Source organism: Lepisosteus platostomus, chromosome 1, assembly GCF_059453375.1.
Source record: "Lepisosteus platostomus isolate fLepPlt1 chromosome 1, fLepPlt1.hap1, whole genome shotgun sequence".
In the NCBI taxonomy this organism is placed as follows: domain Eukaryota; kingdom Metazoa; phylum Chordata; class Actinopteri; order Semionotiformes; family Lepisosteidae; genus Lepisosteus; species Lepisosteus platostomus.
This window is the reverse complement of record NC_142611.1, coordinates 36366878-36655235: the sequence shown is the minus strand read 5'-3', so window position 1 is coordinate 36655235 and position 288358 is coordinate 36366878.

Sequence of the window (288358 nt, the reverse complement as noted above, 5' to 3'; positions counted from 1 at the left end):
CAGCTCCAGTCTGGCTGAACCACTGTTGGTCAGACTCAGACTGACAGACTGAGCTGGTGGCTGTAAGAAAACCGGCTCGGCTTTCATTCCCTGTCCCTTCTGGGGGACTCTGTGTGTTGGAAACCCTGCCGTTGAGGCAGGAACAATCAGGTCAGTCTCACTCACTATCTGGTAGTCGTGAGAAATAATGTTACCTGACTGCAGGTTCCCTGGGTCAAAGCAGAGGGAATCAGCATCTGGGATCAGGTGTGTCCACAGCGCAGTAGTCTCAGCGTCCAGCTGGACCTCCTGTCTAACCTGTGAATGTTGCACCAGGGGCACCTGGCGGTGGCCCTGTGACAGCTGCTCAAGCAGATCCTCACTAATAGAGGACCTCTCAGGGCTAAGGGTGGGGGCTACATCACCAAACTGCTCTCCTGCCATCTGGATCCTTTCCACCACTGCGGGGTGGTGGTCCTGACCCCTCTTGGGTGCCAGGGTGCACAGGGAAAGCTCCTTTTCATCGCCAGGTGGGGAGATCTGCTCCTCTTTAGGGATGTAAAAGGTGTGTGCTTTACCTGGTGGATCAGGCGGCTGCTTGGAGCACCGCTCCTGTGGCAGGGAGGCTGTTGAGACCTCGGCCGGGACACGACTTCCCTGTATATCCGGGGAACAAGAAAATATTTTTATTTCTTGTCCAGAGGGAACAGAAGGAATCTCTGCATGGGCTTCTGTGTTCGGTGGGCACTGTGTGAGCACAGTCTGCCTCTTGGCCCCCCTTTCCTTCTGTACAGAAGACTTAGGAGCCTTGACCTGTTTCCACACTTTGCCTTTCTGGTGATCCACCAAAGGTTCCTCTCTGAGTCGCATGCCCTTTTCTTTTTCTACCCGTTTGAGCTTGCCGTGTGACATCAAACACCTTTCAACCTCAGTGTCAATCAGTGTCTCACTGGGTAAGACATCTCCCATGGCAGCCTTGAGGTAAAAGCTTCCTGCTTTTCCTCTCTGTTTTACTGCCTGCTCTGTGACTTCAGGGGTGGAGTCAGCACTCGCTTGGGAGTGGCTGACCTTATCCAGGCAGGAACTCTTCCGCTCAATCAGATAGACTGAGGGAGGGAGAGGGGGCGGGTCTCCGCCTCCTCCAGTGGAGAGTATCGGCTCATTCACGTTTCCGGCAGCCTTGGGGAGCGGTTGTCCCTGTCTTAATAAAGCTTGTTCAAGCCTGGCCAGGCGGGCGGCTATTGAATCCTTTTGTTCAGCTTTATCTAGCCCTTTCCCTCCCCCGGTGTTCTCATGGCACTTAGGACGCTGGGTGCGGTCCTGTGTGAGTGCTTTGGAACGGGGCTTAGCCAGCTCAGGAACCTGTGCTCCTTCGAGCAGGAGGGAGTTAACCCTGCTGGCTCTGACGGCGAACACAGTCGCTTTAACAGCTTTTTTCTCAGAGCGACTTTGGACATCATACTCCCAGGCTTTCTTCACGAATCTCTTAATATCAGTCATTTTCATTGTCTGTGCATCTGTATGCATTAAGATCATCTTTCTGACTGACGGGTGGAGATTCGCAATGAATAAACCCTTGAAATGTGTGTTCTCTTCGCAACCCTCATCATTTCGCCCTGCAAAATAAGTTCGTCTAAGTCTCTCGTAATATTCGCGAGGGGACTCTGCTCTCTCGTGCTTAATGTTAAGTGCGGCGGCTATCGCGGCAGTCGGGTCAATAAACGCACTGTATTCTTCGATAAGTGCTTGACATAGCTGCTCAAAGTCATTACAGACTTCTTTCATCTGCCTAGCCATCCACTCATGTACAGCTCTGCTGGTAGTTTTCCTGACCAGAAACACTTTCTCCTGTTCTGTGGCGTTTGGCAGGTACTGCAGGGTATACCTGAGGTCTTGAATATAACTCTCGATATTATTCTCTGACACTGCCGGGTCAAATCTCTCTATGTCCTTCGCTAGCTCTCTCAGAGAATGGAGATTTATCCTTCTAGCTTCTCCGCTGACGGAGATATGGAAGAGATCGTGGTCAGACCTGTCGCTGCTAGAGAGAGTGCTTAATAGCGACTCGAATTCAGACCTTTTAGCAACCATCGTTAAACTTAAAGAGTATTACTTTTAAGTTCGAAATTACAGTTTTACCACAGAAAACCACAAGATCAAGTATGCAATCAACCCGGTAGATCGCAAAGATCACAAAACAATCAAGCACTGTTTAAAGAGCAAGGGGAACTTTTTTTCCTTTCGGCTTTCAGCACACTGTATTGTCGTGTATGAAACCCGCGGCGTTTTATATGAATTATTCGCTTGGTTGACTCATTTCAGTCTTGCCACGCCCGTGCCAGGGACGCCAAATATGTAGTGATTCATAGCCGTTTCAGGGACGCCAAATATGTAATGTTAGTGGCTCTCTGAAGGCACCAGTTCTGTAGGGTTTGGGCATTTACTGAGACAATTATTAATTGTAGCAGTAAATCACAAAGTTGATTCTTTTGATGGCTTTAGAGTCCAACCATGCGACATAACTCAAACAATGCACACACACAGGTACTAATACACGAGGATACATTTATTAATACATAGAATATGCCTTAAACTAACAGATCTTATCGAGAGGGTTATCAGAATACAAAAGATATATATTCAATCAGTTACGAAGTGTTACATATATCAAGAGGACATCCGTTCAGTATATCATTCATTAAGACCGTTTCATAAATGAACTTGGTTATAACTTCTACATTAGATACTCGAAACAAGTACATAACTCTTAGGAATTAAATTGATATCAACTGGTTGGGATAACAATTGAATTCTCGAGCTGTAATGCATTGAAGTTGAATACTCATCCAATCTTTGGGGATTCAGATCTCCTGCGGGCACAAAGAAACAGTTGCAGGCTGTTGCTGTCCAATCCGCGCTCTCTGGCTCGGTGCCAGGCTGTGCTGTGCGGCTTGCGACGGTGCGCTGCTGATGCTCACTGACCGGCTAGTTAGTGTTGGCTTTAACTAGCAAAGTTTGTGCACAGGAGAAAAGATGACTGTGGGTCCCAGCAAGTCAGGAAGAGGACCGGTTCGTTCCTGATGAAGAGCTAGTTCTGAATAGTGATTCAGCTGTCCACAATTCCGACCTGTTCACGAGGCCTGCTGCTGGTTACTCTCTGGCAACCTCCACTCTAGACTCTTAGAACAAAGGAAAGTTCTGGCACTCGGACACACTGGCCGTTCCGTGGTTGTCCGGGCTGAGTCTCAGGATGGTCAGGAGGCGCGCTGCGAGGATGTCCTGCCCTTGGGAGCCTTCTGCTCCTGGGCCGTCCTGCCCTGGAATTCTCCTTTGAATTCCCTTTAGAACAGTCCACAGAATCCTCTCCAGAATCCCTTCTGAATCTTGTTGAATCTGAATCTCTCAGGCTCTCTGTGTTGCCTGTTTTTACCTGGAGGAACTTCAGCTCATTGATTGGCTGAAAGTTCCATGGGCATCAGAGTCCCACGTGGGTTACTCGGCCCTACCGGTCCCTGATTGGTTGATCAAGGTGAGATATGAGTCACTTACTCCTGACACTTAGTAATGCAGTCCAGATGTCCAACTGGCACTCCCTAGACAGATAGGCGCCAATGGGTGACCATTGATCATGATAGCTAGGCTTAGCTAAGTGCATCCCCCTTTGGGAGCTGTCCTTATCAAAAGAAAACATCTTGCATGAATGGTTTCTCTGTGGCTGCACCACAGAGATGAACAGAGAAATGGGGCCTCATTTGGGAAACTCAGAAACACTTAATTCTGCATTATTATTAAGCCTCGCCGCTACAGTCTTAACTGTGCCCGTTTAAGTATTGAATATTCATATCTAATTTTACCACTGAAGGGAAATCTTAGTAGCTGAGCATAAAAAGAATAGGAGCATACTGCAACGCGTGTGAAGGCCATAAACGATATTAATTTTGGAACATAAACATACAGTATATAGCTGGTCTTGGTACTTTAAAGAAAAAATACACACCAGTATTCCATTTCTCCCTAAACATTTTAAGCTTCGAAGTCTTTAACTAACGTGATACCGGAGTCAACAAGCATACTTTTAGAATTTGATTAAAAGGGAATATAATATGGAATCGCGTATCTAAAGAATTTAATAACGGTATGATTATAATCGTGTACTGCGACAGGGCTGTGTAAGGCTGTTTCGCCTCCCTGTACATGCGAGTTGTCTTGTAGCCTACTGGTTTAGGTGCGTGACTAACAATGCACAGGTTGTGTGTTCGAATCCAGCTGGTGCTGGATTTTTCTTTTAACAAACATTTCTTCGAAAAAATAGAATTGCGATATTATGGACAATCAACTGACTTTTATATTTCAAAATATCGCAACATGATCGATATTTGCGATATTTTGAACATATCTTCCCTTCTGTCAGCGGTTCCTGCTTCTATTGTGTGTGTGTGCAACAGAGTAAATTTTTATAGAGAAATGGAGGCTGGACAGTATGCGTTACAATATAAACATTTATATTGATTTAAATCGTGTTCTGATTTAAATCGCAAACGCGTGTTTAATTATGTGTTTTTTAATCATAATCAGGCTAATGCATTTCTAAATTTTCTGTATGAACCAGCTTAGAGGTTCATACAGAAAGACAGCTTGTGTTTAAATTGAGTGTAAGGTAATTTATGCTTCTAAAGTCATGGTCAGCATTTATTATTGTACTGTGCTGTAAACTTTTTCTGTGCCTAGTCACATTATTTTATAGCGTTTTTATTGCGTTATTAAATCCGGTAGCGCTGTGTGTTAGTTTCCTGACTCCCATGTCACATGGTCTGTGATTGAATCCCATGGAACTATGACTTTATTTTTTAACAAACATTTCTTTGAAAAAATGAAACGTTTCCCTTGGTCAGAGATTAAATAAAACCTCACTCGCACCAAACAAATTTATATTTCTAAATATCACGACATGATCGAATTTAAGTCTTTTTAATAACAATGAATAGTCACCTATGCGTTACGAAATGAGGATTGTATTTTAGATTTTGTGTAGTTGCTAGCGTTGAACTGTGTGTTGGATGCACATGAATTGAAGGAATGGGCAAACATAGCTGATGCGGATCCACAGAGCCAGCATATTAAGATGTTTATAATTAGAGGCAATTTGTTTAAATAACTAGGTATGGATACTGATGTGCAAGAGAGGTGGAAAGGCTGTTTCCTTAAGCCAGCACTATAAAATATTTTATTCTCAGTGAGATGCTGCCATTTCATAGTGGGTTTCTAACACTGTGTATAGTTCCATCCACACAGTGCCTTTACTTCCATCCATTTCTAATCTCTGTATCCAGTACAGAGGATTTGGAGCCTATCCCAGTAAGCGACGGACACAAGGCAGAAAACACCCTGGACATAGCGCCAGTCCATCACAGGACAGACAGACACAAACACACACACACCAGGGCCAGTTTAAATCTAACCTCAGAACCTTTCTTTTCAGAAGACTTAGTGTCTGTATCTGCTTCATTTTCTAATTTTGGTAGCACCTCTAACTGCTTGTCTTTCTTATATGCATTTACTTTGTAATCTGTGGTCCTTTTATCTGTTTTTACATCTACTGTATTGCTTTGAGATGCCACCTTTAATGGTGATATATCAAATAAAGTTGTTTATTATTGTTATAGGGAAACATGATCAGATTTTCCCTGGTTCAGAAAAAAAGATCTAAAGTATACTAGTTTGTCACTCTTCTCATTCCCTTTGCTAAATGACTTTTCATACTAATCTGATCAATCTAACTGCCAGTTTTCTGTGCTTTCTCTATCCTGCTAGATTTGCAATTATTCTGAAAATTTTCATCTTGAAATAATAATTTCTAAATACCTTTTTCACTGTTAACATCTTGCAGCAACTCTGCGACAAAATATACACTCAGCTCAACCTGACAGTTCATCCTGCTACCAACATTAAATAAAACAAATCTTAAGATTTCTATATTTATGTCTTTATTAGTGACAAAGGCTAAACTTTCTTGGAAAAATGTATTTTATGTGTTGCGGAAAAAACTGACTTGCTTTAACAAAATATGTTTACAAATCCTTTCACCTGGCATTTTCGTAGTTAGAAATTATGGAACGCTCTGTTAAAAGCAAGGGAGTTTTTATGTCCGTTGCAGTTCTTTTGCAACATGAATATAATTATATCGTTATTAATTTCTTGAGATACGCGATTCCATATTATATTCCCTTTTAATCAAATTCTAAAAGTATGCTTGTTGACTCCGGTATCGCGTTAGTTAAAGACTTCGATGCTTAAAATGTTTAGGGAGAAATGGAATACTGGTGTGTATGTTTTCTTTAAAGTACCGAGACCAGCCATATACTGTATGTTTAAGTTCCAAAATTAATATAGTTTATGGACTTCACACACGTTGCAGTATGCTCCTATTCTTTTTATGCTCAGGCACTAAGATTTCCCTTCTGCTTTGTGTAAGGATGGTATCAAAAGCAATCTTAAGTGGTGAGAAAGCTGTGCTCAATGTATTTAAGGGACTTAAAAGTAAAAGGAGATGTTTCATATTGCTTGACTAATTTTAAAAACTAAGTTATAAATGCAGACGTTCCCTCGGTGCGCTGCTCTGGTGCGCCGGCTCTTACAGAGTGCCTGTCTGCCGTAAGCGTTACAATATACATACCCAACACTGCTTGTACCCATCTGTCATGCAAATAAAACACCTTGAATTGAATTGAATTGAGGGGAGAGGGGGGGAATACTAAAGCCAATACTGGCTCAAAACCCTCAATGGGCTTTGACGTGCTAATGCGTTGGTTTAACAGTCCGGGTGTGGCAAGCTTCCAATGTCAACTCGACTCGATTGGAAGACAATGAACGTATTTTAGCCCTAAATGAATTAATAGCAAACATGGTTTACATAAAATACATTTTTCCAAGAAAGTTTATAATAATACGATCTATAGTTGAAATCTGAGCCTACTGTAAATATAAAGGAAAAGCATTTTCAGAGAGCAATCACGCTGTGTTTATGTAGAAAAAGTGATTAGGTTTATGAGCAATCTAATTACCTATTCGCTTAAAACGCTATATAAAATAAAGTTTATTTAGAGATGAATGATCAGTGTCGCAGTTTAAATAATTTTTGTAGGAGGGCTTGGACAGATTCCAAGTGCATATTTGCAATTTACGTTGCATTGTCCAATGTTCTGTTGTAATACAGGCTAGAATACAGTTACAGTAGTCTAAGCTTTATCAGCCTATTTAAAATAATTTTTTTGAATCCCCGGCGGAACACACTCCATAGGAATCAACGCTTTTATACAGTATATCGCCTTTAAACACATATATTTAAACACGCGTTTACGATTTAAATCAAAACGCGATTCAAATCAATATAAATGTATATTTTGTAACGCATAGGTGACTATTCATTGCTATTAAAAAGACTTAAATTCGATCATGTCGTGATATTTAGAAATATAAATTTGTTTGGTGCGAGTGAGGTTTTATTTAATCTCTGACCAAGGGAAACGTTTCATTTTTTCAAAGAAATGTTTGTTAAAAAATAAAGTCATAGTTCCATGGGATTCAATCACAGACCATGTGACATGGGAGTCAGGAAACTAACACACAGCGCTACCGGATTTAATAACGCAATAAAAACGCTATAAAATAATGTGACTAGGCACAGAAAAAGTTTACAGCACAGTACAATAATAAATGCTGACCATGACTTTAGAAGCATAAATTACCTTACACTCAATTTAAACACAAGCTGTCTTTCTGTATGAACCTCTAAGCTGGTTCATACAGAAAATTTAGAAATGCATTAGCCTGATTATGATTAAAAAACACATAATTAAACACGCGTTTGCGATTTAAATCAGAACACGATTTAAATCAATATAAATGTTTATATTGTAACGCATACTGTCCAGCCTCCATTTCTCTATAAAAATTTACTCTGTTGCACACACACACACACAATAGAAGCAGGAACCGCTGTCAGAAGGGAAGATATGTTCAAAATATCGCAAATATCGATCATGTTGCGATATTTTGAAATATAAAAGTCAATTGATTGTCCATAATATCGCTATTCTATTTTTTCGAAGAAATGTTTGTTAAAAGAGAAGTCCAGCACCAGCTGGATTCGAACACACAACCTGTGCATTGTTAGTCATGCACCTAGACCAGTAGGCTACAAGACAACTCGCATGAACAGGGAGGCGAAACAGCCTTACACAGCCCTGTCGCAGTACACAAATATAATCATACCATTATTAAATTCTTTAGATACGCGATTCCATATTATATTCCCTTTTAATCAAATTCTAAAAGTATGCTTGTTGACTCCGGTATCACGTTAGTTAAAGACTTCGAAGCTTAAAATGTTTAGGGAGAAATGGAATACTGGTGTGTATTTTTTTCTTTAAAGTACCAAGACCAGCTATATACTGTATGTTTATGTTCCAAAATTAATATCGTTTATGGCCTTCACACGCATTACAATATGCTCCTATTCTTTTTATGCTCAGCTACTAAGATTTCCCTTCAGTGGTAAAATTTAATATCTACAACGGGCACAGTAAAGACGTTTACAGTAAGTCTTTCTACGACTGACCAACGGACCACGAGTGCCCCTGTCGGTCAACCAATCACGAACCGTGTCATCTTGCGTCATGATAAGCGATACCGCAGCCAATTACCTGCGGTACGTGTCTGTACCGCGCACTTTGAATGGCTGCATATGTAACCACCACTGTATACACCTTGTCAGAGGAAGAATCTTTGAATGTACATTGATCAGTCATTTAAAAAGGTTTATGAGTTCCCGTTCGGCAGTGTCTAAACAGAGCTGCATGGTCTTTACTACAGGTGGTGCAATTGTTTGTAAACAGGAAGAAGGAGCATAGAGGTGTGGTCAGACTTTCCAAAATGCAGACATGAAATGGAGCAGTATGCTCCTCTAATGGTGGTGCAAAAATGGTCCAGTTATTGCCTCTAGTGGGAATGGTGACAGGCCTCAAGTACAATGGTAATATATTTTTTAACAGTTGTACCTATTCCAAAAAAGCCAAAGGCTAAATTATTCAAAGATGGTAGACCTGTAGCTCTCACCTCTCTTTCAGCCAAATATATGGAAAGTTTTAAGTAACCACATTATGTCATCAGTAATTGATGTCTTGGATCCACTACAATTTGCTTACATTTTTAATATACTAAGATGACATTATTATGTGGTTGATCAGTTCAGGGTCACCAATGGAAGTAATACAAGCTGTATTTAAACAGGTTTCAAATGCTGTCTTATTTTGTCCTGTTGTGGGAAATCCTTCATCAAAGGAGCAGGACACAGTCTTGCATGGATTCAGTTGTTTAATTGAGTTCAATAATGACATCAATGTGCGTTGGGTCTGCCCCGCAGAACAGACAAACTGAAAGGGTTTCCCAGCTCTTATATACAGTATGAGCTCAGGAAGAGGTTTTGTTTCACCGCTTCATGGGTATTCGTCTTGTCCTTTGATATGTAGCATGAGTTGACCTGCTAAGTCCTGTCCCAAGTCCTGTCATTTGATGTATAGCTTTCCTTTGATATGTAGCATAAGTTGGCCTGCTAAGTCCTGTCCTTTGATGTGTAGCTGTCCTTTTATATGTAGTGTAATTGTTGGAGCTGCTTAAGATATGTTAAAACAGCCGACATACAGTATTATACAATGTGTTTGAATTAATACTGTAGTGTTGTATACAGAAAAAAAAAATATATTCCATCAATTATATATATATAAGTGTTTTATGTTCTACTTCAGTCCCATTCCTCTGTTAGACTGTAGATAGGTGTGCATCTTTTCACTGTGCCTTGCTGCCCCAAATTAGCTGTTGTCTAATCTAACAAATTTTCAGTAGGTTAAATATCTGTTTGGTATGGAATCCATGGTATAACTTTCACATTCTCATCTCAAGAAATCCATTGACATACAAGCAGCATGTGAATGTACATTGTCCTACTGCAGTGCTGTCATGTTAGGATGACAAGGCAACAATGAATGTTATCAATGTAGTGCTTTCTTTATCAGTCAACTATTGTTTCCTTAAATTAAGTTTGTATCTTTGTTTTTAATTTTTGCTTTTTCAATTAACAAAGTATACATCCCATACTTTTAACGAAGTAAAATACTTGCAGGTTACTATTTAGATTAAAAATGCTGCAGTAGATTTTCACGGAAAGCAATTAATTTATAAGCCATTCACAATTCACAAACTCTTCCAATACTTTCTCAAGACAAGGGTTTTATTGATAGGCTGCAGAATTGCTACAGATGTAGCCATTCAGAATGCACATTAAAACTCTGTAATGCATTACAGGGGCTGCACTTTACCACAGAATGTGATTCGCTTGCCAAAGATGATCAACAGGTGACATTTGTTGTGCATTAGATGTCAGTGAAATGATTGCTTCATTTAATCTCACTACTGTGGTTGTTTAAATCTGCTTAATATGGAATAATAATATGGAATTTTACAACTAAAGGGAAATTTTGGTAGCTGAACATACAAATAACAGGATCATAACAGTACTAATTTAGGAAAATAAATATATTATACATAATGTATATGGCTGGTAGTGGTAGCTAAAATTTAAAAAAATACTCAACAGTATTCCACTATTCTTTAAATAAAAATATTTAATGCATTAAAGCCTTTAACTCAGTCACTTACTGTGGTCATTTTGGAAAGGTTTTGACTATATTAAGTTTATATACTTTATAATATGTTGTATTCTCTAAATAACCTAATCTTACATTAACATTCCTTATTGTGGTATTTTACACCATTACACCATTTTTTACAACAATAGTGGCGAGTGTTCTTATTACATATTCTGACTAAGACCACACTTAGTCAGTTTTCTGTGCAGTGAGGCTCCATGCTGCTGGCCTTACAGCAAGGTGATCTGTCAGAGCCCTCTGCTCACACCTCCAAGATGTCACAGCCAACTGGTTTGGGCCAGACAGAGGCTGCGATGGACTCGTCAGCAGTGGCATAAGATCATCTTCATGGATGAGTCACTCTTCCAAGCTGTTCAAACTGTTCCAAGCAGAGAGGAGGGCCAGAGTGTGGAGGAGGAGGTTTTGTGTTTCTTTTTTCCATTATATCCAACTGAGCAATCTTGCTTTTTAAAATACACCTACTTTTCAATTAGTTTAATGTTTAACATGCTGTAATACACAGTTTAAAATTAATATAAGTAAACAGTATACAGCTTAAATTCTATAATTGGAAAACGGTTGTCCCTCAGCATTGAGCGGGATTCGAAACCAGGCATTTTCTGGCAAAAGCTTAAACAAGTGCTCCACACTTCATGTTAAGCTTTCACTGCTCCACTTGGTGATTTTTAATTAGTGCAGACTCACAACTAAGTAATTCTAAAAAGCTGAGGTACCCTGAAGCCCCTGAACTGCAAACTACTGCAGTATCCCCTGCACATTCTGAATGACTGGAACATTTCACTGTTCTTGTTTTTTGTATAGTTGTTTAAAAGATCATGGAAGGCCACAGAACAAGGATTGGTGATATTAGGGTTTGAATTTACTGTAGATATTAGAAATGATAACAGTAAATTATGAGAGTACTTTATGATTCTCAAATCAATCAACCATAATTTACAGTCTCATACAGTTTCTTAAGATTTAATATGCAATTTATTTCTATAACATAAAAACCACGCATAACATGTGTAGCATGTTGTGATATGAAAACTGATGGTACACTCTGGGATTACCATAAAAAATCATAAAATCAGTATAAAAGGCTAGATATTTCAGCTGCAAATAATAAATTCAGTCCAGCCTCTTGTATTTATCACTCTGATTAATTATGCTGACATTGCAACAAAGAGTGTGCTACAGATGCAGCCATTCAAAATGGGTGAGGTATTTCGCGGCATACCCCGGTGGGCGTGTCACAGTATCACGCGGTATCACGCATTTCACGTGTGTCACGTGACTAACTATCCGGCGTCGCCTTGTAAAACCGCCAGGGGGAGCTTAACCTCTCATGTACAGCATTTGAGCCTTTAATTTTGAACTGTGTATTACAGCATGTTAATCATCAGTCATTAAAATGTTGGTATATATTATGAAAGCAAGATTGCTCAGTTGGACAGAAGTACACAACCTACCTTTATCAGAAATATTTATGCATCAAAGCCTTTACTGAAGATATTACTAATAGTATTAATAATGGATGACTTTGGACAAGCTGTATACTCAAAGTATAATTTCTTTAGCACATTTGTACAAGCACTTGGAATCTGTCCAAGCCATACTTTGTCAGGCATTTTGTTTTACTTCAACGGGGCATAAAAACTTCCTTGCTTTTAACAGGGCGTTTCATAATTTCTAGCTACGAAAATGATTTAAAATGCGACACCTATCATTCAACTAGAGCTTAAAATATCACAAGGAAAAATACACACCGGTATTCCATTTCTCCCTAAACATTGTAAGCTTCGAAGTCTTTAACTAACGTGATACCGGAGTCAACAAGCATACTTTTAGAATTTGATTAAAAGGGAATATAATATGGAATCGCGTATCTAAAGAATTTAATAACGGTATGATTATATCCGTGTACTGCGGCAGGACTGTGTAAGGCTGTTTCGCCTACCTGAACATGCGAGCTGTCTTGTAGCCTACTGGTCTAGGTGCGTGACTTCCAACTGGTAGGTTGTGTGTTCGAATCCAGCTGGTGCTGGACTTTTATTTTAACAAACATTTCTTCGAAAAAATAGGTAAGCGATATTATGGACAATCAATTGACTTTTATATTTCAAAATATCGCAACATGATCGATATTTGCGATATTTTGAATATATCTTCCCTTCTGACAGTGGTTCCTGCTTCTATTGTGTGTGTGTGTGCAACAGTAAATTTTTATAGAGAAATGGAGGCGGGACAGTATGCGTTACAATATAAACATTTATATTGATTTAAATCGTGTTCTGATTTAAATCGCAAACGCGTGTTTAATTATGTGTTTTTTAATCATAATCAGGCTAATGCATTTCTAAATTTTCTGTATGAACCAGCTTAGAGGTTCATACAGAAAGACAGCTTGTGTTTAAATTGAGTGTAAGGTAATTTATGCTTCTAAAGTCATGGTCAGTATTGTTGTACTGTGCTGTACTGTGTCACATTATTTTATAGCGTTTTTATTGCGTTATTAAATCCGGTGGCGCTGTGTTAGTTTCCTGACTCACATTATTTAAACTGCGACACTGATCATTCATCTCTAAATAAACTTTATTTTATATAGCATTTTAAGCGAATAGGTAATTAGATTGCTCATAAACCTAATAACTTTTTCTTCATAAACACAGCGTGATTGCTCTCTGAAAATGCTTTTCCTTTATTTTTAAAGTAGGCTCAGATTTCAACTATAGATCGTATTATTATAAACTTTCTTGGAAAAATGTATTTTATGTAAACCATGTTTGCTATTAATTCATTTAGGGCTAAAATACGTTCATTGTCTTCTAATCGAGTCGAGTTGACATTGGAAGCCTGCCACACCCGGACCGTTAACGCATTAGCACGTCAAAGCCCATTGAGCCAGTATTGGCTTTAGTATCCCCCCCTTCTCCCCTCAATTCAATTCAATTCAAGGTGTTTTATTTACATGACAGATGGGTACAAGCAGTGTTGGGTACTGTATGTATATTGTAACGCTTACGGCAGACAGGCACTGTGTAGGAGCCGACGCACCAGAGCAGCGCCTGCAATTTTTATATTTATAACTTAGTTTTTAAAATTAGTCAAGCAATACGAAGCATCTCCTTTTACTTAGTGCCTGAGCATACTGCAACGCGTGTGAAGCCCATAAACGATATTAATTTTGGAACTTAAACATACAGTATATGGCTGGTCTCGGTACTTTAAAGAAAACATACACACCAGTATTCCATTTCTCCCTAAACATTTTAAGCATCGAAGTCTTTAACTAACGCGATACCGGAGTCAACAAGCATACTTTTAGAATTTGATTAAAAGGGAATATAATATGGAATCGCGTATCTACAGAATTTAAAGACCAGACAATCGCAAACTCGTTTTCAATAAAATTATTTTATTCATTCAGCAGTTTGTGAGAGGGACATCCAGCAGGGAGAGACACACACACCGGTTTTCTTGACAACATTGTTTTTTTTTCAATTCCTCTTGTCTAACAGGAATGTTTTGTTTGTGGACAGACTGTTAGACAAGAGGAAAAGACTGCCTCCTCCTACGAAGCATTTCGTTGATCCGATCACGAATTCTTTTCCAGTCGTACGCAGCAACGGTTGAGAATCTCCGATTCACCATCGTACTAATGGTTTCCCGGAGATTGGGTTAAAAAAAAACAAAAAACATACTAACAACTGTGCCATCCTACTCCTTAGTTAATACATTTTATTATTCATAAACAGTTAACATTGTTAGCAAAATATTTTGAATTATATTTAACCCTATTTTTTCTTTAGTTTTGTATTTAACTTATTATATGATAGTCAGACTTAATGTATATTTGAACAATGAAAATATATTTTTACAAGATTTTACATTAAGCACTTAAAATTAATATGGTTAATAATAGTAAACTGTAACATGCTGTAACAAGATCGGTTACAAGAAGAAAATGCTTTCAGAGAAAATGTTTCAACCAAACTTATTCCCACACACCCCGCCCCCACTACCATTAGAATATACACAAACATTTTAGCGTTTCATTCTGAGCAGAAGACCCTCACACCTGAAGAGTGCTGGCTGTGACGAATTAAACCGGTTTTACAGGTTTCAATCACAGACCATGTGACATGGGACTCAGTAAACTACAGTAACACCGTATTTGATAACGCTTTAAAAACGCTATAAAATAATGTGACTTGGCACAGAACAAGTTTACAACACAGTACAAAGATAAATGCTGACCATGACTTTAGAAGCATAAATTGCCTTACACTCAATTTAAACACAAGCTGTCTTTAGCCCTCTAAGCTGGTTCATACAGAAATGTAGAGATCTAGGCTCAGAACACACAGCTTCATTAGCGAATACATATGCAGGACAACTAGAGAAGACGTTTTACAGAGGGTGGATTTTTAGAAACATCCCATCAGACATCCCATCATATTCACAACGTGAAATCTAGAAAATAATATTACGTAACCAAAATCCGCAATATGGAAACAGAACCTGTGTAATTGTTGATAGATGATGTACTCGTAACATTTTTTCAAGACGAACTACAACATTTAAAAAATGACTTGTATGTACTTGATATCTCTAATCAATCCACGGGTCCCAGCACAAAACGAAAGTAAAACGCATACCGTTTCTCGCTTCTTATTGCTCAAAAGTAATTTGACCGTATGAAATGCATAATATAAACCTAGAAACATATACGTGAGCAGTACTTAAGCACTGTAGTATCGGTGTTAAGACATACCTCTCAAATACTGTAAATCAAGTTAAAAATATCTCAAGACCGATTCTGGTCGTAATGAAACCATGCAAGGGAGTTTTTATGTCCTTTGCAGTTCTTTTGCAACATGAATATAATTATATCGTTATTAATTTCTTGAGATACGCGATTCCATATTATATTCCCTTTTAATCAAATTCTAAAAGTATGCTTGTTGACTCCGGTATCACGTTAGTTAAAGACTTCGAAGCTTACAATGTTTAGGGAGAAATGGAATACCGGTGTGTATTTTTTTCTTTAAAGTACCGAGACCAGCCATATACTGTATGTTTATGTTAAGATTTCCCTTCAGTGGTAAAATTAGATATGAATATTCAATACTTAAACGGGCACAGTTAAGACATTAAATATACATGTACATATTGTATACAGTACAGTTTGCATACGGTAATATGTTTATGTTACGCGATTAAAAAATAAATAAATAAAACTGGAAGGTCCAGCACCACCATTATGTTTATATGGTTGTTTTTGTTGGTTGGTTGTTATTATGGTTATTAATAATTCGATCTATAGTTGTAATCTGAGCCTAAATAAAAAGAAAAAGCAAGTGATTAGGTTTATGAGCAATCTAATTACTTATTCGTTTAAAACGCTATATAAAATAAAGTTTATTATTAATTTGCTGGACAGAGCGGTGAACATTATTATGCATAAGACAAAGATAACGATCCTGATCAGTTTAGAAATCTGTGTACGCTGTAAGGTTTTTACTTCTTAAACTTTTAAAATACACGTTTAGAATTGAAAGAAATTCTCTTCCTGGTATAGCAACCAGGTCTTTTTTCTCCAATCAGAGGGGTGTCAGATGGTGTCAGCCAATCACCATTCTGCGTTGGGTAGCAACGGGTGACTGTTCTCAGGCGGAAGATGTAAACAGCTTAATGTTCGTGTTAAATATTTTTTTTTAATTAAAATTCATTCTATACAGCAATCGCATATTTGGGTACCGTTTCATAAAACTTTCATGCTTAAAATGTTTAGGGAGAAATGGAAGACTGGTGTGTATTTTTTCTTTAAACTACCAAGACCAGCCATACACAGTACAGTTTACATACATACAGTAATGTTTTAAATTAATATCGTTTATGACCTTCAGATGCGTTATGCTCCTCTTCTTTTTATGCTCAGCTACTAAAATTTCCCTTTAGTGGTAAAATCCATATAAATATTCAAAACTAAGCGGATTAAAATGTGCACAGTAAAGACATTAAATGATTCAATCTTTGCACTACCAACCAATGCACCACGAGTGCCCCTGTCGGTCATTTTGGCCAGCCAATCACTTGCCCTGCGGTATGCTCCGGTGCCCCGCGGTGGCTTGTGGGTAGGTTACCGTACCGCGGGTTTTTACCGCGCATTTTGAATGGCTGCATCTGTATGTTTGAAAGAAAATGGCCTGGTGTTTTGACCCTAATATGTGATCTCTGAAAACAAAGATGGCATTTTTGATGTCACTAAATGATGTGCTATTTGGCATTCCTATGAGTTTTTTTAATCATAAAAGAATCATGCTGAAATCTTGTGAAACTCCCACAAAAATTAAAACTATATTATCTTACCAGTAGTTTTCCTCAAAGAAAAGTAAAATGCACAAATGAAAAGATATATTAAGATAAAAATTGTCGTCTTTAAAGATGCAACATGTTCCAGTTTAAAATGTTCATTATCAATTTTCCTATTTGATAAATCTATATAAAAGTCTCTTTTAGGCTATACATTGACAGAATATGTGAACATATTTAATTAATATGTACATAATAACCAATAATTAAACTGTGTCTTTTGGCCTATAACTTCACAGTATGACAGGTACGAGTTAACAATGGGAGCTAGAAATGGAATAGAATTGTATCCTAATAAAATATATAGAAAAGGAATAGTACAATAAGCTTACTATGATGAAAAACAAAGATCATAATTATTTTACTTTTTATTTTACTAAAGATCAGATTCGAGTTGAATATTTGTTATGTTAAGAGAGCCTGCCATTCTGTTTTTAGGAAAATTATTTCCTGTATAAAGTATCCTTTCGTTAATAATTTGGAGATAGTCTTTCCATTCACTTTGTAGCACCCAGATTTAAAGAGGGAGATATTTAACTGTAGGTCATATTCTGTTGGTTTAGAAGGCAGATTCATCAATCTTGTGGACCTGTGTACAGATGCAGGCATTCAGATTGGGTGTCAAAACTCATTACCTTGGCAAATGACTTTGCCATACCACTGTACAAAGTCCAAAGAATCTTCACTTTCCAAAGAAGATTGATATGTGGCACTTGTGGTGTGTTAGATGTTAGTGTTAGTTTAAGCTGTTGTTGTACTTCTTTAAATCCAGTTAATATGGAATATTAATATTGAATCGTGTAAAATACATTTTGGTAGCTAAAAATCTAAATGAATTTCAGAATGGCATGCATGATATTAATTTATGAATTTAAATATATTTATATAGCTGGTAGTGGTAGTGTATACTGTTGTGGGAAATGCTTCATCAGAGGAGCAGGACACAGTCTTGTATCAGATTCAGTTTTATTGTGCTCAATAAGTCCAACAACGTGTGCTGGGTCTTCCCCACAGAACAGACAAACTGCAAGGGTTTCCCAGCTCTTATACACAGTCAGAAGAATGTTTGTTTTACAATCTGAGTGCTTGTCCTGTTCTTTGATATGTAAGTACCTCTTGTTCTACTCTGTCTTGCTCTAGGATCTGTCCTTTGATATGCATCAGACATTTGTCTGGTTTATCCTGTTTGTGGGTGTTGTTCCTGTCTTTTATTATGTAGTGTTAAGCCACTGGGGCTGCTATAGCAAGTCAGCTTTATGGCATCTTAGTTTAACTTTTGTCTGACGATAAATTAACAGACCCCATCAACACCTCTCACAATGTGCTTAAGTAGTGATACTGTGATGCTGGATAAGTGAGATATATACCCGCTTCAATATCATGTTCTTTATAAACCTCTGCGTCAAATTCTTTAACTTGGTAAATTATTGTGGTTATTTTGGAAATGTTTTGACATGCTTGTTTTAACTACATTTTGCTGTCATGACAGTTGTAATGAAAAAATAAATGTCTGATATTGTGATACTTTGGTTCAGTGGTAGAACTTTTACCCACCAACTAAAGGGTCCTGAGTTCAATTCTTGGCCAATGCACCCATTGTATTTTAACAAATACAGATTCCTTCTCTAGTAGTAAAATATAGTAATGTATATATAGACATTGTATTACTTTATTTGTCACAGTATGTTAAATATTAAAATAATAATGATAATAAATAACATGAATGTACAAGAATGAGTTAGCAAAATGTGAATACTTTTAAATGGTGGGAGTAAAAAACAGTTAAATTAATATTGACATTACAAACAGCAATGATCTGGATGAACATGTGTAGTAAAGAAACACCATGGGGTGAGATTACTTAGCCTGTTATATTAAAAAAAAGGTTAATTTTTTTGTAGCTTGTCGTGAATGTGATGCATTTTTTTCAGGTTTCCTTTATCATTCTGTCTCTCTCAATTCAATGGAAGCAAATGCTCTACAGTGTCTCTTGCTGTCTTCCCATTTCCTTCCTTTTTCATCATCTGGCGTGAGAGTGCCTTATTAATTCTGGCCATAATTCATCTCCTAAGCAAAGCTATGTGGTCTGTTCTAACAAACAGTACAGATACATTTATACAGATGAGCGAATGTCTGAGGAGTGTTTTTTATTCTTTGAATGGAACATACTACAATACCACATGTTGGGTCAATTACCCAGGAAATGTGAGATCAGCACATTTGTAAGATAATGCAAGGCTATTAGAAAAGGTTGATCAATCAATAGTCTTGGCCAAGTATCAATTGCCTTGATTGGAAGCAATGCGAAATGGGCAATATTGAGCAATGGGAACTGTTTTTTTATTATTATTGCTATTGACCCTCTGCTTTCAATATCCGATTATTCTTTGGATACATAACAAATGCTGCACAGCAAAGGCGGTCAAAATCTGTTTTAATCAAAGTGATTTGTTTGTAAGAGTTAAGTGTAGAGGACATGTTATGATAGTCAGATAACTGAATACCATTCAGTCCTGCTTTGTGAAACCATAAATCCTAACTTTTGTCAATGTGGTTACAAAATTATACTGTTAACTGAGAATTTTCATCATATGGTACTGCTAGCACTTCCCAGCCAGTTCATTAGGTAGTTGTTGAAATGAAATAGCACATGCTCAGCTAGCCTTTTTGACGCTCAGTATCTGATGAACAGTAATTTTCTCAATAAGAACCCGTGTACTGTTTGCCACTGCAACACTGTATTGTTGCTTGTGTGTAATTGTGCATAAAAAAGCTAAGGTTTCTAAAATGCGGCTAGGCAATAGATATTTAAATTAAAATTACGAAAAGAAATCACAAGTAAAATCACCAAAAGGCTGATCAATCATATGATGTTATTTTTGTTATTGAAAATGAAACAAGAACAAGTCTTGGCATGTTTATTTCAGTTTCCTCCTATCACTTAGATTGTGCAATAGCCTTAAGGCCAAATCTAAATTGTTGTCTCCCTCACCAAGCAAAGCATATTTTGTACTTTATTTTTCATTCAGAGACTAATGTATGGTAAAACAGGTCTCACTTTTTAGCGCTCAGTAAATCTATAGTGACACTATAATCTAATTTCCCGGTACTTTTCCATGTTTATATATTGTATTGGCTCGCAAAATAATTGGTTTGTGTTATTCATACAGCTCTATTTTCAATCAGCCTGCATTATTACTTTATTTCAATAAAAACTACTTTCCACCAAGCTTTACCAAAGACTCACAAGGCTATTCTGTGAGTCCATGCTTGGAACCCGACATGTCATTCGCCACGGTCTTTAAACCTCTGAGATCATATCATAACAGTTATATTTCTGGAATGAAAATGGCACAAGAACTACTTCCTACAGCACAGTTTTGCAGTAAAATCAGTTTTTGTGACTAATGGTGGTCCAACTCTTTTTTATTCTAACTTTGTACAGTCTATTTAAAATGGAACAGGAAGTACTGTATTTCCTTCACAGCATGTACTGTAGTTTTAAAATGTTAGTCATGTGACTTGAATATGTGAAAAAAGACTACAATTCCCTGTGAAGTTAGTGAACAATTAGTTCTTTTGAACACAATCATGTCAATTGTAGCTGCAATGCTTGTTAATAAGACAGAATTAAGTGTTGATGTGCTTTCCCAAATGAAGCCCCATCTCTCTCTTCATCTCTGAGGTGCAGCCACAGAGAAGTTATTCATGCAGGCTGATTTAAAGATGTTTTCTTTTGATAAGGGACAGCTCCCAAATGGGGATGCACTTAGCTAAGCCTGGCTATCATGATCAATGGTCATCCATTGGCTCCTATCTGTCTAGGGAGTGCCAGATGGACATCTGGACTGCATTCCTAAGTGTCAGGAGTAAGTGACTCATATCTCACCTTGATCAACCAATCAGGAATTGGTAGGGCCGAGTAACCCACGTGGGTCTCTGATGCCCATGAAACTTTCAGCCAATGAACAACCTGCAGTTCCTCCAGGTAAAAACAGGCAACACGGAGAATCTCTAAGGAGAATTCCAGGATTGCTCCCAAGGGCAGAACATTCTCGCAGCGTGCCTCCTGACCATCCTGAGACTCAGTCCCAACAACCATGTAACAGCCAGTGTGTCCGAGTGCCAGAACTTTGCTCTGTTCTAAGAGTCTAGAGCGGAGGTTGCATGAGAGTAACCAGAGGATCCACCCGAGGTCAGCATCAGCAGCAAGCCTCGTGAACAGGTTGGAACTGTGGACAGCTGAATCACTATTCAGAACTAGCGCTTCATCAGGAACAAACCGGTCCTCTTCCTGACCTGCTGGGACCCACAGTCATCTTTTCTCCTGTGAACAAAAACTTTGCTAGTTAAAGCCAACACTAACTAGCCGGTCAGTGAGCATCAGCAGCGCACCGTCGCAAGCTGCACAGCACAGACTGGCACTGAGCCAGAGAGCGCGGATTGTACAGCAACAAGCCTGCAACTGTTTCTTTGTGCCTGCAGGAGATCTGAATCCCCTGAGATTGGATGAGTATTCAACTTCACTGCATTACAGCTCGAGAATTCAATTGTTATCCCAACCAGTTGATATCAATTAAATTCCTAAGAGTTATGTACTTGTTTTGAGTATCTAATGTAGAAGTTTTAACCAAGTTCATTTACGAAACGGTCTAAATGAATGATATACCGAACGTATGTCCTCTTGATATGTGTAACTCTTCGTAACTGAATGAATATATACCTTTTGTATTCTGATAACCCTCACAATAAGATCTGTTAGGTTTACATGCATATTTTATGTATTAATAAATGTATTCTTGTGTATTATTACCTGTGTGTGTGCGTTGTTTTTGTTATACCGCATGGTTGGATTCTAAAGCCATTAAAAGAATCATTTTGTGATTTACGGCTACAATTAATAATTGTCCCCGTAAATGCCCAAACCCCTACAGAACTGGTGCCTCGTGAGAGCACACTACACAATCATGCTGGTTATTTTAGATGGCGATATACATCTCTCAGTGTCTCCTCTGTGTTTATCTTTGTTTTAGTGTTTCAGTAATGTATACTTTTAAAACTTTTACAATGGTCATAAAAGTCAACCAATAGAATCAACCTTCAAATCAACCAATAGAAACTATGGAAGACAAGGTGTTTGCTTAGCTGTAGAGGATCTGGGAGACATTGATCAAATGGAATCTTCTGGTTTACTTCAGTTAATCAACTTCTTGATAAATCATTAAAAGTCATCAATGGTCCAGAAACACAGGATAAAAGAAAGGTAGGCAGAAGCAGAGGAGGAGACAAACCATGAGACAAGAAAAAGAAAGAAGAACAGATAGAGAGAGGAGGGGAAGCATGCCAGGGGAGAGGAACTTGTTTGAATAAAACTTAAATACCATATTCTAGCGTGTTGGAACATTAAGAGGTATTGCTGTCTTTTAGTTTAAAACATTTTTTTTTGTAATTAATTCCCAAGCTAAAGAAGCTAAAGATGCTTTTCAGGTTAGTGATACATTTTTCAAATAGAGAGATTCACTTTGGAGCATTAAATTTTATAGGAAGAGATATTTTGCTCTGGATTATATTTTGTTTTATTTAAGATGCAGGTTTATCTCTCTACCCAATTTGGGCATTATATAGGAATTTTTAGTACTGGGTTGCACTTTTCTGGTTGGTCAGAACCAGGCCTTTTTTTGTAAATATGGTAACCAGCATGATGTATGTTGCATTGTGTGTTGTTTTGTGTGTGTTATTATTAAAATGTGTTTTTATTATTTTGTATTATTTTGACCTTCATTTATTGCACTTTTGCCAGAGCTGTAATCAAATAGAACAAAGACCCCAGGTGACCTCTGGTCGGGTATATTTTTGGCATATTTCAGAAATTTTATTTTAGCTATTGATTATTCTGCTCGGTTTTCTATTTTCTTAACCCCTATATTTGTCACAATGCAAAATTATTTTTTTAACTATGAATGCAAATATGCCAGAGAGAAGATATGTAAAAAACAGGTAATATATCACTCTGTCAACATCTTCCCTACTTTCAATGATATTGTTTAGCAGCATTATATTATGGGGCTGCTCTCATCTGCTAATGGGAAGATTATCAGGACTGAAGGGAAAATGGTTGGAGCAAAGAACATATAAAATGTGGGAAAAAAACCCTGCATGGATTTTCTCAACACATTCAACCTAGAAGAAAAACATCTTACAGCAAGACAGTAACTCAAAGTGAAAACTACATTGGAGTGACTTAACAAGAAAAACAATGGCTTAACAATGGCTCTGTTAAAGTTCTGCCTTGATTCCTACAGAAAATCTGTGGCAGGACTTGAAAATGTGCCTCATCCATGAGTGCAATATTGGTAGTGTTATCCAAAAGGACGAATGTGCTGTCACCAGGTTTTGACACAGGGGTTTAATACTTAACCAATCAATATTTATTTTTTTACATTTAAGTCCTTTTACCCATAAAAGTGTTTAGTCTGAGCATTCAAGTTAAAAAATGTGATTATATGATTTGCAATTAAAAATCATTTAGAGGGGTCTGAATAATGTTGCCATTATATATTATCAGATTCATAAATTAATTAATATAATAAATTATCATAATATTTTTGTGTATACAGTATATGTAGATTTTCTGAAAAGGGACAGGACATTTAATGGTTAATCTTTCAAAAACTCATATTTGGAACCACATAGCACATTAAGATGATTCAGGGAGATATTTGTGTCCTGCCCTGCCTTGTCTCTAAGCAAGAATGGAATGTGCTATTCATCTAAGTACAAGAAAATAAGGTTCTGCTGGGTTATTTATCTATTTTTTTCATGAATGTGCATGGAGCTAGCCACAAATCAAATGGAAATATACTGCATTGGTAAGAAGTTTCCTGAAAGAATAGTGAGGAAGTTCCACACTGGCTTCATGCGAAAAAAGGAAATATAACATTGATTAGGTTCTTGTTGTTGAATTTGTTCTCTTTAAGAGGCCTGTTAGGAATCAGCCAAACAAAATAATAAGCAGTCTCTGCACACTGATTCTTCAAAATATACAATTTACAATTTATTATTACAACTCTAAAACATGTGTAACAAATCAACAAAAGTAATAATAAATCTATTATAATTCACTCAGGGGTTACAAATATGAGAATTAATAGCATTAGGGTTAGACATACATTGTCTAAGTCATTAGTTGTTGTCTCCTTCATAAGTTATATCGGTCTCATATAATTAATCACGTCTGTACTCTCAGACACAAGTAAATATTTTCTTACTGATTGGAAGAAAACATTATAAAGTATATGATTGGAATAACAATTTAACTCTTAAGAATATAATTTGAAAATAGAAGTGTAAACCCAATAATCATTTGACTGGGTATTTCTTGTAGAGATTAAACTTCTTGCTGAAGATAGTGCTGGGCTGTTTTGGCTGCAGCATTCCATTCTCTTTCAGCTACTTGACTCTATCCCAGGGCACAAGAGAGAAAGGTTTGCTTATTTTGGTGTTGAAGAAGGCTTCTCTGGATGTAAGTGTTGTGCTGAATTTCACTCTTCAAAACTGTGCACAGTATCTACCTCAGGTTAGCCCACAAGTGAAGTGGGTGAGGAGAACTTGGTTCACAATGGTGAAAGAAATATTATTGAATATGCTATGATATTCAGGCTGTTGGTATGATGGTCCAAATGTATTCATTTTGTTGATCAAGATAGAATTACTATTGGCTTACAAACAAATGTTTTCTTCTGTTGCAGAGAGAATCATGGGCAGAATCTGCTATCAGATGCAGCCATCTAGAATGTGCGTCAACTCTTACAGTGCGTTAACAGTAGGCATAAAGCTTTACCACTTCATTCTTTGGTATCCCCATCTGCTTTAAAGATCTGCTTTAAAGATTTTTTTTTTGCATAAGAGTTAAACTCACCACATATGCTTTATGATCTGTTAATGTGTAATCATCTGTGAATTAGTTCCCCACTACAGGCTGTTACACCTGTTCTTGTGTTTTCTAATATGTAATGATTTTCATGCATAAAAACTGATTTTTTTAGTATCTGAAAATGCTTTTATAGCTTTTTAAGTGATACAAGTTAAGCAGGGACACACATTTGTTTCTTATTTCTGATTTTCTTTGAAAACAAAATATCAGGTGTCCAGCACTAAAGCTGACATGGATGCGTCATCGATACTAAGCCCAGCCACACCCTGAATTTTACTCATGCATTTACCTGTAGATTTGCTCATATCTCTGTCAAATCCTGGGAAATTGTCTCAGTGTGAAATTAGTCAGTATATTCCATAATAAACCCTTCCCCAGATTTTCAGGAAAAATTGAAAATATTTTGTAACTAATCCTGTTGTTCAAGTTTAAACTGTGTATTAAATCTGCAAATGTATCTTCCTGCTTAAGAACTTGATGGTCAGGTAAACAATTTGCAGTCAGCAAATTGGGTCATTGCATTCATCAAAGCTGGACAGGAGCCGCAATCACAACAAAGTATCGGTGGGTCTCCTGGCAACAATGAGAGATTGGCAGCTGAAGGTCGACCTATGGAGGCAATTTAAGTTCCCTAACACCATCATAGAGACCACACTTAGGCCAGATATTGTATTGCTGTCAGAAGCATCTAAGCAGGTGGTACACTAACAGTTCCCTGGGATTACCAGATGAAGGAGGCCAATGAAAGGAAGAGAGCCGGGGTTAACCAGTGCCATTTCAATGGGTGGAGAGCACAGTGACCCGTTGAGGTGGGCCTGAGAGGATTTGCAGGCCAATCCCTCTGTAGAGCGTACATTCTTTGGGGCATAACGGGGTGAACAAGAGGAGAGCCGTAAAACCTACCATAGAGGTTGCAGAAACAGCCTCAAGATTGCTGTGGATATAGAGGAGTAACCTGTGAGTAACAAAGGCACCCGGACACAAGCAAGGGCTTGATCAACTTAGGCTGCATAGCCTATGGGAGCATGTCTGATGTTGAAGGACCCTTAACACCCAGTGACCCCAGGTTACATAATTGATGATGTGTCCAGATATGTCAGACGATTAGAAACATCATCATTAGATATAGTGTATTTTTCACAATGCAGGTTTCTCATTGAAATTGATCCTTTTTTATTATTATTTGGGTAATTGGTCATGACCTCTGACCCAGGATCTTAATTATAATGGTCTCCCTTGGTGGTACACATGCTGGACCAATTGTCATTAGAGAGCCTGAAAATGGACGCAGAATATGATGACCAGGTTTTTGTTATAGAGTTGGGATATTTTACTTAACAGAGAGGCCCTTTACAGTTGCATTCCTAAATGCTTTACACCAAGACTTAAGCTGCTAGGTTATTGTCTGCTTAAGGAGACATAAATGTTATAAGAAATCGTTAATAACAGTTAATTCTTAATATAATATTATGGCTTGTTTATACAGCTATGAAAAGGTGAAGAATCACAAATGTCATTTCATAAAGAGATGGCTAAGTCTAAATAAAGCAGAATCAGCTGTGTATAATTTCTGAAATAATAAGGAACTCATTTAGAAGAAAACACAATGTTTCGTCTGTGGAGCCTTCTTCGGGAGTCTTAGTATCGATAGCGTATATCACACATCCATGTCAGCTCTAGTGTTGGGCACCTGATATTTTCTTTTAGTATCGCCTTTCTTTTATTCAATTTTGACACCCACCCTGCACCTTACAGCATCTCTGAAATGTCATGTTGATTTACTCTGAGAGACGACTGCCACTAGCCATGTTGATTTCATTACTTTGGGAAAAATACTTTAAAAGACAACTGTGAAGGCATAGAGAGGGTAGAGATGCATTATTTGTGAAGAGACAATTATTTTGTGGAAGCCTACGTGTACCTCGGATATTGTGCTAATTTTGCTAAATTGACTTTACTGTTGGGAGGCTAAGAGAAAAATATATTTTTGCTTCTTGACTTCTTAAGGCTACATGGGGTAAGTCTGGTTACTGTGTTACTGTGAAAAGACTGCATGCTTTTCTGTGATGCAAGTAGGACTGTCTTTATATATATTATACAGTATATAATTATAAATTATATAATTATAAATAGTTGTTTTTGTCTAGAATTTGACTTTGGGTTGTTATTATTTCTGTTTTAATCTAAATGAATTATAAACCTTTAAGAAATTTGATACTATTGCACATACTTTTATCTAACCCTTTGAGTGGTAAAAACAAAATCCTGAACTTTATACATCCAAGAGATCTCCTGTGAGAACGCTTGAGAGCTCTGTAGTGATGTGAAGGTCTTCGAGTGACAATTAGGAATGGAATTGTGAGAGTATTTTGATGACTGTTAGGAATCAAACATAATAATGTACAGTCTCACATACAGGTTCTAAATATACAATACACATTGATATAACACCAAAACATGCTTAATGACACAAAAATGCAATAGAATATATTTGTTACACAATCTGCTGTGATACGAATAGCTGATCATTCACTCAGGGATTACACAGATCAGAATTAATAACTTTAGTTTAAAAAAATGACAAAGATCACTTATTGGCGATATACTATTACTTGTATTAGGAATTTGTCTTTTCACATACCCCAACTTGCTCTCCATAAGACACCCAAACAGGGAGAGAAACTTGGGGTCAGAGCGCAGGGTCAGCCATTTATATGCCACCCCTGGAGCAGTTAGGGTTAAGAGGCTTGCTCAGGGGCCCAACGGAGTAGGATTTCTCTGTCGGCCGCGGGATTCGAACTGGCAACTTTCCTGACACAGGCGCAGATCCTTAGCCACTGAGGCTATAATGTGATTGTCTTCTTCATAGAATGTATTAGTCTTCTACAGTCAAATCACATTTATATTCTCTCAGTTTTAATTTGCAACATCACAGTTGGTGATTGGTTTAGGATATTATCAAATCTAGGATATAGGGTATAATTCTGATACCTACCCTGTAGGTCCCTCATTGGTGGATGTCCTTTGGGTGGTGGACAGTGAAAGAGACTCAGATGAGCCCACTCAGATGCACCATATATTGTAAGGGTGTTACAGAATTATGATGTGCTGGTCTGTGGGTATTTTGGAAGATGTCTCCTATCAATGGGCCTCTTCATAGCTGCTTTTAGGACAGAGGCCCAGGCTGCTTTGTTGAGGCAAAAGAAAGATTATTAGAAATCTCTATTAGCACTTATTTCTAAGTATAATATGTCTCGCCAATACAACTGACAGTATTGTTAATGCCTAACAATTTATTCTATAACTATTAAAAGGCAACTTGATTATCCACATCATAAATTAAAGGAAAGTAATTTTGTAAGCCATCAGATCAGTCTGAAACCTTCCAATTGATTTTGGTTTCCATTAATCAAAACTCTATGAGAAAGCGCCCCATTTAACTTATGTGAAAACCTTACCAATATCTTGAACTTCTTTTCACACCCAAATAAACCACTTCATTTTTCTATCCCTATTGAAGTGGGACATGTACAGATGCAGCCATTCAAAATGCGCAGGCGATACCGCATTATTTTCCGGTGTGCTGTACGCAGTCTACCGCGAGTTACCGGTAAATACCGCTAGTTACCGTAAATTCTCCTATAATACCGCAAGCAAAATAATAGTATCTGGAATTTACGCAAGGTGGAGCTAATAAAGCTCAACCTCTCATGTTTGAGCTGTCGCCATCAAAGTCTTTAACGAAGATATTACTAATAGTATTAGTAATTAATGACCTTGGACAAGCTGTAAGTGTAAACTCAAAGTATTGCCCTGGTCTACATTCTTTTTTTCATTGACCGTCTTTGTAAAAGTAACACCACAGCATTTCGCAATCACGCATTTGTTTCCAATCATGCAAAGTAGAGTAATTTTTGAGAATCGATTCACCATGCCTTTCACATGCTCATAAAAGAGATTGATTTAGGAATATAAACATATTACCGTATGCAAACGGTACTGTATACAGTATGTATATGTATATTAAATGTCTTAACTGTGCCCGTTTAAGTATTGAATATTTATATGGAATTTTACCACTGAAGGGAAATCTTAGTGCCTGAGCATAAAAAGAATAGGAGCATACTGCAACGCGTGTGAAGGCCATAAACGATATTAATTTTGGAACTTAAACATACAGTATATGGATGGTCTCGGTACTTTAAAGAAAACATACACACCAGTATTCCATTTCTCCCTAAACATTTCAAGCATCGAAGTCTTTAACTAACGTGATACTGGAGTCAACAAGCATACTTTTAGAATTTGATTAAAAGGGAATATAATATGGAATCGCGTATCTAAAGAAATTAATAACGATATAATTATATTCATGTTGCAAAAAAACTGTAACGGACATAAAAACTCCCTTGCTTTTAACAGAGCGTTCCATAATTTCTAACTACGAAAATTATTTAAACTGTGACACTTATCATTCAACCAGAGCTCGAAATATCACAAGGATCCTCTAGAGCACAGCAAAGACTGTATTAAAAGAATTGCGTATCTCAAGAAATTAATAAGATATAATTAACGTGTTTTTAATAAGATGCTTTTATTCATTCATAATCCGACGATTTCAGGAAGACTAATGGGGGTCTGGCTTTTTTTCTGGAAAACCATAACTCTGGTCTTGTCCAGATTGACTGTCAGTGCTCAGGTCTAACAGTGCTGCTCCAGCAGCGCCAGGTTCTGCCGCAGCCTCTGTTCTGTGGGCGACAGCAGGACCAGGTCGTCTGCAAAGAGCAGGAACTCGATTTCTGTAATTAATGCAGATCAGTAAATCAAGGGACAAAACAGTTATTGCACTCGGCTCCTCAATGGGCTTTGACGTGCTAATGCGTTGGTTTAACACAGTTATAATAGACATTTGGGATGAAGGGTAGATCCTAATCTCACATACTTCTAACGACCCAGACTAAAATCTTGCACCAAGACTTCTCTTAGTACATCTGTTTCGTGCTTCTCCAGCTACCACACCTACACCCTTGCAGCAACTACCTGACTAAATCCTTGGAATACAGAGGGGCAGTCTACGACACCTTATTCTTAAAGTGATTCTGCTAAATTTGGTTAGTCTGGTGAGGTACGCCAAAATATTCTATGTACATTTAATCTCTTGTATTTATTAGGATCTAACTGGACTACTGAAATACAAATGGAATGGCAAAAGAAAAAAAACTTACTCCAATGAACTCACCATTCCATTTTAATGTTAACAACTCAAAGGGTTAATACAGACATATTGTCTTTCCTGCATGTGAGCACTATTTATTAGGGAAAAGTTTTACGTTTTAGAGTTTTAAGGCTGCATTCCTTCTCTGTCAATAATACCATTTTGCTTACCCAATTTCTGTGTCATGTAAATCTGGGAACCCACAAGCTGAAAGGTGCAAGTCATCTATAATATTAGATGGCAAAGTCAAGTTAATTTTGCCATTTTTAATTTTTTATTTTGTGTATTTTTTGTCAACACCTTTACAGGGTGTAAATAAATATGATGTATTCAGAAACATTATTAAGTTATTTTTATAGATATGCTTTTGTGATCAAATAGAAACAAATAATTACAATTTTCCAAGTTTTTTTTATTTGACGTAATGAATTTACACTTCAACCAACTTTCAGTTACATTGTTTACATGATATGAATAATTATGTTTTTGGAAGTATTTGGAAAACATTGTTGCACTCTAGAAATGGTTAAGTAGATAACAGAATCATATCAGTCATAAATATTTAGTTGCGTTTTATAAGTTCATAGCAAAAGTTATGTTAGGAAAGTTTTTTTTTTATCCAGTAAAATACATCTTAATGTGTGTTTTCCTGAATCCACAGTTTAAGCAGTACTTCCTTATCTTTTTGGTGTTTGTCTAGAGTGCCAAGGTCATGTTAGCTACAATGATTGTACAACATGATAAAGAAAGGTCAAAAGAAGCTTGAAGGCATGTTAAGGTTACCAGGGCTTCATATTTGTCTTAATGTTGTCCTTAATGTTTGATGGTTGTAGTTTTTTTTTGCTATATTTTCTTTTTTTCTTCAGAGATTTAAGATTCTGGTGGATCACAACGGCAGAATCATAAAATACACAGGCCTTGCTTGAAGCATAAGGTGAAGTCAAAACTGGTTACTGAGATGGTAGTGAATTTAGGAGAGTCCAGGGAATAATTTTACCTACTATTATTTAACGGTAATCTAATTGTAAACATTAAAGCTACTTGATAATATAATAATGAGTACATCAAAACAGAACTCACACAAATGTAATTGGGAAACTGAGATTTTTGTAACATACAGGTACTGTATTAGTTATGTTTTCAAATTTTTAAATCTAAATTCACAGGTGTCTTCTAGTGCATTCCAGTACATTTTTACATTAATGCTGTATTAGCTCTTGCTAAATTCTCTAAAGCTGTAATATACCTCTATTTTTTAGCAATTATTTTATTTTTATGTATTAAAATTCAACTCTATGAGGGAGGGTAAAAAACAGAAGCGATTATAGAACAAAATAGAACACACGTCCAAAGAATAATCTTCACTACAGTATTACAGTCAAATAACTAAAGAGAAAAAGAAAATGAGCGGAGAAACATAACAAGGAACATAAAACATAACAGCATCTGAGCTACTTTATCAATAGTAGTATCCCAAGACAAATATAGTGTAGTGTGCTCTCTGAAGGCACCAGTTCTGTAGGGTTTGGGCATTTACTCGGACAATTATTAATTGTAGCAGTAAATCACAAAATGATTCTTTTGATGGCTTTAGAATCCAACCATGCGATAAAACTCAAACAACGCACACACACAGGTACTAATACACGAGGATACATTTATTAATACATAGAATATGCATATAAACCTAACAGATCTTATCGAGAGGGTTATCAGAATACAAAAGGTATATATTCAGTCAGTTACAAAGAGTTACATATATCAAGAGGACATACGTTCAGTATATCATTCATTTAGACCGTTTCGTAAATGAACTTGGTTATAACTTCTACATAAGATACTCAAAACAAGTACATAACTCTTAGGAATTAAATTGATATCACCTGGTTGGGATAACAATTGAATTCTCGAGCAGTAATGCAGTGAAGTTGAATACTCATCCAATCTCTGGGGATTCAGATCTCCTGCGGGCACAAAGAAACAGTTTCAGGCTCGGTGCCAGGCTGTGCTGTGCGGCTTGCGATGGTGCGCTGCTGATGCTCACTGACCGGCTAGTTAGTGTTGGCTTTAACTAGCAAAGTTTGCGCACAGGAGAAAAGATGACTGTGGGTCCCAGCAAGTCAGGAAGAGGACCGGTTCGTTCCTGATGAAGAGCTAGTTCTGAATAGTGATTCAGCTGTCCACAGTTCTGACCTGTTCACGAGGCTTGCTGCTGATGCTAACCTCGGGTGGATCCTCTGGTTACTCTCTGGCAACCTCTGCTCTCGACTCTTAGAACAAAGGAAAGTTCTGGCACTCGGACACACTGGCCGTTCCGTGGTTGTCCGGGCTGAGTCTCAGGATGGTCAGGAGGCGCGCTGTGAGAATGTCCTGCCCATGGGAGCCTTCTGCTCCTGGGCCATCCTGCCCTGGAATTCTCCTTTGAATTCCCTTTAGAAAAGTCCACAGAATTCTCCCAGGCCCTCTGTGTTGCCTGTTTTTACCTGGAGGAAATTCAGCTCGTTCATTTGCTTAAAGTTCCATGGGCATCAGAGTCCCACGTGGGTTACTCGGCCCTACCAGTCCCTGATTGTTTGATCAAGGTGAGATATGAGTCACTTACTCCTGACACTTAGGAATGCAGTCCAGATGTCCATCTGGCACTCCCTAGACAGATAGGCGCCAATGGATGACCATTGATCATGATAGCCAGGCTTAGCTAAGTGCATCCCCATTTGGGAGCTGTCCCTTATCAAAAGAAAACATCTTTAAATCAGCCTGCATGAATAGTTTCTCTGTGGCTGCACCACAGAGATGAACAGAGAGATGAGGCCTCATTTGGGAAAGCACAGCAACACTTAATTCTGTCTTATTAATAAGCATTGCAGCTGCAATAGGAATAGAGGCTGAACAGAGCTTTGGAAATGTCTATAAGTATACTATGTACAGTATCATGTAAATATCCTAACCAAACACTGAAGACTGTTTTCACACTGTTTTTGTCTAAATTGATCCAGCCAACACCTAACTGACCTCTCAACAAATATTTTACTTAAATTGTCTGGTAACCTTTGTAGATGACTATGCCACCTTGCAATTTTAAGGGAGCTATGACCATTGTTTCTCCTGCTATGGGTTTTTTATCTTCAACAACCAACAGTGTCCTCACACACCATTGAAGACGGTATCCTTTATACTTACACTTTTTTATTACAGTACATCAATCTACCCATTCCACAGCACCCAAGATGCAACTGTTTCTGACTGCCTGTCCAACTCACAGAACAAATACGGCATCTTATCCACAAGAGGCACTTACACAACGGTACAAAAAACACATTGACCCCAGTAACCAATACCCAGATGTCCCAAAGGAGCAGTCCTGCATCTCCATCCTCTAAAACCAACTCCAGTCAGCGACTTGGTGTGCCCCTTTCTGCCACAGTAAAGAAATTGTGTATTTTTAGGCATCCTTCTGACTTCTAGCTGTCCTGAATATTCTGGCCCATTATTAGCCTCCCCATCCCTGTTTGCCTCTGAGTCTAGTTTCGGGTAGGGAGGAGTGTGACTATGCCAGAGCCTTCCTTTCTAGACTCCCTGGAGTCTCCTATAGTGCAGATTGTTTCATCCAGTTTCTTCTGTGCTATGTGAGTAGTCATGACTGGGGTTTTTGTCTTGGATGTTGGCAAAGCCAACGGTTCAGGGCTGATTAGCAAACTGACTGTATGTATTGTTTATTCTTACCCTGATCTGGAGCCCCCCACCCCAGCATATCAGTCTGAGGACCTTATAATGGTGTGATATTTAATGAGTTCCTGCGCAAGAAGAACGTTTGATCAATCAGAAGCTCAGTATTTATTTTGTACACTGAACTGAGTCTCTCCTAAGTTTAAATTGTCACATTTCATCAGTTTATGATCACAAATGAAAACTGCTTTTTAAAATAAACTTTAATTTATCCATCCATCTATTTTATGACAGCTTCATCCAGTTCAGTGTCATAGGGGGAGCCAGATCCTGGAGTAAGTAACTGGAGCAAGGTAGAGTACACCCATGACAGGATAACTGTCCATTGTGCAGGGCACACAGAGACAGAAACACACATACTCACACCAGGGCCAATTTTCCCAGAAGCCAATGAACCTATCAGTATGTCTTTGAACTTTGGAAAGAAACTAGAGCACCTATAGGAAACCCACAGAAAACACACAAACTTCATGCAGATTGTGCCTAACATCCAGAATGTATCCCAGGGACCCAACTCTGCAAGGTAGCAATGCTATTAACTGTGCCATAGTGCTGCCCACTTTGATTTTTTAGCTCTTTAGCTCAAATAATATTTTGTTACTGTATACGGAAGCACATCTAGCATTAAGTATTTTTTACAGGGATTATTTTTTTGCAATAGGCAGATAATTTTCACCTTTCATATTAATTATATTTTCAGAAGCTCAAATGTCACTGAGTAATAGCCGTATATTGATATCTTTGATTGACTCTTTGATTGAGGATATCAACTCTTTTGATTTGATATCTTTGATTGAGGAGACTGTGAATGCAAAAATACTTTTTCTCATTCAATACCAACAAAGTAATGTAGTCAACTTTCAGTGGTTTATTTCAGGAGGATATTTTGTCAAAAAAAAAATAATCACTTATTGGTCTTCATTCCTGTTTAACAAAAGAATCAGCAATTAGATCTTTCAAAAAGTGTTTTCTTTATATGTTTTATTTTTTTCCCTAATAGATACAGTAGTAATCACTAGTGGCTAGGTCCCGACATTACATTTAATAGGTTTAAGTCATTCAATCTTTTTTCCTTATGTATGCTTGGACATAGGGCCTTGTGAGCTGCAGCATTTTCACATAGGAACTATATACAACAAGTCATCTCTCCACAGCCTGAAGGTTTCCCTTAGTTCTAGAACTGCTGTGGTAGACCTTTTCCTCTTTTCTCTCCTTTTGCTGTGTAATGCTGTCAACACAATGAATTCTTTCAGAATCTCCCAAAAATGTGTTTGTGTTCCTTTATTCTGATGATTGCACTCAACACATTTTTTTGGGTAGGAAGTACTGAATGTTTCTGTTTCTGCTGTGTTCTAGTTTTGTGAGAAATTACCATCAACCACTAGCAATAACTGAAAAAAGTCATATATTGCTTTTGTTAGATTTTTAACAGAAAAAATGCTGCTAGCTGCTATTAACATTTTTGCTTCTGGGCTGACAAGTCTTTTTGCTTGCTCAAATGTAAGTTTAAGATGTAGGTGTTTTGTTGTTTCTTTTTTGTTGTGTATTGCCTGAAGGTGAAAATACACGTCACATCAAGTAATCAAAGTGTATAACTCAGAGGAAACTGAAGAAAATTGTGACAATAATTCTCTATCATCATGTTAATGAAGGAAGGTGAATAAACCTATTAGATTACTGCAGGAATAGAGTGTGAGCCCCAAGAAAATCTACTCCTTATTTTGTACATCAAATGTACACAAAAATGCTTCATACAAGCAAATCAAACATAATTTCAAAGGTCAGGAATTCTGTTGAGGATATAATTCAAGATGGTATAAAGGAAGTTTGATTTGTGCTTATGTTTTCAGAAAAAGAAAATGCTTTAAATTAATTCTTTTCAAGTGTGTTCTTTTCTATAAACATTCTTAAAGTCTAAAACTTAATTGAATTAAAAACTGGTTTTAACTTCATTGGAAGATGTTATCTCCGACTGGTCCTTTTATATAGATGAAACTTGAAGGACACCACTCTTTAAATTATTTTCAGTATAGAGACATTTTAGACTCAGCTATATTGCAAATTACCATAAAGCATGTAATAGAAAAATGGGCTTTTATAAATAGAAGTATACTCAGAAGACACAATTTTCATTTAATAATTCAAACTGCAATGCTGACATGCCAATCAGAAATACTGCATCTACAAAGTAATGTAGCACCATGGTTGATGCAGAGTCAAGCCCTGGAGCAAATTAACACATCATCCTTGTTACTCTCAGGAGGGTATTCTTCTGTGGATTAGGAATTTGCCAATGTGTTTAAACCACGTAATACTGTAAGGCTTTCTTATCCCCATGCTTTTCACTTCAAGGTAAAAAAAAAGAAATACTTTTACTAAATCCAGATTATCACAATATATATCAATGGCAGCAACATTATACTGCATATTTCTTATGAACTAACATATAGAGAGTGTAGTTCTTAACTATATCCAGGATTCTGTATCTACAATAAATAATTGGAAAATAACTAAAATAATTAAAATAACAATAATAAAATAATTGTTTCAAAATGTCACACTGTTTACTAAATATTAGATATTAATTTCCCAACTGGAAAGGTGAGACAATAACACACTACAGGAGTTTGTCATTTGGGCTTGTACAGCCACAAGTAAGCCACTACCATTCTTATGAGCAAGTAAAAACTGCCAGAACTAGTTATTTTGAAATCTATTGTGGTAATGGTGTTAATTATTGTTCATTTGGGGCTATTATGAAATAAACAAAGTCATTTCACTTTTAGCATCATCCAGACAATAATTAAGAAGGCTCCACGGGTGAAACTTTGTGTTTCTTTCTTCTATTTTCAGCATGGAATAAACCTATTACTTGTTCCTTTGCAATAATTAAAGTATGTCAGTTAATTAGTCTCAAAATGCTTAATGGATTGCTCCACATAGATAGACCCCCAGGCCTGGAATTGAATCAAGGGCCCCAGAATTACAAGCTAAAAACGCTAACCACTGCACTACCATGCCACACACGCACTATTTTGAATAGGCAAATAGGTCTCCATTAGTATGGAATTCTTTCTCAACAGAGAAAGTTAGTCCTGGGCAAGATCATTATCTTTTAGAATGCAGGTTCACTCTTTACCTGTTTTCTAATAATGGATAGAGATATGATGTTACTTTGCAATTATAGCCCCCTGTTAATCCATCTCACTATTACACACAGAGAAAAAAAACAAACATTGAAAAGCCATCTTTTCACAATAGTGTCTTTCTTAAAGATTCTAACTGGCAGGTATAATGACATCTAATGACATCTATACAGATGCAGCCATTCAAAATGGGTGGGGTATTTCGCGGTATACCCCGCTGGGCATGTCGCAGTATCACGCAGTATCACGGGGTTAATCGCGTCATTTGACGTCATGCCGGAAAGTATCCGGCATCACCTTGTAAAACCGCCTGGAGGAGCCAATAAAGCTTAACCTCTCATGTACAGCATTTGAGCTTTTACATTTAAACTGTGTATTACAGCATGTTAATCATCAGTCATTAAAAAGTTGGTATATTTTATGAAAGCAAGATTGCTCAGTTGGACAAAAGTACACAACCTACCTTTGTCAGAAATATTTATGCATCAAAGCCTTTACTGAAGATATTACTAATAGTATTAATAATGAATGACTTTGGAAAAGCTGTAAACTCAAAGTATAATTTCTTTAGCACATTTGTACAAGCACTTGGAATCTGTCCAAGCCCTACTTTGTCAGGCATTTTCTTTTACTTCAACGGACATAAAAACTCCTGTAATGTTGCCATAGCCGGTCCAGGGACGCCAAAATGTAACGTTGCCATAGCCGGCCCAGGGACGCCAAATTAAATGTAGTGTGCTCTCTGAAGGCACCAGTTCTGTAGGGTTTGGGCATTTACTGGGACAATTATTAATTGTAGCAGTAAATCACAAAATTGATTCTTTTGATGGCTTTAGAATCCAACCATGCGATAAAACTCAAACAACGCACACACACAGGTACTAATACACGAGGATACATTTATTAATACATAGAATATGCATATAAACCTAACAGATCTTATCGAGAGGGTTATCAGAATACAAAAGATATATATTCAATCAGTTACAAAGTGTTACACATCAAGAGGACATACGTTCAGTATATCATTCATTAAGACCGTTTCATAAATGAACTTGGTTATAACTTCTACATTAGATACTCAAAACAAGTACATAACTCTTAGGAATTAAATTGATATCAACTGGTTGGGATAACAATTGAATTCTCGAGCTGTAATGCATTGAAGTTGAATGCTCATCCAATCTATGGGGATTCAGATCTCCTGCGGGCACAAAGAAACAGTTGCAGGCTTGTTGCTGTCCAATCCGCGCTCTCTGGCTCGGTGCTAGGCTGTGCTGTGCGGCTTGCGACAGTGCGCTGCAGATGCTCACTGACCGGCTAGTTAGTGTTGGCTTTAACTAGCAAAGTTTGCGCACAGGAGAAAAGATGACTGTGGGTCCCAGCAAGCCAGGAAGAGGACCGGTTCGTTCCTGATGAAGAGCTAGTTCTGAATAGTGATTCAGCTGTCCACAGTTCCGACCTGTTCACGAGGCCTGCTGCTGATGCTAACCTCGGGTGGATCCTCTGGTTACTCTCTGGCAACCTCCGCTCTCGACTCTTAGAACAAAGGAAAGTTCTGGCACTCGGACACACTGGCCATTCCGTGGTTGTCCGGGCTGAGTCTCAGGATGGTCAGGAGGCGCTCTGCGAGAATGTCCTGCCCTTGGGAGCCTTCTGCTCCTGGGCCGTCCTGCCCTGGAATTCTCCTTTGAATTCCCTTTAGAAAAGTCCACTGAATTCTCTCCTGAATCTTACTGAATCCCTTCTGAATCCCTCAGGCTCTCTGTGTTGCCTGTTTTTACCTGGAGGAACTTCAGCTCGTTGATTGGCTGAAAGTTCCATGGGCATCAGAGTCCCACGTGGGTTACTAGGCCCTACCAGTCCCTGATTGGTTGATCAAGGTGAGATATGAGTCACTTACTCCTGACACTTAGGAATGCAGTCCAGATGTCCATCTGGCACTCCCTAGACAGATAGGCGCCAATGGATGACCATTGATCATGATAGCCAGGCTTAGCTAAGTGCATCCCCCTTTGGGAGCTGTCCTAGGAAACCTTATCAAAAGAAACCTTAAATCAGCCTGCATGAATAGTTTCTCTGTGGCTGCACCACAGAGATGAACAGAGAAATGGGGCCTCATTTGGGAAGGCTCAGAACACTTAATTCTTTCTTATTAATAAACCTCGCCGCTACACTCCCTTGCTTTTAACAGGGCGTTTCATAATTTCTAACTACGAAAATTATTTAAACTGCGACACTTATCATTCAACTAGAGCTCAAAATATCACAAGGATCCTCAAGAGCACAGCAAAGACTGTATTAAAAGATACTTGTATCAGATACATGAGAATCCAGGCTTTTTTTATCAACTCTTTCTTTTCCGTATACCAGATATTATGGAACCACTTCAGAAGGGTGTCAGCCAGTCAGATTTTAAAGAAAAAATACACACCGGTATTCCATTTCTCCCTAAACATTTTACGCATCGCAGTATTTAACTAACATGTGAAATAGCGTGTAAAAAAGTGGTAGTTTTAACCTTTTCTGCTAATATAATATGGAATCGTGTATCTAAAGAAATTAATAATGATATGATTATATTCGTGTACTGCGACAGGGCTGTGTAGGGCTGTTTCGCCTCTCTCTTCATGTGACTTCCCTAGTAGCCCACTGGTCTACGTGCCTGATTACTAACCTACAGGTTGTGTGTTTGAATCCAGCTGGCGCTGTGACTTTTCTTTTAACAAACATTTCTTTGAAAAATTAGAATCAAATTTATTTTGAATCAAAAAACACATATATTTAAACACGCGTTTATGATTTAAATCAAAACACGATTTAAATCAATTTAAATGTTTATATTGTAACGCATAGGTGACTATTCATTGTTATTAAAATGACTTAAATTCAATCATGTTGTGTTATTTAGAAATATAAATTTGTTTGGTGCGAGTGAGGTTTTATTTAATCTCTGACCAAGGGAAACGTTTCATTTTTTCAAAGAAATGTTTGTTAAAAAAAAAGTTGTGGCTCTAGCAGGATTCGATCACAGACCATGTGATGTGGGAATCAGGAACCTAACCCACAGCGCCACCGGCAAGGTCATATGCAGAGTGTTGAAAAAGCACTACAGAAACATTATCAACAGACAATGTCCAGCGTGTACTATTCTTGTGTTGCGGTACATTAATATAATTATATCATTATTAATTTCTTTAGATACGCGATTCCATATTATATTCCCTTTTAATCAAATTCTAAAAGTATGCTTATTGACTCCGGTATCACGTTAGTTAAAGACTTCGATGCTTAAAATGTTTAGGGAGAAATGGAATACTGGTGTGTATGTTTTCTTTAAAGTACCGAGACCAGCCATATACTGTATGTTCCAAAATTAATATCGTTTATGGCCTTCACACGCGTTACAGTATGCTCCTATTCTTTTTATGCTCAGCTACTAAGATTTCCCTTCAGTGGTAAAATTCCATATAAACATTCAATACTAAAACGGGCACGTTAAAGACATTTACTGTAAATCTTTCTACGACAGACCAACGGACCACGAGTGCCCCTGTCGGTCAACCAATCACGTACCGCGGTATTTTGCGTCATCGTGCGTCACAATGCGCGACAGCGTAGCCAATTACCTCCGGTACATGTCTGTACCGCGCACTTTGAATGGCTGCATCTGTACCTTTCTGTATTTCAGCCACTGTTCTTCATTTCCTCTTACTCTAATTTGCCAAATGTGTATACCCTAAATAAATTGTATTTAATGGTTGTTAGCTTTGGCTTCCATAAAATGCAATTACATTTTTGAATTATCCAATTAGCTGAAATACTGATACACCCAGGTCTAATGAATTTAAGCATATATTATTTTAAGTGTATAATATTTTAAACATAGATGACTAACAAAAGCACAGAAAAATTTAACACAAATATAAATGAGAGAATCATGACATGATTTCAGTATACAATTAATTATCCTGTGAAATTACTTTTGTTTGTCACATACAGTATGACACCTTTGAGGATTAACATACTTTGGTAGTTCAGAAGGGTAGCTGCGTCAGCATGCTTAGGCTGCAAAGGAACAATAATAGGTTTATTCCATGCTGAAAAAAAGAAGAAAGAAAACACAACGTTTCGGCAGGTGTGAGAGAGACAAGGCAGTAGGCAAAGGTAATGTAGCTGGAGAACACAGGCTGGGAGGGAGGAGGAGTGAGAGGCGGTAGCAGTGACACATGGAACTGATCTGGATAGAGTGCACTTTAGACTTTCCACCACTCATGTTTCAAGTTGTTGCCCAATTATCAGTCAGGTTGCAGTCAGGAGTAATATTTGGCTGCAGCAAGAATACAATATAGTACCATTGTAAATCTAACATTGTATGGATTTACATTGAAATGCTAGAAATAGAGATGTGGCATGATAGTGCAGTGGTTAGCAATGCTGCCTCGCAGGGGTGCTGTTCAGGGTGGAGTTTGTATGTTCTTCCTGTGATGTGTGGTTTTCCTATGGTTGTACCGGTGTCCTTCCACAATCCAAAGCCGTACTGGCAGGTTAATTAGCTTCTGAGAAAATTGGCCCTACGTTTGAGTGTGTGTTTGTCTATTTCTTTGTGTGCCCAGCAATGGACAGGCGTCCTTTCCAGGGTATATCCTGCCTTGCGCCTGTTGATTGCTGGGTGAGGTTCTGGTTCCCCCATAAACCTGAATAGGATGAAGCAGTAAGAAAATGGATGGATGCTTGTCAATGTATTGCTGATCACTTAATCTTAAATCTTCAATTAAACAAGATCTTTCCCTCATTATCACACCACCATGACTCCACTTGTGAGTTTGATAAAGATTACATGGGTTACTAAGGCAGCATAATCCTCACAATGAGATTTCCATACACATTTTCTTCCAAGATAGGTGAAAAGCAAAGTGACATATTGACACTATTATTCTATTATTCACTTATGACTAATACTTCACAATCTCTGCGAGCACCTCAAACATTCTTTGCCCCCTAAAATAATGGAAATTTTCTTCTTAAGAAATATTACATCTTAGACAGCTAAGAGAGAGTGCTGCTCAAAAAATCTATCTGCTAACAACTGAAAATTTGATTAACATTATGTTCCCGGTAAGCTATACAAAAGATTGTTTTATTTTCCTTAGGTATCAGTTAAGAAAAACAGATTACTTACTTATTAATAAATACCAGAATGTATAATTGTTAGGCATACAAAACTAGTAAATAATGCCAAAAGTAATTACAGTATGCTGTTTCCATAAATTGTGCATTTATAAACTGTTAGCATTTTAGTTAATAAGGAAAGAGAATAAACACAGAGAATGCACAGAATGTTTCTTGTCTGGGTAATATGTACAAGTTAGGCAACAAGTTCACCACCCTAAAAAAACAGAAAATATATTCAAATTTCTTATGCAACACAGAAAATGATTTTATTTTTTAACTGTCAGTTACACTAACATAGCTAGGTTACATGATCTTTTCAGCAGTTATACTTATAAAAGAAAAATCAGTAGTGTAATCCCTCAAACATGCATATATTTGAAGGCCATAATCTGAAACAAGAAAAATATCATTCATCAGTATGTTTGTGATCTGGAGCATTTTCAAAGCTTGTTTATAGAACTTTTTACAGCTTGGCAAATGCAAAATAAAAGAAATACAGTAGATGGCATCAAAATAATATGGTATTTAAAGTCATACTGCTATGCCACAGAAAATATATTAAGACCCAATTTTTCATGTGAGTACATTTTAGGGTCAAGAGACATTTGGATGAGATCCTCATATAATCAAATAGGCCTATCATAACATTTCATTTGGGGCGGAGCCATAACTTTCATTTAAGTCCTGCAGCCTGCAGAGAAATCCTACTTCGTTGGGCCCCTGAGCAAGGCCCTTAACCCCAAGTGCTCCATGGGTGCTGTACAATGGCTGACCCTGTGCTCTGACCCCAAGCTTCTCTCTCTGTCTGTGTCTCTAATGGAGAGCAAGCTCGGGTATGTGAAAAGACAAATTCCTAATGCAAGAAATTGTATATTGCAAATAAAGTGATCTTATCTTATCTTCAATGTGAAACAGACATGTTCTTTCTCTCTACTTTTCTGCACCATATGTATTGTTTTATTTTACTGATAACTTCTAAAATTTAGACTTACCTGAAAAGAGGACTTTTGAGTACATACTGTAGATGTTTTAATTTGTGATGTTTTCTGACACATTTTCAATCTTTTATTCTAATTGCAAGCCTCAGGAACAGTTTCTTTGCACTATCTCTTCATAACATTCCAGCTTATTTTGGGTTATGACAATTTCTAACTATAGACACTGTGGTTATCTCTGTAAGTTTAGGTACTTTCAGTTGTTTTTTTTCCTTCTCTTAAAATGTAACTTTCATATACTGATCTTGAGATATACTAGTTTCTGTCATTCTTTCAGATTTTCAGATTTTTAAATACTATGTAATTTTTTTAAAACAGTAATGCATTGGTATGTGATCAACCACTCTACAAGTTTTCATTTGTACAAGTCTACTATAATGATGCCACTACTGTACTGTACTGTAAATGAGTAGGAGTGTTATTGTTTTTCTGACGTTAAGCAAGTCACTTGAATAATTAACCAGGAATTTTATTTTTTCATAATTAGATATAATTTTATGCTGTATTAAGGTTAAGTTTTTGTGTTTTAGGGAACATTTCTTGAGTTCTGGAACCAATCAGAAATTCTAACATGGTGAGTAATAGGGATTTAATTTTCTTTTCATTAGTCTACAACGTATGAACAGTATTTCATTAAGAACAAGTTAAAGGTTTATTTAACATTATAAACGTTGAGTTTCCTTTCTTCTCTTTTCAGCATGGAATACACCTTTAGCTTGTTCCTTTGCAGCTCACACATGCTGACGCAGCTACCTACTTGAAGTACTTCAGTATCTCATTATTCAAGCTTAAGTATTCACCCCCTTGGACTTTTTCACATTTTTTTCTGTGGAATGACTTAAAAATTGCTCTTTCCCAACGGTCCCCATCTAACTTGATGGAGCTTGAGCAATTTTGTATTTTGAGCAATACTTGTCAAGATGTGCAGCACTGATAGAGACTTACCCAAAGAGACTCACAGCTGTAATTGCTGCCAAAGGTGGTCCTACCAAGTATTAACTCTGGGGGTGAATACTTATGCATTCAATTATTTTCTGATTTTTATTTTTAATTAATTTAGTAAAATGTCTGGATTTTTTTTTTCACTTGACAATATTGAGTACTTTGTGTTGATAGGTGAAAAATATTCTCAGGTAAATACATCATGGTTCCATGCTGTAACACAATAAAATGTGAAAAAGTCCAAAGGGGGTGAATACTTTACATTTCCTGCACTGTACATTTCCATTTTCAAACATTTATATAAAATATTTTAATTATATTTTCCTTAGTGCAAATGTTTCTATTCAATGTTTGTAATATCTGTATTCAAGAATGATTGCTAATAGCATGTACAGATGCAGCCATTCAAAATGCACAGTACAAACCCGTACCACACGCAACTACCCACAAGCCACCGCAGCGCACCACGGTAAGTGATTGGCTGGCCAAAATGATTGACAGTTGGTAAAATATACCAACTTTTTAATGACTGATGATTAACATGCTGTAATACACAGTTTAAATTTAAAAGCTCAAATGCTGTACATGAGAGGTTAAGCTTTATTAGCTCCTCCTGGCGGTTTTACAGGGTGATTCCGGATACTTGCTGGTATAACATCAAATGACGCGATACACCGCGTGATACTGCGTGAAACTGCGTTTTGATGCGACACGCCCACCGGGGTATACCGCGAAATACCCCACCTCTTTTGAATGGCTGCATCTGTAAGATTTTTTTTTCTAGTAGTAATTAATCAATTGATACTACTGAAAAGAGATGTGGTTTGGTCAAATTTTAATTACAATGATGATGAATATAGAAGGGGATAGCAGAGTTAATACTTTTGAGTTAACTTCTCTGGCTAAGGAAATGACATCTCCGTCTGAAGGTCAACAAAGGTGCAACAAAGGGAACTCTAGCAAAGGATGAGTCTTCCTTCTCTGACTAGAGCAAATGTTGATTGGTTGAAATGATGTGTGGGGTTGTGAGCAACCAGTGATTATTTACATGTACAGATGCAGCCATTCAAAATGCACGGGCGATACCGCATTATTTTCCGGTGCACTGTACGCAGTCTACCGCGAGTTACCGGTAAATACCGCTAGTTACCGTAAATTCTCCTATAATACCGCAAGCAAAATAAGAGTATCCGGAATTTCCGCAAGGTGGAGCTAATAAAGCTCAACCTCTCATGTTTGAGCTGTCGCCATCAAAGTCTTTAACGAAGATATTACCAATAGTATTAATAATGAATGACCTTGGACAAGCTGTAAGTGTAAACTCAAAGTATTGCCCTGGTCCACATTCTTTTTTTCATTGACCGTCTTTGTAAAAGTAACACCACAGCATTTCGCAATCACGCATTTGTTTCCAATCATGCAAAGTACAGTAATTTTTGAGAATCTCCAATTCACCATGCCTTTCACATGCTCATAAAAGAGATTGATTTAGGAACATAAACATATTACCATATGCAAACTATACTGTATACAGTATGTATATGTATATTTAATGTCTTTACTGTGCCCGTTTTAGCATTGAATATTGATATGGAATTTTACCACTGAAGGGAAATCTTAGTGCCTGAGCATAAAAAGAATAGGAGCATACTGTAACGTGTGTGAAGGCCATAAACGATATTAATTTTGGAACTTAAACATACAGTATATGGCTGGTCTCGGTACTTTAAAGAAAACATACACACCAGTATTCCATTTCTCCCTAAACATTTTAAGCATCGAAGTCTTTAACTAACGTGATACCGGAGTCAACAAGCATACTTTTAGAATTTGATTAAAAGGGAATATAATATGGAATCGCGTATCTAAAGAAATTAATAACGATATAATTATATTCATGTTGCAAAAAAACTGCAACGGACATAAAAACTCCCTTGCTTTTAACAGAGTGTTCCATAATTTCTAACTACGAAAATTATTTAAACTGGGACACTTATCATTCAACCAGAGCTCGAAATATCACAAGGATCCTCTAGAGCACAGCAAAAGAATCGCGTATCTAAAGAAATTAATAAGATATAATTATATTCGTGTACTGCGACAGGGCTGTGTAGGGCTGTTTCACCTCTCTCTTCGTGGGACTCTATTCAAAAGCCATTTAGGAAAAAGGGGATGAGAAGAGTGACAAACTAGTATACAGTACTTTAGATCTTTTTTTCTGAACCGGGGAAAATCTGATCATGTTTCTCTATAACAATAATAAAAAACATTGCCACACCCGGACCGTTAAACCAACGCATTAGCACGTCAAAGCCCATTGAGGAGCCGGGCGCAATAACTGTTTTGTCCCTTGATTTACTGATCTGCATTAATTACAGAAATTGAGTTCCTGCTCTTTGCAGACGACCTGGTCCTGCTGTCGCCCACAAAACAGAGGTTGCAGCAGAACCTGGCACTGCTGGAGCAGCACTGTCAGACCTGAGCGCTGACAGTCAATCTGGACAAGACCAGAGTTATGGTTTTCCAGAAAAAAAGCCAGACCTCCATTAGTCTTCCTGAAATCATCGGATTATGAACGAATAAAAGCATCTTATTAAAAACACGTTTGCGTTTGTTTGGGAGCTATATTATGTATTTTTCATATGTAAGATATAATGATGTGTTCCCGCTTACACATCGCACGACTTTAAAAGCTAGAAAAATAGGTTTCGATTCACATTATCTGGTGAGCCTTGTTTTGTCAAAGGACAGCACAAAAAAAAACAGACATTGTGTGGTACAGAACAGAGCTCAGTCAATTCAAACAAGTTCAGCGCTGATTCAGTTTCAAATAAACTGCAACGGACATAAAAAACTCCCTTGCTTTTAACAGAGCGTTTCATAATTGCCAACTACGAAATGTATTTAAACTGCGACACTTATCATTCAACCAGAGATCGAAATATCACAAGGATCCTCTAGAGCACAGCAAAGACTGTATTAAAAGTATACCATTGACAAACTAGTATACTTTAGATATTTTTTTTCTGAACCGGGGATCTAAATATATCGTTATTAATTTCTTTAGATACGCGATTTCATATTATATTCCCTTTTAATCAAATTCTAAAAGTATGCTTGTTGACTCCGGTATCACGTTAGTTAAAGACTTCAATGCTTAAAATGTTTAGGGAGAAATGGAATAGTGGTGTGTATGTTTTCTTTAAAGTACCGAGACCAGTCATATACTGTATGTTTAAGTTCCAAAATTAATATCGTTTATGGCCTTCACACGCGTTACAGTATGCTCCTATTCTTTTTATGCTCAGGTACTAAGATTTCCCTTCAGTGGTAAAATTCCATATAATTATTCAATACTACAATGGGCACAGTAAAGACATTTACTGTAAATCTTTCTACGACAGACCAACGGACCACGCCATAGCTAATTACCTCCGGTACGTGTGTGTACCGCACACTTTGAATGGCTGCATCTGTATGAGAAAAGAAATGCTAGATTTGAAAATCGACTACTCCAGAACTTCTGTTAAATTAAATGATCAGTATACTGTTATGCAACACTGACATTAAGAGCGGATGTAGTTTAAGTGTCAGTTCAGACAGCCAGAAAATGTAGTTCAGCCCACAACAAACTATTAAACAAAAGAGATGTGAAAGGTAAGAGTGTGAGAGGACCTATATATCCAAAGATACAGTATCTGTAATTTTCCAGTGCAATTGATGTCAAGACATACAACAGATGTAAACAATACTCAAAGGGAAGCATTCCACTAACATGGATATTCTACCATGATTAATTTTTATATTCAAATTGGAGGAATTATTAAACCTCCTAAACTATACTTCTCTGTCTCTGGACTTACATTTTTAAGTGTTACACATTTGATACGTAAAAAAGGAAATTGATAATATATTACACATATAAACTAAAAAAAATACTTTTTATTATAAAATACTTTGTTATTCACATGTTTGTATTTCATTATGATTAATTATCCAAATTCTCTGTTTTTTATCTCTGTTTCTAAAATTGATACTAATTTATCTGAACTGACCCTTTCCTTTTCTTGCGGACCATTGCCATGTAATGTTGCACAAAACAATCATGTCTTAATCCCTACAATCCTTGGAAATCTTATTTGGCAATGGAATGTTTTTGCACTCATTACAGGATCCTCAAAATGGTGAGTCTTGTAAAATGAAACATTGCATTGCAGTTTGTAGAATGTATAATGCTTATGCAGCCATTTTTAAAATATTTTGTGTCAGCAGTGGTCTTTTGATGTTGTTTTGTTTCTATCTTCCCAAGGTCATATTGTTTTCTTCAGGATATGCATCATGTCAATCATCCATTATCTTGTTGTTTACAATGCTTTAATATTTTTCTTGGCTTCCACATCTAAAATATACTTTGTGTAATTGTTTTGAGCTACTTTTTGTCCTGCCTTGGTTAAAAGTTGTTTAGGTAAGATATTTTTTTTCTTTAATAAGAAATTTTATTCAGATTTTGTCTCTGTCCTGAAAGCTAACCCTCACATATGAAAATGAAAGAACCCTTATATATGATATCTAAATATATAAGAAATACCTCATAGTCACAAAGTTAACATAGTGGGAACATCTGCATAAGTTTTAATTACACTTGTTGTGATTTCTAAATGCTTAGATACTTTAGAAAAGCTTTGTCTGTAGCTGAGATATTAAAAAAAGTGGTACAGAAAAAAGGTCTGTTACAATGTTGCTGTTTTATGTCTATTCCTAGGAAAATAGACATAAAACAATTAGACAGTAAGCAGATCCTAATTTACTTCCATTTGAAACATGAAACACTTTATTCAAATAACATATCTGTGTTTCAGATCTGATAAATAACTGTGATCATGTCAACTATTTAATTAATACATTATGTGAGTATTCCTTTATCTCCATTTTTTAATTTAGATCTAGCAGCAGCAAAGGTTATGGCTACACCATACTAATCCAGTTGTGAAGAAGGCTGGAAAGAATGCCAGGTTGCATTAAAGTCCTATTAAAAAGTGATTAAGGACATTAAAAAAAACAACTGAAAAACTAACAGTCGTTGAGCTGCTTCTGACTATTTGACCATCCTATACTATCTGTGTTACTTTTTGTGTCCACGTGGTCTGGGCCTGCCTGGGAATTTTGCCTGAACATTCCCCTTTTCCCTTCTCCTGGTGCCTTATTCTCGATGGCTAAGATCACATATAGTTGTAATTGTATACATTTGAATGGAGAAAAGCAGTTGCTATTTTGAAATTACTTTTATTTCTGAAGGTTTTTGCTAGGATAGATAATTATATATTTATATAGTATATTAATAAACATTCTAGTCAGGGCTGCCACTAGCCCTTAAAGCGCCTTTGTGCAAGTTAGAAAAAGGCGCCCATTCCTAAAGTATTTTTTTAAGTTAGTATATTATTTATTTCTCAATAATTACAATTATAACAAACATTAAGTTGTAGCGGCGAGGCTTATTAATAAGGCAGAATCAAGTGTTTCTGAGCTTCCCAAATGAGGCCCCATTTCTCTGTTCATCTCTGTGGTGCAGCCACAGAGAAACCATTCATGCAAGATGTTTTCTTTTGATAAGGACAGCTCCCAAAGGGGGATGCACTTAGCTAAGCCTGGCTATCATGATCAATGGTCATCCATTGGCGCCTATCTGTTTAGGGAGTGCCAGTTGGACATCTGGACAGCATTCCTAAGTGTCAGGAGTAAGCGACTCATATCTCACCTTGATCAACCAATCAGGGACTGGTAGGGCCGAGTAACCCACGTGGGACTCTGATGCACATGGAACTTTCAGCCAATCAATGAGCTGAAGTTCCTCCAGGTAAAAACAGGCAACACAGAGAGCCTGTTAGATTCAGATTCAGAAAACAAGATTCAGAAGGGATTCTGGAGAGGATTCTGTGCACTGTTCTAAAGGGAATTCAAAGGAGAATTCCAGGGCAGGACGGCCCAGGAGCAGAAGGCTCCCAAGGGCAGGACATCCTCGCAGCGCGCCTCCTGACCATCCTGAGACAGCCCGGACAACCACGGAACGGCCAGTGTGTCCGAGTGCCAGAACTTTCCCTTGTTCTAAGAGTCTAGAGTGGAGGTTGCCAGAGAGTAACCAGCAACAGGCCTCGTGAACAGGTCGGAACTGTGGACAGCTGAATCACTATTCAGAACTAGCTCTTCATCAGGAACGAACCGGTCCTCTTCCTGACTTGCTGGGACTCACAGTCATCTTTTCTCCTGTGCACAAACTTTGCTAGTTAAAGCCAACAATGAGCATCAGCAGCGCACCGTCGCAAGCCGCACAGCACAGCCTGGCACGGAGCCAGAGAGCGCGGATTGGACAGCAACAAGCCTGCAACTGTTCCTTTGTGCCCGCAGGAGATCTGAATCCCCAAAGATTGGATGAGTATTCAACTTCAATGCATTACAGCTCGAGAATTCAATTGTTATCCCAACCAGTTGATATCAATTTAATTCCTAAGAGTTATGTACTTGTTTTGAGTATCTAATGTAGAAGTTGTAACCAAGTTCACTTTACGAAACGGTCTTAATGAATGATATACTGAACGTATGTCCTCTTGATATGTGTAACACTTTGTAACTGATTGAATATATATCTTTTGTATTCTGATAACCCTCTCGATAAGATCTGTTAGGTTTATATGCATATTCTATGTATTAATAAATGTACCCTCGTGTATTAGTACCTGTGTGTGCGCGTTGTTTGAGTTATGTCGCATGGTTGGATTCTAAAGCCATCAAAAGAATCATCTTTGTGATTTACTGCTACAATTAATAATTGTCTCAGTAAATGCCCAAACCCTACAGAACTGGTGCCTTCAGAGAGCCACTATGATTACATATTTGGCGTCACTGAACCGGTTTTCCCTACAAAGTAATTCTGTATAAATTCTACAAATCAAATATTGAACATAAAATAATAGAAAATTTTAATTTTTAATCAGAATAATTAGGAATTCAAAGTCACGAGGATATAATAATTTGTTATAAAACAGTTACATGTCTTGCTTTCATGGAAACGAAATTCTTTATGACAGTTTCAATGCTTACTTGTTTCAATATCTCATTTTCTATTAATTAATTTGGAAAAGCTATGTGCTCCCCAGACAAATGATATTGGCAAACTTAAATATATCCTGAGAGCTACAGATGCAGCCATTCAAAATGCACTGTACAACCCCGTACCATGCAAAATTACCCACAGTTCGCTGCATTGTACCGCAGTACGTGATTGGCTGCCCAAAATGACTGACAGTGGCACTCGTGGTACATTGGTTGTTGGTGAAACAATTTAATCATTTAATCTCTTTACTGTGAATGTTTTAATCTGCTTAATATTGAATATTTATATTAAATATTATAACTAAAGGGAAATTTTAGTAGCTGGGCATAAAAAGTAGAAGAGCATAACACATCTGAAGGTCATAAACAATATTAATTAAGGAACATAAACATATTATGTAAACAGTATATGGCTGGTATTGGTAGTTTAAATTAAAAATACACAGCAGTATTCCACATTCTTCCTAAACATTTTAAGCATCAAAGTCTTTCATTCGGTTACATACTGTGGTTATTTTGAAAAAAAAAAATATGTGCTCCTTCTGACTATATGAAGTTTATATACTTCATAAAAAGTTGTTGTTTTAACCTTTTCTATGAATATTTTTTTGCTTGTTATTGCAGTGAAAAAACTAATACTTTTTAGAATTTGATTCATAGGGAATATAATATGGAATCGCGTATCTAAAGAAATTAATAAAGATATAAATATATTAATAATTAGGATTCCTCTGCCTGCCATGGAATACGAACCGGCAACCTTCCAGCCACAGGTGCAAATCCTTAGCCAAAGAGCCCATTCACGGTTAGGAATAGTAATTCTGCCTATATGAACTCGCTTACACCTGGGATTTGCTTTATTCAAAATAAGGTTTTTAAAAATTGAACCCATTTTGTTTATATAAAAGTTGTGAAAATGTTCTCAAGTTGCAATCTTTAAAATGCCTGTAGTTTGAATGTTCTGTGCCATTTATTGGCGGAGTTATTGACATCTGAAGCATCCTGTCTCAAAAATAGTGACAAATGACCCTGAACAAAATAGTTTGAAATGATTATTATTAATAATAATGATCAGATAGTGATCAGATACATTATTATAGTTAGTTTCAGTGCCATTTTTAATATCGTTTTGTTATTCTCGATTATAATTGTAATATATACTGTTTCATTTTAAGACTTCTTGTAAAGGCTTAACTTGTATTGCCCCATTGGGATGCAGTATTTGTTAACTGAATTAAACTGGTTGAACTGTTTGTACTCCCACCGTTGACAATATTCACATCTGCTCATTCATATTTTCTATTTTTTAACACATTGTGATATATAAATATAAAATTTTGACAGCTAATTTTGCTTGAAGAATTTAAAATCTGTCTGTACAGAAGCTTTATTTAAATTAGCAGAAAGTCACCTTGCTTTTACAAACTGCTCCATTAAGGAGAGTTTGTGTTAACACACAGCACCCTTTTGAGTGATGGAGACTGAAATAAATGACACTACAAAAAGTACTACCAGCTTTTTTGGGGAAAGAGGGTTAGCGGGCAGCATCCCTCACAGTGTAGTGCCTAAAGAATGTTAGTGTTAATATAACACTAATATATAAGTGTATTACTATGACCTTGCAAGTACGTTTTTTTAATGTTTTTAATCGCTATTCTTGCAAGTACATTTTGTATTGTTATTCAGTTTGTGTCTGTGTGTTAGTTGGTGGGCAAATGTTCTAGGTGAAGATTCTTCCTCAAGGAGGGTACCTTTGAAGCGGAGAAACTAGCACCAAAATTGTTTCACTCTGTTTTGTCACTTAAGCCATTTAAGTCTTTGGCATTTTAGTCACAGAGGTAAGAAAACAACTCCTCTTTCCCCTTCCCTTTGCCTACCTGACTTGTCCCCATTTTTAATCATTTTTAATCGGAATCAAAGTGGTTGAGAGAGACTAAGAAGAGACACAAACACAAAAAAAGTTAATCCTGGCTTAATTTCAAATTTTATTTTACCTTAATTTTTTTCTTTGTATTTTACTTATTTTCTCATTGTCAGATTCAACGTATATTTTAACACAGTCTTGTAAATGAATGTTTTTACAAGATTTGGAAGAAGTGCAAATTTTAATATTTTTTATTACTAATAGTTCATGTTAAGACCTGACTTTCTTACTGAGATGTAAATAAAATATTGAACTAAGTATGACATTCACAAGAAGCAATCGAGAATAGTCTGTGGTATTTGTATAGATTAAACCTTTTTAAAATGTATTTAAAAAAATTAGATGCTGCAGAACGGTCTTTCCGGTTAGTGGACGGTGCACTATTTTATAAGCAATCTGCTGATCTGCTTAACACCTGTGGAAAACGTGATTTGTTTTCTGTACGGAATGCGTGTTGCGTTTACAAAATTAAAGTGTTTAAAATGTTTAATAAAAATGTAATGTAAGAACTTACAACTTACACAAAGACTCTAAGCTCTCCACTAGAAAAAAAAATCAACTGTTAATCGTGCATAAAAAGTGTTTTTAACTAGCAAAACCCATTTTTAATAGATTTTAAACTCATGCAATATTTAATTTAGGCAGGTACACGTTATTGTTTTTTTTATTTTTGTATTTTCTTTAAAATTGAAAGAATCAGTTGCCCATAATGCCATACAGTATTATGTTACATTTTTATGTTTTTGAGAGACTTGTAGCCTGATGCCTTCTCGTGTTATGAGTTAGCTTACACATAGGACCCGCATGGGACAAAGTTATTGACATCTGAAGCATCCTGTGTCATAAACAGTGACAAATGACCCCGAACACAATACAGATTGAAATTGTTATTATTAATAATTTAATATAGTTAATAGAGATCAGATACGTTATTATAGTTTGGTTTCAGTGGCATTTTTAATATCGCTTTGTTATTCTTTATTATAATTGTTATATATTGCAATGAAATAGCTGACATACAGGTTGTACAAGCCGGTTAAAGTGCAGTGACATAACTGCCCTCCACCGCACATAACAGAGATGTTGACCGCCTGGGCTGTGGGAGGTATGCGGCAAGACCCTTGTTGAGCGATGCCAGAGACCTGGGTTCAAGCCCATGCGGTGAGGGACGACCTGGGGTGGGAGTGGCTAAGGCACAAGCCCAACAACCTGCATTTGCTACAATATACCATTCCATTTTAAGACTTGTTTTTATGCATTGGAATGCAGTATTTTTATGGATTATGTATTGGACTGGTTGGACTGGTTTTTACTTGTATTGTTGCGAGTATTCATATTTGCTCATTCATAATTTCAATTTATTTACTGAACACATTGTGTTGTATAAAAATAAAATTTGAATATAATGTACATAATATTTACTAATTTTAAAAAATATATTTTTTGTTGCAAGAGAAACAAGTGGGAATCAAGCACTGGCTGCCAGGTTCAAAGGTATGTGCCTAATCCACTCTCCCACGCAGTCATTTTGAGATAATACTGAAACATAATCATGAGCAAATGAGTCAAAGAAGTCAATGCAGATGTTTGCAAAGTGAAATGTGGTAATACTTTTAGCTATAAAAATATATAACATTTAGATCCTTAAAATAAAATCATTATTAATCTTTTAAGATATGTGATTCCATATTATATTACCTATTAAGCGGATTCTAAACAGTATACATTTTTTTACTGCGATAACGAGCGCAAGTATTCATAGAAAAGGTTAAAACAGCAAGTGACCGAGTGAAAGACTTTGATGCATAAAATGTTTATAAAGTGGGATGCTGTTGTGTATTTTTAATTTAAACTACCACTACCAACCATATACAGTTTGTATAATATATTTATATTCCTAAATTATTATTGTTTATGATGTTCAGGGACGTTATGCTCCTGTTAGTTTTATGCTCAGCTACTAAACTTTCCCTTTAGTTTTAAATTTCCATATTAATATATCATATTAAGTGGATTAAAACATGCACAGTAGAGAGATTGAAGCAATCGTTTCAATAACAACTAATGCACCAGTAGTGCCACCTGTCGGTCATTTTGGCCAGCCAATCACATACCGCGGTAGGCTGTTGATATTTTCTTGTGGTACAGGGTTTTACCATGCATTTTGAATAGCTGCATCTTTATCTGGCCTCAATTCTTGGCTCACCTGTTTGTCTGAATGGAGTATGCGTTCTCTCTTGATGTTTGCTTGCATTTGTGTTATCTCCAGACTGCACCCTCCTCACAAAACATTCATGATGCATTATGTACTCAAACTTTTCTTTTTCTAGGAAGTCTTCAAAGGAGTTCAATATGTAGGGTGGCTCAGAGCATAACCACTGGGATAGAAGATTAATGAGAAATAAAACCAGATGAGCTTGGTAGGCTGATCTCTTCTCATCTATTGTTCTTTTCTGATATTTTGAATTCAGATTTCATTAAATCTTGAAAGAGCTTCGAAAAAATACCATGACAGGAAAAGTTTGAAAATGTTTATTCCTGGGACATTTATCCATAAATACCTGGTAATAATGACATGATATAAATAATAAACCATGATATTTAGATATTAATGGAGAAACATATCACACTTTCCTTCACCTGGGATTGATTTTCTTCTGTGTACAAACAACATTTTGCAAAATAATTTCTGTAAGATGACTAAAAATTACAATATGTATACATTTTAAAATCATAAGGTATATAATTTCAACATGTAACACTGAAAAGGAAATTACAGTATATTGAAATTAAAAGCCTTTTATTACATTAAAAAAATATTTACGGATGGGTGGCACAATGGCATAGTGGTACACAAAAGATATTCCCAAAGTCATCTAAAAAAAAGCGATGTCCAATCAATATGGAAAAGGTTACAAAACCATTTCTAAAACTCTAAGACATAGTCTTGAAATGAAGAAGATTTGGGAAAATAATGGACCTTCCTAAGTGGGGTTAACCTGCCGGAATCACTCCAAGAGTGTAGCATAAAATTGTCCAGTAAGTCACAAAGAACCTCAGAACAGCATCCAAAGACCTACTGGCCTCTTTCACCTTGGCTAAAATCAGCGTACATGACTCCATCATCAGAAAAAAACACTGGGTAAAAATGGGATTCAAGGGAGAGTAGCAAGGTGGAAATCATTACTATCTAACAACAACATTGATACTCATGTTTACCATAAGGCACCTGGATGACTAATCAGAATTCTGTATGAATTTTCTATGGATATATTTGACAAAAGTGGAACTTTTCAGGCTATAATGGTGCTGTTATGTCAGGTGAATACACAACACCGCTTTCCACAATAAGAGCCTCATAACAGCTGTGAAGTGGTGATTGTGACATGGTTTGGGGGTGCTTTGGTGCCTCACCATCTGCATGATTTGCCATCATTGAATAAAGCATCAGTTCTGTTTTGTAAAAGAGAATTCTATGGGAGAGTATTAGGCCATCTGTCTGTCAGAAGAAGCTGAAATGCAATTGAATCATGAAGAAGAACATTATCACAAACATAAAAGCATGTCTACAAGAGAATTTGTAAATATTTTTTAAATGTTGACCAGTGAAACCTGGTCAAAATCCAGACCTTAACCCCATAGAAATGTTGTGCCTGGACTTGAAAAGAGTAGATAGGGTTGCCCAACCTTTTTTAATGTAAGATCAACTTTTTCATTTGCCAGTCCAGCGCGATCTACCAGTGTGAATTTTAAGCTCTGATATAGAGAGAACAGACTGTGGACACATCAGTATAATAATGAGGAACAAGTTATAGGTTTATTCCATGCTGAAAAAAAGAAGAAAGAGAACACAACGTTTCGGCCGTGGAGCCTTCTTCAGGTGTGATAATAATGATATCACAGGTGTATAATAATGATACTCATCACTAAAATGACAGCAAATGAGAAGCTTACTTGAGAACACTTGTCATTTTTTTTAACGTGTTGACACTGCCGATCATGTTGATGACATTTTTATTGCGTCCCTGCAACTCGACATTCAGGTCATTCAGCAGTTCAGTCAAGTCTGTGAGGAATGCTAAATCCAGAAGCCACTGGTCATCCTCTAATGGGGCATATTCACCCTGTTAAGACAACTTGAGAAACACTTTGATTTCAGGCAACAGCTGTATGAACCTCACCAAAAATGTTTGTTTTTGAAATCTTCAAACAGCAAGTCAGCAGCCTCAGCAAGCGCTTTTTTATTACTTCTCGTTCCCTGAATGACTTTTTGTGTTTAGCCAGGACATGACTTGCGCAGAACAATGTGATGATTGCCACTTTCCCTCTTAGGAATCATGAAAACCAACTGCTGTTAGTTGAGATTTTAATTTTTCCACTTTTCTTTTCCCTAACTCACTTTTAGCGGGAAAGTTCACATCATACGTTTCGTGTGCAGTTTTGAAATTTTGTTCTCTATTTCCGTTTTACACGTAAATGCTAGCATTGCAGATTTGAATGCAAAAGTACAAAAAATTATAATTCTCCCATTCCTTGTGGTAACGGTAAGTTTTCAGTCTCTTTGCTTCATCATTTTCACTCAAACACTACAACTATCAAAAAGGCAATCAAACTTATCAAGCTGTTTGCGAATTTGTCACGGCCAGTCTTTTTCGCTCCACTGTGCACTGTAGCGAATGTGGGATTCATGCGGCAGTAACCAAGAGAATGTTCTTGGGTAGCACACTCTTTATTTACGGAGTTCCTGTAGCCTTGTTTTCAGTGTCAACCAGCACTCAGGGAAGAGACTTTTACAAACCATTTGACAAGGGTTAAACACACACAAGGGCAGTAAAATGTATGACATTACATGCACAGATCTGAATACATTTTTAGGCTATCGAAAAAAGTAAATAGTGAAATAGCCCATTTTTTAATTTATTTCTTGCGATCAATCGACTGGCAAGCACTCCACGATCGACTGGTTGATCGCGATCGACTGGTTGGGCACCCCTGGAGTAGATCATTCTAGAAAACCCTCAAATGTTACTTAGCTGAAGCATTTTGTCACGGAGGAATAGGCCCAAATTCCTTACAGTGATGTGAAAAACTGATCACTAACAACAGGAAGCATTTAATTGTAGTTATTGCAGATAAAGGTGTTGCAACCAATTAATGAATTTAAAAGGGTTGTTTTCTTTTTCACTCAAGGAAGTTTCATCTTGCATGAGTTTTTCATGAAATAAATGTGATAAGTACCAGACATTGGTGTTATTTGTTCACTCAGGCTCCCTTTCTATCTCACTAGGACCCCATGAAACTCTTGATAACATTCAGTATTGAAATTATGCTAAACTTCATAAAATCTGAAAGAGGCAAATGCTTTTTTCATGGAACTGAAAAGTACAATCAAAGAAATAGTATATAAACTGAATAGGGTGTAGATTCTTATAAGAAAAGCATATCAGAGGAGAAATTACATGCTTGACACTTTTTTCTCTCACAGTGCTTAAAACTTAAATCATTCTCTCAATGAAGGCTGACACAGAAACAAAATTTCAATAGCAGGGTTCCATAGAATTTAATAAATAGTACTTACACAACAATTTCAGATCTTTCTAATTCAGTTCACAAGGTGACTACAAGCTTTCCAAAACAATGATACTGTTCCTATAATAACCTTTTAGTGTATTTGTGTCCTATTTTCTGGATCACTCAAGTGCATCTTGCATTCCAAGGAGAACATTTGTCTTATGAAGTATTTTTCTACATTGATGATTTTGATTTTTTTTTCCTGTTAGAAGGGTTCTTTACAGAAATCTTTCTAAAGAACAACTCATAACAATTGAATGGGATTCAGGGCAAGTGACTCTGACAGCAATGCATCCCTTTGCTTTTTGTTCTTAAAATGTTGGTGTTGTAAAAATGTTGTTGTTGACTATGCTCTAAAGATCACTTTTGTATTGTAATGTGAAGCTACATCCAGTAAGATTATGAACTGAGTATTAATCTAGTGAGCAAAATGTATTGTTGTTTAGGTGCATTTTAAATTATGCAACATTTTACAGACTTATTAGAATTTTTGTTCTATTACTAATTGCACCACTGATTCATTTTCCTAACATGTCAGGGACACAAGAGGTGCAAGATTTTCCAGTTTTTTCAAATGCATGAGTGCACAGGAGTACCTCACAGAAAAGAGAACAGAAGAACAGAACTTCCCACTCTGGGGAAACCTACTGCCACCTGCCACACAAATGGACCCAGTGCTTGCTGAGATTAGGGCTGTCGGTTCTCATCTAGATGCTATTGACGGTCGCCTTGACTCAATTGCTGTTTCAATCAGCTCACTGCACGGGTCCCTAACTAATTTGACAGACTGAATTTACTCTACTGAGGCATGGATGGCGGAATCAGATCTCCATTATGGAAGATGACGGAAAAACGCGTGAAAGCTTAATGAATAATTGGAAATGGCAAATCAAGAAAATGCAAAATAAAATTGATGATCTGGAAAATAGGGGTCGGCGCAAAAACATTCAAATTGTGGGTCTGCCGGAGTACTCGGAGGGTTCTACTCCGCTAATGGAATTCCTCCAGTCAATGCTACTGAAATGGCTAGATTTTCCCTCAGATAAAATTATAGACATTGAACAGGCCCAATGATCACCTGGTCCTGCTCCTGGCCCCGATGACCTGCCTAGAACTGTGTTGGTGCGGTTCTTTCTTTTCCCCGACAAAGAGGAGATACTCTGGGCTGCGCTGAGGAAGCACAATATTACCTACAATGGTAGCCAGCTTTTTTCTTCCAGAACCTCTCGGCAGAGAAATTAAAGAAATGACGGTAGTTTGACACGGTGAGGAAATCCCTTGCTGACAGGAATATGTTTCGAGGATTTGCTTACCTGGCCAGACTGCACTGTATTCATAATGGAAAGCTGCATGTATTTTCCTCGCCAGCTTGGAAGGAATGTGAAGGAATTTATGGACAATATCAAAGACTAATACTACATAATACTTTTTGGAATCGATGTAATGAGATAAACGGAGAAGAGAAGTTGGACTCTAGGCCGCTTTATGTTCACTAACACTCAATCAGAGAAAATCGTAATAGCACAGATTTGAATAAGATCTTAAGTACTACACCACAATTAGCTGTATTAATATTTTTCAGTTTCTTAAAAAATGTCACTTGCAGCTGTAATCTTCCTAATATTATTGTATTATATATATTATTAGGGTGTATTGGCATTACGCAAGTATTTTAATATTTAGTGTCTTACTTAGGGCCGAATCTTGATTTACACTTCTATTTTTTCATGTTAGGTGAGAGCAGGTTCTGCTTTTGCTGCAGATATTCCAGTGTTCAGTGTTCACATCTCTATTGGTTTGCTTAGTGACCTGTTCAGATTGTTCGAGCTCAGTCATTTGGGGATGGGGCTTGGGGTGGGAGGTAATTTTTTCTTGTTTCTTTTTTTCTGATTTATTTTTATCTCAGGTTTGCAGCTTCATTAAAGTTTTTTTTTTAATGTATAGCATAAGGTATCGGAGTGTTTTATACTTTTCTATAATTGTCAATGATGAGTTCACTTAAGTTTATGACATGGAATGTTAATGGCATAGTGCATGTTATTAAAATACTGACTTTTTTTAAAAAGGAAAGCCCAGATATTGCTATGCTTCAAGAAACACACCTAATGGATAGTGACCATCTAAAACTTAAAAGAGACTGGGTAGGGCAGGTTTACTTCTCTTCTTTTAATTCACATAAAAGAGGATCCTCATAAATAAACAGATTCCATTTATTTTAGAGCAACAGGTTAATGATTGGGAAGGCAGATTTGTTTTATTATCAGGTTCTATATTTGAACAGCATATTACTATCCTCAATATTTATGCTCCTAACGAAGACTCTCCCAAATTTATGGCTGACATGATGCTCTTGTTTAACCAGCATTGTGAAGGTTTTGGTCTCCTAGCAGGTGACTTTAACTGCATTCTAGATAAAAATTAAGACAAATCCTCAACCACTTCTGTTTTAAACAGTAGATCAGCATCCACTCTTAAAATCTGTGTGCAGCCACAGACCTTGTGGATATATGGAGAGAGCTGAATCCTGCAGTTAAAGACTATACGTTTCATTCCAACCGCCATAGCTCATAGGATTTTTATCCCTAATACTTATTTGTATCATGTTTTATCATGTCACATCGGTTCAATTGTTTTATCTGATCATTCATATGTCCAACTATCAGTTAACTTTAGTATTCCAATACAGCGAAGCAGACTCTGGAGATTTAACTCCTCTCTCCTAGCAAACTCTGAGTTCTGTGGCTTGGCCGTGCAGTGGATTCTTCATTATTATGAAGACAATAAAAACTCCCAGGTGTCACCTGCAGTGATGTGGGATGCTGCTAAGGCAACTATATGAGGGCATATCATTTCTTATACCTCGTGACCAACAAAAATTCAATACAAAAGAGACAAGATTTAGAAGCAGAGGTATCACGCTTGGAACAGTTATATAAGAAAACATTGAGTCATTCTAATTGGGGCGCACTATGTAAAGCAAGGGCAGAATTGAATTTAGAATATTCATAACATATAAAAAACTGTTATTTCTTTCTAAACAGAAGTATTATGAATTTGGAAATAAGATGAGAATATTATTAGCCCATCAGATTATAAGGGATCAAACTGAGCGTTCCATTAAGTCTGTAAGGATGTCAGATGGCTCAAATACATATGATCCCAGGTTAATCAACAACAGATTTAGAGACCTTTATAAGGCACTCTATGAACCACAAAACAATGTATCACAGGTTAATATTACATCATACCTGGGTAAGTTGTCACTCCCCACCCTTTCTAAATATGATAGGAGTACCCTTAATGCCCCTTTTACCCCCAAAGAGGTTCTGGATGCAATTTTATCTATGCCCTCGGGTAAGTCTTCTGGTCTGGATGGTTACCCTCCGGAATTTTAAAAGAAGTTTTGGCCTGAGCTTCAGACAATTTTGATGCCAGTGTTCCAGAATTTACGAGATCAAGGCTCACTACCTGAGACTTGGAATACAGCAGCCATTTGTTTGCTTCTAAAAAGGATAGGGATCCACAAGACTGTGCATCATTTAGACCCATAAATTCTGACTGTAAGATATTGGCAAAGGGTCTTGCCCATAGAGTAGAAAATATGCTACCAAATATTATTTAACCCAATCAGACAGGATTTGTAAAATCCATATATAGTTCAGACAATTTGCGTCGTTTATTTAATGTCATGGATCTGAACAAGAGGAATAAGGAGCCCACACTTTTGGTCTCTCGCGATGCTGAAAAAGCATTTGATAGAGTGGAATGGAACTTTCTCTTTGCCACTCTTGAGAAGTTTAACTTGGGCTCAAACTATATCAATCTAATTAAACTATTATATCCAATCCTCAAGCTGTGGTGAATAGAAATGGTCTCATGTCCAGTAGATTTCAGATTGGCAGGGGAACAAGACAAGGCTGTCCTCTGTCACCCCTCCTTTTTGCTTTGGTCATAGAACCACTTGCTGAGGCCATAAGGATGAGCACTGCTGTTTCTGGAGTCTTGGTGGGGGAAGAGGAACACAAAATCTCCCTTTATGCCGATGACGTTCTCTTATATTTAACAAAGCGATAATGATCAATTCCTGCTGTGTTGCAATGTATTTCACAATACAGTGATATTTCTGGTTATAAAATTAACCTGGATTTTATCCCTGGAGGAGGGATTTAAGTATCTTGCCATCTTTATTACTCCAAATCAGTGTAATCTTGTTAGTAAAAATTATACCTCTCTAATAAAAAAAATAAACAGGATTTAATCACTTGGTGCCCTCTCCCAATCTCTTTTATTGGGAGGATAAATATGATTTATCACAATTTATCACAAATTAAATGTATACAATTATCAAAGCCGAGAGAGAAGGGAGGTGCTGATGTTCCAAACTTTCAACTATACTACTGGTCTGCTCAGATAAAACAGATGGTTAGTTGGCATACTAGCAGGTGTGATTCTCTTTGGTTTAACATGGAATCAGTAGCATGTCAGCCATTACCCATACAATCCCTTCCATTTATCAATAACTTCAGTCAATTGAGACATCTTTCAGATACATTTGTAATATACAATACTCTCTTAGCCTGGAGGGATGTTAGATCATACCTTAACATATCAACCTGTACTATCTCCTATTGTTCTTAATCCAGACTTCCCTCCACAAATGAAAAATACAGGATTTTTGGATTGGATGAAAAAGTGGATTTTAGACATTTCTTGTTTATTTTCATAAAAGGTCTTACAATCCTTTGATCAGATTAAAGTTGAATTATTAGTATTATTATTATTAGTATTCCCAAATCTGAATTTGACAAATTTCTTATAATTTGGCATTATATTCTGTCCCTTCTGGAAGAAAACAGATTGAGATTTAAGCTTTTTGAGGTTGTAAATATACTAACAACTCCTGGAAGGTCTAGAGAATGTTATCAAAGTTGTATAGTGTACTGGTTAATAACTGTAGATCATCATATATACCTCTGAAAACTATCTGGGAGTGAGACTTGGGACACTCATTTACTGAGGAAGACTGGCTGACAATCTGTGAGAAGCAGTATCCAAAACATATGATTTCCATTTGAGACCTGAACATTTTTGGAAGATCTGATCACCCCTTTGGTCTTACATTGAAAATCACCAATTCTAATGTATTTTTTTCCCAGTAGTATTTTAGAATTGGAGGGCTATACAGAGCTGTCCCCATATGCCATATAGCATTATTTTGTCATTTGTTTTTTTCTTTGTATAACTGGACATGATGCTGCCTTACTGGCTATCTGATTGTTAATGGCGGGTATCCTGTAAACTGAATTGTTGTTATTGATATTAGTAAAAGCAAATAAAAAGAATATTAAAAAAGCTAGCAGAATGCTAAAATAGTAAAAAGGGTAGATGTTAAAAACAATAATGTTAAGATTAGATAATGTACCAGTGAGAACTCACATAGAATATCCTGTGCAACTCTGGTCACCATTCTAAAAAAAGGAAGTCATCACTCCAAGAGTTTAAAGGAAAACATCCAGAATAATTGGAGTCTAAAATGAATGTAATACAATACAAAGATAGGTTGAAAGACCTGAAGCTCTTCGGTGTCAATCACAGGATGGTTCAAGTATTTAAAACCCTTAATTGACAAAGAGAAAATTAGAACAGGAGACACTTTTTACACAAAAGGTGAAAGTAAAGTTGGGTAACAACATTGAGTTTCAGATAAGATAAGAGCTTCAAACCAACAAATGTTTAACATCCAAGCAAGCACATTGAGTCAAATGACCATCTCCTGTTTGTAACATTATTGTGTTCTTATGTTTAAGCATGCAGATAATACACATAACACTCAAAATAAGACTACACCATGCATAATAGAAATAGTAAACTGCTACAGATTATTTACAGTAGATTTAGCCCCTTTTTTGATGGAGCCATCTAGAATGTGCATGGAGTTAGTAGAGATGTGTGGCATCTTGTTCTTATTTGTTTTCAATTGTCGAGCACAGGACTGCATTGCACCTCAAAAGAGTAGTTAGAATTTAATCTTTTCTTGATCACATCATGAATGGGTCTGTAAAGATTTTTTGTTGTTGTTTTTGCTTCTGAGAAAATGGTGTGTAGTGAGATTTAATAATTTTTTACAAAGAACACAGAGGGTGGAAAAAGGTTGGAATCATTTCTGTAAGAGTACACTAACGCTGCATGTGGTAAACAGAAAAATAGGTACTATGGTGAATCAGAATTACATTTTATTAGCCTTTTAGGGTAGTGTTTTCATGTAATCTGCTGATTTCATGTATATCTGATCATATACTAGTGACAAGCAACTGATCAAACAATGCTGTGCATAAACCTTTTTTCAAAATGATTTTGAAAATTATTACAATGTAACAATGATGATAAATTATACTCTTTCTTGAACCTGCAGGGGTAGTACATTCCCCCCCTAATGTTCCCTGAAAACCAGTTCATATCAACTCTTATCATGGTGGTGTAGTATCACCATCCACTAGTCCTCTCTAGTGGATGGTGATACTCCATCAAGTTTGTGGTATGTTTCCCTTGACAGACCAATAAACATATTCTCAAAATATTCTGTGGGATTCTAGGCAGCTGGTTCAGTAGTGATAGCATACATGAATACATGGCTTTTCATATAGCTTTAACGAGAGGTACAAACTGGAATGTTTCAAAATGATACTAATACTTAAGTGTAGTTACATGGATATGAATAATATTGTAATAAAACATATTTAATTATATACACACAGTGGCCACTTCATTAGGTACAGTTAACTTTCTCACACCTGAAGAAGGCTCCACAGCCAAAACATTGTGTTTTCTTTCTTCTCTTTTCAGCATGGTATGAACCTATTTTTATTTCATTAGGTACACCTATCTAGTACCAGGTAGGAACCCTTTTTGCCTCCAGAACAGCCTGGATTCTTTGCAGCATGGATTCAACAAGGTGCTGGAAACATTCCTTAGGGATTTTGATCCATGCTGACTCGATAGTATCACAGAGTTCCTGTAGATTTTTCAACTACACATTCACGCTGTGAACCTCCCATTCCACCTCAGCCCAAAGGTGCTCTATTGGATTGAGTTCTGGGTACTGTGCAGTAAACTGAAGTAACAGTTATGTTCGTAGAACCAGCTTGAGATGATGTGACCTTTGTGACATGGTGCATTATCCTGCTGGAATTATCCATTTGAAAACAGGTAGACTATGGTCATAAAGGGATGCACATGGTCAGCGACAATGCTTAGGTATGCTGTGGCATTCAAATGATGATCAATTGGTATTAATGGGCCTAATGGGTTCCCTGAAAACATTCCACACACCATTACACCAATCGTAGTTACATGGATATGAATTATATTGTAATAAAAATAATTTAATTATATACACACAGTGGCCACTTCATTAGGTACAGTTACCTTTGCTTACTGCCCTGTCTTTCTCACACCTGAAGAAGGCTCCACAGCCGAAACATTGTGTTTTCTTTCTTCTCTTTTCAGCATGGTATTCAATTCAATTCAACTTTATTGTCATTAAACTTACACAGGTGCATAGTATAATGAAAAGTGTTTCTCATTAGTCACTCAGGTGCAGTATATAAATAAGACAGAAGATAAGACAATAGACAGTTACACAATAGCAATAACAGTAACATGTAATAACATAACATAAATAACATGTAATCAAGTAATCAAAACTGTGCAAAATTCTGCAAACAGAAAATATAACAGGACAAAAACAGTGCAAAAAATAGTATGGTTAAAAATAGTTTGGTTAATTCATAAATATTAAATATTATTATGCCTTTTACAGTTTTACTGGGCTATCAAGGGGACAGTACAATTTCGGCTTACATGTGTGTGTGGTGGTGTAGGAGTATAGTCGTTGTGGGTACAGGAGGACGTTAGGAGAGATCATAATAAGGTGGAAGGGAGTGGGGGCGTCACCAACTTGACAGCTCTGGGGAAGAAGCTATTTTGGAGTCTAGTTGTGTGCGACTGGAGTGACCGGAACCTTCTGCCAGATGGTAGGGGAACAAACAAGTTATGACTGGGGTGGGTGGGGTCAGACATAATTTTGGTGGCTTTTTTCAGACTCCTGGTGTTGTATATTTCCTGGGTGGATGGTAAGGCACTGCCGATGATGTGTTGGGCAGTTTTGACCACCCGCTGTAGTGCCTTACGGTCGGATGCGGTGCAGTTGCCTTACCAGACTGTGATGCAGCTGGTCAGTATGCTCTCCACCGTACATCTGTAGAAGTTGATGAGGATCAGTGGATGTAGGTGTATTTTCTTCAGCCTTCTCAGGAAGTACAGCCGCTGTTGTGCCTTCTTGATGAGACTGGAGGTGTTCAGTGTCCATGTAAGGTCCTTAGAGATGTGAACACCTAGGAATTTGAAGTTATTCACCATCTCCACCGCAGACCCTTCTATGTAGATGGGGGAGTGAACTTTTCCTTGTCTTCTGAAGTCAACAATCAGCTCTTTGGTTTTGCTGATGTTGAGACATAGGTTGTTGATTTGGCACCAGTCTGCAAGTTGTTTTATCTCCTCCCTGTAGGCAGTCTCATCATTGTCAGTGATCAGGCCCACGACTGTGGTATCGTCAGCATACTTGATGATGGTGTTTGTGCTGAACTTAACTTAGGGTGAAAAGGGAGTAAAGCAGTGGGCTGAGCACACAGCCTTGTGGGGCACCGGTGTTAAGGGTGAGTGTGTTGGAGGTGAGATTGCCAATCCTGACAGTCTGGGGTCTGCTGGTGAGGAAGTCTAGGATCCAGCTGCAGGGGGTTGTATCTAAACCTAGAGTCCTGAGTTTGGTAGAAAGTTTTATGGGTATGATGGTGTTAAATGCTGAGCTAAAGTCAATGAACAGCATTCTTGTATAGGTGTTCCTTTTATCCAGGTGGGTTAGTGTGGTGTGTAAAGCTATAGAGATTGTATCCTCTGTGGAGCGGTTTGTGCGATAGGCAAACTGGGAGGATCCAGTGTTTTTAGAATGCTGGCTTTAATGTGCAGAATAAGTAGTTTTTCAAAGCACTTCATTATGATGGGTTGAGTGCAATAGGGCGGTAGTAGTTTAGGCATGTGGGGGCTGATTTTTTCGGTACTGGCACGATGGTGGTCGTCTTGAAGCAGCTAGGTACAGTGGCCTGGGCCAAGGACATGTTGAAGATGTCGGTACAGACATCAGCTATCTGCCAGGCACATGTTCTGAGTAACAGGCCAGGGATACCATCAGGTCCAGCAGCTTTATGTGTGTTCACTCTACTTAGTGATTTCCACACATCTAGCTTGGATAGTGTGGGGGGTGGGGTGGTAGGGGAGTCAGTGGTCCAGGTGGTTGGTTCAGGGTTTTGAGCTTCGAAGCGTGCGTAGAAGGTGTTAAGCTTGTTTGAAAGAGAGGGGTCAGTAGCGCTTACAGGGCTTGTTTTGTTCTTGTAGCTTGTGATTGTATTTATGTCTTGCCACATTCGTCGTGGGTTAGTGTTGGTGTTGTAGTGGTGTTCTATCTGGGATTTGTACTGTTTCTTGGCAGATTTTATGCCAGCTCTTAATTCTTTCCTAGCCCCTCTCAGTTCTTCCTCATTACCAGATTTGAAGGCTGCATCACGGGCTTTGAGCAGGGAGCGGATCTCAGTGTTCATCCATGGTTTTTGATTCGGGAGTTTGTGTATCTTTTTAACGCTCACCACATCATCAACACATGTGCTGATGTAGCTAGTGACTGCTGATGCATAGATATCAGTGTGGGATCCATGGGAGGCTGCATCTTTGAACACACTCCAGTCTGTGCACTCAAAACAGTCCTGAAGCATTGATTCTGCCTCTTTGGTCCATGTTTTTACAGTTATAACTGGAGCCTTGGTGCGTTTGAGAAGTCGTCTGTAGGCTGGGAGTAGGAACAGGGAGATGTGGTCAGATTGTCCAAGAGGGGGGTGAGGTACTGCTTTGTAAGCACCGGGTACATTAGTATAAACAAGGTCAAGTGTGTTGTTTCCCCTGGTGGGGCAGTCAACGTGTTGGTTGTAGCTAGGCAGGACTGATTTCAGATTTCCCTGATTAAAATCACCTCCAATAATAAAAACACCATCAGGGTGTGCTGATTCTTGTTTACTAATAGCTTTGGACAGCGTTTTGACTGCTTCCTTAGCATTAGCGTTAGGGGGTATGTATACAGCAGTAATAATGACCAACATGAATTCCCTAGGTAGGTAAGAGGGTCGGCATTTTACCATTAAATATTCTAAGTCGGGTGAGCAGTGGATAGCAATTTCTGTAGTATCTCTCCACCATGCTTGGTTGACATAAATACACAGACCTCCTCCTTTATTTTTACCAGAGGCAGCTGTTCTGTCCGATCGGAGAGTTAAAAAATCATCCAGCTGAATGGCGGAGTCCGGTATGTTGTTGTGAAGCCACGTTTCCGTAAACACAAGAGTGCAGCAGTCTTTTATTTCCTGGCGAGTAGTGAACCTGAGTTTTATTTCGTCCAGTTTGTTGTCTAGGGACCGTACGTTAGCGAGGAACAGGCTGGGTATAGGTGGTCTGTTCCGCTGTTCTTTTAGTCTTATTTGCAGCCCGGCTCTCTTACCGCGTTTCTGTTTGCGCTCGCACCGCTTGCGCCGTCTCCTCTCCCGGCGGTCACGGTCAGGTGGCTCCGCAGCTTCCGGGTCTGCGGTGTAGAGGATGGACGAGCTGATGTAATCCAGGTCGAGCGAACTAAAGGAGACATCCCTGGAGTTGTTTCTGATGTCCAGTAATGTTTTCCGGTCGTAGGAGAAGTAAGCTTCAGTGTTTTGAGTAAATAACATGACAAAAAATGTAAGAATAACGAACAAAAAGCATCATTGTTTGAGAGCTAATGAAGCCGCTGGTCCATGCGCGCCGCCATCTTGTGATTCTATTGTTATTGTGAACCTATTGTTATTTTACCATTGACACAAGGCAGAATGGATCCATGGATTCATGCTTTTTACGTCAAATTCTGTCCCTATCATCTGCATGTCACAGCAGAAATCGAGATTCATCAGACCAGGCGATGAGTGGAACCCAACATGGTTTCTGTTGCTGTAGCACGTCAGCTTCCAGGTTTGACGCGTTGTACATTCAGAGATGCCCTTCTACACACCACTGCTTTAAACAGTGGTTACTTTTTGTCAGCTTGAAAAAGTCTGGCCGTTCTCCTCTGACCTTTCTTATAAATAAGGTGTTTCCGCCACAGAACTGCTGCTCACTGGATGTTTTTTGCTAATTGCACCATTTTCTGTAAACTCTAAAGATTGTAGTGTGTGAAAATCCCAGGAGGTCAGCTGTTTCTGAGATGCTGGAACCGACAAATCTGTTATCAATAATCATACCATGGTCAAAGTCGCTTAGATCACGCAACTTCCCCCATCCTAATGTTTGGTAAAACAACAACTAAACTTCTTGTATGCTTTACATATTGAGTTGCAGCCACATGATTCGCTGTTTGGCTATTTGTGTTAACAAGCAAGTGATAAACCTATTACTTGTTCCCCATCAAGCAAGTGTACCTAATAAAGTGGCCACTGAGTCTAGTTATCTAATCAATAACAATATTAATAAAATTGTAGTAACATAAAGTAATCAATATTGATCATATGAGAATGAAAAATAAAACTAATACCTGTAATCATTAATGGTGATTTCAATGTAAATGATTAGAATATAAAATGAATTAAATAATTTGGTCATTTCACTGTCTTGCCCATGCAGGCACTAAATGGATTTCTCTTGATTCAGGAACTCACACCTTTACCGTGGGAGTGCTACACCAGGAAACCATAAAACTACTATGAATCATTTCTCCCCACTGCCTTTAATTCTAGGGTTTCCATTGCTCCAAAAACACAAACCCAGCCTGGATTGGTAATGAGACAGCTGATCACAAGAGGCACCAACTGCCAAAGGACATGCCCTTCAGTGGGTTCTGGAACTAGATCTCACTGGTATAATTGTTGAATATCAGGACCAAACAGATGGTGCAAACACTACCGCCGCACCAAAAATATAACTGTCTCATTTCTTTCCTTCCCGGAACAATGCCCCCAAGTGAACACCTGTTTGCTCTGTCTCTTCCAAAGACCAAGGCCAATAAATATTACATTGAAAAGAATCTCCGAACAGGTTTAATTTGCCCTTCCTTTCAACCCTCTGGGGCTGACTTTTTTTTCATGCCAAAGAAAAAGATGGAAGCTTTTGGCCCTGCATAGACTTAATGAAATCTCCTATAAAAACTGATACTTCCTCTCCCTGACTCTCTCTCTCATCCCTCACTCCTGTAGAGGGTCACCAAGGTGACCGGTTTCACAAAGATAGACCGAAGGGGGGTGTAAAATTTAACTAGAATCTAGAAAGGAGACGAATGGAAGATATGAATATCAGTATTTGGTGATCCCTTTTAGGCTCTGTAATGCCCCAGGTGTCTTCCAGAACTTCATCAATGATGTCTTCTGTGACTTCTTAGACAACTTCATGGCGGCCTTTCGGGATTACATCATTTCCTGCAATCCCCAAGAAGACATCCAACATGTCCACTGGTTTCTCCAATGATTCATGGAAAACTGCCTCCTCGCAAAACTCAAAATATGTGTGTTTCACAAACCAAGGTAGACTTCCTGGGTGATATTCTTTCCTTGGCAGGTTTTGGTATGGATGTATATTTGATTTTCTGTGCTGTGAAGTTGATGGAAGCCAGACTGGAGGGGCTTGAAAAGGTTATTTGTCATGAGGTGGTTATGTAACTGAAATGTGACAGCGCGTTCTAGAATTATTGTAAGAAAGGATAAGTTGGAGATGGGGCGAAAATTGTTAAGATTGTCGAGAGCCATGTTAGGCATTTTTAGACCGGGGGTAATGGCAACAGTTTTGGGGACCATTGGTACAATGCCAGTGCTCAAGGATTCATTTATAATATTGAGGACAATGGGACAGAGAGAAGAGAAACAGAACTGAAATAAAGTGGTGGGAATGGGATATAAAATAATGTGGTGGGTTTCATGTGTGTAACTAGTTTATTGAGGGATGCTGACTCAAGAAGAGAGAGGCTGGAGAGAAGGGAACCAGAAAAGTTGGATAAGGAGGGAGGAGGTATGGAAATGATATGTGTAGTGGAGAGAATGTGATCCTGGATTTTGTTGGTCTTGGAGCTAAAGAAATCTAAGAATGTGTTGCAAAGTTGCGATGAGGCAGGTAATGTGGTGGGCAGTTGACGGTGGAGAAAAGATGTCTGGGGTTGTTATGGTGATTTTCAATGATGTGAGAGAAGTAGGTGGATCTAGCAGACTCTATTGTAAACTTATACTGAGACAAGTAATCTCTCCAAGCCTGATAATGTACATTTAGGCCAAAAAGACTCCACCTACGCTCAAGTTTGTGGGAGGCTGCCTTCATAGATCGCAGATGGTCGTTGTACCAGGGGGCAAGGTGAGAGAAGGAGATGGTTCTAGTTTTTAAAGGAGCAAAGGTGTCAAGGGTAGATAAAAGACCACTGTCAAGTAGCTGTATTTTTTCCTCTAGAGGAAGAAAGGAGGACAGAACAGAATTTGCAAACCTTGGGTGATAAATTGTGGAAATTTACAGAATGTGAGGGGGAAATGTTAGGAACAGGTAATTCCAGATTGAAAAGAATAGCTAAGTGGTCAGAGAGGCCTAGATCAAGGGAAGAGCAGTGGGAGACAAAAGAGTCATTTGCAATAATAAAATCATTTGTTATGTGTAAGGGTAGAAACAAACTGAGTAAGATCAAAATATCCCAATAGAGAAAGGAAGTCTTTAGCCAGACTGGAAGATCTTGAGTCAATGTGTATATTAAAGTCCCCTAGAATAAGGATCCTTTTAAACTTAAGGCTCTTCCTAAATCACTGTTGGTGGCTATTGATGAGGGGTGACGTAACCACCTTTGTGGCCTACATGCCCCATGTGCAATAAGTCCCAGGATGCCTGTCAGGCACCAGCAGAAAAACTAGCCCTTTCTCTACCACTTCCTGACCAGCAATGGCACATCTCAACCAACTTTATTACAGGTCTCCCCCCATCCTGAGGTAATATTGTGATCCTAACAGTGGTCAACCAAAGCCTCACACTTCATTCCTCTTCTACAACCTTGTATCTCCGGGATATCACCCAGAGTCCAACTGCAAAATGGAGTGGGTCAATCAAGACCTCAAGACCTGCCACGTGTCTGCATTCAAGGATGACTGGGCACTGCTACTACCATGGGCTGAGCTCTCTCACCAAGTGATCTTGGTGAACACTTACACATGCAAATCCCTATTTGATGGGTTCTTACCTTCTCTCCTCAGCCTTCCTATGGAGTCTAAAAATGTTCCTGCTTCCACCAAGCAGCCTGACATCTTGAATGGGTCTAGTGAGTTATACAGTACAATCTCCAGAAGGAAGTCCAATGACAAGAAAGAAAAGCCAGTGAAAAAACGATGATATGGCCATCTCCTATGTCTGGGCCAGCAAGTCTGGCTCTCAACATGGTATCTCCTTCTTCTGCCTTCTCAAAAACTGGCTCCATGCTACATCGGCCCATATAAAGTCTTGGAGTGTTTGAACCCCGTTAACTATCATCTGGTCCTGCTGGAATCTTTGGAGTTCCACATCTCTTTGCTGAAGCTTACACTGACAACCAGTAATATACCATAAATTACTCCACCTGTGGAAAATGCATTCTTGACCCAAACTGGAGCACAGTTAGATTTCTCCCTCCTCCCTTTTTCCGATTCTGAGCTGTACCAGGATTGGCTGGGCATCAAGCCAGAACCGGCCACAGGACAACTATCGAATGCCACAGCGATTGGACGCAGCCACTAGCTGGACTTTGGTGATCGTGCCTGGAAATATGAATCCATATCTGGATAAGTAAACCCAATGTTCTACATTGCATCTTGAGAATTCAGTTGTTACCTCAACACAAGTTGATATCAAGTTAATTCATATGAGTAATGTATTTGCTTTTGAGTATCCACTGTAGAAGTTGTTTTAATGAGATCAAAAATATAGTATAGCCAATTGGTATACTGAAATATATTCTTTGTTTTGTATCTCTTTGTGTTTTGCATAAACCTTGCATTTTGATAACCCCCACAGTAAGATCTGCCATCTGTATCCAGGTAGACTGTTAAATGTTTTATATGCACAACTAATGTGTTAATAAGTGTATCTCGTGTATTGAATCTCTGTGTGTGCGTTGCTGATCAATTGATTTTTATAATAGCCATAAAATAATCACCTTGTGGTTACTGCTATAATTAATAAATTGTCCTAGTTAATTCACAAAACTCCTACATTTCAATCAGGCAAGCAGTCCCGTTCTTAATCAGTTCTTTATGTTGGCTATTTAAGACAGCTTTCTTGGCTGATCAGCACTCCGACATTGAGATAACTAGCTCAATTTCTCTAGTCAAGACATAGAAGCCTGTTTTCATCTAGATATCCTTAGAGCACTGAATATGCTCACCTTTATTACTGCCACTACACCAGCCTCCTGAAGACCCAATCCACTGATCGCCTTCCTTATTTTTTCCAGCCTTCTGCTGTCATTATAACAAAAAAAATAAAGTCCAGATTCAAGTTAATTTTTTTGAACCTCTTATTAAGAGAGCTTCCCATTCTTTTTTAAAGAAACTGCATTCCTATATATAGCATGCCTTAGTTAAAAACAGCCTCTCCTGGTTAGTGGGTGTATTTTTAGAACAGGGACATAAGTTTCCATTCATTTTGTAGCATCTGGGTTTATACAGAGTAGATTTCTCTGTTGTTGGCCTGTAACGATGTTATAGAGAATTTAGATACTCATAGTAGTCTGGGTGTTTTCTAGTTGGTCAGGACATACTGTAGGTCTCTGGGACATCTTGTTTGTAAGTTTATACATAGTGTAACCTCTATGTTGTGTTTATGTAAATATGTTATGTTGTTGTTTAGTGTGTGTATTGTCATTATTAATCAGTATTTGTTTAACCCAGTGTGCTTATTTCTGATATTTATTTTCATAACCCCTATTACATAGCCTCTATTTGTAACACTATTATAAATCAAAAACATTTTGTCATAAATATAGTGGCACTGTGGCAAAAGGGTGTTTTCTGCTCCTCAGAGAGTATTTCTGGTGCTCATTAAATATTTACTGTACAGAACTGGGTAAAATCCTGAATAGTGGAATGCAGACATTAACTGTACAGTCTTTAATATTGTTTTAAGCTGTCTATATCTATACATTTCTGCTCTACATTTCTACACAGCAAAACTACTATGGAAATGTAATCAGCACATTGTTCACTAAACATAATGGAGTTCTAAGGATTTTGCCCCAGCATTTAAATAATAGCAAGAAAACAATTCCACTTGTTTCTTTAAAGTCTGTCTTTTTCATAAATATTCTCTTCCACCTCTGCATTTCTCATGTTAACATTTTACTGCATCCAAAACCCTGCTCTTGGCTACAGTAAACATCACCTTGCAGCTGTTCACCCAAATGTGAATTTTATCAAATCTTTTGGAATTTCATTTTCCGTTTCTACAGTATTTGCTAATCCTCCCTAAATGATAAGACTAGTTTACCAGCTTTCATTTAATTTTAAATTCCAGAAAGGTTAGCAATGTTTACAGTTCACAAACTGATTGTCTGAATTAGAATCACAATGTGTAGGGATGCAAGAATTTGCAGAGCAGTTCAATAAAGGTTTGAACAGTTTACACCTAGACAAGAGTATCTCCCAAATGGGAGTTGTGTAAAATTACAGTGGAATGCAAATGCAGAACCCTCTATAATGCTCATGAGCTTCTTTAGAACTCTCTGTTTGTAAAGGGTAATTAGGTGTTTTTGATTTGCTTAAATTATTTTGCTCTTTACCTTCATTAATTTTCCCAACTTTTCCCAAAATTAATTACAAATATGGGTACTGATGTTGCCAAACCAACAAGTAAGGAAGTATTTTAAATTACTTTTGTAAAGTATTAACACAGTTTTGTCTATCTGAAAGAATAGTCAGTTGGCCTTTATTATAAATCACAATATTTGTCCATGTTGTCTGTTGACAAAAAATAGCATTTGTACAATTTACATGATAAAGACACCTCTAAGACAAATTAAGAGCTTTCTGCCAATCCCAGTTTCTACCAATGTTTTTGATCAGGAACAGGGAAGTTAATGCAGATGCTCTCTCCTCACACTTCTTGGTGATTCTACAATTGCAGTACATTGTGTAACATGTGAAAGTTAAAAATAGTAAACAATATTATTTTCTAAAAGCTTTTTGTTTTATGATAACATAGTTTAAAATATATACAAAAAAGTATTTCACGCAGATAAATGAGAAAATTAAGTTTTGTTATTTGCAATTATAATGATTAAAAACAGTCTTTTTTGTGAAGTCATTTAGAGACATTGTACAGGACATATTGTATTTTGTATTTGAGTTTCTAATTTATTGTGATTATTTTTATTATTATTTATAAATACTGAAGTGCTTTATCTTTTTAGTTTTGATAATAATACTCTCCTTTTGGCCACCCTCCTCATTTAGAATATCAACTACAATAAAATACCTGAATCTGAATCTGATGAAGGAGTACAGTTTGTAATTTAAAACATGGCTAGCTGAATGAAATTCAACAGCACATTCTATAATTTAGTAGAAAGAATACTGAGGCTATGACAACTATTGCCACTATGAATAATAGTGCAACCAGGTCATATGTATATGTACCTAGAAAACACTAGGTTTTTCTTTAGTGGTGATTTGAGTAAGAATTGGAGAGCTGTGGATGGGTTCATTGAGGAGGTAGAAAGGATAATGCAGGCGAGGGAACAAGCCTCTGAGGATCAGTTAGACTATGTAAAATGTTTGAGAAATGTAATTTCCTGCAGCCAGAAGTCTCTTTTCTTAGTCATCAGATATCTGCTCAGGGGATTGGCACTGATCACAGTAAAACTGAACCTGTCAAGCAATGGGAGGTACCTAGCATGGTTAAAGAATTGAGGTCTTTTAGGTTTCTCTGGCTAACACAGGAGGCTTATAAAAAGGTTTTCCAAGATTGCTGATCCTCTTCATGATCTTTACCATGAGTTTGTGTCATTGTGGTCCCCTGAGTGCCAAGCATATTTTGAGTTATTGAAGGAAAAACTTACCTCTGTCCCAATCAGAGACAGATGTGAGTAAGGATTAAGTGCTATGCTCTACCAACAGCAAGATGAGTAAGAGAGTTATATTATACGCCAGTAGAAGACTGCACAAGCCAGATTGAAATGACAGACATTATAGCGGCATGAAACTGGAGCTTCTCAGAAAGGTTTTGAGGATATCTCTTAGGATCTAAGTTTGTTGTTTTCACTGACAACAATCCTTTGTGTTAAACTTGGAGCCATTGAGCAACTATGGATGGCTCAATAAGCCGTTTTTGACTTTGAGATGAAGTATCGCCCAGGGTGAAGTAAAATGGCTGATGATGCCCTCTCTAGGCAGCCATTAGGAGGGGGGCTTGACAGTGACGGTGATGATGCTGAATATGATGACTGTGTGGCCATATACAATGTTTTGAGCAAAGGGACCGTATAGCCTAAATTCGATACAGCTTGTTTGAAGTGCTCGAAAGTGAAGCAGATCCATGCCTCGGAGTCTGGATATCTAGTGCAGTGAGTGAATCATCAAGCTATCACACCAACTGTTCTGCGTTACAATTATTTTGAACTTAATACATTTCAAGTTAATGACCCTACACTTGCTGACTTCCAGAGGTTCTGGAACAGAAAGAGGAAACCCAGTTTCTATGGATGATCCACTTTGTTGAAACCTGTAAGGTCACTGTTAAAGCAGTGAAAGCATATCCAAGAAAGAAATGGGTTGCTCGACTTTATTGTTGATGATCCCAGTAATGGCGAGTGTCAGCAGTTGCTTATATCTTCATGTATGAAATAATAAATGCTAGAGAATGATCATGATTGTATGGGACATCAAGGGGTTGAAACAAGATGCTTCTTGGTTGGGGTGTGTGATGATGTGGAACAATGGATGAAGGTAGAGGTTGAAGCTGAGAATATATATCTCACCTTCTTGTATTGCTTGGTCAGGAATGTAGGAGACAGGAGGCATGAGTGGTTAGCAGTTTACCAAGAAAGACTGAGAGAAGACCATAAGAGGGCAATGGAATACATTGAACACTTAGCAGCTGAGAGAATTGCACTTTTGAATTTTGAATTTGAATTGAGCGTATTGTCCCACTATTGACGTTGGTCAGCTTGTAAATGTACGACACAGACCTTCAGGTAGGAATTAAATCCAGGATACTTGGGATCTAGTGATTAAAGTGTTCTTGAGATACAGGGCACTAAACATGTTGTTTAATTTGTTGAGGGTGACTCTATCAAGAGGGTCCATAGATCTGATTTGTGCCTGTGTGAAAACTCCATCCCATGACTAAAGTCAGATGTAGCACTACAGTACACTGTGGTGTCACCACGGAACAGGTTTATGTAACTGAGAAAAAAAAAATACTCACACCACACTATACTCTTGAAGTAAGGTACAAGATGTGAAGACGGGGTTAATTTTAAATCCTTTCTGCATGAAGATTAGACTTCTAAGGCTGGAGTTTATGGCAGGAAGGGGGTTAACTGATAAGGAATCCAGATGCGAGCTAGAAAACTCCCTGGGGACTTAATCCCTGACCATTTGGCCAAAAGGCTGTAAACTGGCCAAACACGTGACCTCCCCCCTTTACCATAATAACGAGTGACATCAGAAGCGGCAAGGAAGGGCTATATAAACTAAAAGTTTGTACCGACACTTTGTACAATACTTCAGTTTTGTTGTTTCTTGCGGGAAACAAGACTTCGGTTCTATTGTTCCTTGAATGCAATAAACCCATCTGTTTAACTTCATCTCAGGATCCAGAACCTTATTCTTTCTGTTACAACAATTTTGGCGTAGTCGGCGGATGCTCCAGAAGGCGCAGAACTTCCCATCGGCAGGAGAGACAATCAGCGCTCACATTACTAAGAGGTAAGGACTCCTCTTTTTGAAAAAAAGTCCCGACTCTTGTCTGACCGATTGGGAAGTCTATGCTCCCTGCGAGAATCGCTCGAGATGACAGAGTAAACGTGAGATCCTGGATACCTCTGGCCCGGGGAAAACACCGGTGTATGTAATGGGTGGTTTACTGTAAGCCCAGAATTTGGTCTGGCAGGTAGTGATCCGCGGTATTGTGCACAGGCGTTCGAAACTGGTAAATGCCTTAATTGCGCGTGGAGTTTTTGAACGGGTTTGGACCTTTACCGCAGAGCTCAGAACTGGTTTGGCCTTAAATGCGCACAGGAGTTCTGAAGCAGAGTTGTGCCTTAAGGTAGGCACGTAATCCAGAACTGGTTTGGCCTTAAATGCGTGCAGGAGTTCTGAGGCTTAGAACTGGGTTGGGCCTTAAATGTGCCCAGGAGTTCTGAAGCTGGAGTGGTGCTTTAAATGCACGTATAATCCAGGACTGGTTTGGTCTTAATTGCGCTCAGGAGTCCTGAGATGAGCTATGCCTTGATTGTGCATGGATTGGCATAGGGTGTTTTTGTTGTTTTAAAGGGAACAGGAGGGAAGTAGAAGATATATATATATGTATGTATGTATGTTTTTGGTGTTTTCCTTGTTTGTGAACACATACACATGCACAACACTAACATAAAAAAAAAGAAATTGGAATGTGATTTCTAAAAAGTGTGTTTACGGGAGAAAAAAAAACCGGAAAGAAATAAATGAAAGAAAAGATACTTTACTCGCTACAAAGAGTATGAACAAAAGCAAAAAGAGGCTGTGCAGGAGGATTGAAAGCTGAAAAAGAGGTACAGACTGTCAGATGGTGTTTGGTCTGAGCAGGAAAAAAGTGTCTGAGCAGTGGTGAAAAAATAAATAAATAAACAGACGGATAATAAGTGATTTTGAGTTTATGAGAACGCTGCTAAAAGGAAAAAGGATCCATTTAGAAGTTAAACAAAACACAGCGCATTGTAGTATGAAGAGAAAAAATATATTCTTGATGTGCATGTGTGTTTTATGAATTTGTGTGCCGACATGTACGTATGTGTGTGTGTGTAAAAGACCGCAGCGCATAACTGAGTTTTGGTATACTAAATGACGGTGCGAGTGTGTTTAGCCAGCTGAACTGGCTAGAGATGGAACTAAAGAGACTTAACGAAAATCAACTTAAAGAGATTGGAAAATATAAGAGTGTCTGAAACATATAAGTACAGTACAGGTGGACTTAAAGGAGCTAGATAAACAGTTTTTGTATTTATATACATTTAGTTGTAATAGTTTAAACAAAAGTTGAATTTATTTGAGTGGCTTGAAACCAGATACTGCAGAAGGTGCATGCAGGATGAAGGAAGCAAGGACCTGCCCTGGGGTTCAAATGACAGGAAAAAAAGTGACAAATCTATCACCCAGCTAAGAACTCTGTCTGGGGAGAATAAACAGTCTTGTGAGAGATCTGTTTACCTAAAAATTAGTTCCTGTAAATCCCTTGTAGCCTCCCTAAGTCTGTCCCAGTCCACTGTGTAAAAGGAGGTAACCCTTTAACATCTTTCTTTTTACGATCTTCCATCAGGGCTCTAAACTGGCTTGCTGCACTGAGGCAGTGGAGGGGCATTTTCCGGTCGTTAGCCCATCAAATTCTGTCGTAACAGCTCAACCTGTTCTATGTTTTCCCTCATGCACCAGAGAGGACCCATCAGTATACAGTATTACATTTTATTAAATTTTAACGGCCCCCCTTTCGCTACAGAAACTAATTATATAATAGTATCCCACCGGATGGTGCCTACCTCCATGCTCCTGCATCAGCACAGCTGACCAGAACCCATTTTCCACAATTACATATAAAGGAATGGTTGATCCATCTGAGGAAACCTCAGTCTCAGCAGCTGTAAGAGAGCTTGTTTCAAATTATTACAGGTGGCTTTTGCTGCTGGAACCAAGGCAATCTTGTCCTTGTACTGCACTCCCCCCTTAAGCAGATCTGTTAAAAGTTGTGCTCCCCCATAAAAACATTGCACCCATGCCCTGTTAAAATTACACAATGCTAGACAAAAAAGGGCCTTATCATAACTGCTAAATATTAGAAACTCTAAACCCTGAAGCAACTCAGATTAGTGGGTTTCCTCGTCAGGGGAAGCACTCAGAATACCATCAACATACTGAGTGATCACAATCAATTGAAGCCACGTGATACCCTGTTCTGTATAGTCATTCCTTGTAATGCTGCATAACATCCCAACCCAATAGATCTGGGATAGAACCACCCACATTCGTGTGATAAGTGCATGTGAATGTTAAAATCAATGTTAAAATCCGGTACTCAGCAAGTAAAACTCACCTCAGGCCAGCAGCCATGTAACCTTGCAACTCACAACTGGCATCCCACTGAAGCTAAGCAGGTGTGAGCCTGGTCAGTACCTGGATGGGAGACCTCATGGGAAAAACTAAGGTTGCTGCTGGAAGAAGTGTTTGTGGGGCCAGCAGGGGGCGCTCACCCTGCAGTCCATGTGGGTCCTAATGCCCCAGTATAGTGATGGGGACACTATACTGTAAACAGGGTGTCCTTCGGATGAGACGTAAAACCGAGGTCCTGACTCTTTGTGGTCATTAAAAATCCCAGGGCGTTTCTCGAAAAGAATAGGGGTGTAACCCCGGCGTCCTGGCCAAATTTCCCATCCTAATAATCCCCATCTATGAATTGGCTTCATTACTCTGCTCTCCTCCCCACTGAGTGTTCTGGAGCACTATGGCTGCCGTCGCATCATCCAGGTGGATGCTGCACATTGGTGGTGGTGGAGGGGAGTCCCCATTACCTGTAAAGCACCTTGAGTGGAGTGTCCAGAATATATATAAGTGTAAGCTATTATTATTATTATTACTTCTGTGGCCTCCTGCAGTCTCCCCATATACATTACTCTATAGCCATTGTTGAACAGTAAAGTGAGACAAGCATGACAGTAGTGCTCCAGTATCTCATAACAGAAAAACCGACACACCATTAACAGTACATTTTAGGTTTACTGTATATGTATATAATGTATGTATTTGTTGCATGTAGGCCACAATTCTGGATGGCTATGGAGAAATAGGATTCTCTCACAGGGACTCCAGTTAAGAATACTGGGCCTGTCTCTGAACTGATCTGTAGATTTGCAGCTGCTGACTGAAGTAGCTGTAGTAAGGTGTAAATAACACAATAAATAAATAATTGCAGTAACTCAAGGGAACAACCATGCAGATGCAGATGCCAGGTGAGCAGCACTGGGACAGCAGGAGTCTGAGACCGCTGTGAAACCTCTATTGGGGAAAAGGGAGAATTCAGGTTGAGGCCTCTAATAGATGTGGTTAGAAAAAAATGTGAAAAGGATGTGGGGTTGTATGATGATGGGGTGTGGGGCCGTCAGCACACCAGATGCCCTGCATGCCCTCACAGCCTAATGCCATTTTGTAGCCAGAAATTCACGCTGGCAGATACCCAGGTGTATGACAAAGATGATCCCGTGGTGCAGACTACCCTGCCCCTTGGATACTGATCTAGGAGCATACTACACTGGGAAGGTGTGTCAGGCTGTAATCGCGTCACTAGGGGTGAGGTGGAAGTTACATTGCCCCCATCACCCACAGTCTGAAAGACCAACTAAGGAAATATCAACCGAAGGAACATCAGGGGTAGATGCTCTACCTGCGGTCCTGTGGAGTTTGTGGGCTGGAGCAAACGGAACTATGAGACTGAGCCCATTTGAGATCATCATGGGCAGCCAAAGAAACGGACTGTTGAATTTACTAACTCTCTATTACAGTATTGTAGGTTTGTTAACTGAAGTGGTGCACAGGGCTCGTGAAAGGTGCTGGGTGCTTGGGGACCTCCAGTAGAGGGGAGACATAACCGGATACCTGGCGAGTGGGTGTAGGTTAAGAAGAGATACCCTGCCAGACATTGCAATCCTGCTGGGAGGGACCATATCAAGTGCCACTAACTACTGATTCTGCCATCTGAGTGGATCCATGCATCCCACTGTCACTGACCCACTGCACCAGAGACTGAGTGAACAGAAAGACCATCAGACCCAAACCACATGTCTTGGGATTCTGAAAGGTATAAAACAGGTCTTGTGATCTAGTGATAATCACCACACCAATCTTTATATGACCATGTCCTCTGAAAACACATCCAGATTAATGCAATAACACAAGGCTTAACAACCCAAATTCAAGATCCGGAATTCAAGTGGTGAGGTTGAGCTGCGTGAATTCAAGTCAGGAGTGCTGTGGTTTATTAAAATAGATAAGTTTAATAAAATAAAAAAAAATACTAAAAAGATTTAAGGAAAGAGTTGAGTAAATATATGAAAATAAGGAATTAGAAAAATGCAAGTTGTTAAAATATAGAACAGTGTTATTAAACTTGAATCTTAATTTGAGGCAGAAGGCATACATTTATATTAAACTCTCACAAAGAAAGCTATTTTACATTATCAAGCATTGAACCCAAGCACAAGGTGAATGCAACCTATTCCTTTGAGAGGTGTACAAATGAGAGAACTTGGTATGTTACTATTGCTTATATTCTGAATAGCGGTAAAGTAGGCATAACCTGATCCGTGTAGATTTGGAAGGCGAGGAGTACTGTGACCCTGCTCAGGAGGTGATCCAGCGCTGCTGTGGTGTGCAAGTAGATGAACTGCTGGCTGGAGTGGGTGGAGGAGCGTATCAGACTTTGCTTTCCTGGTCCATTTGAACGTATTGCTACTACTTTTCCTTTGTGTGCTGGCTTCCTTGGGTCTTGATGTCTAGTGTTTTTGGGCCTAACTTCTTTCGGTCTTCTGGTTCTCCAGGAACTAACATTCCAGACTTCAAGGGCCTAACTTCCAAGGTTTGTATCATGGCTTGACCTACAGTGGATAAATAAAATCTACACACCATTATTGAAATTGCAGGTTTTTGTGATGTAAAGCCAGGAATCAAGATAAAACATGTAAGACATTTTTCCATCTTTAATGGGACCTTGCAACCAACAAAATTCAAGAGAAAAACAAATAAATAATTATTAGAAAAAATAATTTAAAAAAAACCTACAACACCCTGGTTGCATAAGTGTGCACACCCTTTTATAATGGGGGCTGTAACTGTGTTCAGAGTTAACCAATCACATTCAAAATCATGTCCAAAGGTAAGAAGCATACACCTGCCATCAATGAAAGTGATTTTGATTATAATAATTAGCTGTTCCTGTAGGATTTCCTTGAAACTTTCATGGTCCCCCATTACTGGTATAGCCATATTCCCTCAGGAGAGGGGTTTAAATGAATATCAAAAGCACTGGATGTACCATAGAACACTGTGAAGACTATCAACAATAAGTGGAGAAAATGTGGCACCATGGGGACATTGACAAGATCAGGACAACCTTCCAAATTTGATGACAGGACAAGGAGAAAACTTCTCAGGGAGGCTACCAAGAGGCTAACAGCAACATTAAAGAAGCTGCAGGAATTTCTGGCAGGTATTGCTCACTCCTTGTATGTGACAACAATTTCCTGTATTCTGCACACTTCTGGGCTATGGGGTAGGGTTGCAAGATGGATACCATTTCTCACAAAAAAGCACATCCAAACTTGTCTATATTTTTTTAAAAAAATACATTCAATCACCCTAAAACACGTGGGAAAATGTCTTATGGTGTGATGAAACAAAGGGTGAACTTGTTGACCTAAATTCTAAAAGATAATGTTTGGTGCAAAGACAACACAGCTCATCATCCAAAGAACACCATACCTACTATGAAGCATTATGCTTTGGGGCTCCTTCTCTTCAGCGGGGACAGGGGCTCTAGTCACGATAAATAGCTAAAAAATATCAAGATATTTTGACGCAAAACCTGCTGGCCTCTGTCAGAAAGATGAAGATGAATAGGAATTTCACCATCTAACATGGTAATGACCCAAAGCACACATCCAAGTCAACCAAGGAATGGCTTCAGAAAAGAAAGATCAAAATCTTGGAATGGTGCAGTCAGAGCCCAGACCTCAACACCTGTTTTTTTTCAAGGAAGAGTGGGATAAAATTGCAAAGTCCAGGAGTGTAAAGTTGATAGAGACTTATTCACAAAGTCTGCTGTAATAAATACAAAAGGTGCTTCCACGAAGTCGGTGGGGGTGTGTGCACACTTATGCAATCAGGGTGTTGTAGGTTTTTTAATTTAAATTAATTTTCCTAATAATTATCTATTTGTTTTTCTCTTGAATTTTGTTGGTTGCAAGGTCACATTAAAGATGGAAAAAATGTCTGACATGATTTATCTTGATTTGTGGCTTTACATCACAAAAACCTGCAATTTCAATAAGGGTTTGTAGACTTTTTAAATCCACTGTATTTATTAGCCTCAGACAAATACATTCTAATGTCTTGTCTGTTCGGGTTCTGGTTGGCCAATTCAAATATCTCTACTTCAGGAATTTGTTATTGCTTTTATCAGGGAGATGGAATAAAATACCATCTGATACCAGACATAGCCCACTTTTTCCTGAAATAATTATGATGCCTTATATTGTATTTTAATTTAATATTATCAACTTACACTTTCGTGAGGGAATGAAGTATGTAATATGGCAATGCAGCCAGTACAGTCTTTTATAAATAAGGAATGAAGGATTCTATTTTATTGGGTCAGATTTCAGATTTGCTGTACAAGCAATGGGATGGACTGGGATGTACCCCAATTAATCACTAGAAGGGTGAATCGGTTTTCCAAACTGGAACCCTCAAAACATGTGGATGGATCAGAATAATCTGTTTTCTAAATTCTAAATCCTTTTTAATAATGTTTGTTGCAATCAAAAGTCTGACTGTTTCATCTGTTTTATTATACTATATTTATAATATATTTTTCTTTAATTTAAGACCAAACAAGGGATATCAACAGGCATTTGTGCAGATAGACCTTGTTTTTTTAGGTTTAATGCAGTTGGTTATGTTTCAGTATAACCATGTGATTTCTTCATTTAATATCAGTAGAATGGCGAAACATGGTGTTCATGGTCGTAAGATATGTATATGGATGATTTTAAGGTATGTTTGCTCAGTTTCTTGAAAGTGCAGCTCACAAAGGTCCTTCCTTGCATTCCTTGCTAAGTAGTAGCCCCAGATTTACTGCCTTGTGTTTGGTGTTGGTCTTGACTTCAGAATTACCAGACCTACTTTGTTCATGGCCAAATGGTTTTATGGCCATGTCTATATAACTCATATCTCTCATTGAGTGAGTGGTTCACAGATCTTGTACCTCTGTGGCAACACAAGTAATAACAAACCCCCCATTATTCAGAGATGCAGACATTCAGACTTATCTTTTGGGAAGAACAGAGCACAAACACACCCTAACATCATATAGCATGACTTACAGTGCCTGTGCCTAACAGTGTTGAACTGACATACAGATGCAGCCATTCAAAATGAGTGAGGTACACCACAGTACCATGTGGTGGGCGTTTCGCATCCTAACGCATCATATGACACAGTGTAATGCGTCACATGACCTCATATCGGAAAGTATCCCAAATCACCTTGTAAAACCGCCAGGAGGAGCCAATAAAGCTTAACGTCTCATGCACAGCATTTGAGATTTTAAATTTAAACTATGTATTACGCATGTTAATCATCAGCCATTAAAAAGTTGGTATATTTTATGAAAGCAAGATTGCTCAGTTGGGCAAAAGTACACAAACTACCTTTATCATAAATATTTTAATTATGGAGAAATATTTTATGCATCAAAGCCTACCCAAGATATTACAAATAGTATTAATAATGAATGACCTTGGACAAGCTGTAAACTCAAAGTATTACGCTGGTCCACATTATTTGTAACCGTCATTTTAAATGAAAAGACTTTATTTTTTCATCGACAAAAAGTAACACCACAAAAGTAACTAACAAGGACGGGACATTAGCTAGCCAATAGGATAAAGGAATAAATTACTTTTTTTGTTTATTTCTTTAGCACATTTATTTGAACATTTACATCGACTGTACAAGCACTGAAAAACTGTCCAATCCCTAGTTCGTCAGGCATTTTATTTTAGTATAACAGACATAAAAACTCCCTTGCTTTTAACAGAGCATTTCATAATCTCTAACAACGAAAATTATTTAAACTGTGACACTTATCATTCAACCAGAGCTCAAAATATCACAATGATCCTCAAGAGCACAGCAAAGACTGTTTTAAAAGATACTTGTACCAGATACATGAGAATTCAAGCTTTTTTATCTACACTTTCTTATCTACGCTAAGAAGTAGTCTTTAAAATTTATCACACAGTAAAAAGTCAAATTTCAAGGGCGTCCATATACCAGAGATTATGGTACCGCTTCAGAAGGGTGTCAGCCAGTCAGATTCCAGGACCGGAATTATCTGTTTTATAATCGAGAATATGTAATGTAATAATGATACTAATTTATGGATCTAAATATCTAAATCTATGTATCTATATAGCTGGTAGTATTACTGTATTTCACTTTCTTTGTAAACAAGTTTTGTTAACACCTGAATCGCAGGTGGATTCAGTTTTTTTGGTCTGTTATGGTCTGTAGCTCAAATCCTGCTTAAATAAAAATTAGACACGAGAAGAGTATTATTGGACAATGTTGTGAGGCTCTGGCGGAATTTCTCTGTAAACTGAAGTTATAGAGGAGACAGGTTGTGTATCGCTTCTTCTGACACTTGTAAAAAAAACATTCCAATGTTAATGCGACACGGAAGATCATGTGGTGTATTGGTCATTAGTGAAAAGATTTAATCATTTAATCTCTTTACTGTGCACATTTTAATCCGCTTAGTATTGAATATTTATATGGAATTTTACCACTAAAGGGAAATTTTAGAAGCTAAGCATAAAACGCAGAGGAGCATAACAAAGGTCATAAAGGTCATAAACGATATTAAATTAGGAACATAAACATATTATGTAAACTGTATGTTGCTGTTATTGGTATTTTAAAGAAAAAATACACACCAATACTCAATTTCTCCTACAGTATATTGACATTTTTTATATTTCAAAATAACACATGCTCGTACTGTTTGTACAGTACACAGCGGTACCGCAGGTTGTACTTACTGTACCTGTATGTCTCGCATTAAGGAAGCTAGTTGTTAGCATAAACTATTAGTAATCAATAATATTAAATTTAGCACTGTAATAAATTGTGCTAATAATACATTCTATTCTACTCTGAGACTGTAGGGGAAGGAAGAATGCCCGTGGTCTTTTCACTGATAAACTTGTGTCAAGCTGTCAACAAAAACCAGCTGTCAAAAAAAAGTTTTTTTTTTAAAGTCAATTGTGCTATTTTGATATTGCTAATTTGTATTGCTACTGAGTCTCTGTGTCTACAGTACATTTTTTGTGAACCAACCGGTTTCTCAGGTATTTTCAACCCCCAGCCACTGTTGTTTCATCGGTTGTTATCCTGTAAAGCGCTTTGAGGAGCCACTTTTAAAGGCACTATATAAAATAAAGTTTATTATTATTATTATTATTATTATTATTATTATTATTATTAATATTGATGATATTCTTCCTCCCAGGACTTGTAAAATTGTTGTTGTTATTGTTGTTATCCCGTAAAGCACTTTGAGAAGCAGACTGTCCGGCATATTGTATTTCATTGCATTGACAGATCGTCTTATAATCACTTGTTGTTAGAATATACCCCAAGAGGATATTCCCCCCAAGAGGATATAGTTCCCTGGTTCCGCACCCCTTGGTCTCTCTCTCTCTCTCTCTCTCTCTCTCTCTCTCTCTCTCTCTCTCTCTCTCTCTCTCTCTCTCTCTCTCTCTCTCTGCACCTGAGAATGCACCTGACAAACTGGACAGTATGCTTCTCCAAGAGCTTTACAGGATAACAACAATAACAACAACAATTTCAAGTTCTGGGAGGAAAAATACGATCAATAATATTAATAATAATAATAATAAACTTTATTTTATATAGCGCCTTTAAAGGTGGCTCCTTAAAGCGCTTTACAGGATAACAACCGATGAAACAACAGCGGCCGGGGGTTGAAAATACCTGTGAAACTGATTTGTTCACAATGTACTGTGTTACACCAACGCACTAGCATGGTAAAGAGATTCCATTGAGGAGCCGGGCGCGATAATTGTTTTGTTCCTTGATTTTCTGATCTGCAAGGCCGTTTGGCTGCAGCGAATGTGAATTCTGTCTGGCATTACCAGATTGTGAAAAAATACAAGTATTTTAATCAAGATTCCCTTATAAAATTAACGTGAAACAAAACAAAAACTAAAAATAAGATACAATCTACAGACATTCACAACATAAACATCTTAAAAAATGTACATGTGTTAAATTATTACTTTAAATATAAACTTTAAGTTACTGAAACAGCCAGTTAATAAAATTGTTGCAATTTTGTTCTTGTTTGGAGGTGGGGATATGCTGACAACAATTGATTTAAAGACAATCTGTCAAAGTGCAATGAAATACAATATTACGCTGGGTAAACATTCCGTGATGGGGGTACCTTTAAAGCAGAGACGATGAAAATAAAGTTTGTTATTAATTTGCTGGACAGAGAGGTGAACATTATTATGCAGAAGACAAAGATAACGATTTACGTTGCATTGCCAGATTGTGAATCAATAAAAATATTTAATTAAACATGGGTTTGCGATTTAAATGGAAATGGGGGTGACGGGAACTCTTAATCTAAATAAAAATAAAATAAATAAAACAGGTTTCGATAGTTAATAACCACTTTTTATGCGCAAAACACTTGTGATTTTTCTTCCTCCTGATCAGTTTAGAAATCTGTGTACGCTGTAAGGTTTTTACTTCCTAATTAAACTTTTAAAATAAGCGTTTCAAATAGAAGCAGCACATGCTGTTGTCTTCCTGCTATGTAGAACAGATCAGCAATTTTTTTTTCTCCAATCAGAGGGGTGTCAGATGGTGTCAGCCAATCACCATTCTGAAGCCTACCGTAATCTCTGGTATAGGGACACCCCAGAATTCTGTCGCATTTTCATTTTAGGAAATTATGAAACGCTTGGTTAAAAGCAAGGGAGATTGACCATTATAGTGGACATAAAAAGAGTTTGCTGCGGCATTATTGGAAACCCAATTTTAACACAAATTGTCGGCATTATATCCTAGAAGACACAGACCAGTGCCAGACCGGGAGAATGCCCGGAGCATAAAAAATGCAGACAAACTAGGGATTGGACAGTTTCCAATTGCTTGTACAATCGATGGAAATGTTCAAATCAATGTGCAAAAGAAATAAAAAAATAATGTATTCCTTTATCATATTGGCTAGCTAATGTCCTCTCTTTACTAGTTACCTGTGGCTGTGTTTCTGCGTTGCGTGGCAACGAGTGACTATGTTCTCAGGGGGAGGAACATAAACAGCTTTATTTCCGTGTTAAATATTTTTTTTTAAATTAAAATTCATTCTATACAGCAATCGCATATTTGGGGACCGTTTCTTAAAACTTTGATGCTTAAAATGTTTAGGGAGAAATGGAAGACTGGTATTTTTTCTTTAAATTACCAAGACCAGCCATATACAGTACAGTTTACATTCCTAAATTAATATCATTTATGACCTTCAGATGCGTTATGCTCCTCTTCTTTTTATGTTCAGCTACTAAAATTTCACTTTAGTGGTAAAATTCCATATAAATATTAAATACTAAGCGGATTAAAACGTGCACAGTAAAGAGATTAAATGATTAAATCTTTTCACTACTGACCAATGCACCACGAGTTCCCCTGTCGGTCATTTTGACCAGCCAATCACTTACCGCAGTAGACTGCGGTGGCTTGTGTGTAGTTGCGTGCGGTACGGGTTTGTATCATGCATTCTGAATGGCTGCATCTGTACTGTTTTGAACCTGAGACAGACTCTATACAAAACCCTTGTGTATACCAGCACCAAGAAGAACCAAAGGGGTTCACGCTGATGTATGCTGAAAACCCATTAAAAGAGCCAAAGTAAGCATGTAATGCTGTGTCATTATGCCCTAAAATATTCTCTCAAGTGTTAACCAGTCTTGGTACTGTATTCTTCAGGGAAGCACTGAAGGAAGTGAGAAATTTGCACTAGGTCATCAAGGACACTGACTGTAATCAGGGGAGAATGTAACCAAGGGACAACAATCCCTGTGCCCATAATAGACACAGTCCTTTTAAGGGACCTCAATTTATTTGATATCACTGATAACACTCGCGTGAGAAGGAAAGCTGGAGGTTAGGGCAACATGACAGTCCAGTGCATGAGGCGTCAGGAAGGTAAATTGGTAAATATAATAATTTCCACAATCATTCCTACAGAATATTGCTCAAAAATCATGTATGTTATGTTTAAGTTTGTATTATGGGTTTCTATGTAAGATGTTGTATTTCTCAGTGGATGTTCGGGCGAGACCCAATAGCATGCTTAGGGGTTTTACCAGAGTATGCTGAAAATGTGTTATGTGTATTTCTGCTTTTTGTCGACAAAGTCCACTACCATATTCTGTATTTGAATTTTTGTGATTGAAAGTTTATTTTGCTACTGAAGGGCATTATTTTAGTTTTGATAATAATAATCTCTTTTCAACCACTGTCCTGACTTTTAGGGACAGCACCCAGATTAAAAAATCGATATCTTTTTGTGTCTTGCACTGGTTTATGTACTGCAAGCTACATGTGTCAAATGTGTCAAATCAAACAAAATAGATGTAATTAAAATTATATTAATTTGTGACAAATTTATAGTTAAAATAGATGACATGATGGTAACACAGTTGACATGAGAGTAACATAGTTCACAGAATTATCATTTATTTCAAATTAATAAAAAAAGTAATGTCATTGAATTCTAAAATATGCATAAATGTTTGAGGAAAAAACAAATTTGAGGGGATGTGTAATTATGAAATTTATCAATCAAAGAAAGAAGATATAATTCTATAACAGCATATGGCTCTGTACAAAACCAAGTAGAAGAAGGGAGATTGGAAAACTCATAATTCTGCTTCTTTGGGTCCTGCAGGTTCTGCCCACCCTTGGTATTTTATATGTTTGTTCAATTAGATGTTTGCAAACGTTCAACGGAAATTTAGTTAAAACCATCATGTTAAAAGCTTCCAAAAATAACCACAGCAAGTGGCATTTAAATAATTCAATGCAGAAATATTTATGAAGAAGATGCAATACTGTTTACGGAAGTCTAATATGGCATGTAATCCTCTTTTCAGAAAAAAACGTGTGCATCCATGTTACATTTTAAAATGGCAGCTAGGCTTTAACTTTTATGTTTTTAAACATGATGCTATATTTCAAATTTTGTTGTACATTCTTGATATGTAGGTATGCTATAAATGCCGTTTCCCATTATGTGCTTTAACATGTCTCATAATTATATTTAAATATATACAGTGTTATCATGCTGCATATATATTATTATAGTGTATTCAAGGTATACATTTATTCATCTCTAGAATTCTAAAATGTAAATTGAATGTAAAACATCTGTGCATAAATCTCATGATTTGGTATTGAGTTCTGTAAGACTGTGGACCATACAAACACCAAAATTTATTTTGATTTTAAAAAGCCACAAAATGTGATTTGCTTATCAACAGTCAGACGATCAAAAAAGCTAAAAATTTCAATCAGGAAATTAATGTTTTTTGAGGGGAGCTCTGTTTTAATTTTTTTTTTCAGATATTAAGTTCAATGAAACATTAAAATATTTTTTTTCTTTTAGACATGCTTCTGATTCAACAGACACCATATTTATTATTTCAGCATGCACATTTAGCCTGTTAGTTAACCATTAGGGCATGATAGGTGGTACATTAATGGGAGATAATGACACACATAGGGTATTGTGAAGTACAAAATGTTAGAGAAGCATTTAGCAGAATTCTATGAGCAGAATTAATTAATTTGTTGAGCAGCAAACTAAAACTATTTTTGGCATGGCAGAGGGCTTACCTTTTTACTTTGAAATAGACACAATTAAGCTGTTTCCCAAAAAACAAATTGGAATTGCTCTGGGCAAAGTATCCACCTTCCTTCTGGGTTCACCTGATGGTAAAATTGAGTGCTCCAAGTGGATGACATTGTGTTTCTTCATAGCACATAGAAAATGATTTATAGTACTTCCTACATTTTTTGGAATGTGCTATAATCTAAAGTCATACTATCTCTTCACCATACAGCTTTGAAATTTAATTAATGTGATTTGCTTATCAACAGTCAGACGATCAAAAAAGCTAAAATGTTCAATCAGGAAATTAATGTTTTTTGAGGGGAGCTCTGTTTTAATTTTTTTTTTTCAGATATTAAGTTCAATGAAACATTAAAATATTTTTTTCTTTTTAGAAATGCTTCTGATTCAACAGACACCCTATGTATTATTTCAGTACGCACAATTAGCCTGTTAGTTAACCATTAGGGCATGACAGGTGGTACATTAATGGGAGATAATGACACACATAGGGTATTATGAAGTACAAAATGTTAGAGAAGCATTTAGCAGAATTCTATGAGCAGAATTAATTAATTTGTTGAGCAGCAAACTAAAATTTTTTTTTGGCATGGCAGAGGGCTTACCTTTTTTACTTTGAAATAGACACAATTAAGCTGTTTCCCAAAAAACAAATTGGAATTGCTTTGGGTAAAATATCCACCTTCCTTCTGGGTTCACCTGATGGTAAAATTATTGAGTGCCCCAAGTGGATGACATTGTGTTTCTTCATAGCACATAGAAAATGATTTAGAGTACTTCCTACATTTTTTGGAATGTGCTATAATCTAAAGTCTCTTCACCATACAGCTTTGAAATTTAATTGAATCATAAATATCTACAATCAATATTCTATATTATATACAGAATATACTTCACTTAAAATAATTATGATGGATCTGTCTCCCTGACATTATATTCTCATGAAAGAGTGCAGTGAAAACAGAACACAAGCCATGCTCAGATTGAGCATTTTGTTATAGGATGTTTTAATTGCTGTTTAAATCACTCTTTAAGTAGCCAAAGTGCATCCAAGGTCAGAAAAGTATATAAAAATTCTGATCATTAAAAAATGCAAATGCACATAATAATGAAGGGAAAAACTCAGACATGGATATATTTCTGATCTTATTCATTTAAATCATATGTGAATCAAAATGGCAAAAATTTGCAACATAATATTTTTAATATTTTTGTCTGTCACCATATTGGTCGTATTGTCATCCATTGTACATTTTGTTATAAAAAACTGCTGCTTTTCAATTAAAGTGATGCTTTCAGACAAACAAAATATTTGCATTTTAATTTCACATGTGAAATGAACCTGCCCATACCTGTGTAAAGCAAGTTTCTAGAAACTCCCAATTGCAGACAAGGAACGCTTGTTAGTAGTGTGAACAAGCACATTACAATCTAAAGACTACCAAAAACATAAGCAAAGTTCATCTCTGGGTTAAGATATGATAAACACAAAGGGGAATCCAAAGGCATGGTCCAGATCCAGAAGGCAAATGAAGCAAAGACTAGGGAGTGAAACTCTGAGGCTCAAAAGAATAGAGCACAAAATAATGCAAAGACAGATCTTAAATATCTGATTTCTCATGACACAGCTGTGGAGGTTAATTGAACACAGGTGTGATGGAACTCCTTCATGAACATGCAGTCACAGCAACCAGCTGAAGTACAGGTCTAGCTGAGGTTCTTCTGGTTGCAGTGGTAGCACTCCTACTGTAGGTCTCTGTGAGAGAGGGTATAACAACATGACCCTTAGTTTAAGAACACTGTGTAAGGTTATGCTACTGAGATGGGACTAGTAGCACAATTATGGAGCATACAGAGAACCCAAGTGCCGGGCAAGTTGCAGCTGAGTCAAGGAACTTGCAAGCAGCACGCAGGGAACTGCACAGAGCTGTTTGATTACAGGAAATGGGCAGAATGGGGAGCGCATACTCTACAATTTGTAGGCTGCTTGCTGACAGGTGAGCTGAATAAACCAAGTATGCAGGCAGCAAGTGCACTTCAAGTCCATATTTAGGCAGGCTTAGGTCAATGCTGGGAAACTCAATAGTCTATAGCAAGGGAAAAGTATGTTGGATGTTGGATAAGCAAGGTTGGGAGGAAGGATCAAAAGATGCGGAAGAAGCGGTACATTTGGAGTATCTCAGGAAGCCGATGAATGCCAGCAAGAATTGGGATATGACTGTGCTGTCAACCCAGGCTGAGTGGTAACCAGATCTGAGAACAAATGCAGGATGTCAGGATGTCTGAGGTAAGTGGTGTGCATTGGTTCAGAAGGGGTTTCTCGGATCACTGGAAGGAGAGTGATTTGAGAGTAAATAAAGGATGGACAGATCGTGCCTAAAAGGAGTTTTTGGAAGAAGTGGATGCTGCTGAGGTATGCCTTAGTAGTGGATACCCGCATGTTAAGCGAGTTTCTGCAATAGCAGATAAAAGATTAAATGGTGAGTATATCGAAATATTTGAACTTTCTGAAGAGGTGGAAGGATTGGAAGCTTTTCCAGGCAGTCCAGTAAGAACTAAGAGTGTGAGGAGCAATCCCTGACAGGGTAGTTTGCTGGACCAGCTGGAGATAGCGATGAAAAGGATGATTCAGAGGTACGTGAGTTCTGAATAAGGAGATATTGTACAAGGTTTCAAGCTCACATCTGGTGCCAAGTTCCTAAACTTCTTAAATTGAAAGCAAGAGGAAGAATCAGCTATCTCATTAACGTGGCCTGAAATATGGGTTGCATCTAGAATTAATTGATTTGTGAGAGAAATCCATTTAAGGCGGCACAGGAATTTCATGATAGATTGGGACGATAATCTTCCTTTGTTGATTATATGAACTACTGCAATGTTATCCAAATTAATATACAACAGATTTTTGTTTCCTATTGTGGTCCCAAAGAGAAGCAGAAATGACAATTGGGAATATTTTGAATAAGGCTGACGACCGGTCAGAAGGAGGAATTGGCACGCAACTTGGTACACTTCATTAATCGAATCCAATCAAAGATGAACTGGTACACCACCAGGTATTCCAGCTAAATTAACAAACATACCTATATGTGCTATAAAGCCCACAGCACATTTGTTTTCTATGCTAAACTGATTAACTTTGGCAAGCTCGTGTGTGAGTAGTTTACTCGAAGTTGCACCACAAATGGCAGAATTTTTTTTATTTTACTCCAACATCAAGAGTTTGACAGCCAATTATATCACATTGCCCTCCCCATTTTATTTGTTTCCTTTTCCTATTGGTTAGAAACACTATGACAATCATCACACCATCATTTTTTCTTTTAATTGACTGGGTCAGAGAGGAATCTCTCTATGACTGGGTGGGCCAGGCTAAGCCATAGCTACGGCCCTGAATTGTAGTATTGACATTTTTTCTGGGGTGGCACAAAGGTCCATCTGGGCGGACATTGCCCCCCTGTGCCACCCCCGTAGCGCCAGCATTGGTGTGATTACCAGAACAGACGTTCATGTTATAGAGTGACATTGAAGACTGATGTATTATAACAATGACCTTATCAATGCGTGCAAAGTTTGAATATCATAATTTTAATTATTGGATTACACAAAACACATGACACAAAAGGTTTCCAATCAATAGTATTTTTTTCAAAATAGAGGTGAGCAGGGAAATGACCCAACAGAGTATTTGATTGAAAGATATTAACAGTACCTGTACTTAGCGATACATGGATAAATTGCAGTAATCTATTGTTGTCTCCTAATTATACCCCAAGTGCTCCATTAGGCAGAAAGGCTTACATGATGGTGAAGAGGATACTGAAGAGGCAAGGTCAAGAACGCAGGAAATGAACAACTGGCCTTTAAGAATGATGCACATGGCATAACTGAGGTGGCCAAGCAGGGAGAGAAGCTTGTAGAGGAGTAGGTAGAAATATACAGCTGAATGCGGTCAAGCTTATCCCGAGGCAGGGAGGCAGAGAAATCAATCCCAAGGAATTTGATAGTTTGGGAGAGGCCAGATGTTTTGTCCAGGGCAAGAGGCACCCCTAATTTCTGAAAAATGGAAATAAGTGTAGAGGAGGCTCTTACAGTGGGGATATGAGGAAAATCTATAGTGAGGAAATCATTGAGAAGATGGATAAGAAAGGGGAACTTGTAGTTATTTAACAGGATCCAGCAGAGAGCTTCAGCTACGATGTCAAAAATGTTTGGGTTACTCTTGCAGCTGAAAGTTAGCAGACAGTGAAGAAGAACTTATTCCACTAATGAATTCCAAAGAGATGCCAGAAGTCGGGGTCGAGAGGCATCACCTTAAAAGCATAAAGATTGACCTGCTGTTTTGAAGAGTAAAATGGCATGGTCAATCGTGGCATAATGCAGGGAGAAGTCAGAGCTGGGAATAAGATTATCGATGCTTGGCACCTGGGAGTTATACAAAGCCGTTTCGTATCAGAGTATTTACGGACCGCTGTACCAATAGGATTGATACGGTAGAAAGATAAGCCAATATTAATTTGGGAATGCAAGAATTGGAGAGGGCAGGGAATGGCAGACAGGGGCACACTGAGTGAGCATGAGCTTCACCGCAGATGCTATGTGAAGGAAGCGACAAAAGGAAGAGGTTAAGTTCAACGAATTAAAATAACTGCAAATTTGTTGGCCTCCAAACATCACGATAGGGTGACCGCGGACATCAGTTGACCAAGTTGATTTGAAAAATTGGGAAAATTAGGATTGTGGAGGAGAAGAGGTGGGGTCAGGTTCAAGCATGTTGATGGTATTTGGCCAAAGATGTTAGGAGAGTGACTGGGAGGAACAAATGTCACGGGAAAGTTATCTGACACCAGAAAATATACGGCGATAAAGTTTAATGTCGAGGGCTCCCTAGTAGGTGCGCTAGATCCACTGGAATAGGTGGGCAGCAGCCTTAGCTGTGAACTGCTTAAGATAGTCATAGAACAGGGAGCCCTTGAAGCGGACAGATAAATTAAGGATGATGTGCATGTAATCCTCAAGTTCCTGTCGATGATCGGGAAAGATGGAGCACATGATGTCGCAAAAGATATTGAAAGCCAGGCAAAACTCGGAAATTGTGAGCACTGAAGCAGATTGAGGATCACAAAGACTGTACCGCAGTCAACCGTTCTGAAGTAGGAGTTGTAGGGAGAGGAAGAGAGAAGGTGAGTTAGATTGACATCTTCACATCGTAAAATCCTTTGCCAGAGTGAGAGAGGAACAGGAGGAGAACTAAACTCTAGTGCATTAGGAGGAGCTCGGATGGGACCGGCTATTCAGAGATAAAAGTCCCTGTTAAGGGGAGATGAAGCAGGAGAGATGGGAACAAGAGTGTGACAGAGGGTGCGGGACAGAGTGATGGGTTGGATAATGTAAAAGGTAGGGTTTTGGACGGTTGGAGCCGCCACTGAGCTATATAGGACACCAGGATAGGATTGGATAAAATAGGAGAGACAAAAGATTTAGTAGGATGCCCTGGGCACTCCCGGGGCCAAGCCACCATCAGTAAAGTGGACAGGGAGATTGGAATCCATTGCTGAAGGCACAAGGTTGGGTGCCGGGGAAGAAAAGGAGGGAAAAAGAACAGAAAGCAGATCATGAGAGGAGGAGTTAGATAGACCTGGGGCCTGGAGCTCAGTGGCTTGGGGGATAGAAATCGAAGAATGTTGTGGAGGAATTGGAGTACGAGCATGGGCTGGAGGATGAGCAGATGAGGCTACTGAGTCATCTTGCACGCTTGCTGGCTGTGCTGAAAGTAGTTTGTTGGATGAACCCCAGGCCGTGGGGACAGCAGCAGGAGCAGCTGGGGCCAAAAGAAAAGAAATCAGGGCTGAAGTCACCAAGCAAGCAAAACCTGGGTCACGTTGGATGCTGGAGGGAGAGAGAGGAGAGTGGGAAAAATGAAATTAAATAGAGAGGAAGAGGATGGGGGAGGGGTGTGGACCTGGGGCTTTAAATCAGCAGCACGGGGTTTAGAAAAGGAGGCTGGGCAGAAGAAGCAGGGTGCAGTTGCCCGGATATAGCAGGACAAGACACAACAGAAGACACAACAGGCGAAGGTACGGGCAGCCTCGAGGTCCTCGCAGTTGGCTGGAGAATAGTGGCGTGGGTGACATCAGCAGAGGGCTCCAGGGAATGCCATAGGACCAAAGCTTGCTTTTTGTAGATGGCAGATAAATACAGTGAAAACAGACCTTTTTTGGAAGCATTTCTTTTAAACTGCACACAGTTTTTTGGAGCGTTCTCTGAAGGCTTGCCGAAGTCCAGTCGATAATCAGGAAAGACAATCCAGGAGCAGGAGGAGCTGATATACATAAACCACAGTGGGGAAAAGAAGGAAAAAAAGGTCAGACTATAAGAGAGAGAAGAAAGGAGAAAACAGAACTTGAAGGATGTGCCAAGCAAGAGTTCCTTGTTCGAGATCATCCAAAAAGACACTGTTGGAGCTAAGTATTTGAATTTTGCTAAGTGTGCTTGCTATTCTGTAGCTTTTAGGGAACTTGGAGTTTCTGAATGAGGAATTCTTCAGTTTAATACTGCCTATCCTGCTTAGTGGATGCATTTTAGGGAAACAGGCTCCCATTTGTTTTCAGGCATCTGGGTTAGAGAAAGATTTAACCATAGCTTGTATTCTGTTTAGTTTAAAAGGCAGCTTATCTCTTTTCTTTTGGCCTCTTGGCATTGAGAGTCAAATACTTAGTAGCAGTCTGGGGTTTACCTGATGGTCTAGACCAGAGGTGGGGAACCTTTTTTCTGCCAAGGGCCATTTGGATAATTATAACATCATTCGCGGGCCATACAAAATTATCAATTAAAAAATTAGCCTGCTATATTTGGTCAAACATTTAAATAACTCACCCCTAATGTGATGGCTGGAACTGCTTCTCTTTGGTGAGGTGTGTGATGTTAGCTGGTATTGATAATGTTGCTACTCGCAACTGTCAGTCAGTCTGGAGCGCAGTCGACTCTTTGCAATGGTAAGTTTTGAAAAGAACTGCTCGCAGCAGTAAGTTGTTCCGAACACTGATGCATATTTCAATGCATGTTTCCTCAAAGTGGGAAATTCATCATTGCTTATGTAACGTTTATAGGACTCAAGTAGTGGGAGGTTGTTGTACCTACCTTTCAGCTCATCATCGCTTTGTAGCTGAATGATTTCGTGTTGTTGGTTATCAGGCACATCAGCTGGTTCCACATTTAACGGTGTAGCAAAGACGTTCAATTCCATTTGTTTACTTTTCACATCCTTGAATCTTTCATTAAATGCCTCAATTAGATTTGCACATTCAAGTGTCGTAGAAGGCTTTTGTGCTTCCAGAGTGGGGAAATGCACCGTGTTACTCCTTTCGAGTTGCACTTTCCACAGCCTTAATTTAGCTTCAAATGATTTCATGTTTGAAAGCAGGGAGCTGAGAAGCTGGTTGGGGCCCTGCAGCTTGACGTTCAGCTCTGAGAGGTACTTGGTAATGTCCACCATGAACGCTAGATCACACAGCCACTTGCTATTATTGAGTTCCCTGACAGGTTTTCCCTTCATCTCCATGAACTACTTGACTTCATCCTGCAGTTCGTAAAACCTCATGAGCATGTTCCCGCGATTCAGCCACCACACTTCACAGTGATAAACAAGATCACCATACTCAGAGTCAAGATCATTCAGTAACTCCTTAAACTGGAGGCTATTAAACCCTTTGCTTTTGACAAAATGTATGCATGACACTATTGTTGACATCACATTGTTGAGCCGCAAGGACTGTGCACAGAGACTTTCTTGGTGTATGATGCAGTGGCATATAATTAAATCACTTAGATCAAGACTGAGACGATTCAGTTCTTTCTTGACAAATGCAATTAACCCTTTTTGTGAGCCAACCATGGCTGGAGCTCCATCTGTAGTAAGGCCACTTAACTTTTCAAATGTTAGCTCAAGTTTTTTCATGGATAAAACAAGCCTCAAACAAGTCCTCACCTCTTGTAGTGCCATGCATGGCTTCCAGTGACAGCAGTTCCTCTCACGTGTCAAACTCTGCAGTTATCCCACGAACGAAAACGGCAAGTTGGGCAGTATTTGTTATGTCTGTTGTCTCGTCACAAGCCAGAGAGAAAAATTGGAAATCTCCTGCAGAATCCTTCAGTGTTTTTTCAATATCTTGTGCTAAGTCAGTAATCCAATCTGAGACGGTTCTCCGAGACAAACTAACACTCTGAAACAATTTTACTTTGTCTGCTGCTTACAACTCCGCAGCAGCCACCATGCACTCTTTCACAAACTCTCACTCTACATGAGGCCTCAGCTTCTTTGCGATTAGCTCGCTCACTACATAACACGTCTGAATAACGTTGTCTCTGTCACAACGAGGCCTAGTGAAAGCGGCTTGTTGTGATTCCAAACTTCCCTGAAGAGCATTGATTTTATCCAGACACATTTGGCCTCCCAATTCATTGAGTTTAGCATGTGTTGAGCTGTTATGATGCTGCAGATTGGCTTTTTTCATTACAGCCAACGCACTGCCACAAACTAGGCACACAGGTTTGCCTTTGACTTCAACAAAAAAATAATAATTTGTCCATTTCTCTTGGAAAGATCGACACTCTGCATCAACTTTTCTTTTCTTTGTAGTCGCCATTTTTTAGGATGTGTACACCACTTAAGTTTTAATAACTATTCAGTGTGTGTGTTGCCAGCGACGCAATTCTTTTGCTTTGATCGCTGTTCTAATCCTGCGTCTTGGATTTGGAACATATCCAACGTTCGTATCATCGACTCTTGAGGTCTGAGATTCAGTTTTTGCGAGGATTGTTGATCGTGGACGTGCGGATAAAGGTTGGATTGGAGTTATCGTCTGTGTCGACAAAGAAGTCGACAACATCGTCGTCAATCATCGGAAGCAAGGTCATCAACATTGCAAGGAATCATCTCATCGCATCTCGTCTCATCATCACCGGATCGCCATAGTTTCGCCACAGTGTGTTAACACTTTCGCAACGTGTACACTCCCAGCCTGCCTGGCACTGACTGTCCTCTGAGTCACAGCAATACAGGCAGACGGGCCGAGGGCAGCCAACGAGAAGCATATGTGTCTGTCCCGTCATGTACTCGTATGTGTCCTGTCTATCCCATAATGGACGTTCCTTGCTTGTCCCTCAAAATTTACGTTATTATTATGATTCACTTAATATAAATTTATGTTGCTATGAAAAAGCTCCTAGATTTATTGAATTTCGAGTCCTGCTTGTGATTGCCTTGGCAGGGCCAGACCAAATGATTTCGCGGGCCTTATACAGCCCGTGGGCCAGACGTTCCCCACCCCTGGTCTAGACGTAGGTCTCTGAGACACCTTGCCTGTAGACTTTACAAAAAGAAACTTGTGTGTTGCATGATTATGTTGTGTGTAGTGTAGTTTGTCACTGTTGTTATGAATAAATATTTGTTTAGCCAAGTGTGCTTGAATTATTACTCTTTTCACCAAAACTTGTGCCAGAGAATGGTCATGACCCTCTTCCTACCCCTAGAGGGCGCTCCACCTTTCTGTCCTATTCCTTGATTCCCTGTGCCTGTTCACGTGCTTCCGCTGCATCTGGTGGAGGATTGCTTTTTACTTCCGGTCTGTCCTGTCCTCCTCGCTTGGCATTGGGATCCATTGTCCAGAGGCTTGCTTCACCAGGTTGCCCCACGTCCGCTACCTGAGGGCTTATGTCTCGTCCCCTACTCCACCCGATACCACTGAACCCCCGTGTTTGCTCTGTTCCTGCCACTTTGCATTGGGTCTTCTCATCTTGCTGGTCTCTCTCCACGGCTAGCCTCTGGCTTCCGTGACAAGAATAAAGAATTATATACGGTCTCTAATTATACCAACCTCTCGGGTATATTCTTGGAAAAATATTTACAAGTTGGCTGTTATTAATATTTATTTTACTTATTGTAGGCTGGGCAAACGATTTTTAAATTTTTTAAAAAATAAATAAATAATGAGATATAATGATGTGTTCCTGCTTAACTTAGACATTGCACGACTTTAAAACATATAAAAACAGAGTTAAAGAGTTAAAAACCACTTTTTATGCGCGAAAAATGGGTGATTTTTCTTCCTCGTGATCAGCTCAGAATCTTTGTGTACGCTGTAAGGTTTTTACTTCTTAATTAAACGTTTAAAATACACGAATTTCATAAAGATAACACACGTTTCGAAGAGAAAAAATCCCATTCTTTTCTCTTCCTGGTGTGTGAAACTGATCAGCAGGTCTTTTTTTCCCAATCAGAGGCTCTGAAAATAGCGTACCGCCCACTGCGCTCCGTCAGAGAGGGGCGCGGCACCGAGAGAGGGAGGAGGCGCGGAGCTCAGCAGTACAGAACAAACGTTCTACTGTCTGGAGCGCTTATGGCAGCGATCGCGTCTGCATTTATAACTTAGTTTTTAAAATTAATCAAGCAATATGAACCATCTCTTTTTACTTTTAAGTCACTTAATTATCATTAAGCACAGCTTTCTCACCACTTAGACTACTTTTTGATACCATCCTTAGACAAAGCAGAAACTTCTTGTTCTGTCTAATGACATTACAAGTGGAAAGATTACAGATTTTAATCGTCTTTAATTTTGTTACGTTATACATTTTACAAACGTTTCATCCATACAAACACCACAAAACTATTCTCGATTGTATTTCTGAATGGTATGTTACACTTAGTTCACTGTTTTAAATACATCTAATTAAGAAAGTTAGGTGTTAGCATAAACTATTAGCAATCAATATTAAATTTAGCACTGTAATAATTTGTTGCACTTTCCCCCGCATCTTGTAAAAATATATTTTCATTGTTCAAATATACATTAAATCTGACTATCAAATAATAAGTTAAATACAAAACTAAAGAAAAAATAGGGTTAACAATATTAACTGTTTATAAATAATAAATTGTATTAACTAAAGAGTAGGATGGCACAGTTGTTAGTATGCTTTTTGTTTTGTTTCTTTTTCATAAATACAACAGTAGTACCTGATGTCTCAGTGGCTTTCAAAATTAAATTTTGCATGCAAACCTGTGAACTAGAAAGATAACTAAGATATCCATCCATTTATAATGGTGGCAAAGTGGTTAGCATTGCTATCTTGGAGCACTGGGGTCCCAGGTCCCATCCTGTGTGTGTGGGGTTTGCATGTTCTCTCTGGGTTACATGGTTTTTCTCCATATGTGTGATATGACTCCCTCTCGCACTCCAAAACATACTGGTAAGTTAATTGGTTTATGGGAAAACTGGCCCTGGTGTGTGTGTGTTTGTGTCTGTCTGTCCTGTGATGGACTGGCGCTATGTCCAGGGTGTATTCTGCCTTGTGTCCGTTGCTTACTGGGATAGGCTCCAAATCCTCTGTACTGGATAAAGAGATTAGAAATGGATGGAAGTAAAGGCACTGTGTGGATTGAACTATACACAGTGTTAGAAACCCACTATGAAATGGCAGCATCTCACTGAGAATAAAATATTTTATAGTGCTGGCTTAAGTAAACAGCCTTTCCATCTCTCTTGCACATCAGTATCCATACCTACTTATTTAAACAAATTGCCTCTAATTATAAACATCTTAATATTGTCACGACCACCAGCCAGCGGAGATCAACACGTAAGCGAGCCAATCAGCACCAGCAGCGGATTACTACTAACAAGCGCCGCCGCACGAGTTAACACACCTGCAATTGCTCTACCGTGCGGCACGCCGGGTTGGTAGAGCAATTGCAGGTGTGTTAACTCGTGCGGCGGCGCTTGTTAGTAGTAATCCGCTGCTGGTGCTGATTGGCTCGCTTACGTGTTGATCTCCGCTGGCTGGTGGTCGTGACAAATATGCTGGCTCTGTGGATCCGCATCAGCGATGTTTGCCCATTCCTTCAATTCATGTGCATCCAACACACAGTTCAATGCTAGCAACTACACAAAATCTAAAATACAATCCTCATTTCAGTATCTATTTAAACATACAGTCTGTTAACTTCATCATCTTCATCAAAAGTATGCCTAACCCCATTAGGAAGTGTTCTTGTTATCAGTGTATTCCTCAGCTATCCCAAAATTATCTTCTTACCAACATCTCTAGTTTTTTATCCTGCAATAACTCAGCCAACACTTAAATCTCGAAAAGCTGCTTGTGTTCATTTATTTAAATCACAAATATCATGTGTAAATACTGTCCATATAATACTCTGCATTGTGGAATAATAGTTTATTTTAAAGGGAACTAGAGAAACTAAGAACTAGAGAAATCAAGAAAGGCTTTTTTTTCTAGAATTAATAAATGCACATCCTGTTCACTGGGGAAATTAAATCCACACTGAGCAATCTTCAATATGTTCAGAATATGACAGCGAGAATCCTATCAGGGATGCATTACACCTGTTTTCAAGTCCTTGCATTGGTTACCTATCAGGTTTCGAGTCAACTTCAAAATCCTCATCCTCATTCAGTACCTACAGTATATGGCTTATTATCTGTCTACTCCCCACCTTTGTCCGTCTGACTCTGGTCTTCTAGCTGTCCTCAAGAACATCTACATTCTGTGGGTGACAGGGTCTTCTCTAGCTGCACCCCAGAGCTCTCAATTTGTATTCCCAGTGATATCGGTCACGTACCCTGAGTGCATTTAAATCTAACCTCAGAACCTTTCTTTTCAGAAGACTTAGTGTCTGTATCTGCTTCATTTTCTAATTTTGGTAGCACCTCTAACTGCTTGTCTTTCTTATATGTATTTACTTTGTAATCTGTGGTCCTTTTATCTGTTTTTATATCTACTGTATTGCTTTGAGATGCCACTTTTAAAGGTGATATATAAAGTTTTTTATTATTGTTATAGAGAAACATGATCAGTTTTCCCTGGTCCAGATAAAAAGATCTAAAGCATACTAGTTTGTCACTCTTCTCATTCCCTTTGCTAAATAACTTTTCATACTAATCTGATCAATCTAACTGCCTGTTTTCTGTGCTTTCTCTATCCTGCTAGATTTGCAATTATTCTGAACATTTTCTTCTTGAAATAACTCATTTCTAAATACCTTTTTTCACTGTTAACATCTTGCAGCAACGCTGCGACAAAATATACACTTAGCACAGTTCATCCTGCTACCAACATTGAATAACAAAATCTTAAGATTTCTATATTTATGTCTTTATTTAGTGGTTTCATTAGTGACAAAGGCTAAACTTTCTTGGAAAAATGTATTTTATGTGTTGCAGAAAAAACTGACTTACTTTAACAAAGTATGTTTACAAATCCTTTCACCAGGCAATCTACCTGAATGCCCAACTATCTGAGAAGCCCTCCATGAAACCATGGTTGCTATTAATTCATTTAGGGCTTATTGACAGAATTGCTGTTTTTTATGCATGCTAATTTTCTGATTCCTCACTCTGTTTCATGTTTATAGATAAGACTTTATTGATCGTGAAGGGAAATTGATGTACATGATGAATATGTTTGCATGTTCTTTTGTAACATACACCTTTTTGTGATTTTTTTTGTATATCTAAGCAAGTGTTCCTGCATCCCTCTTCTGCACTTTAGTCATGGCTTTTTTTCTGTTTGCTTATTTCAAAGCAACACCTGCTCCATTTCTAAAACTTTTTACTCATGTGCATTTTTGTATTTTTTACACCTCTAGCACTTTAACATCCTGAATTTTCATTTGCCTTAATTTGTAGAATGAACTTGAGTTTTAGCCTAAAGAAGTTTTCATTATCTTTTGTTTCTTGTCCTACAACTGTTATTATTGATCACCGAATTATTGTTCTTGACATGACTTCATTCAGCCTTTCCTGAACGTCTATGACAGGCAGAGAGAGTGCTGTTTCTGGTGCGATCTTTTGCAGCTGACATTTCACTGTTTTAAACGAACAAGAAATTAGATTGCTCATAGATCACTTATCCTATATAAACACAGCGTAATTGCCCTCCGAAAATCCTCTTTTTCTTGTTCGTTTTAGAGACCTTGATCGAAACTGATTTTAGATGTCAGAAAGGATTTCTTTTCTCTGTATTTCCTACATTGCTTTGTCGAGATTTTAACTTTATATCTAACTTTATATCTAGGCTCAGATTTCAACTATAAATCGTACAGTAATTAATAGCAGTAAATACTGATGTTTTGCGCCCTCTTACCACAAAAATATATATGTTTTGTAGCTGGGATGAACTTTATTTCGTACGCGTAGCTACTGCGATTCGGACACGGACGGTTAAACATGGCGGCAACTCAGACACCCAGAGGGGGGGGGCGTCTTCTCGCCTCCATAACTAAAATGCCAAATAGGAGTGGCTTTAGCGACATACACAGTCGTGTAACTGACAGTTTGAGGTAGCCTATCGTGTAAATTTCGCTTTGTTGCTGATAGGTTAAGCTTTCGAAACTCTGCCCCAAAGTCATGTGACTGATTTTTCGCCCTGTTTCGTTGGTTAAACGCAATGATCACAAGCACCACCATGGTAACTGGGATGTGTAGTTTTTAATTCCGTTTGAATTATAACTGTACGTACTGTCTTCGTATTTGGCCAGGGCTTTAAAGAGAGGGCGCGCCAAAAAATTTCGGTGCCGTCCTCTCCGCTTTAAAGGTACCCCCGTCGCGGAAGAATTCGATCTCGGGACGTTTGCCCAGCGTACTTATTGACTAACTTGGTCAGTCAATTCCTGTTATTCACCACTTCCATACCCTCCCCCCATTTGTAACAATATCATAAGTTTTAGTGAGGAATCATTGAATCTGATCAATAGACCTGTATTTCTTTTTTAATAATTCAAAATGAATACTTCTGCTTTTAAGAAAACTTAATTACACTGTCAATTTTATTTTCAAAGAACTGAGTAGAAACATTGTTTTGTCTTAAGCCTAAGTACATTGTTCATTATCTGTTTTAAAAAATAAAAGTGGTGTGACAGCAATGCTTATTAATAAACCACAAAAGTATGTTTTTTTGTGGATCTCCAGTGAGGCCTCAGAATGACCAAGTTGTCTTTACATGTGGGAAGTGGAGGATGTCCATTGCTGGTCTCTGGATGTCTAGCAGAGAGCTATAGGCACGTCTTGACATGATTTTAAAAGTCACAGGGCAAGGTCAATCATTCAAAAAGATCACCAACCAATCAGGGACCTGGTGATTTCTTAACCAATCATCATCCGGAATTTCCCCAGTTAAAAAAGCAGTACACATCACTTCTAACTTTGCTTCTCTCTGCTGAACCAATTTGGCTGGTTGACAACAGAACCATGTGACCACAAGTGATGTCTAATCAATGAAATTTAAACTGTTTTCTGAAGCACAGAGTTAGAGAGTAAGCACTATGTAAAATAGAATTCTGCCCCCTGTTCTGGCCTACAGGAGAACCTTGCAACCAATTAGCTGCCACTATGTATCCAGCAAATTGAGTTTCTCCTCTTTTTGTGTGACACCTTAACCAAACAGTTAGTTCCTGTGCGCAGATTTTGTCCCAGTTCAGCTCAATGTTAACCCAGACAACTCAATGGAGAAAACTGAACGTCAGAGCAGGGCTACAGCAGGATCCTTTTCTTCTCTCTCTATCTGATACCTCAAGCTGCCTCAGGACTGAAGTGGCATCGAGACAGCAAAAGACAGATTGTACAAGATTGTACAGATCCTGTCAGCTTGTTCCCTTATTTGTCTGTGCGTGGGTTACAAATCCACAGATGCGGATGAGTATAAATCAATCTCCAGCTTTACCAATCTCAACACATTCCATCCCATGTTGATATCAATTTAATTTGATTGTACAAATTATTTTATGTATTAATAAATGTTTTCCGTGTGTGGTGAATCCATGTGTATACTCCTTGTTATTCTGTTGATTGATTCCTAATAGCCAAGGTGTAAATTAAAAATACAGGAATAAAGTTTGCTGCTCCCTTGCTAGTCTCTCTCTCCCTCATCAAAGTGGTGCTGGATACAGAAAGGCCATTCCATTTGGTTAACATTTAAGATGTTTTTCTAGCTCATAGAGCTTCCTGATAAGGAACAACTCCCAAGGCTGAGATTCTCCAGCTACCCTAATAAATAGTCATCTCTGGTGCCTTACTGTCTGGGAGATTCCAAGGGAGAGTCTCATCCCAGCTGGTTTACAACCCTAAGGTCAGAGTGCATTGTTACTCGTCTTCCACCTCAATCAGCCAATCAGGAACTGGTAAAGCAGGGTAAACCCACGTGGGTCTCGAATGCCCACGGAACCTTCAACCAATGAACGACTGTAGTTCCTCCAGGTAAAACAGGCAGCACAGGGCTCCTCCAGTGCTCCTCCTGGACATTCTCAGGCTCCTCCTGGACAATCACGTAACGTCCAGTGTGTCTGAGTGCCAGGACTTTACTTTGTTCTAAGAGTCGAGAACGGAGGTCGCCAGTGCATAACCAAAGGATCCACCCAAGGTTAGCCCAGCAGCAAGACTCGTGAACCCATCGCGAACACTCATCTGATCAACAAGTGAACTACGGTCAGAACTGTGGACAGCTGAATCTCAGGATTCAGGACTAGCGCTATGAACCGGTCTTCTTCTTGTCCAAAAAGTGTGACCTGCTTGGACCCGCAGTCACTTTTCTCATGTGCAAACTCTCACTTATAAAGCCAGAACTAACTAGCTGATCTTCAGAGAGCCCACTTCCAACGCGTCGCAGCACGAATCTCTCCCTCCTTCTCCCACTTCTCTCAAGCTGAACCAGCACTGTCTGGCACCAGGTCAGAGAACGCCGATTGGACCCAGCAACAGCCTACCATTATTCCCTTGTGTCTACAGGAATTTAATTCCTATGAGTGATGTACTTGCTTTTGAATATCTAGTGTAGAAGTTGTAATCCAAGTTCATTTATGAAATGGTATAAATGAATGGTATACTGAATGTATGTCCCTGTTGGTTTGTAACTCTTTGTTATTGAATATATACCTTTTGTATTCTGCTAACCCTCACTATAAGATCTGTTATGTTTATGCACATCTTATGTATTAATAGATGTATTGTCGTGTATTAGTATCCTTGTGTGTGCATTGCTGTTATCCCGCAAGGTTAATAATTAATAATTGTCCCAGTAAATGCACAAACCCCTACATTTACTAGTGCCTTCTGAGATGATGCCTACAATGCACTTAACAGTGTTTTGTACTTCATATTAACATTAAACCCCTTCAGTTCCCATAGTAAGAACTATTTAGGATTTATCTGATTGTGTCAAAAGCCTTTAATAACTCATTTTATTTATATTGTTCTACTGTAAGTTAACTATTACATATTATTTATACCAAAAAGATCTACTTAAATAGAGGTATCATGTACTATAACTGATATACACTCCTATATGTAAAGTGTAAAAGCTGTGTAAATATATAGCAAAAACACAAAACTGACAATGTAGCTTAATCAAATTTAGTTGTGTTTAGATGATTAATTGATGAATTATAGTCATATATGTTACATATATTACACTGCCAAAATTGGCATATTATCTGTTCATGACTCATCTTAAAACCCATTAATTTTCATTGAGTTTTCTGTATGTTAATTCTACTTTTGTCTATAGTAGCTGATCAAGTCATACTGTAGCAGATTCAAAATAATATATATTATTACATTCAACTCAATTTTGTATATAAGAACTGGATGTGTCATCTAAATGGTATAAACATTGATTAATGTTAAAAGTTGAATAAAAAAATCCTTTTCACACACACCAAATATAAAATATTGGATCCTAATTCCCTGGAATTGAAATAAAAAAAACAGTTCTTCCCCAGAAGTCCTTGAACACATTTTTTTGGTCCTTGAAGATAAATGGAGATATTGGGCTAATCAAAAGTAATAATTCTTTGGCCTTTCTGCAGATCAGAAAAGATGTACTCTGTAATTCAGGGTTGCTCTCAGCTAATGTTTTCAGAAAAAGCATTCTCTTCTGTACAACACACACTGTTCTGTGGTGGTGACTTATAGTTATACTGATTCCTCTGTGCAGAAGTTATGTATTTCAGAACCAAATGTTTAAGATAGTGAGTGTCAGGCAATTTTATTAAAAATATTTAATAATATTTATTGTTTATACAGACTATAGAGAACAAATTGTAGAGTATACCTTCTTTGTATGCTATTAACAATCCCAGCCCTGCTATTATCAAACCTCAAAGTTAACACTCATTAAAGATCATTTGGCCAATGGATTTTTTAGTATAACTTCATTAATTAGATAATATTCAAGAGCCATTATTGTGTAACGTTGCCATAGCCAAAATGTAATGTAGTGTGCTCTCTGGCTAGGCACCAGTTCTCTAGGGTTTGGGCATTTACTGGGACAATTATTAATTGTAACAGTAAATCACAAAATTGATTCTTTAGAATCCAACCATGCGATATAACTCAAACAACGCACACACACAGGTACTAATACACGAGGATACATTTATTAATACATTAATAGTAAAACTAACAGATCTTATCGAGAGGGTTATCAGAATACAAAAGGTATATATTCAGTCAGTTACAAAGTGTTACACATATCAAGAGGACATACGCTCAGTATATCATTCATTTAGACCGTTTCGTAAATGAACTTGGTTAAAACTTCTACATTAGATACTCGAAACAAGTACATAACTCTTAGGAATTAAATTGATATCAACTGGTTGGGATAACAATTGAATTCTCGAGCTGTAATGCAGTGAAGTTGAATACTCATCCAATCTCTGGGGATTCAGATCTCCTGCGGGCACAAAGAAACAGTTGCAGGCTTGTTGCTGTCCAATCCGCGCTCTCTGGCTCGGTGCCAGGCTGTGCTGTGCTGCTTGCGACGGTGCGCTGCAGATGCTCGCTGACCGGCTAGTTAGTGTTGGCTTTAACTAGCAAAGTTTGTGCACAGGAGAAAAGATGACTGTGGGTCCCAGCAAGTCAGGAAGAGGACCATTCGTTCCTGATGAAGAGCTAGTTCTGAATAGTGATTCAGCTTTCCACAGTTCCGACCTGTTCACGAGGCCTGCTGCTGATGCTAACCTTGGGTGGATCCTCTGGTTACTCTCTGGCAACCTCCGCTCTAGACTCTTTGAACAAAGGAAAGTTCTGGCACTCGGACACACTGGCCGTTCCGTGGTTGTCCAGGCTGAGTCTCAGGATGGTCAGGAGGCGCACTGCGAGAATGTCCTGCCCTTGGGAGCCTTCTGCTCCTGGGCCGTCCTGCCCTGGAATTCTCCTTTGAATTCCCTTAAGAAAAGTCCACAGAATTCTCCTGAATCTCCCTGAATCTTACTGAATCTCCCAGGCTCTCTGTGTTGCCTGTTTTTACCTGGAGGAACTTCAGCTCATTGATTGGCTGAAAGTTCCATGGGCATCAGAGTCCCACGTGGGTTACTCGGCCCTACCAGTCCCTGATTGGTTGATCAAGGTGAGATATGAGTCACTTACTCCTGACACTTAGGAATGCAGTCCAGATGTCCATCTGGCACTCCCTAGACAGATAGGCGCCAATGGATGACCATTGATCATGATAGCCAGGCTTAGCTAAGTGCATCCCCCTTTGGGAGCTGTCCTAGGAAACCTTATCAAAGGAACCTTAAATCAGCCTGCCTGAATAGTTTCTCTGTGGGTGCACCACAGAGATGAACAGAGAGATGGGGCCTAATTTGGGAAGGCTCAGAACACTTAATTCTTTCTTATTAATAAGCCTCGCCGCTACAATTGCAAATATTTGATGTTTAGTTCATGAAAGTAAAAGCATATTTACATGAGACTGGTACCTATGATCTAAACTGTAACACAGGGTAGTCAATGCTTATTTTTCCCTAAAGTTATTAACTCTTATCAGCCATTCATGTTCAAAACAGATCATTTCTATTCTATTACATGTATTGCTTGTTATGCAAGTTTTGGTTATATGAAAAAAAATGTATGTTATGTATTTAGAATCCAATTGTGAGACTAAATATTTTTGATTCGTTCCTAAAAGTCGTCAAGTACTCTCACAATTTATTGTTACATTTTCTGATTGTTACAACAAATTAAAACACCTATCTCCTACACTCCCCTATAACATTAAAAAGTGCATATCTGAAGATTATATTTTTTCAGAAGAAAAAAATAACAAAACACAAAAGGAGAAATAAGATACTCTATCGGGAGAAAAGGGTATTATCACATGGAGATGTACAATGTTTAACCTTTTTTTTAGTTCCTGTTACCTTAGCATCTTACATCACTTGCTCTACTAAACTAGAAAACAAATATAAAATAGGAAATTGATTCACTACTTTAACCCCAAATCTACCTCTAATACAATTTAAAATGATTCAAATACAATTGACATTGTAACTTCCTCAGAGTAGTTGACTGAAAGGCACAAAATTCGCAAGTCAGAATTAATATGCTTTGCATTACTTTTCTTGTCTGTGCTGTCCTACACCATGGTTGTTTACATAACAAAACTAAAATTTGACATGGAGCCACCAGTCACATATTTATTTTCTTTGTTCATCTCATAAACAAAACTGTGTTTTGCTGAGCTACTAGAGTGCTTTCAATTGCTCTTCCTCTTAGGTATTTTAAACTCCCCTTCCTATCCTCTATAATGTTCTGCACTAATGGTGGCTGTTCTGCTTTCCCATCAACCTGAGAATTACCATTATTTTCTAAAATACTGTTCTCAGTAGTTAGTTACAGCATAGATCTATATTGAACTTTTTACCTGTCAGTGGTTTTTGATTGATCCTATTTCAATGTATCACTCAGCCACTGTTTTTTCACACTTCTGCCCCCCAATTCTCATACTGTAGTCTCCCCGACACCACAAGTCACATAAGCAGCAGGGACTGAGATTAACTCTCCTGCAATATTGTTCACAACAGCACTAGGTCTTCCTTCTGCATCTGCTGTTGACCTCATACTCTTAACTCCTCATTGTCTCCCTGTCTCTTACGTTTCTTGTAATATGACCTATTGCATGCACTAAAACATAACATAAACTCTGAGATAGCAAACACAATATTGATTACCTCAATCCACCCAGAAATAAAAGACAACTAATTATTTATTATTTATTCAGATCATTAAATAGCATACATGTTTCCTAAAAGATACAAACTTTTATACATCAGGAGACTTACACCCATAAGTAATCATTTTGACACCAGCCATTATTTCTCCATAATGGTTTAATTCATTGATCTTTTTCTTCAGAAAAGAAATTGTCACTTTTCTGTGTGGATCACAAGTCAAAAAAACAAAACAAATTCAAATTCCACCAAAAATTGCACTTGTTTGAACAACCCTCTGAACTAAATCTTCTCTACTCATAAAAAATATTATTGATATGTCTGCATCCTATTATTATTTCCCATTTCCACAGTGCATTTCTCTACAGGCACAATAACATCAACAATTATCTTAATACCATTTCTCTGCATCAGCTTAACAAAATCTCTTTGGATCCCACAATCAGAGGCCATAATGGACCCGAATCCAAACAATAAAAAAAGGTAAATTTGCTCTTTAATTAAACTTCTCAAAATATAAAAGTAATACATATATATGAAATATATACAAAAATAAATAAATAAGAGCAAAAATGAGACAGAAACCCACTCATTCAGGATCAGATACACATGAATTCTGGACAGGTATAGGAGAGAGACGCCAAATATCTATATACAGATGCAGCCATTCAAAGTGAGTGGTACAGACACGTACCGCAGGTAATTGGCTGCGGTGTCGCATATCATGACGCAAGATGACGCGGGGTACCGCGGTACGTGATTGGTTGACCGACAGGGGCACTCGTGGTCCGTTGGTCTGTCGTAGAAAGACTTACAGTAAACGTCTTTACTGTGCCCGTTGTAGATATTGAATTTTACCACTGAAGGGAAATCTTAGTAGCTGAGCATAAAAAGAATAGGAGCATACTGTAACACGTGTGAAGGCCATAAACGATATTAATTTTGGAACATAAACATACAGTATATAGCTGGTCTTGGTACTTTAAAGAAAAAAATACACACCAGTATTACATTTCTCCCTAAACATTTTAAGCTTCGAAGTCTTTAACTAACGTGATACCGAAGTCAACAAGCATACTTTTAGAATTTGATTAATAGGGAATATAATATGGAATCGCGTATCTAAAGAATTTAATCATTCTTTTAATCATTCTTTAATTTAATCATTCTTTAATCATATCGTTATTAAATTCTTTAGATACGCGATTCCATATTTTATTGGCAGAAAAGCTTAAAACTACCACTTTTTCACACGCTATTTCACATGCTAGTTAAATACTTCGATGCTTAAAATCATTAGGGAGAAATGGAATACCGGTGTGTATTTTTCCTTTAAAGTACCGATTCCTGGAATCTGACTGGCTGAGACCCTTCTGAAGTGGTTCCATAAAATCTGGTATACGGAAAAGAAAGCGTTGATAAATACAAGTGTCTTTTAATACACTCTTTGCTGTGCTCTTGAGGATCCTTGTGATATTTTGAGCTCTAGTTGAATGATAAGTGTCGCATTTTATATCATTTTCGTAGCTAGAAATTATGAAACGCCCTGTTAAAAGCAAGGAAGTTTTTATGCCCCGTTGAAGTAAAACAAAATGCCTGACAAAGTATGGCTTGGACAGATTCCAAGTGCTTGTACAAATGTGCTAAAGAAATTATACTTTGAGTATACAGCTTGTCCAAAGTCATCCATTATTAATACTATTAGTAATATATTCGGTAAAGGCTTTGATGCATAAATATTTCTGATAAAGGTAGGTTGTGTACTTCTGTCCAACTGAGCAATCTTGCTTTCATCAAATATACCAACATTTTAATGACTGATGATTAACATGCTGTAATACACAGTTCAAAATTAAAGGCTCAAATGCTGTACATGAGAGGTTAAGCTCCCCCTGGCGGTTTTACAAGGTGACGCCGGATAGTTTCCAGCAGAGCGTCAAATGACGCGCGATTAACCACGTGACACTGCGTGATACCGCGTGATACCGCGACATGACCACCGGGATATGCCGCGAAATACCTCACCCATTTTGAATGGCTGCATCTGTATATACAGTATATATCTCAATATATGATCTTTACGCTCTTTATAATAATTAAATTAAAATGTGCATTCAATGTTTGTTGCATAGGTAAATGAAAACAATAACAATTTTAAGCCAATCAGCACTGAATATTGCAGAAAACAAATCTAAAAGACTGCATATGTTTCAAAATATTCAATTTTCAAATTTACTCACACATATAAAAAAAATATTTAAATCTTGTACACCTGTAATACTACACTACTTAGTCATCTGATGTTTTTTAAAACCTATTGAAGTAACCACTGGCTATAAAATGAGGCAGCAAACCAAAGTAATTACATAATTATCAAGATTCACCATGGGGAAACACAAAATCGGCAGAAAGTTTCAAGAAAAATCTTACTGGCCTCCACAAGTTGGATATTGTAGCATCCATTACCACAAATTTCACAGGCTGGATGTTTACTACTCCACCAAAAAGCAGAAAGGAAAATATTTTACCTAAATATACAGTGCAAAAAGTGATTTGTGTGGATACTTTACATCCATGGGGAATGCTTCAATGAACTTCGGCTAACTTCGGATAAAATATCCCAAAGATTACTAATTCATTGGAAATACAATTTAACAACAAGATGATGTAAAAGTGAATTTATATACAACATTCCTTCAGATGAAGTGCCTTACAAACACAGTGAAATACCTGTATAAAAATGAAATAACAGTGGTACTTTAGTAGACTTTAGTCAACAGATGTAAAACTGGAGCTGTTCATGAGAAGTTATGTGTTGTCCAGTACTGATCTCCACTGGTAGTTCTGGGCAGTCTAGGAGAGCAAACATAAAGGAATTGATTACAAGAGAATTTCCTCTCAACAGATACTTAAAACGTCTGCATCAAGAACAGGAAATTGCAAGTTCATTTCATTCAATTCAATTCAATTCAACTTTATTGTCATTAAACTTACACAGGTGCATAGTATAATGAAAAGTGTTTCTCATTAGTCACTCAGGTGCAGTATATAAATAGGACAGAAGATAAGACAATAGACAGTAACACAATAGAAATAACAGTAACATGTAATAACATAACATAAATAACATGTAATCAAGTAATCAAAACTGTGCAAAATTCCGCAGAGAAAATATAACAGGACAAAAACAGTGCAAGGTAATTCTTGGAACAGTGCAAAAATAGTATGGTTAAATATAGTATGGTTAATTAATAAATATTTAATATTATTACGACAGATACAGTTTTACTGGGCTATCGAGAGGACAGTACAATTTTGGCTTACATGTGTGTGTAGTGGTGTAGGAGTACAGTCATTGTGGGTACAGGAAGACGTTAGGAGAGATCATAATATGGTGGGAGGAAGTGGGGGCGTCACCAACTTGACAGCTCTGGGGAAGAAGCTATTTTGGAGTCTGGTTGTATGCGACTGGAGTGACCAGAACCTTCTGCCAGATGGTAGGGAAACAAACAAGTTATGACTGGGGTGAGTGGGGTCAGACAATTTCGGTGGCTTTTTTCAGACTCCTGGTGTTGTATATTTCCTGGATGGATGGTAAGGCACTGCCGATGATGTGTTGGGCAGTTTTGACCACCCGCTGTAGTGCCTTACGGTCGGATGCGGTGCAGTTGCCGTACCAGACTGTGATGCAGCTGGTCAGTATGCTCTCCACCGTACATCTGTAGAAGTTAGTGAGGATCTGTGGATGTGTATTTTCTTCAGCCTTCTCAGGAAGTACAGCCGCTGTTGTGCCTTTTTGATGAGACTGGAGGTGTTCAGTGTCCATGTAAGGTCCTTAGAGATGTGAACACCTAGGAATTTGAAGTTACTCACCATCTCCACCGCAGACCCTTCTGTGAAGATGGGGGAGTGAACTTTTCCTTGTCTTCTGAAGTCAACAATCAGCTCTTTGGTTTTGCTGATGTAGAGACATAGGTTGTTGATTCGGCACCAGTCTACAAGTTGTTTTATCTCCTCCCTGTAGGCAGTCTCATCATTGCCAGTGATCAGGCCCACAACTGTGGTATCGTCAGCATACTTGATGATGGTGTTTGTGCTGAACTTGGCAGTACAGTCGTGGTTAAGGGTGAGTGTGTTGGAGGTGAGGTTGCCAATCCTGACAGTCTGGGGTCTGCTGCTGAGGAAGTCTAGAATCCAGCTGCAGGGGGTTGTATCTAAACCTAGAGTCCTGAGTTTGGTAGAAAGTTTTATGGGTATGATGGTGTTAAATGCTGAGCTACAGTCAATGAACAGTATTCTTGTATAGGTGTTCCTTTTATCCAGGTGAGTTAGTGTGGTGTGTAAAGCTATAGAGATTGCATCCTCTGTGGAGCGGTTTGTGCGATAGGCAAACTGGAGAGGATCCAGTGTTTTTGGAATGCTGGCTTTAATGTGTGGAATAAGTAGTTTTTCAAAGCACTTCATTATGATGGGGGTGAGTGCAATAGGGCGGTAGTCGTTCAGGCATGTGGGGGCTGATTTTTTCGGTCCTGGCACGATGGTGGTCATCTTGAAGCAGCTAGGTACAGTGGCCTGGGCCAAGGACATGTTGAAGATGTCGGTACAGACATCAGCTGCCAGGCACATGTTCTGAGTACCAGGCCAGGGATACCATCAGGTCCAGCAGCTTTATGTGTGTTCACTCTACTCAGTGATTTCCACACATCTAGCTTGGATAGTGTGGGGGGTGGGGTGGCAGGGGAGTCAGTGGTCCAGGTGGTTGGTTCAGGGTTTTGAGCTTCGAAGCGTGCGTAGAAGTTGTTAAGCTTGTTTTGAAGAGAGGGGTCAGTAGCGCTTACAGGGCTTGTTTTGCTCTTGTAGCTTGTGATTGAATTTATGTCTTGCCACATGCGTCATGGGTTAGTGTTGGTGTTGTAGTGGTGTTCTATCTGGGATTTGTACTGTTTCTTGGCAGATTTTATGCCAGCTCTTATTTTTTTCCTAGCCCCTCTCAGTTCTTCATGGCTGGGTACAAAAAATAAACAGAAGCATGCCCTGACACCCTGACTTCTTTTGAAGTCTAATAGTCTGATTAATGCTCAACTGATTTTTATAGCTCATACTTTTCATTTCATATCTGTCAGTAGACATTTGAGGGTGTATTTTCTCGGAAGGTGAAATATATGCTATAGGTGTCCCTGGTGGCTAAGAATTGCATACACATAAAGACACAAATATGATATGAGGTGTCTTGTTTTTACAAGTGTAGCGGTGAGGCTTATTAATAAGGCAGAATTAAGTGTTTCTGAGCTTTCCCAAATTAGGCCTCATTTCTCTGTTCATCTCTGTGGTGCAGCCACAGAGAAATAATTCATGCAAGCTGATTTAAGATGTTTTCTTGCGATAAGAAACCAGCTCCCAAAGGGGGATGCACTTAGCTAAGCCTGGCTATCATGATCAATGGTCATCCATTGGCGCCTATCTGTCTAGGGAGTGCCAGTTGGACATCTGGACTGCATTACTAAGTGTCAGGACTAAGTGACTCATATCTCACCTTGATCAACCAATCAGGGACTGGTAGGGCCGAGTAACCCACGTGGGACTCTGATGCCCATGGAACTTTCAGCCAATCAATGAGCTGAAGTTCCTCCAGGTAAAAACAGGCAACACAGAGAGCCTGAGAGATTCAGATTCAGATTCAACAAGATTCAGAAGGGATTCCGGAGAGGATTCTGTGGACTGTTCTAAAGGGAATTCAAAGGAGAATTCCAGGGCAGGACGGCCCAGGAGCAGAAGGCTCCCAAGGGCAGGACATCCTCGCAGCGCGCCTCCTGACCATCCTGAGACTCAGCCCGGACAACCACGGAACGGCCAGTGTGTCCGAGTGCCAGAACTTTCCTTTGTTCTAAGAGTCTAGAGTGGAGGTTGCCAGAGAGTAACCAGCAGCAGGCCTCGTGAACAGGTCGGAACTGTGGACAGCTGAATCACTATTCAGAACTAGCTCTTCATCAGGAACGAACCGGTCCTCTTCCTGACTTGCTGGGACCCACAGTCATCTTTTCTCCTGTGCACAAACTTTGCTAGTTAAAGCCAACAGTGAGCATCAGCAGCGCACCGTCGCAAGCCGCACAGCACAGCCTGGCACGGAGCCAGAGAGCGCGGATTGGACAGCAACAAGCCTGCAACTGTTTCTTTGTGCCCGCAGGAGATCTGAATCCCCAGAGATTGGATGAGTATTCAACTTCAATGCATTACAGCTCGAGAATTCAATTGTTATCCCAACCAGTTGATATCAATTTAATTCCTAAGAGTTATGTACTTGTTTCGAGTATCTAATGTAGAAGTTATAACCAAGTTCATTTATGAAACGGTCTTAATGAATGATATACTGAACGTATGTCCTCTTGATATATGTAACTCTTTGTAACTGATTGAATATATATCTTTTGTATTCTGATAACCCTCTCGATAAGATCTGTTAAGTTTACATGCATATTCTATGTATTAATAAATGTATCCTCGTGTATTAGTACCTGTGTGTGTGCGTTGTTTGAGTTATGTCGCTTGGTTGGACTCTAAAGCCATCAAAAGAATCAACTTTGTGATTTACTGCTACAATTAATAATTGTCTCAGTAAATGCCCAAACCCTACAGAACTGGTGCCTTCAGAGAGCACACTACATTACAATACAAATTATCATATTTCATCTTATCATTTTGTGCTTTGGTAATTGGATCATTAGTAATGTATTTTTAAGTAATAAGATTAATGATGCATAAATAACCATTAAGTAAGACATGAACTAGGATTTTGGGTAAGAGGAGGCAGAACAGTGCCAATGGATTTAACCTACAATGACCTGATATTGTATATCATCTTAATGCAGTAGCCTGTAGATAATTAGACAAGTGTTCCTCCTTACTAAATTAAATATTTTAAAATACTTATTTTTAAAATATTTGTAGCTTCCCACCCTTTTCAATGGAGTTTCTACCCAGAGATTTTTAATTTTTGAGTGTTATCTATTTACAAAGATCCATAACCACTAATCTGTCCACAATTTGAAGGATTTGCCAAAGGAAAATAAATTAATGTTTTGTTTCATGTTATGTAATGAAACTTTAATATTTCTGTGCATTTACTTTTTTAGCATTTTGGAATATCTTTATAACTTCTGCTGTTTTTTTATTTCACTGTACACCACTGCAGTAACCTAGAACTCTACAATATCATTATCTCATTTTAACAGATCTCAGAAGAAATGTGAGATTGTAACTGGTCAATCTATCTTTTGTCAATTTATCTTTGTTCATCAAAGATTTTTGATCTTTTAAGGACACTTTGCTGCAGTCAGATAATATAGGAGATGGTAAAGTTTGAGAAATGTGTGTACTCAATTCTGGCATTAACTTGTTCATGAAGCAAAAAACTATGGCATAAAAGAGCCTGTGGCAGATAAGCATTTTATGAAAAAAATATAATGTTCGTCATTAAACAACATTTTAATTTTATATATAATTTGTAATATAATATTCACTATAAGTAAAAGGAAAAATGTCAAATTTATTTTAAGATTAAACAGTACTGAACATGATTTAACAAAGTAGAAAACTACAGAATGTATGACTTTACATTTGAAAATGTAAGGGACCCTCATAATACATATAACACATATTTGCATTGATACATTGTGTGATGTGAGCCCCACAATTCAGGATTGCAAGAAAACGTTGTTTTTGTTTCAATATGTTATACAACAATCCAAGACAGTTAATTTTAATATTGTTTATATGTATATATTTTTTTTTCATTTTAAGCCCTGAACTTAAAGGCATCCTACTCATTTGCCAGATGCTCAGGTATCCATACACTTCATGCTTAACCTTCTTTACAGCTGTCATCCAGCTGTGGTTCCCAGCATTATCATTATTTCAGCCTCTTATCTGGCAGCCACTCAACCCACAGGTTGAATGATTAGTCAGGCGTACAATATGACATTCATAGCACAATAGGCTACAAGCAAAACACCTCCTGATATTCATACCTCACACATTATGCAAATCAGCTGTCATATAACTGCAGTCATTAAATATGCTAAACACGTTTTTCAGGTGTCCATGAAGCAGTTTTTTAAAATTCTGAAGTACTATGGTCTCTGATTGTTCGTGGTCTTAGTCATGGCCACACAATTTGTCCTGGCTCTCGTTGCCACAGGCATTCTGTTTGAATGTTGGATATTCATTATATGCTTTAAGACAGAACACAAAGATACATTTAAAAATGTACCTTTACCTTTAGAAATTCTTACCAAACTTTTAGTGTCAGTTCCAATATTGTTGTCATTGATTTTAACCCAAACACATTTTCGGCATAATAAATGTTTTGTGCTTTCTAGTTATTTTAGAAAATCATCTATACATTCTCTTGATCTGTTTGTACCTAAACCATTGTAGAGGTTTGATGGGTTTACTGAGACAATTATTAATTGTAGCAGTAATCACGAGGTTGTTCGTTGTGGCTTTTAGAAAATCAATCGTCAGAACAACTAACAATGCACACTCACGGGTTTAATACACAAGATACATTTATTAATATAAATTGTGCACCAAACATATACTAGTCTGCCTGGATACAAGCGGCAGACCTTACTGTGAGGGTTATCAATATCCAAGGTATATAATCTCGAAGAGATGCAAACACAAAGAGATACACAACAGAGAATATATGTCAATATATATAGTTTGGTTACCAAATCGCTAATCAGTGTTATTACCCACTGTTACTCTAAACTCGGAAGTAAATACATTACTCATGAATTAAATTGATAACAACTTGTGTTGAGGTACAATTGAATTCTTGAGACGCAATGTAGAACATGGGGTTTACTTATCCACTGTGTATGGATTTGGAATTTCCTGGCACGAACACCAAAACCCGCTGACAGGCTCTGTTGCAGCTTCTGTTCCAGCGTTTGGTCAACGGGCGTTGTCCCGGTGTCCTCTGGCTACCGGCCAACCAGTCGAGGTGCAGCTCGGAGTAGGACGGGCAGAGGAATCTAACTGCGGCGCGCAGGGCAGTCGTTGCTCCGAGGGGATCTACCAGCAGTCCGGCTGGCTAGTAGAAAGTCTCTATGTACAGAGTGTGACCGCGGGTCCTCGCAAGTCACTCTTTTGCCCGGGAAGAAGCTGGTTCGTTCCCGGTCCAGCGCTGCTTCTGAATAAGCTATTCAGGTTGTCGATGAGGGTCCAACTGTAGGCTGCCATTGATCAAGAGGAGCATTCACGTTGGTAGAATTCTGAGTATGTACGGGATCCTCAGCCTCGCGCTTAGAACAAAGTCCAAGTCCAAATGCAGACAACAGCAGTTGTCTCGTGATTGTCTCTGAGGATGCACGAAAATGGCCAAGGAGAGCTCCGATCTGAGCTTGCGCTAACTTTTTGACCAAGACACAGATGTGTGCTGATTGGTTGAGAGTTTGGCGGGCATTGGAGACCCATGTGGTGTTACCACGCCCTGCCAATCCCTGATTGGTTGATCAAGGTGAGATATGAGTCACTTACTCTTGACACTTAGGAATGCAGTCCAGATGTCCTTTCGGCACTCCCTAGACAGATAGGCGCCAATGGATGACCATTGATCATGATAGCCAGGCTTAGCTAAGTGCATCCCCGTTTGGGAGCTGTCCCTTATCAAAAGAAAACATCTTAAATCAGTCTGCATGAATACTTTCTCTGTGGCTGCACCACAGAGATGGAGGGTGAGATGGGCCTCATTTAGGAAAGCACAGCAACGCTTAATTCTGTCTTATTAACAAGCATTGCCGCTACACCATTAAACACAATTAGAAAACATTTTTTCAAATTATTGTTTCTCTGTATTTGTAATTATTGTTTGGTGTAGAGGAAGCTTTGTTTAGAGAAAATTAAATGGATACAAGTATGAAATACCACATTGTCATATCTTTAAACAATCACACAACAACAACAAAAACGTATAAAACATGTATAAAACAGACATGAAGATGACATTGATCTATTAGTTAAATAACAGTCTTCAGTTTAAAAATAGATTGATTAATATAGATTTCTTTCATTTTAATTACTTAATATATTCAATCAAGTTTTTAAGCATCAGTTCAATATTTTATATTTTTCCAGCATTACTGATTTCCATTATTATTATTCAAGATCTACATGGAAAGGCTTCAGCCTGCATGGCTATTCCTGTGGTAACTAAAAAATAATAATTCTACTCTGACAAAAACATAGAAACAGTTTAAAATCTTAGATAAAAAAGTTAATAGTTAAAACTATTGCTGTTTCACTTGTGTCTCTGAGATTATCCACTACAGGCCTTCACACCAGCAATTTAAGTAAAAACAATCTTGCTTTGATGTTAGCTGGATCATACCCTGCCATCTGTCATTATGTTTACCTTACTTGATATTCACTTGATATTCACTTCATGACATGATGATTCTAAGCTACAAGTTGAGGCCTCTCCAAATTGATTTTTTGTATTTTCACAAGGTCTGAGCATCAACTATGGGGGAGGCCTATTTTTTTTAACATGCCTGGCATGGAATACCATTCCTATGAATCACATTGGCTTCAGCTAAAATGTCATCTTTATCTTCAACTCTTAGCTATTTATAAGTCTTTAGGACCTTATTATGTCTACATTAACTATTAGTTATGATAACATTTTTATTAATTGTGATTTTAACAGTGTATATATTAGCTGTAGTATATATTAATAGCTGAAAGAGGACTGAGAAACAAATGGTCAAAGGTGGTTTTCTAGTAGATTACTTTTGATAACCTTGGATTTTAAAGTATTTCTTCTAACCTAAAAAGTCATTAAAACTCTGATTCTCGCAAATATAAGTGCATTATTAAAAACATACACACCAAGCAGTGCACTCTGAGTGGTATTAGGATGGTAGTTACTTAGTACCAGGAATATACAAAATAACAGTCACTGCCTTTAGTTACAAGGTCGTCAAAATATAGAACATCATTCAAGACTGATGGTCTTAGCCTTTAAATCAAGGCTTCTCGACAAGACCTACTGTACAGTATTTTTTAATCTCAATTTTTCTTAGGTATTATATAATGTAAGTAATGTCACATTAAACCATGAACAAACCACATTGAATTTCCATCCATTACTTAACACTTTTTCTCATATTTTATCTTTCATTGTTGAACATGCATTTCCTGACAGACTGTGACATGCGAACCTGGTACACCAGATCCAAGATGGCAGACCAAGGAAACATTAGGCATCTCAATTGGATAACCATGAAAACAGATCCAGGAGGGCAGAACATCAGTCCTTGACATTGTAGAAAGTGCTCATAATCCATTATAATTAGTATACCACAAATCCATTATCTGGATGTGTGTGAAACCACATGCCCTGGGACCCACAGATTATTTTCTTCCATTGGGAATTTTTGTTTCCATTACTAATTTTGTTTAAATTATAATTGTTTTTTGTGTTTTCATCTTTTCTTTGTCCAAGGGGTAACTACGTTTATACTTTTCATTGCTATAGAAATATTTAAAATCTTCTTTGGTAAAGTGTTGAGAAAGGCTCCATTAACAAATAAAATTATTAATTGCGACTCAAATTATTGTTGACACATAAAAATCTATATGGTTAGGAGTATGTTATAAACCAACGTATGCATATATCCATTGTAATTAAACTATCTATAATTCAATGAATAATTTATGTACAAAATAATAAGTATTTTGTATAGTTTTTAGTTGTGCAAAAATTGAGTATTCATCACATAAACAGAATGACACAAACCAGCATTAGAGAAGCATTAGGAAACTGGGTGTAAAGCACATGGTTTTATGCATTTTGAAGCATACTTTTAAACAGTAGGTTTAAAGGCGTCCAAATCAAATTCCAAATAGCGGACTTTGAAGGAATGAGAGCTTAAGAAAATGGAATAGAATAGTAAGATAAAGTCAGTATGCAAGAGTGCTTCTAATTCTATTGTATACTGTAGTCCTACAATTTAATATGATATTAAATATGAAATCACAAAAAAATCACTGTGGTCTTGCCCTTCTCTCACAAAATTCACATTTAAAATGAATGTATCAAATTGAGCAAATTAAATAATATTTATTTTTGTGTAATACAAACCCATATTATTATATATTAATATTATTACATATTGTTACAGCTTTAGGTGACAGATTGGCAGAGTAAACATTTCTAGCTTCAAAGCAGAGAGGATGTTTGTTGAGATGTGGGGTTCCCTTGATCAGAAAAAAGTTTACCTTGGTATATTAGGTAAGTTGTGGGTTAATGATTGTCAAATAGCAGTACAGAAACTCACAATATAATATCACATTAAGTGCACAGAGAGACAACAAGGAGGTCAACAAGAACCAAGGAAGAACAGAGATAAGAGAGGAGTTGGAACTTGAAGCTTACACCAGGTGAGAGCCCAGAGAGAGAGAGAGATTTAACTGCGGGTTGTATCACATTTAGTTAGAAGGCAGCTTATCTCTTATATGTGGCCTCTGTAGCCATTATTTGAGTTTAATAATTAGTAGCGCTCTGGGGATTTTGGGGTGATTAGACCATTAGGCCTCTGAAATGTCATTTGTAGGTAGTGTAGACATAATAACTTGTGTGTTGAATGTTTTGTGGTGTGTAGTGTAGTTTCTGTCTTGTTATTGTTAATAGACATTTGTTTAATGAAGTGTACCTGGACTATTACTCTTTTCACCAAAGCTGTGTTAGAGAATAAAGAATTCACATACCTCTAATTCTTCCAACCGCTCGGGTAGATTCTGGAGAAATCAGTTACAAGTTGGGGGTTATAAATAATTATTTTATGTATTCACTAAACCAGCTCAGTCAGTTCATGGTTTTCACCATTTTCATAACCCTCCATTTGTAACAGTATTATTAACTATATCATATAATTAATATTTACAATTATATTATATATTAACATATATTATTATATATTATATTAAAACATTATTTTAGCTACATTTGTAGGAAACAAATTTGAAATAAGGGTAAACGTTCATATGAGAGTAACATAGTTGAAAACAGTAATAATTTATTTCAAATTAATTTATATAATTGAATTCCAAAATGTGAAAAAATCATTGAGGAAAAGCAAATTTTCATATTTGAGGGGTCATTTGTAATTAAGAAGTTAATCAGAAGAAAATGATGAGAGCAAGAACAAGGCTTTTAGTAAATGAATGTTACAGTACTTTACTTCAAAGTACCATACATACTGTACAGAAGCAGTCTAATGTGAGAGCTTTCAGTCAGAGTGTAATCTCTTCTTTAGAAAAAAAATACAATAAAATGTCTGTTAGGTTATGTATTATATTTTATATGTTATATAAACATATAGCTATATGTTCAAGAAATATGATTAAAATACATAATAATATAAGACAAAAGTTTCAAGTAGTTAGCTGTGTATGCACGCATAGGCTGCAAAGGAACAGGTAAAGGTTTATTCCATGCTGAAAAGAAGAGAAAACAGACAATGTTTGGGCTGTGGAGCCTTCTTCAGGTGTGAGGGAGAAAGGGAAACCAGCAGCTGATAAACCATGGTAGGCAAAAGATAGGATACTAGAGAGGAGGCAGGGAGAATGAGAGAGTATTAACACTCAGGTAGAACTGGAAGAGAAGTGTGAAGTCAAAATCTGCAAACAAATAGAAAGGATTAGACGAAGACAAGTCTGTCATTAAGAGAAGGGGGAAGGTATGATCGTAGTTTTGGATGTCTTTCTGCAGAAGGAGTTCCAAAACCCCTATGTGAGGATGCAGATGGAGAGATCAGTATGGCCATGACTGTTAGAGGAGAAATGGGAAACTATGGGTTTGGAGAGTTCTCTGATCCTCACAGCCCTGACATTTTCCCTGAAATGGTCTCCCAGTCTCACCAATGTAAATAGCTGGGCATTTTCTTCAAGTGCTGCAGTAAATAAGGTTGCTGGAAATACATGATTTTGTCTAGGTGATCTGGAATTGTCCAGGGGGTCATAGTACTGGATATAGGGGAAAGTGCCAGGTGTGGATGATTGCTTGGGCAGTCAAGGGAGCTGTGAACAAGACGGTTATGCAGATTTGGTGGTCGACGATATGAGATAATGATCGTCGGAATAGAAAGGGTGGTAGGGAGGTAGGAAAGCACCAAGTAATCCGGTTGTCAATCCAGTAGTTACTAATTGGGTTAATGATCCGAGGACTATTTTTGGCTTGGAAGAGGACCCTGTCAATAACATGGGTGGGCTGAAAAAAAGAGTGCATTTTGAGAGCTTAGTTATGGAAGTCCATGTCATCACTGCAAAGTCATCAGAGTCTGAGGAACTGTGAAAAAGGGAGAGAGTTTTTAATATGGGCACGGTGGAAGGTGCTGTACTGGAGATAGCTGTGTGAATCTATGGGTTCATAATAGACAGAAGTAGAGAGTCGTGGATGGTTAATAGATAGGTTTATGTCCAGAAACGGAAGATTAGTGGAAAGTCTGTTAAGAAAAAAATAACGTAATCTACCATTGCATAACATCGTACACAACACATGTGCCACCTTGTACCAGCCCAGATCTTCTCTGGATAGTAAAGCTCTAAATTGGGTATGGCAGAAAATGTGCAGTATACCTCAGTTTGCTTACTGGTATGCACGTTTTTTTTGTGCATTCTAGATGGCTGCACTTATACAGATATATTTCTGAGCACTGAAATGCTAAAATCATTTATTGAGTGTTGAACATTGATGGCTCTGTATTCAAAATCCTCAAGGGCATTGACATCAACACAGTGAAGATATTAATAATTGAAAATATATTTAGAAACTTTGACAATGGAAATTCATTTAAAACTCGCAACAGGAGGCACACCTTTATGCAAAGGGTTGAAGGATTGTTAAACAAACTGGACTGCCATGTTGTTATAACAGAAACTTAGGCTTCTGAAAATGGTACATCCTCAGATCAGTAAGCTACTAAATACCAAATGAGCTAGATGTGTTGAATGACCTTCTCTTGTTTATGATCTTTCTAAATGTATGCCACATTTAACTGATAAGTATGCATGATTTTTATATAATTGTATTGGAATTCAGTAAAATATTGACTGACTCAAAAACAGCTTGACTGAAAGTATTTGGCTATTATAAAAAGAAATGTTGGTTATCAGATATCAAATATCAGATACTGCATCTTTACTATCTCCCACATTACCCCAAAAAAGGCCATTTCTTTTGGGTCTAAGATTTTTTTATCATTATCAAGCATAACTACTTTAACATTGTGGTTGGGATTATTCTGTAAGACACACAGCTATGGACACTAGGCAAGCAGGGATTGGCTACCGATATCTGCCTGGTCTGCGCCTATACTGTGCACTAGAGGTTGAGGTACAGTGTGGTTGAGAGATGGTGGAGCCGTTACAAGGAATTGATGAGGCAAAGCATTTTGATTATTCAGTGAAAAACTATTTCTGCTGATTTCAAAATCATTTTATGTTGTTTCTAACTGGAAAACAATATAGCTTGAAAGGCAGATTTTAGGTGATGTGACATGAAAAAAAATAAGAGAAACACTAGGTGTAACATAAGAAAGAGTGGAAGCAGTTCTTGGCCATTCATTGGTTGTTTATTTTGTATTTTCCAATGTTTGTTGTCAATGTTATACCATTGTCGTGTCAAACAAATCACAGCAATTTGGGTGCCCGTGTAGCCAAATTCTTCTTTATTACATGTGCATATGGGAGTTTAGCTCTTGCAGGCCAGACTCAAATGTAAAACATGTCCATAATAAAAGGGATTGACATTGGCTTTGCAGGTGAAGAGCAGTCAAGCAAGTTCCTCTTTGTTGTTGTAACTCTGCCAAGAACATATGGCAGTTATGCCTTGCAACATAACATACGTTGACAATTCAGCATATATAAACAAAAGCAGAGATACATACTTTCACAACCATTGGGGTGGAAAGGTTTTTTCTATCAGACAGCGAATTAAGAACAATTCCCTCGCTATATAAAACCAGATAAAAAAATAAAAAGCTAAATGAGGAAAGACAGTGTGTTGCATATGAAAAGGACACAATATAAGAAGTATTATTGTGTAGTTATAGATTTAATATATATATATAATCTTAGTGTAAAATATTAAGTGTTTAGGATATTTAGTTTTTCCTGATTTTCTACATATGCTAAGAACTTAATAACAAGCAAGATATTTGAACTCATTCCAGACGTAGAGGTATACAAAAGAGAATATATGTAATCCTAAAATACTGATTCCCAACAGGAGATTGTAGCTACAGATGCAGCCATTCAAAATGCACGTGTGATCCGCATTATTTTCCGGTACGCTGTACGCAGTCTACCGCGAGTTACCGGTAAATACCGCGTGTTACGGGTAAATACCACTAGTTACCGTAAATTCTCCTATAATACGGCAAGCAAAATAATAGTATCCGGAATTTCCGCAAGGTGGAGCTAATAAAGCTCAACCTCTTGTAGTGATTCATAGCCGTTCAGGGACGCCAAATATGTAATGTTATTGGCTCTCTGAAGGCACCAGTTCTGTAGGGTTTGGGCATTTACTGAGACAATTATTAATTGTAGCAGTAAATCACAAAGTTGATTCTTTTGATGGCTTTAGAGTCCAACCATGCGACATAACTCAAACAACGCACACACACAGGTACTAATACACGAGGATACATTTATTAATACATAGAATATGCCTTAAACTAACAGATCTTATCGAGAGGGTTATCAGAATACAAAAGATATATATTCAATCAGTTACGAAGTGTTACACATATCAAGAGGACATACGTTCAGTATATCATTCATTTAGACCGTTTCGTAAAGTGAACTTGGTTACAACTTCTACATTAGATACTCAAAACAAGTACATAACTCTTAGGAATTAAATTGATATCAACTGGTTGGGATAACAATTGAATTCTCGAGCTGTAATGCATTGAAGTTGAATACTCATCCAATCTTTGGGGATTCAGATCTTCCTGCAGGCACAAAGAAACAGTTGCAGGCTGTTGCTGTCCAATCCGCGCTCTCTGGCTCCGTGCCAGGCTGTGCTGTGCGGCTTGCGACGGTGCGCTGCTGATGCTCACTGACCGGCTAGTTAGTGTTGGCTTTAACTAGCACAGTTTGCGCACAGGAGAAAAGATGACTGTGGGTCCCAGCAAGTCAGGAAGAGGACCGGTTCGTTCCTGATGAAGAGCTAGTTCTGAATAGTGATTCAGCTGTCCACAGTTCCGACCTGTTCACGAGGCCTGCTGCTGGTTACTCTCTGGCAACCTCCACTCTAGACTCTTAGAACAAAAGAAAGTTCTGGCACTCGGACACACTGGCCGTTCCGTGGTTGTCCGGGCTGAGTCTCAGGATGGTCAGGAGGCGCGCTGCGAGAACGTCCTGCCCTTGGGAGCCTTCTGCTCCTGGGCCGTCCTGCCCTGGAATTCTCCTTTGAATTCCCTTTAGGAAAAGTCCACAGAATTCCTGAATCTCACTGAATCTCCCCTTCTGAATCTCTCTGTTGCCTGTTTTTACCTGGAGGAACTTCAGCTCATTGATTGGCTGAAAGTTCCATGGGCATCAGAGTCCCACGTGGGTTACTCGGCCCTACCAGTCCCTGATTGGTTGATCAAGGCGAGATATGAGTCACTTACTCCTGACACTTAGTAATGCAGTCCAGATGTCCAACTGGCACTCCCTAGACAGATAGGCGCCAATGGATGACCATTGATCATGATAGCCAGGCTTAGCTAAGTGCATCCCCGTCTGGGAGTTTGTTTCTTATCACAAGAAAACATCTTAAATCAGCTTGCATGAATTCTTTCTCTGTGGCTGCACCACAGAGATGAACAGAGAAATGGGGCCTCATTTGGGAAGGCTCAGAACACTTAATTCTTTCTTATTAATAAGCCTCGCCACTACACTCTCATGTTTGAGCTGTCGCCATCAAAGTCTTTAACGAAGATATTACTAATAGTATTAAAAATGAATGACCTTGGACAAGCTATAAGTGTAAACTCAAAGTATTGCCCTGGTCCACATTATTTTTTTCATTGACCCTCTTTGTAAAAGTAACACCATAGCATTTCGCAATCACGCATTTGTTTCCAATCATGCAAAGTACAGTAATTTTTGAGAATCGATTCACCATGCCTTTCACATGCTCATAAAAGAGATTGATTTAGGAACATAAACATATTACCGTATGCAAACTGTACTGTATACAGTATGTATATGTATATTTAATGTCTAAACTGTGCCCGTTTAAGTATTGAATATTTATATGGAATTTTACCACTGAAGGGAAATCTTAGTGCCTGAGCATAAAAAGAATAGGAGCATACTGCAATGCGTGTGAAGGCCATAAACGATATTAATTTTGGAACTTAAACATACAGTATATGGCTGGTCTTGGTACTTTAAAGAAAACATACACACCAGTATTCCATTTCTCCCTAAACATTTTAAGCATCGAAGTCTTTAACTAACGTGATACCGGAGTCAACAAGCATACTTTTAGAATTTGATTAAAAGGGAATATAATATGGAATCGCGTATCTCAAGAAATTAATAACGATATGATTATATTCGTGTACTGCGACAGAGCTGTGTAGGGCTGTTTCGCCTCTTTTTTCATGCGACTTCCCTTGTAGCCCACTGGTCTACGTGCCCAATTACCAACTCTCGGGTTGTGTGTTCAAATCCAGCTGGTGCTGGACTTTTCTTTTAACAAACATTTCTTCGAAAAAATAGATTAGCAATATTATGGACAATCAATTGACTTTTATATTTCAAAATATCGCAACATGATCGATTCTAAGTCATTTTTGATAACAATGAATAGTCACCTTCTTCCCTTCTGACAACGGTCCCTGCTTCTGCTTCCTGCATCTATTGTGTGTGTGTGTGTAATAGAGTAAATTTTTATAGAGAAACGGAGGTTGGACAATATGCGTTACAATATAAACATTTATATTGATTTAAATCGTGTTTTGATTTAAATCGCAAACGCGTGTTTAATTATATGTGTTTTTTTAATCATAATCAGACTAATGCAACATAAATTGATACAGTATCTTTGTCTTCTAAGTATCTTTCAGCATAGCTTTCTACCCGTTTAGATTTATTTTTCTTGGGATTTTGGGATCAAACGTGGAAGGATTAGATTGTAATCGTTTTTATTTTTCAAATACGTTTTAGAAAAGTGTAATCTATACCTCCCCAGACTGTACGCCTTCCTAAACCCCGCCCTGACCACTTTCACTCCTGTCCTGCTCTTCCCCGCGCACCCCAGCCGGGCGCTCTTATGCCTCTGCCCGGGACAAATGTATATTTTGATATTTACACCCGGCGCGGCACCGAGGGAGCGTCTGCATTTATAACTTAGTTTTTAAAATTAGTCAAGCAATATGAAGCATCTCCTTTTACTTTTAAGTCCCTTAAATACATTGAGCACAGATTTCTCACCACTTAAGATTAATTTTTGATACCATCCTTACACAAAGCAGAAACTTTCCCATGACATACAGTACAAGTGGAAAGATTACAGATTTTAATCGTCTTTAATTTTGTTACGTTATACGTTTTAGGAACGTTTCATCTAAACAAACACCACAAAACTATTCTCGATTGTATTTCTGAATGTTATGTTACACCTACAGTAGTTCACTGCTTTAAATACATCGAATTAAGAAAGTTAGGTGTAGCACTTTAGATCTTTTTTTCTGAACCAGGGAAAATCTGATCATGTTTCTCTATAACAATAATAAAAAACTTTATTTTACATATCACCTTTAAAAGTGGCATCTCAAAGCAATACAGTAGATGGAAAAACAGTTAAAAGGGACCAAAGTAAATATCAGACAAACGCAAACGCGTTTTTAATAAAATGCTTTTATTCATTCAGCAGAGAGTGAGAGGGAGATCCAGCAGAGAGAGACACACACACCAGTTTCCATTGACAAAAGTAATTGTTTTTTTTTCAATTCCTCTTGTCTAACAGGAATGTTTTGTTTGTGGACAGACTGTTAGACTAGAGGAAAAGAGCGCCTCCTTCTACGAAGCATTTCGTTGATCCGATCACAAATTAATTTCCAGTCGCACGAAGTAAGGGTTGAGAATCTCCGATTCACCATGCTACTAATGGTTTCCCGGAGATTGCAAGGCACTTTTGCCTCTGGACCCATCGAAATTTACAGACGTGGTCCACCCCCAGTAAATTTCAAAAGTCACAAGATTTCGAAACACGAGGGCGGCGTAGCGGTCGGCTCTTGCTTTCCTGTCTATGCTGATGCCCTGCAAGTACAACCCCCCCTCCATCTCCTGAGTAATGGGTAACTGTTGGATATCTGGGGGAATTATTCGTCCCACTGGCGTCTGTGAATTCCGCTCTGTAAACGGTGCTTCCTGGGGGGAGATAGACGGCGGGGACAGCATCAACAAATTCCTGCGCGGTGGTGAGCGGAGAGGCCGGGATGGAGTGTCCTGAGGCGGTGTGTGCTCTGCGGGGGGCAGAGCTTCCGCCAGGCATTGCAACCTGCGCGGCGGGGAGAGGCACTTTTCGGGAGACAGCTGCTCAACTGTTTGACTGCTGGAACATACTGTCTCCTTCCTCTGCATTTTCAGGAGTGTCTCTAGCCTCCCAAACCTCCCCAGTAATGCGTCGTACTGCTCCCGCTGCTGCCGAAAAGTCTCCACACAGGTGCTGCTTCTACAGGTTGGCACCCTGGCCAGTGGCCGAGAGCAGAGACCCACGGCCTGTGGCAAAATAACATAATTCATGTAAGAAATAAACTCACACAGTAGTATTCATCAGTCGCGGAAACAGACGTCAAAATAAACTTTTCTTTTTTTCCTCTTACCGCTTTCTTTTTTACTGTCCTGGTGGTAGATTTCGAAGATCGTTTCGCCCGTGCGGTGTTTTCTTGAAGAACAGGCTACGAAGAAATAATTATAATTGAATTTAAAATTCAAAACGGCAATAATACCTTGTAATATGCGCTGTAATCGCATATTTCAGATGAAGTCTGCTGTATTTGCTTACCCTTCGCTCTTTGGAAGCTGGGGCGGCAGAAGCACCCCGTCTCTTCCCGTAAAAGGTCTTGGTCTCCATACTGTACTGTGGTCGCTGTAGTGCAGGTTCGCAGTTTTTTTTGTGATGGGAGCTCACCCAATCCCTTGGTGTATTTATGCTATATTCACATGTACGGCTAGAATGTTCATTGTCTTCCAATGAAAGGCGGGTGCCTTTTGCCGAAGTCGGGAGACATTAGAGGCTTGCCACACCTGGACTGTTAAACCAACGCATTAGCACGTCAAAGCCCACTGAGGACCCGGGCGCAATAGTTGTTTTGTCCCTTGATTTACTGATCTGCATTAATTATGGAAATCGAGTTCCTGCTCTTTGCAGACGACCTGGTCCCGCTGTCGCCCACAGAACAGAGGCTGCGCCAGAACCTGGCACTGCTGGAGCAGCACTGTCAGACCTGGGCGCCGACAGTCAATCTGGACAAGACCAGAGTTATGGTTTTCCAGAAAAAAAGCCAGACCTCAGGGAAACAGGTACAAATTCACACTTAACAACACATTAACACCTAACAACGGGAGCAGGGACGAATTAGGCCAGTACCCACTATTGTTAAACACACAGAAAAGAATATTAAAGTATTGAAGTATTGGCTTTAGTATTAGCCATACAGAACATTAAAGTGCCCCTTTTCCATTCAGCGGGTGCCTGAGCCGCTGTGTCCTATCTTCTGACAGTCGCCGTTGTGAATGTCTGTAGAGTGTATCTTATTTTTAGTACTATATTTTTGTATTATATTCCCTATTAATCAAACTCTAAGAGTATGTATCGGCTTGTCCCCTCCTCCCGCCCCTCTCTGTGTACAGTAGAGCCTCCTGTCCAGCCAGCACATGTCCACAGACATTCACAACAGCGACATATCATAAAACGTTTGCACATATAGTTAAATTATTAGTTGTTTTTCAGGAAGTTAAAAAAAACACTTGAATTACTTATCCAGTCTCTCAAAATAAAGTTATTTTTCATTCAATGCAACAAATGTCGGGCAATGTGTTTTTTTTAATCCAACATTGACAGCCACATCTTAAATCTTGTCAGTCAGCTCTTTTTTCTCTATTTGAATTGTGGCTTACACATCGCACGACTTTAAAAGCTAGAAAGACAGGTTTCGATTCACATTAGCTGGTGAGCCTTGTTAACAAAAAAACAGACAATACACAGGGAGGGGGAGGTCAAGCGAGAGAGAGAGTTTTTTACCCTCTGTCTAAAAACCCAAATAACCCGGGACAGAGACTCTGGGGGGATCATTGCGTGGTACAGAGCGGAGCTCAGTCAATTCTTATGGAATGTGTTTTCTTTCTTCTTTTTTTCAGCATGGAATAAACCTGTTACCTGATTCATATGGATGCCCGGTTCCGCCGGGGATTCAAAACATTTTTTATTTTTTTTTAATCGGGTATCAAAGGGAATAGCAGTATTAATAATGTAACATGCCACTGTTTGTGCATGAACAAAGTTATACTGAGATTTCCTTAGATAACAAGAACAGCAACAACAACAATATTGTATTTCATTGCACTTTGAAAACCAAGTTATAACTTAACTATATGTGCAAACGTTTCATATGTCACTGTTGTGAATGTCTGTGGAGTGTATCTTATTTGCCTTACGTCCTAGTTATCTCGCTCGCCCTCCCCCACTCTCTCCCTCAATTCAATTCAATTCAAGGTGTTTTATTAGCATGACAGATGGGTACAATCAGTGTTGGGAATTTACTTTGCTTTGAGATTCCACTTTTAAAGGTGATATATAAAATTTTAACTAAAATAAATCAAAGAAATCGCTTTAACATGCTAATGCATTGGTGTAACAGTCCGGGCATGGCAAGCTTCCAATGTCAACTCGACTTGATTGGAAGACAATGAACGTATTCTAGCCCTAAATGAATTAATAGCAAACATGGTTTACATAAAATACATTTTTCCAAGAAAGTTTATAATAATACGATCTTTAGTTGAAATCTGAGCCTAAATATAAAGAAAAAGCATTTTCAGAGAGCAATCACGCTGTGTTTATGTAGAAAAAGCGATTAGGTTTATGAGCAATCTAATTACCTATTCGCTTAAAACGCTATATAAAATAAAGTTTATTTAAAGATGAATGATAAGTGTTGCAGTTTAAAGAATTTTCGTAGTAGTGCTTGGACAGATTCCAAGTGCATTTTTGCAATTTACGTTGCATTGTCCAATGTGCTGCTGTAATACAGTTTAGAATACAGTAAGTCTAAACTGTATCAGCTTTATTTATGGGTTGCAATTTAGAAAAAGTCAAAAACCGCACTCAAAATGCAATGTAGAGCTTTCCGGCAAGAGGGGACACCCAAATTAATAATGTAACATGCCACTGTTTGTGCATGAACAAAGTTAAACTGCAATTTTACTTAGATACGCGATTAAAAAAAACAAAATTTTTGAATCCCCGGCAGAACACATTCCATAAGAATCAGCGCTTTTATACAGTATATCGCCTTTAAACACATATATTTAAACACGTGTTTACGATTTAAATCAAAACACGATTCAAATCAATATAAATGTTTATTTTGTAACGCATAGGTGACTATTCATTGTTATTAAAAATACTTAAATTTGAGCATGTTGTGATATTTAGAAATATAAATTTGTTTGGTGCGAGTGAGGTTTTATTTATTCTCTGACCAAGGGAAACATTTCATTTTTTCAAAGAAATGTTTGTTAAAAAATGAAGTCATAGTTCCATGGGATTCAATCACAGACCGTGTGACATGGGAGTCAGGAACCTAACCCACAGTGCCACCGGCGCGGTCACATGCTGAGTGCTGAAAAAGCACTACAGAAACATTATCGACAGACAATGTACAGATTTGATAAAGCTATAAATTAATGTAATTAGGCACAGAACAAGTTTACAGCACAGTACAATAATAAATGCTGACCATGACTTTAGAAGCATAAATTACCTTACACTCAATTTAAACACAAGCTGTCTTTAGCCCTCTAAGCTGGTTCATACAGAAATGTAGAGAACCAGGCTCAGAACACACAGCTTCATTAGCGAATACATATGCAGGACAACTGGAGAAGACGTTTTACAGTGGATGGATTTTTAGAAACATCCCATCAGTGACATCACTGAAGTCAACTCCTAGGTAACTGTCGTGTGGTTAGTTTCACAAGAATCAGACAAAGGTTTAAGCATCGCTTGTTCTAGATAAAACTGCAAAAAAAAAAACAACAACCCATAATGTACTTCTTTGCGGCTCTGTTTGCCCAAATCATATATTCACAACGTGAAATTAGAAAATAATATTACGTAACCAAACTCCGCAATATGGAAACAGAACCTGTGTAATTGTTGACAGATGATGTACTCGTAACATTTTTACAAGACGAACTACAACATTTAAAAAATGACTTGTATGTACTTGATATCTCTAATCAATCCACGGCGACATAGTTAAAGCAGAGTCCCAGCACAAAACGAAACTAAAACGCCCTGGGCATACCGTTTCACGCTTCTTATCAGTTACTCAAAAGTAATTTGACCGTATGAAATGCATAATATAAACATAGAAACATATACGTGAGCAGTATTTACGTAGTATCGGTGTCAAGACATACCTCTCAAATACTGTAAATCAAGTTAAAAATATCTCAAGATCGATTCTGGTCATAATGAAACCATGTTTCGTGTATGTTTTCTTTAAGGAACCGAGACCAGCCATATACTGTATGTTTATGTTCCAAAATTAATATCGTTTATGGCCTTTACACGCGTTGCAGTATGCTCCTATTCTTTTTATGCTCAGGCACTAAGATTTCCCTTCAGTGGTAAAATTCCATATGAATATTCAATACTACAACGGGCACAGTAAATACGTTTACTGTAAATCTTTCTACGACAGACCAACGGACCACGAGTGCCCCTGTCGGTCAACCAATCACGTACCGCCGTACCCCGCGTCATCTTGCGTCAAAATGCGCGACGCCATAGCCAATTACCTCCGGTACGTGTCTGTATCTGTATAATTTATATAAACAAAGTTATACTGCTAAACATGAATGTATTGACTTTCCATTTTCTCACCTGAAAAAATAAGAAAAATACTGTAGTGTTTCACCTCCTGACACCTCCTGACACTGGACTCAGTAAAATACTGCTTTTAGTATATTGCAGGTAAAATCTTTTAACACAGAATCTAAAAAAATCTAATGAATTCCAGAAAATCATTTATGACTAATATAGTGAATTTAAACAACATCATCTAGTAGATTGCCACAGATTCCTGGAACAGAATATTTAAGAAGTTTACAAGTAGAAATTATATGTCAATAAATCTAAGAAAAAACATTTTAGTAGGTTGAATTGAAATTTGTAAATCTGACACTAAATAAGAGCTGTTCCTCCTGCTTTATGTGAAACAGAATACAATACCAGTGAAAAGCAGTGCAAAGCCTTGAAAAGCCATCAATGAAAGACTAAAAACAAGATGCAAGAGATTTTTGTTAGTTTTCCACTGCTAATAACTAAAACAGCTCACAGTATAAAACAGTAGGACTAGATATTATTATGTCTCTCAAGGTATCTTTTCAGTCATGGGGAGAAAGCACCTTACGATGTCCACAGCAGCTCACAGCATACCATTTGGAATAAAATATGCATGCATCACAAGATGAAAAGGGAAAACGCACCACAAACTGAAAAAGCAGTATATGCCGTAAACTGAAGATACTTGCCATAAACATTAGAATTTTAAAAATATATAGTGTATTTTATACACAGATATAGATTGTGTCTTATTTGTAAATGAGGGGATGGAAACTGGACTGCAAATGTTAGTTTTGTGTTGTGTAGTGTTACAACAGAATGTGATGATCCCTGACAGGAAATAATTTTAACTTTCACAGTTAAATCAGGTAATTCTTGGTCTCCTAATGTTCCATATCCACCTATAAAGATCATTGTGAAGATATTACTGCATGTAAATATCGTTGTTTTCCTTTTACCCACAAATAGTTTTCATTCCTTGTCTTTGGAAGAAAAGGTACTACACCAATTATTATGTCTGAGTTATTTTAAGTTGAAACATTATTCCTGTATCTGTGAAACAGGAAATTAAATTGATCTGAAGATTTCTAACTGACTTCAACAACCTCTCTATATGTAATTAATTCCTTTGTTTTCCCAGGTTCCCTTTGTTTTTGTTATATTAACCTCTGAAGTGATATTTTCAGCTATCAAAAGCTTTATTAATTGGCAATTATTACAGGCACATCACATGATATAGTTGCTGGACTTTTATTTCAGGTGGTCTGTAAATCAGTGATTTCCAGTCATGGTCCAGAAGGTTTTACAAGTCTTTTTAAATGATTACTTGCTGTAGATCTAGGAAAATAGTTAATATGGTGAAATTAAGACAGGTGTGATAAAATGCAGATGACCCTATAGCCAATGAGAATTTCACTTAAAAGACAGTGGTATGTATGCCACCTATTAATGCTCCAAAAATGCATACCTTTAGGCCTGTAGTGTCAAACAAATGACAAAGTTCAGGTGTCTGTGAAGCAGAAGTCCCTTTAATCATATGCATACGGAAGTCTGGCTTGCAACCACCAGACTTAAAAAATAAGTCGCTGAAGATGGTCCTTTATACCTTAAAACACAAAGAGTTACTATGACATATTCTAAACAAATGATAGAACAGCAACACCTGCCAATTAATTATATCTAAGTTGCAAACTAGTTAGAAGTTAGTTCTTTTCGTGTTCTGGGCATATAGCCAGCTTACCAAATACATGCCCCGTATCTTACTGACCAAGGAAAGGCAGCATCTTTATATATATTTGAGCACAAAGCCTACTTCATGCCACTAGACTGCATAGTTTGCAAAAAACATACAAAAATACAAAAATGATATTACTATCTCACTTCCCGGACATCTCTCTTATCTCTTCATTCTTCAGGCCATTAATGGTTAATGAGCCTTAAAGCCTTCAAAATCGATGTAGGTAAAATATACTGTATATACTTAGATAATTTTGTGATATTACGTTTTCTTGACTTTCTCAATATAAACCACACATTAAAAATCCAATCAAGATGGCCAATTCTGTCAGAAACACTGAACCTCTTCAAGGGTCTGTAGCGGCGAGGCTTATTAATAAGGCAGAATTAAGTGTTTCTGAGCTTTCCCAAATTAGGCCTCATCTCTCTGTTCATCTCTGTGGTGCAGCCACAGAGAAACTATTCATGCAGGCTGATTTAAGGTTTCCTTTGATAAGGTTTCCTAGGACAGCTCCCAAAGGGGGATGCACTTAGCTAAGCCTGGCTATCATGATCAATGGTCATCCATTGGCACCTATCTGTCTAGGGAGTGCCAGATGGACATCTGGACTGCATTCCTAAGTGTCAGGAGTAAGTGACTCATATCTCACCTTGATCAACCAATCAGGGACTGGTAGGGCCAAGTAACCCACGTGGGACTCTGATGCCCATGGAACTTTCAGCCAATCAACGAGCTGAAGTTCCTCCAGGTAAAAACAGGCAACACAGAGAGATTCAGTGAGATTCAGGGGAGAATTCTGTGGACTTTTCTAAAGGGTATTCAAAGGAGAATTCCAGGGCAGGATGGCCCAGGAGCAGAAGGCTCCCAAGGGCAGGACATTCTCGCAGCGCGCCTCCTGACCATCCTGAGACTCAGCCCGGACAACCACGGAACGGCCAGTGTGTCCGAGTGCCAGAACTTTCCTTTGTTCTAAGAGTCTAGAGCGGAGGTTGCCAGGGAGTAACCAGAGGATCCACCCGAGGTTAGCACCAGCAGCAGGCCTCGTGAACAGGTAGGAACTTTGGACAGCTGAATCACTATTTAGAACTAGCTCTTCATCAGGAACGAACCGGTCCTCTTCCTGACTTGCTGGGACCCACAGTCATCTTTTCTCCTGTGCACAAACTTTGCTAGTTAAAGCCAACACTAACTAGCCGGTCAGCGAGCATCTGCAGCGCACCGTCGCAAGCAGCACAGCACAGCCTGGCACCGAGCCAGAGAGCGCGGATTGGACAGCAACAGCCTGCAACTGTTTCTTTGTGCCCGCAGGAGATCTGAATCCCCAGAGATTGGATGAGTATTCAACTTCAATGCATTACAGCTCGAGAATTCAATTGTTATCCCAACCAGTTGATATCAATTTAATTCCTAAGAGTTATGTACTTGTTTCGAGTATCTAATGTAGAAGTTATAACCGAGTTCATTTACAAAACGGTCTAAATGAATGATATACTGAACGTATGTCCTCTTGATATGTGTAACACTTTGTAACTGACTGAATATATACCTTTTGTATTCTGATAACCCTCTCGATAAGATCTGTTAGGTTTATATGCATATTCTATGTATTAATAAATGTATCCTTGTGTATTAGTACCTGTGTGTGTGCGTTGTTTGAGCTATATCGCATGGTTGGATTCTAAAGCCATCTGAAAGAATCATTTTGTGATTTACTGCTACAATTAATAATTGTCCCAGTAAATGCCCAAACCCTACAGAACTGGTGCCTTCAGAGAGCACATTACAGGTCTAATAGGAGTCAATGTGGGAAAAGAAATTAAAGGTATAGCAATTAACGGTTAACAACTAAATACTAAATACAACCAATGGTTATTGGTAGTATGCAGTTTTTTTAAAGAAAAAAACATAATTGTCTCTAGCCCAAGTGGAGTGTTGTTTTTTCTTCATTGCTCATTGATGGAACTCCACAATGTTTTTCTGTCTGAAGCATTCCAACAAAATTGATTTTTTGCAACATTTCGGCTATGAATCCTTCTTCAGGTGTGAGAAAGACAGGGTGCAAAGATTAAATAGCACAGGAGAACAAAAGCTGGAAAAGTGGAGGAGGAGGGAGAGGGGAGAGGCAGAAAGTCCACTCAGGAAGTGCAAAGTGGAGAGGGGTGGAGAAAGGTGTGAAGTCAAAACCTGCATGCGAATGAAGAAGTTTACTCAAAAATAAGTCTGTCATTGAAAGAAGGGGAAGGTGTGAACCTAGTTTCAGGATGTTGTCTTTCTGCTGTGGGAGTTGAGAAACCCTTCTTTGAGAATAGAGAGAGAGAGCAGTGTGATCAACCTACTTGAACTACTTTGTTTCTTTTGTAAAATGATGTGTACTGTAACATTATAACTTCATTAGGTACTTAAGGATGTTGAACAAAAAAACAAAGCACCATGAACCACATAATTATGGACAAATTCAGAAATGTGTCCAAAATATCTAACACAAAAGATAACTGACTTCTACTGACAGTACCTTGGGGAAAAAAAACATTGAGTGTAGAAATCAACCAGGAAAAGCAAAAAGTAATAAATTATGGCATCTTTAGGATACGGTATGAGGATGAGGTAGGCCTAAAAGGTTGAAAACTAATTGACCCATTAATCATATAGGACCAGATGAAACACAGTTTTAAGTTTATGGACAGTCTTTTTGGCTATACAGTATATGAAGGTAAATTTCATGTTGAAAAAAATGTTATACTTTTTTGTGAAATATGGAGTGATATGGAGGTGGGTCTCTTTTGCTGTCTGTCTGTATTGCATACAACATGCAATATTGCGTGTTGTCCTGATTGATGCTGAGGGATAAATGAATCCTTTATCTATCAGGTATTTAATCTAAAAAAATGTTACTGTCTACTACAAAACTCAAGTGAATTTCAAAATACCTTTGTAGTAGTATAACAACTTAGATCACATCCCCAGAATTAATATTAAATGGCATAAAATCAATATTCTGGAATGGTCACAATCTCCAAATTTCAATCAAATTGAACATCTGAGGTATGAACTAAAGAAAACACAATTAGAAGGAAGTATAGAACTTCAGCATGGTGAAAAGTTCATATTGGGAAGTGTCTGAACCTATTTAAGGTCAATGGGAATTTGTTAGGAATCGTTAATGCTAATAAATAAAGACCCTGTGCAGGGCTCAAGTTGGTGATTTCCCCACGCTGTTGCAGGAAGTCCTTATAGAAAAGGTTACAAAAAACGCAAGTCCTAATAATCAAAAACCAGTGGGCAGGCGAAAGTCAAAACCGGGCTGGGACAGTTCAACAAAGACAACAAATCCAAATCGCAAATCGACAGAAACTAGTGAGAGTCCAGGAAGCAAAGAAGAGATCAAACTGAAAGAAGAAGGGCACTAAGGAGCTCCAAGAAGAATCTGAATTAGTGAGCGACGGTAAGGACAAAGCGGATTGGGGTTAAGGTAATGACGGGTGATAGGAAGATTATTTCCGGCGTGAGCGTCTTTTTAAGTGGGTACGTGTGGGAATGTGAAGCTGTTTGTCAGAGCGTGTGGAATGTGTGACAGTGTGAGTGCGTGCGGAATTCGCAACAGAAGTGTCTTTTTGATATTGTCAAAGCATAAGAAATATCAATAAAATACTTATTTCTGGTGAGTAACTAATTTTAAATATCATATATAGTTTCAGCCATTCAGAATGCTCAAGGCATAAAGCGAGAAACCACAAAATACAGGCCACATTACACCGCATTTTTTATTTTTTCAAATAGTCTGATGCGGGACTTTAATAAACCGCCAGGTGGTGCAGTGAATACTTAATGTATTGTGTCTTATTAAATCTTATTTTAATCATAACAATTTAAAGATGTATAAACACATTAGTACTTTTCTGTGCTAATCATACTGTACTATAACACTAAGATGTGTTTAAATTACATTCAGCATACAAAATTATTAGTTACTGTGTATAAATAGTAAAAAGAAAACAGGTAATTTTATTTTAGATTTTGATTGCTAAAAATATTCATAATGGTGAAATAAATATAAATATACTGTACAACTGTGAACTATATAACCTTATTTATAACTATTTAACCCACTGAAGCTAAGCAGGTGTGAGCCTGGTCAGTACCTGGGTGGGAGACATCCGGGGAAAAACTAAGGTTGCTGCTGTAAGAGGTGTTAGTGGGGCCAGCAGGGGGCACCCACCCTGCGGTCCATGTGGGTCCCAATGCCCCAGTATAGTGACGGGGACACTATACTATAAACAGGCACCGTCCTTCGGATGAGACATAAAACCGAGGTCCCATTGGCCCTTACAAATCATGGCCTCCTAATAATCCCCATCTATGAATTGGCTTCATTAGTCTGCTCTCCTCCCCACTAATAGCTGATGTGTGGTGAGCATTCTGGCGCACTATGGCTGCCGTTGCATTATCCAGGTGGATGCTGCACATTGGTGGTGGTGGAGGGGAGTCTCCATTACCTGTAAAGCGCTTTGAGTGGAGTGTCCAGAAAAGCACTATATAAGTACGCTGGGCAAACGTCCCGAGATCGAATTCTTCCGCGACGGGGGTACCTTTAAAGCGGAGACGACGGCACCGAAAATTTTTGGCGCGCCCTCTCTTTAAAGCCCTGGCCAAATACGAAGACAGTACGTACAGTTATAATTCAAATGGAATTAAAAACTACACATCCCAGTTACCATGGTGGTGCTTGTGATCATTGCGTTTAACCAACGAAACAGGGCGAAAAATCAGTCACATGACTTTGGGGCAGAGTTTCGAAAGCTTAACCTATCAGCAACAAAGCGAAATTTACACGATAGGCTACCTCAAACTGTCAGTTACACGACTGTGTATGTCGCTTAAGCCACTCCTATTTGGCATTTTAGTTATGGAGGCGAGAAGACGCCCCCCCCCTCTGGGTGTCTGAGTTGCCGCCATGTTTAACCGTCCGTGTCCGAATCGCAGTAGCTACGCGTACGAAATAAAGTTCATCTCAGCTACAAAACATATATATTTTTGTGGTAAGAGGGCGCAAAACATCAGTATTTACTGCTATTAATTACTGTACGATTTATAGTTGAAATCTGAGCCTAGATATAAAGTTAGATATAAAGTTAAAATCTCGACAAAGCAATGTAGGAAATACAGAGAAAAGAAATCCTTTCTGACATCTAAAATCAGTTTCGATCAAGGTCTCTAAAACGAACAAGAAAAAGAGGATTTTCGGAGGGCAATTACGCTGTGTTTATATAGGATAAGTGATCTATGAGCAATCTAATTTCTTGTTCGTTTAAAACAGTGAAATGTCAGCTGCAAAAGATCGCACCAGAAACAGCACTCTCTCTGCCTGTCATAGACGTTCAGGAAAGGCTGAATGAAGTCATGTCAAGAACAATAATTCGGTGATCAATAATAACAGTTGTAGGACAAGAAACAAAAGATAATGAAAACTTCTTTAGGCTAAAACTCAAGTTCATTCTACAAATTAAGGCAAATGAAAATTCAGGATGTTAAAGTGCTAGAGGTGTAAAAAAGACAAAAATGCACATGAGTAAAAAGTTTTAGAAATGGAGCAGGTGTTGCTTTGAAATAAGCAAACAGAAAAAAAGCCATGACTAAAGTGCAGAAGAGGGATGCAGGAACACTTGCTTAGATATACAAAAAAAATCACAAAAAGGTGTATGTTACAAAAGAACATGCAAACATGTTCATCATGTACATCAATTTCCCTTCACGATCAATAAAGTCTTATCTATAAACATGAAACAGAGTGAGGAATCAGAAAATTAGCATGCATAAAAAACAGCAATTCTGTCAATAAGCCCTAAATGAATTAATAGCAACCATGGTTTCATGGAGGGATTCTCAGATAGTTGGGAATTCAGGTAGATTGCCAGGTGAAAGGATTTGTAAACATACTTTGTTAAAGCAAGTCAGTTTTTTCCGCAACACATAAAATACATTTTTCCAAGAAAGTTTAGCCTTTGTCACTAATTAAACCACTAAATAAAGACATAAATATAGAAATCTTAAGATTTTGTTATTCAATGTTGGTAGCAGGATGAACTGTGCTAAGTGTATATTTTGTCGCAGCTTTGCTGCAAGATGTTAACAGTGAAAAAAGGTATTTAGAAATGAGTTATTTCAAGAAGAAAATGTTCAGAATAATTGCAAATCTAGCAGGATAGAGAAAGCACAGAAAACAGGCAGTTAGATTGATCAGATTAGTATGAAAAGTTATTTAGCAAAGGGAATGAGAAGAGTGCCCAGGGAAAATGATCATGTTTCTCTATAACAATAATAAAAAACTTTATTTTATATATCACCTTTAAAAGTGGCATCTCAAAGCAATACAGTAGATATAAAAACAGATAAAAGGACCACAGATTACAAAGTAAATACATATAAGAAAGACAAGCACTTAGAGGTGCTACCAAAATTAGAAAATGAAGCAGATACAGACACTAAGTCTTCTGAAAAGAAAGGTTCTGAGGTTAGATTTAAATGCACTCAGGGTACGTGACCGATATCACTGGGAATACAAATTGAGAGCTCTGGGGTGCAGCTAGAGAAGACCCTGTCACCCACAGAATGTAGATGTTCTTGAGGACAGCTAGAAGACCAGAGTCAGACGGACAAAGGTGGGGAGTAGACAGATAATAAGCCATATACTGTAGGTACTGAATGAGGATGAGGATTTTGAAGTTGACTCGAAACCTGATAGGTAACCAATGCAAGGACTTGAAAACAGGTGTAATGCATCCCTGATAGGATTCTCGCTGTCATATTCTGAACATATTGAAGATTGCTCAGTGTGGATTTAATTTCCCCAGTGAACAGGATGTGCATTTATTAATTCTAGAAAAAAAAGCCTTTCTTGATTTCTCTAGTTCTTAGTTTCTCTAGTTCCCTTTAAAATAAACTATTATTCCACAATGCAGAGTATTATATGGACAGTATTTACACATGATATTTGTGATTTAAAGAAATGAACACAAGCAGCTTTTGGAGATTTAAGTGTTGGCTGAGTTATTGCAGGATAAAAAACTAGAGATGTTGGTAAGAAGATAATTTTGGGATAGCTGAGGAATACACTGATAACAAGAACACTTCCTAATGGGGTTAGGCATACTTTTGATGAAGATGATGAAGTTAACAGACTGTATGTTTACATAGATATCAATCATTTCAATCCTGAAATGAGGATTGTATTTTAGATTTTGTGTAGTTGCTAGCATTGAACTGTGTGTTGGATGCACATGAATTGAAGGAATGGGCAAACATCGCTGATGCGGATCCACAGAGCCAGCATATTAAGATGTTTATAATTAGAGGCAATTTGTTTAAATAACTAGGTATGGATACTGATGTGCAAGAGAGGTGGAAAGGCTGTTTACTTAAGCCAGCACTATAAAATATTTTATTCTCAGTGAGATGCTGCCATTTCATAGTGGGTTTCTAACACTGTGTATAGTTCAATCCACACAGTGCCTTTACTTCCATCCATTTCTAATCTCTTTATCCAGTACAGAGGATTTGGAGCCTATCCCAGTAAGCAACGGACACAAGGCAGAATACACCCTGGACATAGCGCCAGTCCATCACAGGACAGACAGACACAAACACACACACACCAGGGCCAGTTTTCCCATAAACCAATTAACTTACCAGTATGTTTTGGAGTGCGAGAGGGAGTCATATCACACATATGGAGAAAAACCATGTAACCCAAAGAGAACATGCAAACCCCACACACACAGGATGGGACCTGGGACCCCAGTGCTCCAAGATAGCAATGCTAACCACTTTGCCACCATTATAAATGGATGGATATCTTAGTTATCTTTCTAGTTCACAGGTTTGCATGCAAAATTTAATTTTGAAAGCCACTGAGACATCAGGTACTACTGTTGTATTTATGAAAAAGAAACAAAACAAAAAGCATACTAACAACTGTGCCATCCTACTCTTTAGTTAATACAATTTATTATTTATAAACAGTTAACATTGTTAGCAAAATATTTTGAATTATATTTAACCCTATTTTTTCTTTAGTTTTGTATTTAACTTATTATATGATAGTCAGATTTAATGTATATTTGAACAATGAAAATATATTTTTACAAGATGCGGGGGAAAGTGCAACAAATTATTACAGTGCTAAATTTAATATTGATTGCTAATAGTTTATGCTAACACCTAACTTTCTTAATTAGATTTATTTAAAACAGTGAACTAAGTGTAACATACCATTCAGAAATACAATCGAGAATAGTTTTGTGGTGTTTGTATGGATGAAACGTTTCTAAAATGTATAACGTAACAAAATTAAAGACGATTAAAATCTGTAATCTTTCCACTTGTAATGTCATTAGACAGAACAAGACGTTTCTGCTTTGTCTAAGGATGGTATCAAAAAGTAGTCTAGGTGGTGAGAAAGCTGTGCTTAATGATAATTAAGTGACTTAAAAGTAAAAAGAGATGGTTCATATTGCTTGATTAATTTTAAAAACTAAGTTATAAATGCAGACGCGATCGCTGCCATAAGCGCCCCAGGCAGTAGAACGTTCGTTCTGTACTGCTGAGCTCCGCGCCTCCTCCCTCTCTCGGTGCCGCGCCCCTCTCTGACGGAGCGCAGTGGGCGGTACGCTGTTTTCAGAGCCTCTGATTGGGAAAAAAAGACCTGCTGATGAGTTTCACACAACAGGAAGAGAAAAGAATGGGATTTTTTCTCTTCGAAACGTGTGTTGTCTTTATGAAATTCGTGTATTTTAAACTTTTAATTAAGAAGTAAAAACCTTACAGCGTACACAAAGATTCTGAGCTGATCACGAGGAAGAAAAATCACCCATTTTTCGCGCATAAAAAGTGGTTTTTAACTCTCGAAACCTGTTTTTATATGTTTTAAAGTCGTGCAATGTCTAAGTTAAGCAGGAACACATCATTATATCTCATTATTTATTTATTTTTTTAAAAATTTAAAAATCGTTTGCCCAGCCTAATATAAGTGTAAGCAATTATTAATTATTATTATCTAAATGTTTTTTTTCTTTAAGGAAATCACACTTTTACCACAACGGTGCTACAATAATTACGACAAAATGTTTTTGATTTATAATATGCTGTTTTTTACCAAGTGTTTCTTGGTAATTATGTTTTCGTTCAGGGCTTGTTTTATTAATTTTATATTGTTGGGCTTTTTCACTAAGCATAATTACTAAGCCAGATATATAAAAATAGTTTTTTATTATTATATCTTGCTGTGAATGTGATGTGCTTTTTTCAGGTTTACATATGCATACAAATAATGTCAGTAACATGTATTTAGGAAACACATAATTGACTAGGAAGTGTCTCTAAGTTTTGACACCTGACAGAGTAAACAGTTCTAGCTTCAAAGCAGAGGGGATATTTGCTGAGATGTGAGGGGTCCCCTCATCAAAAGGTTTCTTTGATTATACCTAGGTAATTAAGTCCTAGGATAATGATTGTCAAAGAGCAGTACAGAAACACACCATATAAGATCACATTAAGATGACAGGGAGACAACAAGAAGAAGGAGAGGAGGACAAGAACAGAGATAAAAGAGGAGTTTCAACTTGAATCCTGCGCCATGTGAGAGCCCCTACTTCATGATCATCCAAACAAAACCTGACTGGAGCCAGATTTAATCTTGCTAGAGAGATTGCTATTCTGTCTTTTTAGAGAATTCCTGGGTGTTTCCTGGGTAAAAGATACTTTGGTTAGAGAAATATTTTCTGCTTGTGGTGCATTTCTACAATAGGGAGATAGGTTCCCATTTATTTTGTGGCATCTGGGGTGCAGAGAGAGAGATTTAACTGCAGGTTGTATTATTTAGAAAGGCAGCTTATCTCTTATATAGCCTCTGTAGGAATTACAAGTCTAATACTTAATAGGAGGCTGGGGGCTTTCTCTGTGAGGATGTTATGCCTCTTATATGCCTTGTTTGTACATAGTGTAAACATAGTAAGTTGTGTGTTGTTCCTCCATCTCACCACCCGAAGGGAACCCCAACCTATGGTGCCTGCTCTAAGCAGAGGCACAGACCAAGCAGTCGTCAGTAGCAAATCCATGTTCGCCTAGTGTTAATAGCTGACCATGCCTCCCCTCCTCAAGCCTAATTGAACCCTGCTCATGGTTCAAACAGTGCTCAGTATTGTTACCTTTACTCTGAGCTCTAGTTCTAGCCTTTGGTACATTCTTCCCTGATAGCTGCTTTTGTCTCCTTTACCTGTTTTCTTCCTTGTTCATCGTTTGCCTTAATATTGTTCCTGAGTTTTGTCTTGCAGTAGCTTTCTGGATTGGTTTTCTTCAGTTTGGTATTGTCAGCCCCTGAACTTTTGTTTTCCTCCTGGACTCCTAATCTTGTTTTAGGATTTTGGCCTCTCAACTCTGAGACTGAGTGAGGTTGTTCCTGGACCTGGAAGGCTCTTGACTTCTTATTCTGGCTTTGGACTCCCACTAGCCTTTAGACCCTGGCCTTAGATTTCCTTTATTCACTGTTTTAGATCTTTGTGACCTTGGAACCTGCATAGGGTCCATTCCCTGTTTATGGAGCTGTGGAGTGGCCTTACAGAATACTGAGCCGTGATGGGTGCTACAACTGTACTGAAATTACAAATGAATCTTGTGTAAAAATGAGCAAAACCTAAGAAACGCTGAATTTGCTTAAGATTTTTTAGTGTGATCCAGCTGAATATGGATGAAGTTGTTGTATGTTTTCTTGTGTGTAGTGTAGTGTTTGTATTATCATCATTAATAAATATTTGTTTAACCAAGTATGCCTGGAGTATTATGTTTTCACCAAAGTTGTGCTAGAAAACATAGAGTTCACATGTAATTATACCAACCACTCAGGTATATTCTGCGGAAATAACCTAAAAGTTGGGGGTTATGAATAATTATTTTACTGACTAAACCGCTCAGTCGATTCCTGATTTTCAGTATTTATTTTTAAAATTAAAAAGTAGTGCTGAACATTATCAAAATCTTTTATTTAATTTGCTGCTTGCAGTGTTTGCTATTTCTCCTAATTTAGTATAATCTGCTAATTTGAAAACACAAGAATCTAGATTATTGATATAAATTAGGAAGAGTATGGGTTCTCCTACAGATCCCAGTAGTACTCCATTAAATATCTCACAAGTAATTACATTAAGTATTCACACCTTATCTGTAATCTCTGTTTTATATTTAATAATTCTCTATCCAAACAATCATTTTTACCTGTCTTTCTCCTGCACTTTGAGAATGAATCATTTATGAGGAAATTCATCAAATGTCTTGTGAAAATCTAAATACACTATCTAATGTCAAGGGTATCATATGCTTTTTAGTGTTTATTACCATTGCCACTTGTACACAGAACTCTAACAAGATGATTAAGCAAGACTTTTTTTTTAATCTATGTTGACTCCTGGGATATTATTTACATATAGGTGATCCTCAAGCTTAGTTCTCCTAATTGTTTCCATAACCATAGATTTAATAGAAGGTTTAGTTATTAGTCTATATTTCCTTCATTCAGTTTTCTAACCCCTTTATATGGATGTGTACTGCAATAGCAATTCCCAACTCCCTGGGTTCTACTGCTATTTTAAGTGACTGTTGGAAGATCGCTGTTGTGACACTGAAAGAACAATTTTTACTTTTACTTTATTTTAGCTGTACAGGGTCCATATTTGGTGATCAAAGCTAAAGTAAATGTTATCTTGCTTTACCTTAGTCAATCTACAGTTAGGAAAGACACCATACAGATGCAGCCATTCAAAACAAGCGGGCGATACCGCATTATTTTGCAGTGCGCTTCACGCAGTCTATCGCGAGTTACCGTAAATTCTCCTATAATACCGCAAGTAAAATATTAGTATCCATAATTTCCGCAAGGTGGAGCTAATAAAGCTCAACCTCTCATGTTTGAGCTGTCACCATCAAAGTCTTTAACGAAGATATAACTAATAGTATTAATAATGAATTACCTTGGACAAGCTGTAAACTCAAAGTATTGCCCTGGACCACATTCTTTTTTTCATTGACACCACAGCATTTCGCAATCACGCATTTGTTTCCAATCATGCAAAGTACAGTAATTTTTGAGAATCGATTCACCATGCCTTTCACATGCTCATAAAAGAGATTGATTTAGGAACATAAACATATTACTGTATGCAAACTGTACTGTATACAGTATGTATATGTATATTTAATGTCTTAACTGTGCCCGTTTAGGTATTGAATATTTAAATGGAATTTTACCACTGAAGGGAAATCTTAGTACCTGAGCATAAAAAGAATAGGAGCATACTGTAACACTGTGTGAAGGCCATAAACGATATTAATTTTGGAACTTAAACATACGTATATGGCTGGTCTCGGTACTTTAAAGAAAACATACACACCAGTATCCCATTTCTCCCTAAACATTTTAAGCATCGAAGTCTTTAACTTACGTGATACCAGAGTCAACAAGCATACTTTTAGAATTTGATTAAAAGGGAATATAATATGGAATCGCGTATCTAAAGAAATTAATAACGATATAATTATATTCATATACCGCAACACAAGAATAGTACACACTGTACATTGTCTGTTGATAATGTTTCTCTAGTGCTTTTTCAGCACTCAGCATGTGACCTTGCTGGTGGCGCTGTGGGTTAGGTTCCTGACTCCCACGTCACACAGTCTGTGATCGAATCCTGCTGGAGCCGTAACTTTTTTTTTAACAAACATTTCTTTGAAAAAATGAAACGTTTCCCTGGGTCAGAGATTAAATAAAACCTCATAAATAAATAAATTTATATTTCTAAATATCACAACATGATCGAATTTAAGTCATTTTAATAATAATGAATAGTCACCTAGGCGTTACAATATAAACATTTATATTGATTTAAATCGCGTTTTGATTTAAATCGCAAACGCGTGTTTAAATATATGTGTTTTTTGATTCACAATCAGACAAATGCAACATAAATTGATATCTTTGTCTTCTAAGTATCTTAATAAACTTTCAGCATAACTTTCTCCCCATTTAGATTTATTTTTCTTGGGATCTTGGGATCAAATGTGGAAAGATTAGATTGTAATCATTTTTATTTTTTAAATACATTTTAGAAAAGTCTAATCTATACTAAAAAGATGTACACCACCTGCTATAAAGATACATATTGTAATACTTTCGGGCTCGGATAGGACAGACACAAGAACACAGACTTGCGGAGTTAAAGCAAGTTAAAGCCTTGATTTTATATATCACCTTTAAAAGTGGCATCTCAAAGCAAAGTAAATACCCAACACTGATTGTACCCATCTGTCATGCTAATAAAGCACCTTGAATTGAATTGAATTGAGAGAGAGAGAGGGGGGAGGGCGAGCGAGAGAGAGGGGGGGGAAGGGCGAGCGAGAGAGAGAGAGAGAGGGGGCAGGGCGAGCGAGAGAGCACAGCCAGGACAGACAGGCATCGCGTATCTAAGGAAATAGCAGTATAACCTTGTTCATGCATAAACAGTGGCATGTTACATTATTAATTTGGGTGTCTTCTCTTGCCAGAAAGCTCTAAATTGCATTTTGAGTGCGGTTTTTGACTTTTTTTAAATTGCAACCCATAAATAAAGCTGATACTGTTTAGACTTCTAATTATTTTCAACTGTATTACAGCAGCACAATGCACAATGCAACGTAAATTGCAAAAATGCACTTGGAATCTGTCCAAGCCCTACTTTGTCAGGCATTTTATTTTACTGTAACGGACATAAAAACTCCCTTGCTTTTGCGTTTCATAATTTCTAACTACGAAAATTATTTAAAATGCGACACTTATCATTCAACCAGAGCTCGAAATATCACAGCAAAGACCGTATTAAAAGTATACCAGTGACAAACTAATATACTTTAGATCTTTTTTCTGAACCGGGGAAAATCTGATCATGTTTCTCTATAACAATAATAAAAAACATTATTTTACATATCAGCTTTATGTGATATGACCTTAAGGACAGCACATACAACGGTTAATTGCACAATGGACCGCGCAAAGAAATTTAAAATAGTCTTCTTTAGGTGTGAGGGCAGGAGTGGATCGCAGCAGGCATAATCAGCAAATTAGGAAAACAAAGAACAGGACAGGTGAGACGTGTATCCAGAGAGTGAGTGATCAGAAAAAGGAACAGCTGTTTCACCCAGGTTTTACGCTCTCTCTACGCTCTCTCTCTCTAATCTAAGTGGTGAGAAAGCTGTGCTCAGTGATAATTAAGGGACTTAAAAGTAAAAGGAGATGCTTCATATTGCTTGACTAATTTTAAAAACTAAGTTATAAATGCAGACTCTCTCTCTTAATATCTAATATCTTTTAGATTTTTATAGAGAAAAAGAGGCTGTACAGTACCCGTTACAATATAAATATTTACTGTCAACCTTTAAATCAACAATTGATTTAAAGATGATCTGTAAAAGGGCAATGAAACCTATTACTCGATTCTTATGGACTCCCAGTCCCACCAGGGATTAAAAAATAACATGGAATCGCATATCTAAAGAAATAACAGTGTAGTGTGCTCTCTGAAGGCACCAGTTCTGTAGGATTTGGGCATTTATGGGGACAATTATTAATTGTAGCCGTAAATCACAAAATTGATTCTTTTGATGGCTTTAGAATCCAATCATGTGATATAACTCAAACAACGCACACACACAGGTACTAATACACTAGGATACATTTATTAATACATAGAATATGCATGTAAACCTAACAGATCTTATCGTGAGGGTTACCAGAATACAAAAGATATATATTCATTCAGTCAGTTACAAAGTGTTACACATATCAAGAGGACATACGTTCAGTATATCATTCATTTAGACCGTTTCATAAATGAACTTGGTCATAACTTCTACATTAGATACTCAAAACAAGTACATAACTCTTAGGAATTAAATTGATATCAACTGGTTGGGATAACAATTGAATTCTCAAGTTGTAATGCGTTGAAGTTGAATACTCATCCAATCTCTGGGGATTCAGATCTCCTGCGGGCTCTCTGGCTCAGTGCCAGGCTGGGCTGTGCGGCTTGCGACGGTGCACTGTTGATGCTCACTGACCGGCTAGTTAGTGTTGGCTTTAACTAGCACAGTTTGTGCACAGGAGATGACTGTGGGTCCCAGCAAGTCAGGAAGAGGACCGATTCGTTCCTGATGAAGCGCTAGTTCTGAATAGTGATTCAGCTCAGCTTCAGCTTCCACAGTTCCGACCTGTTCACGAGGCTTGCTAACCTTGGGTGGATCCTCTGGTTACTTGTGGCAACCTCTAGACTCTTAGAACAGAGGAAAGTTCTGGCACTCGGACACACTGGCCATTCCGTGGTTGATCGGGCAGAGTCTCAGGATGGTCAGGAGGCGCGCTGCGAGAATGTTCTGCCCTTGGGAGCCTTCTGCTCCTGGGCCACCCTGCCCTGGAATCCTCCTTTAGAATTCTGTTTAGAAAAGTCTCAGAAAAGTCCACAAAATTCTCCTGGAGCTCTGTGTTACCTGTTTTTACCTGGAGGAACTTCAGCTCGTTCATTGGCTGAAAGTTTCCTGGGCATCAGAGTCCCACGTGGGTTACTTGGCCCTACCAGTCCCTGATTGGTTGATCAAGGTGAGATATGAGTCACCTACTCCTGACACTTAGGAATGCAGTCCAGATGTCCATCTGGCACTCCTTAGACAGATAGGCGCCAATGGATGACCATTGATCATGATAGCCAGGCTTAGCTAAGTGCATCCCCCTTTGGGAGCTGTCCCTTATCAAAAGAAAACATCTTTAAATCAGCCTGCATGAATAGCTTCTCTGTGGCTGCACCACAGAGATGAAGGGAGAGATGAGGCCTCATTTGGAAAAGCACAGCAGCACTTAATTCTGTCTTATTAATAAGCCTCGCCGCTACAACAGTATACAGTAACTATGTTCATGCACAAACAATAGCATGTTATATTATTAATTTGGGGCTCTCCTCTTGCCAAAAAGCGCTAAATTGCATTTTGCCTCAACACTCCATACTCAACAACGATAATTCACAAACAGCCAGAACATGTAACTCCACATTCCCAAATAGACATCATTTCCATAGCCCCGCTCCTTATGCAAAACCAACATCTCTCCCCTGTTCTCTCTCACCGCTGGCGTTTGTAATCGTTTTTATTTTTAAATAAATTTTAGCAACGTCATGTATTTTAAAAATCTTAAGATTTCTTTATTCATGTCTTTATTTAGTGGTTCCATTAGTGACAAAGGCTAAACTTTCTTGGAAAAATGTCTTTTATGTAAACCATGTTTGCTATTAATACATTTGTGGCTAGAATATGTTCATTGTCTTCCAATAAATGGCGGGTGCCTTTTGCCGAAGTCGAGTTGACATTAGAAGCTTTCCACGCCCAGACTGTTACACCAACGGATTAGCATGTTAAAGCGATTTCATTGAGGAGCCTAGCTTTCTTAACTAGTAAGTCCTGTACTTCCTTGGTTTTGGAGGGGGGAGGTGTGTTTCGCTGGAAATCTCGCCCCCTTCTACTTTGAAAATACCTGTGAAACCGGTTTAATTCGTCACAGCCAGCACTCCTGTTGGCCGCCCACGTGTTATGCTCTTCGTTAATGTCTAAGCCGGAACACATCATTATATCTCATTTTGTATTTCTTTTTAAAAAATCGTTTGCCCAGCCTAACAGTATTGTTGTTATTGTTTTTATCCTGTAAAGCGCTTTGAGGAGCCAGCTTTAAAGGCGCCATATACAATTAAGTTCATTATTATTACTATTGTTAATTTGCTGGACAGAGAGGTGAACATTATTACGCAGAAGAAAAAGATAGCGATTTACGTTGCATTGTGCATTGTGCTGCTGTAATACAGTTTTAAATAATTAAAAGTCTAAACAGTATCAGCTTTATTTGGGTTTTAAATAAAGGCGATTTAAACGCGATTTAAATGAATAGTCAGCCTAGGTGACTATTCATTGTTATTAAAATGACTTAAATTCGATCATGTTGTGATATTTAGAAAAATAAATTTGTATGGTGCGAGTGAGGTTTTTTTTAATCTCTGACCCAGGGAGACGTTTCATTTTTTCAAAGAAATGTTTGTTAAAAAAAAGTCATGGCTCCAGCAGGATTCAATCACAGACCGTGTGACGTGGGAGTCAGGAACCTAACCCACAGCGCCACCGGCAAGGTCACGTGCAGAGTGCTGAAAAAGCACTACAGAAACATTATCAACAGACAATGTAGAGTGTGTACTATTCTTGTGTTGCGGTACATGAATATAATTATATCGTTATTAATTTCTCTAGATACGCGATTCCATATTATATTCCCTTTTAATCAAATTCTAAAAGTATGCTTGTTGACTCCGGTATCACGTTAGTTAAAGACTTCGATGCTTAAAATGTTTCGGGAGAAATGAAATACTGGTGTGTATGTTTTCTTTAAAGTACCGAGACCAGCCATATACTGTATGTTTAAGTTCCAAAATTAATATCGTTTATGGCCTTCACACGCTTTACAGTATGGTCCTATTCTTTTTATGCTCAGGTACTAAGATTTCCCTTCAGTGGTAAAATTCCATATAAATATTCAATGCTAAAACGGGCACAGTAAAGACATTTACTGTAAATCTTTCTACGACCGACCAACGGACCACGAGTGCCCCTGTCGTTCAACCAATCACGTACCGTGGTATTTTGCGTCATCGCGCGTCACGATGCGTGACGCCGTAACCAATTACCTCCGGTACGTGTCTGTACCGCGCACTTTGAATGGTTGCATCTGTATAAGATCAGGGGTGAGTTTCCCGAAAGCATCGTAACGCTAAGAACATCGTAAACTGGATCTTAAGATCGATCGTTAATTTACGAGTTTTTCCCAAAACCCATTGTAACTAAAGTAGCACGTTAAATCCTTCGTAATCTACGTGCTCCCCGACCCACTCATTAATCACTAAGCGCTTCTTAAACTGGCTATGTCTTGCGCCAACCTTAGCGACAAAAATCGCTAGACAGAGCACATTAAATTCAAGTCATGGGAATTCTCTGGAAATATAGAATACTAAGATTTTGAACTATGTAAGAGGAAATTTGAAAAAAGAACATTTATTTATACAGTAATTAATTCATTAGTCATCTTGGGTAAATTTCATGTTCATAAGTCAAATGTTTTAATAATACTCCCTCTTTTAGTACTTTTGGGGTGGGGTTTAAATTGTATTTAAATTCCATAAAGATCGAGAAACATGTAACATGTATTACAATGTAGCACCACACAGGGCAGGCTGAGAACAGCACCTGGGGACTGCCGGACTGTATATATTGTGACGGAGGCTGAGATACAGTCTCTTCCCTTCGAGTCTGTTAGTGTAGGTGCAGCGCTGTAACCCCTGTCCCTCTGTGGGTACCTTTCCCGATTCGAGTTAATAAATATGTTGTTCAACCCCATTCCCTGAGTCCCATGCCTGCTCCATTCCGTACCGAAACCCGCGGTCGATACAATATTTAAAGTTCGAATGCCATTTTATGTTTGTCATGATTGTTAACGGTAAAGCTTAGACCTACTTGCTTTAAAATGTGTATTAAAAAATACAGATCCTGTATTTGTTGAGTGACACATGCCAAGCTTAGTAGTTAATTTTTCCACTGAGTTCCAATACACCCAATAACTATAAATAACAACAGTATTTTCTCATGAAACACTGTGATTCTTAATGATGGCAACGCGCCAAAAAATATTGCTTTAAATCAAAGACGTCATGCAGGACACATACACTGTCCACACAGTTAAACTTGGTTTTCTTTTACGGCATGTCAGTCATTTATTTTCTTTTCTCTTAGAAATAATAAGGGTCCTATTTTGTACATGTCTATACACTTTCGATTAAATGGTTGTTAAATTATGAAGTCATGTTTGCTTCATATTCCTTTTCACAACTTTATTTCATCCCACTGAAGGACCAAAACCGACACCATATAATGAAAGTATTGTCAATCGATTGTTTTTCAATTGACGTGATGCTTTTTTCTAAGCCACTTCAGGGGAGGGATTAAGAAAGAAGTACTTTGTACTCGCTCCTTAAATGACCGATTAAGAGGGGTTTTGGGAAACGCACTAAAAGTAGATCGTACGTTACATACGTACATCGTAAAGTTGCTTGTTAGTCTCTAAGACTACTCGTTTTCGGGAAACTCACCCCAGATCAAGACAGAACAGAAAAGAAAGGGGAAGAACCGACCACAAGAGAGAGAAGAGACGGAACATAAAGCGTGTGCCAGGCAAGAGGCCCTTGTTTGCGATCTGAAAAGTATCTGAGCCTTGCTAAGAGAGCTTGCCATTCTGTAGTTCCAAGCTCCTACCCTAATAGTTCCAAGACGGCACATTAGAAAGATTGTATTGTTGATGAAGAGATGTATCTTTGCCAGACTACATTAACTGAATATTGAGATTGCATACGTCCAAAAAGGACCTACACAGGATTGATACTTGCAACTACAGTACGTACTTGAACCTCTTTATCAGTTCAGTTTACTTTTTTGTCATTCTGCACTTATAAAAATGTACAAGAGAGAATGAAATATAGTTTCTCCTCGGCCAAGGTGCACAATACACTACAACACTCACCATAATGTCACAGTACAATACAAAACACATACAAGGGGGGGACCGAGTATCATTAGCAGCTATTGAGGTAGTATTGGTGTAAAAGTAAAACTAAAACAATGTAATGAGTAGATAAATAAATATATGAATAAATGGGTATGTACAGCAGAATAAGTAGTAACAGCAGTAAGCATTTTGAAATACAGGGGTGGTGGGGGGGAGTGGGAGACAAGTGCAGACAATAGTGCAGTGGGTGGTTGTTCAACAGGTGGTGATCAGTCTGTGTGCTATTTGAAATTCAGTAATTAAGAGCCTGCGGGAAAAAGCTATTCCTAAGCCTGGTGGTGCTGGCTCGCAGGCTGCGATACCGGCTTCCAGAAAGCAGGAGTGTAAAGAGACTGTGAAAAGGGTGAGAGGGGTCTTTGATGATGTGCTCTCCTGACAGACCGCTTGTTGTACGTGCTCTGGATGGTGGGCGGTGAAGTCCTGGTGATGGACTGGGCTGTCTTCACCACACGCTGCAAAACTCCCCGGTCAGAGACAGTGCAGTTCCTATACCAGATGGTGATGCAGCATGTCAGGATGCTTTCGATGGCGCACCTATAGAAACTGGTGAGGATGGGGGGTTGAAGTCCAGCTTTTTTCAGTCTCCTTAAGAAGTGGAGCTGTCTTTATGACTTAGTGTGATGTATTGCAGGGTCAAGCAAGATCTTTGGTGCTATGCAGTCACAGAAACTTGAAGCTGTGCCTTAACTCCACCGCTAAACCATCGATACACAGGGGAGTGTGGACGGGCCGAGTCCTTCGAGGTCAACAATTATTTCCGTGGTATTTTTAATCTTTGAGAGACAGATGCCTAGTTCCTACTGTTATGGTGTGAAGAGAGTACAGAGAAGACAAAGAAAAAAAAAGGTGAAAGCAAAGGACCCACTGTGGGACTGGAAGTCTGTGTCCTGTGACATTAATGTTTTATTTTGTAGCCAGTAAACCACTGAGCCACCTGGCAGTAATAAAAAGAGAGGGAAATATTTAGTTGCATTTCAGACAGGAGTTAGATTTTTGTTTGGTTTGCTTTGTGTTCACTTCACTGTAACAAAAAAAAACTAGTTTGTACCTTATGGCTGCTATTGTGCCTGCTTTCTGAGACCCACCTATGAATATATTAATCACTGTGAAGCCATAATCTTGGGGTTGTCACACCATATCTATCATTTGAGTTTCTGCTACTGATTCCTATTGGTAATTCCAAGTCTATGTTGGGAAAGTTGTTGGGAAGTCATTGGGATGTCTCCTTAAAATTTACTTATTCTTTTGCACATACATTTTTAATTTTATTATATAGTGTTAAATTATAAATAACATGTGCATAGCACACCAAACACTATACCTTTGAAATATTTTTTAGTCAGACCCCCAGACTCAGAGACTCTAACATATTCTCTTGATTCCTCTAACATAAGTTCCAAACTGTTTTTCATATATAGTCCTATACCTCCTCCTCTTTCCTGTCTCCCTGAAACAGGGAGTATCCACTAATGTAACTATTGTTTCAATCTGTTGCTTATTTATTGCTTTGAAATATCAATTTCCAGCAATGAAAAATATCCTCAAAAGCTTAATTAGTAAAAAAAAGCTTACTCATTGAAAGCTAAGAAGAAAAAAGCAAGAAATAGAGAAACACAATGACACTAGAGCTAAAGAGCCTAACTTTCAAAATCAAATCAGATATGGTAATTCAAAACAAGATCTTCCACTTACCTTCTTCAAGCAAAAGGAAGCCTTAGAGTCTTATGAACCTACACTTAAATCACAGCTTGGTGTTCAGGGAATTCCTCCTAAGACAATCTTTTGCAAGGGTCTTAAGACACCCACGATAATGTGTCAATTTAATATTTTTTTTGAGTGTTCAGTTTCGGAAGAATGACTTGGCTAGAATTCTCCAATCACATCATATAACCTTGGGGGAAATGTTAAAGCAGTGTTTAAAGGATTGACAGAATTAGTCGAGACATTCAACAGTCTTGTAGAAGGATTATCCTGATGGCTTTCTAATGTCATCTACTTTAAGCAGTATCTTACAGAATATTTAATATTTAATGTGTATGGTTATGTGTATTTTTTCAGGACATTCTTAGAAAAGTTTTTACTCTTTTTCCTTTATATTCTTGTTATCTTAATCTTTTTCTAACTGTTTCATCTAACTCAAGGTCAAGGGGAAGCCATGTGCCACAACTAAACTCAGCAAGCAGTGGGTGCAATGCAGGGTAAACCCTGGATGAGATGCCAGTTTGTCGCAGGGCACACAGCAACAAACACAGACACATACATTCATACCAGGGCCAGTTTTTCACAGAATCCTATTAATCCATCAGTATGATTGGAATGGGAGGAATCTAGAGCACCCAGAAGAAACCTATGCGATCATGGGGAGAACATACAAACTCCATGCAGATAGCATCCCAGGTCCAAAATGGAACCCAGCACCCCTGCTCTGCACGGAAGCAATGCTAACCACTGTGCCACTCTGTTCTAATTACTTATTAGGTCTAAAATATATTAAAGTATGGAAAAAATACTCTTAACATTGTATGTTGTTGAAAGTCTTTTTATTTACATCGTGCCCTGAACTGTGAGCTAAATCTGTAAGTGTTCTTTCTGTGAGATTTTGCAAAATCTGTCCCCTTATTTTATTTTGACCAAAGATTCAGGAGGCCAAACAATTGTATTGATTTTTAACTTGGACCGATTGCAGCTAAATAATTGAGTATTTATGAGGGTGTAACATAGAAAAAGTAGACCAAAAGACAGGATAAAAGAGTATACAGAACCAGAGAATTGGGAGAAAGAAAAGAAGGGAAAACACTGGAGAGACAAACAACTGTGAAGGATAACCTCCTCAAATAGAACAAGATACCATAATCTAAACAGGTAAACCGAGCATTGAAATAGATTATAGGGTTTAGAAAAGGTACTTGTTTTACAGATGCAGCCATTCGAAACGCGTGGGGTACTTCACAGTACAACGAGGTGGGCGTGTCGCATGAAATGGAAATCTAATAAGTAAATTGATTTTTAAAATGTAGAGGGCTTTAGGAAAATATATAAGAAGGATGTAACTGCTGTGCTACGTGCAGATTTTTAGAAGACAGTGTGTCAACAAAGTACGCACTGTCTAGGTTACTTTTAGAAGACAGCGTATCAACACAGTATGTACTGTCTGGGTTATTAGATTAGCTAAAGGTAACTGATAAGCTTTGCAAAAAATATATTGGTGCTTCTTCTTTCGTTTTTATGATGTAATCTGTTTTGTCCTAAGGGAAGGAGAAGTATTAGAAGGGACAAAGTGCTGAACTTTCCCTTACATTACAACATCTTTATAAAATCCTGTACTGCTTGTAATGAGTTGAGTCTCTTATGCACTTTGCAGAGTGACAGCAGGGCTCCCAATATTGCAATATTGAAATAAAGACCTTACTCAGGTGAGAACTCTCTCTCGTGGCTTCCTTGATACAGTAGGTATATTTCCATGACAATCTGGGGGCTCGTCCGGGATCACAAACCTGAGCGCGGACGGCTGCTGAAACTTTATCTGGACCCGGACAATTTTAGCAAATTGGACGAACCTCAGGGGATAAACTGTTTATCCTTCCAGAGACGCGTCTGGAGAATTGGCAGCTGTCTGACATCAGTAAGTGATCCTTAAAGAACTAATAGGTTGAAAAACGAGCCACAAGGGTGTTCGATAAGTCAGGGACGTATAACGGGTCTGGGACCCGGCAAGTCTGGGACTCGTGAAATGAACATATCTTAACACAGACGTGTGGTTTTTGCTCTGAGGAGTAGTTAATGTGATAGTGTTCTAGAAACAGTAAGGCATTGTCAACAATGGGTAATGAGAGCTCTAAAGGCAAAGCTGGGCTGAGCGGTCCAGCAAAGTACATGTACGACAAATTCAGAGAAGCAGGAATGGGTGTAAAAGATTATAGTCTGGGTTAGAGTCCCGGCAGAAGAAAAAAATATATATGTTCATGAACTGTGAAACTAGGGTAATAGATGTAAGGGGAAATATTTATCATCTGAAAGAGACACCAGTTATAACATTAGATTTTTTGCATATGCAAAGTAGAGCATAAGTGTAAGTATATAGAAAATAGAGAAGGAAACTGCAGAATTATTTTTGAACCACATGTATTACTTATAAGGAACTTATTAACATTTGTGTAGGAGACAAATGTATTCGGATCACTAAACCTCTGCTGTTTAAAATATATAGGCAGTTTCTTAGTAAATATGTGAAATAATCAGAGCTCTCAAAATGTGCCAGTACCTCAAAAGGGAACTTGCACATGATTTATATACAGTATGATAATTAGGGGCCCATAACTATGAAGGATCTTTGTAAGTGGTCAGAATGGACAGAGGAAAGTGGAATTAGGAAAAAGAAGTTTCCTGAAGATGAGATGACAGGAATAAAATAAAACTTTTAAGGGGAAACTTAGAAGAGAAGGAGAAGAAAGGAAAGAAAGTGAATTGGAAAACTTATATGTCATATATATATATATGTGCAAAAGAAATAAACAAAAAAAACATTTATTCCTTTATAATATTGGCTAGCTTATGTCCTCTCTTTGCTAGTTAGTGGCTGTGTTTCTGCGTTGCGTAGCAACGAGTTACTTTATTCTCAGGCGGAGGAACGTAAACAGCTTAGTTTGCGTGTTAACTTTTTTTTTTTAATTCATTCTATACAGCAATCGCATATTTGGGGACCGTTTCATAAAACTTTGATGCTTAAAATGTTTAGGGAGAAATGGAAGACTGGTGTGTATTTTTTCTTTAAACTACCAAGACCAGCCATATACAGCACAGTTTACAAACAGTAATATGTTAATGTTCCTAAATTAATATCGTTTACGACCTTCAGATTTGTTATGCTCCTCTTCTTTTTATGCTCAGCTACTAAAATTTCCCTTTAGTGGTAAAATTTCATATAAATATTCAATACTAAGCGGATTAAAATGTGCACAGTAAAGAGATTAAATGATTAAATTTTTTCAATACTGACCAATGTACCACGAGTGCCCCTGTTGGTCATTTTGGCCAGCCAATCACTGAGGTGGCTTGTGGGTAGGTGCGTGTGGTACGGGTTTGTTCCTTGCATTTTGAATGGCTGCATCTGTATATTTGATTGAAATGCTGATTTTCTATTTGTGGTATTTTTATGTACTTAGGAATCCAGCATGTACAGCAAACATTAATATCTACATGTCAGATTCTTAAATAGATATACATGAAATTTCCTTGTTGCCATAAAGAGGCTTTAGTTTGGAATTGCTTGTCAAGATGACAGAGTGTCACCTGCTAGTCATGCAACACTACTGTACCTTCAGAAGGAACCTCATTATTTTAAAGTCTACCCATCCAAGTACTGAGCAAGACTTTATCTTTATCTCAGATCAGGCTTAAAGGTGGAATAGCCGTTGATTTATGTATTACACCATTTGCACAATAGAATGCACTTGACTTCTGGTTATATTTTTAAAGTAAAGTGAATTTTTTACTTATAATACTCGAACGGTAAGCCTTTGACTTATAATACTCGAACAATAAGTTGAGCAGCATGTCTATAAAAAATAATGTAATCTTTTATTTTCAAGAGAAACATATGTAGTTATATTATTCATAAATTCATAAGATGCTGGTGGAAACATTCTGCCCTTGACAATTCCTTCAATTGTCAGATATGTGTAAACACCAGGATGAATAGTTTTAATGTTATATTATAGCAAATCAACACAGATCACATTTTGGGGCCTGTCCTGAACCCAGTCAGATGAAAGGCATTTCTGAAAGAGGTCACCTGGTCCCCATGGTCTAAACTACATTTGTCATAGATTGTTATATTTATGGACTTCAAGTTGTGGTACATTGTAAACCTGGAAAAAATAAATGCAAGAAAAAACATAACAAGCTTCTGTATACACAGGATCAAGTGTAAATACAATTTATAAAACTGTTCTTACTATTAATTCACAATTCATTAGTTCAAAAATAATAGGAGAGATTACATAAAAATTGAAAGATTGTTCTGATATTTCAAGGCTGAAAAAATTGGTTCTTTTCCTATGAATATCTTAGAAGTAAGTTCAAATATTTAAGAACCAGTTTGGGAAAAGATGCATTTACATACTGTTGCTATTCTGTGATGATTACAGAAAATTGTAAATAAAACGCCTATTATTTCACTTAGAGTTAAGTGTTATTTAAGATGCCTAATAATTGTGTGCCTTGACCAAGTAGCCAGGAGCCTTTCTGTGTAAGTACACAGGAATGTTCTAATAGGCCCCTCTGATAAGAGACATCATAAATCTATATCAAAGCTGAACAGTGAAACGTTATAAAACACAGATGGACTCAATCAAGCATGTACTTTTTTTTCTTCTAAAAACCGATCGTCCAAGGTCACCACTGGTTACCCAAAGGAAGATTCACCAATTAGAGAAAAACAGGATGGGTACCAGAGCCAAACCCGTTCACATCTCAGCCAATCACCAACTTGTGATGCTGTGATGTTGTACATTAAAAGTAAGAACCCAACTAATTTTTGTTAGTTAACCCACTGGCCTATCACCTATTTCCATCTAAACTAGAAAACTGACTTTTCCAATCATGTGAGTGCAAGCAGTCTGACTAAATCTTTTCTCCAAGAAAAAAGACCAAGAGATTGGGTCAGTAAAGTACAGAATCCTATCCAAGATTTTCTTTCTACAACAGAAGAAATCTTTTGTTCGAGAACCCACTGTTATTTTTGTGTGATCAAGTAAATCAGAGAGTGAGACTCTGAACAAGTTCAGAGTTAGACTCAGGGGTGGACCGAGTTCTCCTCATCTGTCTACCTTGTAGCTGAACCCCAAGAAGACAAATGGCACAGACTGTTATTTTAAAACTAAAGTTCAGCCATGCTAACTTGGCAGAGCTGCCTGAAGGCCAACGCAAGCTGCCAAGTCAAAGCTGCAAAGCAAAGCTATTTCTCTCTCTCCTCTTTATATAATCAGGACTCTCTGAGCACACAAAACAGCCACCAAGGATTGACCATGGCCCAATCCACCAAGCTTGGTTTTACCAGCTGGTAGTTTAACTCATCAAAGACATCAGGTCATCATTTCTTTGAATATGAACGTCTTTATTAACAGTATAATTCCTGAGAGTTAAGCTATTATTCCAAACAATAATAATATTAATAATATATAGTTAATAATATTTAGTTCACAATAGTATTTGCATATTACATTGAATCTGAGAATATATGTGATATAAATATAGATGAGTGATAAACCAACAAGGTAGACCATAACATGTATTTTAACTTGGTAATCCCTGTATGAATGATCAGCCATTTCTATCACCACAAATCGCTTTGCAAATATATTATATTAAATTTATTGTTTGTTATGCATGTTTTGTTTTTTTATCAATAAATTGTATGTTGTATATTTAGAATCTGTTTGACACTGTAAATTATTATATTTGATTGGTTCCTAAAAGTTGTCAAGTACTCTCACAATTTCTGATTGTTACATTAAACTAAAACCTCACAACCACTACAATACCAATATGTTTTCCATAACACGGCAACCTAATTTACACACAGATAAGGACTTAGTAGTGTATTGTGCAATTTAAATGTTAAATACCTTGAAACTTTATATCGTTTGTGTTTCCCTTTTTCATTGCTTTTTCACATTGCCAGAAAATGTAAATGTTTTGTTTCTTATTTCATATTTATAATTTATGTCTTTGCTTCAAAAACTTTGTACCTGTCTATATTAAACATCTGCCACATATTTGCTCAGCCTTGAATTTTTTTAGAATTTCATTTGCTTCTCCTACCATGTTTGCTCACCATCCAAATTTGGTATAATCTAGAAATTTGACTAGTCTCCTAACAATTTCAGAATGAAGTAGTAGTGGCCCAAGTACAGATGTCTGTGCCTTTTCACAAATTATATTAAAAATGTGTTACTTATCTGTACTATATCTTGTGTTTATTAACCAATTCTCAAACCAGACTCAGACTTCCTTGAATGTCTAATGCAGGTAGCAGTCAATCAATCAACGTTTATTTATCAAATGCACAACAATACAGGATGCAGCAATAGTTACTGGCAATGAAATGTCTTTTCCACGAGCTCATCTGGGAGGGGGTAAAAATCACAAAATTAAGGTTACAAAAAATAAGGCTGTATGATATATAATAGATTATAATGTAATAGAAATTAAATAAAATAAACACAGACAAATCTCAATATAAATAGAGCTGCTATGTGTCCATGGTGAATGCAATAAATTATGTCCAAGTAGTGCAGTATGCACAGTACAATGAAACCAGTACAGATACAGCCATTCAAAATGCGCGGGCGATACCGCATTATTTTGCGGTGCGCTTTACGCGGTCTACCGCGAGTTACTGTAAATTCTCCTATAATACAGCAATTAAAATAATAGTATCCGGAATTTCCGCAAGGTGGAGCTAATAAAGCTCAACCTCTCATGTTTGAGCTGTCACCATCAATGTCTTTAACGAAGATATTACTAATAGTATTGTAGCGGCGAGGCTTATAATAAGACAGAATTAAGTGTTGCTGTGCTTTCCAAAATGAGGCCTCATCTCTCTGTTCATCTCTGTGGTGCAGCCACAGAGAAGCTATTCATGCAGGCTGATTTAAAGATGTTTTCTTTTGATAAGGGACAGCTCCCAAAGGGGGATGCACTTAGCTAAGCCTGGCTATCATGATCAATGGTCATCCATTGGCTCCTATCTGTCTAGGGAGTGCCAAATGGACATCTGGACTGCATTCCTAAGTGTCAGGAGTAAGTGACTCATATCTCACCTTGATCAACCAATCAGGGACTGGTAGGGCTGAGTAACCCACGTGAGACTCTGATGCCCATGGAACTTTCAGCCAATGAACGAGCTGAAGTTCCTCCAGGTAAAAACAGGCAACACAGAGGGCCTGAGAGACTATTCTGTGGACTTTTCTAGAGGGAATTCAAAGGAGAATTCCAGGGCAGGACGGCCCAGGAGCAGAAGGCTCCCAAGGGCAGGACATTCTTGCAGCCTGCCTCCTGACCATCCTGAGACTAGTTAAAGCCCACACTAACTAGCCGGTCAGTGAGCATCTGCGGCGCACCGTCGCAAGCTGCACAGTACAGCCTGGCACCGAGCTAGAGAGCGCGGATTGGACAGCAACAGCCTGCAACTGTTTCTTTGTGCCTGCAGGAGATCTGAATCCCCAGAGATTGGGTGAGTATTCAACTTCACTGCATTACTGCTCGAGAATTCAATTGTTATCCCAACCAGTTGATATCAATTTAATTCCTAAGAGTTATGTACTTGTTTTGAGTCTCTAATGTAAAAGTTATAACCAAGTTCATTTACGAAACGGTCTAAATGAATGATATACTGAACGTATGTCCTCTTGATATATGTAACTCTTTGTAACTGACTGAATATATACCTTTTGTATTCTGATAACCCTCTCGATAAGATCTGTTAGGTTTATATGCATATTCTATGTATTAATAAATGTATCCTCGTGTATTAGTACCTGTGTGTGTGCGTTGTTTGAGTTATATCGCATGGTTGGATTCTAAGGCCATCAAAACAATCATTTTGTGATTTACTGCTACAATTAATAATTGTCCCAGTAAATGCCCAAACCCTACAGAACTGGTGCCTTCAGAGAGCACACTTAGAGAGTAATTTTTGAGAATCGATTCACCATGCCTTTCACATGCTCATAAAAGAGATTGATTTAGGAACATAAAAATATTACCGTATGCAAACTGTACTGTATACAGTATGTATATGTATATTTAATGTCTTAACTGTGCCCGTTTAAGTATTGAATATTTATATGGAATTTTACCACTGAAGGGAAATCTTAGTGCCTGAGCATAAAAAGAATAGGAGCATACTGTAACGCGTGTGAAGGCCATAAACGATATTAATTTTGGAACTTAAACATACAGTATATGGCTGGTCTCTGTACTTTAAAGAAAACATACACACCAGTATTCCATTTCTCCCTAAACATTAAGCATCGAAGTCTTTAACTAACGTGATACCGGAGTCAACAAGCATACTTTTAGAATTTGATTAAAAGGGAATATAATATGGAATCGCGTATCTAAAGAAATTAATAATGATATAATTTCATTCATGTACCACGACACAAGAATAGTACACGCTGTACATTGTCTGTTGATAATGTTTCTGTAGTGCTTTTTCAGCATTCTGCATGTGACCTTGCAGGTGGTGCTGTGGGTTAGGTTCCTGACTCCCACCTCACACGGTCTGTGATCGAATCCCACTGGAGCAGTGAATTTTTTTTAACAAACATTTCTTTGAAAAAATGAAACGTTTCCTGAGTCAGAGATTAATTAAAACCTCACTCGCACCAAACAAATTTATATTTCTAAATATCACAACATGATCGAATTAAAGTCATTTTAATAACAATGAATAGTCACCTAGTCACCAATATAAACATTTATATTGATTTAAATCGCGTTTAAATCGCCTTTATTTAAAACCCATAAATAAAGCTGATACTGTTTAGACTTTTAAGTATTTAAAACTGTATTACAGCAGCACAATGCACAATGCAACGTAAATCGCTATCTTTGTCTTCTGTGTAATAATGTTCACCTCTCTGTCCAGCAAATTAACAATAGTAATAATAATGAACTTTATTGTATATGGCGCCTTTAAAGGTGGCTCCTCAAAGCGCTTTACAGGTTAAAAACAATAACAACAATACTGTTAGGCTGGGCAAACAATTATTTTTTTAAGAAATACAAAATGAGATATAATGATGTGTTCCGGCTTAGAGATTAACAAAGAGCATAACACGTGGGAGGCGTAGAGGTCGGCTCTGGCTTTCCCATCTACTGTATACACTGCAAGTACAACCCCCCTCTCTACAGGAGTGCTGGCTGTGACGAATTAAACTGGTTTTCACAGGTATTAAGTAGAAGGGGGCGAGATTTCCAGCGAAAGACACCCCCCCCCCCCCCCTCAAAAACCCAGTAACTACAGTACTTACTAGTTCAGAAAGCTAGGCTCCTCAATGAAATCGCTTTAACATGCTAATGCATTGGTGTAACAGTCCGGGCGTGGAAAGCTTCTAATGTCAACCCGACTATGGCGAAAGGAACCCTTCTTTCATTTGAAGACAATGAACATATTTTAGCCCTGAATGAATCAATAGCAAACATGGTTTACATAAAAGACATTTTTCCAAGAAAGTTTAGCCTTTGTCACTACTGAAACCACTAAATAAAGACATAAATATAGAAATCTTAAGATTTTTTAAATACATGACTTTGCTAAAATTTATTTAAAAATAAAAACAATTACAAACGCCAGTGGAGAGAGAGAACAGGGGAGGGATGTTGGTTTTGCATAAGGGGCGGGGCTATTGAAATGAGGTCTATTTGGGAATGTGGAGTTACATGTTCTGGCTGTTTGTGAATTATCGTTGTTGAGTATGGAGTGTTGAGGTATTGATTTTGTGTAATGCTTTATGTTGAAAATTGAAGTGGATTTTGTTTATGATAAAGAGGATAAACTGGGATGGGATGAGGGTTTGGTTTTGCATAAGGGGCGGGATTATGATAATGTGAGGAATTTGCGAGAGTATAATGGTTTGATATATTTGATTTTGTATTGTGGTTGTTATCTATGTTTTTGGTTGGTATTATGTTTATATGGTTGTTTTTGTTGGTTGGTTGTTATTATGGTTATTAATAATATGATCTATAGCTGAAAATAAAAAGAAAAAGCATTTTCAGAGAGCAATTACGCTGTGTTTATGTATAATAAATGATTAGGTTTATGAGCAATCTAATTACTTATTCGTTTAAAACGCTATATAAAATAAAGTTTATTATTAATTTGCCGGACAGAGTGGTGAACATTATTATGCATAAGACAAAGATAACGATCCTGATCAGTTTAGAAATCTGTGTACGCTGGAAGGTTTTTACTTCTTAAACTTTTAAAATACACATTTCGAATAGAAAGAAATCCTCTTCCTGGTACAGTACTGTATGTATAGCAAACCAGCACGTCTTTTTTCTCCAATCAGAGGGGTGTCAGATGGTGTCAGCCAATCACCATTCTGAAGCCCTACCATAATCTCTGGTATGGGGAGACCCCAGAATTCTGTCCCATAGTTTAGACAGATGATAGATACTTTTATTGATCCCGTGAGGGAAATAAAGTAAATCATTTTCATTTTAGGAAATTATTAAACGCTTGGTTAAAAGCCAGTGGGTTCCCATCTTGGATTTCTGAAATTCTCCTTAATGGATCTGCATTACTGACCTCAAACCGAGTATAGAATGAATTTAGGTGGGTACCTGCGTCAGCATGTGTAGGCTGCAAAGGAACAAGTAATAGGTTTATTCCATGCTGAAAAAAAGAAGAGAGAAAAAACACAACGTTCGGCCGTGGAGCCTTCTTCAGGTGTGAGAGAGACAAGGCAGTAGGCAAAGGTAATGTAGTGGGAGAACAAAGGCTGGGAGGGAGGAGAGGTTAGAGACGGGAGCAGGGCACAGAAAGAGAGGCCAATCAAGAGGTGTGAAGTCAGGATAGGTGTAGAAAGGTGTGAAATGAAACTTCCAAGGAATGGAGAAAATTTAGTAGAATAGTAGTCTGTTGTTAAGAGAAGTGGGAAGGTGTGGTCCTAGCTGCAGGATAAGTTTGGTTTCGGTAGTCTTTCTGATGTATGAGTTCGGAAAACCATCTTTGAGAACACAGACGGAGAGATTAGAGTGGTCGTGGCCGTCAGACTACTATTCTACTAAATTTTCTCCATTCATTGGATATGTGTGAACGGTAATCCTGGGAACCACGTCTTCAATGCATTTACTGATGTAGCCAGTAACATAGTCCGTATACAGATTGATATTATTTCCAACAGCTTTGCGGAAGATCTGCCCATCAGTGGTAGCAAAACAGTGATTTAATATCAAATCAAATTCATCCCTCCAACGTTGAATGGTTCTTAATGCTGGCATCTCCTGTTTAAGCTTCTGCTTGTAAACGTGAAGTAGCAGAATGGAGGCGTGATCGGATTTGCTGAAAGGAGGTCGGGGGAGTGCTTTGTAACCATCCAGGAAGGGAGTGTAAACATTGTTCAACATGTTTGTTCCGTGTGTCGGGCAGTTGATGTATTGATATAGATTAGGCATTGTTTTCTTCAAGTTCACACCGTTGAAATCACCCGCTATGATGAATGCCCCCTCAGGATGTGTATTCTCGTGTCTGTTAAGGTGATGTGTAGTTCATCCAGTGCCTTTGTGAAATTCGCCTGAGGCGGAATACACACCATTGTGAGAACAGCCAATGTGAACTCCCTCGGTAGAGTGATTTGAGAATTAATTTAAGTAATTTAATTTAAGTACAATACAGAATGCACTATGTTTATCTACTACTGCTGTTTATTGTACAAGGAATTTTGTTAGGTATTACTTTTTTATAAATGTATGCTCCCTGCTGATTTTCAAAAAGTGAATCTCTAGTTCTAATAATTGTTTCCATAATCTTGCATGTAACAGAAATCAGACTTAGTCTATAAATACTTGCTTCAATGTTCTTACTCTTCTTATTGATGGGCAATACATTCGTACAATCCAGTCCATGGCTACTCACCCTGTACTGAGATGTTTTAGTGACTCCTGAAAAAAAAAACCTTGGCAATTTAGATTGAAATTGGTAAGAAACTACCATTATGTCTCTCTTAGACTTGATTTTGGCTTTAGATTTGTTTCTACCATGCCTTCATACAGTACATTGCAGGGCTTAAAGTAATGTCCTACACTGATAGTCTGAAGGAATCAAAACTTTTAGTGTGCATCTGAAGATTGTGAAGGGGCTTGACAATAGTATTCATCATCAACAAGGACACTGACAGTGTCACCCCCAGCAGACTGAGGAATTAAATTCCAACAAGAGGATAAAAGTGTGAAGTGCAACTTAAACCAAGAATAGGAGGGACTACTTTGATCAGTGTTGTGGCAGTAAGAAATAAGCTTTTCAAATATGTTGCTTAATACCCTCACATCTTTCAACAAATGGTTAGATAAGGTCCTTGGATTAAAAGGACACTGATGACTAATGGAACCAATGAGCTGAATGACCTCTTTTCTTTTGTCACTGTTCTTATATGCTTATGTTTTTTCACACCGTGTACGTTTTAAAAATCACATATATTGTATAGAAAAAATGTTTTTGATCAAAGGCCTTTACAAACTAGTTATACCCACTAAATTCATGAATCTATTTTGTAACCACTTATCCAACACAGATTCGCAGGGGAGCTGGAGCCTATCCCAGCGAGCATTGGCAACAAGGTAGGATACAACCTGTACAAGACATCTATTGATCACAGGACACAAACAGAAACAAAAACAGATACGCTTACACAAGGGCCTATTTTCCCAGAAGATAATTAACTGCCAGTATGTCTTTGGACTGTGGGAGGAAACTAGTGGAAAGCCCTGTAAGCATAGGGAGAACAAACTCCATGCAGATAACACCCTAGGAATTGAACACAGCGTTCCAGAGTTGTGAGGGAGCAATGCTAACCACCATTCTGCCCTACACCCATTACAAATATCTCTTGTTAATGAATTACCAATTGGTAATCTAAAATATTTTAATTAGCAACACTATTTTAATTTATTTAAATGTATAGATGAACCATTCTCTAGCTACAAATTGAACATAACAATATTGTTAGCTTGTGTCTCTTAGATTTTAAATAAAGTTTGTGACACGTGCCCGGATTATTACTCCTCTCATCAAAGCTGTGCCAGAAAACAAAGAGTAATTATACCAACCACTTAGGTATATTCTGGGATTGGGGGTTATAAATAATAATTTCACTTATTGACTAAACTACTGGGTGAATTCCTGATTTTCAGCATTTACTTTTACAATTAAAAAGTAGTGTTGAGCTTTATCAAAATCTTTTATTTCATTTGCTGCTTGTGTGATCATCGTGGTTCCGCACAGGCTCGTGCCCTCCACCACCTGTTCCGTCCTGCAGCACCTGGGGCGTTAACCCGGGTCTCCAGTGTAACGCAACAGGGAACCAGCCGCATGAGCTAAAGGAGACCTCCCTCAGCCCAGGCAGCTGAGGTCCCTGCTATGCGCAGTGAGGGCACTGACGTCACCGTATCCGAACTAGCTCTGCTACACCTGCAGTGTTTGCTATTTCTCCTAATTTAGTATAATCTGCAAACTTGAAAACACCAGAATCTAGATTACTGATATAAATTAGTCTTGTGTAATACAAATGACAAAGTCTAGGTGTCTATGTAGTAGAAGTCTCTTTATTTCATATGTATATGGAAGAACAGCTTGCTACCACTGAACTCAAAAATAAGTAACTAAAGATGGTCAACTTGAAGTTATGAAACTTTAAAATAGCACTTAATATTTTCTTATGCACAACCTACTCCATAAATATGAAAGAAAAAAAGTCTTCATTGTATTCAGTTACAGGCAAACCACAGCATACAATAAACTTATCGAAAGACACAGATGCGGATCAGTGTATAGAAAATATGTTAAGCCCTTAATATCTGTTTGCTCGTGGTGAAGTAGATCATTAAGAAGTGGAAAACGCCCAGACACTGTATAGAGTGACTGTCTATCTATCACAGTTTGGACTGTGTCTCTAAACTGAGCAACAAGGCAAGGAGGAAATTATGTTTCTATGAGGCCAATGGTGACTTTGAAAGTGTTGCAGAGTTCAGTGGTTGAGACATGGAAAAAATATCCACAAAATCCTGGTCACTCTACAAAGGGGCTTATACAGTATGGAACAGAAAAATGAAACATTTAAAATCTAACATGGGATTTGCAACCAGACATCAAAATATTGTGGTTAGACAAGACATTTTGGCATAAAAAGTTTTGCATCTAATGCAAAGCTTACTTAGTCAACACCATCTATACTATAATGCGTAGTGGCAGTATTATGTTATATTTCTGCCTCTCAGCAGTATGGGAGCTTCTCAAGACTGATGCCAACATGATTGAAGTAAAGTACTGGCAAATCATAGAAGAAAACCTGCTAAAGTCCTAAAAATGGAACACAAATGCAGCTTTCAGCACTACGAGGCACAAGGATAAAGTTACAGTACACTAGAATGGCTTAAGAATAAAAAAAAATCAAATGTGCCTGAGTGAACAGTCAAAGTTCTAACTTGAATCCTATTGGAATCTATTAAAAGATGTGAAAAATACAATGATGATGCCCAATTCAATAGCTTTAAGAATGACAACAGTTCCAATGTAAATTATGTGTTATAATCTATATATTTTAATGGAGTAAGTAGGTTAGCTATTTATTATTCTGGGGGACTGGTTATTTTATTGTGTCCATCAGTATGTTTCATGGTACTTGTCTTTTCTACATTAGACAAATACATTAAGACAGTTACAGCAAATCACTGCTTACAACAACTGATTGATATTTGATTAGATGGATCAAATTTTAGTGATGGGATCAGATGTTCCTTAGATTTTTGGTGTTAGGTATAACACTGGGCCACCAATATAGATTTCAGGGCCCTCTGGAAATGGCGGCAAAAAGGTCTGATCACTTTGCATTCTGATAGCTTTTTTCTTTTCTGTTTCAATCAGAGTAGCCTGACAACTTTTAGTGATCGAACAATTTGAAGTAGTCTTTTTAGTGAGCTCTTCCTTTGAGGAGGTAACTGGGCAGTGTGACACTATCAGCTGCTTACTCAATTGTCAACCCATTGAGTTTCAGCACTGGCCAAAGCAGAAAATTCTAAGTAGTGAAGAGAATACAGTGTGTCTGTGATTGACTGTTGCACATTAAGACAGACTCTCTACTGTTTAATGACTGCTGTGCAGTTCATTGATATCATCTTATGAATCCTTTGTGAAAACATTTTGGAAACCCTGGAAGATTAGATGAATTTGTAGATGTTGTACTTTTGAGCCACGTTGGACAGGTGGTTAATAATTTTTTTACTAGAGTTAGATATTCCAGAACTCACAGTGAGAATTGCCTTATCATTCCATACTCTTTCTAACTGAAGTTCCCTCACCACTAGAGGTACAGATGCAGCCATTCAAAACAAGCGGGGTATGCTGCATTACAACGGGGTGGGCATGTCACAGTATACCACAATATACCGTATGCAAATTAGATTATGTTAATAGTATCCGGAATCACCTTGTAAAACCAGCAGGTGGAGCTAATAAAGCTTAACTTCTCCTGTACAGCATTTGAGCTGTCACCAGAAAACATCCGGTTTCGAATCCCGATCACTGCTGAGAGACAATCTTTATTCAATTAAGAATTTAAGTTGTGTACTCTTTAGACTTTTAAATTTAAACTGTGTATTGCAGCAGTTAATCATTATACATTACAAAGTTGGTATATTTTATGAAAGCAAGATTGCTCAGTTGGACAAAAGTACACAACCTACCACCTTTATCATAAATATGTTAATTATGCAGAAATATTTTATGCATCAAAGTCTTTACTGAAGATATTACTAATAGTAATAATCATGAATGACCTTGGACAAGCTGTAAACTCAGAGTATTACCCTGGTCCACATTCTTTGTAACCATCTTTGTAAATGAAATCATTTATCCGATCACGCATTCGATTCCAATCATACAAAGTAAGTCACAGCCACAAGTACCTAACTAACAAGGACAGGGCATTAACTTGCCAATTTGATAAAGGAATAAATCACTTGTTTTTGTTTTATTTCTTTAGCACATTTATTTGAACATTTCCATCAATTGTACAAGCACTGAAAAACTGTCCAATCCCTAGTTCGTCAGGCATTTTCTTTTTCGAATCGGGAGCGTGCCTACTGGTCCTGGTCTCAGTGCCTTCTAAGATATAACGCCAGCGATTTGTTGTTAAAATTGGGTTTCCTAAAACGCCGCAGCAAACTCTCATTTTTATGTCCACTATAACAGATATAATCTCCCTTGCTTTTAACCGAGCGTTTCATAATTTCTAAGAATGAAAATGATTTAAACTATGTGACACTTATCATTAAATGAGAGCTCAAAACATCACAAGGATCCTCAAGAGCGCAACAAAGACAGCAGAAAAAGATATCAGATACATGAGAATCCAAGCTTTTTTATCTACACTAAGAAGTAGTCTTTAAAATTTCTTTACCACACAGTGAAGTCAAAATTCAGGGGTGTGAGAATAGATAATATCGCATGGCTTCGAAAGTGTGTCAGCCAATCAGATTTCAGGACCGGAATTATCCGTTTTATAATAGGGAACATAGTATGGAATCACTTATCTAAAGAAATTAATAATGGTATTAAGGATCTAAATATCTAAAAAAAAAATATCTATATAGCAGGTAGTATTACTGTATTCCACTTTCTTTGTAAACACAGAAAAACAGATTCACAACGCGAAGCTGTGTCACTCTTCTGTGTAAAACAACAGTTTGAACACCATGGCTGCTGTTTTTAATATGCTTCCTGCTGTCAGTCTTTACCGAAGATATCACTAATAGTATTAATAATGAATGACCTTGGACAATCTGTAAACTCAAAGTATTACCCTGGTCCACATTCTTTGTAATCGTCTTTGTAAATGAAAATACTTTATTTTTTCATTGACAAAATGAACACCACAGCTTTTAGTTGATCCAATCACGTATTCGTTTCCAATCATACAAAGTAAGTCTTGAGAATCTCCGATTCACCATGCCTTTCACATGTTCATAAACAATATTAATTTAGGAACATAAACATATTATGTAAACTGTACTGTATATTGCTGGTCTTGGTATTTTAAAGAAACAATACACACCAGTATTCTGTTTCTTCCTAAACATTTTAAGCATCAAAGTCTTACATGTGGTTATTTTGGAAACGTTTTTATGTGCTCCTTCTGACCATATTAAGATTATATACTTTGTGAAAAGTGATAGTCTTTTAACCTTTTCTGTGAATTTGCTTGTTATCGGCTTAAACAAACGCAAACTTTTAGAATTTGATTAGCAGGGAATATAATATGGAATCGCATATCTAAACAAATTAATAACGATATAATTATATTCATGTACTGTCTGGCGGAATAAACTGAAGAGTTAGTTAAAGCGACACAGAATTATTAAGAATTATCACCTCTTTTTACACTTGAGAACAAATGAGAACATTCCACTCAGTGGCCGATGCATTGTTATCTCAATCACCTGCTAATTCGTTTTACACCACGGGAAGACAGGAGAATGGGATTGTACTGTATCTGTACGGAATGTGTGTTGCGTTTACAAAATTAAAGTGTTTAAAGTGTATAATTAAAAAGTACAAAAAACAGTAAAGCTTACATAAAGATTCTAAGATGATCACGAGGAAGTGTATTGCATGTCTAATGGTCTAACCCCATTTTGATTAAAATCGCAAACGAGTGTTTAATTAAATGCCTTTTTTGATTCACAGTCTGTCAATGAAAACCAGGGTAAAGTTAGCTTGAAGTTCAAAAAAGATTTTGGCATGCCTGTAGCATTTTCACAAAACCTCCTACAGTTGTGAGAACACTTGCTTTGTGTATAAAGTACATTGTGAATGTTTTCACAGCCTTCACTTTTTCGTTTTTATGCCATTTTTTTGACCACGCACAAATATTCTTATGTCGTTATCTTCACAAGGGAATCAGTGTGAATTTTAATACTAATTAAATGACCGCGGGCACTTTCCACCCCCTCTACATTCTCAGAGTAGAACAGGCTAACCTTAAGACAGATAGATAAGACTTTATTGATCCCGAAGGGAAATTGATGTGTTACAGCAGTCCAGCCCAAGACAAGCAAAAACAGACATCAGAATCGACAAAAAATTATACTAAATAAATAAAAATAAATACATAGGTGTGTGCAAAATATGATGATCATAGTCACTGTAAAAAAATAATATGTGCAAAATGTGCATAGTTTTATACAGATTTATTGCCCAAAAAGTACAATGGAGCAACATGCTGTCCATAGACGAGAAAATGAAGGGCTAACAGTCCTAGCCTAGGGCAGCGTTATACACCCTGACAGCTGCCTGGTGGAAAGACCTGCAGAAACATTCCCTTGAACACCATAGCTGGAGCAGTCTGTTGCTAAAAGTGCTCCGCTGCCCAATAACAGTCCCATGAAGCGGATGAGAGGCGTTCATGATGGTCAGCATTCTCCTCTCAGCCACCACCTCCAGGGGGTCAAGGCTCAACCCCAACACAGAGCCAGCCTTCTTGATGAGTTTATTGAGCCTGTTTGCATCTCTTATCATGATGCTGCTGCCCCAGCACACAACAGTGTAGAAGATGGCCACTGCCACCACTGATTCATAAAAAATGTGTAGCAGTGTTCCACGCACACCAAAGGACCTGAGCCTCTAAAGAAAATAGAGTCGGGTCTGACCTTTCTTGTACAGGGCCGTCAGTGTTACCAGACCACTCCAGCTTATCATCCAGGTGTACCCCTAAGTACTTGTAGGACTGCACCCCCTCTATGTCCTCACCCTGGATGGAAACACGGTTCAGCGGAGACTTATTCCTTCGAAAGTCCATGACCATTTCTTTGGTCTTGCTGGTGTTTAGCTGGAGATGGTTAAGATGACACCACTCCACGAAGATGGTAATCAAGCTCCTATATTCCTCCTCCCTCCCCTCTCCAATACACCCCACAATTGCAGAGTCATCTGAAAATTTCTGCAGATGACATGCCTCAGAGTTGTACCTGAAGTCAGAGGTGTAAAAGGTGAACAGGAATGGAGCAAGAACAGTCCCCTGGTGGGCCCCAGTAAGCTAACAACCTATTCGGACACACAGCTCTTTAGCCGTACATACTGTGGCCTGCAGGTCAAATAGTCTATAATCCAGGACACCGGGGAGAGTCCACCTGCGGCGCCCTTAGCTTATCTCTCAGTAAAGGTGGATGGATGGTGTTAAAGGCACTGGAGACGTCAAAGAACATAACTCTCACAATGCTCCCCATCTTCTCCAGGTGAGAATAAGCTCTGTTACAGATAGATGACTGCATCCTCCACTCCCAGGTGTGACCGGTAGGCGAACTGCAGGGGGTCCAGTGCTGCAGGGTTCTGAGGTGGTCCAGTACAAGCCTTTCCAGAGTTTTCATTAGGTGTGATGTCAGTGCCACTGGTCTGTAATCATTCAAGACTTTGGGGTGCCCCTTCTTGGGTACTGGCACCAGGCAAGATGTCTTCCAGAGCACCAGAACCCTTTCTAATCTCAGGCTTGGGTTGAAGATGTACTGAACCCAGTTGGTCCACGCAGATCTTTAGTACCCTGGAGCTGAAACCGTCAGGACCCGCTGCCTTCCCTGCATGGAGTCTCCTCAACTCCCTTCTGACCTGGTCAGCTGTGATGGATAGGCCGAGGACAGCAGGGGGAGATGGAGTAGGAGTAGGAGGGATCTCATGATGGGGTGACTGAGGACATGAAGAGGGTGTCTGAGGTGAAGGCCTGTGTGGTGAATGGTAAGTGGACCCTGTATCGAATCTGTTAAAGAAAAGATTCAGCTCATTTGAACTCTCCAGGTCTCACTCACTCTGTTGGCCACCAGACAACTTGAATCCGGAGATCTTCCTCATGCCATTCCACACTTCTCTCACATTGCTCTCCCTCAGCCTGTCCTCCATTTTCCTCCCATAAGCCACCTTGCTCTCCCTAACTCTCACCTTCAGCTTAACAGTCCACCCTCCCCCCCACGTACAGGAAAACTGCCCGCAGGCACTTAAACTTAATATGGTCAGAAGAAGCACGTAAAAAAGCGTCCAAAATAATCACATGTAAGACTTTGATGCTTAAAATGTTTAGGGAGAAAGTGGAATACTGGTGTGTATTTTTTCTTTAAAATACCAATACCAGACATATACAGTTTGTTACGTAGGGATTTCTGTATTGATGTCTTTATTTAGTGGTTACATTAGTGACAGAGGCTAAACTTTTAGCTTCAGTAACGCGTACGCCATATGGCATACTTTTGTAATGACAATATAGTGTCGATAATATTTATTGTCAGTAATAATATCAGCGAACATGGTTTCATGGAGGGCTTCTCAGAAAGTTGGGCATTCAGGTAGATTGCCAGGCGAAAGGATTTGTAAATATATTTTGTTAAGGCAAGTCAGTTTTTTGCAACACATAAAAGACATTTTTCCAAGCAAGATCTGATGACGAGGAGGAAAAATCACCCGTTTTTACCGCATAAAAAATGGTTATTAACTACCAAAAGCTGCTTTTAAAACCATGCAATGTCTAAGCTAAGCTGATTGTACCCATCAGTCATGCTAACTAAGCACCTGAATTGAAATGAATTGAGAGAGTGAGAGTGAGAGCAACACACAGGGGTCTATTCGGGTTTCTGAATATAGTCTTTCAGGGAATGCCATACCATCTCTATTGGATTTAAATCTGGGGATTCAGCTGGAGTTTTCACTCTCTCTGCTTTAAGCATTGCCTTTGCTTCTGTGTGTTTTGGATCATTGTCCTGAAAAAAACGGTGCCTTGATCCAAAGTGCTCCCTGATGTATGGGGCAGCATGTTGTTTGACCATGAAGAATTCACTATCCATTATTCCTTCGAAAATAAGAAGTGGTCCCGGACCTCTTCTAGATATACCCCCAGACGTGAACCTTCGGTGGATGTTTTGGGTTTTGTTCACATATCTCCCCTTTTTATAAAATGACATGGTTGAAAACTGTTCCAGAGCCACTGTTGTTTCATCAGTGAAAAGTACATTATGAAATGCCTCTCCCTGTTCAATCCATTGGAAAAAAGAAAAGGACCATAAAGCGTCTGATGGTCATAAATGATATTAATTTAGGAACAGCATCAGAGATATTTTTTTAACTGCACTGCATCGTAGAGAATACCATAGCGCGTTTTTTTTACTCCCTGGTGGAAACAGGCTTCCATAAGAATCAGTATAGCTTCTGGGAAATACATTTTTCCTGCATTAAAGTTTAACTCATTCAGAGCGCCCTACATTACAAACTCCAAGCGTTTCATTTTGAGCTGAAGACCCTCACACCTGAAGAAGGATTCACAGCTGAAACATTGCAGGCTGATGCGGCTACCCACCAAAGTAAATGTATTGCAATAAATGTTTATATCGTTATATCTAATTTTTTTTCTTTTTAAAAATTTAAAAACATTGTTTGCCCAGCCTAAGGGGGGGGGGGGGGGTCTGCTCTCATTGACAGCTGACACTCCTCCATACACTCAAGTGAAAAATTAATAACGCCAATGTAAACGCTGTATTTACAATTTGTTGATAATAAAACATGTTAAGTTCTCTAAAGTTTCTTCAATCAAGTATGAGCAAAAGATCAGCTAAACGCTTTCAGAGAACATTTTTCAGGTGTGAAGAACACAGCTCCCCAATGCAATTTCAACCAAATCTGTCCCCGCACACCTTGCCCCAACTGCGATTAGAATATACACAAAGCACTGAAATCTTTAGAGTAGATGATCAGGTGTTTCGCAGACGTAGACATAGTACGTAATTCAGGCTTTATGAACTCACACCTGGGATTCAATTAATTAGGATTATTAGTTATTAGAGTTCATAAAGCCTGAATTACATACTATGCCTATGTCTGCAAAACACCTTTGCTAGTTAATGCTACTTCACTTTCTTGGGCGTGATTTTTTTAGGCAAAAACCAGGCTAACAGGCTTGTTTTGTGATCTTCCTAAGATTGTTAAGCGCAGTGTCAAAATGTTTCCATATGAAAGGATTCATATGAAAGGCAGTGACGTCACCATCCTGAGGCGTGTGTTGCAGATCTGTGATGTGGTTGAGTGTGAATTGTGGTGAGCCTCTGATTGGGGAAAAAAGACCTGCTGATCTGTTCTACATACCAGGAAGACAATAGAATATGATTTTTCTATTCGAAACATGTATTTTAAACGTTTAATTAAGAAGTAAAAACTTTACAGCGTACACAGATTCTAAGCTGATCAGGAGGAAGAAAAATCACCCTTGTTTCGAGCATAAAAAGTGGTTATTAACTATCAAAACCTGTTTTTATAGCTTTTAAAGTCGTGCAATGTTTAAGCAGGAACACATCATTATATCTTGTTTTTTTATTTATTTTTTAAGAATTAAAAAAAATCGTTTGCCCAACCTAATTGTAAAGACCTCTACTTGTGAAAGTTTTCGCAGCCTGTACATAATAATAATAATAATAATAATAAACTTTATTTTATATAGCGCCTTTAAAGGTGGCTTCTCAAAGTGCTTTACAGGATGACAATAACAATAAATAAGAAGACTACAACAATAAATAAGAAAATTTCACAAGACAGGACACAATTATAATTAAAGCAATACAACAATAACAATAGAGGAGACCGTGGAAGATGGTATTAAGAAGAGCAGAGGGGTGAAGAATGGAACCAGTTAAGTAAAGGCTTTTCTGAAAAGGAGGGTTTTGAGTCTGGATTTGAAGGAGTTTAGAGAAGGTGACTCTCTAATATCCTTGGGCAAGGAGTTCCAGAGCTTGGGGGCATAGCAGGAGAAGGCCCTGTCGCCCATACAATGTAGACGGGCTTGGGGGACAGTAAGGAGGGCAGAATTTGAAGAGCGGAGGTTGCGAGGTGGGGAGTAGGGCGATAAAAGTTCAGACAGGTATTGAGGTGCCAAGCCATGTAAAGCCTTGTAGGTGAGCATGAGGATTTTAAAGTCTACGCGGAATTTGACCGGAAGCCAGTGCAAGGACTCCAGGATAGGAGTAATGTGAACACTTGCACTAGATCTGGTCAGGATTCTGGCTGCTGAATTTTGGACATACTGCAGCTTGTTCAGAGTAGATTTAGATACCCCAGGGAGCAGAGCATTGCAGTAGTCAATTCGAGAGAATACAAATATGTTGATCAGCTTTTCAGCCACAGTTAATGATAGCATAGGGCGTAGTCTTGCGATATTTCTAAGGTGAAAAAAAGATGTTTTGACAGTATGCTGTACATGTGGGTCGAATGTTAAGCCAGAATCGAATATAACCCCAAGGTTTTTCAATTTTGATTGGAGCTCAAGTACAGAGCCATCTACAGACAGGGTTACAGGACTGGCTTTACGAAGTTGATGGGGGGTACCAATAAGCATGACTTCAGTCTTGTCACAGTTAAGATGAAGGAAGTTTTGAGTCATCCAAATTTTTATGTCAGAGATGCAATTAGATAGAATAGAGACAGCCACATCAGTGTCGGGTTTGGTATGGATGTATATTTGAGTATCGTCAGCGTAAAAATGAAAGCTGAGGCCATGTGATCTTAAAAGCTGACCAAGTGGGAACATGTAAATGCTGAAGAGCAAGGGGCCCAGTATTGAGCCCTGAGGGACACCAGACTTGACAAGACCAATTTCAGACCTGTACCCATTGAGAGAGACAAAGTGACAGCGATCAGTGAGGTAAGACTTAAACCATTTGAGGGCAGTGTCAGAGACTCCAAACACAGTCTCGAGACGAGAAAGCAAGATGTTATGGTCAACAGTGTCAAAGGCAGCACTGAGATCAAGAAGGATGAGTATGGAAAGAGAACCAGAATCAGAAGCTATTAGGAGATCGTTGGTGACTTTGACTAGGGCGGTTTCTGTGCTGTGAAGTTGACGGAAGCCAGATTGGAGGGGTTCGAAAAGGTTGTTTGTCATGAGGTGGTTATGTAACTGAAGTGTGACAGCACGTTCTAGAATTTTAGAGAGAAAGGGTAAGTTGGAGATGGGGCGAAAGTTGTTAAGATTGTCGAGAGCCATGTTAGGCTTCTTTGGCACTGGGGTAATAGCAGCAGTTTTGAGGACCGTTGGTACAATGCCGGTGCTCAAGGATTCATGTATTATATTGAGGACAATGGGACAGAGAGAAGAGAAACAGGACTGGAATAAAGTGGTGGGAATGGGATCTAAAATAGATGTGGTGGGTTTCATGCGTGTAAAACTGTATACACAATACTGCTGACAGCAGGAACATCGTTATTAATTATTATTAATTTCTTTAGATACGCGATTCCATAATATATTCCCTATTAATCAAATTCTAAAAGTATGCTTTTGTTTACTCCGGTATCGAGCGTATTTGCAGAAAAGCTTAAAACTATCACTTTTCTCACAAAGTACTATATATAAACATACAGTAACATGGTCAGAAGGAGCACGTAAAAATGCTTCTGAAATAACCACATGTAAGACTTTGATGCTTAAAATGTTTAGGGAGAAATGGAATACTGGTGTGTATTTTTCCTTTAAACTACCAATACCAGCAATATAGTTTACATAATTTGTTTTTGTTCCTAAATTAATATTGTTTATGACCTTCAGATGCGTTATGCTCCTCTTCTTTTTAAGCTCAGCTACTTAAAATTCCCTTTAGTGGTAAAATTCCATATAAATATTAAATACTAGGCGGATTAAAATGTGCAAAATAAAGTGATTAAATTATTAAATCTTTTCACTACCGACCAATGCATCACGAGTGCCTGTCGGTCATTTTGACCAGCCAATCACATACACGTATGGCGCGGTGGCTCACGCGTAGTTGCGTGCGGTATGGATTCGTACCGTGCATTTTGAATGGCTGCATCTGTATGGTAGATTTGGTTCTGTGAAGCTATCAAAATATGGGAAGGATTGCCTCTGACTTAGAAATAGAAGAGACAGCTCCTTATCTGTGATGTCTTCAGGGTGTACTTTTTCTGGTTGGTCAGACAACAGGTCTGAGCACTGCTCCTGGAGGAATTAATGCATAGGGGTGTCAGCCTGGAGAAGGCATTAGAAAACATTCTAAACCAAACCAACCAAAAACATTCATTATATAATTTAACAGCACTTGCTGTGTTTTCACAGCTTTTCTATTTCCTGCCTGAGTATTATACTTCTTTCAAACAATACCTCTTTCAGGACAATAATTCTTGCAAAAATTGCAGCTAGGGAGACCTGAGCTTACCACTGTCACTGTTGTTAATCCAGTAATGGTGCTAGCCTATCCAACAAATTCTGTCCAGTAAGCAATGGTTCTATTTAAAATCTGGAAATATAAGAAGCCATTTCATTTTAGTCAAAGTAGACTACAAAGCACATTCTATTCAGGTAATCTGAACACTGCAAAAGTACTGGACTCTGAGTGTTATTATTAAAATGCTTGCTGTTTTGTTTATCATAATCATTATATTTAAATCCTAATTTACTCAATTTGAACCCGGTCAAGATCGCAATTACATATTCAATGATGCATGCCTATTATGAATCTAATAATTAAAGTGAAGTATTGATCATTGTATTTTCTCCTCAAAACCCCTTTCCAAAACTGAATTAAAATTTATCAACTCTCAGATTTTCTCAATAAGGAAAAACAGAATCTTTTACATACTAGTATAATCTCGCAAATCTTTACATAACCTGTGTAGTGTTGTATGAATTTACCATAATGATTTATTAAATTTAATTTATTCTTTATTGGTTATTAGAAATCAATCAACAGAATAATTAACAGTCTGAATATGGATTCAAAATACACAATATATGTTTGGTGATACAAATAAGCATGTATTTAAAACCAACAAATGTGGTAAGTGGATGATCATTTAGATAATTTAGTAAGTATTAATTATAATGGTTATAATTTCTAAAACATAAATCTCAGAGAACTACTTTACATTTAGATACTCAAATAAATACCTTTACAAATGTGAATTAAATTATATCAAAATGTGTTTAAGATCAATAATGTTGAACACTGAATTATACTCATCTAACAGCAATGGATTCTTAACGTCCACACAGAAACTCAGTTTGCTCCCAATAAGGTTCTACTTCTGAATAGAATATTCAGGCATATCAATTAAAATCCAATTATATTGACCCTGGTGATCAAACCAAAACATGGTGGCAAGCTAGCTGAATATGACTCATTACATGCAAGGAGAAGTCCTGAGGTTCAGACAACAGACAACAGCTGGCCAAGTTTTGAATGATTGGAGAGAACAAGAGAGAGCAGTTGTACAGTACCTTTTAACTAGGCAAATGATAGTTGGTGATTGGTTGTGATGTCAACAGGCAGAATGGGTCTCCATGCCTTGCAAGTTCCTGATTGATTGCACAACATTTGGATGATTGCCCGTTATCTGCAATTTAGGATCATCATGCAGATGTGGTTATATTTTTCTCTGTAAATACAGTGGCACCCATCATGAGGAGCACTGGTCCTCGTTTGTGTCACTGTCCTGGCATGTGCTGTTTATCAAGAAGGCTCATCTTACTTGCATTCAAGTACAATAGGATTAATGTTTTTTTTTTTTTGTATCTTAGGCCACAGAGTGAGACCTTACTGAAAATCTGCAACAGCACTTAATTCATTATTTTATTATTAACCATTGCTTCTACACCTGAACTTTAAATATGCTGTAAGCGACACTTAGGTATTGTGTGAACACATATAGAGAGTAAATATTCATGATATTGCAGTGATTGTGTCTTATTTAACCAAGTCATGTTAACAAATTAGGAAAAGGGGGCAGCACATCAGAATTGCAGGCTCAACAATGTATATGTCTTTGAAAGATTAACAGTTGTGCTTGCTAATCACAGAGGGTGATAGAGAGCAAGAGAGTGTATAGCAGCTGCTAGCAGTCCATGAGGTAGACAGAGAGAAAAGAAACATATCCCTTTTATATATAAAAATAGATTAATGTAAAAAAATATTTTTAAATCCCTCTGGTTAGAATAATTAAACAGCAAATATACCATACAGTAAAAATATACAGTATGTTGACTAGATTAAACAGAGAGAAAAAATTACATTTTAACTAATTTCTGAACACTATATAGTACATTTCATTACCCTTCACTGTACTGCTCAGCAATTTAACGCACCATACAATACACAGTAAATCATAAAATCATTTGGGGGCTTCCCTGACCAGATTGCATTACAAAATATTCATGATTTTCAGTGGAAAACTGTGGGATGATATGCAGAGGTTACCATATGTGTGTAAAAATGTTTTACACACTTAAGTATAAAATAGAGCACTGGTGGTAACCACATTGCATTTACTCTGAGCTATGCATCCACAGACTACTTTATTTTTATATACCTAACACAGATTTTCTGTAACCTGACATTTTTTTTTTCGAATAATGTGAGTTTTTTACTAAACTCACAACTCGCTCACCATGTATTGCAAATAAAAAGCCAGAGTATCGGTTTAAAAGTCCATACTCCCACAACATTGCCTGTTATTTAGTATTAAATGCAAATCAACATAGTTTTTACTTATGCTATCTGGTTCATATTTTACAGCTGATAATGAAACACATCATCACATTATTTTGAACACTTTAATCAGGTCCCTTTATAGTCTTCTCTTTTTGAGATAGAAAAGGTTCGGCTCGTGGTGACCACAATTATGCACAGTATTCTAAATGAAGTCTTACTAATACCAATGCTAATACTAATAAAGCAGCAATAGAACATCTGCTAACTTAATATCTGCAATTTAACTATAGTTCCTAAAATTTTCATTTAATTTTTATTGCTTATCTTTATTAACTACTAAGTGAATATTTGAGAAGTCTAATGTTTGGCCCAAGTTATTACTATATTAACAAGCTGCACCAAAGAATAGAAGAATGTGTGCCACATAATCTGTTACTTTAGGGGTTGTAATGATTAATCTTTATTATATGTTTGCATAGCAAGATGGTGTCAAGATCTGATTATTCTTATTCAATTTTTGTAACCAATTTAATAACTTCCCTATTTTATACATTTAACACCTCAAGGCTGTAACAGTGTTACCATCCTGTTACCATTTTATTATGTTTTCACAGAGTTTCCTTCTGTTAAAAAGAGAGTTAAAATAGGCTGGTATAAGATACATTGTTCATTTAGAACCTGTAATTTCCACATATCATTTACAAAGTCTGCCTCAATCCTTGATGTATTCTTTCTGCAGAACATGTATTTTTCTCAGTAGCTATTTCTGTCAGAGCTGACAAGACTTAACTTCACATTGGCTTTGGAAGAAAAATAATCCAGTATATGAAATAATGATAGAAACATCCATATAAACAAAATGCTACTGTGCAGCTTCATGGTCACATATACTATTGTTTTAATCTACAAGAAGTATTTTAAGCCTATGTGTCTGCATGCAGTCACATAGTGATATATGAGTTCACAGTACAATCAATTTCCATTGGCAAGTGCATAAATGTTCTTATATACCAGTAAGCAGACAGTATCAGAACATCAGCTTGCTACAAAATAAGAGACTGGGAAATATTATTATTTAGATCTACATCCACCAGCATGTTGAAAAGGGTACTGGGGTTTTGTCTAAATCAATGCCACAGTACGATACTATTAAAAATGATTATACCATGGCCATTCAATTTTTCTCTCAAAATACAAATCAATCAATCAATCTCAGATATTGCTTGCAGCATACAGCTATCAGAAGCTGAGCTGCTTGCAGTCTACTGCTTTTCATAAGTGGGACAAGAACAACAATCTCTTTCTTTGTGTAAATGAAATGATGGTTATGCAGGTGAGGGCTTTTGTGTGTAAAATGCTGCTGTGCATTTAAGATTACTATTATTGTTCTTACCCTTTCATCAGTTCCTGTATTCACAAGTACCAAACTGAAATGAAAAATGTGATTGCAAGAGGAAAAATCCACCCTTGCCTTTTAAGAAAAATATTTATCATCAAGGACACTAGAATTATTATTTCTGTCTTTATTTTCAAAAACCTGATTTAGCTGGTGTAAAGGAAAAACTAAGGTTGCTGCTGGAAGAGGTGTTAGTGAGGCCAGCAGGGGGCGCTCACCCTGTGGTCCATGTGGGTCCTAATGCCCCAGTATAGTGATGGGGACACTATACGTTAAACAAGCACCGTCTTTCGGATGAGACGTAAAACCGAGGTCCTGACTCTCTGTGGTCATTAAAAATCCCAGGACACTTTTTGAAAAGAGTAGGGGTGTAACCCCGGTGTCCTGGTCAAATTTCACATTGGCCCTTACCAATCATGGCCTAATAATCCCCCTCTATGAATTGGCTACATTACTCTGCTCTCCTCCCCACTGATAGCTGATGTGTGGTGAGTGTTCTGGCGTACTATGGCTGCCGTCGCATCATCCAGGTGGATGCTGCACATTGGTGGTGGTGGAGGGGAGTCCCCATTACCTGTAAAGTGCTTTGAGTGGAGTGTCCAGAAAAGCGCTATATAAGTGTAAGCAATTACATAAGCAATTATGAGGTGACAGAGCTTGTCACCAAGATATTTATAAAAGAAAAAACAAACGAACCTTTGTTAATCTTCTGAACAATTATTAACAGTTATAAAGATAAAAAAGAACAATCTTAGAACAAAATTGCTAGACTTAGTATGTAAACTAAACTAAGAAAAAGTAGAAAGAAATTGTTTAGCTTCTTTGTATAATAAACTGAGAACCAAAACGAAACGTTGCTGCGAGCCATGCAACTGTGGCAGTCAGTAATGAAGTATGCACAATTATAGGGGGTTCGACTATTACAATAAAAAAATGTCTGCTCCTTGTCAAAATAATCTCTTACAGTCTTAATTTTTCTGTACAAAACAGGTACCATTTATTAGTTTTAGTACTAACCTTATAAAAAATAGTATCTCAAAAACAGAGAACACTTAACATGTGAGAGAAAAGTTTCAGTCATTGCGCAGGCATGATCATTCAGTTTTCTGCTTGATCAAATTTACAAACTAAATCCACAAGGCCACTCGTTTATAAGTGGACCTTTCACAATCTATTCAGACAAGGAGGGTTGCTGTTGAATGGTTTCAAGGAACATCTCTGCTTCTTTTATATTGGAAAGAGTAGTGGATATTTAATGATAAAAAAACTTTAATGATTGCGAGGTACAGGATCTCAGTCCAACACCCCTCCTCACTTTGGCAGTTTCTGCCCTTTTTCTGCACCTCTACCGATAGGTCTAAGAACATGGAAGCTCTTTTTCCATCCACATTGATTTCTTTCTTGGTCCTAGCCATTTTCATTATCATCTGCTTATATCAGTAGTTGCGTAGCCTCAATATCACAACCCTGGGTTCAGGTGCTGCGCCTTCCCCAGATTTGCATCATGGTCCCATGTGATGGCAATGTTCCAGCTTGATTTTATCCTCCCTTACTTTCATACCAAGAGAATCTGGGATCCACTTCTCAAAAACTCAACTGTGGTGTTTCTTTCAATGTTTTCTCTTAGTCCCAGGATTCTCAAATTTTTCCTCCGACTTATGTTTTCAAAGCCTTCAAGATGATAAAGTGCCTTTCCCAGGTCTGCCACAAGCATCCATATTCTGTTGCCTTCTGTCACACTGCTGTTTTCCAGGTACAATACTTGATGTTCCACTTAATCTATTCTTTTAATCAACATGTCCATTTTATTGCTTAGATAGCAACATTTTTCCCCACAAGTTTAGAAGCTAACATTTCAACGCTGTATGTTGTTATTTTATCTATGATAAGATTAGCCTCAACTGTACCGTCTTCCCCAGTAAATTCGCCATCTTACTTGTCTTCTCTCTGTTGTTGTTGATTCCTTCTTAAAATCTTTGTTTGGTTTTGGGAGAACGGATTTTGTCTGAAGTAAATGACACATGAAATTATTTCACTGTGTTATATTAATGTTTTGTGTTTAAAGACTGTGTTTTATGCCTGATTTGCTAAGTTCGGTGAGGAGATCAACAGATACACGTCTTTCTCCTCTCAGTGCACAGTCACGCCTGCAAATAATATTTGTTTGATGTTATATGTAAAAGTTATTACTCTTTTCACCAAAGCTGTGCCAGAGACCACAAAACTCAGGTGAATTCTAATTATAGCAACCACTAAGGTAAATAGTAAAGTTTTTGGCACATCTTTACAATTTGGGGGTTATGAATATTTACTTATTAAAATCTAACTATTGATTAATCTGCTTGGCATATTCCTGATACTTTCATAACCCTGATTTGTAAGTATTATTATTAATTTCAAGTAGGTAGCTAAGCCAGCATGAGTAGGCTGCAAGGGAACAAGTAAAGGTTTATTTCATGCTTAAAAAAAGGACACAACAGTTTGGCTGTGGATCCTTGTTTAGGTGTAAGGGAGTTATTATAATTATTATTATTCCAGATTTTTTGAAAGGCTGAATCAATACAGACATCTGAAATAAATAGCAAAATACATTATTCACATATAGCCCTGAAACCCACATACCTCATTAAGACCAAGACTATGTGTTTTTTATTGAGTGTGGTGATTTCCGTTTGCATACTATTTAGTGTATCTCTTTCACCTCTAGTTTCCAAATACCTACCAATACCTCGTCCTCTGAGCTCTGAGATTGGAAAAGAATCATCTCCTATGTTGACTCACAAAACTCCATGCATGATGAGACAAATGACTCGTGAATGAAATGAACTGGGGACTCGTGAATTGAATCTTTTGATTTACTGAAATCACATATTAAAAGACTGAATCTTTTTTTAATTGCACAGCTATATTTGCCAGCATGATATATGGTCTAGTGAAGTTGTTATTTTTCCAGTGTTGAACTGCCTTCACACTGTGCAGCCATGCTTGTGTGCATCTGAAGAGGAACCACAGCATGAGGCCTGCATGCAACCTTTTCTGAGGGCCATTGCATAATAGAAATGCAAGTGATTAAGCAACACAAATAAAATGCTCTTTCCTGTTATCAATAGAGCCACGTTCTGAAGGATTTACAGAAGTGGCACTTTTTAAACTGCATCCAATTTTCACTCACATACACTATCAGCCAATACTTTGCTAGGTCAGAGCTACAGATATAGTCTGGAAAGTAGTAATTGGATGGCCTTCAGCCTGCTTTCATATTAACCACTTGTGGTATGGAGGGGAGTTAGTATACTCATCTATTTAAAAACACTGGTGTCTAACCATTTATCCATAAATCACAATATTTGCATAAACCATTATTTTTAGGAAACAAATCAAACACAACAAAATTGTTTTCTGGTATGAGAAATGATTCGAATTTATAATATTTGTAATTGTTCATTGCATGAGTTTAGAAGAGGATTTTTTTTCTTTAAACATCACTGTGGGTCATAAGAAAATGGTGGCGCTACCAAAATGAAAAGACAGAACTTTTTTAGCAAGGTAGTTTTCTAACTCAGAGTTAATGAACCATTTGGTCTTGTCAAGTGAAGGAAAACAAATACATATGTGCCTTAATTTATTATTTGTCTGTGTCAGAAGTTATTTTTTCTAAACAAACTGCTTGACAAAACATGCCCTCTGACACTATTGCCATCAATATCTAAGGACACTGTGCTGTAGTCCATTGTGACGCACTGCACTTTGTGCATTTTTAAAGAATATTTTTCTGAATTATTGATAGAATTAGGGGCACTTAATGGGCTGACTATTACGGATTTGGTAAGTGAAACCGAAACAAAGTAATGAACCCACTTGCAGGAACTGATTAAGCCTAGCCGCGACCAAAAAAAAACAGTAGTCGAAGAAATGAGCCAAGAGTCCAGGGGAAGCCAGAGATCCAAACAGGGAGAGAGTAACTGAAGGCAGACCTTTATCCAAAACCGAAGACGAAAGAGCTATTTGAGAGTCCAGGGGAAGCCAGTAATCCAAAACAGAGAGTGAGTTACCGAAGCCAAGCCGCAATCCAAAAAAATGTAGTCGAAGGAAAAAACCAAAGTCCGAAAACCAACAAAGTAACAAAGAGGAAGAAGGCATAGTGCAACAAAGAAGCTCGAACGGAAAACCACTACTGAGCGAGGAGGTAGGGAAAGACTAGTGCTTAAATACAAGATGAGACTGAGGTGTGGTGGTGAATACGTACACTGATAGGTAGACTAATGAACTAAGACTATACCTTCTTCTGCCTCTTCCGTTGCCGGGAGGCACGGATCGTAACACTGACATTAATCAGAGTGATTAAAATTCCTCACCATTATAAAACTAATCTAAGTACAGGCCCAAAGCCAAAAGTATTGTCTGTGTGAGAAATGGCCTTTAAAAAGCACCTATTGCCAAAATCTGTACTCTGTAAAATGTTTTACTCTATTATCTGCTCTTAACCATTTATGACTCCTTAATACTACAAATCTGATATGCCTGCACTATAAAGCTGACAAAGTTGTCCAAAAGCATGTCTAATATGTCTGTTGCTAATGTAAGTTTTTGTGGACAGAAATCTAAGTTAAAGAATGAATAGTGTAAATCCACACAGCACAACAAAACATATATAGTATACAGTATATATTTACTTGCTTAAATATATGTGGACTATAATTATTTTTATAACTGCAAAAAATAATTCGTTCTTTTGATTTATTTTTGCATAAACAGTGATTAAGAAGAATAAAATTGTATTTGAAAATGTCTCTTTTATATTATTTGTAATGTCTTAATAGATAACATAGTACCAAATACTTTTTAAAAGGTAAACATTATTTTTTAGGTACTGTAGTGTGCTCTCTGAAGGCACCAGTTCTGTAGGGTTTGGGCATTTACTGGGACAATTATTAATTGTAGCAGTAAATCACAAAATGATTCTTTTAATGGCTTTAGAATCCAACCATGCGATATAACTCAAACAACGCACACACACAGGTACTAATACACGAGGATACATTTATTAATACATAGAATATGCATGTAAACTTAACAGATCTTATCGAGAGGGTTATCAGAATACAAAAGGTATATATTCAGTCAGTTATGAAGTGTTACACATATCAAGAGGACATACGTTCAGTATATCATTCATTTAGACCGTTTCATAAAGTGAACTTGGTTACAACTTCTACATTAGATACTCAAAACAAGTACATAACTCTTAGGAATTAAATTGATATCAACTGGTTGGGATAACAATTGAATTCTCGAGCTGTAATGCATTGAAGTTGAATACTTATCCAATCTCTGGGGATTCAGATCTCCTGCGGGCACAAAGAAACAGTTGCAGGCTGTTGTTGTCCAATCCGCGCTCTCTGGCTCAGTGCCAGGCTGTGCTGTGCGGCTTGCGACGGTGCGCTGCTGATGCTCACTGACTGGCTAGTTACTGTTGGCTTTAACTAGCAAAGTTTGCGCACAGGAGAAAAGATGACTGTGAGTCCCAGCAAATCAGGAAGAGGACCGGTTCGTTCCTGATGAAGAGCTAGTTCTGAATAGTGATTCAGCTGTCCACAGTTCTGACCTGTTCACGAGGCTTGCTGCTGATGCTAACCTCGGGTGGATCCCCTGGTTACTCTCTGGCAACCTCTGCTCTCGACTCTTAGAACAAAGGAAAGTTCTGGCACTCGGACACACTGACCGTTCCGTGGTTGTCCGGGCTGAGTCTCAGGATGGTCAGGAGACGCACTGCGAGAATGTCCTGCCCTTGGGAGCCTTCTGCTCCTGGGCCGTCCTGCCCTGGAATTCTCCTTTGAATTCCCTATAGAAAAGTCCACAATAGTCTCTCAGGCCCTCTGTGTAGCCTGTTTTTACCTGGAGGAACTTCAGCTCGTTCATTGGCTGAAAGTTTCCTGGGCATCAGAGTCCCACGTGGGTTACTCGGCCCTACCAGTCCCTGATTGGTTGATCAAGGTGAGATATGAGTCACTTACTCCTGACACTTAGGAATGCAGTCCAGATGTCCATCTGGCACTCCCTAGACAGATAGGCGCCAATGGATGACCATTGATCATGATAGCCAGGCTTAGCTAAGTGCATCCCCATTTGGGAGCTGTCCCTTATCAAAAGAAAACATCTTTAAATCAGCCTGCATGAATAGTTTCTCTGTGACTGCACCACAGAGATGAACAGAGAGATGAGGCCTCATTTGGGAAAGCATAGCAACACTTAATTCTGTCTTATTAACAAGCATTGCCGCTACAGTACCCAAGTCTAGAACATGTTTTACTGTTACACATTTTTGTTTTTCTTTAGGAACATCTAAAATACTGAAAAACTGACAATTTACTTGGTAGGCCTACGCTAATCTTTCAAGGACTGATTATCTCTGTGCATTTGGTAGTGTCAACTTTGTATTCTCCTGTGGTCACTTAGACCTCAGAATCTCCTCTGCAATGGCAAGAATTAGTATTGAACAGATAACCTTGAATGTTGAATAAAGCAATTAATTTCTTATTGGTCTTTTTTATATTTATTGCTATTTGCCTGTATCGCTCTATACACAGGTAATATTGAAATGTCCTAAGAAGGTGATACATAAATGAATTTAAATTATTACAAGAGAGTTAAAAATGATTTAATTAATAATAATATTAACAATTGACTGCATCTATGCAATATGTGGCTTATAAAAGGCAATAAGTAAAGTCTGTAGAGCTAATTTTCAGGCTCTAAGGCTGCTGAATAAGATAAACATAGTAGAGAAATAAAATATATGAATGTTTTCTTTCATATTTTAACCCAGAATGGGCGTTTGTTTCTCCTGGTACCATATTTTTCTGGATTTTAATGTTCTGTTGTAAAATATTTGCCATCTCTTTAACACATTGATACTATACAGATCCAGCTATTCAGAATGTGAGCCGAATACTACAGCAATTTAAAGTGCACGTGCTGTAATACACAATATATTTATACAGTATATGATCCCACTACAGTTTATTGACCTGTATACACTACTGATTCGGTAAATCTGTGTAAATGACTTCATGTGTTTCGCGTATGTGGCATGTCAGGAGAAGTAAAGGCACTGCTTAAAAAATCAGGCCTGTGCATGATATTTTTTCCTCATTGCTGAATATAATCTAACAGTGTGATTTAACAATATATAATACAAATGATTCCATGAAAAAATAAAAATGCGTGTTCAATTTATTGTAACACCCAAAACTACATCATACAACATACATGTATAATAAGAGCAATATTAGGTGATAAACAGCAGAACAACAATTACCCATTGTATTAACAGTTACAACAGATACAAATCTTACCATAAATCCAGATCCTTTTTAAACAAAAGCTATTAATCCTACTTCACACCTGCACGTCAAGATCACAGTGCCCACTAGATGTTTTGTTTGGATTATACTATCAACGGAATGAGTCCCTGAGTCATACCATTCAAGGTTTCTAAAGTATTTAAAAAATCAAACCTTTGTTCAGATGAGAGAAATGGGTACCTTTTGAAAAGTTGAGAACATGAAGGTGAATTGAACATTTAAACACTGTGATATATAATATTAATACTTTGATACAACCAGCTAAATACATATATTTATATCAATAAATTAATTACGTTAATGGCCCTCAGAAACTTGGTAGCAAATTCTTCAATAATTAAGAAGCTTTATATTTCAGACATGTTGCGGATCTTGCACCCTTTGCAATGGCTGGATAGTTAATCCTTCAAGGGCAATCTTCCTGACATTTGATACTCCTGAGTACACGTTAGTGATTGTGAATGTCAAGTAAATATAATGTGATATATACAATTAATAAAAACGTCAATGTAAATGTCACAATATTTTAGTTTAAAAATTGGTTTCATTTGCCATTGCACTTCAAAGTTCCATCACAAATAAAATAAAAATGGTTTTAAAGTGCTCCAAAGCTTTCTCAGACAAGAACAGAGAGTTCAAGTAGGTAGCTGCGTCAGAATACGTAGGCTGCAAAGAAACAAGTATAGGTTTAGGTGGGTAGCTGTGTTAGCATGCGTAGGCTGCAAAAGAACAAGTAATAGGTTTATTCCATGCTCAAAAGAGAAGAAGGAAAACACAACGTTTCAGCCGTGGAGCCTTCTTCAGGTGTGAGAAAGACAGGGCAGTAAGCAAAGGTAATGTACCATAGGGGAAGAAAAGCTATGAGAGAGGAGGAGTGGGAGGTGGGATCAGGGGACAGACAGAGTGACCAATCAGGTAGTGTGAAGTCAGGATAGGTGAAGAGATGTGTGAAATGAAACCTACAATGAATAGAGAGAATTTATAAGAAAATGAGTCTGTCGTTAAGAGAAGGGGAATGGTGTGATCCTAGCTGCAGGATAGTTTTAGTTTCTGTAGTCTTTCTGATGTGGGAGTTAGGAAAACCATCTTTGAGAACACAGACGGAGAGATTAGTGTGATCATGGCTGTCAGAGGTAAAATGAGAAACAATAGGTTTGGAGAAATCTTTCATCTTAACAGTCCTAACGTTCTCTGAAGCAGTCTCCGAGTCTCCTTCCTGTTTCCCCAATGTAGATGGCAGGGCATTTACTGCAAATGATACAGTTAATAAGGTTGCTGGATGTACAAGATGTCATCTGAGTGATCTGGAATTGTCCTGAATGAGTGGGTGTTAGATATGTAATTGCAGGTGATACAGCAAGCTCTGTTGCAAGGGAAAGTGCCTGATGTGGATGGTTGCTGAGGGTGGTCAAGGGAGCTGTGAACAAGAAGGTTACTCAGATTAGGTGGTTGGCAATATGAGATAATGGGGTGGTCAGGAAAGAGGGTCCCAATGAAGGGATCTTCCTTTATGATGGAAAAGTTTTCGTTAATAGTCCTGGGGATAGAAACAGTTGGGGTGGTAGGTAAGCACCAAAGGAATGGAGTTGTTATGGCGGGAGTTCCTGCTTGAGTTGATGGTCCAAGGGGTAATTTTGGCTCAGACACGGGCCCTGTCAATAACACTGTTAGGGTATCCTCTGTTGATGAAAAAATAGTACATTTTGACGGCTGGGTTCTGGAAATCAATGTCGTCGCTGCAGAGTAGTCATAGCCAAATGAACTGTGAAAAGGGGAGAGAGTTTTTAGTGTATGGGGTGAAATGAGCTATACAGGAGTTAGTTGTGTGAAGTGGGTTTGTAATAGACCGAAGTAGAGAGTCGGGGGTAGTTAATGGAGAAGATGTCTAGAAACGGAAGAGTAGTGGAAGATATGTTAACTGTATATTTGAGGGACAGGTGGAAGTTGGTGAAGTGATGCAGAAAGTGCTCAAGATGGTCGTGATGGCATATGGTGGCAAAGACACAGTTATCAATGTATCGCTTGTAGAGGTCAGGGTCAAAGCCAGTGTAGGAAGCGAAGAAGCGTTCTTCTACCCAGCCAAAATATTGGCATAGCTGTGTCCCATTCTGGTGCCCATGGCAACTCCACTTACCTGGGGATGTTCAATGATAAGCATAGGTTTATTCCATGCTGAAAAGAGAAAAAATGAAACGCAATGTTTCAGCTGTGGAGCCTTTTTCAGGTGTGAAGAACAGAGAGTGCTAATTCAAATGCAGCCTAACCCTTCCCACACACACCCTTCCCCCACTGTGATTAGGCAATGCACAAAGAAAGCATTTCGAAAGCACTCCAAGGGACAATTTGTTATTATTATTATTATTATTATTATTATGATTATTATTATGATTATTATTATTAATAATAATAATCATAATAATAATATATAATATATTTTATATTGCATTTAAACTGAAATGTTTTTACAAGTATAAATCCACCAGTCAATTTGTTTTCTAACCACTTTATGCGGGACAGGTAGGGGTGCGTCCTACAGTATTATGTTACATTTTTTACATTTTGAAGAGCTTTCAGAACCCTTTGACCAATGCAAAAAAGGTAACATAATGCATGCTGTGGTGAAAAAGCTATTGACCACCTTAAAGAGAGGTTGAATCTAATGAGTTTGTGTTATTCCGCTTTATATGGTCAAGTGTTTCGCATACATACAGTAGATTTTGAATTGTACTTTAATTCTCACATTATGAACTTGCTTACACCTGGGATCTGCTTTATTCAAAATAAGGTTTCTAAACATGGAACCAGGTACTAGATTTTGTTTAAATACAAGTTGTGAAAATTTTCACAAATTATGATCTTTAAAATGTGGTTTGAAGCCTCTGAGTCATTTGTTTACAGACTTATTGACATCTGAAGCATCATGTGTCAAAAATGGGCATTTTATTAAGAAAATGAAGGTTGTGACAAATGACCCTGTAGGGTTTTTGTGCATTTACTGGGACAATTATTAATTGTAGCAGTAAGTCACAAAATGATCATTTGATGGCTATTAGAAAACCAACCTTGTGGAATAACTGCAACGCACACACATGGATACTAATACACGAGAATACATTTATTAATATATAAAATGTGCATATAAACATAACAGATCTTATAGTGCGGGTTAGCAGAATACAAAAGGTATATATTCAATCATGAGTTACAAACCAAGAGAGACATACATTCAGTATACCATTTCATTTATACCGTTTCGTTAATGAGCTTTGATTACAACTTCTACACTAGGATACTCAAAAGCAAGTATGTCACTCATAGGAATTAAATTGATATCAACTGGGGTTGAGGTAACAATTGAATTCTCGAGCTGTAATGCAGAATGTTGAATACTCATCCAATTTATATGAATTCAGATCTCCCGCTGACACAAGGGAAAAATGACACGCTGTTGATGCTGTTGACAGTTCTGACCGTAGTTCACTTGTTGATCAGGTGAGCGTTTGAGGTGGGGTACTGGTGGTTCACGAAGCTTGCTGCTGGGCTAATCAGGTGGAACCTTTGGTTATGGGCGGGTGACCTCCATTCTCGACTATTAGAACAAAGAAAAGTCCTGGCACTCGGACAAACTGGCCGTCATGTATTTGTCCAAGCTGAGTCTGAGAATGTCTTGGAGGGGCACCTTCTGGGCCCTGTGCTGCCTCATTTATCTGGAGGAACTACAGTCGTTCATGAAAATTTCATGGGCATTCGAGACCCATGTGGGGTTGTCCTGCCCTACCAGTTCCTGATTGGCTGATCGAGGTGGAGGATGAGTAACAATGCATTCTAACCTTAGGGTTGTAAACCTTGGGATGAGACTCTCCCTTGGAATCTAAGTAACAGTAAGGTACCAGAGATGACCATTCATTAGGGTGGCTGGAGAATCTCAGCCTTGGGAGTTGTTCCTTATCAGGAAACTCTGTCAGATAGAAAAACACCTTACATCTGAACCAAATGGAATGGCCTCTCTGTGTCCAGCACCACTAAGATGAAGGAGAGAGAGACTGGCAAGGGAGCAGAAAACTTAAATCCTGTATTATTACTAAGCCTTGCCGCTACAACCCTGAACAAAATGCAAGCATGTTGAAATTGTTATTTATTATGAATTATTTAATATTGTTAATAATGATCAAATACGGTATTATATTTCAGTTTCAGTGGTCTTTTTAGAACCACTTTGTTAGTCTTGATTATAATAATACATACGATTTCATTTTAAGGCTTGTTGTAAAGGCTTGTGTTAAATTGCCCCACTGGGATGCAGTATTTTGAATTGAATTAATCCAGTTGAACTGGTTTTCAATCCCACTGTTGACAGTATTCTCATGTACTCATTCACATTTTTAATTTATTTATATCATTTAACATTGAACATGTTGTGATATATAAAAATAAAAAAATATAAATATAATGCACATAATATTTACTTTTTTTTTTTTTAAAAAATGAGTCTTTATGTGTTAAAAGAAAAACTTGTGCCCAGACCAGGAATCAAACACGGATCTCTGGGTTGATAGGCACACATCAAATCCATTGTACCAAAGCACCGCTTAGAAACACTGCTGGAAGATACAGGTTAAAATGTTAATCACGACTGAATGAGACAATGAAATTAAGATGTTTACAAAGAAAGTGGAATATGGTAATTCTTTGAGCTATATATATATTATATTTACATCCTTAAATTAATATTATTATTAATTTCTTTACTTACGCAGTTCCATATCATATTCCCTATCAAGCAGATTCTAAAAAGTACACTTTTTTACTGCAGTAATAACAGAAAGTATTCATAGAAAAGGTTAAAACATTTTTAACAGCTTTTTATAAAGTATATATTAAACTTAATATAGTCAGAACGAGCACGTCAAAAATGTCCAAAATAACCACAGTAAGTGACCGAGTTAAAGACTTTGATGCATACAATGTTTATGAAGGAATACTGTTGTGTATTTTATATCTACCACTACCAGCCATATACAGTATTACAATATATATATATATTCCTACATTAATATTGTTTATGACATTTAGAGATGTTATGCTCCTGTTATATTTATGCTCAGCTACCAACATTTCCTTTTTAATTGTAAAATTCCATATTGATATTCCATATTAAGTGGATTTAAACATGCATAGTAGAGAGTTTAAATTAAGCAATCATTTCACTAACATCTAATGCACCACAAATGCCACCTTTCGATCATCTCTTACCACATACCGTGGTAAAGTGCAGCCCCTGTAAAATGTTACAGAGCTTTAACACTCATTCTGAATGGCCACATCTGCTGCTTTAAAATAAATGGAATAATTTCTTTAAATGTTTTCTGTAAATCTTGTAATAGTGTAGTGGGAAATGTATAAATTAGCTTGAATTGTGAAACTAAACACCACAGAAGATAATAAGTTTCAGACAAAAAGTAAGTACTGTACATAGGGCTTGTCTGAGTAACACAAAGTCCTTAAGAACAGTTGAAATATATTGTCTTTTGTATTTCACTCTGTGGTTTCTATTACAAACAAGAAAGACACTGATTTTCTATTTGAAAGTGAAAACCTATTTATGCTTAAGTAGTGAAGCAGATGCCTCTTTTTACCAGTCTAGCTACTTTCCATGGCCTGGGTTTATATACAGATGCAGCCATTCATAATGGGTGGGGTATTTTGCGGTATACCCCGGTGGGCGTGTCGCATCAAAACGCAGTATCACATGGTAAATTGCATAATTTGACGTCATGCCGGAAGGTATCCGGAATCACCTTGTAAAACTGCCAGGAGGAGCCAGTAAAGCTTAACCTCTCATGTACAGCATTTGAGCTTTTAAATTTAAACTGTGTATTACAGCATCTAAATCATCAATCATTAAAAGGTTGGTATATTTTATAAAAGCAAGATTGCTCAGTTGGACAAAAGTACACAACCTACCTTTATCAGAAATATTTATGCATCAAAGCCTTTACCGAAGATATTACTAATAGTATTAATAATGAATGGCTTTGGACAAGCTGTAAACTCAAAGTATTACGCTGGTCCTCATTCTTTCTAACCGTCATTTGAAACGAAAATACTTTTCGTTTTTTCTTTGACAAACAGGACATTACCTAGCCAATACGATAAAGGAATGATAAAGGAATGACTTTTTTTGCTAATTTCTTTAGCACATTTGTACAAGCACTTGGAATCTGTCCAAGCCCTACTTTGTCAGGCATTTTCTTTTACTGCAACGGACATAAAAACTCCCTTGCTTTTAACAGAGCGTTTCATAATTTCATAATTGATTTTTCATAAAATCAACGCTTTCTTTTCCGTATACCAGATATTATGGATCCACTTCAGAAGGCTGTCAGCCAGTCAGATTCCAGGAATCGGTACTTTAAAGAAAAAATACACACCGGTATTCCATTTCTCCCTAAACATTTTAAGCATCGAAGTCTTAAACTAACATGTGAAATAGCGTGTAAAAAAGTGGTAGTTTTAAGCTTTTCTGCTAATATAATATGGAATCGTGTATCTAAAGAAATGAATAATGATATGATTATATTCGTGTACTGCTACATTTCTTTGAAAAAAAGGAATAGCAATATTATGGACAATTAATTGACTTTTATATTTCTAAATATCACAACATGATTGAATTTAAGTCATTTTAATAACAATGAATAGTCACCTAGGCGTTACAATATAAACATTTATATTGATTTAAATCTCGTTTTGATTTAAATCGCAAACGCTGGTTTAAATATATGTGTTTTTTGAGTCACAATCAGACAAATGCGACATAAATTGATATCTTTGTCTTCTAAGTATCTTAATAAACTTTCAGCATAGCTTTCTTCCCGTTTGGATTTGTTTTTCTTGGGATCAAACGTGGAAAGATTAGATTGTAATCGTTTTTATTTTTTAAATACACTTTAGAAAAGTGTAATCTATACTAAAAAGCTGTACACCACCTGCTATAAAGAAACATATTGTAATACTTTCGGGCTCGGATAGGACGGACACAAGAACTCAGACTTGCGGAGTTAAATCTCAACAAAACAACAACAAATCTCAATATCTTGTACAAATTATTCGTAATACAAACCAAAAATAGCTCGCAAACTCTCTCAAACTCCTCAAATTATCATAATCGGTGTTAGTGTTAGGCTGGTGGATGCTGCACATTGGTGGTGGTGGAGGGGAGTCCCCATTACCTGTAAAGCGCTTTGAGTGGAGTGTCCAGAAAAGCGCTATATAAGTGAAAGCAATTATTATTATTATTATTATTATTATTATTATTATTATAATCCCGCCCCTTATGCAAAACCAAACCCTCCTCCCATCCCAGTTTATCCTCTTTATCATAAACAAAATCCACCTCAATTTTCAACATAAAGCATTACACAAAATCAATACCTCAACACTCCATACTCAACAATGATAATTCACAAACAGCCAGAACATGTAACTCCACATTCTCAAATAGACCTCATTTCAATAGCCCCGCCCCTTATGCAAAACCAACATCCCTCCCCTGTTCTCTCTCTCCACTGGTGTTTGTAATTGTTTTTATTTTTAAATAAATTTTAGCAAAGTCATGTATTTTAAAAATCTTAAGATTTCTATATTTATGTCTTTATTTAGTGGTTTCATTAGTGACAAAGGCTAAACTTTCTTGGAAAAATGTATTTTATGTAAACCATGTTTGCTATTAATTCATTTAAGGCTAGAATATGTTCATTGTCTTCCAATGAAAGAAGGATTCCTTTCGCTGTAGTCGGGTTGACATTAGAAGCTTGAAACCCCTGGACTGTTACACCAAGGCATTAGCATGTTAAAGCGATTTCATTGAGGAGCCTAGCTTTCTTAACTAGTAAGTACTGTACTTACTGGGTGGTTTTGGAGGGGGGGAGGTGTCTTTCGCTGGAAATCTCGCCCCCTTCTACTTTGAAAATACCTCTGAAACCAGTTCAATTTGTCACAGCCAGCACTCCCGCAGAGAGGGGGTTGTACTTGCAGTGCATCAGTATAGATGGGAAAGCCAGAGCCGACCGCTACGCCCCCCACGTGTTATGCTCTTCGTTAATGTCTAAGCCGGAACACATCATTATATCTCATTTTGTATTTCTCAAAAAAAAAAATAGTTTGCCCAGCCTAACACTATTGTTGTTATTGTTTTTATCCTGTAAGGCGCTTTGAGGAGCCACCTTTAAAGGCACCATATACAATAAAGTTCATTATTATTATTATTGTTAATTTGCTGGACAGAGAGGTGAACATTATTACGCAGAAGACAAAGATAGCAATTTACGTTGCATTGTGCATTGTGCTGCTGTAATACAGTTTTAAATAATTAAAAGTCTAAACAGTATCAGCTTTATTTATGGGTTTTACATAATGGCGATACAGTAATGTTTATGTTCCTAAATTAATATAGTTTATGACCTTCAGATGCGTTATGCTCCTCTTCCTTATGCTCAGCTACTAAAATTTCCCTTTAGTGGTAAAATTTCATATAAATATTCAATACTAAGCAGATTAAAATGTGTACAGTAAAGAGATTAAATGATTACATCTTTTCACTACCGACCAATGCACCATGAGTGCCCCTGTCGGTCATTTTGACCAACCAATCACTTACCGTGGTGCCCTGCGGTGGCTTTCCCGTACCGCGGGTTTGTACCGTGCATTTTGAATGGCTGCATCTGTAGATCATGTAGAATCTAGCCAAACATAAGAGCCAATGGGACTATTTAACCAGGTGCTGAACCACATCCAAAAGATGGCCACACTGTGGATGAATAACTCTGATAGTGATTGTGTAATTTAATCTTAATCCACCCAAAACCTTTTAAAACTCTTTTCACCAGTTAACATAATATTTTTATCACTTTATTAGCCCTATACAATTTCTTGCATTAGGAATTCGTCTTTTCGCATACCCCAGCTTGCTCTTCATGAGACACAGACACACAGACAGGAAGAGAGAAGCTTGGGGTCAGAGCACAGGGTCAGCCATTGTACAGCGCCCCTTGAGCAGTTGGGGTTAAGGGCCTTGCTCAGGGGCCCAACGGAGTAGGATTCAGACCGGCAACCTTCCAGGCACAGGCATAGATCCTTAACCACAGAGCCATCACTCCGCCCTGTGGCTAAGGATCTAAATTTCAGTTAAGTAAGTTTAGTCACCTTACTTGGGTAATACATACAACATCCACTGTGCATAAAATGCAGCAGAAATGCCATCACCATAGTAAGCAAATTGGATGAGCAGGTTGTTGAATTGCTGTTTGAATGTTTGTTTGAATATTTTTTTAAAAGGGTCTAATCTATCTGAGCACACTTCCACTCCATTGATGAGCAAACAAAATTTACTTTTGTTCATCAGTCCTGCCCACTGCTATCACTATCAGAAAACCTAATGATTGTGACAAGGTGAACTCAGTATTTTACTACGGTGTAATGGGTTATTAAACATGTTCTCTTTTATGTTGTATGTATCATATCTATGTCAGATTTCAGAGTTGTTTACATCCAAAAGCTGAAAATATCAAGAAAATTCCAAAGGGTCGCAGGGAAAGTGAAGAAAACAGTATCCCACTCCCAGAATTACTGTACAACAACACATTTCTATATTTCTTATGCAGTTCTTATTACCTGTAACGCTGCTCTGTAGAGGTGAAAAGGATCCGATGCGGATGCAGGAGTCGTAGGGAGGTAAGTAAACGTACTGAGCAAAACCAGGAGCTGGGTCGTACTCCGAAGGCGAAGGTAGGTCGAGATCCCGTAAAGGCACTGGTGGCGAACAATCCAAAATGTGAGACAGAATCGTGGTCGAAAAGAGGGCTGCAGGGTCAAGTCCGAAACAGGCAAAGATAGCAAACAATCCAAGGGGCGAGACGAGATCCGAAGTCCGAAGGCAAAAGGTTTAGGCAGAATTCCAGGAAGGCAAAAGGGGGTAAGAAACGCTAGGCAGAGCAACAAGTAGTGAACTCAATACCGAGCAACGGGAATCAGGTAAGAATAGTATAATTAAACCGGCGTGCCGCACGGTAGAGCAATTGCAGGTGTGTTAACTCGTGCGGCGGCGCTTGTTAATAGTAATCCGCTGCTGCTACTGATTAGCTCGCTTACGTGTTGATCTCTGCTGGCCGGTGGTCGTGACATTACCATATTTATACTATATATACAGTATTTGTGTAAAGGAGGTTGTCAATGTCCATTGGGATGTTAGTATCTACAGTAAGTGTTTTGGCCATTAGTCATTACCAATGTTTCACATCAGAGTTACATTTACCCATTACCCATTATCATGTTGGTGTTATTTAGGAATTATTATAAAAGGACATGCACATGAACTAATTAAACATAATTGAGAAAGTGTACTTTGAAAAAGTAATTGCACGAGACGGCCGATCAGGATAGTCCCTGTTAAAGTCGCTGATTAGTGTAGGGTCCAAAATATCCTTCTCTGGAACCCAAGATCTCTCCTCGGCGCCAAAACCCTCCCAGTCGATTAGATACTGAAGGGTACCGCGGTTCCATCTGGAGTCGATGATCTTGTGGACCGTATAAGCCGGGCTCCCCTGAGTGCGACGAGGAGGTGGCGGGCAACGTTGGGGAGCCGCAAGGGGCGAGCGGTAAAAGGGTTTCAGGAGGGAGACATGGAATGAGGGGTGGATTCTGAGGGTAGGGGGGAGAGCAAGGCGGAAGGTAACCGGGGTGATCCGGGAGAGAATCCGGAAGGGACCGATATACCTAGGCCCAAGCTTTTTGGAAGGCTGATGTAGAGGTAGGTTCCGTGTAGATAACCAAACAAACTGTCCTTTCCGAAAACGAGGGGCTGGTCTGCGGTGTCGGTTGGCGAATTTGGCGTGGCGCTGGGTTGACTTAATAAGAGCTGTCCTCGCCATTCTCCAGGTCCTTCGCAGTTTGGCAATATATTGTTGCACTGACGGCACTGCCGTGTCTGGAGGTGTGACAGGGATGAGAGTGGGCTGATAACCTAATGAACAAAGGAAGGGAGAGAGACCTGTGGAGGAGGAGGTAAGAGAATTGTGGGCATATTCTGCCCAGGGAAGTAGTGATGACCAATCATCCTGTGAGCTGGAGGTGAAGGCTCTCAAAAAGGTCAGGAGGCTTTGGTTGGTCCTTTCCACCTGACCATTGGCCTCAGGATGATAACCAGAAGTCAAAGATACATGGGTCCCTAGAGCTTGACAGAAAGCTTTCCAAAAGGCCGAGATAAATTGAGGTCCCCTGTCCGAGACAACATCATCAGGCAAACCATGTATCCTAAAGACCTGTTGTACAAACAAAGATGCCATTTCCTGGGCTGTGGGCAATGCTGGGAGGGGGACAAAATGGGCTGCTTTGGAAAAACGATAGGAGACCACCATGATTACCGTATGACCCTGACTGTTAGGAAGGTCCGTAATGAAGTCAACAGCTATGTGGGACCAAGGGCGGTGTGGGATTGGAAGGGGGTGAAGGAGGGCAGCCTTCTTAGAGCGCAGAGTCTTGCTCCTGGCACAGACCGGGCAAGCCCGGACGTACTCTGCTGCATCAGATCGCATGGAAGGCCACCAAAAGTCCCTGGTGAGGATGTCCAGAGTGCGTCTGCATCCAGGGTGGCCGGCAAACCGGGAATCATGCCCCCACTGCAAGACAGCAGAACGCAAGTTGTTCGGGACGAAAAGCTTACCCGGTGGGCAGCACAGAGGAACTGTAGTTCTGTTGAGGGCACGCCTGACCTGATCTTCTATGGAGCAACGAATCGCTGCCACAATTCTGTTGGGAGAGATGATTGGTTCAGGCGTGTAGTCCAGGTCTGGGGGGTCATGGAGCCGAGAGAGTGCATCAGCCCTCCCATTCTTGGAGCCAGGAGTGTAAGTGATAACAAAATTGAAACGAGAGAAGTAAAATGACCAACGGGCCTGACGCGAGTTGAGGCGCTTGGCAGATTGAATATAGGACAGGTTCTTATGGTCCGTGATAATGACAAAGGGGTGATGAGCCCCCTCCAGCCAGTGTCTCCATTCCTCGAGGGCCAGCTTGATAGCTAGGAGTTCACGATTGCCCACATCATAGTTAACCTTGCCAGGAGAGAGCTTCTTTGAAAAGAAGGCACATGGATGAGGAAGGCGATCCTCTTCGAGGCGCTGGGAGAGGACTGCACCCACCCCATGGGCAGAGGCGTCAACTTCAACATCGAAAGGCCGGGAGGGATCCGGATGCCGTAGGAGAGGAGCAGAGCTGAAGAGTTGTTTCAAGCGCAAGAATGCCTGGTTAGCCTCCGGATTCCATTTACCCCGGCTAGGTCGGTTGCGGGTCAGAACGGTGATGGGTGCCACAACGGAGCTAAAGTTCTGGATGAATCGCCTGTAGAAGTTGGCAAAACCTAGAAAGCGTTGGATTTGCTTTAAATTGCGAGGCACAGGCCAATCATTGATAGCCGCGACCTTAGCTGAGTCCATCTCAACTCCAAGGGGAGAAATAATGTAGCCCAGAAAGTGAATTTTAGAAGCATGAAAAATGCATTTCTCGAGCTTGGCATAGAGCTGGTTGTCGATGAGTCTGGACAAGACCTCCTGGACGTGATGGACATGTTCCTGAGGGTCGGCGGAAAAAATGAGGATGTCGTCCAAGTATACCAAAACAAATTTTCCAATAATGTCCCTAAAGATGTCATTTATGAAGGATTGGAAAACCGCCGGGGCATTAGCGAGTCCAAAATGCATAACCTGATATTCACAGTGGCCGTGCGTGGTCATAAAGGCCGTCTTCCACTCATCCCCTTCACGGATCCTGATTAAATTATGAGCCCCCCGTAGATCTAGTTTTGAGAAGATGAACGCTCCACGTAGGGACTCCAGAGCGGCTGGGATTAAAGGCAAGGGGTAGGGATGTTTGACTGTAATGGAGTTCAGGCCTCTGTAGTCAATACACGGCCTCAAGGAGCCGTCCTTCTTGCCTATGAAGAAAAACCCAGCACAGGCTGGGGATGAGAAGGGACGAATAAAACCAGAATTCAGGGCCTCCTTGATATAATCCTGCAGGGCTTCATTCTCTGTCTGAGTGAGAGGGTAGATCCGTCCTTTGGGTGGGAGTGTTCCTGGAAGCAAATCTATTGCACAGTCGTAGGTGCGGTGAGGGGGGAGCGATAGAGCTTTCTGTTTGTCAAAGGCTTGCTTCAGATGTGCATATTGGGGGGGAATAATAGAGTGCTCTTCCATGGGGTTTACTGCAGCAGCAACCTTGAGTGGAGGACGACAACAGTTGTCACGACAGGCATGGCTCCAGGCAATGATCTCATTCTTGGCCCAGGAGATGTGGGGATCATGCTTCTTGAGCCAGGGAAGGCCCAGGATCACAGGGTAAGCAGGGGAGTCCAGGAGAAGGGGTGAAATGTCCTCCACGTGAGTGGCACCAACAGTAATGGATAGGGGAATGGTCTGCCAGGAGATGCGTCCAGGAGCAATCGGTGACCCATCCAACGTTTGAATGCAGATAGGGGGTGAAAGCGGAGCAAGAGGAATATCCCACTTCTTAGTAACAGAGGCATCCATAAAATTCCCAGCTGCCCCTGAATCCACCAAAACCAAGAGGGGAAGGTGCGTGTCCATCCAAGATATCTCAGCTGGTAATAAAGGCCCTGAAGAGGATTGTGAAAAAACAGCACTACTGACTCTAACAGTAGGCAGTGGGGGAGCTCGAGGTGGATGTGGGGGTCTCGAAGGACAAGTAGCGAGCAGGTGACCCGACGCAGAGCAGTACAGACACAGCCCCTCCTGACGGCGCCTTTCCTTTTCCTCCAAGGACAGGGGTGCATGTGGCAGGGTGGGCGCCAAGAGGGGAGGACCCATGGGGCCCACAGGTCTGCTTCCTGGGTGTCTCTCCGCTCTCCGAAGCCGAATGCGAGTGTCCAATTCAACTACCGCAGCGATAGCCGCCTCTAGAGACCAGGTGGGTAAAGGCATGAGCACCAGGTGGTCCTTTAGATCCTCCGAGAGACCCTTAGAGAAGAGGCAAACCAAAGCTTCAGGGTTCCAGGCAGACTCCGTGGCGAGGGCTTGGAATTCAGCCACATACAGATGCAGCCATTCAAAATGGGTGAGGTAGTTCGCGGCATACCGCGACACGCCCACCGGGGTATCACGCGGTATCACGTGTGTCACGTGACTAACTATCCGGCGTCGCCTTGTAAAACCGCCAGGGGGAGCTTAACCTCTCATGTACAGCTTTCGAGCCTTTAATTTTGAATTGTGTATTACAGCATGTTAATCACCAGTCATTCAAATGTTGGTATATTTTATGAAAGCAAGATTGCTCAGTTGGACAAAAGTACACAACCTACCTTTATCAGAAATATTTATGCATCAAAGCCTTTACTGAAGATATTACTAATAGTATTAATAATGGATGACTTTGGACAAGCTGTATACTCAAAGTATAATTTCTTTAGCACATTTGTACAAGCACTTGGAATCTGTCCAAGCCATACTTTGTCAGGCATTTTGTTTTACTTCAACGGGCATAAAAACTTCCTTGCTTTTAACAGGGCGTTTCATAATTTCTAACTACGAAAATGATTTAAAATGCGACACCTATCATGAAAAGAAAAAAATACACACCAGTATTCCATTTCTCCCTAAACATTGTAAGCTTCGAAGTCTTTAACTAACGTGATACCGGAGTCAACAAGCATACTTTTAGAATTTGATTAAAAGGGAATATAATATGGAATCGCGTATCTCAAGAATTTAATAATGGTATGATTATATCCGTGTACTGCGGCAGGGCTGTGTAGGGCTGTTTCGCCTGTCTGCTTATGCGAGCTGTCTTGTAGCCTACTGGTCTAGGTGCGTGACTACCAACTGGCAGGTTGTGTGTTCGAATCCAGCTGGTGCTGGACCTTTCAGTTTTATTTATTTATTTTTTAATCGCGTAACATAAACATATTACCGTATGCAAACTGTACTGTATACAATATGTATATATATATTTAATGTCTTAACTGTGCCCGTTTAAGTATTGAATATTCATATCTAATTTTACCACTGAAGGGAAATCTTAACATAAACATACAGTATATGGCTGGTCTCGGTACTTTAAAGAAAAAAATACACACCAGTATTCCATTTCTCCCTAAACATTGTAAGCTTCGAATGAAACCACTAAATAAAGACATAAATATAGAAATCTTAAGATTTGTTTTATTTAATATTGGTAGCAGGATGAACTGTCAGAGTGTATATTTTGTCGCAAAGTTGCTACAAGATGTTAACAGTGAAAAAGGTATTTAGAAATGAGTTATTTCAAGATGAAAAAGAAAACATACACGAAACATGGTTTCATTACGACCAGAATCGGTCTTGAGATATTTTTAACTTGATTTACAGTATTTGAGAGGTATGTCTTAACACCGATAATACAGTGCTTAAGTACTGCTCACGTATATGTTTCTAGGTTTATATTATGCATTTCATAGGGTCAAATTACTTTTGAGCAACTAATAAGAAGCGCGAAACGGTATGCGTTTTAGTTTCGTTTTGTGCTGGAACCCGTGGATTGATTAGAGATATCAAGTACATACAAGTCATTTTTTAAATGTTGTAGTTCGTCTTGAAAAAATGTTACGAGTACATCATCTATCAACAATTACACAGGTTCTGTTTCCATATTGCGGATTTTGGTTAGGTACAGTATTATCAAATCCAGTGGCGCTGTGTGTTACTTTACTGAGTCCCAATCTGTGATTGAAACCTGTAAAACCAGTTTAATTCGTCACAGCCAGCACTCTTCAGGTGTGAGGGTCTTCTGCTCAGAATGAAACGCTAAAATGTTTGTGTATATTCTAATGGTAGTGGGGGCAGGGTGTGTGGGAACAGGTTTGTTCTTCACACCTGAAACATTTTCTCTGAAAGGATTTTCTTCGCAGTTTAACCGATCTTGTTACAGCATGTTACAGTTTACTATTATTAACCATATTAATTTTAAGTGCTTAATGTAAAATCTTGTAAAAATATATTTTCATTGTTCAAATATACATTAATATACATTAAGTCTGACTATCATATAATAAGTTAAATACAAAACTAAAGAAAAAATAGGGTTAAATAAAATTCAAAATATTTTGCTAACAATGTTAACTGTTTATGAATAATAAAATGTATTAACTAAGGAGTAGGATGGCACAGTTGTTAGTATGTTTTTTGTTTTGTTTCTTTTTCATAAATACAACAGTAGTACCTGATGTCTCAGTGGCTTTCAAAATTAAATTATGCAATAAATAACCACATGTAAGACTCTGATGAAGGGAGAAAGTGGAATACTGGTGTGTATTTTTTCTTTAAACTACCAATACCAGCCATATACAGTCTGTAACGTAGGGATTTCTATATGTCTTTATTTAGTGTTTACATTAGTGACAAAGACTAAACTTTTAGCTTCAGTAACGTGTACATATCTCCCCTTTTTATAAAACGACTTGGTTGAAAACTGTTCCAGAGCCACTGTTGTTTCATCAGTGAAAAGTACATCATGAAATGCCTCTCCCTGTTCAATCCACTGGAAAAAAGAAAAGGAGCATAAAGCTTCTGATGGTCATAAACAATATTCATTTAGGAGCAGCATCAGAGGTATGTTTTTAACTGCACTGCATTGGAGAGAATACCATAGTGTGTTTTTTTTTTTTACTCCCTGGCGGAAACTGGCTTCCAGAAGAATCAGTATGGCTCAGAGATTAAATAAAACTTCACAGACATTAACGAAGAGCATAACGCGTGTACTGTATACACTGCAAGTACAACCCAACTCTCTGCAGGAGTGCTGGCTGTGACGAATTGAACCGGTTTCACGGGTATTTTCAAAGTAGGAGGCGAGATTTCCAGCGAAAGACACCCCCCCCCCCCTCAATAACCCAGTAAATACAGTACTTACTAGTTAAAGGCTAGGCTTCCCGACTACGGCGAAAGGAACCCTTCTTTCATTAGAAGACAATGAACATATTTTAGCCCTGAATGAATTAATAGCAAACATGGTTTACATAAAAGACATTTTTCCAAGAAAGTTTAGCCTTTGTCACTAATGAAACCACTAAATAAAGACATAAATATAAAAATCTTAAGATTTTTAAAATACATGACTTTGCTAAAATTTATTTGAAAATAAAAACAATTACAACCGCCAGGGGAGAGAGAGAACAGGGGAGGGATGTTGGTTTTGCATAAGGGGCGGGGCTATGGAAATTGGGTATGTTTGGGAATGTGTAGTTACATGTTCTGGCTGTTTGTGAATTATCGTTGTTGAGTATGGAGTGTTGAGGTATTGATTTTGTGTAATGCTTTATGTTGAAAATTGAGGTGGATTTTGTTTATGATAAACAGGATAAACTGGGATGGGAGGAAGGTTTGGTTTTGCATAAGGGGCAGGATTATGATAATTGGAGGACTTTGCGAGTGTAAAATGGTTTGATTATTTGATTTTGTATTGTGGTTGTTATCTATGTTTTTGGTTGGTATTATGTTTATATGGTTGTTTTTGTTGGTTGGTTGTTATTATGGTTATTAATAATACGATCTATAGTTGAAATCTGAGCCTAAATAAAAAGAAAAAGCAAGTGATTAGGTTTATGAGCAATCTAATTACTTATTTGTTTAAAAAGCTATATAAAATAAAGTTTATTATTAATTTGCTGGACAGAGCGGTGAACATTATTATGCATAAGACAAAGATAACGATCCTAATCAGTTTAGAAATCTGTGAACGCTGTAAGGTTTTTACTTCTTAAACTTTTAAAATACACGTTTTGAATAGAAAGAAATCCTCTTCCTGGTATGGCAAACCAGCACGTCTTTTTTCTCCAATCAGAGGGGTGTCAGATGGTGTCAGCCAATCACCATTCTGCGTTGGGTAGCAACGGGTGACTGTTCTCAGGCAGAAGATGTAAACAGCTTAATGTTCGTGTTAAATAATTTTTTTAAATTAAAATTCATTCTATACAGCAATCGCATATTTGGGTACCGTTTCATAAAACTTTCATGCTTAAAATGTTTAGGGAGAAATGGAAGACTGGTGTGTATTTTTTCTTTAAACTACCAAGACCAGCCATACACAGTACAGTTTACATACATACAGTAATGTTTATGTTCCTAAATTAATATCGTTTATGACCTTCAGATGCGTTATGCTCCTCTTCTTTTTATGCTCAGCTACTAAAATTTCCCTTTAGTGGTAAAATCCATATAAATATTAAAAACTAAGCGGATTAAAATGTGCACAGTAAAGACATTAAATGATTAAATCTTTGCACTACCAACCAATGCACCACGAGTGCCCCTGTCGGTCATTTTGGCCAGCCAATCACTTGCCCTGCGGTACCCTCTGGTGCCCCGCGGTGGCTTGTGGGTAGGTTACCGTACCGCGGGTTTTTACCGCGCATTTTGAATGGCTGCATCTGTAATCTTGCAGTGGTCTGTCGCCCTGGCGAAGAGAGGAAAGCCGAAGGCAAGTCAAATCCGGGTTGCTTTGAGAAAAACGTGTCTGGAGACGGTCAGCAAAAAGTTGAAAGTCAGAGAACAGCTGATCTCCTCTAGCAAGCAATACTGCTGCCCAATCCAATGCTTTGCCTGTGAGCAAGGAAAGTGCGAATCCGATCTGCTCCCGAGAAGTAGAAAAACGCTCAGGCTGCAGCTGAAAAGCCAGGGAGCACTGGGCAATAAAGCCCCTGCAGCCTGCAGGATAGCCATCATACTTCTCCGGGAGGACAATGGTTAGGTCGAGGGAGTGGTGGGCGGGACCGCGGGGGTTTGGAGCAGGTGTTTGCAAGAAAGGCGTTACAGGAATCGGTGCGGGAGCCGGCGAAACAGGGGAAGAAAAAAGCCAGACGACCTGGTTAGTGAGCAGTTGGAGAGAAGATTGAAGCTGAGCGATGGTTTGGGAATGCTGCAGGAGAAGGGAACGAAGGGTCTGTGCGTCTGCGGGATCCATAATACGGCTGGGTATTCTGTAACACTGCTCTGTAGAGATGAAAAGGATCCGATGCAGATGCAGGAGTCGTAGGGAGGTAAGTAAACGTACTGAGCAAAACCAGGAGCTGGGTCGTACTCCGAAGGCGAAGGTAGGTCGAGATCCCGTAAAGGCACTGGTAGCGAACAATCCAAAATGTGAGACAGAATCGTGGTCGAAAAGAGGGCTGCAGGGTCAAGTCCGAAACAGGCAAAGATAGCAAACAATCCAAGGGGCGAGACAAGATCCGAAGTCCGAAGGCAAAAGGTTTAGGCAGAATTCCAGGAAGGCAAAAGGGGGTAAGGAACGCTAGGCAGAGCAACAAGTAGTGAACTCAATACCGAGCAACAGGAATCAGGTAAGAATAGTATAAATAAACCGGCGTGCCGTACGGTAGAGCAATTGCAGGTGTGTTAACTCGTGCGGCGGCGCTTGTTAATAGTAATCCACTGCTGGTACTGATTAGCTCGCTTACATGTTGATCTCTGCTGGCCGGTGGTCATGACATTACCATATTTATACTATATATACAGTATTTGTGTAAAGGAGGTTGTCAATGTCCATTGGGATGTTAGTATCTACAGTAAGTGTTTTGGCCATTAGTCATTACCAATGTTTCACATCATTGTTACATTTACCCATTACCCATTATCATGTTGGTGTTATTTAGGAATTATTATAAAAGGACATGCACATGAACTAATTAAACATAATTGAGAAAGTGTACTTTGAAAAAGTAATTGCACATAATAGCATCAGGATGAATTCAATTCAGAATATTTTTCTTTATGGGAATAATGTTTGATTGTTTATCTAATATTACAATGATGCAGCAGACTTTACAGTATACAGTATATATAGAAACAGTCTATGTTTCTCCAATGGAAATTTGGCAGAGATAACTGGGGCTAGAGAGAGGCTAAAGAGACTGACCGTAGAGCCCTTGTCTGTGCAAGAGAGGATATAAGGGGAAAACCATGGCAGAACTGCTTGTTTCATCAGATACACTCTGAATGTACCCTCCCTGAGGGGAGCTTAGGCTGTGACCATAAGAAGCATGTGTGCAAAGATTAATCTATTCTCTAAAATCTTCAAACTGCACTTCACTTCTCAGTTTCATTTCAGCAGCCTCCATTTAAATAGTTAAGGGCATACCTTTTTGTGTTTTATTTTAGGTAAATACAAAGTATAGTAAATTATTGTAGTGGGACAAATTAAAGTAAATTAACTTAGCATTTGGTTGCAAATCTTTTGCATGCCATAACTGCATGAAGCCTGCGACCCATTAACATCACCAATCTCTTGGTTAGTTCTTTTGAGATGCTTTGCCAAGCCTTCGTTGCAGCCATTTACCATTACTGTTTGTTTTGCTGACTTTAGTCTCTTTTGCAGCAAGTGAAATGCATGCTCAATGGATTGACCTGGCCAGTCAAGACTTTCCACTTGTTTTCCCCCAGTGAACTCCTTGGTTGTGGTTGCAAGTAGATTTGGGTCATTGTCTTCCTGCATGATAAAATGTCAGAAGTCATTGTGCTGCTACAATCATGATGATTCTGTAGTTAAATCACCAATAAAGATGAGTAGGCCAATTTTAGAGACAGCCATGCATGCCTAAGCCATGACACTAATCCTCCATGTTTCACAGATTATATGGTATGCTTTGGATAGTTGGTAGTCCGTTGCTTTCTTCACACATTCACCTGGCCATCACTTTGATGGATCTTTGTAACAGCTGTCTATAACACTTTGTTCCTGAACTCTGTTGGGTGTTCTATGTAGTTTTTTGCAAATTTTAATCTGGCCTTTCTGTTTTGATACAAGGTTTGCATCTTGCTGTAGACGAGCAAGTTTGGACACGGTGTAGTCATTGCCCTCCCTTGTGCATAGCAGGGGCCTCAGCCGCCTGGGCTGAGGGAGGTCTCCTTTAGCTCAGCAAACATTAAATTCAACACTACACATTGACAGCTCATTTATGAATGCACAATATTTTATTAGTGCAACAGGAAACACCTGATTAATAAGAAACATCTGGCAGCCAAATGTCCCAATACTCATAGGGGCATTGAACACAAAAACTGTTATTATTTCAAAATGGTACAACATGTAAGCACCAAAATATGCAAAAATAAAGGATGACATTCTGTAACTTGACCTCATATTGATCTTTTCTTCTCAATTCCAAATTGCAAAGTATACAGTATACAATTTATACTTCACTGTCCTAATACTTCTGTAGGGCACTGTAGACTCATAGTCTTGCTGAAGCATTACATTTGTGTTAGAGGTAGGATGTTTTGCTGGTGGACAGATCTGAATATACAGAAGATGTTGGGGCCTGCCCATAAGGCAGGAACACTTAGTAAAGAGGAGAGCAACTGTGAATGACTGAGGTTTGCCAGAACAGCTAGGCCATTCTAGCTGAGACCTTCATGCAACAGTGCAACAGCTGGGAGAAACTCAGACTGTCAGACTGTGTGTAGTGGAATACGTGAACAATCTACTTACTCTTTTGTTCGAGAATGTACAGTTGCCCAGTGACTCAGTGGAAATACAAGAGAACCTTTCATAGCTAAAAGGAAATAATAAGGACACAACAAAAAATAATAAATATGAAAGGATTCAAAATTTACAGTATGCAGTTTTATTAATACTAAATCAGCGCAAAAAAAACAATTGAAGAATAAAGATATATATGAATCAGTCTGTCATAAATCTTTCACTCTCAATTTTTGCTGATCATTTACTTTTGGATTGCAGGGACAATATTAATAGTAGTATTAATGTACATTGACTATAACACTTATTGTTCTCATCATAATTTAAATCAATCTTATATACTAGATTTTCCTCAATACAAGCTGCAATTTTTTTCCAAATTTCAGGGTGGAACAATTGACTTGTGGCTCATATTTGAAAAATATTTGAAAAAATGAAAGTTGATTTGGTTGTTGACATATTTACCATCAAAGTGATGAACAGTGTTGTACTGTTTGCATATACTGTAACAGACCGCCATGTTGCTTGTTTCCAGTGTGTTGTTGGGATTGAATGATAAAAAACTTTTAAATTTAATTTTAGTTATCCAAAAATCAAAGTACATTTTTGCATTCAAGATGGAGGTGATCCTATTGGTAGGAATCATCAGGCTAAAAGGCAGTTTGGAGTGGATTCACACTTACAATAGATGTGATAAAGTTTAAGGCCTATGAGGTATCCACAAAGCTAAACATTCCAATTAAAAAACTCAAAGTTTCCCGTGCCTGAATAGCAAGTTTCATGAGAAGGAATATATATTTTTTTTTCCATATTATATGCATTTTGTCTCTTAAAATCCTTTCTCATTTCCTTTATGTCTTTAAACCAAGATAACTTTTTTTTTGGTTCACCCATTTCTATTCAGAAAGGTAACTTGTACTTTGTAAAGTTCTTTTTTTTTTTCAAGTTTCACAGTCCAAATTTCTGAGTTCGGATTATATTTAAGGCAACTTAGATTTGGGTAAATGTGGTAAATACTTTGCTAATCCTGCTCTCAAATATGAGTAAATATTTAGCTATTGTTTTGAGCTAATCATTTTCAAAAGTGTTTTCTTCTCAAACTTTAAAATGTGAATTTATTGAATGGACTAAATTGACAGTATATTCATTCAAGGCATCACACTGGCAAGGCCATACTATTTAGAGTTTTAAATGACGTTCCAAAAGAAGTCACAATTGTCCACTGGCTCTGTCACAGTCTTGTCCCTCAAAAGTTTAGAAGCACAGATGTGATGCCGCAATAATAATGGCACAGCCACAATTACATAGAAGCGCAAAGGTGTTTCTTTTGAGGAACTGTGTTACCAAAGTCCAAAAAAAAATAACACTGAAAAATACAACCTAACTGGAAACAGTCTTCAGTCACACTTTCCCTGAATAAGGAAATAATTCCTTGCTACTTTTGCGCAGAGCACAACTTTTCTATAAGGTGCACACAAGGTTTGACTCAGGCCCTGTCTGTATGTGAGACAGAAGTGGGGAGAAACTCTATATACTGACATAGGTTGTAGCTACTACTGAATAGAGGAGTAATCTTATCTCCAGCTAGGGTCTTACTCCACATGAGCTTGGTCTCCCTCTCCTGTTGGTGTTGCAGACAAGAAGACAAAGACAAAAAGGCCTGAGGTGTTTATCATTGTATCATTTATCACTTTATCATTGGTATTGTCACATTTACAATGTCCTGACTTTTAACACAAACCAGGATATAATGCTTAATCAGCGACACCCATCTGAGACACATTCTTAAAACGTAACAGAGAGGAGCTGGGTAATTTTTGCCTGGACTATTTTTTGTTGTTGTTGAAGACAACATAATTTAAAAAAAATTATACTATTCTATTTCTGAACACTTACTTCTAACTGTAATAATAAGTCTTACTGATACACAGACATTCATTGTTGGACATGTCTGTGGATGGAGGTGTTCTAGCCTTGAACTCCTTCATCAGATTCCAGGAGTCACAGTGAGAAAGTTTGTTCAGCAATATGTGAGTCCATTTCTTCATGTTGTTTCTCTGACAGTCCACAGAGCGCACATTACTGAATGTGGCTCTTGTCAGTTCATCAATCTCTTGGAGCACTTTGATTGCCTTTAGTTGAATCTCTAATGAAGTACCCATCTCATTTCTTACCTGGATTTTGTGGTAGTTTGGTATCCAAAAATGTAGTTTATATGTTGTGGTTCTTCTAGAGTGCTCCACAAGCCATACAATATGGAGATGTGTGGTCTGAGCAACATTTATTAAACTATGTTAATCTGATATGAAATATCAACAAATATTCCTCTATGAGTTGGAAAAATGTATTTAACAAAGGAACACAGGTCTTGAACCACAAAACCCAATGTTCAATTTAAAAACCAGGAACCACAACCTATTATAGCACATTTATGCAAACATCATCACTTTTACACAGTAACTCAAACTATTTTAAACAGAGATGTCCTTTGTATTTTTCCAAGAACAGTTTTGCAAGTTTCTGCATGACCGTATAACCTTTGATCACTCAATCAGAAATATTTGTAGCACACTGAGTCATGTAGACCAGAGGTTGCAAAAAGTAGCAGCTGACAGATCTTTACTCTTTAACTCTTTAGTACGTCAATCCAAAACATTTACTACAGCATCTTTCAAGTATTAAATGTGAAGTTTACTCAATACAGAATTACAGACAAGAAACATCTGTGCTATTCTTCACAACTGATTACATACTGTCACATTTCAGTTCCTCTTGCAATGTCATCTGTAGAGCAAACAGTCGTCAATCAGTGAAAAGGGGATCTTGTTTTGTTTAAGTAAACAAATGTAACAAAAACTGCTACCTGGCAAACAAATGTATACAATTGACATGGTTCTTCCCCCTAAGTATTTCCTCTAATTGTCTTGCAGCAGATAGGAGTGAAGCTGGATTCTTCTGATCTTGGGGTAGTACGTGAACAAAACAAACACAAAAAAGATCACCATCCCAAAATTAAACCATCATCATACTTCATATTTCAGCACTAACATATTCCTTAACCAAGGGCACACACTGCTTTTCTTTAAATGTATATAAATTCAAAATCACAGTGATATATATTCAAACAACCATAAAATATAATACAACATGATATAAAGAGTCAAAGAGCCGTTCATTTCCTGTGATCAAAGATTTGTGAAGTTAGTTCATTTAGAGATGATGTCATAACCTCTATATGACTTCCTTAAAATATCTACTGATGAAACCATCTAGAATGTGCAAGGTGTCAGTTTTTGGTATGGTACTCTGGACAACAGTGCATTGTGACTTTTTATTTTTTCAAATCGTCTAATGCAGACTGCAGTACTCAGCCGCCGGGTTTCAGACAACAATGTACTATTGCAATACTTCACAATAGGTACAGTATTAAATATTTATTAGTCTATTAGTGCTTTCCTGTTTTCATTCTGTATGCATCCTAGAATTAAACAATTTCATTAAATAGAATGATAACATTGTTCATTGTTCAGACAGGATGATGTTACCATGTTACTACTATAACTCCAAATCAGATATGTTACAGTACTGTGGAAAACTAATATAATTATCACTTTTAATTACATACTGTACACAGAATTATTAATTTGTATAAATAGCAATTACAAAACAGATACAAATTTATATTAAAAGCACAAACTCATATTTAAAAGCAAATAAAAACATTAAAACAAAAAAGCCAGATTTAAATAAAATGTTTGAGTAGTAATTTGAACTACTTTATCATATACTGTAAGTTGCATTACAGCTGATACAAGTCTGCACTATATTTAGATTAATATATTTTAATTGTTAATATTGTAATTTGCTGCAAAGGAACAAGTAAAGGTTTATTACATGCTGAAAAGAGCTGAAAAGATATAAAAAGTTTTGGCTGCGGAGCCTTCTTTAAGTGTCAATGGAATAAACCTTTACTTATTCCTTTGCAGCCTACGCACGCTGACACAGCTACCGACTAGAACTTCTTGTAATTTGCTGTTTGCAGTTATAGTATGCACTGTTCAATATATATTTAATTGTAATGATCACTTGCAAAACAAGCGGTGTCAATAATGACATTTAGATGAAGGCAGTCTGCAAGAATGACACTAATATATATATAGTTATATATATCAACTATAGTTTATACACAGTACAGATGCAACCATTCAAAATGCCTGGTAAAACCCAGTGTACGTGATCAGATGGCCAAAATGAGTGACAGGCAGCACTCGTGGTTAATTGGTTGTTACTGAAACAATTGCTTAATTTAATCTCTTTACTGTGCATGTTTAAATCCACTTAATATTGAATATTAATATGGAATTTTACAACTAAAGGGAAATTTTGGTAGCTGAGCACAAAAATAACAGGAGCATAATGTCTCTGAATGTCATAAATGATATAAATTTAGGAATATAAACATATTATGTAAACTGTATATGGCTGGTAGTTTAAATAAAAAATACACACCAGTATTCCACTTTCTTCATAAACATTTTAAGCATTTTAAGTGTTTCATTCGGTTACTTACTGTGGTTATTTTGGAATAGTTTTTACATGTTCCTTCTGACTATATTATGTTTATATACTTTATAAAAAGTTTTAGTTTTAACCTTTTCTATGAATACTTGCACTCCTTTTAGCAGTAAAAAAAAACATTATTTTTAGAATTTGATAAATAGGGAATATAATATGCAATCACGTATCAAGAAATTAATCATTTAAGTTATTTAAGGATTTATTTATTTTCATATACAGATGCAGCCATTCAAAGTGCGCGGTACACACACGTACCAGAGGTAATTGGCTACGGCGTCGCGCATTGTGACACACGATGACGCGCAGTACCGCGGTACGTGATTGGTTGACCGACAGGGGCACTCGTGGTCCGTTGGTCTGTCATAGAAAGATTTACAGTAAACGTCTTTACTGTGCCCGTTGTAGTATTGAATATTTATATGGAATTTTACCACTGAAGGGAAATCTTAGTGCCTGAGCATAAAAAGAATAGGAGCATACTGCAACGTGTGTGAAGGCCATAAACGATATTAATTTTGGAACTTAAACATACAGTATGTGGCTGGTCTCGGTACTTTAAAGAAAACAAACACACCAGTATTCCATTTCTCCCTAAATATTTTAAGCATTGAAGTCTTTAACTAACGTGATACCGGAGTCAACAAGCATACTTTTAGAATTTGATTAAAAGGGAATATAATATGGAATCGCGTATCTAAAGAAATTAATAACGATATAATTATATTCATGTTGCAAAAAAACTGCAACGGACATAAAAGCTCCCTTGCTTTTAACAGAGCGTTCCATAATTTCTAACTACGAAAATTATTTAAACTGCGACACTTATCATTCAACCAGAGCTCGAAATATCACAAGGATCCTATAGAGCACAGCAAAGACTGTATTAAAAGAATCGCGTATCTCAAGGAATTAATAAGATATAATTATATTCGTGTACTGCGACAGGGCTGTGTAGGGCTGTTTCACCTCTGTCTTCATGTGACTCTATTCAAAAGCCATTTAGCAAAGAGGGGATGAGAAGAGTGACAAACTAGTATACAGTACAGTACTTTAGATCTTTTTTTCTGAACTGGGGAAAATCTGATCATGTTTCTCTATAACAATAATAAAAAACATTGCCACACCCGGACTGTTAAACCAACGCATTAGCACGTCAAAGCCCATTGAGGAGCCGGGCGAAAATACTAAGAAAATACCTGTGAAACCGGTTTAATTCATCACAGCCAGCACTCACGCAGAGAGGGGGGTTGAACTCGTTAATGTCTTAGCACAAAGCAGAAACTTCTTGTATTTTCCGATGACAAGCAAGTGGAAAGATTACAGATTTTAATCGTCTTTTTTCTGAACCAGGGAAAATCTGATCATGTTTCTCTATAACAATAATAAAAAAAAATATTTTACATATCACCTTTAAAAGTTGCATCTCAAAACAATACAGTAGATGTAAACCACAGATTACAAAGTAAATACCCAGACAAACGCAAACGCGTTTTTAATAAGATGCTTTTATTCGTTCATAATCCGACGATCTCAGGAAGACTAATGGGGGTCTGGCTTTTTTTCTGGAAAACCATAACTCTGGTCTTGTCCAGATTGACTGTCAGCGCTCAGGTCTGACAGTGCTGCTCCAGCAGCGCCAGGTTCTGTGGCACCCTCTGTTCTGTGGGCGACAGCAGGACCAGGTTCCTGCAAAGAGCAGGAACTCGATTTCTGTAATTAATGCAGATCAGTAAATCAAGGGACAAAACAGTTATTGCGCCTGGCTCCTCAAGGGAGAAATGGAATACTGGTGTGTATGTTTTCTTTAAAGTACCGAGACCAGCCATATACTGTATGTTTAAGTTCCAAAATTAAAATTGTTTATGGCCTTCACACGCGTTGCAGTATGCTCCTATTCTTTTTATGCTCAGGCACTAAGATTTCCCTTCAGTGGTAAAATTCCATATAAATATTCAATACTTAAACGGGCACAGTTAAGACATTAAATATACATATACATACTGTATACAGTACAGTTTGCATACGGTAATATGTTTATGTTCCTAAATCAATCACTTTTATGAGCATGTGAAAGGCATGGTGAATCGATTCTCAAAAATTACTGCACTTTGCATGATTGGAAACAAATGCGTGATTGCGAAATACTGTGGTGTTACTTTTACAAAGACGGTCAATGAAAAAAAGAATGTGGACCAGGGCAATACTTTGAGTTTACATTTACAGCTTGTCCAAGGTCATTCATTATTAATACTATTAGTAATATCTTTGTTAAAGACTTTGATGGCGACAGCTCAAACATGAGAGGTTGAGCTTTATTAGCTCCACCTTGCGGAAATTCCGGATACTATTATTTTGCTTGCCATATTATAGGAGAATTTACGGTAACTAGCGGTATTTACCGGTAACTCGTGGTAGACTGCGTACAGCGCACCGGAAAATAATGTGGTATCGCCCGTGCATTTTGAATGGCTGCATCTGTAGCTCAAATTATTACCGTAGTCCACTTTCTTTGTAAACATCTGCATCAATTTGACTCATTCACATGTGATTACTTGGAAATATTTTGCTTGCCCTTTTCAGTTATAGCTAAATTATCAAGTGACATGGTGGTGTAATGGCTTTGGTGTGCTGGAGGTTGGGGGTTCGAAGGCTGCTCCCACCCTCAGTTTTCTTTTAACATATAAACATTTCCTTGAGAAACTAAAATAGTAAATATTATAGAAACTATACTGACTTTTTTGTTTTTCTGTGTTGGTATGTTCTGTGCTCTTACCACAGTACGCATTGTTACATTTTTAAGCATCAGTTGAAGCATTCTGAGGTCTGTCAAAATCGTAAAAAAATGTTACCAAATAGTTTTGGTGAAACTGTTACCTGTCCTGGATAAAGTGGTTAGAAAATAGGTGGATTTACATTTAAGTTCCAATTTTAATGCGATTTGTAAGATATAATTAATAATAAATGACCTTGGATGGTCTGTAAACTGAAGATTTATAGAAGAGACACATTGTGTCTTTTCTTTCCAGCTTAGAATACATTTTTACCTACTAGTATATTCCATTGCAGCCACTTTATGTAACGCAGCTCCATACTTCTCACAAAGGCTAGGAGTTAACACTCCACTGTGAAATGTTATGTAGAAAAAACAGTTCTGCCAGTTCTGTGGGATGGGAAGGAATTTTCAGTAACATGCTCTGTTGTCGTTGTTGCTGTTTAACATAAGGCAACCAGCAATCAAATGTCCTGTTTTTTCTTAACACTCGTTTTTCCATACTGTGGTTTTAAAACTTGAACAAAGACGTGCCACATGGAAACAGCGTGATGTTGTATAGTTTTAAAGTCACTACAGCATAGCTTGTGGGAAATACATTTAATTGTACTGCATCAAAGTTTAACTCTTTCAGAGCACCCAACATTACAATCTCTGAATGTTTCATTGTCTTTTGCAACAGTATTGACAGCAATGTAGTTAAAAGGAACATGTCAAAATATTTCCAAAATAACCACAAGTGAACAAGTTGAGGGATTCAATAATAATAGAGAAATCATAACAATATCCCTGAGTTGTGTCACGCTAATCATGCAATCCAACTGAAAGAAGGACAGTTAAATCAACATGAAAATACAGTTAAAAACACTTTTTATGCACAAAAAACAAGTGTTTTTTTCTTTCGCGCGATCAGTTTAGAGTCTTTGTGTAAGTTCTTTCTTAATTAAACATTTTAAACACTTTAATTTTGTAAACGCAACACATTCCAAACAGAAACAAATCATGTTTTCTACAGGTGTTAAGCAGATTAGCAGGTTGCTGACAAAATAGCATACTGTCCACTAAACCTAAAAAACGTTCTACAGCTTTTAGACATTTAGAAAAATTTCATCTTTACAAATACCACAGACTATTCTCAATTGTTTTTTTTTCTGAATGTCACACTTAGTTCAATATTTTATTTACATCTAAATAAGAAAGTCAGGTGTTAGCATAAACTATTAGTAATCAATAATATTAAAATTCGTAATGTAACAATTTGTTGCAATTATTAAACATTTATGTACAATAATTTGTTCAAATATATGTTGAATCTATCAGAAAATAAGTAAAATACAAACTTATAAATTATATAAATGGATGTAAAATGTAATTTGAAGTTAAGATAGGTTACACTTTTTTCTGTGTCTCTTCCTACTCTCTCACACCTGCTTTGATTCAGAAACAGAATGATTAAAAATGGGAGGGAATGTTTCGTGCTTGTCAGTGCATTAACATCTAGCACCAGAGGGAAGGGAAAAAGCTTGTAGTGACTGTAACTGATTTCAGTCTCCTTCACTCTGCCCAGTGCTATAACTTTTATATAAACAAGATCTACTACTTGGTGCAGGTTTTTTTTTAAAAAAACTTATTTTGAATTAATCGTATCCTAGGTGTGAGTTCATAAAGCCAGAATTACGTACTATCCCTACGTAACACCTGACCATCTACTGTAAAGCTTTCAGTGCTTTATTTGTGTATATTCCAATCACATCAGGGGCAGGGTGTGTGGGGAAACATTTAGGCTGCAATTAAATTTGGTTTCTGTATTTTTCACACATTGTACTCTCTGAAAGTGTTTTTTTCACTCTTTGGCTGATCTTTTGCAGCCTATGCATACTTACACAGCTCACTACGTGAATTCTCATTCTTGACTGAGAAAGCTTTAGAGAACTTTACAACCATTATTATTTTCAACAAATTGTAAAAATGACTTTTAGATTGGGATTTTTATTAATTTTTCACTTAAGCGTATGGAGAAGTCAGCTGTTAAGGAGAGCTCCTCCCCCTTTCCCCCACGGACAGACTGATAAAGCAATTAGGAAGTGTTAACTATCCAGCCATTGCAAAGGGTTCAACTGCAGCAACCACAAATAAATTTAAAAATAAACTTTTTTTTCTCCTGATGGTAACTATCAAATTGTCACGTTTGCTGACAAGTGAACTACACTACCAGATCCTGAGGAATGCCAAGACCCCCCCCAAATCTAAACGGCTTTTGTAGTGTGCTCACTGAAGGCACCAGTTCTGTAGGGTTTGGGCATTTACTGGGACAATTATTAATTGTAGCAGTAAATCACAAAGTTGATTCTTTTGATGGCTTTAGAATCCAACCATGCGATATAACTCAAACAATGCACACACACAGGTACAAATACACGAGGATACATTTATTAATACATAGAATATGCATGTAAACCTAACAGATCTTATCGAGAGGGTTATCAAAATACAAAAGGTATATATTCAGTCAGTTACAAAGTGTTACACATATCAAGAGGACATACGTTCAGTATATCATTCATTTAGACCGTTTCATAAATGAACTTGGTTATAACTTCTACATTAGATACTCAAAACAAGTACCTAACTCTGAGGAATTAAATTGATATCAACTGGTGGGGATAACAATTAAATTCTCGAGCTGTAATGCATTGAAGTTGAATACTCATCCAATCTCTGGGGATTCAGATCTCCTGCGGACTCAAAGAAGCAGTTGCAGGCTTGTTGCTGTCCAATCCGCGCTCTCTGGCTCGGTGCCAGGCTGTGCTGTGCGGCTTGCGACGGTGCGCTGCTGATGCTCACTGACCGGCTAGTTAGTGTTGGCTTTAACTAGCAAAGTTTGCACACAGGAGAAAAGATGACTGTGGGTCCCAGCAAGTCAGGAAGAGGACCGGTTCGTTCCTGATGAAGAGCTAGTTTTGAATAGTGACTCAGCTGTCCACAGTTCTGACCTGTTCATGAGGCCTGCTGCTGGTGCTAACCTCGGGTGGATCCTCTGGTTACTCTCTGGCAACCTCCGCTCTAGACTCTTAGAACAAAGGAAAGTTCTGGCACTCGGACACACTGCCCGTTCCGTGGTTGTCCGGGCTGAGTCTCAGGATGGTCAGGAGGCGCGCTCCGAGAATGTCCTGCCCTTGGGAGCCTTCTGCTCCTGGGCCGTCCTGCCCTGGAATTCTCCTTTGAATTCCCTTTAGAAAAGTCCACAGAAGTCTCTACTGAAATCTCTCAGGCTCTCTGTGTTGCCTGTTTTTACCTGGAGGAACTTCAGCTCGTTGATTGGCTGAAAGTTTCCTGGGCATCAGAGTCCCACGTGGGTTACTCGGCCCTACCAGTCCCTGATTGGTTGATCAAGGTGAGATATGAGTCACTTACTCCTGACACTTAGGAATGCAGTCCAGATGTCCATCTGGCACTCCCTAGACAGATAGGCGCCAATGGATGACCATTGATCATGATAGCCAGGCTTAGCTAAGTGCATCCCCCTTTGGGAGCTGTCCCTTATCAAAGGAAACCTTAAATCAGCCTGCATGAATAGTTTCTCTGTGGCTGCACCACAGAGATGAACAGAGATGGGACCATTTGGGAAAGCTCAGAACACTTAATTCTTTCTTATTAACAAGCATTGCCGCTACATCACCTTCTGCGATGCTTCTAGTTTATCAAGATTTGCACGATAAGCACATTGTTTAATGGGGATGACATTACCCACGTCTATATCACTGTATGACACAGGTTTGAGTCATTGTCTGTTAATAAAACAGAGCTCTTTCCAATACACGTAACTTTATCCATTTCAGCTAAATGAGGGGAATAAAATCAGTCAGAATCTTGGAGTGCCAATTGTAAAATTAACCCTTCTTTCCTCCTTTGTTTAACTTAAAGAATTTCACGAAGAAATCCTTCATCACAAAACCATCACTTAATTTATCCAGATACACAAATTCACGCCAGAGCCAACAACAAGCTATAATAGCAGGCTATTTTTATGTATTCACTATAAAAGAAACAAACCGAAAGTGATACTCTGATAGCGCTTTGAACCATTGGGTGCAGTGCATTGTCCATTACCACTACAAGGACAATAAAAGTTTTTTAAAAAGAAACGGATGTCAAAATGTTTCTGAAATGTCCACATGTGATATTTTAGCTGCTTAGTTACACAATTCCATATTCAAATAACTATCAAGTGATGTTAAATCACTACAACATTGATCTTTTTACAATAACAGCAAGTGGTTTTCTTACTACATATTGTTAGAAAAAGATAAAACGTTATAACTTTTTATGACGTACAGAATATAAGCTTAATAATAAACAAGCACGTTAAAACCAGAACCCACTTTCAGTTACCAAGTTAAAGACTTTGATGCATAAAATATTTATGCATAATTAAAATATTTATGATAAAGGTGAAAGGTTGTGTACTTTTGTCCAAGTCTAAAGAGTATACAACTTAAATTCTTAATTGGAAAAAGATTGTCCCCTGTAGTGACCAAGATTTGAAACTGGGCATTTTCTGGCGACAGCTCAAATGCTGTATATAAGACGTTAAGCTTTATTAGCTCCACCTGGCAGTCTTACAAGGTACTATTATCCTATTTAAAAAAACATGCGATATGTTGCGGTATGAGGCAGTATGTTGCACAACATCCACTGTGTTTTAACACAGTGTACCTAACTCTTTTGGAATGGCTGGATCTGTAGGTATATCTGTGTATATTACATCACATAATTCTTTAACCTGTGTGACAAAAAAAAAACTGTTAAAATTATTTTAGAATTGTAAAATTAATAAATGCCACTCATAAAATCCAAAAGTATTGCAAATATTGGACAATAAAATTAATTTTGTCTTTACCTTCTCATGCCAGACCAAATAGTCCAAAAAAGACAGAGGGGGGCCTGCAGAACAGCATGATTGAAAGGCAGATTAGCACGTCTGTGTGAAACACTAGATGATAATTTCCGAAATTCAGGGGATAAAAAATGCTACCAAAAACAAATGGCTATCAACTAATAGCTACTCAGCTCACAGAAGCGTTTAACACTATTATGAATTACCATTTCAGATGGGGACAATATGAGACATTAAACCAGTCAGAACATATTGTTACAGCTGTAGGTGACTGAGATGTATCTCATGGATTTTAGATAAAGTTTGTGATACTTGGCAGAGTAACTTCTATCTTCAAAGCAGGGGGGATGTTTGCCAAGATGTGTGTGTGTGTTGGGGGGGGGGTCCCGTAAGCAGAAACTATTGTAAAGTTTACCTTGGCATACAGTACCTAGGTAAATTGTGGGTTAATGATTGTCAATGAGCAGTACAGAAAAACATATAAGATCACTTTAAGAGATAACAAGAGGAGAACAAGGGGAAGGAAGAAAAGAGGACAGGAGAGAACAGAGAGAACCTTGGAGGCGAGAGACCCTACTCCATGATCATACTAACAAAACCTGACTGGAGCTAAGTATTTTAACCCCGCTAGAGAGATCTTGCTATTCTGTGTTTTTAGGGAACTTGGGTTTCCTGGGTAAAAGTTATCTTGGTTAGAGATGTCTTTCCTGCTTAGGGTGCATTTTTAGCATGGAGAGATGCATGATGGATTTGTGGCATCCAGGGTGCAGAGAAAGAGAGATTTGACTGCAGGTCTTATTACATTTATTAAGAAGGCAGCTTATCTCTTATTTGGCCTCTGTAAGCATTGAGAGTTTAGGATGTACTGAGTGATTAGGATGTTAGGCCTCTGAAATGCCTTGTATGTAAATACTATACATAGAGTAACTTGTGTGTTGTATGCTTTGTTGTGTATAGTGTAGTGTTTGTATTGTCATTATTAATAAACATTTGTTTAACCAAGTGTGCCTGGATTATGACTCTTTTCACCAACGTTGTGCCAGAGATTAAATAATTCACTTGCCTCTAATTATACCAAACGCTTCGGTGTATTGTGGAAAAATTGTGTACAAGTTGGGGGTTATGAATCATTATTTTATTTATTGACTAAACCACTGGGACAATTCCTGTTTTTCACCATTTTCATAACCCCTTATTTGTAACAATATTTTTATGAAAATTAATCAGATATTCCCCACTATCTGTGATCACCCTATTGTCGTGTTATACAAATGACAAAGTTCAGGGGTCTGTGTAGCAGAAGTCCCTTTATTTCATATGCATATGGAAGAACGGCTTGCAACCACCGAATTTAAAAATAAGTAACTAAAGATGGTCATTTATACCGCAAAACAAGTTACTACGGCACATTCTAAACGAATGATAAGATGACAACACATGCCAATATTGTTATTAATCATATCTAAGCTGCAGACTAGACAAAAGTTAGTTCCTTCCATATGTTCTGCATATGAATGTATTGCATTATGTATTGCATATGAATTTCATATATGAGGTCAGATCATGTCAGTATTCAGACCTGTGAATTCTGTATTTGTTGGAAGCACCTTTGGGAGGAATTGTGTCTTTGGCAGGAATCAATTATTTCCGGATAGATAAACTCTGTACATCAGATTTGTGGAATGTTTACCCTTTCGTCTTGGCTGATTTGATCAAGATCTTTCAAAATACTAAGGGATCTCTTTCTACAGATTCTCAGTGCCATTTATTTTAGGACTTTGACTTAGCACTCAAGGATATTCACTTTCTTATTCTCCTCTCCAGTGTAGTGTTACAACTATAGGGGACTAGGAAGTGTTTAAAGAGTCTAGATAAAGTTTGCAACACCTGATAGTGTAAACAGTACCAGCTTCAAAGCAGTGTGGATGTTTGCTGATGTGTAGGGTATTCCCTGACCAAAAACAATTACAGAGTTTCTCTTGGTGTACCTAGTTAATGAAGTTGTGGGTAAATTGTTGTCAAGGAGTAGTCCAGAAACATTTATTTTGGTGCACTGGGGTTTGCAGAGAGATTTGACTGCAGGTTGTGTTGCATTTATCTTAGAAGACAGCATTTCTTGGCCTCTGTAGGCATTATTTAAGAGTCAAATACTTGGTAGCAGTCTGGGTGATAAGAATGTTAGGCTTCTGGAATGCCTTGTCTTTACATACTATAAATATAGTAACTTGTGTAATGTATGTTTTGTTGTGTGTAGTTTAGTGTTTGTATTGTCTTAAATAATTTGTTTAACCAAGTGTGCCTGGATTATTACTTTTTTCACCAAAACTGTGGAAGAGAATAAATAATTTACATGCCTCTAATTATACTAACTGGGTATATTCTGGAGAAATTAGGGTTATGAATATTTATTTTATAGGGATAGTGTTGACTGATGTACTTTACTGGGTTTGCTTCAGATATAAAACTTTGCATTTAGCCAAAATAATTACACTTATGTCTTTTCAGGAAACAAACCCCTTTTTACACATTTGCTGCATCACTTAGGTGCTTTGTTGCAAACTGTGTGCAGAATTCAAAATATTTATTTTTTCATTCATTCAAATCCCTTTTGCGGACTGTGATATTGTTGACAAATGGACATTTTCTTTCATCCCAGTAAATAAACTATAAGTCTCAAAGTCATAGTTGACCTCATGGCAGCATCTCTAACCAGCTTCAAACTTGTCTCGTTGCTCAGTTTGGAGAGACAGCCTGATCTAGGCTGTGACTAGGCACCTTACGATTCTTAATAATATACTTCATCATGCTCAAGGAGATATGGAGTGACTTTTAAATGTTTACAGATGCAGCCATTCAAAATGGGTGAGGTATTTCGCGGCATACCCCGGTGGGCGTGTCACAGTATCACGCGGTATCACGCGTTTCACGTGTGTCACGTGACTAACTATCCGGCTTCGCCTTGTAAAACCTCCAGGGGGAGCTTAACCTCTCATGTACAGCATTTGAGCCTTTAATTTTGAACTGTGTATTACAGCATGTTAATCATCAGTCATTAAAATGTTGGTATATTTTATGAAAGCAAGATTGCTCAGTTGGACAAAAGTACACAACCTACCTTTATCAGAAATATTTATGCATCAAAGCCTTTACTGAAGATATTACTAATAGTATTAATAATGGATGACTTTGGACAAGCTGTATACTCAAAGTATAATTTCTTTAGCACATTTGTACAAGCACTTGGAATCTGTCCAAGCCATACTTTGTCAGGCATTTTGTTTTACTTCAACGGGGCATAAAAACTTCCTTGCTTTTAACAGGGCGTTTCATAATTTATGGCTACGAAAATGATTAAAAATGAGACACCTATCATTCAACTAGAGCTTAAAATATCACAAGGAAAAATACACACCGGTATTCCATTTCTCCCTAAACATTGTAAGCTTCGAAGTCTTTAACTAACGTGATACCGGAGTCAACAAGCATACTTTTAGAATTTGATTAAAAGGGAATATAATATGGAATCGCGTATCTAAAGAATTTAATAACGGTATGATTATATCCGTGTACTGCGGCAAAGCTATGTAGGGCTGTTTCGCCTGCCTGATCATGCGAGCTCTCTTGTAGCCTACTGGTCTAGGTGCGTGACTACCAACTGGCAGGTTGTGTGATCGAATCCAGCTGGTGCTGGACTTTTATTTTAACAAACATTTCTTCGAAAAAATAGGTAAGCGATATTATGGACAATCAATTGACTTTTATATTTCAAAATATCGCAACATGATCGATATTTGCGATATTTTGAACATATCTTCCCTTCTGACAGCGGTTCCTGCTTCTATTGTGTGTGTGTGTGCAACAGTAAATTTTTATAGAGAAATGGAGGCTGGACAGTATGCGTTACAATATAAACATTTATATTGATTTAAATCGTGTTCTGATTTAAATCGCAAACGCGTGTTTAATTATGTGTTTTTTAATCATGATCAGGCTAATGCATTTCTACATTTTCTGTATGAACCAGCTTAGAGGTTCATACAGAAAGACAGCTTGTGTTTAAATTGAGTGTAAGGTAATTTATGGTTCTAAAGACATGGTCAGTATTGTTGTACTGTGCTGTACTGTGTCACATTATTTTATAGCATTTTTATTGCGTTATTAAATCCGGTGGCGCTGTGTTAGTTTCCTGACTCACATTATTTAAACTGCGACACTGATCATTCATCTCTAAATAAACTTTATTTTATATAGCGTTTTAAGCGAATAGGTAATTAGATTGCTCATAAACCTAATCACTTTTTCTACATAAACACAGCGTGATTGCTCTCTGAAAATGCTTTTCCTTTATTTTTAAAGTAGGCTCAGATTTCAACTATAGATCGTATTATTATAAACTTTCTTGGAAAAATGTATTTTATGTAAACCATGTTTGCTATTAATTCATTTAGGGCTAAAATACGTTCATTGTCTTCTAATCGAGTCGAGTTGACGTTGGAAGCCTGCCACACTCGGACCGTTAAACCAACGCATTAGCACGTCAAAGCCCATTGAGCCAGTATTGGCTTTAGTATCCCCCCCTTCTCCCCTCAATTCAATTCAATTCAAGGTGTTTTATTTGCATGACAGATGGGTACAAGCAGTGTTGGGTACTGTATGTATATTGTAACGCTTACGGCAGACAGGCCACTGTGTAGGAGCTGGCGCACCAGAGCAACGCCTGCAATTTTTATATTTATAACTTAGTTTTTAAAATTAGTCAAGCAATACGAAGCATCTCCTTTTACTAAGTGCCTGAGCATACTGCAACGCGTGTGAAGCCCATAAACGATATTAATTTTGGAACTTAAACATACAGTATATGGCTGGTCTCGGTACTTTAAAGAAAAAATACACACCAGTATTCCATTTCTCCCTAAACATTTTAAGCATCGAAGTCTTTAACTAACGCGATACCGGAGTCAACAAGCATACTTTTAGAATTTGATTAAAAGGGAATATAATATGGAATCGCGTATCTCCAGAATTTAAAGACCAGACAATCGCAAACTCGTTTTCAATAAAATTATTTTATTCATTCAGCAGTTTGTGAGAGGGACATCCAGCAGGGAGAGACACACACACCGGTTTTCATTGACAACATTGTTTTTTTTTCAATTCCTCTTGTTTAACAGGAATGTTTTGTTTGTGGACAGACTGTTAGACAAGAGGAAAAGACCGCCTCCTCCTACGAAGCATTTCGTTGATCCGATCACGAATTATTTTCCAGTCGTACGCAGCAAGGGTTGAGAATCTCCGATTCACCATCGTACTAATGGTTTCCCGGAGATTGGGTTAAAAAAAAACAAAAAACATACTAACAACTGTGCCATCCTACTCCTTAGTTAATACATTTTATTATTCATAAACAGTTAACATTGTTAGCAAAATATTTTGAATTATATTTAACCCTATTTTTTCTTTAGTTTTGTATTTAACTTATTATATGATAGTCAGACTTAATGTATATTTGAACAATGAAAATATATTTTTACAAGATTTTACATTAAGCACTTAAAATTAATATGGTTATAATAGTAAACTGTAACATGCTGTAACAAGATCGGTTAAACTGCGAAGAAAATGCTTTCAGAGAAAATGTTTCAACCAAACCTGTTCCCACACACCCCGCCCCCACTACCATATATATACACAATATACACAAACATTTTAGCGTTTCATTCTGAGCAGAAGACCCTCACACCTGAAGAGTGCTGACTGTGACGAATTAAACCGGTTTTACAGGTTTCAATCACAGACCATGTGACATGGGACTCAGTAAACTACAGTAACACCGTATTTGATAACGCTTTAAAAACGCTATAAAATAATGTGACTTGGCACAGAACAAGTTTACAGCACAGTACAAAGATAAATGCTGACCATGACTTTAGAAGCATAAATTGCCTTACACTCAATTTAAAAACAAGCTGCCTCTAAGCTGGTTCATACAGAAATGTAGAGATCTAGGCTCAGAACACACAGCTTCATTAGCGAATCCATATGCAGGACAACTAGAGAAGACGTTTTACAGAGGATGGATTTTTAGAAACATCCCATCAGACATCCCATCATATTCACAACGTGAAATCTAGAAAATAATATTACGTAACCAAAATCCGCAATATGGAAACAGAACCTGTGTAATTGTTGATAGATGATGTACTCGTAACATTTTTTCAAGACGAACTACAACATTTAAAAAATGACTTGTATGTACTTGCTATCTCTAATCAATCCACGGGTCCCAGCACAAAACGAAAGTAAAACGCATACCGTTTCGCGCTTCTTATTGCTCAAAAGTTATTTGACCGTATGAAATGCATAATATAAACCTAGAAACATATACGTAAGCAGTACTTAAGCACTGTAGTATCGGTGTTAAGACATACCTCTCAAATACTGTAAATCAAGTTAAAAATATCTCAAGAATGATTCTGGTCGTAATGAAACCATGCAAGGGAGTTTTTATGTCCGTTGCAGTTCTTTTGCAACATGAATATAATTATATCGTTATTAATTTCTTGAGATACGCGATTCCATATTATATTCCCTTTTAATCAAATTCTAAAAGTATGCTTGTTGACTCCGGTATCACGTTAGTTAAAGACTTCGAAGCTTACAATGTTTAGGGAGAAATGGAATACTGGTGTGTATTTTTTTCTTTAAAGTACCAAGACCAGCCATATACTGTATGTTTACGTTCCAAAATTAATATCGTTTATGGCCTTCACACGCGTTACAGTATGCTCCTATTTTTTTTATGCTCAGCTACTAAGATTTCCCTTCAGTGGTAAAATTCAATATCTACAACGGGCACAGTAAAGACGTTTACAGTAAGTCTTTCTACGACAGACCAACGGACCACGAGTGCCCCTGTCGGTCAACCAATCACGCACCGCGGTATCGCGTGTCATCATACCTGCGGTATCTGTACTGCGGTGTCTGTACCGCGCACTTTGAATGGCTGCATCTGTATATCACCCTTCAAATCTGTACCTTTATACAACTGTATCCCCAAGTTGTTTTGAAAGCTCCTTGGACTAAGTAGTTGAATTTTGTTTGACTAGGGAACATTACAGATAGATGTATTTACTCTGAAATAATGTGAACCAGTATTATTGTACACACAAGCCAATCAACAAATTATGTGGCTCACTAAGGAAATTGCAAGCAGTTAAATCAATTTAGATTCATCACAGCAATGTGTTACTAACAAAAACATTTGTTTCATTTTCTATCATTATCCATTCATTACTTTCTTTTGTAATTTTTTTTACTTTGAAAGTGTGGACAGGTTGTGTAACAGTTTTTAGTTGCTACTTCAAAGCATAATGACTGAACATTTTAAAGCACCAAAATGTGAAAATTGATTACTTTTGTAAGGTTTAAAAGTATAACCTTAATAAAGTCACTATCTGCAAGCCCATACTCTCTGGCAATATCCTCACCTCTTCACAAATTTGATATAAAACAAATAAATGTCAATATTTCTCAAAAAAGTTTTATAAAACTCTAACAGTAACCTCCCTTTCTCCCAGGCACTTTCCCCTGGGAGAACAATACAGTGAACTGTGTGTACCACTTTCTTTTTTCCTAAAAGATCCCTGTAAATATTGTTGGTATCCTATATTATTTATTTTAGTATAAAGACACAGAGCCATTATACCTCAACAAATTAGACCTTACCCTCTTCCCCTAAAAACCCTTTAAAAAATGGTATACACTTTTCTCCCTACTACATTTCTCTTACTCTTCTACTAAATATAATCCCTTTTTCAGCAGCCTATACCTCTTTTGCCATTTTTTCTCTATCACAAGTACCCTTTTTGCCTTTTTCCCTCTTCCATTTATCATCCTCTTTTTTTCACAGACTCCCACCACAAAGTCTGTGTAGGAAAAAAAACAAACATCTTTCTCTAGATCAATACTGATCTTTAAAGTCCCTTTATATAACCTCATTTTTTCACAAAGCACTATTCTATCTCCACACCCTCTGTCCAACCCTAATACTCCCTGCCTGGTCAAATGAGGCCTGAAGGAAAACATAATAAAAATAAAACAGCACCAGATAACTCCTTTAAATGCTACACCAATGAGAAAATAGGAAAATCGGTTAAATGCTTCAAGGATAAACGATCTTAGTATTGTTGAAATAAAAGTCCTGAACTCAGGTCCTGGTTTAAATGAGAGCGGTGAGCTTTATTATGTATGCATACAGGAACAGCATCACCAGTGCAAAAAGGCAGTACAGTTCAGAGTTACAGTGGTACTTTCCCCAGTTTTTATACTGTGATCAAAACAAGTAACTGAGCTGATTACATCCTTTGTTACTAGGCAGAGCTTTAGGCAGAACTTTAGGAAACAGGTTAGAACAGAACATTCTCTGAAATTCTATATATTAATGTAAATATGCAGTTAGAACAAGTGGTTTACAGCTCCGGATACTCCTGCGACAGAGAGTTCAAGAAACTTAAGGAAGTTGACAGTTATGCATAGCACTGCTGCAGCCTCAGTAGGAAAGAGTGGTTAAACTGTACTGAACTTGACCTACAGTATGGCACATATTACTGAAAACAGGCTCTTTCAGGGAGTGCCTTTATAACAGAATTCTATTAACTCTTCAGGATGAACCATGATTCCTTAGGCTGAAGAGGCATAATGTAATTAATCAGTTTAAAATTAAGCACTAACATTTACATATGTAATGTTGCCATAGCCAAAATGTAATGTAGTGGCTCTCTGAAGGCACCAATTCTGTAGGGTTTGGGCATTTACTGAGACAATTATTAATTGTAGCAGTAAATCACAAAGTTGATTCTTTTGATGGCTTTAGAATCCAACCATGCGACATAACTCAAACAACGCACACAGACAGGTACTAATACACGAGGATACATTTATTAATACATAGAATATGCATGTAAACCTAACAGATCTTATCGAGAGGGTTATCAAAATACAAAAGGTATATATTTAGTCAGTTACAAAGTGTTACACATATCAAGAGGACATACGTTCAGTATATCATTCATTTAGACCGTTTCATAAATGAACTTGGTTATAACTTCTACATTAGATACTCAAAACAAGTACCTAACTCTGAGGAATTAAATTGATATCAACTGGTGGGGATAACAATTGAATTCTCGAGCTGTAATGCATTGAAGTTGAATACTCATCCAATCTCTGGGGATTCAGATCTCCTGCGGACTCAAAGAAGCAGTTGCAGGCTTGTTGCTGTCCAATCCGCGCTCTCTGGCTGTGTGCCAGACTGTGCTGTGCGGTTTGCGACGGTGCGCTGCTGATGCTCACTGGCTGGCTAGTTAGTGTTGGCTTTAACTAGCAAAGTTTGCGCACAGGAGAAAAGATGACTGTGGGTCCCAGCAAGTCAGGAAGAGGACCGGTTCGTTCCTGATGAAGAGCTAGTTCTGAATAGTGATTCAGCTGTCCACAGTTCCGACTTGTTCACGAGGCCTGCTGCTGGTGCTAACCTCGGGTGGATCCTCTGGTTACTCTCTGGCAACCTCCGCTCTAGACTCTTAGAACAAAGGAAAGTTCTGGCACTCGGACACACTGGCCGTTCCATGGTTGTCCGGGCTGAGTCTCAGGATGGTCAGGAGGCGTGCTGCGAGAATGTCCTGCCCTTGGGAGCCTTCTGCTCCTGGGCCGTCCTGCCCTGGAATTCTCCTTTGAATTCCCTTTAGAAAAGTCCACAGAATTCTCCACTGAATCTCAAATCTCTGTGTTGCCTGTTTTTACCTGGAGGAACTTCAGCTCGTTGAAAGTTCCATGGGCACCAGAGTCCACGTGGGTTACTCGGCCCTACCAGTCCCTGATTGGTTGATCAAGGTGAGATATGAGTCACTTACTCCTGACACTTAGGAATGCAGTCCAGATGTCCATCTGGCACTCCCTAGACAGATAGGCGCCAATGGATGACCATTGATCATGATAGCCAGGCTTAGCTAAGTGCATCCCCCTTTGGGAGCTGTCCTTATCAAAGGAACCTTAAATCAGCCTGCATGAATAGTTTCACTGTGGCTGCACCACAGAGATGAACAGAGAAATGAGGCCTAATTTGGGAAAGCTCAGAAACACTTAATTCTGCCTTATTAATAAGCCTCGCCGCTACACATAGAAAAGAAAACATTTTATATTTTATAATACAATTTTAAAATAGCATTGATCACTTCCCTCCCTCTTTCTCCACAAAAAAAAAAAATATCTACAAACCCAATGACTCTTACCAGGGAAGGTCAACACTAACATAACCTACTGTGGTATTACGCAGGGGCATATCCAGTGTGGAGGCAGAGCCCTGGTAGAAGGGCAATGCCTCGCCTTTGTAGTCCCAATTGTTTTGGCTCCCAGCTAATGAGCCCAGCTGGGCGGGTTCTATAAAGGCACACTGGACACCCATCGACAGGTGAGCAGGGCCACTCCTGGAAGGGGGGAGTTTTTACTGACAGTCCCGGAGGGGATTGAAACCGCATTCATTCATTTATAATAATAATAATAATAATAATAATAATAATAATAATAAACTTTATTTTATATAGCACTTTTAAAGGTAGCTTCTCAAAGCGCTTTACAGAATGAGAACAACAATAAATAAATAGAATACACAAGATAAAGGTACTGAGGTGCCAAGCCATGCAGAGCCTTATAGGTGAGCATGATTTTAAAGTCCACACAGAATTTGACAGGAAGCCAGTGCAAGGACTCCAGGATAAGAGTAATGTGATCACTTGCACTAGACCTGGTCAGGATCCTGGCTGCTGAATTTTGGACATACTGCAGTTTTTTCAAAGTAGATTTAGATACCCCAGCGAGTAGAGCATTACAATAGTAAATTCGAGAGAACACAAATCTGTTGATCAGCTTTTCAGCCACAGTTAGTGATAGCATAGGGTGTAGTCTAGCGATATTTCTGAGGTGAAAAAAAAGATGTTTGACAATATGCTGCACATGTGGGTCGAATGTTAAGCCAGAATCAAATATACCCCCAAAGTTTTTCAATTTAGACTGAAACTCAAGTAGAGAACCATCTACAGATAGGGTTACAGGATTGGCTTTACAAAGTTGATGGGGGGGGGGTGCCAATAAGCATGACTTCAGTCTTTTCATTTTTCTTTTTGCCTGTCCCATCACACACTTTCACTGGGGCAGATATACACACGCATTTTTGTTACGCACTCAGTTCTTGATTTATTTTTACCTTACGCACCCTGTTCACCAGACTGGACCCCGCTAACTAGGGTAAGTCCAGCCTTGTAACCACTGTGCTAGCCGCTCTTTTTTTCCCAGGCTGCACCCTGTTAAATAGGGTAAGCCCAGCCTGGAGGTAACACAGCACAGCAATACTCTTTCTTTTTGCCTTTTTGTTAGTTTTTCACTCTTTTTGTATTATTTTTGGTCCCTGCTAGCCTCACGGTGCTTCTGTTCCCTCACCCAGGGTGATGACTTTTTACCAGTGCTTGCCGTGGCACCTCCCACTACACTGTTACACAAAAAGATGTTTTAATTTTAATCATCTTCACATTACCAGACACAGCAACAACAATAAAAACAATAATAATAATAAAACAGCTTTTGAGTGTTTAAAATGAACACAAATACTGTACGATGAAAGTCCGGAAATCTCTGTATAGCCAAATTGTTTGTCCTGATGAAGACATTATTAAATGTTATTTAATTAATTCTATTTTGGAGTTCAGGGTTAATGACCAGTTGTCTCAATTTTCAAACCATTTGGTAGTGAGAAATGTGTGGCAGAACAAGTGAAATAAAGAGTGAAATTAACCTCACAAATAGTAACACTGAATGTGTCTACACTGAATGTGTAGAGATTGAAAAATAAACATAGATGTTGAGGCATTAGCAATAGAATACATACTTATACACCAACATCCAAAAAATTAAATGCACTACATAAAATCCAACACAAACGTAATTTTTTTTAAAAGTGAATTTTAGAATGAAAATAAATATTTATTTCAGTGTTGTTGAGACTTTCAAGAAAAGGAAGCATTAGAGATCATGTAGATTACTGTTACATACTCCTTGATTCCTAACTTGTTTTAAGAAAATACTGTATTGTGTAATTTTCTCTTCAATATTCAAAATTATATCTGTAGAGAAAGTGATGGCTTGCTCTCTTGCTAATCTAATGTATATTCAGGAAGATCTATCATACTATTGAGTGTTTTCCCATGGTTAAAACATAAGAATTAACAACAGTATTCATTGCATGTGTGTCACACCTCTGGGCATGCCATAACAGGATCATTTAAATAGGCAGGTGTTCAAAAGAGTGCATTCAATTACTGTGAGGGAAATAAATAAAAAAAAAAACATCAAAACAAAAGCCCTGACTATGCTGGGCAGCTACTGTAAGATGCTCCACAGCTCTTAACTCCAGTTTGTCCCTGAGACTCTTCTCTGTCACTCCTGTGTCTCTCTGAGATTTATGTAAACATTCTCTAATTCAGATCACAAGCTCCACAGTCCTGTGGTCAGTCCTTCTCCTATGTTTGAATAGAACACATAGAGTATCTGCCTTCTATCCTTCAGATATGTCTTCAGACTGTCCTTCATTTATCACTGACATGGAAATCTTCTGCTTATTGCTTTTTAAACTTTCACCTGACCAACTATCTTCTCACAACTGAACAGGTAATTGAGTGCAGCAGCAGCACATTCACCAACACGTTATGGGGAATGTGGTCCAGATATGGCTGCCATCTTATACATGGTGGCACAAGTTCTGAATAATTAAATTTTACGCCTAAGTAACAAGACACTGTATGAGAATAGTTATTTTCTTCATCAGACAGGACTTTACTATTCTGGTCAACATAAACAAAGAAAAGCTGACTGTCTGCATCAAACTATGAAAGCAGATTTGTGGCCAGTTGCAAAACATTGAAAAAGATGTTAAAAACTTTCCAGTTGTTTTACAAATGTGACAAGTTGTAAGACAGATCACTTTGTTGAAATATACAGTACAGTGTAGTTAAAATTCAAGTACACCCCCTTAGAATATTAAATTTTAACGTACTTAGACATATTTGACCTTCTCCTGGTTCTAATAGTAGATAAAACTATTCTCATTTAACAAATACTTGACAAAAAAAAATGATTATATAAATAAACTGTGATAATTTTAACAAATCTTCCAACATTCAATATTGAAAATTATGTTTGCAGCAGGATTCCTTCCAGAATACTGTTTCTGTTGCTCTGTGACAATTTGCATTACATATTGGGCTAGTTGATTCTTGGCATTTTAAGCTTTTATTATGCTTTATTCTGTCAGTATTAAATCATTAAGTATAGATTTTATTTTTATATGATAGTCCTGTTTTCTTCAATTAAAAATATATGTACTGTAAATTCTGCCAAACATTCTTTCACATCTTAATGAAATATGCTTTTCTGAAGATATTCTGAAGGAAGCCACGAGCTTGTTCAATACTACTTTATTACTGAATAACTGTTTTTGACAGACATTTCAAACTAAATTTGACAAAAGTGTTTCTTTCATCCATGGCTCAGTGTTTGACCCTTGTATTTCATTGGATGCAATAAACAGTTTCAACAATTACTACTACTACTTCACCATTTGCTTCAGCAAATCCCATTTTAACTAAATTAGAGACCTGAAGTTTAAATTAGCACTCCATTAGCACATAAATAGATTTATCTGAAATAATTGTGCTCTAATGAAAAAATTGGATATTAGTAAAATATTAGGAGATTACTAGGATATTAGGAAGTCACTATTTTTTCTGACATCGGGCAGTTTTCACTGTACATAGGAATGACCAGAATCAGTATATTAAGGGAAGCAGACCCTAAATTACATCTGTAAAAGAAAGATTTCCAAATATTATCTCTATGTAGCCATCGAAAGATGACCTAGTTGCCCAAAACGCATTTATAACTTCTGAATTGTATTCCTTGCATTCAAGATTATATTGTTCAGGTATTCAACATGATTGTGATAATTCTAAGCATTTTGTCAAAAGTCTCCCTGGCTAACTTCTCTCACTGGGTTAAAAGAAGCATCGTGGGCTATAACTAGTGAAAGTCCCCTGTGCTGGATGATATACCTCTGATTTTTCTTGCCTTTTGAAAGCCCTTACAATTTAAAATGATGGAGATGGAAGGTTCCTTTACCAGACATTAACATTATTATTATTGCTGAAAAAAGAAAAGTATCCCCTAATGCATTTGCATGCTGAGCTTTATGCAAAATGTTTGCATTTAAACTTTAGACTTACATGCCTAAATTGTTTCATCTTGGTGATTAGATATATTAGGACCTTGCGGGTAACATGTAAGTGTAATATACCCCTATGTGTATCTTCTGAGGCACAGGATTTAGTGTTTAGTGTTAAATTCGGCTCATGAGAAAATAAAACTACATTTCCCAACATTCCAAACACTTTGAAGTACAAACCACTTTATCCAGTATTGGGTCGCAGGTGTCTAACCCAGCAAGTACTGGGCTCAAGACAGGATACACCCTGAATGGGATGACAGTCCATTACAGGGCACACACAGAAACAAATACACACTCACTCAAACCCGGGCCAATTTTACAGAATCCACTTAACCTACCAGTATGTTTTTGGATTATAGGAGGGAACTGGAGCACCTGGAGGAAACCCACTCAAACAAGAGTTGATATACATTTGATTATGTTATCTTATTTTAATTACATACTTTTAATCCCATACTTATAGATAATTAAAATGTTTAACTATCAGTATATTTACAGGTAGAATCATAATCATTACTGAAGTATCAAAAGTTTGGAGAGCAGGCGTAGATATTTTCAGAAAAAGTTTAGAAAAATTTAGATGGATTTAAATAAATGGATGCATTTTTACAGTAAAAATGCATGTACAGATGCAACCATTCAAAATGGGTGGGGTATTTCGCAGTATACCCCAGTGGGTGTGTCGCATCAAAAAGCAGAATCACGCAGTATCACGCGGTGTATCGCGTCATTTGACGTCATAACGGAAAGTATCCAGAATCACCTTGTAAAACCGCCAGGAGGAGCCAATAAAGCTTAACCTCTCATGTACAGCATTTGAGCTTTTAAATTTTAACTGTGTATTACAGCATGTTAATCATTATACATTAAAAACTTGGTATATTTTATGAAAGCAAGATTGCTCAGTTGGGCAAAAGTACACAACCTACTTTTATCATAAATATTTTAATTATGCAGAAATATTTTATGCATCAAAGCCTTTACCGAAGATATTACTCATATTATTAATAATGAATGACCTTGGACAAGCTGTAAACTCAAAGTATTACGCTGGTCCACATTATTTGTAACCGTCATTTTAAATGAAAAGACTTTATTTTTTCATCGACAAAAAGTAACAACACAGCATTTCGTTGATCTAACTAACAAGGACTGGACATTAGCTAGCCAATATGATAAAGGAATAAATTACTTTTTTTGTTTATTTCTTTAGCACATTTATTTGAACATTTCCATCGCTTGTACAAGCACTGAAAAACTGTCCAATCTCTAGTTCGTCGGGCATTTTCTTTTAGTATAACAGACATAAAAACTCCCTTGCTTTTAACAGAGCGTTTCATAATTTCTAACAACGAAAATTATTTAAACTGCGACACTTATCATTCAACCAGAGCTCAAAATATCACAAGGATCCTCAAGAGCACAACAAAGACTGTTTTAAAAGATACTTGTACCAGATACATGAGAATCCAAGCTTTTTTATCTACGTCTTTAAAATGTATCACACAGTAACAAGTCAAATTTCAGGGGCGTCCATATACCAGAGATTATGGCACCGCTTCAGAAGGGTGTCAGCCAGTCAGATTCCAGGACCGGAATTATCTGTTTTATAATCGAGAATATGTAATCACGTATCTAAATAAATTAATCATGATATTAATTTAAGGATCTAAATTTCTAAATCTATGTGTCTATATAGCTGGTAGTATTACTGTATTTCACTTTCTTTGTAAACACGTTTTGTAAACACCCGAATCGCAGGTGGATTCTGTTTTTTGGTCTGTTATGGTCTGTAGCTCAAATCCTGCTTAAGACGCGAGAAGAGTATTATTGGATGTTGTGAGGCTCTGGCGGAATTTCTCTGTTAACTGAAGAGTTATAGAGGAGAAAGGTTGTGTATCGCTTCTTTTGACACTTGTAAAAAAAAACATTCCAATGTTAATGCGACACGGAAGATAATGTGGTGTATTGGTCGTTAGTGAAAAGATTTAATCATTTAATCTCTTTACTGTGCACATTTTAATCAGCTTAATCAGAATATTTATATGGAATTTTACCACTAAAGGGAAATTTTAGTAGCTAAGCATAAAATGCAGAGGAGCATAACTAAGGTCATAAAGGTCATAAACGATATTAATTTAGGAACATAAAACTATGTAAACAGTATGTTGCTGTTATTGGTATTTTAAAGAAAAAATACACACCAACACTCAATTTCTCCTAAAGTATATTGAATTTTTTTTTATATTTCAAAATAACACATGTTCGTACTGTATCTACAGTACACAGCGGTACCACAGGTTGAACTGTAGGGGGCAAATCCACCCGAATCCAAAAGTCCAACATATTAATGTGCATTCGCCTGACGCCGCGTGGTTTTCATCACTCTCTGCGGGAGTAGTTTTTAATTCAGTTTGAATTATAACTGTACGTACTGTCTTCGTATTTGGCCAGGGCTTTAAAGAAAGGGGGCACCAAAATTTTTGGTGTCGTCGTCTGCGCTTCAAAGGTACCCCTGTTGCGGAAGAATTTGACCTCGGAACGTTCACCCAGCGTAATTATTGTTTCGTTGCACTTTGACAGATTGCCTTTAAATCAATTGTTGTCAGAATATCCCCACCTCCAAACAAGAACAAAATTGCAACGATTTTATTAACTGGCTGTTTCAGTAACCTGAAGTATATATCTAAAGTAATAATTTAACAATATATGTAAATGATTTAAGATATGTTTATGTTGTGAATGTCTGTAGATTGTATCTTATTTTTAGTTTTTGTTTTAATTCACATTAATTTTATAAGGGAATCTTGATTAAAATACTTTTATTTTTTCACAATCTGGTAATGCCAGACAGAATTCACATTTGCTGCAGCCAAATGGCCTTGCAGATCAGATACTGTATCAAGGAACGAAACAATTATCACACCCGGCTCCTCAATGGAATCGCTTTAACATGCTAATGGACCCAGTGGCTCTCCCGCTAGGCAGCAACATTGGGCCAACCTTGCCCGGAGCAGTCCCGGCGCCTCCCCTCTCCTGCCAAAAAGCCTCCGGAGGGCCGACGCCAACGCCGCGTAGTTGTACCGCTGGTCCCCGGGTACATCCAGCAACGCCTGGCAGGCCTTCCCCTCCAGGACGGCGGCGAGGTGGCCCACCATCTCCACCTGAGACCAGCCGTTTGCCCAGGTCGCCATCTGGAACTGGGCCTCAAACATCTGCCATGGGATCTCCCCATTATAACGGCTCGGTCTCACCAGCGCAGGCTGGAGCAGGGGTGGCGGGCTGGACCCTGCTGGTCTGGCATCTCCTTCCTGCCACATGGCCTGAGGCGACCAGGGAAAGGGCCCCCCTTCCGCTGAGTAGGTCACCGTGGGGTAGCCCTGATAAGGGCTGTGGCCATTGGCTGTGCTGAGGGGTCGTCCCGGCCCCTGGCGGCTGCTGCTCACCCCCAAAAGGCGCTTTAGGGGGTCACTCGGCTGCTGGGGGAACCGGTGCTTCTCTGACTCCGACATCATCGGCCGTTCACTGTCCATCCTCCCGCTCTAACACCAATGTAATGAATTTGGGTTCATTGAGGACGAACACAAAGACTCAAACCTGTGGAGTTAAAAACTGCGCTTTATTTCTTCTATGTCACCACCCGCCAGCAGCACTCCCGCGCCCAGACAAGAGAGAAACACAAGACAAGCCCGCCAAGAGCACGGGCCCGAGAGAGAGAGACAGAGAGACAGAGAGAGAGACAGAGAGAGAGAGACACCAAGGGGTGCGGAACCAGGGAACTATTTACATGGAAAACGGGTGATCTCCCCAGACTGTACGCCCGTTTCACTGTTACCTGGATACCTCTTGGGGGATATCCTCTATATCCTCTTGGGGGGAATATCCTCTTGGGGGATATTCTAACAACAAGTGATTATAAGACTATCTGTCAAAGTGCAATGAAATACAATATGCTGGACAGTATGCTTCTCAAAGCGCTTTACAGGATAAAAACAATAACAACAACAATTTTACAAGTCCTAGGAGAAAGAATATCATCAATATTAATAATAATAATAATAAACTTTATTTTGTATAGCGCCTTTAAAGGTGCCTTTTTTACCTTTTTTTAAATGCATTTGCATTTGCACACAGAGCAGTGTTTACTTGAACATGGAGATGCCATACTGAAAAATTCCTGCACACAACCATTTCAGCGGAATTTGCATCATTTGGCAGGGCTATGATTCATACAAGTGGTGGTGGATTGGGAGACAAAATGTATTTACGTTGGGTTGCTGTAAGTGGAGCACTAATAAGCCCAAAGCTCTACTTATTATTTTACAAAAGAATGCACCTGACAAGCTGGACAGTATGCTTCTCAAAGCGGTTTACAGGATAACAACAACAATAACAACAACAATTGACAAGTTCTGGGAGGAAAAATATGATCAATATTAATAATAATAATAAACTTTATTTTATATAGCGCCTTTAACGGTGGCTCCTCAAAGCGCTTTACAGGATAACAACCGATGAAACAACATTGGTTGGGGGTTGAAAATACCTGTGAAACCGGTTTGTTCACAATGTACTGTAGACACAGAGTGTTACACCAACGCATTAGCATGTCAAAGCGATTCCATTGAGGAGCCGGGCGCGATAATTGTTTTGTTCCTTGATACAGTATCTGATCTGCAAGGCCATTTGGCTGCAGCAAATGTGAATTCTGTCTGGCATTACCAGATTGTGAAAAAATAAAAGTATTTTAATCAAGATTCCCTTATAAAATTAATGTGAAAGAAAACAAAAACTAAAAATAAGATACAATCTACAGACATTCACAACATAAACATATCTAAAAACATTTACATATATTGTTAAATTATTACTTTAGATATATACTTCAGGGTACTGAAACAGCCAGTTAATAAAATCATTGCAATTTTGTTCTTGTTTGGAGGTGGGGATATTCTGACAACAATTGATTTAAAGGCAATCTGTCAAAGTGCAACGAAACAATAATTATGCTGGGTGAACGTTCCGAGGTCAAATTCTTCCGCAACAGGGGTACCTTTAAAGCACAGAGAACGGCACCGAAAAATTTTGGCGCGCCCTCTCTTTAAAGCCCTGGCCAAATACGAAGACAGTACATACAGTTATAATTCAAACTGAATTAAAAACTACTCCTATTTGGCATTTTAGTTATGGAGGCAGAAAGACGCCCCTCCATCTCTGGGCACCTGAGTTGTCGCCATCTTTAACCATTCTGTGTCCAAGTCGCAGCAGGTAGAGACACGTTCGAAAAAAAGTTCTGCAAATTCATGAGACTGATTCACTTGTATAGAATTATGTTTGACGAAAAGAGATGTGATTTATCAAGAGATTTTACCATTTGTGAACCATTTAGTTTGATTTTAAAATGAATACAACTATTTTCTTTGATAGTGATATATAAGGCAGTAAGAATATAATTTTGATTTTGAATCAGGGAATCAAAACTAAGATGTCACCAAGAAAACACAGAGAAGAATGATTAGTGAATTAATTACTTTTTTCCAAAAAGTTTGAATAGGTAGACAAAAACACATTGTCTGTGAGTAGTTGTCCGGGGTATTAAGTATACTTTTTGTGCATGTATTAGAGTCTTTGAGTTCTATATTTTGCATTTATATTTAGCAATAAATGCTCATTGAATTATGAGCTCTACAAGATGCATAGGTTATATTTTAAGGTTCTTAGTTTCAGAAAAAGTATTCCTACAAATATGCATCCAGAAGGTGTCATTGGTACTGATTGTTAGGTCATTTTTCCCATTCTTTAGTTGGGAGAAAGATAGTAGAATCTGTAGCAGAGACAAGATTATGTAATTGTGAAAGGAATTTTATTGTGGTGGAAATTTTATTAATGTTTGTGCTTCTATGCATTGAATGTGTAAGGAGAATTATTAATAAAAAAACTGAGATTAGACCAAATAGGAGTGTAACTGGAAGGTAACACAGGATAAAATGTAAGTTTATTAATTTTAAGTTTTTGAAGTTGAGGCAATTACAGTTTTCTGTAACAATGCATTCTTAATTGAAAGTTCCTTGCATTATGTCTGTTCTATTTAAAGTCATGGATAATCATGTTGATTTGAGTGCATTCATTTTTACACACTGTTAATTTGCTAGGTAATAAGAGAATCTGGGGTCTCTAATTCTCCATGAGCGTTACTTGTGGAGGCTAATTTGATATGTGTGGATTTGATTGGTATCGCTGAAAATAAAAATAATTGATTTCAGGTAAAATGTTCATTTTGAGGCTTCTGTTCATCCCTTAAAAGATAAAGGTAAATTACTCCAATAGTTTAGGTAATCTACAATGGTTTTTAATACCATTCAATTAGATTAAAGTTAGATTATTATTTTAAAATTAAAGTGATAAAATCAGAAAGGCTGGCAGAAATCTTTACACAGAGATTGGGGTGGTTGTGAATGGCCCAAGGTTTTTGAGTCATTGAATCTCAAACCTCCCTTCCATGTAAAGGTAAATTTACTGGTTTAAACCATCTTATAGAATAATTAAAAATAAAAAAACATGTTTTAATGAGGGTTTAGATTTCTTTTAATGGGCTCAGTGGATTGTCTAAAATTAATTATAATATAATAAATATTATAAATATATTAATGTAAGTTGCATATAAATTGATTTATTGATTGTATTAGAGGTTTAAAATCCAGAACTATTTTAATTTTGATAAATCACAACAGCAATAAAAAATTCCAAATAATAAATAGACAAAGAACATCCTTATTGTGTTCCCTTATGTAATGTGAAACTTTGTGATATTAATCTATTAGTGATAACAACTGAGTTATCATTACCATTGAATAAAGGATCTCCAAAACCAAGACTTTCCAAGGTTGCAAATAATAAATCCCAATTCACTCTGTCAAAAGCCTTTTTCACATTTTTAATACACCTGGAGATATTTTCATTAGATTAAGGAGGCATTGTGTGTTATGTGATCACTGCCAACCCTTGATGAATCCTGTTTGGTCTAAATGATTCAGTAGTGGTGTGAAAAACTCAATGTGAAAAATGGCTATTAGAAGACCAACCCAGCGGGATACTCTGCAACGCACACACACGGATACTAATACATGACAATACATTTATTAATACATAAAATGTGCATATAAACATAACAGATCTTATTGTGAGGGTTAGCAGAATACAAAAGATATATATTCAATCACGAAGAGTTACAAACCAAGAGGGACATACATTCAGTATACCATTCATTTAGACCGTTTCGTAAATGCACTTGGATTACAACTTCTACACTAGATACTCAAACAAGCACATCACTCATAGGAATTAAAGTGATATCAACTGGTTGAGGTAACAATTGAATTCTCGAGCTGTAATGCAGAAAGTTGAATACTTATCCAATCTGTGGGGATTCCGATCTCACGCGGACAGAAAGGAACAGTGGCAGTCTGTTGCTGGGTCCAATCGGTGCTCTCTGGCCTGGTGCCAGGCAGTACTGGTTCGGCGTGAGAGAAGTGGGAGAGATTCCTGCTACGATGCTCTCGTAGTAGGCTCTCTGAAGACCGGCTAGTTAGTGTTGGCTGAAACTAGCGAGAGATTGTGCACAGGAGAAAAGTGACTGCGGGTCCAAGCAGGTCACACTCTTTAGACAGGAAGAAGACTGGTTCGTTCTTGTTGTAGCGCTAGTCCTGAATCCTGAGATTCAGCTGTCCACAGTTCTGACTGTAGTTCACTTGTTGATCAGGTGAGCGTTCACAGTGGGTTCACAAGGCTCGCTGCTGGGCTAACCTCGCCCTGTGTTGCCTGTTTTACCAGGAGGAACTACGGTCGTTCATTGGTTGAAAGTTCCATGGACATTTGAGACCCACATGGGGTTACCCTGCCCTACCAGTTCCTGATTGGCTGATGATGAGTAACAATGCACTCTGACCTTAGAGTTGTAAACAACTTGGGATGAGACTCTCCCATAGTGACGTTGAGATCTGATCTAAATTATCCAAAACAAAAACATGAAACAAAAGGTCTTCAGCATCTTTACGTGCCCTGAAATCCCTACACTGACTAACCAGAACCAGAAAAATACAAAGGTAGCACTCGCCCATAAGCTACTGTGTCTAGACAAAAATAAACCTACGTGTGCACAATGTAACCCGGCGATCTTACCTATACCATTTCCCCAGGTGTAGAACAAGTTCACAGTTAACAATAACACGACACGAGTGAACCAATTGCAAGATTATGGAAAAACAGGTAACAAATGAGCACAAGCAAGGTAAAAAGGAAAGTAACAAGTGCGGGCAAGGTAATTACAAAATATAGGTAATCAAAACCAACAAACAAAAGAAGCCAAAGCTAACAACGAACAAACACGAATATTAGCAAGCAAATGCAAACCCTAGCCGAAGCTAACCAAAGTTGAGCCCAGTGCTAACTGAAGTGGAACAAAAAGCTGATGGAGTTGAGACTTCTTCAGGTATATAAACTGTTGATCTTGGGGTTCTGATTGGGCAGGAGTAGATTGTTGATAACGTCATAAATCCAGTGATGGTGTAATGATGGCCCGGGGGTGGGTACCTGAATACAGGAAGTGGGGAAAAAAACAACACATGGACATGCACAGGAATGTAACACTCTAACTTGTAAATGATTTCTCCAGTATATACTGGAGTGATAGGTATAATTAGAGACACATTAATTTTTAATTCTTTGGCAAAGCTTTGGTGAAAAGAGTAATAATACTGCACACTTGGTTAAACAGATATTTATTAATGATGATAATACGAACACTACACTACACTCAAGAGAATATACAACACAATATTGATATTGGAATTAAGCTGATGTGTACAATGAAATGCTATACGTGTTATTGTGTGCAGGTTTTTTGATTTATTGAATAAAAAAAATATTTTTTATGAATAAATTATTATTATTATTTTTTTAGATATACTTTATATACACTTGTTGTGCTTGTGTAAGATGATCAGAGCTTTCTGGAATGCGGATGTATCTCAGGCGGATAAAGAGATTTCTTTTAATATTATTTGCAATCATTTGAAATTGATACCTAAAATCTTGATTATTAGTAAATGATTAGTTTATGATTGTTATTTTAATTTTATCCATAGCACATTATTGATTACTATGAGACATTCATTAATATGTTTTTTTTCTCATGAAGTGAGAGAACTCAGCTATGATTCTGTTTTGAATTGAGGGGTCTTCAAATTTATCTTATATTCTCTAAAAATGTTGTTCTTGCTCTCCAGTCTTTCTTTTTTTAATAATGAATCATTGTCAAATTTGTTTACGCAGCATTCCTGTTACACCACAGAAGACCAGGGAGTGAGCCGGACAGATTTCAGAAACGTCTGCTCTTTATTGTGCATAACTCGTAACTGACACAGAATGGCAAAAACCCGCCAAGGCAGGTAAGTACCATTAGGCGGTAACCCCAAATCCCAAAGTGCAGCAGCATCATAAACCCCAAATGGACTCTGTGCGTGACACAAATGAACAACTGTGCAGGTCCCCCGGCAACACAGAAGTCGTTCCAGCAAGAGAGCTCATCTTTGACATGAAGGAAGGGGCCCAGTTCGGCCCAGTTCGGCAGGGACTTTGGAGGGCTAGCCCGAGCATATAAAGGTGCGGAGCTGGGAGAACTCTAGGTCCTGTTCTGATTCCCTCTGTAGGTCCTGTGGCCTGTGGCCTGAAGTGGAGTGTAGAGCATTTGCATGAGGTCGGGCTCGAGTGTGACTGCATCAGGGCCTCCAGACAGGTTAGGAAAGGAGTGGGACAGTAGATTTTCAACTTCATTCTCACGTCCTGAAGTGAACTGCAGTGCAAAGTTGTATAGCTGAAGCCTCTCAGACCAGCGGTGAAGCATGAGTGGTTCACGCCCTGTCCCTGAAGTGGCAAGAAGAACGGTGAGGGCCTGGTGGTCCATCCATAGTATGAATGCACAACCATACAAATACATGTGCCACCTCTCACATGCCCAAATGCAGGCCAGGGCCTCCTGCTCCCCCACAGAGTACTTCTGTTCCGTAGGGCTGAGAGCCTTGGGGTGAAGGCAATAGGTTCATCCACCCCATTGTGCAGCTGGGAAATTACAGCTGGAGGTGTCACAAGTGACAAAGGTGGGGCTGGAGAGGTCGAAGTGTGCCAGGACAGGCGGTGAGGTGAGCTGAGCCTTCAGGAGACGGATGGCTTCAAAGCAAGCAGGAGCCCAAACTCAAGGGGCATCCTTCTGCAGCAGCTGAAGCAACAGGGCTATAGTGTGTGAGTAGTGTGGCAGAAACTGGAGATAGTAGACAGTCATTCCAAGGAAGGAGGTGACCTGAGCTGGTGTGGTAGGCTCTGTGATGTGCTGAAGGGCCTTGATGTTGGACTGCAATGGGGTGAGAGGCTGGAGGCAGCTGTAAGATGAAAACCCACAAACTTGATGGCATCAAACACACATTTCTCTCCATTGTGGGTGAGATGGTTGTGGTGAAGCACCTTGAACACCCTTTGGAGATACTCATCATGGCTGTCATGGGTTGAGCCAGCAACCACAATGTCATCGAGATAGATGACTACGCCACTCCAAGGGATTCCAGCGAAGATAGTGGACATAACTTTTTGGAAACAGCTGAGGGCAGAGCTCAATCCCATGGCCATCCTTGTGTAGCAGAAGACACCAATGCGTGTGACGACAGCTGTCAAGTTCCAGCTGTCAGGGTGGAGAGGAATCTGGAGTTAGCCCAAATGAAGATCCAGCTTCGTAAACACAGTGGAACTGGGGAAGGAGGTGAGCTCTTCCACTGTTTGGAAGGGGTACTTATCTTGTATGACAGCTTTGTTCACTGCCTTCAGGTCCATGCAGATTTGCAAGCCCCCGGACTTCTTCTTCACAACCACCAGATTGGACACCCATGGGGAGGCGTTGACCGGTTCAATGATGCTCTTGAACTGATCAATGAGTCTCTGGAGTTTAGCAGTGACCTTATCATGGAGGGCCAGCGGTATGCGGCGCAGTGGCTGGATGACTGGGTGCACAGTGGTGTCAATCAGGGGCTTGTGGTTAAAAGCGATGATGCAGCCTAGGCCATGGAACACTGCAGGCCACTAGGTCTGCCACTGAGAGCTTACAGTGAGAATGACTGAGCCGCTGTTGTCAAGCAGAGAGAACTTGAGGCGAGTAAAAAGGTCCAGTCACAGCTCAACAGTGCACGTTTAGAAAGCTCTGGGTGCTGCGTTCAATGTGTAAACTGTGATAGGAGCGGTGGACAGTGAAGCTGAAGCTGAGTGCCACAGGCGGCCTGGCGCTGAACGGCAGACCTTGGCAAAGAGATTATATTTGCCGCATCGTCGACACTGATGCCCTCGGGCAGGGCAGTTCTGAGCCCTGGTGGTATGAGAGGGTGAACTGCAATTCCCGTAGCACCTGGGAGGAGACTCAACATGTCTGCGTCTTGTATGAGGGAGTCTGGGCTGCCTGGCTGCTGTGGCTACTCCACATGACCAGCAGTGAGTGCGGGAGAAGGAGCAGGGCAGCAGGTTAGTGTAGAGGACATGGCAGCGGTGGCTTCCATTTTAAACATTATTTGGATAGCCTTGTTCAGCTTGAGGTCATCTAGTGTTGCAAGCAATCTTTCTCTTACTTTCGTGTTGTTCGTGTACTCTGCTAGCTCATCTCTAATAAACTCATTCTGCATTGCGTTAAATTCACAAAGGGTAGGCTAGGGCATGCAAGTCCACAAGAAACTGATGCACAGACTCACCTGGCTACTGTTTGCGCTGTCTGAAGTGAATCCTGCAGAGGAGGACACTCTGAGGGGCGGCAAAGTGCACTTTCTTAAGCCCCAAGGCTTCAACGAATGTTGCAGCAGAGCCGAGAGTGTGGAAATTACGCTGTCCCTTGGTCCCTAGACAGTGTAAGATGATCTCTTTTTTCCAGGAGTCCGGCATATTTCTGAGGTCAAGTGCAGTCCAGTAAGTCTCAAAAGAGTCCAGCCAGCGAGTCCAGGTCACTGGAGGCTCACCAGGTAAAACGAGGAATGGGGAACATGGTGGGAGTTAAATCTCCATCCTCGTCACCAATGTTGCACCACAGAAGACCAGGGACTGAGGTGGACAGATTTCAGAGATGTCTGGTCTTTATTGTGCATAACTCGTAACTGACACAGAATGGCAAAAACCCGCCAAGGCACGTAAGTACCATAAAACGGTAACCCCCAAACCCAAGGCACAGCAGTGTCATAAAACCCCAAATGGATGCTGTGCACGACACAACAATTACCACTACTAGGATTATGGTTGCATAGTACTTGTAGTCTACACGTTCCCTAGTGTAAGAGGAGTATGTCCTTTCTTGATGCCATTCATGTAGAACCCTATATTATGCAGATACATAAGGCCTTGATTGTGACAGTTGAGTAGCAGATGACATCATCAAAACATACTGAATTCAATCCTAGAAACCAACTATCTGATAGGGACTATTGGGGTCACTTGTGGTTAGGGAGGGAGTGTCCATAGGCAAGGAGAATAATATGTGATTGACTATCTGATGTGGGTTTTGGGAGGTGGGGAGGGGCATAGGAAAATTTTTGTTGTTTTGCGTGGTGTTTCTCATCCTTAAGCAATATCACAATAGTTAATTAGGAATAGTCAACATTTCCAACTTCAAAACAAAAAGGGATGCTTGCTTGCTGAAATGTAGAGGGTCCAGATTCAGTGTGTATGCACAAAACTGCAACCATTTTAAGGTATGGTGGGTGATTTAATAAGCAATGCTTTTTTTCTAAATATTTTGCTTTAAAACAAAAAACATAAATATTTACTCAACAGATGGATTTGGGAAGTGTACAAAACTCATCCACACCAAAGTACTGAAAGAAGAGCCTTTCATAAAAGTTAAATCAGTATTTGCTGACAAGTGAACTACACTACCAGATCCTGAGGAATGCCAAGACCCCCCCCAAATCTAAACAGCTTTTGTAGTGTGCTCTCTGAAGGCACCAGTTCTGTAGGGTTTGGGCATTTACTGGGACAATTATTAATTGTAGCAGTAAATCACAAAATGATTCTTTTGATGGCCTTAGAATCCAACCATGCGATATAACTCAAACAACGCACACACACAGGTACTAATACACGAGGATACATTTATTAATACATAGAATATGCTTGTAAACCTAACAGATCTTATCGAGAGGGTTATCAGAATACAAAAGGTATATATTCAGTCAGTTACGAAGTGTTACATATATCAAGAGGACATACGTTCAGTATATAATTCATTTAGACCGTTTCGTAAATGAACTTGGTTACAACTTCTACATTAGATACTCAAAACAAGTACATAACTCTTAGGAATTAAATTGATATCAACTGGTTGGGATAACAACTGAATTCTCGAGCTGTAATGCATTGAAGTTGAATACTCATCCAATCTCTGGGGATTCAGATCTCCTGCGGGCACACAGAAACAGTTGCAGGCTTGTTGCTGTCCAATCCGCGCTGTCTGGCTGCGTGCCAGGCTGTGCTGTGCGGCTTGCGACGGTGCGCTGCTGATGCTCACTGACCGGCTAGTTAGTGTTGGCTTTAACTAGCAAAGTTTGCGCACAGGAGAAAAGATGACTGTGGGTCCCAGCAAGTCAGGAAGAGGACCGGTTCGTTCCTGATGAAGAGCTAGTTCTGAATAGTGATTCAGCTGTCCACAGTTCTGACCTGTTCACGAGGCCTGCTGCTGGTGCTAACCTCGGGTGGATCCTCTGGTTACTTTCTGGTAACCGCCGCTCTAGACTCTTAGAACAAAGGAAAGTTCTGGCACTTGGACACACTGGCCGTTCCGTGGTTGTCCGGGCTGAGTCTCAGGATGGTCAGGAGGCGCGCTGTGAGAATGTCCTGCCCTTGGGAGCCTTCTGCTCCTGGGCCGTCCTGCCCTGGAATTCTCCTTTGAATTCCCTTTAGAATTGTCCACAGAATCCCACTATAGGCTCTCTGTGTTGCCTGCTTTTACCTGGAGGAACTTCAGCTCGTTGATTGGCTGAAAGTTCCATGGGCATCAGAGTCCCATGTGGGTTACTCGGCCCTACCAGTCCCTGATTGGTTGATCAAGCTGAGATATGAGTCACTTACTCCTGACACTTAGGAATGCAGTCCAGATGTCCATCTGGCACTCCCTAGACAGATAGGTGCCAATGGATGACCATTGATCATGATAGCCAGGCTTAGCTAAGTGCATCCCCCTTTGGGAGCTGTTCCTTATCAAAAGAAAACATCTTTAAATCAGCCTGCATGAATAGCTTCTCTGTGGCTGCACCACAGAGATGAAGAGAGAAATGGGGCCTCATTTGGGAAAGCACCGCAACACTTAATTCTGTCTTATTAATAAGCCTCGCCGCTACACTTGAAAAGTTCTGATTGTTTGAGTTCTGAGTAAAAAAAACACGTTCAATACATTAAATGTTCAAACTGACACTAACAAACTAACAAAAGTGTTCACTGTAATATGAGTTATAGTGTTTATATAGATAAAGGGGTTTGGATGTTTTCCCTGTGTTCGAGCATGTAGGTTTTCTTTGATTGCTATCCCCAGCTCCAAATGACCCTTGGCATGCAGGCTAAGTTAATTGGTGTCCCAAAACTGGCCTTGTTGATCCCATCCATGTGAACATAGGTAAAAAGATACCAGTCACACATGAGTACATCTGTGACAGAGAGGATCAGACACAATCCTCATCTGGTACCATGTGTAGCACAAAAAAAAGTTTAGATTTGGTCAACTAATGTTTCAGAAAAAGAAAACAACCAATTTAATTCCCCAAAGCGAACCTCACTCAAGACTACCATCCTAAATGTAAAGTTTTATGTTCAATACATGGCATAAATTACTGGGACAGTTCTAATTTTATTTGTGAGAAATATTTAAGTAGACTCAGAAACAAATGCTTTACCATGGAAGCTGCATAATCCAAGGGCATTAAAAACTGATTGACCCATTCATTTCTAATCCAGAAAATATCAAATAAATCCAGATTATTTGGAACATAATAAGAAATAAGAAAACAATGGTTTTTATATAAAGTAAAAGTTTCCTGAATATTATTATAAGCAATCCCGCTAAATGGGTGAATACTTTGTGGTTCTAGTGAAAAGTCAAACAATAGAGTTTACAATGGACATTCCTGACATGTGTCTCTACTAACTTTTATCAATTAAAACCCCAATCTGTATGTTTGTTATACAAATTATGATCTATATTAAAAACTAAATATCCAAAGCAGTAATATCTAAAGGATGTTCCATACTAAACATGGAAATGTATTTTGTGCATCTTTATTTTTAGGGGCTTTCAGTGCAGTTACAAAATCTTCAAGTAAAATTGCTTCATGATAAAGAACAAATATCCTCTAAATCAAACAACTAAATTAGCAGTAAAAGTATTTGAAAAAATAAAATACTAATGACATATGATGACTCAAATAAAGCTATAGACTGCAATAAAAACTACTGTGCAAGAAATGTGTCTTGGTCTCTAAGATGAAAAAACACTGTTATCAGAAGCAGTTAAACTATTCAGAAAGCCAATTAAAATTCACAAGGTATCAGGCAGCACACCACTAGAAGTTCCAAGACATGAGGAACAGCACAGTCTTGCGATTTTTATTTTTTTCAATTAATCTCATACAGAACTGCACTTTTATGTAAATCTGCCAGATGGTGCAGTGGATCCTTAAGGTACTGTAGCTACATAGGGTTGTCAGATACCTTATTTTAATAATAAAAATTAAATGTTTATTAATCTATTAATGCTTCCCTGTGTTAATCATACTGTACAATATATATATTGTACTAGCAACAAACAATTTAATTAAATAAAATGATTATGCACAACCCCAAATAAAATACTGTTTAACACTAACAGTATTACCATTTATTTATTTACATACAGTATACAGAATTATTAGTAACTACATATAATTAATAATTAGAAAATAGTTAATTTAATTTTAGATTTTGATTATGAAAATATATTATACACAGTGGTTTTAAAAACATATTGTATCAAAAAGCAAATAACCACATATAAAAAGGCCAGTCGTGATCTGATTGACTTTCAACTAAATAACTTACTGCTACATACCAAAATATTATTCAGCATAACAAACTAAATTTTTCACCAAAGAAGATTGATAGATGGCACCTTGGTGCATTAGACGTTTGTGAAATGATTGCTTCATATACAGATGCAGCCATTCAGAATGCGCAGTAAAACCAAAATTATCTGCAGAATAGCATGGGATAACACAGTACGTGATTGGCAGGCCAAAATGACCGACAGGTGGCACTTGTGATGCATTGGTTGTTAGTGAAATGATCACTTCATTTAATCTCTTTACGGTGAATGTTTAAATCTGCTTAATATGGAATATTAATATGGAATTTTACAACTAAATGGACATTTTGGAAGCTGAGCATATATAATAAAAATATAGGAACATAACATCTCTGAATGTCATAAACAATATTAATTTAGGGATATAAATATAAATATATAAATATATTATCAAACTGTATATGGCTGGTAGTGGTAGTTTAAATAAAAAAATACACACCAGCATTCCACTTTCTTCATAAACATTTTAAGCGTCAAAGTATTTCATTCAGTTACTTACTGTGGTTATTTTGAAAAAGTTTTTATGTGCTCCTTCTGACTGTATTAAGTTTATATACTTTATAAAAAGTTATAATGTTTTAATCTTTTCTATGAATATTTGCGCTCCTTATCACAGCAAAAAAAGCATTCTTTTAAAAATTTGATTAATAGGGAATATAATATGGAATCACATATCTAAAGAAATTAAAAACGATATATAGGGATTTATTTATTTTCATATAGCTGAAAGTATTACCATAGTCCACTTTGTAAATATCTGCATCAATTTGACTCATTAACACTTGATTACTTGAAAATTGCCCTTTTCAAGTTGTCAAGCGGCGTGTTGGTGTAATGGCTTTGGCGTGTGACTCGTGTGCTGGAGGTCAAGGGTACGATCCCAGCCCTTGACATGAGCTTTCCTGTAACAAATAAACATATCTTTAAAAAACTAAAATAGTAAATATTATAGACACTATATTGAATTTGTTGGTATTTCTAAATATCACAACATGTTCAAAGTTGAGTGATGTATTTAAAACAAGTAATAATTTCAAACTGCTTGTATTTTAAAATTGTATTTTGTCATATTGTCATAGTTTTCACAACCTTCAATTTATTAAAATGTATTATTTACAGTTGTAAACAAAGTTCAAATTTTAATGCGACACAGAAGATATAATTAATAATAAATGACCTTGGACTGTCTGTACGCTGAAGATTTATAAAGGAGACACGTTGAGTCTTTTCTTTTCAGCTTAGAATTAACTTTTACCTACTACAGTATATTCCATTGCAGCCACTTTATGTAACAGAGCTTCATACTGTACTTCTCACAGAGACTAGGAGTGTTATACCCCGCTGTGTTTGTTATGTAGAATAGACAGTTCTGCTTGGGGCTGGGGATGCATTTTCATTAGCATGCTCTGTTGTCACTGTTGCTCTTTAACATAAGGCAACCAGCAATCAAATGTCCTATTTTTTCTTACCACTAATTGTTCCGTACTGTAGTTTTAAAACTTGAACAAAGATATATCACATGCATACAGCGTGATGTTGTATAGTTTTAAAGTCACTACGGTATAGCTTGTGGGAAATACATTTATTTGTCCTACATCAAAGTCTCGTTCAGAGCCCACTACATTACAAACTCCGAGCATTTCATTGTCTATTGTAACTGTATTGACAGCAATGTAGTTAAAAGGAACATGTCAAAATGTTCCCAAAGTATTCACAAGTGAATGAGTTGAGGGATCCGATAATAATAGAGAGATCATAACAATAACCCTGAGTTGTTTCATGCTAATCATGCAAATTGAAAGAAGGACACTTAAGTCAACATGAAAAGACTTTATTTTCCATTGACAAAAAGTAACACCACACTCTCTTGTTTAATCTGATTGTTTTGTTGCTGTGCAGACTATTAAACCAGAGGAAATTAGCTTCTCTTTCTTCGAAGCATTTCATTTATCCGATCATGTATTGGTTTCCAATCATACAAAGTAAGTTTTGAGAATCTCTGATTCACCATCCCAATAATGTTTTCCCAGACATTTCCCAGGCAAGGCCCTTTTGCCTCTGGGCCCGTCAAAATATACGGATGTGGTCCACCCCCAGTTAATTTCAAAATTCATTAAATTATTAAACAGAAGAGCAATGTAACAGTCTGCTCTTTCTTTCCCATCTGTGCCAATGCACTGCATGTACAGTCTCTCCTTCTTCTATTGACTGATCGGCAAAAGTTGGATATCTGGGAGAACTGTACATGGCATTGGCATCTGTGAATTCTGCTGTGGCACAGATCCTTCAAACCACAGGCATTTTAAAGATTGCAATTATTGAAAATGTTCACAGTTTTTATTTAAACAATATCTAGTACCTGGGTGCATTTTTAGAAACTTTAGTTTGAATAAAGTGGGTCCCATTTATAAGCAAGCTCATAACGCGAGAAGGCATTAGGTTACATTTTTATGTATCAGTTGAAACATTCAGAAGTCTCTCAAAAACATAAAAAATGTAACATAATATTGTATGGCACGATGGGAAACTGATACTTTCCATTTTAAAGAAAATCAAAAATAAGAAACAATAATGTATGCCTGCCTACAATAATGTGTGCAATTAGACATTGCTTGACTTTAAAATCCATAAAAAACGGGTTTAGATAGTAAAAAACATTTTTTATGCATGAAAAACTGGTGATTTTTCTTCCGTGCGATCAACTTAGAGTCTTTGTGTAAGCTTTTCGCTTTTTAATGAAACATTAAGCGATTAAGTATTAAGTAAAATATAATTTGAAATTAAGACAGCATACACTTTTTTCTATGTCTCTTCCTACTCTCTCACCTACTTTGATTCCGACACTGATTAAAAATGGGAGGGAATGTTTAGTGCCAGCCAGCGCATTATCATCCCGCACCAGGGAGAAGGGAAAAAAGCAGGTAGTGCTTGTGTCATTTATTTCAGTCTCCATCAATCTGCCCAACCCCCCATTCAAAAAAGGTTGGTGTGTTAACACAAAAAACACTTAACAGAGCTGCTTGTAAGAGCAAGGTGACTTTCTGCTCATTTAAATAAAGGTTCTGTACAGTCATTTTAAATTCTTCAAGCAAAATTAGATGTCAAAATTGTAATTTTATATATAACACCATGTTCAGTAAATAGAAAATATGAATGAGCAAATGTGAACATTAGTTAAACTCCTATTTTGGAGACAGGATGTTTCAGATGTCTCTGCCAACAAATGACACAGAACCTTCAAACCACCGGCATTTTAAAGATTGCAATTTGTGAAAATTTTCCCAACTTTTATATAAACAAAATCTAGTACATGGTTCAATTTTCTAAAAATCTTATTTTAAATAAAGCAATCATTGAAAACTTTTCCAGAGCCACTGTTGTTTCATCAGTGAAAACTACATCATGAAATGCCTCTACCTGTTCAATCCATTGAAGCACTTGCTTGAGCCATTACTTCTTTATTTTTTACCCTTATCATGGGGCATGTGTTGTTGTTTTTTATATCTCCATCCAAGTCCTCTGCGAACTCTTCTTATCAATAACGGACTCACGTTCACACCAAGGTCAGCCCACAGCCATCTTTGAACTTGAGCCACTGATAGCTCGTCATTTTCCTCCGTCAGTTTGTCAACAGCTCACACAATAGGACTTGAAAAAAAAGAGATCAACAGTTAGTTTGTTATAAAAATAATTTGTGTTGTTGTATTCACATGTAATAAAATATTTTACAAAGTTATTTACCTTTGCATCGTCTTTGGTTTAGATTCTCTTTGCCTTTTCTCCCCTTTATAATGTCATCTCACTGTGGTTCATAAAGATGTACATGGAAGCCAAATGCTGTATAATGTCTCTTGTTGACTTCCCATTTCTTTTCATCTTCATTATTTGCTATAAGAGAGTCTTCTTGATTTTGGCCATAGTCCATCTCCTTACCAAAGCTATAGTGCAGTAATTTGTCTGTCCTGAAAAATGGTACACGTGTACTATACTGATAATATCTGGGAAATGTTTCTTTCCTTGAATTGAACACAATATAAAATACTGAAAATTAACACAGTATGCCAGGAAGTGTGATAGACGCAATAGCAAGTTAATGCAATTCTACTGTGATTTTCTCTCCCAGCCTCAGTAGCAGCCAGAAGATAATTGTTTTCTTCCCTGTTTAGCTGATCTGTCTGCTGCTATTGAAAAAAAGTGTACTTCTGTGATAATTTGAGCTACAGTATATGAATATAATTATATTATTAATTTCTTTAGATACACAATTCCATATTATATTCCCTATTAATCAAATTCTAAAAAGTATGCGTTTTTTTACTGCAATAACATGCATAAGTATTCGCAGAAAAGGTTAAAACATTATAACATTTTACAAAGTATATAAACTTAATATAGTCAGAAGGAGCATGTTAACACTTTTTCAAAATAACCACAGTATGTAACTGAATGAAAGACTTTGATGCTTAAAATGTTTAGGAAGAAAGTGGAATACTGGTGTGTATTTTTTATTTAAACTACCACTACCAGCCATATACAGTTTACATAATATGTTTATGTTCCTAAATTAATATCGTTTATGAGCAATCTTTAGGAAACCATTATAGGCATGGTGAATCGGAGATTCTCAAAACTTACTTTGTATGATTGTAAATGAATACGTGATCAGATCAACGAAATGCTTTGAACAAAGAGGCGCTCTTTGCTCTGGTTTAACAGTCTGTGCAGCAACAAAACAATCTGTTTAAACAAAAGAGTGTGGTGTTACTTTTTGTCAATGAATAAATAATGTGTTTTTGTGTCGCAACAGTTAAACTGATGCGACGGTTACAAAGAAAGTGGACCACGGTAATACTTTGAGGTTACTGCCTGTCCAAGGTAATTCATTATTAATACTATTAGTAATATCTAATTCTCTCCCTTTTTCACATTTCCTCAGGCTCCGACAACTTTGCAGTGATGACATGGATTACAAAACTAAGCCCTGAAAATGCACTCTTATTTCATTAACAGAGGATACCCCACCCATGTTATTGACAGGGCCCTCACCCGATCCAAAAACAGCCCTCCGATGATCAACTCAATTAGGAGCTCCCAGCCTCACAACCACATTCCACTGGTACTTCCCTTACACCCTTTCTCTCCCCAGAGCCATTAATGACAACTTCCTGATTTTACAGGATGACCACTGGTACCCTTTTTTTCTGATCGCCTCATCATCTCATGTCACCGACCACCTAATCTGTGTTACCTTCTGTTCACAGCTGTTTTACTACTGTACTTCTTAAAATCTACTTAATATGGAATTTTAATATGGAGTTATGTAGTAAAGGGAAATTTTAGTCGACGAAAATAAAAATAACCAAAGAATATGTTTTCTGGATATCATTAATTATAATGATGAATATAATTGTAATATATATTCTTTAACCCAGTCACTTGCTGTGGTTATTTTGCAAAGGTCTTGATGTGCTCTTTTTAACCACATCTGTTCCAATGAAAAATGAAACACAAATCTAAGTGATGCATTGGCAGTGCCACTCAATGGAAGAATTACCTCCTTTCATGCAGGAGCCATGGGTTTGAGCCAAGCCAATGTGCAAGCTCTACTTTAAACAAATTGACCCTTAGGCATAATAAAGAGTCTAATAATAAAATATAATAAATAATATGCATACTATATTAACATTTGTATTAACTGTATATAGCACAATATGGTAAATATTAAAATCATATTAATAATAAATGAAGTGATAATATGAATGAATCTTGAAAAAGCCATCATGTCCTGAATTGTGAGCAAGGAGGTGGGAGGGAAAACAGGCAGAGCATATACACTCTGCACAGTCACAAAACACAGGTAAATAAAATATTATTTAGGAACAAGTAATAGGTTTATTCCATGCTGAAAAAAATAAGAAAGAGAACACAATGTTTCGGCCGTGGAGCCTTCTTCAGGTGTGGACACGGCCGAAACGTTGTGTTCTCTTTCTTCTTTTTGTCAGCATGGAACAAACCTATTACTTGTTCCATTGCAGCCTACGCATGCTGACGCAGCTACCCACCTAAAATATTATTTATTTTACACAAATGCATTTATAATTATTATATTTTACATGAGTGTATCACAGTTGACATGAGAGTAACACTACTAATTTATTTCAAATTAATTAAAAATCATATAATTGAATTTTAAAATGTGTGAAAACATTTGAGGAAAATATATTTTCATATGTTCTGGGGACATGTAATTAAAGGAGAGCTGCGTTCCCATTTTCTCAGATTGTTATTAAATCTCGGTAACAAAATCCATTTATTGATGTTATAGAAAATTATTACAAACTTCAAATTAAACATTGAAGTTTTGAAAGTACTGTAAGTTTCATTCAACATACAACAAATTGTGGTGTGATGTGGCCCCTCCTGTTCACAAATCTCCATCATGACTAATGTATTATGATGTATGAGTGAATAAATACAGGTTGTGCAGTATACATATAACTGCACAAATGTTCCAACATGATCTGCATGCAGAGTTAACAAGTAAGGAGTATTTAATAATATTAATTCCTTACACTTACAGTATATAGCGATTTTCTGGATATCCACTCAAAGCACTTTACAGGCAATGGGGATTCCCCTTCCTCACCACCAATGTGCAGCACCCACCTGGAAGATGCGATGGCAGCCATTGTGCACCACTACTGTCACCACACATCAGCTATCAGTGGGGAGGAGAACAAAGTGATGAAGCCAATTCAGAGATAGGGATTATTAGGAGGACATGGTAAAAGCCAATGGAAAATTTGGCCAGGATGCCAGGATAACACCCCTACTGTTTTTAAGAAACGCCCCAGGATTTTTAATGACCACAGAGAGTCAGGACCTTGGTTTTATGTCTCATCCAAAGGACAAAATCTTTTAACAGTATAGTGTCCCCATCACTATACTGGGGCATTAGGACCTACACAGACCGTGGGGAGAGCTCCCCCTACTGACCCCACTAACACCTCTTCCAGAAGCAACTTAGCTTTCCCAGGAGGTCTTTCTCATCCAGCTACTGGCTAGGCTCACACCTGCTTCCCTTCAGTGGGTTGCCAGTTGTGAGTTTCAGGGTGATATAGCTGCTGATATCTGTTGGTAAAGCAATCTCAACATTGAAAACAATATTTCTATTGGATTAAAAGAGATGTCCTCACAAACCTGCTTGTTTACAATGTCATAGGGACACACAGGTCACCTGAAGTTGTATTGCTTTTTTCTAAATCACAGAATATGGCACTGTACATACCTGGACATTAAATCAATTTTATTAAGTAGATTAGAGGTTTTACAAGTTACTGTGTACATTTTACTATTATTGCAGTTTGAAATGCACTCATCAATGTTTTCTGACCCTGAAATTTCTAATTTCTATTTCTAACCCTGAAATATGAAAATAGCATTGCAGTTCCCCTTTATGGAGTTAAATGATCAGAGAAGGAACAGATAATTCCAAAATAACATTGGAGAAAGGCAAAAGACACTACCTGAAAAAAAAAATATTTGTGAAAATCTCCCAGAAATTTGGTTCTCTTGGTCCTGTAGGTCTTGCCCAGTCTTGGTGGTTTATAAGTAAAATTACAGTATGTTCAAATATATGTTTATTTTTTATTTCAATTTTGTTCATGGGAAAAACCTAAAATGAGCATGATAATCTTAAATATATTCATACAGATGCAGCCATTCAAAACAAGCGGGTGTTACCGCATTATTTTGCGGTGCGCTTGACCGCAAAATAAGTTACCATATTAATACCGTAAATTCTCGCATAGTGCTGCATGATACCACGTGGTACTGCAAGTAAAATAATAGTATCCGGAATTTCTGCAAGGTGGAGCTAATAAAGCTCAACCTCTCATGTTTGAGCTGTCACCATCAAAGTCTTTACCGAAGATATTACTAATAGTATTAATAATGAATGACCTTGGACAAGCTGTAAATTTAAAGTATTGCCCTGGTCCACATTATTTTTTTCATTGACTGTCTTTGTAAAAGTAACACCACAGCATTTTGCAATCACGCATTTGTTTCCAATCATGCAAAGTACAGTAATTTTTGAGAATCTCCGATTCACCATGCCTTTCACATGCTCATAAAAGATATTGATTTAGGAACATAAACATATTACTGTATTCAAACTGTACTGTATACAGAATGGTTATGTAATTTAATGTCTTTACTGTGCCCGTTTAAGTATTGAATATTTATATGGAATTTTACCACTGAAGGCAAATCTTAGTAGCTGGGCATAAAAAGAATAGGAGCATACTGTAACGCATGTGAAGGCCATAAATGATATTAATTTTGGAACATAAACATAAAGTTTATGGGTGGTCTCGGTACTTTAAAGAAAAAATACACACCAGTATTCCATTTCTCCCTAAACATTTTAAGCATCGAAGTCTTTAACTAACATGTGAAATAGCGTGTATAAAAAGTGGTACTTTTAAGCTTTACTGCTAATGTAATATGGAATCGCGTATCTAAAGAAATGAATAAAGATATAATTATATTTATTATTTTAAACTGTATTACAGCAGCACAATGCACAATGCAACGTAAATCGCTACCTTTGTCTTCTGCGTAATAATGTTCAGAAATAAGAAATAAGATTGCTCATAAATGCGCCTTATGATTGCTTAAAATGATTGTTTAATGACAAAGTATTGTTTATCTCATGGCTAAATAGTCAAGTCTAGCCAAAAAGAGAAAACATTGACTTTATTTAAACTCCAGCGTTTTAATGGTATTAATGGTTTTTAATTACCATACTTTTATGGTACATGACTTTGCTAAAATGTATTTAAAAATAAAAACGATTACAAACGCCAGCGGCGAGAGAGAGACACACACACAGTTTTTCATTGTCAAAAAGTAATTGTTTTTTACTTTGTCAGCACCCAGACAAACGCATTGTTTTTAATGCGTTTTTAATAAAATGCTTTTATTAATTCTTAATCAGACTCACATTCCCATGCACAAACAGTAGCATGTTATATTATTAATTTGGGGGGTCTCCTCTTGCCAGAAAGTGCTAAATTGCATTTTGGTGCAGTTTTGGACTTTTGTTTTAAATTACAACCCATAAATAAGCTGATACTGTTTAGACTTTTTTTTAAACTATTACAGCAGCACAATGTGCTTTTTCACGAAACCTCCTAGAGTAACGAAATGTCTTGCGTTGTACAGCTTTTCAGCTAAATACTGTATATTTATCGCTTACGCCTGAGGTGCCCGGTAAAAACCGGTTGAACAGCTCTGTTGGAAGTTTCGTGAAAAAGGAGGTTTCGTGAAAAAGCTACAGCAGTGCCAATTGTAATAGTTTTTATTTTTAATCGTTCAATGCGGATGGCTGGTGGCATGTTCCATAAGAGTACGGTAATTAAAAACCATTAATACTTTCGTTGGAGTTTAAATAAAGTTGATGTTTTATCTAGTTGCTGTTCGCATGTGTCTGAATAGCGACTTCTGAACTGTGAAAACATGTGTCTGTCTTTCAGTAGGGGGAAGGGAATCTGATCTGCAAGGCCCTTTGGCTACAAAAGTAAAAAGAAGGCGCTCACTCTCTCTCTCTCTCTTTCTTTCTTTCTCTCTCTTTTGATTATTACATCCAATAATCAAAAATGACACAATAAACATAGTAACCATAATAATGTAGCGGCGAGGCTTATTAATAAGAAAGAATTAAGTGTTCTGAGCTTTCCCAAATGAGGCCCCATCTCTCTGTTCATCTCTGTGGTGCAGCCACAGAGAAGCTATTCATGCAGGCTGATTTAAGGATGTTTTCTTTTGATAAGGGACAGCTCCCAAATGGGGATGCACTTAGCTAAGCCTGGCTATCATGATCACAGCACAGCCTGGCACGGAGCCAGAGAGCCCGCAGGAGATCTGAATCCCCAGAGATTGGATGAGTATTCAACTTCAATGCATTACAGCTCGAGAATTCAATTGTTATCCCAACCAGTTGATATCAATTTAATTCCTAAGAGTTATGTACTTGTTTTGAGTATCTAATGTAGAAGTTGTAACCAAGTTCAATTACGAAACGATCTAAATGATATACTGAACGTATGTCCTCTTGATATATGTAACTCTTTGTAACTGATTGAATATATATCTTTTGTATTCTGATAACCCTCTCGATAAGATCTGTTAGGTTTATATGCATATTCTATGTATTAATAAATGTATCCTCGTGTATTAGTACCTGTGTGTGTGCGTTGTTTGAGTTATATCGCATGGTTGGATTCTAAGGCCATCAAAAGAATCATTTTGTGATTTACTGCTACAATTAATAATTGTCCCAGTAAATGCCCAAACCATACAGAACTAGTGCCTTCAGAGAGCACACTACAATAACGACCAACCAACAACCATATAAACATAATACAAACCAAAAAAATAGATAACAACCACAATACAAAATCAAATATATCAAACCATTAAAGCAAAACCGTCCTCCAATTATCAACAAATCTCAATGTCTTGTACGAATTATTCGAAATACAAACTAAAAACAACCCGCAAACTCTCTCAAATTCTTCTAATTATCATAGTCCCGCCCCTTATGCAAAACCAAACTCTCCTCCCATCCCAGTTTATCCTCTTTATCATAAACAAAATCCATCTCAATTTTCAACATAAAGCATTACACAAAGTCAATACCTCAACACTCCATACTCAACAACGATAATTCACGAACAGCCAGAACATGTGACTCCACATTCCCAAATAGACCTCATTTCCATAGCCCCGCCCCTTATGCAAAACCAACATCCCTCCCCTGTTCTAGTCAATTAAGCTTCCCCCTCTTTCACTTCTTTTTCCTCACCTTCAACCTTATCGTTCACCCTTTACTCTCACCATCTGATTAAGAATGAATAAAAGCATTATATTTTTGTCTGGGTGCTGACAAAGTAAGCACTCTCTCTCTCCGCTGGTGTTTGTAATCATTTTTATTTTAAAATAAATTTTAGCAAAGTCATGTATTTTAAAAATCTTAAGATTTCTGTATGTCTTTATTAAGTGGTTTCATTAGTGACAAAGGCTAAACTTTCTTGGAAAAATGTCTTTTATGTAAACCATGTTTGCTATTAATTCATTTAGGGCTTACTGACAGAATTGCTGTTTTTTATGCATGCCAAAAAATTTCGGTGGCGTCGTCTCCACTTTTAATGTACCCCCGTGCTGGAAGAATTTTACCTCGGAATGTTTGCCCAGCGTACATAGGCACATCCCGGATTTTTGACTTCACTGTGTAATGAAGAAATATTAAAGACTACTTACTGTAGCAGAGATAAAAAAGCTATATCCCATGGTATCTTATACACATATCTTTTTCTGTTGTCTTTGTTGGTCTCTTGAGGATTCTTGTGAAATTTTGAGCTCTCGTTGAATGATAAAAGTGTCGCAGTTTAAATAATTTTCGTTGTTAGAAATTATGAAACGTTCTGTTAAAAGCAAGGGAGTTTTTATATCTGTTATAGTAAAAGAAAATGCCTGACGAACTATGGATTGAACAGTTTTTCAGTGCTTATACAATCGATGGAAATGTTCAAATAAATGTGCTAAAGAAATAAATAAAACATTTATTCCTTTATCATATTGGCTAGCTAATGTCCCATCCTTGTTAGTTAGATCAACTAAATGCTGTGGTGGGTGTTACTTTTCAGCTTTTCAACTACATTATTTGGCGTCCCTGGGTGGGCCTGGCAAGACTGAAATGAGTCAACCAAGCGGAATAATTCATCTAAAATGCCGCGGGTTTCATACACGACAATACAGCGTGCTGAAAGCCGAAAGACAAAATGTTCCCCTTGCTCTTTAAGCAGTGCTTGATTGTTTTGTGATCTTTTGCGATCTACCGGGTTGATTGCATACTTGATCATGTGGTTTTCTGTGGTAGAACTGTGATTTCGTACTTAAAAGCAGTACTCTTTAAGTTTAATGATGGTTGCTAAAAGGTCTGAATTCGAGTCACTCTCTCTAGCAGCGACAAGTCTGACCACGATCTCCGCCAAGCTAGAAGGATAAATCTCCATTCTCTGAGAGAGCTAGCGAAGGACCTACAGAGATTTGACCCTGCAGTGTCAGAGAATAATATCGAGAGTTATATTCAAGACCTCAGGTATACCCTGCAGTACCTGCCAAACGCCACAGAACAGGAGAAAGTGTTTTTGGTCAGGAAAACTACCAGCAGAGCTGTACATGAGTGGATGGCTAGGCAGATGAAGAAAGTCTGTAATGACTTTGAACAGCTTTATCAAGCACTTATCCAAGAGTACAGTGTGTTTATTGACCCATCTGCCGCGAAAGCCGCCGCCCTTAACATTAAGCATGAGAGAGCAGAGTCCCCTCATGAATATTCCAAGAGACTTAGACGAACTTATTTTGCAGGACAAAATCATGAGGGTTGCGAAGAGAACACAAATTTCAAGGGTTTATTCATTGCAAATCTCCACCCGTCAATCAGAAAGATGATCGCAATGCATACAGATGCACAGACCATGAAAATGACTGATATTAGGAGATTCGTGTAGAAAGCCTGGGAATATGATGTCCAAAGTCGCTCCGAACAAAAAGCTGTTAAAGCGACTGTGTTCGCCGTCAGAGCCAGCAGGGTGAATCCCCTCCTGCTCGAAGGAGCACAGGCTCCTGAGCTGGCTAAGCCCCGTTCCAAAGCAGGCACACAGGACCGCACCCAGCGTCCTAAATGCTGTGAGAATACCGGGGAAGGGAAAGAGCTAGATAAAGCTGAACAAAAAGATTCAGTAGCCGCCCACCTGGCCAGGCTTGAACAAGCTTTATTAGGACAGGGACAACCACTCCCCAAGGCTGCCGGAAGCGTGAATGAGCTGATACTCTCCACTGGAGGAGGCGGAGACCCGCCCCCTCTCCCTCCCTCAGTCTATCTGATTGAGCGGAAGGGTTCCTGCCTGGATGAGGTCAGCCACTCCCAAGCGAGTGCTGACTCCACCCCTAAAGTCACAGAGTAGGCAGTAAAACACAGAGGAAAAGCAAGAAGCTTTTACCTCAAGACTGCCATGGGAAATGTCTTAACCAGTGAGACACTGATTGACACTGAGGTTGAAAGGTGTTTGATGTTGTAGCGGCAATGCTTGTTAATAAGACAGAATTAAGTGTTGCTGTGCTTCCCAAATTAGGCCCCATCTCTCTCTTCATCTCTGTGGTGCAGCCACAGAGAAGCTATTCATGCAGGTTAATTTAAAGATGTTTTCTTTTGATAAGGGACAGCTCCCAAATGGGGATGCACTTAGCTAAGCCTGGCTATCATGATCAATTGTCATCCATTGGCGCCTATCTGTCTAGGGAGTGCCAGATGGACATCTGGACTGCATTCCTAAGTGTCAGGAGTAAGTGACTCATATCTCACCTTGATCAACCAATCAGGGACTGGTAGGGCTGAGTAACCCACGTGGGTCTCTGATGCCCATGAAACTTTCAGCCAATGAATGAGCTGAAGTTCCTCCAGTAAAAACAGGCAACACAGAGCTCCCAGGGAACTATTCTAGAAGGAGAATCTCTAAGGAGAATTCCAGGGGTACGAGACAATTCCAGGGCAGGATGGCCCAGGAGCAGAAAGGCTACCAAGGGCAGGAGATTCTCACAGCGCACCTCCTGACCATCCTGAGACTCAGCCCGGACAACCACGGAACGGCCAGTGTGTCCGAGTGCCAGAACTTTGCTTTGTTCTAAGAGTCGAGAGCGGAGGTTGCCAGCGTAACCAAGGGATCCATCCGAGGTTAGAATCAGCAGCAAGCCTCGTGAACAGGTCGGAACTGTGGACAACTGAATCAGTGTTGAGAACTAGCGCTTCATCAGGAACGAACCGGTCCTCTTCCTGACATGCTGGGACCCACAGTCATCTTTTCTCCTGTGCACAAACTCTTGCTAGTTTCAGCCAAAACTAACTAGCCGGTCTTCAGAGAGCATCAGCAGCGCACCATCGCAAGCCACACAGCACAGCCTGGCACGGAGTCAGAGAGCGTGGATTGGACAGCAACAAGCCTGCAACTGTTTCTTTGTGCCTGCAGGAGATCTGAATCCCCAAAGATTGGATGAGTATTCAACTTCACTGCATTACAGATCGATAATTCAATTGTTATCCCAACCAGTTGATATCAATTTAATTCCTAAGCGTTATGTACTTGTTTTGAGTATCTAATGTAGAAGTTATAACCAAGTTCATTTACGTGAAGTTCTAAATGAATGATATACTGAATGTATGTCCTCTTGATATATGTAACTCTTCGTGACTGATTGAATATATACCTTTTGTATTCTGATAACCCTCTCGATAAGATCTGTTAGGTTTACATGCATATTTTATGTATTAATAAATGTATCCTCGTGTATAAGTACCTGTGTGTGTACGTTGTTTGAGTTATACCGCAAGGTTGGATTCTAAAGCCATTAAAAGAATCGTTTTTTGACTTACTGCTAATATTAATAATTGTCCCAGTAAATGCCCAAACCCTACAGAACTGGTGCCTCGTGAGATCACACTACAGTAGTGATCATGAAAGTTTACTTCTTTTGCATAGTTCTTATCACAATGAGAAACTCTAACATCCTCTTCCAACATTATAACAAATTTAAATATTTAAAAGTTATCAAATTATTTTTAATTCTAAAGAACTATCATACTTTAACAAAAGTCTGGTACAAAGCACATATGCTTCATGTTTACAGACTTTGCTTTTTATGACAACAAATGTGTCTATTCTAAAAACATAACAGGCCGTGACTCAATATGAACTCTTGAGCCCTATGCCTTGAATTTGGGCTGACATAATTGTTTGTTGGACAGAATTTTCTTCTGTATTGAAATCTTTCTTTCATAGTGGCCTGTTGATACATTCTGTTTATGTTTACTATCACTGTTCTTTTCAGCTCGTGTCCATATTTGTACTGTGTTTTTTATTTACTGAAATGTAAAACTACATATAATTTGGGATATGAAATAGTGAGATATACTTCCAAAATGATATGCATTTTATAACTATTTTTATAAAATTAGTTAAACTGAAAAAAAAAATGAGAAGACATATTGGGTCTTATCTATTTTAAAGTATGATCCATAAATTTGTGAGTGTCTTGCTACTGTGAATTTTAGTATATTGTGGCTTCATTTTATGTATTTCATATGTTGGAACACAAGTGCATATGAAAACTAAAACATCAGCAATTTTATATATATTTTCCTAATCAATAAACACTGAATATATCAATAAACACATTTTATATCTTTGTTGTACTTTTTACTGGTAAATAATGAAAATAGAAGCTTTGTTTTAATGTAAATAGCATTTCTTTTGTAAACAACTAAAAGTTATATAATACCAGCTGATCATTTCTTATGGTTTTGATATATATCCCCACCATACAAACAATTATAAACAAGGTTTATGAATGGAAGTTAATTGAAGGTTAAGAAACATTTAAAAATACCTTACATAAAATGTCTAAAGGAAATACACTGCAGCAGACTCTTATTCACCTTTATCATTCTATGAAAAAATATTTTTAATGCTATTATAAATGTACAAGAAAGAAGAAAGGTAGTTCACTTTTTGGCTTATAAAATTATGATTGTTGCAATTTAAAGTGACATTAATGTACAACCTGCTCTAAACGAACAATTGAGCAAAAAAGGACAAACTTGTGATTTTCAGACAGATTTGTAAGCTGTGGTATTGATCTACTGTACAAAACCCTGAAGGAGTGCTATTTCTCTTATTTTGTAAAAAAACAACAAAAGGCAGATTAAGGCACTCCAATTCTCTTTGCTTCTTATAGGTGTTTAAATGCCTAAATGTTTTTGAACACAGGACACAATGCATTTCTCAACAAAATAATTTCAGTGCACCCCTGCTTTCTTTTAAATTACAGTTCGACTTTGACACAAAAGAGGATCTGTAACATAAAGTAAGGTAAATTTGCAATTCCTTGTGATTATCCAGGTATCATCTTTTTTGATTGGCAAGTCTTCCAGATTCAGGGATTTCAGAATTTATACCCACTCTCTTGAACAAATTCCTTTTATATTTCATAATGTTATTTTAAAACACAACTCCCCAATTTAAGCATTATTTTATGGCATATATGCTCAGCAGATAAACAGAAAATGTTAAAAAAAACTGTAATATATTTATTGTTATCTTTCTCACACACTTTGCAATTCAATCTTTGTGGGGACTTTCCATGGAGTCATTTATTTTTATTTAATTTCGTATGCTCTACCAAAAAACTATCGTAGAATGAATAGTTTTCAGGCTTATATTAAACAAATCAACATCCCATTTGGTTTAGAATGAATTTTAGTGGAAACATTTTGTAAGCTTCTGTTCCTATAGTACATTGTCAGTACTATATTCTCACATACACACAGGCATAGAAAGCAGAGATACTGCTGATGTAGCTGTACTTCAACATACTGTAATGAGGGAATTCATTGTTAATCTATAAATATGCATTTTCCCCAAATTCTGTGCAATACACACTTCAAACAATTCATATTGCTGCGTATCTGCTCGTGTTCAGTGTTTCAACCAATTAGTTCTAGGTATTGCTATATCGGGGACATTCATTGGCCCTGTCTATCACTGACAGAATCAAGTCTGAAACTGCAATGAGAGACATAGTATTTTCTTTACAGTGGGATGTTTTAGATGTGATATTAGTGTTCTTGTGATAATGATCTTTAGTTCATTGAAAAAAGATATGCTGAATCACTTCTTAAATATTTTGTGTTTGTAATTTTATATCTACCAGTTTGAAATTACGAATTGTTTTTTGTGCGATTTACAGCAATGTATCCTGTATTGCAAATATAGAATGAGAAGGATGATAAGGTTGGATGGTTCAATGAAAAGATAGACTAGTTTCTCTGACCTACTGCATACACTCATTAAGAAGAACCACTTTGTAACTGTCAAAAATAAAGAAGATGTAGCTGTTAAAAATCACAATATGTAAGTCACAATAAACAAAATATAAGCTTCACAAGTTAATTTTTACTTGTAAGTTCTGTGCTTCTTTTGTCTGTTATTAAAATTTATAAACATATTTTTATTAAAAAACAAGATCAGGAAATAATCTGAGCATTTGGAAAATGTGTTGCACTTATACTTCAGCATAGCTCTGTATAGAGTAATAAAAGAGAATCAAATCTGTCTAGACTGATAACTGTTAATAAGAAATATTACAACTACAAAATATAAAATATTGCATGACATATGGTACACCAGTTACACCATAACTCATATGTACATATCTATACATTTCAGAAGCCTTTTTCCCATAGGCTAGAAAAACTATCACATATTATCTGTGTCTTACGAAATGGGTCCAAAATGGAACTAAATCTCCCTTTCTATAGTCTGAACAAAATAAACAACAAAAAAAAACAACAAATCAGAATATGCTAAAATAAATAAAACAGCAAGCTTCCTGCAATAATGTTCAGACTACCTAGCCGAAATCTGGTCTCCCAAGACTGATCAAAACAAGGTCCTCTCACATGGCAAAAGCTTTGAAGTAGAGGAGGGTGATGGTGATGTTCCTTCTTTTCTTTGTCTTCTCCCCCTGTCTTTCCCCAGTACTCCTTATCTCTGTGTTTAAATGGTGCTCTATGGCTGTTGTATGTTTTTCCCATTATGGTTCTAATGATTTACTAAGAAAAAACAGATTAAACTATCAAGATCCTCTCCTTTTACAGTACTTGTCATTTAGTCCACTAAGTGCTAGGCAAACACCTGATGCCCATGGTTTTAAAGTTTCTGAATAGAGCCTTGAGAAGTACAATCAAGATGTGAACTTCAAATGTTATACTTTACCACAACCTCCAATAGGGAATAACAAAATGAACACATGAAGAGTTACAAAAGAGAGGTGGCCATTTGAACTGTCCAGCCTAATTCTTAGGTAGGCAGTTAATTAACACAAAGATTTCATATAAGCATTTCTTGAAGGAAGCCAACTTCAACTACAAAGCCAGCTTCAATTACAAAGGTGAGTTATCTTTTTCTATTATTCTAACAAATCTCTGGTAAAGAAGTATCTCCTGTTCTTGGTTTTAAATGCATTTGCATGTAATTTTAACTTGTTTTCTCTGGTTTGCTTTTCATTGTTCATTGTGAAGACGTACTCTGGGTTGACTTTGTCAATACATACTTGTATCATGTCTTCTTGTAATTTTCTTTGGTCAACACTAAAGAAAGATTCAGTTCATTTAGCCTATCAGTGAAGGGTCTCCCTCCCAAAATTTAGGTTGCTTTTCTCTAGACTTATTCCAGTTAAATGCAGTTTTACATGACCTTAGTTTGTGCTGCAGTGTTGCAAGTTAACTGGGTTGAATTTGTTTAATCTTCTGCAGATTTTGAATACTGGATCAGGTCCCATCCTAGACTCATCTGTTTGAAAAAAGGTTAAGCTATTTTAAGATATCAGCAAATTTCCCTAAGCCCAGAAATATATTTGTTTGTTTTTGCTGGAATGATACCAAACCAGAAATTCCTTTTTTGTAACATGGTGACCAAAACTGTACACAGTATTCAAAATGCAAATTATTGTGCATTGTACATTTTTAGCATTTCATCCCTCTTTTTAATTACTGTATATGCATTTAACTGTATTTCATAAAAAATGAGTTCTGCTTTTTTAATTTCTTCACCCCTTGTCACGCTAGGTACCAGCAAGTAAAAGCAAATAGATGGACCCTATGCAGCTGATGGGATAACAAGGAAGCCATTAATGGGGGGATCAGAAATTGTAGTTAAAATGGAAAACAAAAAAGTCCAAAAGCCAGAAAAAGCAACAAATCTTCAATATCCAAATCAATATCCAATATCCAGGAATCATTTTTAAGTATTCAATTGCTTATGCAGAGTGATTTTTTATGTATTCAGTATGAAATATGAATGATATAGTTTAAAGTTGAGGAAGGCATATTAACAGTGTGCAAGTATTTGTTTCAATGAACATTTTTTGTTTGTAATGAATTGCTCTCACAATTTAGAGTGTCAGTCAGTTACTGTTAAATAGTAAAGTTATCATGTAAAGAAAATATGATCTATTTCCAGTATGTATGATAATATGACTTACAGATGCAGCCATTCAAAGTGCGCGGTACACACACGTACCGGAGGTAATTGGCTACGGCCTCGCGCATTGTGATGCATGATGACGCTCGGTACCGTGGTACTTGATTGGTTGACCGACAGGGGCACTCGTGGTCCGTTTGTCTGTCGTAGAAAGATTTACAGTAAACGTCTTTACTGTGCCCGTTGTAGTATTGCATATTTATATGGAATTTTACCACTGAAGGGAAATTTTAGTGCCTGAGCATAAAAAGAATAGGAGTATACTGCAACGCGTGTGAAGGCCATAAACGATATTAATTTTGGAACTCAAACATACAGTATATGGCTGGTCTTGGTACTTTAAAGAAAACATACACACCAGTATTCCATTTCTCCCTAAACATTTTAAGCATCGAAGTCTTTAACTAACGTGATACCGGAGTCAACAAGCATACTTTTAGAATTTGATTAAAAGGGAATATAATATGGAATCGCGTATCTAAAGAAATTAATAACGATATAATTATATTCATGTTGCAAAAAAACTGCAACGGACATAAAAACTCCCTTGCTTTTAACAGAGTGTTCCATAATTTCTAACTACGAAAATTATTTAAACTGCGCACTTATCATTCAACCAGAGCTCGAAATATCACAAGGATCCTCTAGAGCACAGCAAAGACTGTATTAAAAGAATCGCGTATCTAAAGAAATTAATAAGATATAATTATATTTGTGTACTGCGACAGGGCTTTGTAGGGCTGTTTCACCTCTCTCTTCATGTGACTCTATTCAAAAGCCATTTAGCAAAGAGGGGATGAGAAGAGTGACAAGCTAGTATACAGTACTTTAAAACATTAATAAAATAATAATAATAAAAACAATAATAAAAAACATTGCCACACCCGGACCATTAAACCAATGCATTAGCACGTCAAAGCCCATTGAGGAGCCGGGCGCAATAACTGTTTTGTCCCTTGATTTACTGATCTGCACTAATTACAGAAATCGAGTTCCTGCTCTTTACAAATGACCTGGTCCTGCTGTCGCCCACAAAACAGAGGCTGCGGCAGAACCTGGCACTGCTGGAGCAGCACTTTCAGACCTGAGCGCTGACAGTCAATCTGGACAAGACCAGAGTTATGGTTTTCCAGAAATAAAGCCAGACCTCCAGTAGTCTTCCTGAAATCGTCGGATTATGAACAAATAAAAGCATCTTATTAAAAACACGTTTGCGTTTGTTTGGGAGCTATATTATGTATTTTTCATATGTAAGATATAATGATGTGTTCCCGCTTACACATCGCACGACTTTAAAAGCTAGAAAAACAGGTTTCGATTCACATTAGCTGGTGAGCCTTGTTTTGTCAAAGGACAGCACAAAAAAAACAGACATTGTGTGGTACAGAACGGAGCTCAGTCAATTCAAACAAGTTCAGTTTCAAAAAAACTGCAACGGACATAAAAACTCCCTTGCTTTTAACAGACCGTTTCATAATTGCCAACTAAGAAATGTATTTAAACTGCGACACTTATCATTCAACCAAAGCTCGAAATATCACTAGGATCCTCTAGAGCACAGCAAAGACTGTATTAAAAGTATACTAGTGACAAACTAGTATACTTTAGATATTTTTTTCTGAACCGGGGAAAATCTGATCTCTGGAGTGCTGCTCCAGCAGTGCCAGGTTCTGCCGCAGCCTCTGTTTTGTGGGCCACAGCAGGACCAGGTCGTCTGCAAAGAGCAGGAACTCGATTTCTGTAATTAATGCAGATCAGTAAATCAAGGGACAAAACAGTTATTGCGCCCGGCTCCTCAATGGGCTTTGACGTGCTAATGCATTGGTTTAACGGTCCGGGCGTGGCAATGTTTTTTATTATTGTTTTTATTATGATTATTTTATTAATGTTTTAAAGTACTGTATACTAGCTTGTCACTCTTCTCATCCCCTCTTTGCAAAATGGCTTTTGAATAGAGTCACATGAAGAGAGAGGTGAAACAGCCCTACACAGCCCTGTCGCAGTACACGAATATAATTATATCTTATTAATTTCTTTAGATACGCGATTCTTTTAATACAGTCTTTGCTGTGCTCTAGAGGATCCTTGTGATATTTCGAGCTCTGGTTGAATGATAAGTGTCGCAGTTTAAATAATTTTCGTAGTTAGAAATTATGGCACGCTCTGTTAAAAGCAAGGGAGTTTTTATGTCCGTTGCAGTTTTTTTGCAACATGAATATAATTATATCGTTATTAATTTCTTTAGATACGCGATTCCATATTATATTCCCTTTTAATCAAATTCTAAAAATATGCTTGTTGACTCCGGTACCACGTTAGTTAAAGACTTCGATGCTTAAAATGTTTAGGGAGAAATGGAATACTGGTGTGTATGTTTTCTTTAAAGTACCGAGACCAGCCATATACTGTATGTTTAAGTTCCAAAATTAATATTGTTTATGGCCTTCACACGCGTTGCAGTATACTCCTATTCTTTTTATGCTCAGGCACTAAGATTTCCCTTCAGTGGTAAAATTCCATATAAATATTCAATACTTAAACGGGCACAGTTAAGACATTAAATATACATATACATACTGTATACAGTACAGTTTGCATACGGAAATATGTTTATGTTCCTAAATCAATCTCTTTTATGAGCATGTGAAAGGCATGGTGAATTGATTCTCAAAAATTACTGTACTTTGCATGATTGGAAACAAATGCGTGATTGCGAAATGCTGTGGTGTTACTTTTACAAAGACGGTCAATGAAAAAAAGAATGTGGACCAGGGCAATACTTTGAGTTTACACTTACAGCTTGTCCAAGGTCATTCATTATTAATACTTTTAGTAATATCTTCGTTAAAGACTTTGATGGCGACAGCTCAAACATGAGAGGTTGAGCTTTATTAGCTCCACCTTGGGGAAATTCCGGATACTATTATTTTGCTTGCGGTATTATAGGAGAATTTACGGTAACTAGCGGTATTTACCGGTAACTCGCGGTAGACTGCGTACAGAGCACCGGAAAATAATGTGGTATCGCCCGCGCATTTTGAATGGCTGCATCTGTAAGTCTCTGTTTGATAGCAACGAAGGACTGTGTCACGGGAACCAGGCCGGTCTCCCATGGAGTGTGCAGTAAAGACCCTATGCGTGACGGTATAATCCGGAAGAGTCTAAACAAGGAAATCAGGGGAAGACACAACAGGATGAGGTCAGGTTGAAAAACAGGGGGCGGTGAATGTAGTGGTCCGGTGCACGGGGGGGAAAGTGCAGGCAACCAAATCCAGGGAAGTCCAAAAGTTGTAGTCAGGGTGCAGTCCTTAATCCAAGAGCCGGGAGATCCATTCAAGACGCAGACTATTAAAACCAGGGAACGGGGAACTAGGACCAGGAACACGGAGATAAAAACATGATGCTCCAAGCCCCAGGCTCAGAAGTCAGTACATCTGGGGATAAGGTCTATGCCCTCGGGCTTCTCCAGGGCCTGATAGACGGGCCTTCAGATGTCCAGCTTCCAATGCTGAGCCCAGAACTGCGTAGACACTGGAGACTCTAGAGGAGGGATGACGACTGTGACAGACTGTAGTACAACAGAATGAAAAATGTTTTTTGTAGGTCATTAAATTGCAGCAATATTCCATAGGCATATGAAAAATAATTTCCAAAATTAGATACATTTTCAGAAATGCAAACCATGAACTTCATTCACGGATGTGCAAATTGCATCCTATTGGTAAAATATGGTCCATAAAGCTACTTAATGCACTCCTTACTCTTCTGTGTAAAACTACCTGTGTATTCCAAAATACTAGTGATCTATGTTGAATTGAACTGGTAAAAAAGCAGACAAGCTAGTATAGTGAAATGTGTGCATGTTAGGGTGTTCAAGAAAACACCAAAAGTTAACTTGTAAACTGTTTGGTTTATTTTTTTCTACATACACAGTATAATTAAATATAGCTTGCAGGACATTTACTAAGCAAAGAAACAGTTGCTTTAAATGGTTTTATCCTTTTAATGATGAATTGGGTATTCATTATTACACAGTATACTGGAAAATAACTGTCTAAAAATCAAAATATGATAGTGTATGTTTTCATTTTTGAGTAGTCTCTAGGTGGCCATTAAAAATGATTGTTAAAGTGAGGACCTTAAAAAGTATTTTTTTTTGTTTCTTCCCATATTTTACAAGTCTTATTTAAAAGTGCAAAGTACAAGGGATGCCAGGGAGGGCACATTGTAATTAATAGGAATTTCAATTTGAATACTCCAATTGAATTTGAATACTCCAATGCTGGTAATGATGTTAGTGAAAGACTGAATGAGGGTCATGTGCAGTAAGAAAACTGTGTGTGAGAGCAAGAGGAACTGCAATTGCCCCCAATGAGAAAGAGCTAGGTATTCAAAACAGTATAGCAGAGGAGAGACAGGCCACATAAAATGCAAGGTGCCATGCTGGTAGTGTCAGTTTTTCTGACACAGGCCTTTGATGCCACCAGAACCTTGCAAAAAAGGAACATTGTTGTTTCTTATTCCTTTTCATATGCAGTGCTATCAGGTCCAGATGAAGGCCTGTTTGGGCTATAGTTTTACTGACAAACATATTGGTAATTTTGATTCAAATGAGAAAAAGTATCTCCTTAAATTACTTTTTAAATTCCCTGTGAATTAAGAGTATCTGTAAGGCATGCCATTGTTGGGGACAAATAAATATTTGGTAATTATTTGAATTTTCTTGTCCATTAGAACTGCCTGACACTACCCATAACCACCATGCATTGTTGTAAATACCCATTTAGATAATCTGAAGAAGAAAACAAATCTACTTTCCTAATTATTTATTGTAAAACTTGTAATTTCAGAATTTTACTATTTACTATTGGCAGAAAAACAGCACTCATATATGTAGGTTGTCAATATATGTTTTTATCAGTTTTCCTTCACGTAAAATATTAAATATAAATTCTCAAATTAGTAGAACACATATGTGAATATCTACTTACAAGAGATTCTAGTTAGATGCTCATCTAGTACATTCTATCATTTTCCTTCCAGACTTAGTATGTTTATTCAGACTTTGGGAGGAAAGAAAACAGGTAAACATTGTGTTCATTTACACTTAAGATTTATCAGTTTTAGTCAAAAGTCAAAATAAAAAAAAACAACCAGTGCTGCACAGAATACAAACCAAAATTGTTCATTCTTTCCTTAAGAAAGAACATTTCTTACAAAGATTTTGTATTTAATCTCCACTGGGACAGTAACCGGGAAGATGCCTGGTGTCGGGGGGGGGGATCTTTCTGATTATACAGAAATGCATTTCTGTCCCTCACTGCAGATTTCCCAACAGCATTAATATTTTCCCCAATATATTTCTTTGTTTTGTGACTGCACTGAGGATATCATGAAGTATTAAATCACTGGTCGAGACGCCTAGCTCTCTAAGGCTTACAATGCTGATACTTTTAAAGTGATGCCAATTTCTCCATCCCAACGGCATTTTTTCATCTTAAAATGAATGGAGCAATTCATTTTTTTGTAGTTCTCCTGACATTCAGCTGCTGATGCAGTCTATAGAAATTTCCAGTTCTATTTTAAGCATCTTATGATGGATCGCAAATAAAACTATTGAATTCCGTTACCATGGCTCTTTTTCATGGTCTCTTACTGACAGACATCCCAATTAAAATTTCTGTAAGTGTCTTTCATAAGATCCATTTAACTACAGGAGGAAATATATTTAAATGCTATGATAAACTACTTTGTACATTAATTACTGGTATATGTAATAATGTAATTGAATTTGTTTTGATCAACATAACATAAAAACCCTGGTATCTTGGCTACTTGACATTGCTTCAGTAGTTTTATTCTTTAATTGTAATTGTTCTTTCTAATTCCTCTAACTTGACTGATATTTAACATTAAGTAAATGTTAAATACCTGGTGATTAGGAGCTATTCAGCTGTTTCTCTCATTTTCTAAATAATATGTATCTCAATAATTAATAAGATTTGGGCAGATCAAAAATATTAAAAAAGAAACTAGTGAAATAATAACCTCAAATCATGTACAGTACATGTTCAAATCAGGTAGTCTGTTCCTAATTTGTAGAATTGAATGTGCTTTATTTTTGTGAAATAACACATTTCCTAGATAAAGCTCTACTTATCATGTAATTGTAAATATGTGCAACAGCTGGAAATAACATTATGCATTCCTGTCACTGTATATTCTCAAATGGTAGCCACAAACAGTTCACCCTAATTAGACATGAGCTTTATTTTGCTGTGGTCAAGCTCAATTCACCTTCTAACACAAAAAGTAGCAAGCAGCAAAAGGAGAGAAAAAAAGAGGAATCTAAACTGTTGTTTTTAAAAGATAATGGAAAGGGCCTGATAAGGGCATCTCTATAGCAAATTCCATAAACACTTCAAA